The 288,358-nt window shown below is 36.8% G+C and overlaps 2 protein-coding genes and 1 pseudogene across 4 annotated transcripts; 2 read left to right on the top strand and 1 right to left on the bottom strand.

Annotated features, from left to right (window-relative positions):
• The first annotated feature begins 36,292 nt into the window (after nt 1-36,292).
• LOC308342283 (tubulin alpha-1A chain-like) lies at nt 36,293-37,643 on the top strand (annotated as a pseudogene). The gene has a single exon. The product of its transcript is annotated as a tubulin alpha-1A chain-like (transcript).
• A 49,932-nt stretch (nt 37,644-87,575) lies between these two features.
• PKN2 (protein kinase N2) lies at nt 87,576-218,776 on the top strand. 2 transcript variants are annotated; one of them, XM_080801017.1, is made up of 22 exons: nt 87,576-88,091; nt 134,305-134,605; nt 151,583-151,737; nt 159,993-160,110; nt 160,432-160,577; nt 160,666-160,879; nt 173,621-173,806; nt 174,940-175,049; nt 191,494-191,637; nt 191,959-192,034; nt 192,621-192,795; nt 193,024-193,150; nt 193,638-193,768; nt 193,850-193,925; nt 194,004-194,095; nt 200,887-201,063; nt 205,126-205,188; nt 206,377-206,453; nt 211,738-211,880; nt 215,782-215,889; nt 216,093-216,173; nt 216,259-218,776. In XM_080801017.1, the coding sequence occupies exons 1-22, from the start codon at nt 88,044-88,046 to the stop codon at nt 216,460-216,462; spliced, it is 2,952 nt and encodes a 983-aa protein (XP_080657143.1). In that variant the 5' UTR covers nt 87,576-88,043; the 3' UTR covers nt 216,463-218,776. The 2 variants fall into 2 exon arrangements, with proteins under 2 accessions (XP_080657143.1, XP_080657144.1); XM_080801018.1 differs by lacking the exon at nt 87,576-88,091 and adding an exon at nt 123,389-123,410.
• Nucleotides 218,777-253,161: 34,385 nt separating this feature from the next.
• On the bottom strand, nt 253,162-285,903 carry GTF2B (general transcription factor IIB). Its single transcript, XM_080803078.1, has 7 exons — nt 285,822-285,903; nt 280,793-280,899; nt 263,520-263,653; nt 258,710-258,856; nt 258,448-258,577; nt 255,782-256,063; nt 253,162-253,678 (listed from the first exon to the last, which is right to left on the bottom strand). The coding sequence occupies exons 1-7, from the start codon at nt 285,836-285,838 to the stop codon at nt 253,545-253,547; spliced, it is 951 nt and encodes a 316-aa protein (XP_080659204.1). The 5' UTR covers nt 285,839-285,903; the 3' UTR covers nt 253,162-253,544.
• Between the last annotated feature and the right edge of the window lie 2,455 nt (nt 285,904-288,358).

The raw sequence follows: 288,358 nt of genomic DNA, 5'->3' as shown, positions 1-288,358 counted from the left end.
GTTGCGGGGGGGAAGGGGGACGGGAGAGGGTGGTGGGGAAATGGACATTGGGGAGGGTATGGGCTATGATGAGTGCTGTGAAATGTGTAAACCAGACGATTCACAGACCTGTACCCCTGGGGATAAAAATACATTATATGTTTATTAAAATAAAAAAATTAAAAAAAAAAAAAAAAAAGAAAGATTAAATGATTTACGCAAGGTCACACCTCCTTAGTGGAAAAGCCATGACTAGAAACTTCCTTCTGTAAGCAAAATGTTCCCTCCTCTACACCATGAGAGCAACTGCTTATGAAGCAAAAACACACATGGGCTCACCATAACATCCTCTTGTGCTCATTTCAGTGTGTCCTTGGGTGTTCTTTGTGATGCTTGCTTACGATGTATCACACTGCTGTTAACTTGGCGGAAGTCTTCTCTTGAAGAGGATTCTGGAACCAAACTAGCTTCTTCAGACCTTTGAGTATGTAATACAAATCCATTGGCCCTGTGAGCACTCACATGGTTAGTGATGGAGCCAAATATTGGCCGTTGATGTTCTACATGGATAGCTACACAGAGCCAACTTCTCCAAACCAGCAAGATTAAAATTGTATTTATTTAATATTGTACCTCTGTCCTAACTGGACCGACATAATATGAAAGCTAAATTTAAGAGAATTACAACTCAGAACATTTCCACACAGAGCTCAGAACCAGGGAGCATAGACGTTGGGACAGCAGGGAGGGGGAGAGAGTGACCATTTCAAGTTTCCAGGACCAGAACACATTGGGGAAACCCTTATCAAGCCACATCTACGAAAAGGGCTCCAAACTGAATCACAGGTTTGAGGCATGGTCTAATCTCCGAAAAGAATATGGATGTTAAAGGGTGCCTGACTGACCCAGTCAGTAGCACGTGCAACCCTTGATCTCAGGGTTGTGAGTTTAAGCCCCACGTTAGGCATAGAGCTTACTAAAATACTAATATTAATAATAATAATCCTTAAAAAATGGATATCAAAACTGCAATACTTCATCAAATAAATATCTGACATGAGATTACCAAAGACTCAAGCTGAAGGCCAGAGAGAACATTCGAACATCCAGCTTTGCTCCTGCCCAGTCTGCCTTTGAGAAATTAAATTTGAGTAACACCAACCTCAGCTGACCTTTGGTACAACAGCATAAAAATCAGAACCTATGCCTGTATCTCAGCTGAAATGTTGCATGAACCAAGCGCATGGGATTAGATTCCAGTTTAGACAACAACAGTCTTTTATTTTATTTTATTCTATTTTATTTTATTTATTTATTTGCCAAAGAGAAAGAGCAAGCAGGGGGAGCGGCAGGCAGAGGGAGAAGCAGGTTCCCACTGAGCAGGGAGCTCAATGCAGGACCCAATCCCAGGACCCTGGGATCATGACCTGGGCCAAAGGCAGACACTTAATCAACTGAGCCATCCGGGTGTCCCTAGACAACAACATTCTTTTTTTTTTTTTTTTTTAAGATTTATTTATTTATTTATTTATTTGACAGATCACAAGTAGGCAGAGAGGCAGAGAGAGAGGAAGGGAAGCAGGCTCCCTGCTGAGTAGAGAGCCCGATGCGGGGCTCGATCCCAGGACCCTGGGATCATGACCTGAGCTGAAGGCAGTGGCTTAACCCACTGAGCCACCCAGGCGCCCCGGCAACAACATTCTTAAAGCAACTCTCACCACAAGGACAGTGGAATACCACAGTACAGCAGGTTGCTAACTAATACAAATGATTACAAGAATAACAGTCAATAGTCACAGTCAATAACCGAATTTGGGAAATCATCTAGGAAGCAAAAAGAAACCAAAAATCCAGGCTAACCAAGGACAGGTTGTCTTTTGTTCTTTGTCAAATTGTGTAGCTGGAAACCACTAGCTGCACTGCCTTGGACACTAGTAAAATTCCTGTAGAGTGTTTTATAAAGGTAATGAACTTGTATGTGCCTCACTGAACAGGACTGCTATTAAATCTTCCCTAAAAAATGGGATGAGATTGCTGGGGTGTTTTGTGAGCAATGTGAGCTTTGCCTGTAGCATAGTCAGGAATTTTAATCGCTGGCCCCAAAATTATGATTTTCACTAAGTAAAATAAAATTGAAAACAACCCAGAACGCACTCCATATCATCAATTTTTAATCTGCCTTCGTTTTAAGATTTCCCTTGTTAGGAGTAGATTTGGGGGAAAGGAGTGAAGAAGAAATCTCAAATGACAAATGTCCAGCCCTGACAACCCAATCACAAACAAATTAAATGTCCATCTCTGTCCCAGCTGGCAACCCCAGCCTGGCCTGGGGGAAATCCGCTATGGCGTTCAGAACAAATGTATTGGAGGCTAATCAAAATCTAATGAATCCCTCAGGAAAATAGCTTCCTTAGTCCACATCTATGAGAATTATACTCAGTTTGGGGGAGGTGTCTACCAGTTGTTTTCTGATACAGCAATTGTTTTGTGAATAACAGAATGAGACACCCCCAGAAAGACATTTCAGCTAAGTCTATTATTCAAATCTATGCTTCACTCACTGAAGTGTCAAGGTGATGCATTTGCTGATCTGTCTCACAATACATTTTATTACTGACATGTACAGAGTGAAAGACCAGAGGAGGAAAGTCAGGCAGGGCAAAAGAAAGAGAAGCAATTTTTGAGAAACAAACAAAGCCCATCTGTAACCACTTGGTCTGACTTGCTCTGCCAGTTTCTTTTCTCTAAAAGAATGAGAAGGGGGGAAAAAAAAGGCAAAAGAGAGGGGCGGATAAGGGTGAGTTTGGAACATTAACGTAATTTGCAGAGGGCCATGAGAAGGGCAAAGAAACAAGAAAAAAGGCACCAGGGCACCTGGGTGGCTCAGTGGGTTAAAGCCTCTGCCTTCGGCTCAGGTCATGATCCCAGGGTCCTGGGATCGAGCCCCGCATCTGACTCTCACTCAGTGGGGATCCTCTCTTCCTCCTCCTCTCTCTTTCCCTCTCTCTCTCTCTGCCTGCCTCTCTGCCTACTTGTGATCTCTGTCTGTCAAATAAATAAATAATTTTTTAAAATCTTAAAAAAAAAGAAAGAAAGAAAGAAAGAAAAAAGGCACCAAGAGAGTTATCATCCACGTGAATCGGTTGCATTATCTCTAAATCTCACAACCACCTGGCAAAGAACGCGTTATTATTCCCATTTTAGAGATGAGAAAAATGAGCTTTGGAGACTCTGTTCAAACCATGCTGCAAGCCAACTACAGGGCTACTAAGTGGCAGACCAAAATTCAAGCCCAGAGCCAAAGCCATCACCATAACTGAATCCTTTCAACCCTCCCTCTCTCCTTCTGGGCTTCTCAAAAGTTCTCTCCCAGGAAGCACCCATTGCTTATAGTTCCACATTCAAGGCAAGTTGGAAGCTCCCTCAGAACAAAGCATCCCTGCTACAAACCATGTCATCAGGAAGATAGGTAAAAATCACTTGCTTTCCTACTTGCGGATTATATAATTAGTCAAAGCAAAGTGGGGCAAAGGCATGTGGAAGAAAAGAGCAATTTAGGGTTACACTTCTCTTGTGTATATTCAGCCTTTGCACAAAGACTTACTGTTCTCACCTTCCTTGGCAGATGGAGAAGTGCTGGGCTCCAACTTCATTTTAAGGTTTACAGTCCCTGGAAGGGCTCAGATGAAAATGAGGCAACATCCATATGGTTCTAGTTTTTTGGTTTTTTTTTTTTCTTTTGGTGTGTTTTTTTTTTTTTCAACAAAGAAGCCTACTACATACCTCTAATTAAAGTATATACGTTAGCATTGGAAAGGGTAATTAGAGGATTTATACACATCTAGAGTCCTCTGACAACACACTCATTCATGTCACTATCTAAATGGTTGATTTGTTCCCATGGGAATTTACAATTTAAATACTATTTTATGATCCATTCCAAAGACATGTTTTGAAGGAGTGGAGACATCTCTGAAGAAAAAAATCTAGAAATTTAACTTTGGGTTGGGATGATGAATTTCTTTTTTAATGGCCTATCATCTTTCTAAGCCCTGGGTTAGTAATCTTAGCTAAGAACAATTTTGGCATCCACCTAGTAGCCCCTTAGGGACAATGTGATATCACTGAGTGTGGAGTAACATCGGAGCAAGAATCTGGGAGCTGGAATCAGCAGTACAGTGGCCACAAATTCTAGCTTCTCTTCTCGCTGACTGTTGACTTAGGCTACATTATTTAAATCCCCCAAGTCTCAATGTCCTCCTGTGTAAAGTGAGATCAGTATGTTTCACAGGGTGGTTTTAAGGACTGAATAAGGTAAAGTATATAAAACCCAACAGAATGCCTTGCACATAACAGGGTCAAAAGCTGTTCCAGTCTATACTTTTTTTTCTAGATTCTAGTAATATTTATTCTGTCGACATTCAACAAATATTTTCACATCTTTCCTAGGTAACAAGGCACAGGTCTAAGATTCTAAGCACTAAAATGAGTAAGTTACTGTCTTTTTTTATTCTTAAAGGGCTTAAGGACAGTGGAGGACTTATTTATATACTACTTACACATATGTGGAAATGTTTTTCTTAGACATTATGTGATAAGTAAAACTAATTGTTAATATTTATTGAACAATTTCATTGTGGCGAACACTGTCCTTTATATTATTTGGTTTAATGCGTACAACCTGAATATTATAGAAGATAAAAATAAAACACTATGAAACCCCAGAGGAAAAAGCTATTCATACTAAGAAAAAAAATAATGAAGGCTCTTCCAAAATATTTGTGATATTTAAATCTGGTCCTAAGAGATGAGTCGGACTTCAACAGCCTGATATGTTTAATAGCCTAAGAGGGAAAGCCTGTTCCAGGTTTCGGGGTGGGTGTGGGGGGCAGCAAGAACAAACAAAAAGATCATAAAAGCACTCAGAAAACCACAAGGATCCCAGAGTGGCCACTGGACAAGGAGATGAAGCTGGAAAGATAGACTGTAGAAGGCACAGAGGCCATGCGAAGGACTTCAGATCATTCCCCATCGGAGAACATGTGAATTGCCTAATTGGATCTAACTTAAAAGAAAACCTTGGCAGTGGATAAGGCAGATTAGAGCAAGGACTAACTGGAAGTAGGAAGCCCCATCCTGGGCCTGAAAATGAGGGTCAAAAAAGTGCATATGTTCACTGCTATCCCTGCCAACAAGTGGGGGTGAATACAGTTCCTTCCAGTGGTATTGGTGTAGAGAGGGGGGAATAAATGATTCAAACTAAATTTGTAGCTGTCACTGTCTCCCAGAAAGATCAGATTCCTAATAGCTTATATTTTGGATTTCAAAGGCCTCCTGTGTGAAATCCAACAGGCCAAAAAAAGGCTGTTTAAGGGAACTTAGGAACCAGAGAGCAGATATGAGCCAAGTCTAGGCCTTAGGAAGATTCGTACTGGGATTTTTAAACTTATCTGAGGCTTTTTAGTATACATCCCACTAGTAAAAAGCCAATCACTGCAAAACATTACTTCCTAAAAATTTTATGACTTTTCTTCTTTCATGTTTGTGGTGGGTAGAAAGATAGTGGATACCATTTACATGTTGAATACCCCTGAGCTCCTCAAGGAAAGGTTCTGTTTTTTCCCATCCATGTTCCCCCAGCTTCTACACCAGACATGGGACATGGAGAATGCTATGTAACTCCACTAAGTGTTTAATTATTTAATCAGTCAATTCAAGATACAAGACAGTTATAAGCTCGACTAGACTTTGGCTGGATCTAGTAACGTGGGAACCACTCATTTAGCACTGAGGCGACTCAGTAAGAGTTTCTAGGCCAGCTCTGCGTCTCTGAAAAGAGAGTTCCCAGGAGAAGGCTATTTCTTCCTCCCTAAGCCCTGTAATATGTATAAGATAGTACAGAAGCAATGGAACCCTTGTTCTTAAATATTAGCTATTTATTCCACTCTTCTATACCTTCTAAGAATTGGCATTTGTATAAACTCCTAAAGAAGTAAATGCCTGATGTACAGTAATATATGTAATTTTTATATCTTTTAAGATAGACAGGTGTGTACAAGAAGTCTAGAAGTTGTTTCAAAACTCATTTTGGGGGTGCCGGGGTGGCTCAGTGGGTTAAAGCCTCTGCCTTCATTCAGCTCTGGTCATGATCCCAGGGATCGAGTCCCATGTCGGGCTCTCTGCTCAGCAGGGAGCCTGCTTCCTCCTCTCTCTCTCTGCCTGCCTCTCTGCCTACTCGTGATCTCCGTCTGTCAAATAAATAAATAAAATCTTAAGGAAAAAAAACACTCATTTTCCTCCTTGACTCTCCTCTCGTTCTGTAACTGAGTCCCTCCTCTCTGGTGTCCCTCTGTCTTCACCTTCCATTTATGCCTGACCCCCTTCTGTACAGTGTCCTGGCTTTTTCCTCTTGACCTTGGACAGGGGCTTTCAGTCAAGTGGTTCCATCCGGTTTTCTCTCTACTAGAGCTGTGTATGGCTCTTGCAGTTCCAGGATAATTGAGAAATGAAGGAAAATAATCATTCCCAGTCCAAGCTCAGAATTAAATATGTAAAAGACAAATCTTTCTCCCAGTTGATTGCACATTAAAGCAGAACTCCCTTGTTACGCATATAGAGTCTTCCTGATTTGTTTATTTTTCCAAAGAATATCTTTTGCCATCATCAATAGGTATGTGCCAGCGCTCCACAAAGTATGATTAGAACCTCAGCCCAAGAAAGAGTTGGAGGAGAAAACTTTGTCTTGATACAATAGTATAAAGATATAAAGTAGCAAAAATAATACAATGTTTTATGATTTTATGATGGGATTTCTCATATTTTAAAAATAAACATCTATCTAACAAATACCACTCAGTGACTCTACCTTGAAACTCAGCTTAACCAGCTAGGACATATCATGAGCAGTTCTGACATCAGTTAAACACATGGGCTCTGACATGGCCTTAATTTCTATGAAATGACAAAACAAACAAACAAACAAACAAACAAACTGCTGGGGCCCAAAAGACTTTGGATAAAATTATATTACATGAAACATAGCATTACTTTTAATTTTGCCCTCAATGGATGCTTTAAGGGCCATTTTTTTTTAACAAAGGAGGATTGCTGACTTATCTATATTTAAAAGAAAAAAAAAAGAAAGAAAAACGGTGGGATGCCTGTCAACTGAGGGCTACTCAGTTGGTTAAGCATCTGCCTTCAGCTCAGGTCATGATCCCAAGTTCCTGGGCTCCAGTCCCGCATTGGGCTCCTTGCTCAGCAGGGAGCCTGCTTCTCTTGAGGGTTCTTTTTTAAAGTTTAAGAGAAAGAGAAGGGCTAATCACAGAGAGACAAGACTTCAAATCTTGTAAATATTCAAATCCTGTTGTGTAGGACACAGGAGAAGATTGATCATAAGAAACAACGTGAGGAAGGTAGTTCCTTGAGCACCCCAAGCTCTTGCACATTCCATTCCCATTGCTTAAAATGTTTTTCCCAACTGGCAAACTCCTATTCATCCCTCAAAACCCAGATTAGATGTCATCTTTTTTTTTTTTTTAAAGATTTTTTTATTTATTTATTTGTCAGAGAGAGAGAGGGAGAGAGAGTGAGCGAGCACAGGCAGAGGCAGAGGGAGAAGCAGGCTCCCTGCCAAGCAAGGAGCCCGATGTGGGACTCGACCCCAGGACGCTGGGATCATGACCTGAGCTGAAGGCAGCTGCTTAACCAACTGAGCCACCCAGGCATCCCTAGATGTCATCTTTAAGGAGTTGCCCCTATCCCTCACCCTGGTGATAGTTAATCACTCCTCTCTCTGTCATTTCTGTATTGTGTACATACTGCTATTACTGCACTTCTACTATGTCATATTTGTTTGTCCATATGTTGACTTCTTTACCAGAAATATTAATTCCTTGAAAGCAGCCCAATGCATTATTGATCTTGGAGGAAGTAGAATGTCTGAGACCTAACAGGTACATTTTTCATGTTCTGGAATTGAAGAGGCAAGGACTAAATGTACAAAACTTCTAACCAGTTGTTTTGGAACATACTCTACTCAGCCTGAGAAGTCACACGAGATTCAGTCTTTAGCGTCCTTAGTCTCCTTTGGCAATTTCTTTCAATCGTCTGATTTCAGCTATTTTTCTTAGGATTACCACATCTACATCTCCAACCCTGAACTTTTCTCCAAGTTCTAGACTCACATCTCCAACAGTCCGCTGAACATTCATTTCCACATAAGTAGCCTATGAATACCTCGAATATGCACAAAAAGAAGTTTTAATTCCTTTGCCACAAACTGACCCATCTTGCTGTGCCCTCTACTTGGGTTCATTTCCCCTGTATGACAAGGCAAACACCAAAAGTCAGCTTTTCTCCACACTCTATTATCTACCCTCTTCATTCAATGGCCAAGTCCTTTCAATCTGACCCTACCCCTTGCTTGGGTCTTCTTTTTGTCACTTCTACTGAATTAATTCAAGCATTCAATATATTTCTCCGACCCAATGCGATAAACTACTAAAAGGCTTCCTGCTTCCAGTGTTTTTAACCCAACTCCCATTATGCTGCAAATTACTTTCCTAAAACAAAGATAGACTTGTTTGCATCAGTTCTCTGCTTAGAACGTCACTGATGGCTCCACACTGATACAACTCCTCAGTCTGGGCCTTAAGCCCCTAGCAGTCTCTCCTATTCCTGTCCATCCATCATTCTCTCATCCTTCCCCATACTGGGCAAGTACCCCACACACACTTCAAACCCCCTCTATGCCCTGTCCCCAAGGTCTTTGCTCAGGTTGTTCTATCTGGAAAGTCCTCTCTCACTTTTCTCCTCTTTATCTATGTCTCTGTCAATGTCCTACTCATATTCCTTTTTTTTTTAAGATTTATTTATTTATTTATTTAAGAGAGCCCACACATGAGTGTGTGAGCAGGGGGAGGGGCAAAGGGAGAGGGAGATAAGCAGACTTCCTGCTGACCTTGTGTCCCCACCTGGGGCTTGATCCCAGGATCCCGAGATCTTGATCTGAGTTAAAATCAGGAGTCAGATGCTTAACTGATTGAGCCACCCAGACACCCAAGTAAGTCTTACTCATATTTCTAAGCCAGCATTTCTTAACCTATACTCTGGATCCTCAAAGGGGCCAGAGATGAAATTAAGGGAATTTATAAACTTGGATTAAAGAAAAATTACATCTTGACTTTCACTAACTCCTAACTAAAATGTAGAGTTTGCTTCTATTATGAATTTAAGGAACAAACTACAGAAACATAAGGAGTACATGTGACTTTGTCACATGTAGAAATCAGATATATCCATATCACATTACAGTCACAGCAAATATCTTGAAATTATCACTTGTGCTCATCACTACTTCAAAATTACAATAGTTATTAGTTCTGCAACTGGAAATTTTTATTTAATCCCTTTAGAAAGAAGTATACTTACTATGATTTCACAATTTTTTTGATATTTCAACAACTGTGTTTCAATAAAATTGGTTTCCATTAAAATCTTTTGTGTCTTTTTTACTAAGTTTCAAAACATTATTCTGAGAATGGGAAAATAAGCACAAGAAAAGGTTAAGGATACCCTGCTGGGTTTCTCCCAAACTCTACCTCCTTTAAGTTTTCCCTGATCCTTAAACGGAACAGCTAGTTGAAACTCCCTCTGAGGCACTCATCACCCTGCCATCCTTTACAGTTATTTATTAGTCGTTTACTAGGTTTTTAAGGTCCTGAGGATAGGAACATTTATTTACTGTTTTTGAGTCTCTCCTGGTGTGTGTGTTCATGGTAGGTGATGAACCTGAATTCCGCTGAACTTGTTCCTTTTTCAGTGAACATTTTAGGTTAAAGGAATTCAAATTGAGAAAATAGATATGTTGCTGATGTATTTCTGTGACTGATGTGAGCTTGCCAACGTGTAACTCGATCCGAATAGCTCTGTCCCCCTAGCTGACTTCTGCATCTCTGAGCAAAATGGGGGAGCATGGGCAAGGACAGAAAAGGTGACTCTAGAAATTCTCTTTTAGTAATCCAGACACATGGCAATGAGTTATACATATATATACATATATATATATGTATATACAGATATATATACATATATATAATGTGTGTGTGTGTGTGTGTGTGTGTATACACACAATAGAAGATTTTCTTTACAACTCTATCACACAACTAACAGTTTAAATGAGTTGGATTTGAACACCCACAAGATAACAAGAAAACATTTAGAATACTGACCATTTGGCAGCCATCTATGCTGCAGGGTCAAAAAAGTATTTTTGGAACAATGATTTTTATTGTTACTTGCTATTGCATGGCCATAAGTTCTTTGTGTGAGGATATAAAATAGTTCCTCCCCAATGAAGGCATTTTACGTGCAGTGATACCCAAATCCATAACCTTAATCATGTGGTTTAAAGAAATAATGTACCACACAGGCATGGGAACCTCAGCTCTGAACAACTAAATGAGATTGATAAAAATCAACACCAGAAAAACACCCTTTTGACAATAGGCCTCATTATATGACACTTGAGAGAAACCAAAGATGCAAATAATAAAGAAGGTATTTTTTTTTAAATGCTGTGAAGGATTTCAGTTTAACACAGAGATAAATATTATAACTATGAGTTTAACCAACTAATCAGGAATTTGGTCATTCTTTTAGTTTATTACTAGTACAGAGTCTAAGACATAACAAATGGCCCGAAAACCATCTGCCAGGAATACACATTTGCATGCTGATATTTTATGATTCACAATTTGTCCTTACTTGTGCAAATTTCCTGCTCATTTTCTTCTTCCAGTTTTATCTATTTTACTGTTCCCTGACACATTCTTGCTTCTTTTGATGACTGACAAAGGAACTACTAATACTGGTAATGGTAATAGTAGTAGTAGTAGTAGTAGTAGTAGTAAAAAATACCCCATGTTTGCATGATGTTTTATAGCTGTCAATGTTTTAGCTACTAATATTTCAGCTTAACTCTCATAAGAAAACTGTGAGGAAGACAAGATTATTACACTGAATATATAAAGGGACCAAAACTCATGGAACACAAGTCATTTGCCCCTGTTCTCACAGCTTCTGAGTAACACAGTCTAAGTAACACAGTCTTAGGCATGTATCCAGGCCAACTGAGTACAAATTCAGTTCTCTTTCCATGTTTCCATCCTAACTTAGGGAAGCACTGAAAATCAAATAACTCTATTTGTATGATTTCCGAATTGAATTTCAGCTCTTCATCAATCATTGTGGTTAAAGGTGTGATAAACCACAGGTAAACAGCAGGCACTTAATCATTTGTTCATCTACTTACACAGTGAACCATTCTGTAGTGCCTCATATTTGCCAAGCATATAAAATCACTTGGCAATGGGGCAACTGGGTGGCACAGTCAGTTAAGCATCTGCCCTCGGTTCAGGTCATAATCCCAGGAACCTGCGATTGAGCCCTGTGTCAGGCCTCTGCTCAGCGGGAAGTCTGCTTCTCCCTCTGCCTTGCCCCTCTGCCCTGCTTGATCTCTCTCACTCGCTCACTCAGTCTCGCTCTCTCAAAAAAACAAATAAAATCTTGAAAAAAAAATCACCTGGCAGGCCCAAGTGTCCTTAAGGACTCAAGGTATTTATACTATAAGATTGGTATTTTTTAACCTCTCAGGATCATTTTCAAAAGGAAGTCAGCAGGATAACAACTTTTTAGTCAGCTGCTTTGCTTCATGTTTGCTCTCAGACTGTAAGAGGTAAAGGGTCGAGAAGGGCACCACATGGAAGATGAAAGGCTGTTGTAGTGAAGACCATGTTGTGCAATGGAGATGCCACAGTCTTCCCCACACCACTCCCAAGACTGATGCACTCATTGACCCCGTTGCTAAGAGTAATGGTGACAGACAGCTTGATGCTGAGTGCAGTAGTGGCTGTCCTTGGTTGACCAGGGCTGATAGTAAGAGATTCAATTATAAAACCAGATCCCCTGATAGCAGCTGGGATGATAAGACACCAAAACAATAGAGGCCAGGTGGTCAAAGATACTCATCAAAAGTAAGGTGGACACAGCAGCAAGATTGGAATGGCAGCCTGGAGGGTTTGATGATCCACAGACCCAAAATAGACATAATTATTAGAACATAATATTGCTAGGGGCAAGACAGATGGGCAACCAAGAAAGGTACTACTTGAACTGTACAGTCAAAACAACAACAACAACAACAAAAAAGAAAATCAGAGACAGGTGATCGGGAGGTTGATAGCACATAAAAATTCCCAATCCTTTGCCCAATTTCTGAACCTGAGCCAGGTAGGGGGTATTATCAAATATTTTGCAGATTTTTGGAGCCAGGCTCCAGGCTGACATTTATACCAAGGACCCAAGACATCATTCACAGCCACCTATTAAAGTAGGGGTGTCTGAAGATTAGATAATTTAAAAAAAGAAAAGAAAGTCCAATTCACAGAAGGTCTACTGGGTCACAGACCCATCAATAAGTCCTCTAATTGAAAGAAACTTCCATGGCGGTTGGTGCAACCCCAAGTTGTTTTCCTGGCCAGCCAAAATAGTAAATCAAAAACAATATTACATCCTGAGGGAACTGGCAGAAGTTGGTACCATGTTTAAAGACCTATAGGACTGAACGGGGGTGGTCCTTATAATATCTCTATTTAATTTGCAAGTCTGGTTCCTGCAAAATCAGATGGATCCTGGAGGCTTACCAATAGACCACCACAAACTCAACCAAGCAGTCTCAATTGTAGTCACTCTAACATGTATGTGTGTATGTATCTTTGCTAGACCAGGTTAGCACAGCCTTGGGTACTTGGCATGCAGCCATTGACCTGGCTTATGCATTCTTTTCCATCTCTATGAGAGGCAGTTCTCACAACAGTGAACAATTACAGTCTTGCCCCAAGGTTATGCTAACTCTCTCACCCTATGTCATAAAGTGATCTGAAGGGAGCTGGATCATCTGGGCATGCCACAGAACATCACATTTGGCCTGCCATATCAGTGATAAGTAAATTGGACTGGAATATTGAGAATCAGCAGTGAGTTGGAAGCTTTAGTAATAAACATAACCCTCGGGTAGGTAAAGATAAACCCTACAGAGATGAAGAGATCTGCAATATCAGTAAAATGTTGGAGGCCCAGTAGTCTGGAAGCATGCCAGGACATTCTCTCACGATAAAGAAGAAATAATTGCATCTCCTACCTCCTACCACAAAGAAGAAAGCAAAATGTCTGGAAGGCATTTTTGAAGGCCTGTAAAAAGCATATTCCACACTTGCACTATTGTTCTGATCCGTATACCAGGAAACGTGAAAGGTTGCCAGCTTTGAGTATATCCCAGAGCTGCCAAAGAGTGTACAGCAGGTCCAGGTCATGGTACAAAGAGTCTTAATACTTGGGCTGAGGACAAGGCAAAGCTTGTGGGTTTACAGGTATCTGGTGGAGGGGCAGGGGGAGACACTATACAGAATTTATAACAAACTCCAATATGAGGGTCACCATGAAGAATCCTGGGATACTGAAGCAAAGCCACACCACTAGCAGTAGATAATTAGACACCTTTCAACAAACAAACAAACAAAAAAAACAAAAACACACAGCTCTGGGGCACCTGGGTGGCTCAGTGGGTTAAGCCTCTGCCTTCAGCTCAGGTCACGATCTCAGGGTTCTAGGATCGAGCCCCGCATCAGGCTATCTGCTCTCTGCTCGGCAGGGACCTTGCTTCTCCCTCTCTCTGTCTGCCTCTCTGCCTACTTGTGATCTCTGTCTGGCAAATAAATAAATAAAATCTTAAAAAAAAACAAAAACAAAACAAAAATACAGCTCTTAGTGTGCTACAGGGCCTTGGTAGAAATGGAATGCAGACTGTAGGACCATAGTAACCACACTGTCAGGACTGTCCACCATGAGATGGGCTCTATCCAGCTGCAGCAGTGGGAGCTCTGGTTCATTCCATTAACCTCCCTCTTAAAGGGCTCCACTCATGAAAAGAGGCCCACCAAAACCCTGAAAGAGCTATCTTTAGAACTTCTGCAAGGCAAATGGACCCGAGTGCACGAGGAAGGGACTTCAGCTTGCATTTATCGACTGGTCAAAGAAAGTATAAAAGCTCAGTCCCCTTGGCTCACAGCCATTTTAGATCCAGAATTCCTGTAGGGTCAGCTGAGGTCTGGTTTTGACATCAGAGCTTTCATTTTCCCTCTTCCCCATCCTGCATTCTTCACTCCCCTACAGGTGTTAACCCAAGAATGCTGGGCTTAAGTAAACTTTCTGCATGCTAATCTCAAGAATTTTCTTCCCAGGGAATCTGACTTGGAACAGCTGTAGTTAGAGTGGCAATCTTTCCTTGATATATATCCTTTAACAAGAAAATCTTTTTTTACACTATGGTATTTAAGGAGAGTCTTGAAAATCAAAACTCACATAGCTACCCTTAATGGGTCAATCCACAATTCAAGAATTTAACCTTTCTAGTTATCTTTACAAAACTAAAGTTAAAATTAGAAGGTCATATAGAACATATAAATACTTATACTTTATGTTTTTGTAGCTCTTTATTTAAACAGCTATTTCATTACCTTATACACGTTTTTTTCTCATTGTATGAAATCAACATCATTGCTACATTTTCTTACCTTTATTCTTTCATAAAAATGTAAAACCAAAGCTTTTTATTTTATTGAGCCTCTAAATCTTTCTACTGGGAAATAACTACAAATGCCTAAAACTCCATTACCAATATTACCAGTCCACTAGAGCTAATAATGAAGGTAGACATTACACAAATAATGACTTAAATGATCATTTGAATAACAATTATGATAAGTGATCTAAAAAAAAGAAAAGAAAAGAAAAGCCAAGGTGTATGCACAAGCAACAGCAGACTGTAACATAGCCTGAGGTAGTGAGGTTTGTTTCCTTGAGGCTATGGTATCATAATTGAGCCAAAGAATGGATGAGATTAGCAAGATGGAAGCAAAGTACATCAGAGACAAGAGAATAAGATATAACAGAATTTCAAGATGGGTGGAGAAGATGAATATCTTCCTTGGTGCTTCTTTCTTAGCCTTTCACAGTATGTTTCAAAATACTGAACACTTAGGCTTAAGGGGCCTCATGAAACTAGTGACCGAGTATTCTTCAGTCCTTGGCTCCATGTGCAAGATGATATGAGTCACCGTTTCCTTTTGAAACACAGGAAATATCCCCATCTTCTTGGGTTTTAGAATATCACTGCCACAGACCACTTTGACCATGTTATTGTTTTGCAACCACAGGCTTTAACTGCTTAATAGAAGAGCCCATTGTCTATACTCTAGTAGTTTAAATGCCAAGGAACAAAGAATGTGCATTATACAGATGTGAAGATGTTCCATCACATTTGCATTAAGCAGAATTCCATCCCACGCCCTCTATACACTTTATTTCTTAAGGACAAGAATCACACAAAAACCAGGCTTTACCCATCTCTCTATCACCAGGACTTAGCACAGTACCTGAAACATAGTAGACATTACATCTAATGAATCGTTTAAATCAAAGTTTTAATAATATTCATTTGTATTAATTCATACATTGAAATAATAACAGTGGTAGAACATGGCAGGAACATTTTATCAACTCCAAAATCTTTAAAACATTTTTTAAACTGAAGCTAAATTTACAATTAAAAAAAAAACTCATGTAATAATTTGTGGTTAACTATTGTCCTTGTGTTTGAGTAGTAGCCGATACAAGAAATAGATGCTTTCTCTTGAATTCAGTCTCTTGAAATGAATCTAAGCTAAGATAATCCATCCTGTTGATTCCTTAGCAGAGATTTCAGTAAAGGACTCATGGTAAACATTCAGCACCAAGTTATGCTAGCGGAGGCCTAGGATACCTGGTTGATATTTCAGCTCCTCACCAGCCTGTCCATCACTTGACTGTCACATGACAGGTGCGTGTCCCCTGAAGGTGCCACCACACCTTTAAACCAGCTCTTTCTCATTTTTGTTGAAGTATGGAAACAACTGCTACATGATTTCAATCATTGTCCTGTCATCACATTCTCAGCAATTTACTTGGGGGCCCAAGTGGCCTTTTGTACTACTATATTTTGGCCAAGTGTAATTCTCCCTTTTAGTGACCGCATAATATAAAAAAGTATCACAGAAGATAGCGGTATGACATTATGATTAAAGGGGTTTTTATTTTAAGGGAAAAGAGAAAAATCACTGTGAAAGTGAATACAAACATTCTTGAGAACAAAACGGAAAGTAGTTATGACAATGAAAGCATGGCATACTGAAGATGACTTCAGGCCAGACAATTCCACAGAGAAAAAAAAATCCTATATTAAAATTAACCCTAAATGTGTGTGTCCTTCTTAACCAGTGATCTGGTAAGCAAGCAAGGTCAATTTCTTGCTCTTATGGCTCTTAGAATAAACTGTGAAACATCTTTAAAGTTAAATGATGTTGTAGAGCATAGTTCCGTGAATGTGTATTAGCACTAAAATCATGGATGGGAAAAACACAAGTATAGGAATTACCGTGGGTGGTCTGTGGCCTACTTAATAAAACAACTGATAAACATTATTTCTCTCTCTCACTCAACTATAGAATTATATACATAGTAATACGTATAATGTATTGTACATACATGTGTAATATATACATACTGATTTAATAATTAATGCACAACTTGAAAACATATCGGAAATTGATTTAAGGCATTCTGTTTCAAAACTTTAACATAACATACTTTTAAGACTGGGGCATTTACTCTCACATAGCAATATGTATTGAAACACACATTTTTAACACCAGGGCAGAGCATACAGCTTCGATTAGGAAACCTAGCGGATATTTCATTTGATTGAACCAAAAGATGAAAAGGCAAGAAAGAAAAAGGATGAAACCATTTCAGATGCTTTCAATGCATTTATCAAATCAGAATGAACTGCTTTTGACTGTGGGTGTAATAAGTCAGAAGGTATTCACTAAACCAAAAGGCAAGAACTTGTTTCACTGTGACTAATTCAACTTAATGAAATTACTTAAAAAAAAAAAAAAGACTATACATATGAGCTATAAGAAGAAAAGGGAAGATGATAGAAGGGCAAGCAGCAATGAGTATATTTCATGAGAAGACAATGACCACAATTTTGAATCGATTAATGTTAGAATTTCTGCCTGACCTTGAATTTGACAAAACTCAATATAAAGGCCAAGCTTATAAAAGGACTTCAATTATAAGAGGTTATCTAAAAAGTGCTTAAACTGGTTTTCAAGATGAAATACTCACTGAAGTTTGTATTTATTTCGTAAACAACCATGTTAACCTTGCTATTTGCACTGCCAATGACATCTTCCCAAGACTATAGAATCCCTACACTATAAATCTTTATAGATAAGCAGCTCATTCCTTGTTTGTCAAAGTGTGAAAGGAAGTTGTACCAAGAAAATAATATAGAAATGAATCACATGCAATACTGTATATTACAAAAACAAAATATATTATAGCACATGCCATATACTTTGTAATAATCCCTTATTCTCTAGAGACAAAATTGACACCATCATAACCAACACTTAAACCTCTGAAATGGTCTTAAGAGCTAATAAAAGATAAGAGTATTAATAATCCCTTGCATGTGTTTATTGCTTTACAGTTTACAAATCTCTTTGGCCAGTGTTCTGTGAGTTGTTCTTTACAATGGCCCTGTGAGACAGGTAAGGATCTAAGACTTAGAGAGGTGACTTGATTTGTCCAAGGTCATATGGCTAGTAAGAAGCAATCTTAGAATTCAAACACAATCAGTTCTTTCCAAGACAACTGAACTGTTTCTCTGAAGTTATTGTGTCTTTTCTGGGATAGGAGATATGCAAAAAGAGAATTTTACAATGTCAACACTCACGAGATTTTATGTGATCTATTATAAAGAAACAGAAGACCATAATTCTTTCAGGATTTAACACTTCCTCAAATTATCTTCTATAGATTTAAGGTTTCAACCAGGCAATATTGCATAAAATTTCTTATATAGTAGGAGCCTTCTTATCATTCCTAATTGGGGACAGTATTAAGTTGTTAATTGAAGAAATCAGTGAAAGTATGAAATCATTAAAAGATAATAAATACTTTAAATATTTTATTTTGTTAAAACATATAAATGTTTTACATGTTTTATATAAAACATGATATAAAATATTTATTCACCAATTTATTAAAATGTAGAACCAAAGACTTTTGTTTGAGAATGGGCCCAGTGATTGTCATTCTACATATCTGTCTTATAACAACCCCATCTATAATTTATCATATATAATTTTCAGTTTCAATTTATTCAATTTGAAGCAAGAACTTAATTAGTTGAGGAAAAACTAGATTTGCCTGGCCTCAAAGTGTCTCTCCTGAGAAAGATATTAACTAGAAAGGGGAAGATAGAAACTTTATTGAAATCCAGCAGATACCACCTTAACCAAGTGATAACATCACCAGCAATAATATACCAACATCATGAACCCTTTGACATGATGCATTGAGAATGGCAGAACATTGCTTTTGTGGTATTTTTACCCCAAATGCATAATCTCACTTCATCCTGAGAAAACATGAGACAAACCCAAATTGAAGGGCATTCTATGAAATAACTGATCGTTTCTTCTTAAAAGAATCAGGGTTACAAAAGACAAGGACAGATTGTGGAACAGTTATAGATTGGAGAAGATTAAGAAGAAATAACAGCTAAATACAATGTGGGATCCTGGATTGCTTGCTGGAACAGAAAAAGGAAATTAGTGGAAAAACTGTTAAAATTCAAATAGAGTCTTAGTTTAGCTAGTAGTGTTGTGCCAACATTAACTTCCTGATTTTGTAGAATGTGGTATGGTTATATAAGAGTAACACACTAGAGGAACATGGTAAAATTTATACAGGAGCTCTCTCTATATTGTTATAAACTTGTAAATCCAAAAACAATACACAAAAAACACTTGCAAACACTTATGATGGCGTACCAGTAAGAAGGCAGCCAAAACCCCAGGAGAAGGAAGCAGAGTAGGCAAAGAAAAGGAAATGAACAGCCAACAGTAAACAGGTTCTAAAGAAAAAAGAAAAGAGGTTCTAACTCAGTAGTTAATCAAAGAAACGAAACCTAGAACAATAAGACATTAGCTTTACATATAAAATTCATGTTTCATATGTACTATTCAGTATATAAAGATACGGTGAGAAAGGTATTCACAACCACTACAGGTGAACATTCAAAGTGGCAAAAAATTTTCTGAGAAAATTTTAAAATTTAAATGTGTATATCCTGAGGATCAACATTCCGTTTCCTAAGATTTTATTTTGAAGAAATAAATGTCAAGAATACAAAAGATGTTCATTGCAGTGTTATTTATAGTCATGAGAATTTTTAAGCAACCTAAATGCTCATCAATCAGAAGAGATTAAATTATTGCAATGCACCATATAATAGAGTATTATGCAATAAATTTTAAATATCTAGACTTATATTCATTGACATAGAGATAGCCACGAATTATTATTATGTGAAATATGGTTATAAAAGAACATTTATCATAATCATCAATTATAGTAAAACTTACTATATACATATACATATACATATATATGTATATATACCTGCTTTTTCTTATTTTTTCTTATTTTTTCCTTTTGTAATTATATCTTTATATTTTCTATAATCACATGTATTAATTTTGCAATAAAATTTTTTTAATTCATGGCCCACCCAAGCTGCAATTACTTTTTAAGGACCTCTGTGTGGGAAGGCTCACTATCTGCATTCAGGGAAGGGATGAAAAACCACCTACGGGGCGCTAGGTGGTACACTGTTTCTCTAGTAGCTATTCAAGACTTTATGTTTTAAGATTTTATTTTTTTTTTTTAAGTAATCTCTACCCCCAGTGTGGGACTCAAACCTACAACCCCGAGATCAAGAGTTGCATGCCCAACCAAACAAGCCAGCCAGGTGCCCCCAAGACATTTTAATTTAAGGTTGCTATACATACGTACTGCTGTGATGTGATCACAGAGAAAATAACGAAGTTCTAAGTTTTTTTCTTTCATTTAAAAATTATTTTACCTTCTTCTAAAAACTATTAATTTAATAGTCAATTAAATTCACTTACGGTAAGTAGTCCATTGCCTTACAGTAGGCACTCAAGAATTTATTGTTGGGAAAATAAGACGTAATTAAAATGGAAATGACAGATACATGAACAATTGAAGAGCCTTTCACATCATTTTGTCATCTTTCTAAAAAAGTTGAACTGGTTTCATGAGGCCTTTAAAATGATACTCTGCATTGTGAATCCAAGGAGAGGATCAGAATTTCCCAAATGTATTTCAATTCCTTTTTTTATAAAGCATCTTTGAAGCAATGACATTCCAAGGAATACAATTTGGGAAGTCCTGTCCTCAACAGTTGTCTGTCTGGTTTAATGTAATCACCCTAGCATCAACCCAGCTGAAGTTTCAATCTTCCTCCTTCCTTGTTATGGACTTGATCTTGGTGGCATTCATATTCCCCACAGCTATCACATCCCATATTGGAATTGGTGTTATGTTGCTAGCCAGGTGCTGAAGTCTGTCAAATACAAACTCTCTGTACTTAAAGCACTTCTCTCTGTCACTAGGCTCCTCACAGATGCTGGTTGAATAGATCCCTTTCCTATGGATACCTGATTTCCGGTCTAAACTAAACTCAATTTAAAAGCAAAAACATGCCTACTCCCCAGCATCTAGTTCATGTGAGATACTAAAATCTCATTTCTCTGGAATGCCTATGAAGTAGAACTAAGTAAGTTGAGCTATGACTCATCAAGGCACATGTTGAGAATGTTCTCATTATCTAAAGAAAAGAAAAGTCAACCAGGAAGATAAGCATCCAATATTACATAGAGTAAATGCTAGTGTTATCACTACTAAGTAATGTTTTGCAGAAGCAATTATTATTGCCTAGCTACTTGTGTGTCTCTTCTAGTAGACTGTGAGCTTTGTTGGGAATAGGAAATATGGGTGGCTCATCTCAATTCCCCCAAAAGTTAGCATGGCATCTAGAACATTGTAGGCTTTACTAGATATTTGAAGAATGAATAAAGTAATAAATGAGTAAATGAGCACATAGAGTGATGTTTGTTAATAAATTTCAAAGGAGCAGCTTAGTTCTTATAATACCAAAATTAAAAATCTATATGCTAACATTAAAATGGTTTTCTCATTCATTCATTCAAAAAATGCTTATTATGTTCATACTCTGGGCTAAGGATACAAAGATGTATAAGAATTAATCTTAGCTTCAGGAAGTACACAGTGTAGTGAATAGAAATAACTTGCATTTATCAAATGCTTTTTCAAATACTTTCATGTTTGATATTCATAACAAACCAATGAGACTATTATCTTCTATAACTGCATTTTAAATCTTTGAAAAGTCATATGTAGATACAAAAGAATCCTTATACAAATGTGTAAGGCAAAAAGCATAATGATATAAAAGCTTCTTTGTAGACACTGCCCAATTTAAGAATAAGAATATTTAGGTCTTCTCTGTCCCCTTTCATTTCCCCTTAGAGGAAAGACAATCCTGAATTTTCTCTTAATCTTTGTCTTATTTTTATTTATACTTAACCATGTTTGTATTATTAAGAAATGTATTATGTCGTTTTGCATGGTTTTGTACTTTGCTCAAGTGGAAACATACTGGAAACTTACTATTTCCGCTCAATATTATACATTTTGCCTTGTACATGTAAGTTTTAACCCACGTAGATTTTATTTTTTTATATGTGGTGTGAGATAGGGTTCCAATTTCATCTTTTCACATTCAGATAACCAATTGTTCCAGTGCCATATATTGAAAAGTGTATATTTTTCTAAGTAATTTGCAATGTCATCTCAGTCATAAATAAAATTTCCATTTTTGTATTGGTCTGTTTCTGGGCTCTCTTTGCTGTTTCATTGGCCAGCCTACATAGCTCTGCACCTAATCCCAGGCCATCTGAAGAAATAGAGTTTTATAGTAAATTTCTAATTTCTGATAAGGAAGTTTTTCTACCCTGTACTTCTTCATTAGGAACGTCTTGTTTATTTGTAATCATCTGCTCTTACATATACATTTTAAGCTCAGTCTGCCATATCACTTTTTTTTTAAGATTTTATTTATTTATTTGACAGAGAGAGAGAGATCACAAGGAGGCAGAGAGAAGAGGAAGCAGGTTCCCCGCTGAGCAGAGAACCTGATGCGGGGCTTGATCCCAGGACCCTGAGATCATGGCCTGAGCTGCAGGCAGAGGCTTAACCCACTGAGCCACCCAGGCACCCCTACCATATCACATTTAAATGTAATTAAGTTGAACCTCAAAGTAGCACACAGTGAATTGTGGTAATGCCAAAATTTGAACCAATTCCAGGGCTCCTCCTATGTAATACCCAGCATTTCAGAGAAAAACTACGCTTAAATATCCCTATAAAAAAATAAAGTCATAAAGATACTACAGAATGTTATCATGCAACTAACTCATCAGGAGACCCATCAAAATGCAGTATCCTTGAAAGTAAGATGTTCCGTGGCCCATTCTGAGGTTCTTTAATGGATAGTATGGCAAAACAACTAGATGTTTATTCAAATCCATTAATTCTCCCATTGTTCCTTACTGACAGAACATTTATTTTGTTGGACAACGAGGGCAGAGTGCCCAGCTAATGAAAACTAAATTCCCCAACCTCCATTGAAGATAGTCATATACATGGACAGAGGTATCCATATGTCAGGGTTTCTGGCCAAGGAGATGTGAGCAGGTGTTTGAAGTCAGGAAAAAGAAAAGACCACTAAAGAAAAGGGGACAGGGGGGGCACCTGGGTGGCTCAGTGGGTTAAAGCCTCTGCCTTCGGCTCGGGTCATGATCCCAGGGTCCTGGGATGGAGCCCCACATGGGGCTCTCTGCTCGGCGGGGAGCCTGCTTCCTCCTCTCTCTGCCTGCCTCTCTGCCTACTTGCGATCTCTATCTGTCAAATAAATAAATAAATAATCTTTAAAAAAAAAAAAGAAGAAGAAGAAGAAGAGGGGACAGGGGGCGCCTGGGTGGCCCAGTGGGTTAAAGCCTCTGCCTTCGGCTCAGGTCATGATCCCAGGGTCCTGGGATCGAGCCCCACATGGGGCTCTCTGCTCAGCAGGGAGCCTGCTTCCTCCTCTGTCTCTGCCTGCCTTTCTGCTTACTTGTGATCTCTGTCCAATTAATAAATAAAATCTTTAAAAAAAAAAAAAGAAGAAGAAGAGGGGACAGACTCAGTTGGCCTGCCCTTTCTCCCCTTTGTGCTCTTTTTAATTTCTTCTTCAAACACCCTCAAGTGCAGGCATGATGGCAAGTACCATAGCAGCCACTTGTATTTGAGCACAAGGGAAAGGCTAAGAAGAACTGCAAGAATCTTAGAGACCTGATGTCCTTGAGCCTCTGTACCATCCCTACCTTCCTCTAGATCTTTTGTTTGATGAAAGAAAATTAAATCCCTGTCTGACTTAAGCCATTAAATCCTTGGGTTTTCTATTATACATAGCCAAAGGTAATCCTTACTTGATGAGAGAGTAATCAAATTGTGCATTTACTCAAAATTATATCGGCTTCCAGTTATCTCTTCCATAGTATATAGTACAGAGCTTTAAGGTTTCACCCACCCATTATATCAAAGCTCTTTTCCAGAACCCAAAGCAGGGTCTACCTACCAGCCCTCCTACTACTCAGCCTTCATGCTCAGATGGGTTAGCCACCTACTGAAGTGAGAATAACTGCTGCATAGAAACTTCCACTGCTACTCCCTTTCAATTTCTCTTATGCTGGGGTTTGACATATATGATTATTTTGGCAAGCACATATCAATACTTCAAATACTTTTAAAAAAATCCGTAGACCCTTAGAGGGAGGCAGAATGGTAGAAAGCATTTAGCCTAACTTCCCTAGCACAGATGTCTGTCACTCTACAGACTCTGACCATCTGGCCGAGTGTCATGCTAAAGGATGTACGGATTCAGATACTAAGATATAGCTCCTATTCAGAAAGATTCTGTAATAAATGTAATAAAGAAAACAGACTTACTTGAAGATTCAGGCTCTGGGGTTAGGACTGAAATACTTGGGATAAGAGATTGAGTACCAAAGTTGATGGGAACATGTTTGGTCCCACCAGCTGCCCTGAGCCCAGAAAAAAAAAGAACTGTGGCAACATTTTGCTCATCTCAAATGTCAGAAAGGGCCTATTTCCTTAACTTTATATACAAGTTCTCTATATATAAAATGATTTGCCTTATTTTGCATAATGAGTACCCCCTATAGAACCTATGAGTCCTTTTGAAAAAAAGAACATAAAGGAATTTATGTGATATCGTAGAAAGACCATTTGTTTTTGAATTACAAATATTGGTTTCAAGACTCATTAGCTATGTGATCTTTAGCAAGTCATTTAACCTCTCTGAACTGCATGTTTCCCCCCTACAACCTGAGGTTAATGCCACTTACCATGCAGTGTTCTTATGAGGGTCAAATGATGAAATATGAATTCAACAAAAAAACAACTCATTGTGAGTCTATCATGAACAAGCGCTATTCAAAATACAGTGAACAACAAAAAGACAGTCCCTACACACATGTAATTAGAATATAGTGGGTGAAAAATGTATATATAATAGTGTCAATAGCAACAGTGTTCATAAGAAAAAGTAGGGTGTGTGATTATCATTATAATTGAAGATAAGGCATTAGGAGGTTAGGAGGTACCTTTTCAGTAGGCTCAACAGAGAGGAGCATCATCTGAGCAAAATCCTGAATGAACTGAGGGAGCGAACATGCACATATCTGGAGGAAGGAAGTTTCAAACAGAGACCAAAAAAGGCAAAGGCTGGGGCACCTGGGTGGCTCAGTGGGTTAAAGCCACTGCCTTCGGCTCAGGTCATGATCCCAACGTCCTGGGATTGAGCCCCGCATTGGGCTCTCTGCTCAGCAGGGAGCCTGCTTCCTCCTCTCTCTCTGCCTGCCTCTCTGCCTACTTGTGATCTGTCTGTCAAATAAATAAATAAAATCTTTAAAAAAAAAAAAAAGGCAAAGGCCTAGAGGCTGGAATGTGTTAAGTCCGTTAAGTCCAGTAGGTATCCAGAACGTTAGCTCCTTCTCAGAAGTGATACTTTCAATGGCCGGAGCCGTACCGCCTCTCATCTCCTGTATTCTAGATTCTGTGGAGCATGTCACAAGCTCTCTCTTTCTTCTAGAGTCCCGTAACACACACTCTCTCCTTCCTTCTCTTACTTTTAGTCCAAGGCTAGATTCCCCCTACACATGCTTAAAATGTCCTCTTTTTAAGTTAACATGTCCTGAGAGCTAAATAGTGTGTGTCAAGCACCTTGCTAAATAGTTTGTGTATCTAATATGAGTCTCACAGAAATCCACCCATATAGCTATCATCATGCTCCAAATGTGGAAACAGCTTTGAGAGGTTAATATGGTCAATTTTGTATGGCTAATGAGAGGCTGAGATGGACCTGGGACCCAAGCCATGTTATATCATGGCTAACAGACTCACCACAATGCACTGTCCCTTCCTTGTTAATTGGAGAAGTACCCCACAAGCTTACAGATGAATAGGTTCAACAGAGTCTCTTCCAGGGAAAATCAATTTTCCTAAAGGGATGATTCCCAATCTCATTCTTCCAGAACTTCTAGGTATTCCTATTCATTCATTCATTCATTCATTCACTCAACATTTGCTGAGCACCAATTATATGCAAGGATTATGCTAAGCTCTGGTATACAGCAAGTTGGGGAAAAAAAAAGGTCTCTGTCTAATGAGTTAAAAAGTTAAATTAAAAAAGTTAAAATGTCAAGACCCTAAAAATGAAATTTATTTGCTCTGTTTTAAGAGCACATGTCATCATACAAATAGAATAACAAAATAATTATAAATAAACCATTACCACCAGGATATCTCAGTTGCAAAGAGAGGTTGAAAATCACATCTCTGAAGAGGCAGAGTCTAATGTTTTCTGCCTCTGTTGTAATCAGGTCCTATCTACTATCCTCCTGAGAGTTCTTTCTACAATAGATTTTCAGCTATCCCATCCTAACAATGAAGAGGCATTAGGTCCAAATGTGTTATTTAACCAACTGAGCCACCCAGGTACCCCAAAAGTGTTATTTATAAAAGGTTTCCATCTATGTGTATTTTTGCTACTTGGAGGTTGAGACGCTACAAACTAAATTCCCAAAAACATAAAAACTTAAAATGCAACTAACTTACAGAGAATTTACTCTTTCATTTCCTGCCTCCTCCACCCTTACTGGAGTTTTACTTTTCCTGTCCTCTGTACATACTGGGCTCTGTGTGCCTTTGAGTGAGTGGCTAGCAATCACCAGGACTATATTGATAAGTTTTTATGCTCCACAGAGGATTAAGTCCTTTGACTATAGACTAAAGGCTGGCAAAACCAAGGAACATTCAGAATATCACACTCTGTAAGGCAGCAATGAATTTTATGAAGTTTAAATGATCTCTAATGACTTTGGAGGAGAAAATCCCAGCTAACACAATCAGCCTTGTAGAATAGAATTTTCTGGGATGATCGAAACATTCTATATCTGTACTGTTCAATACAGTAGCCACTAACAATGGCGGTATAGCATTTGAAATGTGGCTAGAGTGACTGAGGAACTGATTTTTTAATTCCATTTCATTTTAATTAGTTTAAATGTTAAAGCCCACATTTGGCTGGTGGCTCTCATATTGGTCAGTACGGACACATCAGAGAAAGATTTTTCATTATTTTTAAATATACTTAATGGCATTAAGACTGCTAAATTCCTAAACTGATTTTTTTCATGAAACAGTAATTTCATAATCCCGTCTTGGGGCTTCTATTGCTAATAAAAAGGTGGCAGTAATTTGATTTATTATAAAATTACATTTTCTTCTTGAATGGCAATTGCAGATTTTATCTCTTGTTCATTAATGCCACAGAATTAAATGCCCTACTTTAAAGTGTTTATATTTACCAGTGTAAGATTGGGGGGGGCATGCAGAATTTATTATTCAAGATGAGACTCCACCTAAAAAGCAGAAGAAAAGCATTTCAGTCCATCAATGAATGAATGGCTAAACAAAATGTAGGCTATACATACAATAGAATATTATTCACCCTTAAAAAGGAAAGACATCCTGACAGAGGCTACAATGTGGATGAACCTTGAAGACATTATACTAAGGGAAATAAGCCAGTCATAAAAGGGCCGTACAATTTCACATATAGGCAGTCCCTAGATTCATAAAGACAGAGAGTAAAATGGTAGTTGCCAAGGGCTGGATTGAAGGGGTGATAGGTAACTATTGTTCAATGAGTACAGAGTTTCTGTTAGGGAGATGAAAAACTCTGAAGATGGTTGGTGGTGATGATGGAGCAACAGTGTGAATGTAATTATTGTACACTCAAAAATGGTTAAAATGTAGTGAAAAGAAGGGCCATCTGTACCCCAATGTTTATAGCAGCAATGGCCACGGTCGCCAAACTGTGGAAAGAACCAAGATGCCCTTCAATGGATGAATGGATAAGGAAGATGTGGTCCATATACACTATGGAGTATTATGCCTCCATCAGAAAGGACGAATACCCAACTTTTGTAGCAACATGGACAGGACTGGAAGAGATTATGCTGAGTGAAATAAGTCAAACAGAGAAAGTCAAGTATCATATGGTTTCACTTATTGGTGGAGCATAACAAATAATATAGAGGACAAGGGTAGATGGAGAGGAGAAGGGAGTTGAGGGAAATTGGAAGGGGAGGTGAACCATGAGAGACTATGGACTCTGAAAAACAACCTGAGGGTTTTGAAGGGGTGGGGTGGGAGGGTGGGGGAACCAGGTGGTGGGTATTAGGGAGGGCACAGATTGCATGGAGCACTGGGTGTGGTGAAAAAACAATGAATACTGTTACACTGAAAATAAATAAAAAAATTTAATTTAAAAAAAATGGTTAAAATGATAAATCTTATGTATATTTTATCACAATAAAACTTTTTTAACAATTCTAAAAAATAAGAAGCTATACAACTATAGCTTTCAGATTGCAAACTCTTGCAGAACTCTCACACAATGTAGTTACCCCTCAGTCTGACTAAAGCTTGTGAAGAAAAAGAACAACTAGATTCAGCAAACACTAGACAAGCCAAGATTCCTGACAACTCAAGCATCCTGCTTGACTTGAGAGCATGTGACTGAATAATTTCTACTTTTTAACTCAGAAAAATCTTCACTAGTAGGCTGACCTACATAACTATTGAGTTGCTTGTGTACAGACCACTGGCAGCACTGGTAGCAGAAAGATTCTGATCTAACTTATGAAGTTCTGATGAAAGACCACACAAAATATACAATTCACAAATTGATAATGTGGAGGAGGAAGGAGCTCTCCTAGATATCATGTAAGTAAGGGTCATGTCAGAGGTGCTCACAGTTGTAACTCTAAGACCCAGAACATAACCTTTACATAGTAGACATTCAAGAAATGTATTTATTGGATAAATAAGAGAAAATAACAAATGATTGAAATGTATGACTGAATCAATAAATAACAAAGTGTTCTAGTTTGAGCCTAAACTGGATCTTCACATGTTTGGCCTATCAGGAAAACTTATGGGATATAACACATGAAATCTCTTTACATATGAAACTGAGAAATAGTTCAGGGAAATAATTCTTCTAAGTGTTAAACATATAAGCTTGATTCAATAACCATGTTTCAGTCAACAGAATGGAAGAAGGATTTTGAGAACATCAAGGTTTATGTTACTCAGAATTGTCTTCCATCCCAACACTCACAATCTTTCTGTGAGTCCTAAGGAGAGAAGAAGCCATGTTGAAAAGTCAGATTTACTGAAATGTCTATAACATGTTGGACATCCTCATCAGTACATCATCAAGACCAAAGAGTGGGGGTAGGAAGAGATTTAGAATGCAATAGGATGGCTGGTAGCTTCAGTTGATGCCAATGGCTTCAGCAGTAATGGCAGGCATAAGGGTGCACCAACAGCTTAGGAGAGAAAGCTTTGAGAGTTACTAGAAATTGCATATGACACAGACTACAGTGCCCTCAAAATGGACATGAGTGGAAATATTATTTGTAAGACATCTGCATATAATTTCTGGATTTCAAGTTCCCATTGTCATAGTCTGAAAGAATATTCACAATTAAGAAACACATCCCAAAGAGTTTCAGAAATATTTCAGGGAATTTTTGTGGATTCCTAGAAGTGGATGAAGGTACAGTTTCAATAATTATTCTCCATTATCATATTGTGCCCCACGATTGAGGTTAACAGAGAATGGCGTACTTACACTTGAACACTGACAGAGAATGTCAGTGGTCCCATTTTTGATGACACATAGCCATCAAGGAAAAAGAAAAGGACCACACTTCCCAGTCTCCCTTGCAGCTATGAATGACCATATAACTCAATTCTAGTCAAAGAATGTAAGCAGAAGTAAAATATGCCCCCAACCCAGGGAATAATTGGCAAATCTAGAGTTATTTTGGTTGTCACAGCTTGGGGTGGGGACGGGGGAAGGAAGATGCTGCTGGCATCTAGTAGGTAGAGGCCAAGGATATTGCTAAACATCCTACAACACACAGGACATCCTCCCTTCCGACAAAGAATAATCTTGCTCAAAATGTCAATAGTGCCAATGTTGAGAAACTCTGAATTAAAGGGAAGAAATGTATCTTCCCCTTCTTTACCCCTGTCAGATTGGCATTGGGTCATAGTAGTGATCCATGTTGGACCACAGGGATGGAAGCCACATGCTGGAGGTGACAAAACAAAGCAAGTGTCTGGGTCTTTAGTGTTTTGCAATGCAAAGTCACCACTCCATCTCAGACTTTAAATGAGAGTAGAGGAAACCGTCATTCTTCTTTAATATAGTGTTATTTTGAGCCCCTATTTCATACACCAAAAACTATATTCTAACCAATACAGAAGCTAAACTCTACTGAGAGTCCTTTATGGTGGAATGTCAAAAAAGAAGAAAAAAATCAAGGGGAGCAAAAATCTCTTCTTTGCTACTTAGCATCCATTTCCCCCTTCATCTAGTAGCAGAACTTTCTTTGGGGAAATCCTCTCATGCCCAATTCTCTGCCAACTCCAATGGGTGGGAGTGATCCCACTTCTCACCTCCATGGAGGACCTTGATTAACTTAAGTGAAATCTCACAACCCCAGCTCCCTGGCCATAGTGATGTTCCACTGGATTTTGTAGCTGAAAATATGCAGCTCAGGAATGCTGCCACCATCCCCTCTTAGTAAAGAAGCAACTCAAAGATGAAGCTGACACACAAAGGAAGAAAAAGTTGAGAGGTGATAAGAAAACCATCATTTGATCCCCCAGGTCAAAAATGTGTCTATGACAAGTCCCACCTCTAGCCCTTTAAATGTATGAACTGATCAAGGTGATGGTTACACAAATTTGAGTTAGGTATTCTATTCCCTGGCAACTGAAAGTTTTATGGTAGAAAAAGTTCTGATAAAAGAGGGTTCCCTTTTGATTTCACTCAAGGGTTAAGACATCATCTGCAAAGTTTCCTGTGGCAGGAAAATAATTACAACAGAAGCTTTGCTGCTGCCTGATATATATTTACTAGGGGAAGTGTGTGTGAAGAAATTGAATCATTAATGTTTCTTGGTGTGATATACATCTCTTAGACTTAAGAAATAGCACTACTACCTTCACACGGGACAGACCGGCTTCTCTTCACCATACCTAACTACAAACATATTCAAATAATCAGAGGGACTGTTTTCCTGTGCTTTGTCATCCTTGTGATTAATTATTGGTCAAGACTGGAGATCTTTAGCAAGTATTCTGATTATGTTTACTCAATCTCCCTAGGAATCATAAACTGTCAGCCGCAGGTAAATGGAAGTTTGCATGGGGTTTCTTAAACTTCCACTTCATTTGCCTTTTCCTTATTTCACAGTTCCAGGTTTCCAGCCATTGCTTAGGACCCTGTTTTGTGCTCCAGTAGCTGCCGACTTCAAGGGAACACTTGGAAACAATTCATGCTTTCAAGTCTCAACTACTCAAATAACAGGATTTTAGGAAAGAGCACTGGCAGGTAATCTTGGCAATGTTTTCAGACTAGAAGACTTGATCCATCAAATGAGATGAAGAATGTGCTTTTGTCCATGATAAGAGTTTGAGTAGCCTTGTTATCCTGTATTGTTAAAGGTAGTAGTCAGCCCATGTGGTTGTTCTTGATCTTCACGTGTTCCAGTGGTCATGTTGCTCCTGATTCTAATATGTAGAGACCACTGTTACCCCAGATCTAGCCTGTATTTACTTTAGCAGCTGCAATTTAATAGCTAGGGAACCTAGGAAAAGGTAACTAGCCTCTCTGCCACCAAGTTTCCTCCTCTTCAAAATGAGAAGAGATTGGAAGTTTTTATATTGGGTCCTCTGACAGTGGCAGAGATTCAATTCAAAATGCCATGCCTTAAAAACCAAAAGCTTTAGAGTCTTAGCAATCTACTTTCCAGAGGTTGGGGAAAGAAAAAAAAAAAAAAAGACAGAGAGAGCTGCCAGGGGTAGTACAATTCAATCTAAGACTTGAAGCCAAAGAACAGCTGCAAATGGATAAATGACACACCTTTCACACATCAGATATTCTTTGGAACTAGCTACTACACTGTTCATAAATAATTCAAATGAAGATTTCTTACCTGGCAGAACAGTTACCTTGAAATTTTTGTTGAACTAAATTGACTCTTGCCTCAGGGCCTTTGCACATTGTGTTCTTTCTGCTTGGAACATTCTATTACCTCTCTTTGTCCTGCTACTACCCATACTTCCCATGACACTTTACAACATTTCCCATATTTTCTCATGAAAGCTAAAAGATCAGACAATCTAGGCATCATTTTTATGGAAAACCTTCCCCAACCACAACCCTACATGATCCAACCATCCCATGGTTCCCTTCTCAATTATAGCTGTTATCAATTTGAATTTAAATTGTCTGTGTACTATTTATACAAGCATGTAAGTTCCATGAGGATTGGGACCACCGTAGCCATTATATGCAAACATTAAGTACTTGATAAATACTTGTTGAAAGGATAGGTAAAAGAGATGGATAGTTGAATAGTGGGAAGGATGAACAGATTAGTACAATGAATCTCCTCATTCTTGTCCTTTGCAAATTTAAAAGATGACAGGCCCATCTATGATTGGAAAGCTTTTTTCATTTTCAAAGTATTTTCACACCTATTACTTTATCTTACCTTTCTTTTTTTAATTTAAATTCAATTAGCCAACATGTACATCATTAGTTTCAGATGTAGAGTTCAATAATTCATCAGTTGCCTATTAACATCAAATGCTCATCACATCACGAGCCCTCCTTAATGCCCATCTCCCAATCACCCCATCCCCACACCCACCCCTCCTCCAGCAATGAGAAAGAAAACAAGGGAAGATCTCTCTTTTAAAATGTAAGTGTATGATACAGTCCTCAGTGCCTCAGGCACCATGGCTGCTTCTTCCCTCGCTGTCAAGAAGAAAGAAAAGCACCCCCTGGACTTAATGCTGTCCACTTCAGATTTCCTGACCAGTGTCTCAGGAAACCAATGAGCAAATTAACGTGCCTTCTTACTCCCGTGGACCTCTAGACCTCAAACTCTTCTTCAAAAAATGATGAAGTGCCTCTCTGCTTGGTGCTGAGACTCCATCATTACGATCACTTCACTACAGCAAACGATCCTATCTACTCCAGGAGGTTCATACATGGTGACTGCATTAGATTCAGCTGCCTCTACCTTTTGTAACTCCCCCTCATGCTCCCCAGCTGACCAATATTGACCCATAGGTAGAGACATATCTACACTCCTATTCAGCAGGAATAAGTTACAGAAGATAAGACCTCTGCCTTCCCCAATCTTAAAAAATTAAGGGTCAAAATTCTTCAGGAGGGAAATGATGAGGAAGCAGAAGACAAACTGAGGACAAAGCACAACCTGACACCTGGCAACTCCCCTCCCCACTCCTGGGTGGGATATGTGTGACATTCCTCCAGGAAACTTCCAACTATCTTAATGTGAATGCTTTGCTAGAGGGAAAAACAACCTTAGCGTGATCATCACAAGGCCTCTAGTATCCTGAGGGTCTTCTTTAGTTTATGAAAGTCCTTTTGGACACCTCCCTTTTTCCTTATCTCCCTCAACCCCATAGTTTAAATCAGTCATTCCTCACAACCCCAGTGCAGCAGCTCTTTCAGCCCACAGGTTCTGTCCCTGTGCTTTAATAAAACCATCTTTCTGCACCAAAATAATAATAATAATAACAATAACAATAACAATAACAATAAAATGTGAGTGTAGGGGCACCTGGCTGGCTCAGTCAGAACACGTGGCTCTGGTTGGGTGTAAAGATTATTAAAAATAAAACCTTTTTAAAAAAATAAATAAAATAAAATAATAAAATAAAATAAAATGTGATTGTAAAGATCGTTTAAAAAAGTTAAAGAATGCAGAGAGTTTAAAATGACTTAAGAAGGGTGCCTGGGTGGCTCAATGGGTTAAGCCTCTGCCTTCAGCTCAGATCATGATCTCAGGGTCCTGGGATGGAGTCCAGCATTGGGTTCTTTGCTCAGCGGGGAGCCTCCTTCCCCCTCTCTCTCTGCCTGCCTCTCTACCTACTTGTGATCTCTCTCTCTCTGTTAAATAAATTTTAAAAATATTTAAAAAATAAAATAAAATAAAATGACTTAAGAAAATATGGCTAGCTGTATATATGGAAGTCTGGGTTTATGAACTCCAACTCTGTATTTGTTTTGATAATCCACACTCCTCTCAAGTCTTTGAAGCTCAAGTGTTCTAGCACTAAGGAAGGCCACTGAGAAACCCAAGTAGTGTGACTCTCCATATACAACATAAAGTTATTCTACTGCCACCTTAAAATCTTCAGTCATTTGCATTAGTAAAAGATGTAGATATATTTAATGATGTTATCAAGAAAATAAACTAGGTTAATTGAATTGAATATAACCTACCTGTACATGTACATGATTGTTTGGACTGCACACAATGGCCATGTGTTTTGCATATTGTTGTTTTCTAGGGGAATGTGGATTGCAGTTTTGATTAATTGTACTAATTCTCAGACTCAGACTGAGGACTATGTAATTCTTAGGCCCCTTTCATATCCTCTATAAGCCTTCTCTGGAGCTCTTGAAAATGACTTTCAAAAACTGAAATTAGTTTTCTTTCTAATCCCCTAGAGACCAATCCAGTGAATTTCATCATACCATGATGATTAAAAATGTTAAAATGAGTCATGATATAATTAGGAATTTCTTTGTTCAAATCAAACCCCATGAACTACATCTAACACCAGTTCCATTTATAAAAGCAGTCCATCCTTCTTGATGCTGAAGACAAATTTTGGCAAGGGAAAAATATTATAACTTTAGGTGTATATATTAGTCAGTCAATTTTTCTTTTTTTTTTTTAAAGTAAATGGTGGTATAGTATCTCAGGTGATTTGGCAGCCTATACAAAGACACAGTAGAAGAGAACAAGAAAAATTATGAGAACTATAGGGAAGCCATTATAGTTGAAACACAGGTGTCAAAAGGAAGAAACTTTTACTGTCTTAACAGCTGGTAAAACAATTTCTCTAGGAGGGTAACACCACATTTTTCAAGAAATATTTTAACAATCCACTTGGGATGAGAGATGAGACCCCACGGGACATGTCAAGCTAAAAATGATGGCACTGAGCAGGAATGGAATCTCAAAATAGAAGGACACTTTGTTTTGTTGAACCCTTGGATGGAGTTGGGAATGTACATTTATAAAGAGGATCTAGGGCAAAGCCAAATCACTCAGGATAATAAAGAGATGGGTATAAAGAGTTTGGGGCAGGGGCACAGGAAGGGGGGCTGTAGATCCAGGAAGGCTGTTTACCTTGGAGGAAAAGTAGAGACAAAGGAAAAAAGAAATCTTAGAGGAGTGTCAGAGCTGAGAAGGAACTTTGGAGAAGAAATGTCAAATAGTGAGTTGGGGCATTGCTGCTATACCACACATGCTAGAAGATCCCTTTCATCTTCTCTGTGAATTCTGTGTTTCTTACCAAGACTTTTGTAGAGATGGGCTCAAGATAGAGAATGTGAAGATATGCAAAAGTTCTATGTCCACGTGGGTGTAAAATAAAAACAAAGGTTGCTTTCATAGAGGAGACAGCTGGCATCTGGACTTATATGCAGTATAACAAGAAAGTGAGAAGGGATGAGCCTGGAAGAATAAACAGGATGATTTCATGAGAGGTCATGTGAGACATTTTAAAACATAAGCCCCTTGGAGCACTGGGGTGGCTCAGTCTTAATCTCAAGGTTGTGAATTCAGACACCACATTGGGCTTCACACTGGGCATGGAGCCTACTTTAAAAAAAAAAAAAAAGTGTGCCCCTTATCTTAGGGCAAATAAAGAACAGTCACAATGATTTCAGAAGAAAAATTATACAATCAGGGTTATAGTTTAGAAAGATGACTCTAGCAGCAATTCAGAGAATGGGTTGGAGGAAGAAATGCTAGAGGCAAAGGAAAGTTGCCAAACTTTGCAGCAGTCAAGGCAAGACATGTTAATGACCTATGCTGGTTAGAGTAACAGTGAAGATGGGGAGAAGTGGACAATCCGGACATATTAAAGTTAAAATCAGTAGGTCTTGATGATTGATTGGATAGAGGCAAAAGGATTATCAACCTTATGGTTTGCCCAGGACTAAAGAGGTTCCCAAGACATGAGACTTTCAGTTTTAAAATTAAGACAGCTCCAGGCAAGCCATTCCAGTTTCTATGGAACTGCGGGGGTTCCATGGATGTGAAATTTTTCATACTAACACCAAAAAAATTCTGGGAAAACAGGGGTGAATTTGTCACTTTAATGGGTGGTGAAGTTGTGGGTAAGTGAGGTGAGGTGACACCTAATTTCTGGCTGGGGAATGGAGATACCAGTCACTGAGACAGGCAAGGCAGGGGGAAAAAAAAAAAAACAGATTCAGGTGGGAAGAACATGTTGAGTTTTATTTTTGGACATGTCCAGTTTCAAGGACTTACAGAACATCAAAGAAGAAACATCTAGTAGACAAGTAGGTCCTTTTAAGTATCTGGTACTTGGCAGGTTCTCTTATATCAACCATCTTAGAGTTGTGCTGTAAGAAGCAACAACATCCCCCCTTCCTCTCTGCCATCTGCTTGGCAGTCACAAAGCAGCAACCATGCATGAATGCATCTCCATCCATGTTGGTCAGGCTCCATCAGATTGGCAATGCCTGCTGGGAACTCTATTACCTGGAACATGGCATTCAGCCCAATGGCCAGATTCCAAGTGACAAGACCATTAGGGGAGGAGATGACTCCTTCAACACCTTCTTCAGTGAGACAGGTGCTGGAAAGCATGTGCGCAGGGAAGTGTTTGTAGACCTGGAACCCACAGTCATTGATGACGTTCGCACTGGCACCTACCACCAGCTCTTCCACCCTGAGCAGCTCATCACAGAGAAGGAAGATGCTGCCAATAACTATGCCAGAGAGCTCTATACCATTGGTAAGGAGATCATTGACCTTGTCTTGAACTGAATTTGGAAACTGGCTGACCAGTGCAGGTCTTCAGGGCTTCTTGGTTTTCCACAGCTTTGGAGGGGGAACTGGTTCCGGGATCACCTCTCTGCTGATGGAATATCTCTAAGTTGATTATGGCAAGAAGTCCAAGCTGGAGTTTTCCATTTACCCAGCCCTTCAAGTTTCCACAGCTGTATTCGAACCCTACAACTCCACCTTCACTACCCACACCACCTTGGAGCAATCTGATTGTGCTTTCAGAGTAGACAATGAGGTCATCTGTGACATCCGTTGTAGAAACCTCGATATTGAATACCAAACAACACTAATCAAAATAGGTTGATAGGTCAAATTGTGTCCTCCATCACTGCTTCTCTCGGATTTGAGAGAGCCCTAAATGTTGATCTGAGAGAATTCCATACCAACCTTGTGCCCTATCCTCACATCCACTTCCCTCTGGCCACTATGCCCCTGTCACCTCTGCTGAGAAAGCCTACCATGAGCAGCTTTCTGTAGCAGAGATCACCAATGCATGCTTTTGAGCCAGTGAACCAGGTGGTGAAATGTGAGCCTCACCACAGTAAATACGTGTCTTGCTGCCTGTTGTATCATGAAATGTGGTTCCCAAAGATGTCAATGCTGCCATTGCCACCATCAAGACCAAGTATACCATCCAGGTTGTGCACTGGTTCCTCACTAGTTTCAAAGTTGGCATTAATTACCAACCTCCCACTGTGGTACCTGGTGGAGACCTGGCCAAAGTACAGCAAGCTGTGTGTCTGCTGAACACAACCACAGCCATCATTGAGGCCTAGGCTCGCCTGGACTGCAAGTTTGACCTGATGAATGCCAAGTGTGCCTTTGTTCACTGGTATGTGGGGGAGGGCATGGAGGAAGGAAAGGTTTTTTGAGGCCCATGAGGACACGGCTGTCGTTCAGAAGGATTAGAAAGAAGCTGGTATGGATTCTGTTGAAGGAGAGGGTGAAAAAGGAGGAGAAGACTACTAAAGTTAAAACTGTCACAAAGGTGCTTCTTTTACAGGGACACTTGTTCTGTTTTGAACTTGAAAAGTTGTGCTCTGATGAGTTAATTTGTGTGTAGCAGTGTATAGTCTCATATACAATTACCAACCTATGCTTTTTTTTTTTAAGATTTTTATTTATTTATTTATTTGACAGCAAGAGATCACAAGTAGGCAGAGAGGCAGGCAGAGAGAGATGAGGAAGCAGGCTTCCTGCTGAGCAGAGAGCCCGATGGGGGGCTCAATCCCAGGACCCTGAGATCATGACCTGAGCTGAAGGCAGAGGCTTTAAACCACTGAGCCACCCAGGCGCCCCCCAACCTATGCTTTAAAACACATGCTCTGTTACAGACCCAAGCTGTCCATTTCTCTGATGGGCTTGAATAAAGTATTCCTGGTCTTAAATGAATTAAAGGAAAAAAGAAAGAGAAAAAATTATATTTAAAATATAGTTTGGAAGTTATTGGCATATAGATGGCTCCTGAAGCTATGTGAATAAGTAAGACTGCCCAGGGATGGTTTATACCAGAGAAAAGGAGAGGAGAAGAAAGAAAGAGAAGAGAATAATGGAAAATGAGGGGAGGGAAGGAAAGGGAACTGAGGATAGAGTCCTGGGAAATACCAATAGTTACAAGACATATAAAGGTGACTGAGATGGAGCAGCTAATGTGAGATAAAAATTAAGATTACATGGTCTAGAATTCAGGGAAAGACAATGCTGGAAGGATGTGAGGTCAGCGTCAAGTGCTGCACACAGATCAGGTAAGATAAAGGCTGAAAATTATCTTTTGGATTTAACAACATGGTCATTATTGATCTTGGTGAAGGCAGCTTTAAGACAAATGGGAGAGAGAAGCTAGACTGAAGAATGAATGGCAGATAAGAAACAGAGTTAAAGGGTAAAAAAAAAAAAAAAACTCCTTCAAAAAGTTTCCAAGGAAGGAGATACAAATGGAATAGATGAAGGGAGATGTGGGGTTAAGGAAAATGTTTTTATAATGGGTACCTTAGCCAAAGTCTTCTAGGAAACACACCTGAAGTGAGGATTAAAACACTATTCTTCATGGGGCACCCAGATGGCACAAACAGCCAATTCTTGGTTTCAGCTCAGGTCACAGTCTCAGGGTCATGGGATCGAGCCCCACGTTGGGCTCAGTACTCAGCTCAGAGTCTGCTTGAGATTTTTCTCTCCCTCTCCTTCTGTCCCACCCACTTGTGCTCTCTCTCTAATAAATAAATAAATCTTAAAACAACAATCAATCAAACAAACAAAACTCTATTCTTCTTTTGTGAGATGCTAGCCCAGGCAAATGAGGATAAGGAAAGGAGGAACAAAGCAAGGAGAAATGCAAACCAATGTGATGAGTTGCACCAAGCACTGATGGCCACTTCCTAAAGATCTGTGAAGACACACAGTAGGATGTTCAGCAGGTGTGTCTGCAGGCCCTGTCAGAGGGCTGTACAAAGCAAGCACACCTCAGAGCAGTCTGTGTTGGGTAAGCAGCAGCATTGGAAATTCATCCTTTGCTACTCTTTAATCTCATTGGTCAATATTCATCCTATAAGAAACTTACTCCTCCACACTTCCAGGGTATGTCATCCAATCCCCCAGCAGTCATCAAGAAGTCAAATTCCATGCCCTGAGTCTAGTCATTAATCCAATCTGAATGAAACAGTCAATGCACCCTGGAACAGAGAGCTCAGTGTGTGGGCCATGGGAACAGGCAGGCTCAAGGCTCTAACTCAAACTGCAGCAAAGATACAGTCTGATGGCAGTGGTGACAGACAACACAGTCCAGGGTCGAGCAATATCTTTATTTTTTTTAAAGTGATCAAGAGAGTCTAAGAAGATGCCCAAAATTTGTGTTCGAATTAGTAGAAAAGATTCAACATACTTAAATGTCACTGGAATTGAATCAATAGAGAAGGAGCTGAAGGTATAGGAGAGAAGGAGTCTTGTTGACAGAAAGTTTGGTATTAAGAAAGAAAATAGGTAGAGATAAAAGTAATTTTTAGAAGAGGTGAAAAGAGTTTGTAAAATCCCCACATAAACTCTTAAATATCTTCAATGCTGGAACATATTTATTTCATTCTCATGTCTTGGGCTGGGCATCATGAGAAAATCTACACTGTAGTTCACTAACCTTGGTCTAGCCTTCCTCTGCCTTTAGGATTCATATGATGCAGGTTAAATCCCTGTGCTTTAGGGGGCAGAGAGAGATATAAAGTGGAATAAGCTATAATAATTAAACGGTGTCAGTTGAGTCACTATATTGCACACCTGAAACTAATATAATATTGTGTGTCAACTATACTAAAAAAAAATTTTTTTAGATAAATAAATGCTATGGTACAGAACAAATGGAGCTCTTAGAGCTTTGGCAAAAGCAAACTTGAAACTTTTCATAGGAATCTTCCTAGGATCAAGGGCTCCCATTAAAAATGGCACAAGGGAAGAAGCAATCCATATTGATGGAAAAAAAAAAACCTATATTTTCATCTTTAAGAACTAGTGAAAAAGAAAATTCTGAGAGAAACTTTAAAATAAACATATTTAAAATGTTCAAAATGATAAAAGAAGAATAAAATAGGGGAATAAAAGAACTATGTTTTTAAAAACAGATAATAGAATTTCTGGAAATGAAGAATACAATCATTAAAATTAAATGCAGAATGGATGAGTGGAATTAAGACACTGCTGAAGAGAAAACTGATGATTTAAAAGATGGAACCTAGAAAATCAGTCAAAATACAGCTTAGAGAAAAAAGAAACAGAATACATGAAAGCAGAATGAAAAGAAATCATGGACAGAAGAAGTTCCAACAGTTAATAGGATTTCAAAACATCAAGAATCAGAAAGACATAATATTTGAAGACATAATGGCAGAAAATGTTCTTGAATTGAAGGAAGATCCATATATGAAGCATGGTGTTACATGAGGCTGGTGTGAATCTCAGTTTTAGCTATCTGTCCTACTTATCTCCTGTTTGAGCTAGTGCTACACTCCTTAACTTCATGTAGGCAAAAACTTTGTTGTACTTTATCTCATGCCCATGCTGCTCACTTCTCACTTGTTGCCCTGGGGTTTCTGGATTGATATCAAGGCACAGATGCTATGGTACCCATATATGAAAACCTCATGAGTGAAAGGGAATTAACCTTCATGGGGTGGATCTTTGACATCATTTTTCCTCCACTATCCACAAACTTTCAGTGCCAGGTGCTAAACAACACTCAGAGTGATAGATAACCGGGCAGAGGTCTTCAGCCACATTATCAAGTGAGCTGGTACAGTGGGCAGGGGGATAAAGCTAGAAGCCAATTCTATGCCAGGCTAGCTTGTTGTACACAGAAATGATAGTAAACTATATAAATATACTCAACTAAGTGATTCCCCAATTAAATCTCTTCTTAAATCCCCAAAACATTTCCAATAGCACCCAACTCAAGAGTAATTTTGAAAGAAGGATATTCATTAGGGTTCTCCAGAGAAATAGGTCCAAAAGGATATATGTCTATATAAAAGATTTATTTTAAGAAATTGGTTCACACCATTGTGGGGGTGATCTCAAGACCCGCAGTCAGAACACTGGAGATCCAGGAGAAGAGATGATGTAGTTTCAGTCCAAAAGCCAAGGTTGAAGACCCAAGAAGAGCCCATGTTTCAGTTCAAATCTGAAGACAGCAAGAATGAAGTCTCAGCTCAGCACTCAGGCAGAAGTTCCCCCTTACTCATGGAAGGGTGACAATCAGCCTTCAACCAATTGGATGAGGGTCACCTACATTAGAGAGGGCAATCTGCTTTACTCAATCTACCAACTCAAATGTTAATCTCATCCAAAAACACTCTCACAGACACCCAGAAATATTTAAGAAACTATCTGAGCACTCCACCACCCAGTCAAGTCAACACATAAAATAAACCATCATAGGAAGTCAAAGTAGAATGGTCTAGTAATTTTAACAAATTGCAGGTAAAGTATCCTACTTTTCCAAACTTCACAAAAGCATATGACCATATGAGCATTTTGAAAGGCCAGTGCAAGTGAGGAGCCTGAGTCGAAGCTTCATTAGTTTCAACCACTGTTGAGTGAACTAGATAGTGAGTTTACATAAATATATACTCCCAATAGTGTCAAAAGAACACAACCAGAGAGCAGCTTTTCTTCTAAAATTTAGGCTTTGTCTAGTATTTTTACTTTTTTTTTAAGATTTTATTTATTTATTTGACAGATAGAGATCACAAGTAGGCAGAGAGGCAGGCAGAGAGAGAGGGGGAAGCAGGCTCCCTACTGAGCAGAGAGTCCGATGTGGGGCTCAATCCCAGGACCCTGGAATCATGACCCAAGCCGAAGACAGAGGCTTTAACCCATTGAGACACCCAGGCGCCCCATTGTCTAGTATTTTCAATACTTGGACTAGAACATTCCAGGAATCTTTGCTCCCACCCAGCACCTAGGGCTGCAATACCCACCTGATCATGTAAGAAAACGTTTAACTATCCAAAGTTTTCTTCATTTCATTTCGTTCATTACAATAATTGCTAAAACCCTTCCATTCCACTTGAAACAAATAGCACCTCTTGGATGTTTAGACAATACTAGATTCCTGATCTTTATCAGAAAAAAACATACCCCCATTGTCATTTGAGATTGTAATTGGTTGAAGGATTTTATGCTACACTACAGGATACAATATAGTCCTTCTGGCTTTTTAGTTAAACTTGATTTTATTCTTAAAGGAAAAGTCATTTATAATTTTATATTTTCTTTTTCAAGAAACAAGCTTATACTGTTTCCACAAGATTAGCTATCAAGCTAGCTCTGATAGCCAGGATACAAATTCCCATGTGAATCAGCACCACGTACAGCATTGAGCTAGGAAAGTCACTTTCTGGGTTTCCAGGGTCCTAACTTTACAAGTCCTCTCAAGGAGGAGGTAGGGAAAGGGATATGTTTACTCTTTGTGTAAATTAGGGAGAACTAGAAGGAAGGTTTCTTCCTCTTGCTCTTTCCTCTTCCTACCCCCCTCCCGCCCCCACCACCAGTTCTACAAGATGGAGATGTTGGTGATCTGGTAATCCCAAAAGCTCTATAAAAAAAAACAGACAAAAACTCTGAATTGCACATTATACTCCCAGTGGAAAGTGTATCCTGGGGAAAAGGGTTACAAGTCAAAACCCACTGAGAAGATTCCAAACCAAGACACAAAACAATCCTACTTTTAATCCTCTACAATCTCAGGAACAAGAAGGCCTCCTCCCTTTCTCAAGGATATCCCAGAAAAGGGTACTATCTAGGCTACTGAAATACTTCCATCCAGTTCTGCCCTTGTGCTAGAATGTCAGGGAAATTGAAGGAAAAAATTAATGTGTGGAAGACACAAAGATATGGGTGGGAAGTTTAGTATGTTAAAGGAAGTATAATAAATCTATGTAAGGACACCAAAAAATGAAATTTGATTTTCTGTTGAAAGACTCAAAACTAAATTCTAGGGTGGTTTTTTTTTTTTTTTCCCCTTTCCCTAAACTCTTTTAACTGGCACAGCAGATTAATCCATGTTCTCTTTCCCCATTTCAACATATAAGCCTTATATCCAAGTACACCTAATATTCCTGGTTAAGACTATATTTCACCATACCTATACCTTCTCTTCTCACCAATCAAGTTGTATGCTTATCAGAAAATCAGTTTGTGATGTGTTTTCATTATTTTAATTTCTTTATTGAGTTAAAAATTTAATAAACTGATGAAATATGTGTGAGAAAAGAGAGGTAGATTTTTCATGAAACTTAAACTGAATGCTTTGGTAAAAACGAGATAAAGGCATTTGTTTAAAAAAAAACTGCTGTCAAATTAAGGTTGAGTGAGATAAAAAAGAATGGTGAAAAAAATTAAAATCTTAAGGGACACTGCACTAAGATTGCTTTGCAAACAAATGTCTTTAAAGTTTTGTGCAGCTTTCGAGAAACTAAAACTGAAAATCATAGACAATGAATTATGATTAAGATTAAAGCAAAAATAAAAACAACTTACAAGACTGAGTGGATTCACATTTAAAAAATAAAACAAGGCATTAGCCCAATATCAAAACATTGGTGTATGTGCATACATCTTGAAGCTTAACATAAAATAGAATGTCAATTCTAAATGCATCTCATTTTGAATGAGTCCCCCACTTTGAGTCTTTAAACTGATCCCCATTCTCTAGAGCCTTCCGCTGTGCAACACTTCCATCCTTATCTTCCAAATGCTGTGTGTTCATTGGTTTCCCAATGCTTGCCCAACAAACCAAACTCTGTGGTCTTAACAAATTCTACATAATTTTACTGAACTTAATTTTCTAATTTTATTATCTAGTCATATATTTTACCTGTAGCCCAACCGGACTCACAATTCTCTGAACCTATGTTGTAATTTTACACTCATCCTAGTCTCTTTAATTGGAAGAAAGAAAGGAAGGGAGAGAGGGAGGGAGAGAGGAAGAATTAACTTCTTGATGAGGTTACTCCAATGACAGGTGTAAGACAGAGATGATTTCATCCCATCATAGATGATCCCAGAGCATTTGACCTCCCACTCAGTTCTAGCTAGCCCACTTAGTACATGGATTCACAGTGATGTGTTCAAGTGCTGTTAAATTGCGGCAAGTATGGGGAATACATCAACATTCATAAATGATATCAATCATGTGGAAGAAAGCAGAATTCAAAAATTCTATAAGCAAAATGTAGGTAGCAAACCTTAAAAAGGACAGATGTAAATTTTGAGCGATGTAGAGAACTAACGTTCATTTGACTGTCTTAGTCTATAAATTTGCTTAAGTTCACAGTGAAAAGAAATGTATAAACATATACAAAATGGGGGCACCTGAGTGGCTCAGTTGGTTAAGCGTCTGCCTTCAGTTCAGATCATGATCCCAGGGTCCTGGGATCGACCCCAACATTGGGCTCCCTGCTCGGCGGGAAGCCGGTTTCTCCCTCTCCCACTCCCTGTCCTTGTGTTCCCTCTCTTGCTGTGTCTCTCTCTGTCAAATAAATAAATAAAATCTTAAATATATATATATATATATACACAAAATGTTCTACAAGCAGAAGAAGTTAGTTACAAAGTGAATCTGGGGAAATTAAAGTACTCTGGGCTAGAAGGAAAAGACAGGACCATTGGTTAGCAACCAGTTAAGTCCCAACCTGGGAGTTCTTAAACAACTAACAGACTATGTGACTTCAAAATAATTTCTAAAATAACACATATTGAATCTTTTTAGTCCCTTAGTTTCTTCCTCATTCCTAAACCAAGAGGGAATTAATAATACAATTATTTTTCTATCCTTTTACATTCCTTTTCTGGCTGTAATTTTATTTTTCATTGGTTCAATTAAATTTTTCTAAAAAATGACAGAATTATGAAAACTCTAAGCTAGAAAAGACCTTGAGCAATTATCTTCCATTTCCATACTTAGCTAGCATCACAATAATGCTATCCCAGGCAGATGATGTGCTATGCTATTTTTTAAACCTCCAGAGGAGAAGATTCTACAATCTCCCAGCATTAACTACTCTCACTGTCAGGAAATTCTTCCATATATAATCTCAGTCTCTCATGCTGCTGTTCAAATCAGTTTCCACTTGGCAGAGCTGAGGCGATATTGAGAACAGCTGGTCTTCAGCCTACATGTAGCAATTCCTCATTTGCTGCCCCTGTAATGTAATAAGATTGAATTTCCTGTATAACTTTGATTTAGTCCTTAGCTTATATCCTTCTCCAAGCTGATTAACCCCAGCTCCCAACCTACACAGAGAGTTCATTAGTACTCTTATCTGTACTCCCACATCACTTTGTAAGTATCTCTACCAGAACATTTTCACAATTTAGTGTGATTATATGTTTGCCTGACTGTCTCCCTATACCTCCTTCTGTCTTATTTGCTTACCTAGCTCTGTGATTGGCATATAATAGGTCCTCAATAAATGACTATTGAATGACTTGATGAACTGATGAAATGGCATCCAGATAAACCACTTTCTTTTTTTTTTTAATTTTAATAAACATATAATGTATTTTTATCCCCAGGGGTACAGGTCTGTGAATCGCCAGGTTTACACATTTCACAGCACTCATCATAGCACATACCCTCCCCAATGTCCATATCCCCACCACCCTCTCCCGTCCCCCCAGCAACCTCAGTCTGTTTTTTTGAGATTGAGTCTTTTATGCTTTGTCTCCCTCCCAATCCGAAGGGGCACGTGCACCCGAATGTTTATAGCAGCAATGTCCACAATAGCCAAACTATGGAAAGAACCTAGATGTCCATCAACAGATGAATGGATAAAGAAGATGTGGTATATATACACAATGGAATACTATGCAGCCATCAAAAGAAATGAAATCTTGCCATTTGCAATGACGTGGATGGAACTAGAGGGTATTATGCTTAGTGAAATAAGTCAATCGGAGAAAGACAACTATCATATGATCTCTTTGATATGAGGAAGTGGAGATGCAATGTGGGGGGGTTGGGGGGAGGTAGGAACAGATAAACCACTTTCTTCTAGCCATTCAGTTGTGGTTGTCTTCTGTTAGTTAAGTTCCTTTTGATGACAAGGAGCAGAGATCAATGGCAGTAGTTTGAGCAAAAACAGGGAATTTAGTGCAAGATTAGTGGAATACCTTACCAAATCTAAGGGAGAACCAAACCAAGACTCAGAAAGGGTAAGAACTAGTGCAATTCCGTGTATTTCTTAAGCAGGAGGTGGTGGGTCTTCCTTCCACAGCGACTTCCAATAACAATGATACTCCTTGGGTAACATTTCCAGTTGACGACAGTGACAAACTGATTGGCTTATCTTAGATCAGATGACAGGCCTAAGCCAGTAAGCCATGGTCCAGGAGACTCTTTCCTAACACTGAGATGGCAGTTAGGGTAGGGGTAAGGAGAGCACATACCTGTGCACATCGCAGCTCCTTGGAGAAGGGGAACTCTGCAATGTGGAGCCATCACACGAGGTGCCTCCTACAAATACTCACGGATCCTTCATGCCCGTTGTCTCTGTTGAGTTCTTGTGAGGGTGTCAGAATGCTGAATAAATGAGGTCATTCAACCTTACTTTTTTTTCTGCCTGACTATTTTTCTTCCAGCCTCTGGTACCATGATTTAAGAAGATAAAAACCTGTCTTACTCAGTTGAAGTGTAAATTTCCTTTGAACTATGGATCAGTGCTTGAGCTAATGACAAATATTATCACAAGATTTATGGCACACAGAAAAGTCCTTCCTTCTGAAATTCAGTGCACTTTGTATGTCACTGAATTGGTAGCAGACTCACACATGAGATATTGAAAAGCCACGGATAAACAGGTGGTGGTCAAGACCCCAAACACCCTTCCAGTTGGCTCAGCAAGGTTTTAGCAGTTTATCTTGAGCTTCCTCATAAGAATATCTGCCCCAAAAACGATCCTGGAGAGGGAGGGAAGGAACAGTGGGCTAGCTACATACTAATAACACTTGGCAATAATTTAGCAGTTTTCAATTTAGGTCTCTTATCTCTTATCTCCTTTTGTAATTGAGTTAAACACCTACAATAGGTGAAAAATAACCACAAATTCTCTCTAGCTCCTCCCATGAAGAGGAGTCCATTCCCAGCCCTTGAACAGTGGCTGGCCTTGAGATTTGGTTTGACTGAAGAAGGAAGATTTGACATTGTGTGAATTCCAAGTCTAGGCCTCAAGAGACCACATAAGAGGACAAAACCATGCAAGAACTTCTAAGTTTGGGGGCGTTCGCTGCAAAGAAATACATAATCTATACATCATCAAGACACAGCTAATTTCAAACTATAGTAGAAGAACAGGGATCCAATAAGGCATTTATAATAGATACATATTTTAAAGTAACTCTTGCTTTTTATTGGTATGACATAAATCTCTAATCTTCCTTGAAAATTTTATTATTTATATATACATACACACACCGATATACATATTTTTATAGCCCATCAAATTTATAAGCATGTCAATCTTGATTTCCTAACATTTTTGAAATAATATTCATACTTAGAATTTGGCCAATCCAGGATCATGCTTCTCCAGGTTTTTTAAGACATTCAGGCAGTCTATAAAATCTCCTTCCAAATGTTAGACCATTTTCAAAATTCTCGCTACTCTTTTTGCATCATTTACTGAGAGAATTAAACTTATGTTTTATATGTTTCCAGTTCTGTTCTCTTGAGTGAGTTGTCTGAAAGTTAACTGGGTAGTGGCAATCTATGGACCATCTCCCTGGTTGTGGAGATTTGGCTTTGTTCCACTTCGTCTTCCCTGACTTCTTGATTTGGAGATCTGTCACAAGCCCCTGCTGTGAGATCTTCTTTATTCTGTTTTCCTTTTTTCTTTATCCAGAGACTTTCAAGAATTCTTCTTTGTTCTTCCTATTTCCGTAGTTACTCTGGTATTTGAATATCTTCCTAGGTCTCATCCTGCTAGACAGAGAAGTTTATGGATGCTTAGTTTTGAATATGGAATGAGAGCTGGGATACTTAATAAGTAGCAGAGAAGACAGACTAGAAATTCCTGCAGCTGGCCATATCATATACCCTTCTGTACTCATTATTTTACTACATTTTTAATAATATTCTGCTTCTCAAAGACAAAACAAGTCACCATTTCTTGCCTTAAAAAATGATATTCACTTTGTATGGGTGCACCTTTTATTCATTTTTAATCTAATACCTTTATTGCCCTATGTCGGTTTCCAGTTTCTGATTTTCTTTCCTCCCATTACAATTATTTGCTTTCTATTCCCCACTCACTTTACTCCCCTTCCTCCAAGACTGGTATCTCCTTTTACCTCAGAAGAGAAATAGTAATCACCCTGATTAAACATAGACCAAACAAACAAACAAAAACAAAAACAAACGAAAAAACCCTAAACTCTATGGAACAAGCGTTAAAACATTATTTTAGGATACTTCTTCAAATCTTAACACTCCTCCAGCCATGGGTATACCACAGAACTAGCTGCCTCCATCCACATTCTTAACTTGCCTTTCTAAAAAAAGAATGCTTCTCTGTAAGAGGGGATGAGAGAGTGCTCCATGAGAGGATGGAGATACTATTGACTAAAAACTTCAAAAAAGAATTCTTCTAATTCTTTTTATACGGAGTTTAGATGAGAGGGGGGAGGGAGAGAAGGAAAAACAAGCATTTGATCCCATTCTTCAAACAGCATGACAGAGCACCTGGATAATACACTTGACATCCACATGCCTCAGTTTCCAACACGCTTTGCATAAATTACCCCATGTAAAGAGAGTAGGCAGATAATAAATGAACGTTGTACATGAAAAATGACTTTTAATACACTATACAAATATAAGGAAAATTATCTCCACTTTACAACTAAGCAAAAGGGAATCTGGAAGTTGAAGACCTGCCTAATCTCATACTCCTGATCTCCTGTCCACTGTGAACTTTTGTATCACACTTTCTTCCTGCAAGGCAAGTATTTATGGAAATCTCTGACTTGAAAGAGCTTACAAATCAGTTATGGAAAAATGTCATACACACAAAAGAGCAAATTACATCGTCATCATCATCGTCACTGCTATTATTTAGAGCTTAGACTGTGTCAGACATTGTTTTACACACAGTGATTCATTTAATCCTCTCTGTAGTCTTGCCAGACAGGCATTATTTTATCTACAATGTAGAGTAGAAGTAGCTTCAGCACAGAAAGGTTTAGTGACTTGACGGAGGTCAGCAGGAAGGCAAATGGTACCACCAGGATTTGAAGTCAGTTGCCTAGTTCCGGAGTCTATGTATTGGACTACTGTATTCTCCTGCCTTTCTACTTAACAGTATACAGAATGCATTCCATATTCATGATTTAGTAAGTGTGGTAGAGTGTCAGGGAAATTCATATTGAGGGAAAGAGAGAAGAAAGAAAGAAAGGAAGAAGGAAAGAAAGAAAGACAGACAGACAAGTATTCATCTCACCAAAAACAAAAACAAAAACGAACTAGTATAGAACAAGAAACTGGGATAAGATTTATTTAACTGGAAGAAGCAAAGAAAAAGATCATGGGAGAAAAGGAAAAGAAAGTTTGTGCTTGGAATTTTCGGGAACAGCCAATGGAACCATTCTGACCAAAGCAGAAGATTTGGGTAGAGGCGTAAGAACAGAGTGTTAGATATGAATATGTTGCAGTTGATCTACAATGAAAAATTAGGTTTAGAATCAGTAATAAACAATGGGAAAGGAGCTAAAGTCCAAAAATTTGTTTTGCCACAATAAACTGACTAGATTAGGGAGGCAAGGACACAAGATCTGCAGGAAGAAGTTAAGCAACTCTTGCAATCGTCCCGGTGGCATGAGGTAACAAGGGCTTGAACCAGAGTGATGTGCAGCCATAGCTGAAATTATTCACAAAAAATTCACAAAATTCACAAAAAAATTCACAAAAAATTCACAGGTCCTGGTAACAGGACGGAGGGAAATGCTAGATTTCCAAGATATGACCCATAGCCTCACACAACAAATACTCTTCTCTATATGGCTCCTGTGGCATTAGAATTTGCAAACTCTCAAACATGTAGCAAAGCCATTTGCCTATAGGAGATGGAAGACCAAAGAACTGTGGCCCTACCCTAAACCAACATGCTATAAGAAATAAAAAATGAAGGACATGGGCGCCTGGGTGGCTCAGTGGGTTAAAGCCTCTGCCTTCGGCTCAGGTCATGGTCTCAGGGTCCTGGGATCGAGCCCCGCATCAGGCTCTCTGCTCAGCGAGAAGCCTGCTTCCTCCTCTCTCCCTGCCTGCCTCTCTGACTACTTGTGATCTCTGTCTATCAAATAAATAAATAAAATCTTTAAAAAAAAAAAAATGAAGGACATGCCCAACAACTGAGAGAGGACTTTTTCGAGAGAAAGGGGCTTTAGCCACAAACAGTGACACCTTGGACAAACAATTTATATTTTCTGAAACTCAGCTTCTTGGTTTGTAAAATGAAATGAATAGGATTTATCCCCCAAAATTGTTGATGCCATTTAATGAGTCATGCTATATAAAACCCTTAAGGCAGTGCCTTGCATTGAATTGCTATTAAGTAAATGACAATAATTATAATTGTAGGTATTCTTTTCTGAGGCAATCACAAACTTGAGGTGCAGATGCAAGCTAGTATTTCTATATTATTTTATTCATGCATGTTTGTTGGGTACCTACTAGCCCTGTGGGAAGCATCAGAAATATATAAAGCATAAACATAGTTTATGCCCTTAAGAAATTCCTCAGTAAGAAGTAGAAGAGTTAGAGCAAAATGTATTAACAGGAGAAAAGTGTTTCTGAAGTGGACAATACCATCTAAGAAGAAAATTTGTAAATCAAAGACTGGGAAGAGACAAAATTGAAGACCAGAGTGAAAAAGAGCATGTATGGGGAAAATGTCACAAAAGTGAAAGTGAAAGAATAAGTTTTAGATTATCTTGAATTTGAAATTTCTGGAAAGATGCAACATTTCATGCTCCATAGAATACTAAGGATCCATAAATAATAACTCTGTAACAACTAACTCATGTACCACTTACTACATACCAAGCACTATTCTATGAGCTTTATACATAGTTCACTTAATTTGCAGAACAACTTTTGACTTAACTTTTATGCTTTCCCTTGTACAAATGAATAAAGGCACATAGAGGTCAATAAATTGTCTAAGGTTATTCAACTACTAAATTGTGGAGCTATGACTTAAAACTCGGCACCTCCAGCCCCATAGTCCAGGCTCTTAGGGGCATCTACAATTAGATTCTGGAGAAAGGAAGGTATTTCATGGCAGACAGGTTTCTAAGAGTAAAAGAAAATACACTCTAAATATGATCAACCCAGTGTGCTATTTTCCTGGAATAGGTATCTAAATAACTTCACAGAATCAGTCCTTGCACCTTTCTCATCAACCTTTGCTATCAGGAAAGACTAAAACAAAACCATGGTTTTGAAGTTCTGAGGAGAAAATTAACAAACCTTGGGCATGCCTAGGAGCAAGACATGCCATCTTTGCTTTCCAGTGACTACTGGAATTCTGGGAGACAAAGCTGAATTTGGGAAGTGAAAGACTGACCATACAAATCATGTTGCAGAATGGGATATGGGTTGCCATTGCACTTAAGATATTGCAATGAAGAGACCCTCCCAGAACGAGAAAAACTTCACTGAGTCAAGGAAGCAAAGGCGTCACAACGGCATGCCAAATGGATACCAGACTACTTGACACAATTCAATTCCACACAAACCAACATCAAGAAATCCTGAATACACAAAATAAAGTCAGGAAGAATACTGGGAAAAGTTTTTGAGTACTTATTCTGTGTCAGATATAGTTCCAAGTGCTTTCCATGCAGTATCTAATTTAATCTCACAATTCTATGTGAGGGGTAGTATGGTTTTCATTTAACAGTTGATGAGACTGAGATACAAAGGTCACACAGCTAACAAGTGCTGCTGCCAGAAATAAAACCCAAGTAGCCTGATCGAGAGTCTCTGCTAACTGGAACAATTTACTACATTCAGGTACACATGTGATCTTTATTTTTCTCATTTCTTTTATACCTAGAAATTTGTACCTCTTAATATCCTTCACTTATTGACTGGATTGATATTTTTCATACAATTCAGAGCACTTTTCAGGTCTTATTAAGGCCTGAGTCAAAAACTCAAGCTCTTAACTGCTGGAGAACTAGTCTCTTCATTAGACTTTCTCTCTTATTAATCCAGGGTAGGCCTAAATTTTCTTACATTTTCAGGATGATAAATACATTTTCAGGATTAAAAATACAGTTATAGGTATAGATATCAACACTGCTGCTAGTTCCTCAACTTACTGAGGAGGAAACAATGATTTGAAATTTGAGCTGGTGAGCAAATATGTCTTCAAGTCTATGAGATTCATTAAGTAGCGACTTTTTCTTTTTATGTGGAGTACTCCTCTGTTAACTTATGTGGGACAATAAGACAGGGAGTCTATTAAATTTTCTACTACCAGAACAAAATTTTAATAAAATCAGCATGAAAAACTAAAAAGCTCTTTACTAAAGTCATATAACGGTTCACCACTAGATGGAGCAACTAAATTTTAAATTTTTCACTCACGGCAAAACTCGAAGCTTGTTTTGAATTTAGTCTTAAGTTTAGGTCATTTATTTCTTATCTGCTCCCTTTTTTTCCCATCAGATGTTTGGACATGTATTATAATCTCTGCCAGAGAACATTTAATAAAAACATCATTGCCATTAGTGCATTTCATCTTGTAAACTTAAAGCTCTGTGTGAAAAGGTGGACCACAGGCAAATAAAAATTCAAGTAAATTTCAAGTAAAATAAATTAGAAATTCAACTTACACATTTTAATATGCTTCACAACTACATTAGCTGCTCTTGTATCTATAATCTACTAGTGAACAATGTGACCCATTCCGTTGGAAGAAGCAAAAATTACCTCTGACCCACCAAAACACACCATTTGTGTAGAGATGTCCTCATGTGTAGATGATTTTTTGTATGCATTAAGCAATGCAGGCCTGGTTGAAAGAGCCAGGATGATGTTTGATAGTGTGGCATAGGAAACAAAACAGTCTAGGGTCAATAATTTTTGTACAATTGAGGGAAGTTTTTCTAGACCATGTGCATTATTCTCTTTCAGTGAAAGCCAGAACAATCACTCATTCATTTAATAAATATTTATTAAGAGGTTATTAAGGTGGGTGCCTGGGTTGTTCAGTCATTAAGCGTCTGCCTTCAGCTCAGGTCATGATCTCAGGGTCTTGGGATCGAGTCCCACAACGGGCTCTCTGCTCAGCGGGGAGTCTGCTTCCCTGCCTCCTCTGCCTGCCTCTCTGCTGTCTGTCAAATAAATAAATAAAATCTTTTTTAAAAGAGAGAGAGAGAGATTATTAAGGTCATCATAATGCCCATATCATGGCCATCATAATCTGTATTCACTGTCATCTCAGGGACAGAACTTTGTCTCAGAATTAGCCTGAGGCTGACTGTACACTGGAAAGTTGAGCATTACATGGGTCTATTCTGGAAAAACAAGAAAGAAGAATAGCTAGAATGAGTGGAACAAGTGTTGATAACCAGGGTGATGGAGGAAGGGAATCAAAACCGAATGGGAAGAGACACTTTCCCTTTATCCACTACTGACTATGGGTGTCAACAATCCTAGGCATAGAGTACTAGAGATCCATGTCAGAACCACACAGAACATTCAGGTTCGTTCTGAGCACCATTGTGTTTAATACAGTACTTATTAGTTATACGTTCATGTTTCAGGCTAAGCCATTTTTTTTGTCATTATAAAGACTTGAATTAAAGAATACTTTTGCTCCTGCAAAAAACAAACACACAAACAAACAAAACAGTATGAAGTTTCCTCAAAAAGTTAAAAATTGGGGCACCTGGATGGCTTAGTCAGTTAAGTGTCTGACTCTTGATATCAACTCAGGTCATGATCTCAGGGGGCGTGAAGCTTGCTTAAAATTCTCTCTTTCCTTTTCCCTCCGCCTCCAACCCCACTCCTGCTCATGTGCTCTCTCTCTCGCTCTCAAAAAGCAACACTACCAAAAAAAAAAAGTTAAAAAGTAGAACTACACTATGATCCAGCAATTGCACTACTGGATATTCACCCAAAGAATACAAAAATACTAATTCAAAGGGATATATGGCCCCCCATGTTTATTAGCAGCATTATTAATAATAGCCAAACTAGTGAAAGAGCCCAAATGTCCATGGATTGATGAATGGTGTGTGTGTGTATGTGTGTGTGTGTATATATATATATATATAAAATATATTTATATATATATATGTGTGTGTGTGTGTGTGTATATATAATGAAATATTATTTAGCCATAAAAAAAGAATGAAATCCTGCCATTTGCAATGACATGGATAGAGCTAGAAAGCATAATGCTAAGTGGAATAAGTCAGTCAGAGAAAGACAAATAGCACATGATTTCACTCAGATGTGGTATTTAGGAAACAAAACAAATGAGAAAGGGAAAAAAAAAAGAGAGAGAGAGAGTCAAACCAAGAAACAGACTCTTAATTATAGAGATTCTTAATTACCAGACTCTTAATTACCAGAGGGGAGGTGGGTAGGAGGATGGGTGAAAGAGGGATGGGAATTAAGGAGGGCACTTGTGGTGATAAGTGCCTGGTGTTGTGTGGAAGGGCTAAATCACTGTATTGTACACCTGAAACTAATACTACATTGCATGTTAACTGGAATTCAAATAAAAACTTAATTTTTTTAATTTAAAAAAATAAAATAATAAAGAGTATTTTTGTGTAACATTAAAATTCTCTGCCTAGACCAATAACAGGAGTCAAGATTCTGTTGATTAGAAGAAGCAAGTCAGGTGAGCAGCTGTCTTCACAGAATGATGCCTCATTAAAACTTTTCCTGCCTGAACAGGACAGCTGCGTTCATGCTCAAACACTTTCCATGTGGGCTAGTTGGGTAGTTATTCACCCAAAGGCCATTTAATTTTATCTTATATAGAGTTTGAATAAGCCTGATGATTATCTGATTTCTTAGTCCTTAGCAGATTTCAGATAACAAATGAGAAAGAGAATGACAATAAAAAATATTTATCAAGCACCCATTATTTTCCAGGCATTGTTCTAAGCAGATTTATTTCACCTAATCCTCACCACAACCTCATGAGCAAGGTGCTATTATTACCCACTGGTTCACACTCAGGAAAAAACTGAAGACCAGCAAGGCTAAGTAACTTGCCCAGGGTTACATGTGACAGATCTGAGGTGTCCCCCCAAACAGCTGAGCTCCAAACTTACTTTCAAAATCACTAACTACTGTGAAGAAGGACTGGTAATTTATAGGCTTGGAACAGCAGTAAGAAATGACCATAACTAATCTAACAGCAAGAGAATAGAGAATGTGTAAAGAGCAGTGAAACAAATTTAAAATGCACAATAATCTGGGGTCATTTAAAGCATCAGCAAACTGCTCTTTCATTACATACTTTCTGAATTTTTCAGGACACTTTAGACCTTAAGCATTTATTCCCATAACCCCATAGGGGCACTCAATATTTTCATATGGTTTTCCCTAATTTTTGACTCAGAAAATAGCTACCCAAATATACCCAAAACTTACTCAACATTAAATACAGTATAGCAGTGATTATAATACAGCTCTGCGATCATGAGAGCCAACTGTGAATGTGTCTGTGTCATGTTCTCTGAGTCATGTGTGCTCCAGGAATTAGAGACCATGATGTAGGGACCAGGATTTCTTCTGGAGTCTAAAGACCATATGCATATGGCCTCTGCTAAGGGGAAGCTTAGAAAGAAGCTGCCATAAATCTCATTAGAATGGCAGGACATGTGCCCAACCCCCAGGAGAGCCAGAGATACTGGAAGTATGGGGGTATTACTAAGAAGCCAGCTCTCACAACCAGTGTCGAAGCTTCGCCCAGACCATACATATCTCTCAGATGAGAAATGGGGAGAGCTGTCATAATACACACCCTCACCCCACCTGTAAGTTAAGTGGACACAAGAGATCCCCCACGGAATGCTGCCTGTCTCCACTGGAATCAAGAGCCTGAGTCAAATTTTCAGGGTAAGTTTCCCTTTCCTCCAAGAAAGAAAGAACTAGAAAGTCTTTGGGGGAGCTCTGTCAACTTCCTATAGGAAGACAAAAACAGTTATTTTATTTTTAAAGATTTTATTTATTTATTTGACAGAGAGACACAGCAAAAGAAGGAACTCAAACAGATGTAGTGGGAGAGGGAGAAGCAGTCTTCCCACCGAGCAGGGAGCCCAACGTGGGGCTTAATCCCAGGACCATGGGATCATGACCTGAGCTGAAGGAAGACGCTTAACAACTGAGCCACCTAGGTGCCCCCAAAACATACTTTAGGGCAGGAAAAAGATGGCAAAGGAGTAGGAGACAGAAATAGCATTAGGTCCCAAGAGTTCAGCTAGATAGTTAAACCATTCTGACCACGTACAAACTCAACAGGAGATAGAAGAGAAGAAGAGCAACAATTCTAGGAACAGAAAATGGACCACTTTTTGGAAGGTAGGATGTGCAGAGAAGTGAATCCGAAGCAACAGGACGATAGAACACAGGAGGCAGAGCCAGCTCCTGGCAGGTGGTAGAGCAGCGGAACACAAAATCAGAACTTTTAGAAGTCTTCTCCACTGAGGGATGTCACTCAGAAAGCTAAACAAGGGGTGGAGCCCTTGTGGGGACAATGTGGTCTCAGGACCCACAGGGTCACAAAAAGACCAGAGTGTCTGAGTGCAGCAGAGCCCCCAGGTATCAGATCAGGGAAGCCAGCTGCAGAGACAGAGCAGAGGAGTGGGCTCTCAGCTTGGGGTTACTTTAAACCATGATCCAAGGCAGAGTCAGACCACTGTTCTTTGAGCAGGGACCCCACAAGTGGCAGATCTGGAGAGACCCCCTCCTTCCAACTCAGTGAGGAGTGGCGCTGGAGTGAGCAGCAGGAATCTGCTGGGTTTGGAGACTCCAAACAAAGCCATGTGCCAGAGATAGAAACACTCAGTCATGGGCCAGGTGAGCTCTGAGTGCAGCCAGAGAACAGGGAGATAAGAGAGATTGACTGCTTCTCTCTGAGGGTGCACTGAGGAGGGGGGCCCTGGCTCTCAGCTCCTATGGGGTCGGAGTTTGGGAGACTACCATTTTCATTCCCATCCTCCAAAGCTCTACGGAAAGCATTCAGGGAAAAAAAGCTACTGAGAGTGAACCCAAGCAGATTACTTAGCCTGGCCCCTGGCAAGGGTGGTACAATTCCAGCTCTGGAAAAAACATTTGAGAATCACCACAACAGGCCCCTGGCCAAGAAGATCAGCACGAACACTCAGCCAAGATGAAGATAATTATTCAACGGGAACTGCGGGACTCCAGAACTAGGGGAAAGCAACACATAGAATTCATGGCTTCTTTCCCATGATCCTCTACTCTTGCAAAGTTAAATTTTTTTCTTGTTCTATTTTTTTAACTTTTTCTCTTTCCTCTTCTAACTTTTTTAAACTATTTTATCTTAACAATACCTCTTAAAAAATCTTTTAAAATATTCATTATTATAGTCATATTCTTATCCATTCGTTGTATTTAACCTTATCTTTTGTATACATATAGATTTTGTTTCATTAAAATTTTGAGATACAATTTCACCTAATAGATCAAAATATTCCCTAATCTAGCTCCAACCTGGTCATATTCTTTTTTTTTTCTTTTTCCAACCAATGTATCTTATCAATTCCTTTTTTAGAATCTTTTTACATTTTCATCTTTACAGTCATATTCCATCCCTTCATCGTGTTTACTCTTATTTTTGTATATATATTAGTTTTTCATTCTTTAACATTTTGGGAGGCATTTTCTTCTAGTAGACCAGAATACACCCAAAATCAAGTGGGCAGCTCTATTCTATCCACCAGTGTAATATACATATACATATAATGTATGTACCATGTCACTCTCATTTTACAGATATGGAACCAAAGGCTGAAAGAAAGTAACTTTTCCAAGGTCTCACAAATAGTAAGTGAGAAAATTCAAATCTGAATCCAGTTGTGTGTGACCTCAAAGATCATACTCCTAATGATTAATATATATCATATATTTATTTATTTATTTATTTATTTATGAATCTTTTTTTTCCTCCTTTATTCTCCCCCCAGTTTCGGGTCTCTTCTGATTTGGTTAGCGTATATTTTTCTGGGGACTTTGCCATCCTTTTAGTATTTTACTCTCTCATTCATATATTCTTATCTGGATAAAATGACAAGGTGGGAAAAACTCACCACAAAAAAAAGAACAAGAGGCAGTACCAATGGCTAGGGACCTAATCAATGTGGATATCGGTAACAGGTCAGAAATAGAGTTCAGAATGACGGTTCTCAAGGTGCTAGCTGGGCTCGAAAAAAGCATGGAAGATATTAGAGAATCCCTTTCTGGAGAAATAAAATCCCTTTCTGGAGAAACAAAAGAACTAAAATCTAACCAAGTTGAAATCAAAACACCTATTAATGAGGTGAAATAAAAAATGGAGGCTCTTACTGCTAGGATAAATGAGGCAGAAGAGAGAATTAGTGATATAGAAGACCAAATGATGAAGAATAAAGAAGCTGAGTAAAAGAGAGACAAACAACTACTGTTTGTAGGGGAGAATGTGAGAGGTAAGTGATACTATAAGATGAAACAATATTAGAATAACTGGGATCCCAGAAGAAGAAGAAGAAAGAGAGGGGCAGAAGGTATATTGGTGCAAATTATAATAGAGAATTTCCCTATTATGGCAAAGGGAACAAGCATCAAAATCCAGGAGGCACAGAGAAGCCCCCCTCAAAATCAATAAAACTGACCCATACCCCATCATCTACTAGTAAAATGTACAGGTCTTAGTGACAAAGAGAAAATCCTGAAAGAAGCTCGGGACAAGAGGTTTGGAACATACAACTGTAGAAATATTGACAGCAGACTTAATCACAAGAGACCTGGCAGGTCAGCAAGGACTGGCATGATATATTCAGAACACTAAGCAAGAAAAATATACAGCCAAGAATACTATATCCAGCTAGACTGTCAGTGAAAATAGAAGGAGAGATAAAAAAAACTTCCAGGACAAACAAAAATAAAAAGAATTTACAAACACCAACCAAACCAGCCATACAGGAAATATTGAAAAGGGTTCTCTAAGCAAAGAGAGAGCCTAAAAGTAATAGATCAGAAAGGAATAGAGACAATATACAGCAACAGTCACCTTTCAGGCAATACAATGGCACTAAATTCATATCTCTCAATAGGTACCCTGAATGTAAATGGGTTAAATGCCCCAATCAAAACACACAGGGTATCAGAATGTATTAAAAAAAAAAAAGACCCATTGATATGCTGTCTATAAGAAACTCATTTGAGACCCAAATACACCTCCAGATTTAAAGTGAGGAGGTGGAAAACCATTTACCATGCTAATGGACATCAAAAGAACACTGGGGTGGAAATCCTTCTATCAGATCAATTAGATTTTAAGCCAAAGGCTATAATAAGAGATGAGGAAGGACACTATATCATATGCAAGGGTCTGCCCAGCAAGAAGATCTAACAATTTTTAATATCTATGCCCCTAACAAGGGAGCAGCCAATTATATGAACCAATTAATAACAAAATCAAAGAAACCCATCCACAATAATACAATAACAGCAGGAGAATTTAACACTCCCCTCACTGAAATGGACAGGTCATCCAAGCAAAAGATCAACAAGGAAATAAAGGCCATAAATGACACACTGGACCAGATGGACATCACAGATATATTCAGAACATTCCATCCCAAAGCAACAGAATACACATTCTTCCTGAGTGCACATGGAACATTCTCCAGAATAGATCACATCCTGGGTCACAAGTCAGGTCTCAACTGGTACCAAAAGACTGACATCATTCCCTGCATTTTTTCAGACCACAATGCTCTGAAACTAGAACTCAATCACAAGAGGAAAGTTGGAAAGAACTCAACACACGGAGGCTAAAGAGCATCCTACTAAAGAATGAATGGGTCAACCTTGAAATTAAAGAAGAATTGAAAAAATTCATGGAAAAAATTGAAAATGAAAACAAAACTGTTCAAAATCTTTGGGACACAGCAAAGGCAGTCCTGAGAGGAAAGTATATAGTGATACAAGCCTTTCTCAAGACACAAGAAAGGTCTCAAATACACAATCTAACCCTACACCTAAAGGAGATGGAGAAAGAACAGCAAAGAAAGCCTAAACCCAGCAGGAGAAGAGAAATCATAAAGATCAGAGCAGAAATCAATGAAAGAGAAACCAAAAGAATAGTAGAACAAATAGTAGAAACATCATAGAAACAAATAGTAGGGGCACCTGAGTGGCTCAGTGGGTTAAAGCCTCTGCCTTCAGCTCAGGTCATGATCCCAGGGTCCTGGGATTGAGCTCCATATTGGGCTCTCTGCTCAGCAGGGAGCCTGCTTCCCTCTCTCTCTCTCTGCCTGCCTCTCTGCCCACTTGTGATCCCTGTCTGTCAAATAAATAAATAAATAAAATCTTAAAAAAAAAAAAGAAAGAAACAAATAGTAGAACAAATCAATGAAACTAGAAGCTGGTTCTTTGAAAGAATTAAGATTATAAACCCCTGGCCAGATTTATCAAAAAGAAAAGAGAAAGGACCCAAGTTAATAAAATCATGAATGAAAGAGGAGAGATCACAACCTACAACTATATGCCAGGAATTTGACAATCTGGAAGAAATAGATGCATTCCTGGAGACTATAAACTACCATGAACCAGGAAGAAATAGAAAATCTGAACAGACCCATAATCAGTAAGGAGATTGAAGCAGTCATCAAAAATCTCCCAACAAACAAGAGCCCAGGGCCAGACGGCTTCCCACGGGAATTCTACAAAACATTTAAAGAAGAATTAATGCCTATTCTCCTGAAACTCTTCCAAAAAATAGAAAAGGAAGGAAAATTTCCAAAGTTATTTTATGAGCCCAGTATTACCTTGATACCAAAACCAGACAAAGACCCCATCAAAAAGGAGAATTACAGACCATATCCTTGATGAACTCAGATGCAAAAATTCTCACCAAAATATTAGCCAATAGGATCCACCAGTACATTAAAAGGATTATTCACTACGACCAAGTGGGATTTATTCCTGAGCTGCAAGTTTGGTTCAACATCCACAAATCAATCAATGTGATTCAATACATTAATTAAGGAAAGAACAAGAACCATATGATACTCTCAATAGATGCTGACAAAGCATTTGACAAAGTACAACATCCTTTCTTGATCAAAACTCTTCACAGTATGGGGATAGAGGGTACATACCTCAATGCCATCAGAGCCATCTATGAAAAACCTAAAGAGAATATCATTCTGAATGGGGAAAAACTGAGAGGTTTTCCACTGAGGTCAGGAACATGGCAGGGATGTTCACTATCACCACTGCCATTCAACATAGTACTAGAAGTCCTAGCCTCAGCAATCAGAGAACAAAAAGAAATTAAAGGCTTCTGAATTGGCAACAAAGAAGTCAAACTCCCACTCTTCACAGATGGTATGATACTTTATGTGGAAAAACCAAAAGACTCCGCTCCAAAACTGCTGGAACTCATACAGGAATTCAGTGAAGTGTCAGGATATAAAATCAATGCTCAGAAATCTGTTGCATTTCTATATAGCAACAGCAAGACAAAAGAAAAAGAAATTAAGGAGTCAATCCCATTTATAATTGCACCCAAAACCATAAGATACCTAAGAATAAACCTAGCCAACGAGGCAAGGAAATTGTACTCAGAAAACTATAAAGTATCCATGAAAGAAATTGAAGAGGATGCAAAGAAATGGAAAAATGTTCCATGCTCATGGATTGGAAGAACAAATATTGTGAAAATGTCTGTGCTACCTAAAGAAATCTACACATTTAATGCAATCCCTATCAAAATACCATCCATTTTTTTCAAAGAAATGGAACAAATTATCCTAAAATTTATATGGAACCAGAAAAGACCCCAAATAGCCAGAGGAATGTTGAAAAAGAAAACCGTAGTTGGTGGCATCACAATTCCAGACTTCAAGCTCTATTACAAAGCTGTCGTCATCAAAACAGTATGGTACAGGCACAAAAAGAGACACATAGATCAATGGAACAGAATAGAGAGCCCAGAAATAGACCCTCATCTCTCTGGTCAACTAATCTTCGATAAAGCAGGAAACAGACAATCTCTTCAACAAATGGTGTTGGGAAAACTGGACAGCCACATCCAGAAGAATGAAACTGGACCATTTCCTTATACCACACACAAAAATGGACTCCAAATGGATGAAAGACCTCAATGTGAGAAAGGAATCCATCAAAATCCTTGAGGAGAACACAGGCAGCAACCTCTTCGACCTCAGCCACAGCAACTTCTTCTTAGAAACATCACCAAAGGCAAGGAAAGTAGGGCAAAAAGGAATTATTGGGATTTTATCAAGATCAAAAGCTTTTGTACAGCAAAGGAAACAGCCAGCAAAACCAAAAGACAGCTGACAGAATGGGAGAAGATATTCACAAATGACATATCAGATAAAGGGCTAGTATCCAAAATGTAGAAAGAACTTATCAAACTTAACACCCAAAGAACAAATAATCCAATCAAGAAATGGGCAGAAGACATGAACAGACATTTTTCCAAAGACACCCAAATGGCCAACAGATACGTGAAAAATGCTCGACATCACTCAGCATCAGGGAAACACAAGTCAAAACTGCAATGAGATACCACCTCACACCAGTCAGAACGGCTAAATTATCAAGTCAGGAAACGACAGATGTTGGAGAAGATGTAGAGAAAGGGGAACCTTCCTACACTGTTGGTGGGAATGCAAGCTGGTGCAGCCACTCTGGAAAATGGTATGGCAGTTCCTCAAAAAGTTGAAAATAGATCTATGCTATGACCCAGCAATTGCACTACTGGGTATTTATCCTAAAGATACAAATGTAGTGATCTGAAGGGGCATGTGCACCCAATGTTTATAGCAGCAATGTCCACAATAGCCAAACTATAGAAAGAACCTAGATTTCCTTCAAAAGATGAATGGATAAAGAAGATATGGTATGTGTGTGTATGTATGTATATATATATATATATACATACATACACACAGTGGAATACTAAGCAGCCATCAAAAAACCCGTAAATCTTGCAATTTGCAGTGACATGGATGAAACTAGAGGGTATTATGCTAAGTGAAATAAGTTTATCAGAGAAAGACAATTATCATATGATCTCTGATATGAGGAATTTGAGAGGCAGGGCAGGAGGTCATGGGGGAAGGGAGGGAAAGAATGAAATAAGATGGGACTGGGGAGGGAGAGAAACCATAAGAGCCTCTTAATCTCAGGAAACAAACTGAGGGATTGCTGGGGTGTGTGTAAGGGGGGAGGGATACGATACAGTGGCTGGGTTACGGACACTGGAGAGGGTATGTGCTATACTGAATGTTGTGAATTGTGTAAGATTGATGATTCACACACCTGTACCCTTGAAGCAATAATACATTATATGTTAATTTTTAAAAATTAGGAAATAAATAAATAATAAAATCAGCTTGGTTGATCTTACAAAATATCATAAAATGATGAGCTTCTAAACAATAGAAATTTCTTTCTCACAGTTCTGGAGGCTGGAAGTCTGAGATGAGGGTCCAGCAGGGTTAGTTTCTGGTGGGAGTCCACCATACACTGTAGACCGCTGATTTCTAGTTGAGGCCAAGAACAGAGAGAGGAAGGAAGCTCTGTCCTGCTCTGAGGGCATCAACCCATCCAGGAGAGCTCCATCCTTATGTCCTCTTTTGACCCTGATTATCTCCTGCAGTCCCCATCTCCTAAGAGCATCACGTGGGTAGGGGGGTTTCAATATATGAATCTCGGGGGACACAAACATTCAGTCCATAGCAAGACTCTTTAAAAAATAATAATAACCGTAATATCTCTATCATACTTTTGAAATTAATAGTAATTCTGTGACATCAAGAAATATCTAATCATACACTTCCTCTCTTGATGAAAAAAAAAATAAAACCAGAAACCTAAACAAGTTTAAAACAAAAAGCCCAATGAGCTGACAGTGAAAAAGATTATATTTAAATCTTAGTTTTGTCCAGTTGATGACCATGACAAATTCTGGACTTTGATTTACCTCTCCTAAAGTGAAGAAAATGCCCATTAACTTTCATTCTCTCATCATTGTTACAAAGAACAAGGTACTTAACTTCTCTGAGCTTTCATATCTCATGTATAAAATGGGAGTAATACCAACCACCTTATAAGATAGTTATGAATATTGAAGAAGACAAAACAGATGAAGTAGTTGGCATAAGACCATCACTCCAGAAAATTACATTACTTCTCTTTCTCTTTTGAATCCCAAATTCAGCTTAAAACAACACTGCTCCATTTAATAGTGTACAATCCATGCTTTGATTTCTTTACTCATGTATTCACAACAACCTGGAAAAGTGAATAGCTGAGGTTGTGTGTAATCTAAGGCTCAGAGAGAAAGATAGACTTACTCCAAGTACACAGCTGTTAAATGGCAGAACCAGGATTGGATTAGAAAAAGCGTCTGACTTCCCTTTGTTCTTCTGAACCTGTGACATCAAATGAAAGTTAAGCTTTATTCTGAATATTCTGTTCACAGATGTAGGAGAACATGTAACAGTCCAAAGGAAAATTTCCATCTAAAATGTTACATATTTTAGGTTGTTTGAACTAATGGGGAAAATTAAGCTATTTCTTTTTTTTTTTTTTTTTTTTTTTTTTAAAGATTTTATTTATTTATTTGACAGACAGAGATCACAAGCAGGCAGAGAGGCAGGCAGAGAGAGAGGAAGGGAAGCAGGCTCCCTGCTGAGCAGAGAGCCCGACACGGGGCTCGATCCCAGGACTCTGAGATCACGACCCGAGCCAAAGGCAGAGGCCCAACCACTGAGCCACCCAGGCGCCCCAATTAAGCTATTTCAATAACTCATTTCTTTAGGTGTTCAGGACACCAGAGGTTTCAGTGAAAAAGAGTCATGTGAAGTTTTTAAAAATTAACTACATTGAAGCTCAAATGTCCAATTTATTACACATTTAAAGTAAATTTCTAAACCTAATGCTGAGTGCACTTAAATAAATGATCACATTTAAAATCTATCAGTGAAAGTTCACCATGTTTTTTAATTTCTTTTTTTAAGATTTTATTTATTTATTTATTTTAGAGAGAGGGGAAAAGAGACAGAGCATGAGCAGGGAGAGCAGCAGAGAGGGAGAGAGAGGGAGGACTCCAAGCTGAGCCTGGAGCCCCAAGTGGGGCTCAATCTCTCAACCCTGAGATCATGACCCGAGCTGAAACCAAGAGTCCACTCTTAACCAACTGAGCCATCCAGGACCCCTGTTTTTTTAATTTCTAAACAAAAATGCCTGTATTTTTCTCACAAATGAAACTAGAAACCATTGCCTGCAAGAAACAAGGCAAGCTGACCAAATGCTCATTGTAATTAGTGTTCCTATCGTAATTCAGGTTGCAGATGACACCATACCCTCCAAGTACCCTTGATTTTGTGGATTTAAAAGTAAAAAAAAAATCACAGTGTTGTGTCACTTCACTCACTCACCATAATACCTTCTGGGAAAATGCTAAGTTCTTCTCAGCTACCCAGGAGAATGCTAAGGCCTTCTCAGCTATAAAACCTAGGCAAAAAATCGTATTATAGCTCAGTAGTTTTGTATGTTGGTTTATACGAGCCTCTCATGTTTCTTCTGAAGTCGGTATTTCATGTAGTTAATTGCTATTGTGGGTAAAACTCCCCTCTTTAGATTTTCTTACTGATACGTAAGTAAATTGTTGTCAGTCTAGTGTAAACCTGGATGGGAGGACAGAAGCTATGTTGTCAAAAATCTCAAGAAATATCAATAGCCATTATCCACAAGGCTGCATCAGAATTCAAAATGACCTTGGACAACCGGAGAAGAGTTGGAAACAAAGAACACAGTATTGAGTGGGGCCAGGTACAACACAAATAGCAAGGACAATCTAAACTACCAAAAAGGAAAGGCAGAAAGGGACTGTGGCTCTACAGATATATGGCAGCAAACAGCGTAGGGTCAAAGTGAATCATTAGCTGACCACAGATGAGCAAGGAAACTGCACTTTTTTCTGGTACGAAAGCACCATCAAGCCAGTTTCCTTGTGTGTTCGATGTTAGTGGATCCTCTAGCAGAACACCGGCTAAGTCCTCCACTTTTTTTTTTTAAGAGTTTTTAATCCATTTTATTTCCAAATAAACAGTGATTGATGCCACTAAAATTGTAACTTAGTAACCCTCCAAATGTTTTAACTATAAAGGACAAGGCACATTTTATCCAAGTCCTGTCTCCTACTCAGTAGACAAAGGAAATACACCTAAATCTGCAAGTTTGTTCAAGTCTTAGATACCCAGGGGAACAAACAAACAAACAACAGCAACAATAAATATCCCCAGGGGGACATTTGTGCCTTCTCTTCACACCTGGACCTTATTGGCGAATGACCTTCCTTTCTCACCATGACCTCTATTGTTGGAAAAACTCCCCATGCACTCTTGGTATCCTGTGTTAGCTACTGCAGTTCCGTTCCTGGCTCCCATTCAGGTTAATCTCTTGACGGTATTCTCCCTGCCACCAAAATCTCCTCATACAAAATTTTCTGAAGTTTAGTAGGCATTAGTCCATACGCTGGCAAGCACTGTATTTACTGGGTGACACATTAGCTATGTAAGATATATATCACTCTTTCTTTTCACCCAAAGACATTTTGTCAAAGAGGTTTTTTAAATATACTTTAATTCCAGCATAATTAACATAGTTTCAGATGTACAATATGGTGATTCAACAAATCTCTACATTACTCAGGGCTCAGCATGGTAAATGTATTCTTGATCTCCTTCACCTATTCACCCTTCCCTCACCCACCGCCCCTCTGCAGCCACCAGTCTGTTCTCTACAGTCGAGTCTGGTTTTTTGTGGGTTTTTTGACAGGGACCACTTTAAGAGCAAAGCAGAGATTTTAGAACCTAAGATGACATGAGAGCTATAAAGAAGCATATAAAGTTTAAAAAAAAAAAAAGAAAAGAAAAGGAAAACGGAATTACAGACAAGATAAAGGAAAGGCTCTATAACAACAGCTTAGTGGCCAAGAGTGGCCGTGTACACTGATGACAAAACAAGATAAAATGGGTCCATCCTGTCACTTGAAGTCATGCCATAAATGGCAATGTTTTTAGACAGCAGATTTATTAATCACTAAAATGGATTACCACATGAGGTTGTCAAATTTCCTGTTCTGAAAGTATAATTTATTAAATTGTTCTGTTGTGCTGGTTGATTCTAAGAATACTGCCAACTTCTGTGATCTCAGGCTGTTTTTGAAGACACTAGTGGCTAAGCCATCCACAGCTGAGAAGTAAATAATTCACCTTACTCCTCAATACAACCACAAGGACATTATAGTCCAGATAGTGAGCAGCTGAGAACAATGAGGATGTTTATCTTACATGCTTGGTAGAAGAGGGACACAGGGTGTTTATTATACCCAGCAACCATCCAGGACTAGCCTGTGGTGTCTGCTGTGTTTCATAAGGGAAGACAAGGAGAAGAAACTTGGAAGGAAGGTAGGATCTTGCTGGATCAAATTCAAACCTATCTCTTAACCAGCTCTGAGAACGGGCACAGAAGAGATACCCAGCATATGCAAAACAAGCCTTTATGATTTTCAAACTGATGCTAGTAGAAAGGGATAAATTCACTTGGTTTGAGATCAGGTACATGAATTTAAGGTTAATATAACCTCTTAGAGAAAACACTAAGAAGCAGTGGTGGAAGACAATAGCAGTGCTAAAGATTATAGTAGAGCCTAAAGAATTATTCCATGCTCCACTTAAAAATTAAAAAAGAGTATAGCTTTTCTTTGATGGTGTACTCAGGATTATTTGAGCTATGGCCTCTTGAACTGCCCTTGGTCAGTGTAACATTTTTATTCTCCCCCTTCTGGATTCCCATGATGATGATTACCCAGTTTTTTGTATCACCAGTATATTTTTCCTTTCCTGTAATCCTATGTTCTTTCTTTTGTAATAGGCTTTTCTCTTACTTGAGACATTTTTTCAATTTATTACACTTATGTTAGTGACCGCTTCCTATTGTTTTAAAGTGAACTTAGTCTCATGAAATTTGCAGACAAATCTGTAATGCAAACAGACTTTTCCTAGACTAGCTGTCTTCTTCTTTTCCCACTTTGATTATATCATTTCTTGACTTATAAGATCACTATATGAGTGGTACAGAGCAGTAAACACTAAGGAAGGTTGGATGCAAAATTGGAAATACATGTGGGAGGGTCAGTTGAATAATTATAGAAGGAATGCCTAGAATTCTTATAGCACAAAGGCTTGAGTCCATGTGGGTTTGAGCAAAACTCATGCTTCCCTCTTGAATATGAATATTTTCTTTCTCAAACTTTTTGGGAGATGTGCTTAGAGTATCAGGTTAATCCTGATCTGTGACAGTAGAGAAATGCTGCCACTTTTTTCATCCTGCTGAGAACAGATCTTCGCACATAGATAAATTATAGGATAAATCAACCTACCTTTTCTGCATAGATAATGGTGACACACTTGCTCATATTCACCGCGAGTCCTTGGTTTGGTTAAGCTTTAATAGTTTTGTAAACATTTTATGAAAGCCTCCAATTTTACAGTTAATAAACACTAACAAGATACTTTTTAGGACAATTATCAAAAGACGAAAATAATGCAATATTTAATAGTTCAATGAAATCTGAAACTATTAGATTTGAGTCATGGGATTTGGCAGGAAGAGCAAGAGATCATTACTCTGAAAAGTTAAACCAGATTACAAAGGGCTTTGTATGTTATACAAACAGTTTGGACTTTATTTGGGAGGTAATAGGGAGTGGACTTAGGAGGACTTAGGAGGACTAAAATCTGATTTGCATTTTAGAAATGTACCTCCAATGTGTGAAAGACAGATTACAAGAAAATGTGTGAAAGACAGATTACAAGAAAAATGAGACTAGAGACAAAAGCCTCTTAGGGAGGCTTTTTCAAAAGCCCCAAAGAGATGACAAGCCTCTAAGGGAGGACCCTAACTAACAAAATGGTCATGAAGATTATGAGAAGAAAACTCATCTGAGAGATCTTTGAAAAGTAAGTTCAGGGGCACCTGAGTGGCTCAATCGGTTAAGCATCTGTCTTCGGCTCAGGTCATGATCCCAGGGTCCTGGGATTGAGCCCCATGTCAGGTTCCTTGCTCAGTGGGGAGTCTGTTTCTCCCTCTCCCTCTACCTGCTGCTCCCCCTGCTTGTGCTCTCTCTCTCTGTCAAATAAGTGAATAAATAAAATCTTAAAAGAAAAGTAAGTTCAATACACACTAAGTGATGAGTTAGATGACAGGTAGAACACAGAAGTGAGGACAATTCTGAGTGTCCTGGCTTGATCAGGTAGGTGGCTTGTGATGCCACGAACTGAAGTTCCTACTCGGCTTAAGCAAGAAGTCTAACCACTCTTTCCTTGTAAAACTTTTAGAGGAAAAATAATAATAACTTGACCCACTAATAGCAATGTTCTCTACTTCAAGATCATGGGACAATGGTGTATCTACCTTTTGTGAAGGATATGTGGTATATTGCAAATAAGTTTTTGGATATAGATGTGGTTTTAAAGTCTGCTAATAGTATTCTTTCTTTTTTTAGAAAAGATTTAAGTTTATTGCTACGACAACATCATTCTTTCTTGCATTCTTTTATGCTTTATCGAATGAGAAGAAAAAGGGTCAGAATCACTGGTTAATTCACATAATTTGAAGCCTATTTATGAATATATATTCATAGATTTATGAATGTGCCACATATTTGAACTTCATCCTTTATGTGTAGCAGCAGGAGAATGTTGAAAGTATAACCCCAGGGGCGCCTGGGTGGCTCAGTGGTTAAGCCTCTGCCTTCAGCTCAGGTCATGACGTCAGGGTCCTGGGATCGAGCCCCGCATCCGGCTCTCTGCTCAGCGGGGAGCCTGCTTCCCTCACCTCTCTCTCTGCCTGCTGCTCTCCCTACCTGTGATCTGTCTCTCTCTGTCAAATAAATAAATAAAATCTTTAAAAAAAAAAAAAAAGAAAGAAAGTATAACCCCAAAGCAGATAGACATTATGGTAAAGCTCTGAATGGGACAGGGAGTAGAAATCAATAGTCATCACTAAACATGCAAATTATTTCACAATTCACATTAAGTGCCAAATGAGGTTAGTGTGTTGGCCAGCTGGGGCGCCATGTGAACTTTAGTATATGCCAGTAGTCTCTTGGGAAAGAAAGTCCTTCTCTATGATTAGGAAGAGATGATTGAAGTTGGGTTTGGAGACAAGGGGGTTGTGGTGAGGAGAGAGAGAGAGAATAATCTACTGTTGAGAGCACAGCTCACTTCTCCAGTAATTCAAAAGGAGCAAGCTGTAAACCCAGGGGATCTAAGGCTAGATGAGAATTCCAAATAAGAGATGATAGTGCCAGAGATGTAGGCTCTGCTACAAGATTTAATGAATAGAAGAAACAGAAAGAATCTGGGCATTCAGATATAGCTGTTAGCCCTAATGACAGAAAAAAGGAAAACCAACTAAGAAAAAATTACACCAAAGAAAACCCAGAGAATTTTATCCAGTGTTATCAACAGTAAGCAGATCCCAGCAGAAGAAAATTGTGCAGTAGATTTTGTAGGAATAGCTAATCCAAATATCCTATGATTTAGGAGAATAGTAAATATGAGATACGAGCCTATGAGGTATACTGGGGAACTTGATAAGGAAAGTGGAAGTAGAAAAAATAAGTGATGGATGTAAGAAACATTAGTGAAGTGAGAAACAGACAAAACGGGGCATCTGGGTGGCTCAGTGGTTTAAAGCCTCTGCATTTGGCTCAGGTCATGATCCCAGGGTCCTGGGATCGAGCCCCACATCGGGCTCTCTGCTTAGCAGGGAGCCTGCTTCCCCCTCTCTCTCTGCCTGCTTCTCTGCCTACTTGTGATCTCTGTCTGTCAAATAAATAAATAAAATCTTAAAAAAAAAAAAAAAGAAACAGACAAAACTTTGCAATGGACAATGGATGAGGTGGGAAGGGAGAAGAGAGGTAGGAATAAAAAAAAAAAATCGCTTGATTATTTTAGGCCTGGAGAGCCAAAAGAATGAAGATAATCTTCGTAGAAGTAAGAAAACCTGAAAGGGAGACTAGTTTAAGGGGAGGTGATGTTCTCAGCTCTAGATAATTTGAGTTTGAGGTGAACCTGAAATATTCAGAATATTCAGTAGGAAATAGGAGGTATGGGCTGAAGTTAATGAGAGAGGTCAGTCTAGAATTCCAGATTGGGAGTTATCTCTCAGTGATATTAGTAGAAGTTGGAAAAGTAGATAAGATCACTGAGGGAGATGCTAAGGGCTGAAGATACAGTGCTAACCATAAGTAGGTAGGATGAAGATATTAAATTATTGGTTAGAACTGGTGATCATTTATTGCTGAGATACCAGGGATCCTTAGTTTGAATCTGAATTTCAAAATCAGGTTAATTCCATAAAAAAATGTATATATGTATATACAGAGTAAGAATATTTGACTACCAGAAACCTGCCCCCAACTAGTGTTATAAGCTAAATCTAAAATTTAAGATTTCCAGCCAGGGCCACCTGGGTGGCTCAGTCGGTTGGGCATCTGCCTTCAGCTCAGGTCATGATCCCAGAGTCCTGGGATCAGGCCCCACACTGGGCTCCTTGCTCAGCAGGGAGCCTGTTTCTCCCTCTGTCTGCCTCTCCCTCTCTCTCTCTGGAAAATAAATAAATAAGTAAATAATCTTTAAAAAAAAAAAAAAAAAGATTTCTAGCCAATACTGAATGAATAGGTGGTCTTCACATAACATTTTTACTTAAATCTATTCTCAATATGTTTTTTAAAGAAGAATTTCAAGATCATTTCTGAATTTTCTTAATTTTATAGTTTGAAGTTAGACAAATGAAATATGCCCTTTCAAGAATAATATTTAGGGGTGCCTGGGTGGCTCAGTGGGTTAAAGCCTCTGCTTTCAGCTCAGGTCATGATCCCAGCATCCTGGGATCGAGCCCCACATCGGGCTCTGCTCAGCAGGGAGCCTGCTTCCCTTCCTCTCTCTCTGCCTGCTTCTCTGCCTACTTGTGATCTCTGTCTGCCAAATAAATAAATAAAATCTTTAAAAAAAGAATAATATTTAAAGAGTTTACTACACTGTATAATTCAAAATACCTATGCCAATGTTTAATTGTATAAAAAACATTATGCAAATGCTTAACTAAATAAGAAAATAAGATGTCATTATTAATGACTTGTGAATATAATTAGAAATGAGTAATTAGGGAAAATACTGTAGTAATAAAGAGTATATTTTAAAAGTAGTGCATTGGGCATTTGAAAATAAGCCCTTTGTACAGTGGAATGTATACTTTGTGTTCCTGCCTATGAAACGGTTTGAGATGAAAAGGTAGGGATAAAAGATCACAATGGTCTCCTAGCTCCTTTGAGTAATTTTACTATAAAATACTACATTCTATTACACAGATTTGAATAGACTAGGGATTGAATAAAATATATCCCCAGAGGAAGCATTATCCTCTGTAAAACAGACTGTAATCTGACCCCAAGAAATCATATATATAAAGGATTGTGCTGCATTTTATCAAAGAAGATTTTATTACTACAAAGGAATATGTAGTCAATAAATATTAGGTAAGTCTTGAAAGTATGGCCTCTTCTATCTGAAACTGAGTCCTGAGACTGGACCACTGGGTTAGAGACCAGAAAGTAAGGTTCTTTACTTATTCCTTATTTGTTGTCTTTTAGCTCGCAAAGGTCCCAGGCCTTCCTAGACAATGAGTCAACAAAAAATTTTTGAATGACTACTATGAGTGGGTCTAACAGGGAAAAGAAAGTAACCTCGAGGGAGGTATTTAGTGTGGTATCCACTCTAGCTGATGGCATGACAGGAAACCTAGAATTAATAGAATGGTGCCCCAAATCATATTTTCCTAGGAATTGCCTCCCTCTTCTTGTTTGGCTTCTATACATGTGTTCTGCCTCAACCCATTAATAAATGGATTTTAATGTTCATAACTGTATCAGTTAATATTTGTGTTAAGAGAGCATCTGGGGCACCTGGGTGGCTCAGTGGGTTAAAGCCTCTGCCTTCACCTCAGGTCATGATCCCAGGGTTCTGGGATCAGGCCCTGAATCGGGCTCTCTGCTCAGCAAGGAGCCTGCTTCCCCTGCTCTCTCTGCCTACTTGTGATTTCTGTCTGTCAAATAAATAAATAAAATCTTAAAAAAGAGAGAGAGAGAGCGCGCGCATTAGGCTCTGAAGCCAAGACAGCCTTGGATCCATTCTGTCTCTTACAGCTTTGAAGGCTTGGGCAGTTCATTTAACCCCTCCGAGTTTGTTTCCTCACCTTTAAAACACAAGAACTAGGAGTATTTTATTGGTGTGTCGGGATGATAAAATATAAAACATTTAGAATAGTACTTGGGATAAATGTTTACTGTTTTAATAATAATATTATCATTTCTGTTGACATAAAAATGTATTTGACCCATGCAAATACACACACAAACAAATAGTGTGTTGTCAAGTGTGATGTGAGTCCAATTAGTATCTGACCAAGGCAAACCGGTAGGCAGAAAGAGATCTTCACTTCAGTCTTGGGGAGTCTAACTTAGAGCTGCCATAGGTCCCCTGGAGGGAGGTAAAATTAAATGTGTGTTTTATTTAAATCCTAAGTTCTACTGTAGTTTCATCCTCTTTGCTTCTTTGTTTTATTCTTTGTGGCTCAAACAGGTGCCAATATGATCAGACAGAGAAGTACAAGATAGCACAACACAGTCAGGTAAATGCAAGAATAATAAAATTGTAGGGGCAATTTGAACTAAAGCTAGAGCTCAAACCTTAAACTCTGCCTATTGGAAGTGGAAAAGAACTTTCTTTTCTGTATCTTAGCTCATCATGTTGATCAGATCCAGAGATAACTCAAATAAGGGAGCAAATGGGGCCCTAACGTACTCCCTTGATAGGTAAGAAAATTGAACTTAGATTACATGGAAACAAATGGACAATTGCTGAACAGAGTTGAATAAGTCATCCAATTTATCTAATTCTAATATATACATATATCAGAAAATTATTTCTCTTTTCTTCAGTTGTTAAATATAAAACTCGGATAGTTATTATATCTTTAAAGTTGAGAGTGAAGAACTGACAAATTTGAAAAAAATGTATAGATTTGAGACAAGGAAGATTTGTAAGACTAACCTAGAGGGAAAATATGGATATTTTTCCCATTGAAAATTTTAAAATTAAGATTGTTTTCTTGGGATGGGTTAGGTAGAAACACCTTAGAATTATAGATTTTTTTATAAGTATTTATGTCAAGAAAATAAATCCAAACCCTGAAATGAATAGAAGCTGTAGCTGTGGGATATTACCCATATTCTACATGTCTGACTTCACCAATCCATTTCAAGTAATTTCTAACCATACGGGGTAAAGAAAAAGGTGAGTAAAGGAGGCCAGGGGGCCTATGTCAGGGGAAAAAATGATAGTATATTGAAAAACATATTTTGCCACTTAAAGATTTAAGTATTTGTCTACAAGCTATCTCCATCAAAGAGACCACATCAATATCACAGCAACTGTAGAGGGAATGAATATGTAGAAAACCCAGACTATCACACTTAAAATCTTTCCTAGGAATGTCCTACTTTCATCCATTAATGTTGCCTTAGGCAAAGGATGTCCTGTATGAACTGCATACAGAAAACAAATCAAATCTTTAATGCCCTGAGTTAGCTCTGCCTTTCATACAAGTCTTTATAGCTTCTAGCCTCATTTACCTTTCAAAGGAAAACAAATGAGTTGAGTATACCATTATAGCTAAGAAATTTAAATTCTTAGAGCATTTAAGTGATAGGAGAAGGTCCAAATTGAAATCACCTTTCACTTGGTAGCTAGGGCAAGTAAACAGGTGCAAATGAAAAATGACTCATTCAGAGTTGCCATTACTAGAATTGCTAGCTTATATCAGGAACCGGTGAGAGAAGAAAAAATGTGTTAGAAGGGTGATGGTTTTAGAAAGTTTAAAAAGCAGGGTGCCTGTGTGGCCCAGTCAGTTAAGCAGCTGCCTTCAGCTCAGATCATGACCCCAGAGTCCAGGCATGGAGCCCTGCCTTGGGCTCCCTACTCCTTGAGGAGCCTGCTTCTCCCTCTGCCTCTGTCTCTCATGAATAAATAAATAAATCCTTAAAAATTTTTTCAAAAGTAAAAATATGAGATAATAAAAACCTGTTAAGTAATCAATAGACAATAAGAAATTATTTGCTTTATTATCCTGTTAACTATATCCATATTATGCCAAACCAAGAAGTTGAAAATGAGAAAATCTACTTATCTACTTGTTATTATAAACAAATATAACTGAATTTTAACACTGTAGAGTTAACATTTAAAAATTTTAATATTGTACATGATGTCTAGACAGTGAATTTTGACATTATAGTCACAGTGTAAATGATATCTTTAAAAATAACAGACAAAAAGAATTTTACTTTTTTGACTAAAAAAATTTTAAATGAGCATTTAATTTTCCCTTATTTTGATATTGTTCTATACTTCTTTGTCTTTACTCACATATTGATGACAATATTATTCATGGTGAATTTCAAATTTTAATATGGTTTGCTTAATATCAAATGTTATTGTATAGTTAATAAATATAACATTTTATTAATTGTCTCAGTACAAATAATTATTTTTGGAAATGTGTTTTAAATCAGGGCATGCATTTCTTAGGTGAATAATTATTTACTCCAAATACAGATTTTGTCAGCATAAGAAAACAGTAAAAAAAAAGATGTTGGTAATATAGGCAAGGCATTTACCAATATCCATGAAGAATTTATATTAAGATAAGTAAAACCCAGAACAAAATTAAAAGCATGTCGTATTCTTTTGAGTAAAAGCCCTTAAAATATGTTTATACCTACAATAGGTGGAATAATATCATTAAAACTACAGTACTAGCCTTCAATAAAAATTAATTTGTAAGGTCAGTCATTTTCATTCCTTGTTTTAACATTGTTTTTAGCTTTTCATTCTTAGCATGTAAAAAATAGGTAACATTTTTCTATGTAGAAAATGAAGTCATGAGAAAACTCTAGAATAAATCCTCTGCAGCCCCAATTTCAAGTCAATAGATTAAGTGTCCACATTGTTTGCAACTAAGTCACAGCTGTCTAAATTGCTTCAGAAATGTTTAGCAGATTGCTTTATAGCAGGATAACACAGTTTGAACCCTAGTTTCTTGAATACATCTTGCTGAGAGTTTATCTCATTCAAATGATGAAGGCAGCTGAAGCATGGCATTTGAATCATCCACATTTGGCTCTAATAATGAAGAACTTTAGGAAGCTCTTGTTGCGATAGGCAACACACTAAAGCAATTGAAATGTGGATCTTGTATTTTACACCATTCAAACTGCTTGCAAATGTGTGTGTGATGATAAGATACTTTAAAAATAAAATTTCATTTGGTGAGAGGCTTACAGTTAAACTGTAAAAGCAATACACAGATCATGTGAATTACCAGCATATAAAAATAAATATGCAAATGACCGTAATACTCTTTTCCAAAATAGCATCTTTAATACGAAACCCTTCATAGAAATCATTATAAAGTGACATATTTTAAAGCCATCTTTATATTTTATAAGTACTTATAGCTAGCAGTTCTTATTTTTAATTAGAAAATACATGTGTTTTCAGCCATACCTGAATAAGCTGAATACCTGAATAAAATATGAACTTGAAGAATGGGTACATATATATATACACTTCTATAAATTTAAAAATTATTATCGATCAAATAAGTTCTCATCAAGTAGTTTCTACCTATAAAGAGCTTTACATATACTAAATGCTGTGGAGATTACAAAAGTCTGATACATTTTTTTAAAGATTTTTATTTATTTATTTGATAGGGAGAGACAGTGAGAGAGGGAACACAAGTAGGGGGTGTGGAAGAAGGAGAAGCAGGCTTCCTGCTGAGCCAGGAGCCCGAGGCGGGACTCCATCTGAAGACTCTGGAATCATGACCTGAGCCGAAGGCAGACACCTAATGACTGAACCACCCAGGTGCCCCTGATGCTTTTTTTTTTTTTTCACTCAAATCTACTTGGGAAATCTAAGAGTGAATATAACTGTGTCCTAAGGTGTGTTGTTTCCATATATAATCTCAGTAATCTGTAGGTATTCCATAAATATTGTCAAATGAGTGAATGAATTAGAAAAGCTAAACTTTGCTTTTAATTGTTCAGTTTAGAGAATTTCAATTAAATATTTCAGGAAAATTAATGGCAAGTTTGGGAAAAGAGCTTATTTATATATCCAGCTTGGGATGCATTTTCCAATTTTCTATTAACACGTATATCTATTGCTCTCCCTTCTCCTGAAATAAACAAATGCTTTTATTATGCTCACAGATTTGATTCAGGACTTTGGAAATGGCAAAACAGGGATGGTTCGTTTCCTCCATGATGTCTATGGCCTCAAATAGGATGATTCCAACAGCTGGTGACTTGAACAGATGGGGGCTATAATGGCTGAGAACAGAAGGTCTTTTACCAAGATGGCTTCTTCCCTCACCTGTCTGGTGCCTGGCTGGGATGATTTGAAGACTGGGCTCAGTTGGGACTGTTGACCAGAACACCTCCATATGGTTCACTAGGAGGCTTTGGCTTCTCAGAGAATGGCAGTTGCGTTCTAAGAAATCTTACAGGGAATATTCTGAGACAGCAATCATTTAAACATAGGAACACTTGCTCTAAGTGGTAAAAACTTTTGGTCTTTTTTTTTTTTTAAACTGACACAATGGGTGTGTTTACTCTAGGACCTAGAGAATCTGATAGTTACAGATTTAGAGCTTGCAGTTTAAAGTCTGAGAAGTGGAACACTTTGTTGATTGCAAAACTCATTGGCTAAAAAGTCTATGTGATGGGTACTGTGAATTGTCCATCAGTGTCCACCCTGCTCCTCTGGTTCAACAAATGAGTTGTGGTTGAGGCCATGACTAGTTAGAAAGCACATTTCTCAGCCTCCCTTGAAGCTAGATGTCAAATGAGGACATTTTCAAAATGGAATGGGAGCAGAAATCATGTGTACTAATTTTGAGCCTGGACCTTAAGACATAGGACATTAGATCCCCTATGCTCTCTTTTCCTTTCATAAGGGTAGATCATGGAGTTCCTTAACCCAGCTAAAACCACGCAGCTGAGAATAATGCCATAGCAGACAGTAGAACAGTACAATAGAAGGAACCTGGATCCTTGGATGGCCCCATGAAGCAGAGCCAGTCTGATAACTTGGATTGCTTAGCTTCTGCAATCCTCATGTGTGACAGAATAACAAATTTCAGTGTTCTCTACATGATGTTTGGAGCCTCTTCATTACAAAAGCTTAGGTTTACACTAATTCAGTAGTAGATATACATTATCAAATAATAGCAGGATGCTTAAGAAATGATGCTAGGAAAAGCCACCTCCCTGTTGCCCACCAAGGAAAAAACCCTTTATAAAATGTATGGTATGACCCATGTTAACTTCTTTGTACCTATGAATTTCTATTACTATTTTACAGTTGCAAAAGAGTTTTTTTCTAAAGGAAGCACTAGTAGTAAAACAGTTTTACTACTGTTACTACAGTTGTTACATAGGTTTTTCATATTGTATTCTGTTTTCATTTTGACAAGGACAGCTGAAATTTCTCATACACCACACCAGTGTTTCAAACAAAAATCCAAAAGCTTGTAATTATTTTGGTATGGTCATAGACCTTAAACTCTAGAAGCACAGAGATCACATTCGCATATTCACATGTAGAGAAATTTTACTAATCCAGAATCATCAGAGAATCAGGGGATGGGCAAAGTCAAATCCATTTTCATCATATTAAGATGTTACTTGCCTTTTTACCCTTATTCTCCCACAGGTATAAGGCATGGGATGAGGTTCTCACAGTGAAATATGAGCTTGTACATTATGTATGTTAAAAATTATTCACTTTTAATTTTTAATACAGTAAACATCAGAAGATATAAAACAAAATCTCCTTGGAATCTGATAATTTTTTAAAGGATTTATTTATTTATTTATTTGAGAGAGAGAAAAAGAGATCACAAGAGATCACAAGTGGGGGGGTGTAAGGAAGGGCAGAAGCAGACTCCCCACTTAGCAGAAAACCGATGCAGGGCTGGATACCAGGGCCCTGAGATCATGACCACAGCTAAAGGCAGAGGCTTAAGCAACTGAGCCGCCCAGGCACCCCTGGAATCTGATAATTTTTAAGAGTATAAATGGATTCTGAGGGTTAACATAAAAAGTTTAACTTCTCAGTGCTTGTTAAAACTTACTTTCTTTTTTCATTACTTCAAATACATAAAACTTAAAATACTACCATTCATTTGGCAATTTGGTTTGCCAAGCTAGGAAAATAGTATTTTCTGGTATCTTTTTCAGAACAACGTGTATATTTTGGGGAGAAATTTCCAAACAATCTCATTTGTAGTAACAGTTGAGAATCAGAAGAACCTGAAACTGTAACAGCCCAGGAAAGGAGCAAGATTTACTTGTTAATCTGTTGAGGGTGGAAAAAGAGAGGTAGACCCAGATTCAAGGTGAAAGGTATCACATCCTAGAGTATGACCCCTCTTAAATCTTTGGTACCAGGTTCATGAATTCACAACTGCTCGATGACACTTGGTATTGGGTAACTGGTCATGGGTTGAACTTCAGGTCCATATCAATATAGGCAGAACCAAGGGACACAGGCAGTGGGGGGAGTGCTGTGGGAGTATTTTAGAGGGGGAGAGAAGCAGGCAAGCATGTGTAAATAACCTGTCACAGTCCCCAAAATTGGAGAAATAGAGGCTTGACTTTAGAGGCTATGAAACAGCTTATTTAATTTTCTGAGAGACAGGGGAGTCCCTAGCTTATGGTTATCCTAAAATTTTCTGTAATACATATAGAAACACACACACACACACAGTATCCACTCACAAGAGATACTATTGTAAGCCATATAAGACACATGTACCATTTCTAGTGACTAAGTCTAGCAGGAGAACAAAATTGTATACAAGACTCCACAAAGAAATATAAGTGCCTAGGGGTCCCTGGGTGGCTTGGTCACTGAAGTGTCCACTTCAGCTCAGGTTATGATCCTGGGTCTTGGGATCAAGTCCTATGTTGGGCTCCCTGCTCAGCAGGGAGTCTGCTTCTCCCTTTCCATCTACTGTGCTCTCTTTCTCTTTGTCAAATAAATAAATAAAATTAAATATAATTTAAAAATATAATTAAAATATAATTAAAAAATTATAAAAGAAGGAATATAAGTGCCCAGATAGATGTATCAGGAAAGTGTTGTGGGAAGATTCATGTCAGGTTTAATTTATAATTTGTACATTTGCTGGTGTTGGGGTCTTTGGGGAATAATAAGTAGACTGGATAGAGAAGGAATCACTGGAAGAGGAGAGAGCACAAGTTAAACTGGTTCTACTTCCTTCTACCCTATAGCCAGAAAAGTGTCACTTTTCTCAGATGGTTCTCATCTTGGCTGAGTGGCTTAGTTAGGGCTGTTTGCTTGAGAAGACACACACACACACACACACACACGCACGCACGCACGCACGCACGCACGCACGCCAAAAGGGAGACTTATTAGGAGAACATAGAAAACCCAAGAACAGAGAACAGAGCAGCTGATCTTCCCAGAGGACTAGAGCCAGCAAATGGTAAGACATCAGAAACCAATTCATCAGGGCACCTGGGTGGCTCAGAGGGTCAAAGCCTCCGCCTTCGGCTTGGGTCATGACCTCAGGGTCCTAGGATGGAGCCCCGAGTCAGGCTCTCTGCTCAGCAGGGAGTCTGTTTCCCCCCCCAAGCCCCCCCAACCTCTCTCTGCCTGCCTCTTGACCTACTTGTGATCTCTGTCTGTCAAATAAATACATAAAAATCTTTAAAAAAAAAAGAAAGAAACCAATTCAGCTATATTTCTCCCACCATCCTAGGACTACATATTCTCTCTCACTGCAGCTTCTCTTTGCATATCATTAGATCCTCTTATCTTTTAAATCTCTTGGCTTCTCTCCATTTTTAGTGCCATGACCTTATTATAAAATACTGTCTTTTTCTGCTTGGAAAACTGAAACAACACCCTAATTTTTCTCCCCAAATCCACTCTTGCCCATTTCTAAACTGTTGTTCTGACAACAGTCAGAGTTAGGTTTTTTTTTTTTTCGTTGTTTTTTTTTTTAGAGGGCGTGGGGAGGAGCAGAGGGAGAGGGAGAAAGAATCTTAAGCAGGCTCCACGCCCACCATGGAGCCTGACATGGGGCTCAATTTCATGACCCTGAGATCATGACCTAAAATCAAAAGTTGGATGCTCACCTGACTGAGCCACCCAGGCGCCCCTCAGAAAGAGGTTTTTGATGGCAAATGCATTCAGTGGTTTTCCATTGCTCCTAGGATAAACATCAAAATCTTAAACATGGTATGGAACTGGGTTACTACTCACCCACATCCAGTGCCCTTTGTTATTGTGTTTCTCTCTGTCAGAGGATAATATAGTCCTGCCCCTGGTACTTCCAGGTATGGCAAAGGTTTTGCTGATGAAGAGTGAAAGTGAGAGTCTACCTTCCCCTCAGGTCATGATCCCAAGGTCCTGAGATCGAGTCCCGCATCAGGCTCCCTCCTCAGCGTGGAGTATGCTTCTCCTTCTGCCTGCTCTGCCTGCCACTCTCCCTGCTTTGTGTTTGCATTCTCTCTCTCTGACAAATAAATAAAACTTTTTTTTTAAGTGAAAGTGAAAAGTGAGCACACACTTTAATGCCAGTAGGGATTTATTCCTTTTGTTTTCCTTCTGCAACGTTGCAGGTAGCAATCAGTCTGTCAGCCTGAGTTCAGAGTGAAGATGACTTGGAACAGAGTCATGGTGGTATGTAGCATGAGAGATAAATAAGTCTTATTGCAGGCCATCGAGGTTTTTTTGTATCATTTGCTATTTGGCAGAACCTAGCCTATCCTAACTGATGCACGTGCTCTATGAACACTTATTGCTCAATCTCTCTGCTGTGGCCCCACTAGCCTTTCAGAGCTTACACAGGTTTCTACTTCCACCCTTAGAACTTTATCTCTGTTATTCTGTTTCCTTGGAAAGTTCTTGACACCCTTTTTTGCCCAGTTAATATTTACTCACCAGTGAGATCTCAGCTTAAGTGTGAAGTACTCAGGAAAGGACTGCCTGACCCATGTTCAAAGTACCCTGAATTCTGGGCACCTGGTTGGTGTAGTCAGAGGAGCATGCAACTCCTGGTCTCCTTGAGCCTCATGTTGGGTGTAGAGATTACCTAAATAAAGAAAACTTAAAAAAAAAAAAAAACCTACAAAGTACCCTGAATTCACCTTCTTTGTCATTATGTTCCTTTAACTAAACTATAAGTTCCATGAAGACAAAGACCGGATACGCCATAGTAAGCATTATATTTCCAGTGACAGGAAGGAAGGACTTTTCTCTTTCCAAGAGCAGATTTTTCTGCCTCTTTTATGTATGACAGAAAATGGCCATTCTAGTACTTTTAACTCCAGGGCCACCAGATGATCAGTATTCCAATATTTTATTTCCAAATTCTTGGAGTAAGAATCTTGTTGACTAAACTTAGACATGTTCTATCACGATCCACCCATAGTTTACTTGAAGATCTAGGTCAAGCAGAACCAACATGGCTACAGAGACTTCTCACAGAATTGGGGAAATTCCCAGAGAAGGGGAAAAGAGTTGAGCAGACACCTCCAAGAGTATCTGCTACAGTCACTACAGCTGACTCTACTGTGAACTTGACTTTAACAGTCTTGCTCTCAAAATTATCCTCACCCATACAATGGAACAATCTCTACAGGGGGTTGCTTAAGGAAGAGGATGGTGACCAAGTAATTCTGATTCTGTCTCCCTGAGTTTTGTCTCTCCTTTGGGAGTCTGTCACTTTGATTACCACTGCTACTTCACTTTGGGAGGTGGGGGGGGGGGTGTTACTTTTCTCCTTTTCTATCAACATTAACATTGAAAAAAAGTAATAGGGGCACCTGGGTGGCTCAATTGGTTAAGCATTTGGCTTTGGCTCAGGTCATGACCTCAGGGTCCTGGGATGAAACCTGCGCCAGGCTCCCTGCTCAGCGGGGAGTCTGCTTCTCCCTCTCTCTGCTCCTCGCCCCGGCTTGTACTCTCTTTCTCTCTCTCCCTCTTTCTCAAATAAATAAAAGAAAGAAACCAATAACAAAACCAAACCAAAATAACAACAACAAAAACCCTTCCCTTGATTCTCCATAATGCTGTTGGGATAGATAAGCTTGAATTTTCAGAAGAATTTTAATAAATATTAAGGAAGAGCAAAGGGAAATGAAAAATACAGGACAATAAAAACACTGTGGCTTACAAAGAAAAGGTTTCTAACTCTTTCCTTGGATATGTGGTTCTTATTTCATTTAGGATCAAGGGAAAAGAGGTGCCTTATCATCTGAATATCTGAATGTTTCTCACCAACAGCACAAAAGATAACAATGACAAAAAAATAAAGTTCAGCTTTACTAGGATTTTTCCAATAACATCTCTTCCAACTTAAAATGGAGAACAGGGGTGCCTGGGTGGTTCAGTCAGTTAAGTGTCTGTCTCTGTTCACCTCAGGCCCTGATCTCAGGGTCCTGGGATCAAGCCTCCAGTCAGGATCCCTGCTCAGTGAAGAGTCTGCTTTTCCTTCTCCCTCTGCCTTGGCCCCCACCACCCCTACTTTTTTTCTCTTTCTTGAATACATAAGTAAAAATCTTTAAAAAAAGGAAAACAAAATAATTATTGTTATTGAATTAATTATTGTTAATTGAAACTATTTCTATGTTTGGTCATTTCTACCTTTCTTTCCAAAAGATTTTAATCTCTATACCCAACATCGGGCTCAAACCCACAACCTCAAGATCAAGCATCACATGCTCTACCAACTGAGCCAGCCAGTCATCCTGTTCATTTCTATTTCTTAAAGACCTTTAAATATTTATGAAATATTTTTAAAGGCACTTGCATAACTAGTGATACAATCCAGTTATTTTTCGGTCTTTATTTCTTACATGGACATTTATTTAAAACAAGAAAAACAGCAACAACAAACTTTCCTCTTTTTTATTGTTAATATAAATTAGAATGTAACTTGAGGTAACATATACTAGGATTCCCTAAAACCATTTGCAAATGGTGACTGAATACAATTCATCTGAAGCAACATGATATGAGTTTCCATTAAAACATTTTCAAGTGTGCTTCATTCTGATAAGTATGTCCCATGTCCTATTACATTTTTTTTCCTAAACAGAGACTATGAGCTGGTTTGTAGTTTTCAGCTTAAACTAATTTATTGTTTAAACTGTTACATTTTTCAGAGTGTCATGCAGTTTTTATATAGTCTTGGCCTCCCTTTTGTATGCACTATTTTCCCCAGTAAACCTAATCAGAAATAATTCCCATATCTTTAAAAACTTTTTTTATTTGTTACTTACATTCACATGTGATATATTAAATTAAAACTTTTTGAGCTCTAGAAATATGTACAGTTTGAAGTATTTTTCTTTGGTTAAAAATGAGGGACTATAATGCTTTGAGTTCAGTGTAAATGAAGATTCTATTTTATTTTTTAATAAGTTTTTTATTTTTTTTTTTTTTGATTTTATTTATTTGATAGAGGGAGAGAGAGAGTGAGTCAAGCAGGGGGAGTGGCAGGCAGAGGGAGAAGCAGTCTCCCTGCTGAGCAGGGAGCCCATGACTCTGGGATCATGACCTGAGCCAAAATCAGGTGCTTAACTGACTGAGCCACCCAGGTATCCCATGAGGATTCTATTTTAAAGTACTTAAGAGTATCATGGTATAGGTTAAAACAAGGCTGGGACTAGCAATTAGATTTATGTTCATTCTACATCTCTGCCACTAAGTAATACTGTTGCCATGCTCCTTATTAATTATATTATGGCCTATTTCCTTTTTTATCTGTATTGAGTTATGTTAGACATTTTAAGTCCCTTCTGGTTCAAAAATTCCGTGGTGCTAAAATAGGAACATTTTCTGATATCTGAATTTATTTTTTAAAAGAATGCTCTTTGACCATGTTTCTAAGTTCTTACATTGGTAATTTTTTTTTAAGATTTTTTTAAAAAGATTTTTATTTATTTATTTGACAGAGAGAGATCACAAGTAGGCAGAGACGCAGGCAGAGAGAGAGGAGGAAGCAGGCTCCCTGCTGAGCAGAGAGCCCCATGCGGGGCTCGATTCCAGGACGCTGGAATCATGACCTGAGCTGAAGGTAGAGGCTCTAACCCACTGAGCCAACCAGGCACCCCTAAAAGATTTTATTTTTAAGTAATCTCTGTACCCAACATGGGGCTCAAACCTACAACCCTAAGATCAACAGTCACATGCTCTACAAACTGAGCCAGTCAGGAGCCCCTTTACATAGGTAATTTTTAATTTTGTCTTTAAGCACCAACTATGTGCATGTCAGCCATGTCAAATCCATTAAGACAATCCAGTAAGGCAAGGCAAAAATAAGAAAAATATATGTAACTTTAAAATTGTTCAAATGGTAAATTTTATGTTATGCATACTTTATCACACACACACACACACACACACACACACACATTATATATGTCTATACATATCTGAATGCAGTGCTTCCCTAACATTTTGCACCTACCATTTAAAAATTTCATCGTATCTATTTGGACACAAGTCTGTTTCTCCAAAAGACTCAATCACTCCAGGGACAAGGACTCTCTTAATCGTAGCTGTAACTCCAGGGCTTATGCCACTGTCTGGCTCTTAGTTACTAGGAAGGGCAATTATGTGCTGGCTTTTCCAAGTGTTGCTACTGCATATATTTTAATTATCATTTCAATCAAAGCAATGCATTAAACATATATGTTGCAAACATTTAAAATACAGGACAGAAAAATTCCTTATCTCGTATTATGAGTTGGAGTTCAGAAACTCATAGTGGTCATAAAACTCTAGATCTTCAATAAATGTCAAATTAATGCAGGAGACTTGAGAAGTAAAAAAGATAAACATTAAGTCCTAGGATCACCCCAACAGATCTATCTCACATGGAGTGTCAGAGAAGTACATAATATTATATTTCGTAAGAAGCATGCCAATTAAGCCTTTCTAGTAGCTATCTAACGAAATAACCCCTAACATCTTCTCAGAGTAGCTTTTAACAAAGACATTGTATTTCAGCCTCAATCTAAAATTAATCAGCTGCCTGGAATAACCATTCACTGCTGAGACAAAACAAAGGCTACCAGTTGGTAACTTTATTGACATTCCCGAATACTAGTGTCATTTTCTTAAACCAAAACTTACACTACTTAACTATATGTCACTAAATGACAGGATAGCTCGGATGTTTACCACATAAAGGAGAGTTGGCTTCCCCCCCCCCCCCCCCCATGAACGGGGCTAATCCGCTCCACCTCCTTCACTTTACATTCAGTTAAAACAATCCCGGAACTAGTTAATCAGAAATCTAAACTCAGTGGAGTTCTACACCCCCCACTCATAACAGCTCAGCGCTTGGGAAAAGGCATCTTAAAAGCTGTGCGTTAGAAACCGCTAGAGATCCCAGGAGCTTTCCTTTCTTGAAAACTACAGACCACACCCCAGTTTAGACAGCTGTGCACCTTACTGGTCGGAATGGCGCGCTGCGAGTGGGAGGGAGCAAAAGGCAAGATTAACAGCCTGGGTCGGGGGGAGGGAGTGGAGGGGGCGGTGAGCAATCTTATAAAATTTGAGCCCCGAAACTCTTTAGGTTATGGAGGTTAGAATGGGGCTCGTTTACGTTAGGCCTAAACTTCGACAAGAAAAGTGGCGCTAGGGGAAAAAAAACAAAAGAGTAAGCTCCCGAGTTCTAGTGTTCACGGTAGGGCCGTTAAACGCAGCAGAAAAGCGGGCGTGTGTTTTTTCTTCCTCTTCCCGCCTCCCAAGAGACGCCAGTCCAGTCCTTTCCCCTCATTTTCACCCGGGCGGGGTCACCGCTGCCCCCGTCGCGGAGCCGGGTCGGAAACCGCCCCGCCCCCCGCGCTGCTCCCGCCCTCGGGGTCCTCTACGCCCCACCTCCCCCTCGCTACTGGAGGTAGCGGCCGGGGCCGTCACGTGTTCCGGCAGCCGCCAAGTGAGGCCGCTTTTGCGACGCAGTGACAGCCAAATGGTGCGACAGGAGAAGCTGCAGCTGCGGCCGCAGCGCCCCGCACCGAGAATCTTGAGGCGGCTCCTGGCGTTGCCCAGAGGGAGCGACTGAGTGAACAGAATCAGGCGCGGGCGGGCGGCGGCGGCGGCAGCGGCGGCGGGCGGCGAGGGGGAGCCCGCTACGAGTGCCCTCGCTCCCCGCCGCTCTCCATGAACCGGGAGAAATAAGCCGCACCTCCAGCAGGGGCTGCGCCTCCATGAATCCCTAGGTTTTTTTTGGTTTTTTTTTTTTTTTTCCTTTCTTTCTTTCCCCGCTCCTCAGCCCCCGCCCGGGGCCCCGTCCCGCCTTCTCCCTTCGCCAGCGGCGGCCGCGGCCAGGTGCGGAGTCCAGAGCGGAGCGCAATGGCGTCCAACCCCGAACGGGGGGAGATCCTGCTCACGGAGTTGCAGGTAAGGGCCGCGGCCCGGGCGGGAGGCGCTGGGGAAGGAACGAGGGAGAAACTCTGGCGCGGGGTCGGGGGCCCAGGGAAACCGTAGGGCTGCCGCGCCCCTAGCCCGCTAAGTGCGGAAACTCGGGGATGTCACTCGGGAGCCGCTTCCTTCGGGAGCCGGACTCTCTTCTCCCGCCACAGCTCTGGCCTGCCACCACTTTAATTTGAGTCTACCTACCAGAGGGACCCCATGTCTGTCGGCTGCCTGCAGTCTGCTCCCCCCGTCCCGGTCCCCGGAGCGGCCAACTCACCGCCCCCTCCCTGGTGTCAGAGCCGCCCGCGGACGCCCCTATAGCCCCCTCCCTTCGCCAGGCCAGGCTCCGCCCCGCCTTTCCCTCATACACCGCTCCTTAAACTCCTTTGAATGACTCCCAAGCTGTTTTCTCGTCCCTCCCCTTCCCCTCCGACTCCGCACAAAGAGCGCCCCCATAACTTCCAGCCCCCAGACAAGTTTTTTTCTTTCTTTCTTTCTTCTTCTTTTTTTTTAACGCGTGTCATACCAAATGCTTGCCTCACTTCATTATCCCTCTTCAGGTGACTGAATTTCTTTCCTCTAATAGGAGGGCTACCTTTTCTGCGGTCTCTCTCTCTTTAACCAGATGATAGGTATATGGTCCCCTTCGTTGCTACTCCCTGCTCAGATCCGGAAGCTCAGATGGTGATGCTTTTCAGACTTTCATTTTCCCTCCCGTTTGAATACCAGAGAAAGAGCTACAGAAGTTGTTTACAAATGAGCTAGCAGTAGACTGAGGGAGAATGTTGGGCACCACATGCCTGCGGAAGATGAGAACAAAATAGGTTCGTTGATCAGTTGAGTATGTCGAGTAGTAGTAGTATTGTTTTCCATTTACGTCTAAACATTTAATGATATAGGCACGATTTTTGTCCTTAAGTCTATGCTATGCAAGGGTACCTACGCTACTCTGTTGAGTTTATTTTTTATTACTTTGGGGTGTTTCAGAGATGGTCACATCTGGATTAAAATTTTATGCTTGTTTTTTTACTTATATTTATTTTGGTGTGTTTTACTGTAGACATCTTCTAACTACTAGAATATTGGAGATAGGAATTAAAATATATATTTTTTGTGTGTGTGCGTTAGACCGTTGATTCTTTTTCAAAAGACTGAATCTAGACCCTGTAGGGTTGATTCTTGATGATGCCAGAATTAAGTACTGCAACTGCTTCTGTTTTGCTGTTTAAGTATATTTTTTGATAGATCCCTTTATAAGTTCAGTTTATTGTGCAGTTGATGTAAGCTTGAAGGCATTGTTATATTTGATATTTAGTGAGTAAAAGTAGAGATTTCAACAAGGTATACCAATGCAGGGTTGCTAACTTGGAATCCTTTGAATCAGCTCTGAACTTCATGTCATTGAACATGTTGCCATATAGTAATTTAATTAGTCTTTGCCTTTTATAAGGTCTTACAGCATACCGCATTTGCTAAATGAATGAAATTTATTGTTTTATTAATTTACATGAGCTTTTAAAATAAGGTTTGTTTGAGGCACGTTGGAAATGCTTTCCACTGCCTAGTCTTGAAATATGAAAAGCATCATTTGGTTCTGACTGAGAAAAAATTGCAAAACTGGGCAGGAGCATTTTTCTTTGAATAGAGTGGCTTCAGAATAGAAAGTACTTGGCATCCTTATTTGTGTTTTATAGAAAATTGTCATAAAAGACACTCATTTTGGCGCTGGACCTGCAAATAGATTTTCATATGTGTTAAAACACTTAGGGAATTTTAATAAGATCAATTTTGACAGTAAGAAGGAAGCAAGCCAAAGAGATAAGAAATTTTAAATATGACTATTTTAAAAATGGGATCAAAGTAGGGGAACACCTGATCTAAAGTTAGATTTTTTTTTTTTTTAGAAAGTCTTAACACCTTCCAGAAAAAGAATGATTTTTATTAAGTATTACCTTATAAGTTGACAAGTATGTCCAGGACATTTTTCTTGCTGTATTTGACTCCTGGTTTTAATAAAAGTTATTGCATTTGGACTTTATAAATATAAATATAATATGTATTAAATTAATTGAGAACATTATTTATATCAGCACTGAAGATAAATTGTGATAAAATTTGCTTCACCAAGTATATCCACCTATTTCTTTACTATTTCATTTGGTCACGAAACTAGTATATCGTAAGCAAATGTTTCTCAAACTTGTTCAGAGAAGCAGTTTTTAAAAAGCGTGTAAGTGGTTTGAATTTGTTGAAATTGAGGAATTAATATGTAGTTCCTAATGCTTCTCTGACATACTGATTTTAAGTATTTAAATAATTATGTAGCAAATTTTAAAACTGGTGTTTAGTAGTTAAAAACTGTTACTTTGCCCTATCTTGTCTCAGGAATACTTGTGTCACTCTGAAAGTTACACATTACAACCTACTTTTAATGAAATTGATACTTATTTTTAGAAACATTGTATATCCAACTTTTTAAAAAAGAATTTATTTATTTCTTTTTTTTTTTTTAAACTTTTTTTTTTTTTTTAAATTATTTATTTGACAGACAGATCACAAGTAGGCAGAGAGGCAGGCAGAGAGAGAGGAGGAAGCAGGCTCCCCGTTGAGCAGAGAGCCCGATGCGGGGCTCGATCCCAAGACCCTGGGATCATGACACGAGCGGAAGGCAGAGGCTTTAACCCACTGAGCCATCCAGGTGCCCCCAGAATTTATTTATTTCTTTGAGAGGGAGAAAGAGAGAGTGAGCAAGAGCAGGAAGAGGGAAAGGCAGACTCCCCCCCTGAGTAGGGAGCCCCACACTAGGCTTGATCCCAGGACCCTGGGATCATGACCTGAGTCAAAAGCAGACACTTAACTGACTGAGCCACTCAGGCACCCCTGTATATCCAACATTTTAAAACTGGTTTTCAAATTATATTGCAGAATTTGAAATACTTTACTACTGGAGTTGGAATTGGCTTATTAATAACCTTCAGTTGTGGAAAGACAAAACAAAATCTGAACCCGTGGTGTTCTGCCTTGTTAATTACTGTAATATTTCTATGGAGTATTGTTTCTAACTCTTGCTAGTAATTTAGGAGGGTAATTTGACAAGGAATCATTAATAAAGTACACATAAACTTTGATGGTTAGAGGCCTCAATGTATAAGGAAGAATATTTGCTGTAGAAAATAAAAATAGGCTGTTAAAAATATAAACTTAATTTGCAATTTTTAATTTTTATCTCTTATAACTAACTTGTTTTATCAACTGTTCTCTTTATCTTTTATTTGAAGTGGAAACTTAGATATTTTTTTGTAGGGCCAAAGAAATTAAAGTTTATTTTTAAGGAAACTGGATTAATAAAAACTAAAGAATCTGAAAATGGAAATATTGGTTACAACAGTAATTTGGTAGACTGCAGATTCAGATATTGAATACCATACTAATAAAGTTACCTTGCTGATTATCAGTGATTTGTTGTCATCAAAATGCCTAATAAAAAGTATTAGGCCAAGAATCTTAAATTCTTTTCTTAGCAGAATTTATTTAAGTAGAGGTAACTTGCTCAAGTGGAAGGTTGAGGTAGTCAGCCTTAAGTTACAGGGATTCATTTCAAGAAACATTTATTAGATATCTACAAAATCTATAACATATTGGAGGATATAAAGTTGAGAAGATATGACTTCACTTTCTAGGAGAGAGTACAAATAACATTAATTGAACATTTGCTGTTTGTCAATTACTGTGCTTGATACTCTATCTCCCTTATTTAATCTTTACTATAGTCCAATAAGGTTGTTATTTCCATTTGACAGATTAGTAAACTGTTTAGGACTATTAGGTAGATCGTTCATGGTTACACTGTAAATGTGAGTTTGAAATCAGATCTGTGCGTTTTCCACTATACCATATTTTGAGCTGCCACAGTTCTGTGGATCTGTAAATATTTTGCATTGCAGTGTTATGGATGTGTGAACTTTAAAAAAAATTACCAAAAATATAATTAACCAGAGTTAACTTTAATAGAAATTTTATACTGTTTGTTAGGTGCCTCTATAACAATGAAAAATGATTTCTGTGTTCTGTTGGTAGTCTATAATTTAGCAGTTCTTTGTCGTTGGGAAGAAGGTATACTATTCTAAAAAGACTAAGAGTGCAAAAATAACCTTTTTGCAGGTTTTCATTATTTAATAATTACTGTTTCTGGTGAAAGTTGTCAAATGTTTGCTGAAATTCTTCCAAATGATTTTCCATTTCTCTGTAGTCTATCCATAAGATAAATTTAGCTTTAAAATTTTAAGCTCCTATGTAATCAAGCTATGTGTTTGGCACTTAGTAGGCACTCAGTACATTGATGAGAAGATGCCCTCCATATGTCACCTACAATGAGAAATGTCTTGACGTTTCCAACAGAAGTTGATTATAGGAGCTCCTGAGTTGGCTCAGTTGGTTAAGCATCTGCTTTCGTGAGACTCAGGTCATGGTCCATGGGTTCTGAGATTGAGCCCAGCATTGAGTTCCTTGGTTAGCGGGGTGTCTGCTTCTTCCTCTCCTCCCCGCTTGTGCTCTCTTGTTCTCTCTGTCTCAAATAAATCTTAAAAATCTTAAAAATCTTAAATCTTAATCTTTAAATCTTAAAAAAAAGAAAGAAATTGATTATAATCATTGCCTAAGAAATTAACATTTTGTATCCCTTGTCCCAAAAATATTCCCTTGAAAAGTTTAAAAGGGATTTCTGCACTAGTTCTGTTACACCTACAAACAACACAGTTATTTTACCCATTCGTGCAAAATTAGGTGACATCTAATTTTGCATTGATGCCAGAAAGTAGAATGTCTCTGTTGGGATGATTAAGATTTTATGGTGGGTTGGAGGAATGTAGTATGAGAAAGTAAGCAGGATAGGAAAGGTGGAATTTATAGTTATTTTCGTTTCTTTTCTTCCTTAAAGAGAGAGAGCACGAGTGGGAAGGGCAGAGAGAGAAGGAGAGACAGTCTTTAGCAGGCTCCACACTCAGCATGGAGCCTGACACGGGACTTGAATCTACAACCCTGAGATCATGACCCGAGCTGAAATTGATTTGGTTGCTTAACTGGCACTTAACTAAGTGCCAGCTGACCCATCCAGGCACCCCTACAGTTCTTTTAAATTTTAAACATAATACATGTTCACTGTAGAAAATCTATAAATATAGGAAAGCACAAAGAAAATAAAACGTGCTCATAGTTCTGTTACTCAGAGATAACTGATGAAATTTTCCAAATTATGAGTCTCAAGGCATTTTAATCCATTTTCTCCCTGTCCCCCCACTTTTGAGATACATCTGACATACAATATTGTGTAACTGAAGGTATACAATGTATAGATTTAATATTTTTCTTCCCTTTATCCCACTTACTAGAATTTTAAAGAAAAATGAGGTTCATAGCCTTTTAAAATAGAAGTAGCTATAGGTTAAGAAAATTTCTTTCTGGGGCGCCTGGGTGGCTCAGTGGGTTGGGGCCTCTGCCTTCGGCTCAGGTCATGATCCCAGGGTCCTGGGATCGGGCCCCGCATCGGGCTCTCCGCTCCGTGGAGAGCCTGCTTTCTCCTCTCTCTCTGCCTGCCTCTCTGCCTGCTTGTGAGCTCTGTCAAATAGATAGATAAAATCTTTAAAAAAAAAAAAAAAAAAAAAAAGAAAATTTCTTTCTACTAGTTATAGATATTTGGATCTAACTGGCTTTACTGACTTTTTATATAAAAATAGTTTGATTTTAAGTCTGTACTTTGAGATACAGTTGAGAAGAAAAGTGAAGAGTACTATGCAGACTTAGTAGTGGACAATGATACATAGCATCAACTGTGAAAAATAAATTGATACAGTGTGGTTTTTCAGCTTAGATTTGACTATTGCTACTCTTACAGAAATGCTGCATACTTTATTAATAAGGCCTGTCTTTAAATGATTTGCCAAATACCTTTTATCTAGGTAAAAACTGTGCTGAAATGTTACAAAATGATGGCTCTAAATAGATTGTTTTTCTGTCATCTCTAATTAATATAATACAGATTTTTCTAGTCTTATACAACTTCATTCACAAATGATTGGTAGTGGGGCACCTTCTAGGCATTGTCTGTTTACCCCAGGGCTTTGCATTTGATTCCTTGGGCTCTTCTCTTTTTGCTTTTCAAATTTGGCAACAGTAGATTTTTATGCCTTTTATCAGGTTATTCCTATGTGTCACCTTTTATTTATTTTTATTTATTTCTTTTCAGAGATTTTATTTATTTGACAGAGATCACAGGTAGGCAGAGAAGCAGGCAGAGAGAGAGGAGGAAGCAGGCTCCCTGCTGAGCAGAGAGCCCGATGCGGGGCTTGATCCTAGGACCTTGGGATCATGACCTGAGCCGAAGGCAGAGGCTTTAACCCACTGAGCCACCCAAGTGCCCGTCTGTGCCACCTTTTAAACAAAAAAGAGTGGAGTAGTAGTTTGCAGAGATAAATATCACTTAAAACTTGCAGATGTATATATATTTAAATAGAATAGTTACTTCTCAGGGTGCCTGGGTGGCTCAGTGAGTTAACCATCTAACTCTTGATTTCAGCTTAGGTCACTGTCTCGGGGTAATTGGATCAAACCCTGCATCGGTCTCTGTGCTCAGTACAGTCTGCTTGTCCCTCTCCTCCCTCTCCTTCTGCTCTTCTTTCCTGTGTGCTGTCTTCTCTCAAATAAATAAATAAAATCTTAAAAAAAAAGAATAGTTACTTCTGCATCATTTCCTTGTAAGATGTACTGCTTTGAACAATTATCAAATGTCTGTTGTATTTCAAATACCAGTTTTACTTTGTGAGAAGATCATATAACATTTAATATGATTAACTTTAGATATATAGCAGTGTTCAAAGTTGGCAGCAAAGTTGGAAAATTGAAAAGTATTTAAAAGCTTTAAAAAGATATTCTATATTTTGAATGGGAAAACATTAGTCAAAAAACCTCTAATATCTTAGAAAAGCAGAAGTAGAAAACATTTATTTTGATACGTCTGGTTTCTCTTAATTTTATCTAATAAAACTTTATTTGAAATTAGCTCAATTGTCATGTTTCATTTTTCACAATCTAACAAAAATTGTGTAATATTATGTGTATAAATATTGTCTTTAAAATGAACAGGAAAGCATGGAAGGAATGTATTTGATAATAAATACCTTAGATTTGAGGGTAAATGTTGGTGTCACATTATAAAGATGAACTGATACATAAGAATTACATAACATATACTGTTATTAACATCTATCTATTCTAGAAACTCAGTAGTGATTTGCTTTTTCTAATTAGTTAAAGCTTTGCTTCCCAGGCTCAAATATACCTTGATTTATTGGAAAGCTGTTATGACAGAATTTGGAATTTGTTTTAGATTATAGAAGAGGTACTTACATATCTAAATATCATACATACGTATGTTAAATATCATACATTTTACACATTAATCATATTGTTTCCCCTTTCCTGTAGTCGCCACCTTAGTGATTCTCTAAGGAGGTTCTTGTTTTGCCTGTTTCAGAATTTTCTTTTTTTTTTTTTTTTTTTTTTTTTAAAGATTTTATTTATTTATTTGTCAGAGAGAGTGAGCACAGGCAGACAGAGAGGCAGGCAGAGGCAGAGGGAGAAGCAGGCTCCCCGCCGAGCAAGGAGCCCGATGTGGGACTCGATCCCAGGACACTGGGATCATGACCTGAGCCGAAGGCAGCCGCTCAACCAACTGAGCCACCCAGGCGTCCCTGTTTCAGAATTTTCATTGAACTAATTTCATTATATTTGTTTTTTCTGTCTTTTTTTTTTTTTTTTTTTTTTTTTTACTTTTACTAAACCTTAGGTACAGTGCATTGGATTCATTATCCATCCATGTATCAATCACTGTAATAGGCACCCATGGACCACTATTCACTCCCCACCTCCCAAAAAAGCTAGGAACTTAACCTATGCTTATCTCTACCTTCTTGGCAACTAAGGTCATGAGTCCTGTTTCCATTCTCTTGCTTTATTTGTATATAGCTTTGCTGGATATGTAATTAAAAAAGATGTGTCTTTTATTTTAGTTGTTTCTGCATAATTATGTTGAATATAATCTTTCTGAACTTGATTTTTTTATTCATATCATTGGATGTTGCTTTTTAATTTAAGTCATTTTAATTTCTGTATAATATTTCATGAGTAAACTATCATCAGCTCTTCCCTTGTTGGATGTTTGGTTATTGATTCACTCACTCTCCCTTGTTGAACATTTAGTTACTCTTTGGTTTTTGTAATGGTGAAAAATGCTACTGTGGGTATTCTATGCATTTTTCCTGTTGTATACATATAAGAATTTTTATTATATACCTAAAGGTAAAATTGCTGTCTCACAGGGTAGGTGAATGCCCAACTCCAGAAGATTATGCCCGACTTCCAGTATGATTGTAGCAATTTGTATTCGTATCAGCAATATATGATATGAAAGATCCTTTGATTATCCATGTTCTCTAACAATTGATATTGTCTTTAAGTTTTACAAATCAGGAGAGTGTAGAATGTATGTTACCACATTGTAGTCTTGATTTGCATTTTCCAAATCATCACTGATGTAGAACAATTCTTTTTATGTTTATTGGCCTTTTATAATTCCTTATCAGTGAAATTCCTTTTCATTTTAATTCTTTGTGTATACTATGAATGTCTTCTCTCAGTTTGTAACTTGTCTTTTCACTTTATTTTAAGGAGTTTGTGGGAGGGACAGTTTTAAATGTTTTACCTTTTGGCAAATATTTAGAATAATTTATATCATTGTGATCAGCAAGTGTGCACTTAATATCTATTCTCGATTTGTTACAGAAAGGGTAAAGTTACACAGTTTTGACCTCTGGATTCACAAACTGTCCAAATGAACAACCATAGAAAGTCATAAAATATTGTATCACTTAACATGTACCAGGCACTCAAAAGTTAGTTGATTCAATTAAAGAATGAATTTACAAGCAAAAAGTAGTGAAAATTTTATATGTAGTTCATGAACTGCTGATTTTTCCCATTCGTTAACTCTTCAGTGCAAACTATTATTATTAATTATTATTTCTTTAAAGAACAAATTGGATCAGTTATTTAGTTATGTGCATAGTTTGTTAGTAAAGTGCTGGAGTTGATTAGATTTAATGCTGGATATAAAACAAAATATTATTGTGGAATTTCCTGGTGTTTATAAACCTGGTCTCTTATTCTTGTCACTGCTATGGTATCTTTTGATGAAAAACAAACAAACAAAACTTAATTTTAATTTTAGTTGAATTTATCAATCTTTTCTTGTAATTGCATTTTGTATAAGAAATTTTCCCTTACTTTGGGTCTAATAGATAGTTAACTATATTTTCTTCTAAGTTTTTGGATTTTTATTTTTTATATGTAAGTCAGTACATCCACAGTTGATTTTTGAATACAGAGTAAGATAAAGGTCTGAGTTATTTAATTTTTTAAAAAGATTTTATTTATTTATTTGACAGAGAGAGAGACAGCAAGAGAGGGAACACAAGCAGGGGGAGTGGGAGAGGGAGAAGCAGGCTTCCCACCGAGCAGAGAGCCTGATGCAGGACCTGATCCCAGCACTCTGGGATCATGACCCGAGCCGAAGACAGGCACTTAACCACTGAGCTACCCAGGCACCCCTGAGTTATTTAATTTTTAAAAATATTATGAAATATATATCAATATTTCTTAAATTTAAATTTAAAATAGAACATTTTTCAGTTTTTAAGGCAGAAACATTTCTGAATAGCCTTATTTAATTTTTGTGAGTTAGAAGTTAAGGGTATATCATACTAGGTTATGTAATGAATTATACTTGAAGTTATCCTTACCTAAATTGTTAGTAACTCACTTTTTTCCTTACAGTACCAGTTTGTGGTTTTTCTCATTTTCATTATATCTTCTGAAGCCTCTGGTCAATAAGATCCTTGATCTACTTCTTACTCCTCATCATATTCCCCATTTGTGGCTCAAACCTATATTTTCCTAAGCCCAATCTACTCCTATTCCTTGTTCTCAGCATCACTCACCTAGTCAACTGCCTCTACTGTGTGATGCACAATATTTAATAATGTGAGTTTCCTCAACTTTTTTCTTTTTTTTTTTTTTAAGATTTTATTTATTTATTTATTTGACAGAGACAGACAAGCAAAACACAGAGAGAACACAAGCAGGGGAGTGAGAGAGGGAGAAGCAGGCTTTCTGCTGAGCAGGGACCACCATGCAGGGCTTGATCCCAGGACCCTGGAATCATGACCTGAGCTGAAGGCAGATGATTAATGACTGAACTATCCAGGCGCCGCAACTTTTCTTCCTTTGACTTTAAGATTTCTTGGAATTTTAGCCATTGGTTTTTGTTGCTATTAATCATCTTAAGGAAAAGTTGTTTGATCTCATTGAGGCTATAATTTCTTAGATTTCTGCTTCTTTTGGAATATCATTCCATTCTTTTGCAGTTGAGGCTTTCATTTTCCCCTGACTCTTTGCTTAAAAAAAGTTTACATCTCTCTTTTTTTTTTAATACTTTTTTTTAATACTGTTGTCCCCCAAACTTCTTTTAATCATCACATTCCTTAAAAGAAATTTCTTTTCTTTCTTTCTTTCTTCTTTTTTTTTTTTTTTTTTTTTTAGGATTTTATTTATTTGTCAGGGGGAGAGAAAGAGAGCTGTGTGAGAGTGCACAAGCAGTGAGAGTGGCAGGCAGAAGTAGAATCAGGCTCCCTGCTGAGCAAGGACCCTGATGCAGGACTCAGTCCCCGGACCCTGGGATCATGACCTGGAAGGCAGAGACTTAACCAACTGAGCCACCCAGGCATCCTTTTAAAAGAAATTTCTTAGTTGTGTTTATTTTCTACCACTTATTTCTTAACTTTTAAAAATACTATTTCTGTCCCAATTATTTTGTTGAAATTATTCTTATAAAAGCATCACTGACCTGCTTCTTCTAGTCCCTTGAGGCAATTGATACTGTTTCAACTTCCTGAAACTCTTGTTTAAATTAAGCTTCATGGACCTGCACAATATTGGTTACTTTTCTTTCACCATAATCTGCCTATATTTGCTACTATGGCTTTCTTTTGAGAACTTCCCTAGTTTAAATGTTCTACCTGTTTTTAGCCAGTTTGTCCTCTAATTTATTCTTTAGATTAACTGCCAGCATTAATCAGTTTGTTTTGTCAGGATTGCATGGAATAGAAACCCATTTAAATTAGCTTAAACAAAAATTAGATTTATTGGAAGGGTAGAGGGACATCTCACTTTATCCAAAGGTGAGATACATAGTCATGACTCCTGAACAGGAAACCAGAGGCTTGCTTTCTTTCTAGAGCTACATCTCCTATTTCTTCTTTAAGTATGTATACTTCTTTATATCTTCTATATACTGATTCTCTTTTATATGGCCCCCAAATGGTACTCCCAACTTCTTAATTTCCATGAACTCTTTAAGTCTAATATCTACAGTTAACTGACTCACTTATTCTGTGCCACAATTACAAATCCTTAGTGAGAAAACTTGATTGGCCCTGTACAGAACATGTACTCCTGGTCTGGTCAATTATAGCAATAGAAGTATCCATACTTCTCAGTGTACTGATAAGTACCAATATGACTGCAAAGACTCATAGTGAGTTTGGGTTAGGGACTGTTCTCTAAGAAGGGAGTATAGGTTATAAAGAACTTCTCTAAGACCTTTTTAATAACTTTCCATTATTTTTACAATAAAATATATCAGACCTTCCATTATCCAGCCCTTCTCAGTCTTTTCAGATTTTTCTCCCTGTATGTTACTCTATCACATTAAAGTATTTGCTGTTCTTAGAACTACTGCTTTTATACCTCTTTATCTTTGCTTTTGCTCTTTCTAACTTTAAGAATAGTGATATGATCATCTGCCTGAAGAGCTTTTGGCAAATTGGACACTCTTTAAAATTCTACTAAGAAAAGCATATATGTTGATTGAATATATGAATATATTCATATTCTGTAATCAGAAATTTTACTTAAGATACATTTTTGATAAGTAATTTTAGTAATTGATCGTGTAGCATTTGATCCATTGGCAAATTAGCTTACATGCCATTTTGTGGCTCATGTTACTGAATATATATATATCACCCAATATAGGAATTAATTGTTGTTATATTTGTGTCTGTTGATTTTAGTGCAGGAACTAGGTCTTACTCATCTTTATGTACCTAGCGCCTGGCCTGTGCTTATGCTTGATAAATGCTTGAATAAATAAGTGACTGATTTCTACAACTGATTCTATTATTCTTTTGCAACATCTGACTTCTCTATATTTTTAAAGGTTATCATTCTTCCCCTTCTTGCCCATGCTAGAAGTCTGCTGGTCATTTTTATTTGACTACTGTCTAAGCTGCTTTAGTTAATTTTTTTTTTAAATTTTGTAACTTGAATTCATTCATTATTTTGCTACTATCCATGCTTGGGCCTACATTATCATTTGGACAATACAGTATCTTGATATGTCTCAAATTCCTCCTCTCAGATAGCATAGCCAAATTTCTCAAATGTTCATCTAACAAAAGGAACTTTTATATAGGATAAATTCTTCTTGAAAAGGAGAGATACCTTTAAATAGCAAAACTTACTTCTTAGTATATCAGTAAAAGTTATCTAATCTTTTGGAAGCTTTGAGGAGGGAGAGGGATTCTTTTATCTGGTAATGAACCTATTATGAGTTAGAAGTACTTGTTACAATAAAGATACTTGAACCTATCCTTGATGCATTATCAGTTTGATTCCTGAAGAAAGGGAAACCTCATTAAGCTTTAAAGAAAAAAAAAAAGATATGCATTTTTTGAAGATACTCAAGCATGTTAACAACCACTGGGTCATGGACCAGTGCTGGTCATGATGATATTTTCACATTAAGGACAATATATGAATATGTATTCTGAATATGATATAAAATTGTGAATTTGTAAGTAAAGGGGTGGACTGTCCTCTATTCTGAGATTTTTGCCATTTCTGCTTCTCTTTACTTTCTTTCTTGATGTCAAAATGTACTGTCTCTTAAGAAATGATGAAGATAATTGATAGTAATATCTTAACTGGCAATAAAATAAATCAGTAACCTTACATATACCTGCCCAATTTCTTTTGGGAATTTACTAATCAGTAATTTCATGGCCTAGTTAAAATGACTAGTCTAGTAGGTAATTCAAGTTTTGGAATTCTACAGACCTAGGTTTAAATCTCATATTTAGCACATATTAGCTGCCTGGCTTTGGTATGTGTTATTTAGCATCATGAGGGGAGTTTTCTTATAAAGATGGGGATAATTTCTGGCTCAGAAGGTTATTGTAGGTATTTTTTTTTTTCATGATACATAGAGTGCCAGGGATATAGTAGATAGTAGCTCTTCCTTCTCTCAGGTTTACATTTTAAGATTACTTCATTTTAATTTTTTTAAAATACTTAAGTTGTGTGGCTGACAGACTGTTTAAAGTTAGGTACGTTAAGAGAGGTAGAGAGCTGATCATGCTTTATAGACTAATTGTTTTCACCTCTTCTCTTTATTTTTTGGCACCATAGAAGGTGTAATGAGGATAGCTATCAGAAAGTATATTTCCATGGTGTCTTCATTTAAGATAACAGTATGCTGAGATTATGTGTGTAAGAATAAAGAAATCATAGGTTGATATATGATGAACTTCTAGGATTGAGCTTTCATTGAAGACTGGTGTGAGGAGTGCCTGACTGGCTCAGTCCATAGAGCATGTATATGACTTTTAATTTCAGGGTCGTGAGTCTAAGCCCATGTTGGGCTTGGAGCCCACTTAAAATTAAAAAGTGGCTCAGTGGGTTAAGCCACTGCCTTCGGCTTGGGTCATGATCTCAGGGTCCTGGGATCAAGTCCTGCATCGGGCTCTCTGCTCAGCAGGGAGCCTGCTTCCCTCTCTCTCTCTCTCTCTGCCTGCCTCTCTGCCTACTTGTGATCTCTCTCTGTCAAATAAATAAATAAAATCTTTAAAAACAAAAACAAAAACAAAACAGGGGCGCCTGGGTGGCTCAGTGGGTTAAGCCTCTGCCTTTGGCTCAGGTCATGATCCCAGGGTCCTGGGATCCAGCCCCACACGGGGCTCTCTGCTCAGCAGGGAGCCTGCTTCCTCCTCTCTGCTTGCCTCTCTGCCTACTTGTGATCTCTGTCTGTCAAATAAATAAATAAAAATCTTTTTAAAAAAATTAAAACCAACCAAACAAAAAACTGTGGTGTGTTATTTGTCATGCAGAAAATATTTATTGCAGATATGGAGCTATAGAAGAATTAAGTGATTTCATGAAACTATTTAAATAAGTTCAGATCTGTATTATGTTCTTTCCCAGAGGCTTGGGACTTTTTATAAAATTTGAGCTAAGATTACATATTTGCAAAGTCCACAATGGTCTTGCACATTTCAGCACAGAGAGATAGATTTATGGTAATATACTTCTGAATATTAATAAATAATATCAGCTCTGTAGTTGAATGTGCTTGAATTTTGTGTAAATTAAAGTAAATGTCCAGTTGTTTGTTGCTTATTGGTTAGCATTACTGATTTCCCATTTTGTTGCTATGGAAACCTTATCTTTGAACTCCAACATCAGGAAGGTGTTCATTTTACTATAAATTTCTGTTCTGGTGCATATTTTTATTGTATTAAAACCTCACTAAACTCTACACAGAATCTTACAGTTAGTTTTGATGTGTCCTTTTAAGGATGTTTGAATAATCAACAGGAACCTTAAATATCAGATCTAAAACAAAATTCTTCCTTTATCAAGTCCCTAAAAGAACTATACTAAATTTCTAATAGGGGTTGGGATACCTTTCCTTTTGCTCTCCTTGAGTTTGGCAAGATAGTGGATAATCCTTTATTTTAGTATAGTTTAATGGTAATTACAGAGAAGGAACTAGGGTTGGTTAGAAGATACCTCATAAAAAATAAAGAGAACTATGTTGAAAAAATATGAGAATGTTGCTGATAGTAGTATCACCCTATGTGATATGAAGCACTTTCACTTGTATTATTTCTTTGGCTCTTAAAATGACCCTCTGAGTTAGGTATGGGGAAGCATTATTATATCCAGTTTTCAGGTGTTCATGTTCACTTAGCCAATGTCTGCTTTAACCTGAACCCTTTTGACTCCTATTCTTTGTGTTAGTACCCCACACAATTCTAATTTTATTAACTTTAAAGTTGTTATTTTCTTTAGTATACCTAAAAAATGGTTAACATTTTCAAAGCTATGTTGAAAGTGAATGTGAACAATACCATTTTTCCCCAAATATAACAGAAAATAACTATAAAAGGGAATATGTAATTTGCCATCTAGTTTGAGTATTCATGGGAGTATCAAAGTTCTTTGTAGTATTTTTGTATTACAAAATATTGTGTAGAGGTGTAGTGATTCCAGCTGAAGTAGTGTATAGCTTCTGGAGAGTTTATCATCGTTTAAAAGTATGTATAAGATGTTTTAAAAAATCACTTAAAGAAAAATCACTTAAAAAATCACTTAAAATTGGGGTTCCTGGGTGGCTCAGTGAGTTAAGGCTCTGCCTTTGGGCTCAGGTCATGATCCCAGGGTCCTGGGATGGAGCCTTGCATTGGGCTCTCCACTCAGCGGGGAGCCTACTTCCCCCCCACCCCCACCCGCCTGCCTCTTTGTCTACTTGTGATCTCTGTCAAATAAATAAATAAAATCTTAAAAAATAAATAAATAAAAATCACTTAAAATCACTTAAAGATTTAAAAACATTAACTTCCTGATGAAGTTGAATGATGTTTTCTGTGTTTATAAACTGGAGGCCAGTCATGTTACCCACAAAATAGACTTGGGAAGTGAGTGTTTTATATGCATGAGATATTTTAGTGAACTGGAAAAATACACATGTTTTATATCTTTTTAAAGGAATAATATATTTCTCTGTTAAAATTTAGTCTGCACTTATTTCTCCTTTATGTCTGTTTGTGTGGGGGTAAAGGTCTTAAAAATAAAAAAGTTTCTTGAAAAGCTTGAGATTAAACTTCATTTTGTAAGTCCTTTCCACTTGAGCATCTAGCAGCTTTCCTAAAATATTTTGGTGTAATATGTTAACATTTAGTGATCATAACATTTAGGCATAAATACATCAGATAAATTTATATGAAAAAGGATCTCTTTTGTTTTTGTGCTCTACATTAATTTTATCCTTCTTTCTTGTGTATGAGTTATTTCTTGTTAATGGTGATACTGTCATTCCTACCTGAGGTTTTGCTTGCTGTGCTCTTTGTGACCTGAGAGTTGTACTTTTATTATGCCTTTTCACAAAAATAGTCTTCTAAAGAAGTTAAAAATAACTGGACACAATTAGTAAATAATACATTCCTGGGTTTGGTTTTTCTTGTTGCTCAGTGTGTGACTTGCTCAAGGGCAGCTCTGTTGACAGTCCCTAAAACTAAATCAAACCAAACAACAAACAACAAACACTACAATTCAGCTTTGGCTTTACTTTATTTAGGTGACTTCTTAAAAGAGCTCCAGTATGTTCTGTCCAGCTTGAGCCTGTAGAAGTTAAATGCTCAGCTCTTAGTTACAATGTGGTAATATAGTACAACTTGATTCTCTGTGGGGTTCTTATAACTTTTTCTCAGCAAATCTAATGTTTTCTTCTCTGAGAAACAGGTTCTTCCTTTATTGGTGACTTTATATTTCTATTTAGCTGTTCTGTCAGAAGTATTTATTTGGTGAAATCGTGATGCTTGAATTTTTTTTTTTTTGGTTGTGATAAAATACATGTAACATTTACCATCTTAACCATTTGAAGTGTGCAGTTCTGTGGCGTTAAGTACATTCATCATATTGTGCAACTGTCACCACCATCTATCTCTTAAGAATTCTTTTTATCTGGGACGCCTGGGTGGCTCAGTTGGTTAAGCGGCTGCTCAGGTCATGATCGCAGGGTCCTGGGATCGAGTCCCACATCGGGCTCCTTGCTCAGCAGGGAGCCTACTTCTCCCTCTGCCTCTGCCTGCCTCTCTGTCTGCCTGTGTTCACTCTCTCTGGCAAAAAAAAAAAAACAAAACAAAAAAAAACAAACAAAAACTTTTTATCTTAGCTGAAACTTTGGTCCCATTAAACATTAACATTCCCCAGGTCCTGGCAAACACTATTCTGCTTTTTGTTGCCATGTATTTGACATGCACGTGGAATCAATCAGTAAATGTCTTTTTGTGACTTGCCCATTTCACTTAGCATAATGTCTTCTAAGTTCAGCCATATTGTAAAGTGTCAGAATTTCCTTCCTTTTTTAAGCCTGAATAATATTCCATTGTATGGGTATACCATATTTTGTTTATCCACCCATCCATCAGTGGATACTTGGGTTGCTTCCTTGTGATGCTTTTTTTTTTAAGTAAGTATAGCATTGTTGAAGATTATTATACCTACTCATGATCATTTGATAGTCTGTGGCTGTGTCATGTACCACTGTAGCCACTAGCCATATGTAGCTGTTAAAATTTAAGTTAATTAAATATAGGGGCATCCCTATATTTAACTTAATTAAATATAGGGGCAATACAGGGGCAGGGAGCCTGCTTCCCTCCTCTCTCTGCCTGCCTCTCTGCCTACTTGTGATCTCTCTCTCTCTCTCTGTCAAATAAATAAAATCTTCTTAAAAATTTAAATTAAATATAAATAGAATTTAAAATCTAATTCTTCAGTCACACTGGCCACATTTTAAGTGTTCAGTAGCTACATGTGGCTAGCGGCTGCTATATTGGACAGCATTGATATATAGAATATTTTGACCATTGCAAAAGTTCTATTAAACAGCCATGGGTAATGAATGTAAAGGTCTATTTTAATACCTTGAATTTAGAGAAGACAGAGAAGTCCCTTGTGGATTATAGAATTATTATTTGAATTATATATTTGAATAAGGAAATTTTTCTGTTTAGCAAATAATTATGTCTGTTTAAAGACATTTTTGCAGTGAATTCAGAGGGTTTTGTTCACATTGTGACTGGAATGTTGTTAAAAATACTTTGCACTGGATACATTTTAAATAGGTTGGTTTTTCAAGTGACCTTAATTGGTAATCCCTGTCTTAGAAGTTTATATTAAAAATATGCAAATGGTCGGGGCGCCTGGGTGGCTCAGTGGGTTAAAGCCTCTGCCTTCGGCTCAGGTCATGATCTCAGGCTCCTGGGATCGAGCGAGCCCTGCATCAGGCTCTCTGCTCAGCAGGGAGTCTGCTTCCCTTCCTCTCTCTCTGCCTGCCTCTCTGCCTACTTGTGATTTCTGTCTGTCAAACAAATAAAAAAAAAAAATCTTTAAAAAAAATGCAAATGGTCATATGTATGTGTATATATCAAAGATTTACAGAAAAATAATTTGAGTTTAAAGTTCTATTTTGTATCCATCATTCTCTCAGGGGGATGTGTGTTAAATTACATTCTTTTTCTAGGACTTGAAGTTTAATTGGTTGCAGGTGTAGAAAACAGTAAATGATTAGTAATGATTTGTCCAGTTTCTGCCTATTGAAATCTTAAAATAGCTTATCCTGGAAATTCTGTTTTCTCATTTTTAATTTTAGTTTTAATTTTTTTGTTGAGATACAATTGACATAGAACATTGTATTGGTTTTAGGTATAAAACATAATTATTTGATATGTGCAAATATTGAGATATGATTATCACAGTAAGTTTAGTTAACACCATCAACACATAATTACAGATCTGCTTTTCCTGTGATGAAAACTTTTAAGATCTATTCTTTTAGGTACTTTAAAATATTTCAAATATATATAGTACTATTAACTGGAATTTTTTTTTTTAAGATTTTATTTATTTGACACAGAGAGAGAGAGATCACAAGCAGGCAGAGAAGCAGGCAGAGAGAGAGGAAGGGAAGCAGGCTCCCTGCCAAGCAGAGAGCCTGATGCGGGGCTCGATCCCAGGAGCCTGAGATCATGACCTGAGCCAAAGGCAGAGGCTTTAACCCACTGAGCCACCCAGGTGCCCCATGGAAATTTTTTTTTTTTTTTTTTTTTTTTAGTCTGTTTGACAGAGAGACAGAGAGCACAAGCAGGGGGAGTGGCAGAGGGAGAGGAAACAGAGAGTCAGATGTGGGGCTCCATCCCAGTACCCCAGGATCATGACCTGAGCCAAAGCTGGACGCTTAACCGACTGAGCTACCTAGGTGCCCTGGAAATTCTGTGTTCTTAAGCATTTTTACTGTCACTGAGATTAGATGAAGTTTGGCGGGGGTGGAGGGGGGGGTTGTTTTGTTTTGTTTTGTTTTTTGCCAGCAATCTCAAATGCCATCTTTAGGGAACTGGAGGAGCATGTTGTGTGTGCATGTGTGTGTAACATTCCCTTTATCACTCTGGATTATATGTTTTTATTAATACCAGTTTGTGTATCTGTCTTTTAAAAATTACTTTTAAAAAGATATCAGAAGATATTTTTTAGATGTTTGAAACCATTTTTGAACTTGCTGGCTGTTTGGAAATATTTTAACTTTGTAAGAATTGCTTGAGTTTGAGAATGCATTTAAATCTAGCATTTTTTAGGTAATTAAAAACTATTAAATCCTTGAGTATATTATTTGAAAGAGGTTAAGCCGGGGTGCCTGGGTGGCTCAGTGGGTTAAAGCCTCTGCCTTCGGCTCAGGTCATGATCCCAGGCTTCTGGGATCAAGCCCCCGCACCAGGCTCTCTGCTCCGCAGGGAGCCTGCTTCCCCCTCTTTCTCTTTGCCTGCCTCTCTGCCTACTTGTGATCTCTGTCAAATAAATAAATAAAATCCTTAAAAAAAAAAAAAGAGGTTAAGCTAAAAGAATAAAATTATTTGTTTCTAAGAGTAATGTTTTATGTGTTTCTTATAAAAAGTAAATAGGAAGGGCACCTGGGTGGCTCAGTGGGGGTTAAAGCCTCTGCCTTCAGCTCAGGTCATGATCCCAGGGTCCTGGGATCAAGCCCCATATCAGGCTCTCTGCTCAGCAGGGAACCTGCTCCCCCCCCCCCCCCGCCCCCTTCTTTCTGCCTGCCTCTCTGTTTACTTGTGATCTCTGTCAAATAAATAAATAAAATCTTAAAAAAAAAAAAAAGTAAATAGGAAACTGATTTAATCTCATTTCTGAAAATCTAATGAATTTTTCTATATCAAAACTTCTGACTATTATTGCATGAATTTAAAAACAATTTTCAGTTAGAACTGATATTAAGGAATAAAAATTAGATTGTTCTGATCTTGTGGAAAGAAAGGAGTGGTACTGATAATAAACAGCTCCGAAATAAGTATCTTTTTAGGCTTAATTACTGGAGATGAGCTAAGGAAGGATACCAGTTCATACTCCAGCTCTTTAGAAAACAGAAACTTTTGTTATTCTGTTATTTGTTTTACAACAGTTACAGTTAATGAGCTGGTATATGAAGTGGCTGAAGGTGAGGAAGTAGATAATTTTTTAAATCTAGTATAAGTAGATACTATAAAAAAACAAAACAAAACAAAACAAAACAAAACTTCAGTAACCAAGAGAGTAAGATAGATTTAAGTGAAGGGGAAATTGTCTCACTGTAGATATTCTTCTATACAAATAGCAGAAACAAATAACAAACAATGAGTTCAGGAAAAGTTACCAAACCAGAATTTCACAGTTCACTATTTGAATACTAACATTTTGTTTTTATCTGATGACACTTGCAGCAAGTTTTTTTTAATATCTAGGAAAGGATATAATTTATTAATTTAATCAACTGGAATGCCTATTGTTTACCTGCTGTTGTAATCAAACACGAGTAAATGAATTGTGGTAGTATTGTGAAGTTAAAACAAACACATTTTTTTTTTCATTTCAGTAGTTCCCAGAGAAACTTTTTATTAATTTTGAAAGTTGCATTATTAAGATGTGTCTTTGAGCATGCCTGGATGGCTCAGTCGTTTAAGTGTCTGCCTTTGGCTCAGGTCATGATTTTGGAGCTCAGTGGAGAGCCTGCTTCTCCCTCTGCCCCTTACCCAACTTGTGCTCTCTCCCTCTCAAATAAATTTATATTTATAATAAATAAAATCTTTTAAAAATGTGTCTTTGAGAAAGTCTTCCTGAATATGATCAGTTCTTATGATCTAGGCAATCTTATGATTGCCAATTAGACACCAAATGAAAATTTCTTGTTCAAAAATTTTCATTTGCATAAAGAACAGTTAAGGGCTTGCATTGTTGAAAGGATTATGTATCGAAATGGAGCCATACAGTTTTAAGTAACACTCTCTACAGCTTTAGAAAATTGATCTTTATTATTGCTTAGAAAAAAATAATTTTTAAATGTCCATAAACTATATAAAGCAGAGGTTACAACGAATATGCCTTCAGGGTCTAGGTGAGTAACATAAATTAGTGAAGCAGGTGAGAGTAAGGGACATACATACATAGTGGGATTGGCAGTGACTATGTGAGCAGGTAAGCCATTATAGAAGCAGCTGGTGTTAACCGCTTCTCTGCTATGGTGATTTGGTTCTGTTCGGGCTCTTACTGCCTTTTTTAGAGACAAGTTCTAAGTTTTAAAATATTTGTTCCAATTCTTAAAAAACTATTAACCAAACAAGACATGTTTGTAGGATCATTTCTGCCACTGTAGTGATTTGTCTCTGTGAAATCAAATATTGAGGGGCACCTGGACGGCTCAGTGGGTTAAGCCTCTGCTTTCGGCTCAGGTCATGATCTCAGGGTCCTGGGATCAAACCCTGCATTGGGCTTTCTGCTCAGCAGAGAACCTGCTTCCGCCTCTTTCTCTGCCTGCTGCTTTGCCTACTTGTGATCTCACTTTCTGTGTCAAATAAATACATAAAATCTTAAAAAAAATCAAATATTGAAGTGCCTACCATATTCAGGTACTGTATTAAGAGCTATAGTATTTACAGAACAACATTGGACCTGGCTTCAGTTAGAACACATTGTTCATTAGAAGTCCCTAGGATGATAGAAATTACATATGTGTGTGTATATATGTATATATACAAATATCATTATAGACTTATGGTGGTGATCATTTCTTAATATGTAAACATTGAATCACTGTGTTGTATACCTGAAATTAAGATACGTCAACAACACTTCAATTTAAAAAAGAGAAATGTTATATATCCTTTTGGAAACTGTTTAATATGGTAGTCACTAGCCACATGAAATTGTGGCTCATACAGCTGAGGAATTGACTTTTTAGTGTAATTAAATATACATAGCCACATGTGGTTAGTGGCTATTGAACTGACAGTAGAGCTCCAGATACAAGTTCAGTTGCTAAGATAATCCTTATTGTCTATCTGAATTCTTTTGTGTTAGTTACTCAGTCCTATTTTTCTAATCAAAATATTGAGGGAAAGCAACTCTAGTATTCAACATTTCCTTATCCCAGTGTGTTCTAGATAATGGCAGAAATAATCCATGTGTAATTCATATTTGAATTAGTAGGGCACCTAGGTCTATAATTTTTCATATATTTTCTTTCTTTTTTTTTTTAAATAGGCTCCACACCCAGCATGGAGCCCAGTGGGGCTTGAACTCATAACCCTGAGATCAAGACCTGAGCTGAGATCAAGAGTAGGACGGTTAACTGACTGAGCCACCCAGGCACCCCATTAAATTTTCCTTTCGATGCATTTTTACTTGTTTTGTGTATTTGAAGGAAGGCCAGTTTATTAGACAGTATTAAGTAGTATATAGGAACAAAACTGATTGTCATTTGGTTATATTCAGTAGCATGATTAACACTAATGCTGATTGCCATTCTGGGGGTGGAGAGGCCCAAATTATTCATTATTAAGTGTTTCCTTGATACGTAATGCCTTAGTGACATCCCATACATCTGCAGTGGTAGCCTACCTGTTATCCTCTAACTATGGTTTTTGTGGTTCAACCTGTCTAACCTGTAGTTCTTTTGTTAATGTGAACAGAAATAAGGAAACTAGTTAGGGGTATTAGTGCTTCTCTGTAGGTTTTTGTTACCTAACCTCACCCATAATGGAATAAGTCATTTTATAAACTTTGTTCCACTTGGTAATAAAGAGTAAGATAGTTTGAAGTCTTATATGGCTGTTTATCTTCCTTTGCAATATTGTTTATACCAGTGAAGAAATTGGTTCTTCATTTGGAGTATATGACCTGATGTATTAGGATACAATAATAAGTCATACTTCAAAATTACCAATTTTAAATTGTGATTAACATGTGGTTTTATTAAATATTGATTCATATTATAATGCCTCATTAATGGGGAATGAAGTGTGTTTTCCAAATAAATTAGTCTCAGTCCTTTAAATCCAAAACTTTGATTTTTTAACAGTTTTCAGAAATTATGTTTATATGATAGATGTCACGTTTTGCTCCCTGATTTAACATAATGTACATAGAAAATTGGACTCTTTCTTGAGTTATGTAGTACTTCTTATTCCTGTACCTAACGGCCTTTGTGGGTAGTATGATTTTTTTCCCTTCTTTTTCTTTTTTTTTAAAAAGATTTTATTTATTTATTTGACAGATCACAAGTAGGCAGAGAGGCAGGCAGAGAGAGAGGAGGAAGCAGGCTCCCTGCTGAGCAGAGAGCCTGATGCGGGGCTCAATCCCAGGACCCTGGGATCATGACCTGAGCCAAAGGCAGAGGCTTTAACCCACTGAGCCACCCAGGCGCCCCATTTTTTTCCTTCTTTTTCAATCAGTTATTAACTTCTCACTCAGTATGTCAGCTTTGAGCGGCCATTTTTCCATTCATTCAGCAAATACTTACTGACTACCTTCTATATTCAAAGCATTATTCTGAGGCTTGGTAATATAATAAAATATTTAAAAGTGACCAAATATACTTTCCTGTCTTATGGAACTTAAAAAAATATGGAGAGGAAGATAGACATTAAATAATAATACAAGAATATTGGGGCTCCTAAGAGCCCATGGATATTGAGAACTGCTGAGCCAGGATAAAGAAGGGAAAAAAGGAAGCCTACAATCCCAGATCATCGTTAAAACAAAAGTTGTTTATAGGATTCAGAATGGACATCATGTAAACTTTGAATTAAAATTGGAACCAGTTACTGTTTTGGAAAAGAAACAATTGAAACACAGTTTAAGAATTTGCTATGGGTCTTACAGAAAACCAATGACAGAACCATGATTAGCATTTAGGACTTCTTAGTCATAATCTTTCTTTCTCACTTTCTCTGTTGCCTTTAATATCCCACCTTTGTTTGATCACTTTAGGTATTTTTGGTTGTGAAACATTTTTCTGTATTGGAAGCATGTGAGAACCTGAGATTTGTACATGCTGTCTTTTAAAATAGAGATTTTCAATCTATTTTTGATAGAGATACCATTTTTACCAACAGTAATAGCAAATGTGAGCTATGATTGGGCTGAAAAAGTGATTTTCATATGATGAAGTAATTAAACCTTAGGTATTTAAGTTACTGTTTAGATGTACAATGCATTTTAATAAAAAGAATATATATTTGGAATGCTTTTAGAATGCTTGAAAGATACTTTACAATTGCAGGTAGAAATGTGGTCATTTATAATTGCTGGGTAAGTAGAGAGATGAATCCCCACAAGTTTTAAAGCTATAGGAGTAAAATGAGGTTCGAATTTTGTTAGAATTTGAGGAGGAAGAAACTGTACTTTATGTAATTTTCTTTCATTGCCCTCTAAAGTTCTAATATAAACATATGTAATAGTTTGTTGGTTTTTAAAATTATTATACTTAGTATTTTTTGTATATGTGTAGGCTTGGTAAGAGAAATGGAAACAATGTGGAGAAATAATTTTTAATGTACTTTTTCCTTTATGAAGACTTATCTTCATAATTTTATTAAGATGAGTAAACTTGTGACACATTGGCTTAAAAATTATTTCTGTTTTACATATATATTTTAGTGATTTTATGAGCTTAAAAATCACATTTTCAAGGTAATACAATTGTAGTTTTTAAGTAAGTTAAAGTAGGTATACTTCTGTGAACTTAGTTCTGAGCCACCAATTTATATGAAGCATGGCTTGGTATCTTTGTATCATCAGTGTCTAGAATAGGACTTCACACATAGTAGATACTTAATAAATTGGTGCTGAATGAAATAATTTTTTTAAAGATTTTATTTATTTGAGATAGAGAGGGAGAGAGAGCTCACAGAGGTCAGGAGGGGCAGAGGGAAAGGGAGAAGCAGACTCCCCACTGAGCAAGTAGTCCGACTTGATGCACGGGGCTTGATCCCAGGACCCTAAGATCAGGATCTGAGCTGAAGGCAGTTGCTTAACCGACTGAGCCACTCAGGCACCCCTGAATGAAATAATTTTTAAAAGCAAACTGGTATGCTAAGGTATAGGACCCATGATAGATCAGAGTATACCAATTCAGCCAAAAGCTGTGTACTTTTGTCAGAATATAGATACCAGTTTTGAATATCTATACCAGAGTATGGATACCAGAATATCTATACCAATTCAGCCAAAAGCTGAGTTATCCTTTGTATATGATCGGGCTGTTACAGGCTACTCCCACCCCTTTGCCTGTGTGTTTTTGTAGTACCTTATAGAATATGACTTGTAGGAGAAATGTGCTTGCAATTATGATTATTATATTGGTGATATAATTATTATATGGTGATATAATTATTATACTACTGGAGAATTTGTCAAGAGAACTAAACACACTGTATTCTGAATACTAAGAATGTAATGTGTGGGATTCCTTCAGATGTGTAATTCCTTCTAATTTGTTACAAATTATTAAAAACATTATATTAACATGATATACTGTGAAATGTAAAGTATTTTAAAAATAAGGTTAAGTCAAAATCCACTCAAGGCACCAACTTGGGCAGATTTTACTTGACCCTTAATATATTTGTGCCATTTTGTTTTATTCTGATATATTAATATTTGTGGACACCAGCTTTACAATAAGGGAAAAAATGAATAAAATATTACTAAGAATTTAATTAAGTAATAGACTTCCTTTTTAGAAATTGTAAAAGAAGTTTATATATTGGACATAAATTTAAATATACTTAATATTTCTTACATATTGAAGCATACCCAGTAATATGGCATTTCAATTTGAAATTTTTTTAAATTATTGAAATGTAATTGACATAGTGTTATATTTCAGGTGTACAACATATTGATCAACAATTCTGTACGTTACTCAGTGTTCATATGAGAAGTGTAATTACCATCTGTCACCATACAACTTTATTACAGTGTTACTATATTTCCTATGCTGTACTTTTCATCTCCATGACTTATTTACTTTATAAGTAGAAGTTTTTATATCTTAATTCCCTTTATCTATTTTGTCTGTCCTCCCACCAGCCTTCCTTCTGGCAAGCACCAGTTTGTTTCTTTGTATTTAAGAGTGTTCTTTTGTTTGCTTGTTCATTTGTTTTTTGGATTCAACATAAAAGTTGAAATCATACGGCATTTTTCTTTCTCTGCCTGACTTAGTTCACTTAGCGTAATACCATTTAGGTCCATCCGTGTTGTCACAAATGGCAAGATCTCATTCTTTTCTGTGGCTGAGTAATCGTGTGTGTGTGTGTGTGTGTGTGTGTGTGTGTGTGTGTGTAAAATATCTTTGTCCATTTATCTGTTGATGGACACTTGGGTTGTTTCCATATATTGGCTATTTATAAATAATGCTGTAATAAACATAAGGATGCATGCATCTTTTTGATTTAGGGTTTTTGTTTTCTTTAGGTAAACCTAAAGTAGAATTACTAGGTGCTATTTCTCTTTTAATTTTTTGAGGAACCTCCATATATTTTTCCACAGTGGTTGCACCAATTTACTGAACATTATTAACATGTTTTCTAGAAAGTATATTCTCAGAGTAGAACAGTTTTAAGAGTTTGAGAGGCCATAACCTGTACCTGTAGTGTTGAAATTCCAGACAGAGGATTATCCTACTTTAGATGGTCTTCTGGGAATTCTACAGATTTCTGTAACTACTTCCACAGTAATGGAGTCTGGTGTCTTTACTATAAGTTATACCTCTCCCTTTCTTAATTTTTTTCTATTATTCCTTTCTTTTTTTGTTAAACATATTGTAGATACACCAAAAGATGCCTAAAGAATAATAAAACAAAACACTTATATTCCCTCAGCTAAAAAATAAACATTACCAGTACAATTCAATGAGGGTAACTCTCTAGCACTTCTTCCCCTCTACCCCCAACTACGATAAGAAATCTGGTATTTATCATTTCCACACCAGAAATTACTTTTCGATAAAATCTCTAGCTCTGAGAGTCACCCTTATAGTAATTATAAATACTGTACCTCGTGTCATCAGTGGACATGAAGACCAATATGAAGGACAGTGGGAAGGTTGCACTCAGTTTCATACACCGTATTCCTATCTAATTACCAGTAAAACACTTTATCACTCACTAATTTTTAACTTGTTTCAGCCAAGTCACTTGTCTCTTTCATTGTTTCTGTTTGTAAATAGCTGTTACTTATCTTGCACTTAACTAATTAGTTTTACTTCCATTGGGATGTCCTGTTCTATTGTCTATAGTTTCATTATGCCTTCCCTACCTCCCAACTCTGAGTAAATGACAACCTGCTCTCTATTTCTTCAACCTAATCAGTAAAATAAAACATTTAATGAGAGTCTCAAGTTTGATTTCCTCCTTCCTTCCTCTTCCCTCCTCCCTGTCTGTCCATTCATCTGTTTATACTCTTAGTTTGGTTGCCTTCTTTATATACTTTCAGACAACAACAAAGGCATCTCTGGGCTTTTCCTTTTTAATTGTTACTTTAATATATCTTTATTTAAGCCCCCCCCCTTCTTACCATTATGCTTGAAATAGATACACTACTATATTATATATTTTGTCTGCTTTATTTAAAAATATTTAACACTTTAGGACTCTAGCTCTGGCTAGGGGAAATGACTTTTAGCTCATATTTAGAGATGAAAGAAAAATATCATATAGAAGTAGCCCTTAATTTTTTTTAACTTGTTGATTTTAAGAGTCTCAGTTAAAATACAATGATCACTAATGAATGTATGAGATTATTATTCTTATTTCTTACATTGTTAGGACCATGGACACTAAACAGGGCTTGTATGCTTTATCTCCTGGGAAGTTCAGGAATGGAGGATGTTCAGAATGAAAAAAATCCCCTGCTTTAGCTTCAGAGGTGTGCAAACAAATAGAATCGAGGCACACTGAAGAAGATTTATTCCTCTGATCATTCAAAGCTCTGCTTAAATTTTTAACATGGTTAATTTTGTATAAAGGAAGTTATTTTTGTATTCCAGGAAGTTAATTAATGAAGGTCTTATTGTAAGCTTTTTTGTGAATATGGTATATTTCCCAAAAAGTCGTTTTTGCATTTTTTTCTTTTTCTTTTTCTTTTTTTTTTTTTTTTTGCATAAGAAATAGCTGATAGCTAGAAGGTAACTAGCTGACAACAGGCTTGGCCTTCATGGGTTCTGAACTTTGGGTGCTTGGATGGACTTAGGGATCTGTGAACCCCCTGAAACCTCTTCCCACTCTCTGTTTTTGTGTGTATTTGTTGCACACATAGAATATTCTGAGAGTCCATTGCTTTCATCAGGATCCCAGAGTAGATTTGTAATCTGTACCCCCACCCCTTACCCCAGCTCCACATACACAGAAAAGGTTAAGAACCACTACTAGGGAAAATTGATAAACTTGATCAGTGGAATGGTGATTGGATGCTCCTAGAGTTACTGGTAGTTCTAGTACCTGTCGCTTGTTAACGAGCCCTCTGGTTTAGAATACTGACAAGATAAAGTATTTTCTACTTTAAGCATATAAGGGTCTAAGAATTTGGAATGTGAAGATAAAATAACAGGAAAATTAAGTAGTCATTAAACAAAATTCATATTTTGCTTAATGTATAATTTTTTTGTGCTTGAATATGCTTGTGACTTAAAAGGAAAATTGTGACTGAAAGCCCTTTCCATATTATAAAATGTAAGGATTATCTTGATTTCTAACTCTAGCTGTTTGTATTCCCAGTACTTTTGTTTCTTTTTGCCTGAAATGTTATTTATATAACACTTTTTTTTTTTTTTTAAATTGGGAAAGGGGTGGCCTTTTGGGTTTGGCTATGGGAGAATTGTTACTCTATGGAAATTTTGTAGCAAATATTTTTTTAATGTCCTCAAAAATATTTGTTAATTAGCTATGATATGTCAGACACAGAGCTGGGGACACAGTTTAAACAAGACAGATACTGCAGCTGCTCTTAGAGAGTTTATCTTACTGTCAAGCAGGGAAGACAAAGTAAGGTATGGTAAGTAAGGATGTGATAGGAAACAGGCATGGGTACTGAGGATTGGGGCAATGATCATAAATGGTAATTGTGTTTTTAACTTTGATGTCCATGTGGTCATTGTGAGTCCACAGAAGTATGATTGATTTTTTTTTTTAAGTGTGACTGATTTTTTGAGTGTCTTGTAACTTTTAATGATGCTGAACTATTTTATTCTAGTAGTTTCTGGTAAATTTCTTGGAATTTTTTAAATGTAAATAACCATTTAATCTCCTAATAGGGATAGTTTTGTTTCTTCCTTTCCAATCCGTATGCCCTTGTCTTATTGAAATGGTTAGAATGCTGTTCTATTCTATTCAGTGCTAAGACCGAATGTCCTTATCCTGATCCTGATCTTAGGGGAAAGCACTTAGTCTTTCACTGTTACATATACTAGCTGTATTTGTAGAATCTCTATCAAGTTTAGAAAGTTCTCCTCTAGTTAGTTTACTGAGAGTTTTTAATTATGAATGACTGTTGAATTTTGTCAAATGCTTTTCTGTATCAGTTGGTATGATTTTGTGATTTTTCATCTTTATTCTTTTGACATGGTAGATTATATTGATGGATTTTTGAATATGAACCAGTCTTGCATACATGAAATAAATTCTTACTGGGTCATAATGTATAATTTTCTACATTACTGGATTCAGGGTGCTTTTTTTTTTTTTTTAGGATTTTTACATCAAAATTCATGGGAGAATTTGGTCTTTGTGTTCATTTATTTTATCAGAGTAACATTGACCTTATAAAAGGAGTTGGGAAGTATTCCCTCATATTTTCTGTAAAAGATTGTCTAACAGATATAAGACTGTTCAGATTATGGGCGCCTGGGTGATTCAGTGCATTAAGCCTCTGCCTTCGGCTCAGGTCATGATCTCAGGGTCCTGGGATCAAGTCCCGAATCAGGCTCTCTGCTCAGCAGGGAGCCTGCTTCCTCCTCTCTCTCTCTCTCTCTCTCTCTCTCTCTGCCTGCCTCTCTACCTATTTGTGATCTCTGTCAAATAAATAAATAAAAATCTTAAAAAAAAAAAAAAGACTTCAGATTATGTATTTCATACCAGGTGAGTTTTGGTGGTTTGTCCTTTTCAAGGAGTTGGTTCATTTCATCTGAGTTGTTGATTTCTATGTGCAGATTTGTTTTTAGTGTTTTCTTATTTTTAATGGCAGTAATATTTATAGTCACATCCACTGTTTTATTTCTGATATTGTATTTTGTGTCTTTTAGGTCTTTGTTAGTCTTGCTGGAGGTTTGTCAGTTTTATTGATCTTTCCAATTAATTTTTGTTTCATTGATTTTTTTTTCTGTTATTTTGAATTTCATTGTGGTTTCTGCTCTTTTATTGTTTCCTTCTTTTACTTGCTTTTGGTTTATTTTGCTCTTTTTCTATTTCTTGAGGTGGGAGTTTAGCTACATTCTACACATTTTGTTACATTGTATTTTAATTTTTATTCAGTTCTCTGTGTATTTTTAGAAGTTTCTTTGGAGACTTCTTCTTTGAACTATAGGTTATTTAGAAGTGCGTTTTTAGTTTCTGAGTGTTTGGAAATTTTCTTTCTTTCTGTTGACTACCTTGACTCTTTTATGGTTGGTGAACTTGCTGTTTATGTTTAAAATTTTTTTTAAAGATTTTATTTATTTGACAGAGAGCACAAGCAAGGGGAGTAGCAGGCAGAGGGAGGGGGTGAAGCAGGCTCCCCACTGAGCAGGGAGCTTGATGTGGGGCTCAATCCCAAGACCTTGGGATCGTGACCTGACCCAAAGGCAGACACTTAATAACTGAGCTACCCAGGCGCCCCTGTTTAAATTAATTTAAATTGATTTAGGTATGTTTTATGACTTAGTTTCTGGTCTGTCATGATGAATGTTCCATGAGCACTTGAAAGGACTATGTATTTTGTTCTTGTTAGGTGGAATAGTCTATAAAAAAAAACTTAAAATTCAAAATTTCTTTTTGATGGTTGTGTTTAGTTCTTCTGTCTTGCTGGTTTTCAATCTTGTAGTTTTGTTTTGCTGAGAGAAGAGTGTTGAAGTCCTCAATTATAATTTTATATTTTTATATTTTTTCTTCTGGGTTCTGTCAGCTTTTATTATATTTTGAATCTCTGTTGTTTCCACATTTAGGATTGTTGTGTTGTCTTGGTGAATAGATCATTTAATCATTTTGTAATGAATATCTCCTGCCCTGATAATTTTCTTTGCTTTAAAGTCTGCTTCTCCTGATATTAATAGCCACTGCTGCTTTTATTTTGATTAATGTTTATATAGCATATCCTTTTCATCCAATCTACTTATGCCATAATAATCAAAGTTAGGGTCTTATAAATAGCCTATAGCTTGGTCATACTTTTTAATCCATTATGCCAGTCTCTGTCTTGAGTTTTTGTTAGTAGACCATTTACACTTACAGTAATTATTGATATGTAAGAGCTCAGGTCTGCTAGATCACTGTTAGTTTTCTGTTTGTTCCTTCTGTTTCTCCTCTTTCCCTTTTGTTGTCTACCTGTGGTCTACCTGAACATATTTTAGAATTCCATTTTTTTTTTTAAGATTTTATTTATTTGACACAGAGACAGTGAGAAAAGGAACACAAGCAGGGGGAGCAAGAGCGGGAGAAACAGGATTCTGGCTGAGCTAGGAGCCAGATGCAGGGCTATATCCCAGAATCCTGGGACCATGACCTGAGGTAAAGGTAGATGCTTAACGACTGAGCCACCCAGGCACCCCTAAAATTCCATTTTTATTTTATAGTGTTTTTGAGCATATCACCGGTTTTTTTTTAAAGAGTGGTTCCTTTGATTTTTACATTTATGCATGCGTAAATTATTTTAGATACTATTGATATTGACATTTCGCCTCCTTGAGTGAAATTTAGAATCGTACTTCTACTTAGGCCCCTTTACCCATTTTAAAATTTGTCTTGTTTCTCTCTACACTGAGCATATCAAATGATCGTATGAAAACTCATAAGGAGAATGATAGTCTATTATATTTAGCCCTATTTTTATACATTTTGTTTTCTTTCTGAAGTTATAAACCTCCCTCAGTTATCATTTCTTTTTAGTTTGGAGAACTACTTTTAGCCATTCTTTAAGAGTAAGACTGCTGCTGATAATTTCTGTTAGTTTTCTTTGAGAATTTCTTTGTTTCCCTTTAATTTCTGATAAATATTTTCACTGGGTATAAAATCTGAGGCTGACAGTTTTCTTTCAGCATTTAAAATGTTATACTGCTTTCTTCTGGCATCCATGGTTTCCATTGAGAAATGCATCATTTCTCCCTAGATGCTTTCACAAATGGTTCTTTGTGTATAGTTTTCATAAATTTGATTTACTGTATCTTTGGTTTTATTTGACTGTCCTTAGGGTTATCCTTTCTGGAATTTGCTCAGTTTCTTGAATCTATAGATTTATGCCTTTTGGCAAATTTTAGAAGTTAGCTTTTTTTTTTTCCCCTCCAATATTCTTTTGGACACACACTCCTTTTCTCCTTTTGGGGCTCCAGTAACACAAATCTTAGATCTTTTGTCCTATATATTTTTGTGCTTTGTTTATTTTTTTTCTATCTATTTCTGTTGTTCAGATTATCTTCAAGTTTAATGAGTCTTTCCTCTGTTATCTTCAATATACTATTGAGCCCATCCAGTGAGCTTTTTATTTTAATTATGTTTTTCAGTTTTATAGTTAACTTGATTTTTTTTTAATCTTCTCTTATTTGCTGAACTCTTCTATTTGTTTTTTTCAACTTTTCTTTTTTCATTTTTTTTTATTGTTGAAGCATTTTTAATGATGATTGCTTTGAAATCCTGCCATTTAATTTCAACACATGATTTATCTTCATTTTGACATGTAGTGACTATCTTTCCCCATTCAGTTTGTCATTTTCCTGGTTCTTCGGTGAGTGAAGTTTTTTTATTTTTTTCTTTTTATTGTTATCCTGGACATTTTGACTTATGCGACCCTGTATCCTATTTAAATCTTCTTTTTTAGCAAGTACCCTCACTCTGTTTAGGTTTAACACATAGGTTCTGGCCTACTTTTGTGGGATATAATTCCAATGATCATTTTCTTTCCTGACCCCTCACAGTATTATTCTGGTTTGCTTTGTGTACTACTGGAAAGCTATTCCAAAAGGTTGAGTTTTATGGTGTAGTCCATTTTTCAAAACTTTTTGCATATGAATTCTGGTCAGCTTCATCTGTGGGTTGGTTCTGCCATGTCATGGTTCTATGTAGAACTTCTTGTGCAGGTTTAATTAATTCTTTTCTCCAGCTCTCTCCTTCAAGGTCTTCTTCCTTTTACTCCACTCTCTTGGGAGTAGTGAGGAGACTGCCTGTTCCTTCTAGATAGGAGTGGAATTCTTGACTTGATCCCTACTTGGTTTTCATTGGCAGTTTACCTTTGGAGGAGGTGATTGCTATCTCAGACTCTCTGCTACTGTTAGATGAGGGGGAAAAGCCCAGAATCCCTTTCATTGTATGATGACACCATGCAAATGGGAGATGATGACACCATGCAAATGGGAGATGCTGACATCGAATTGGTGAGGGAAGGGAGCATCATTCTGACTTACCTACTCTTGTTGAGTAAAAGTACACATTCTGTGCTTAGTCTCTATTTAGGCTGCCCTAGTGGGGAAGGAAAGCTACTTACCAGGCTTTTGCTACCTCAGAGTCGGGGAAAGCAAACCACACTCCCTGCTTGGTCTCTATTGGTGTCTCTTCCTAGATGGGTAAGGAGCCCCGTCCTGGAACCTGCTATACCCTTCAGTATACTTACTTCAGCTCTGTGGAAACTGTACTAACAGGGAAGAGAACACCACCTCATGGTACTTGGCTTTTGCCATTCTCTGCTGCTGCCAATGTAGAAGTCCAGACTCCCCAGATGGGGAGCCATCCACGGTGCTTGGCTGGGATAGGGTGGGTGTTGTCAAAAAGGTTTCTGTCCTGCTGGACTCTTCTCTTTCACATTCCACTAGAGAGAGAGCAGACTCTTCATGATCTTTTTTTTTTTTTTTAAACTTTGGCTTTGAAGGTTCTTTTGTCTGCTACCCAGTATGGAGAAGTTGTGATTAAAAAAAGAGAGAGAGAGAGAATTTACCACCTTGTGTTCCTCGGGACCTGAAGTTTCTAACTGATTTGCCCTTTTTTCAGTCTTATGATTGTCTGCTGTTTTATTTCCAGAGTGTTTAGTTATAGTTATCAGGCAGGATTAGAAAGAAATGAACTTGTTCCATCTTGTCCAGAACCAGAAATTTGACAAGTCTGATTTTTGTTTTAGTTTCTCAAGCAGGGACACTTCTTTCTTTTGCTTTATTTGGATAGTTCTTAATCATCTCTTAGGTCTCCGAGTAAAATTTGCTTCCTCAGAGAGTCTTAGGGAGGCTTTCCTCAATGTTTTAATCAAATTATAGGTGGGTTTTTCATTGTTATCTCATGTTCTTTCATTACAGTTGTCCCAATTTTTAATTGTGGTTTACTTGCTGAATGTTTTGTCTTTTCTCTAGATATAAGCTCCTTGATTGTAAGGATCCTGTCTTTTTTTAAGAAAAAAATACTTAACATTTTTAGGATAGTTTTAAATTTATGGAAAAACTGAGAAGACAATAGAGAGTTCCCATATACCCCAGGCTCATTTCCCCCTTTTTAAAACATCATACATAAATATGGTACATTTGTTACAATTAACTAATTTTCTTAGAAACTAAAGTGCGTACTTTACTCAGATTTCTATAGTTCTCATTTTCCTGCTCCAGCATCTCATCGTGGATGCCACGTTACATTTGGTTGCCACGTCTCCATAGGCTCTTCTTGGCTATTTTAGTTTCTCAGACTTTCCTTTTTCTTTTCTTTTCTTTCAGATCGTAACAGTTTTGAGGAGACTAGTCAGATACTTTATAGATGCCCTTCAATTGGAATTCGGTGTTTTTCCTTATAGACCAGAGTTGTGGGGTTTTGGAAGGTAAACTACAGTGTTAAAGTACTGTTTTCATCATATTGTATCAAGCGTACATAATATCAACATGACTTACCACTGTTAATGTTGACCTTGATTATCCCAGTGAGGTGGTGTTTGTCAGGTTTCTCCTGACTATAAAGTTAGTCTTTTTTTTTTTTCTCCTCCTTTTCATACTATACTCTAATTGAAAGAAGTCACTGTGCACAACTGACACAAGGAGTTGGGGGGCTTATGCTCCTCTTCTTTGATGGTAGAATACACACATACACTCTTCCATCATCAGATCTGAGAAAGGGATACAGATTGTTGTAAGAGAAAGTGTATTACACATATATATGAAACAACTTCACTGAAGAGTGGTGGGAAAAAAGTGCTAACGTAGGTAACTTAAAAATGGAGGGGACCTGCAAAAGCAAAAGGAAGTGCATGTAAGCTCAGTACTATAGTTGAGAACGTTATTTCCAGTGGGGATATTGGTTAACAACTATGATCCTACTATACATGTGTACTGGTATTGAATAAGTAAGTGGATGGCAAGGAGTAGGAGCCAGGTTCCTGGAAGGAAATTTATAGATAAGCAAGTGAAGGTTAGAATGATACATACAGATTATGGATTAGAGTTGGAGATGTCATTATATAGTCATAATACAATATAGATGTCCTTTATTTCTTCACCACTGTGGATCCAATATCCATTACAGCATCTAGCACTCGTAATAAGTATTCAGTAAATACTTGTGAGATGAATGAATCAGTCATGTTTGGCCAGGATGTGGGACACTATGGTTTGGTTTAGTAAGATGTCCATCCTTAAATCATGGATTGATTTAAGTTGCCGATTACGGGATCATGTAAATTGACATCCTCACTAGAATCACATGGTTTGAGTGATATAAGATCCAGAAACTCAAGGGAGAAGAGTATGCAAAATAAGACCAAAAATGACTAGTAGCTTCCTTTGGAAGAAAAGTAGAAATCTGACCCATTAGGTTCAGTTTCATGGTATAAAATGCGGTTGTTTAAAGTGGAAGTGTACACAAATACTTATAAGGAATATGGATCTTGATATTGGAAAGAATCATCTACATGGATCTGGAATTTGAGTTATTACTAAATTAGATAAAACAATGTTTCAAAGCAGGAAGCTAGATGTATTTTATTATTTGGGACTCTGATTTGTGATAAGAGACATCTTTCTTTTTTTAAATTATGTTGAGTTAGCCAACATATAGGAAAATACATCATTAGTTTTTGATGTAGTGTTCAGTGATTTTTTTTTTTAAGATTTTATTTATTCATTTGAGACAGAGCGATATAGAGAAAGAGAGCAGGAGTAGTGGAGAGAGGCAGAGGGAGAGGCAGACTCCCCACTGAGCAGGGAGCTAGACTCGGGGCTGGATCCTAGTATCTGGAGATCATGACCTGAGCGGAAGGCAGACGCTCAACCATTTGAGCCACCCAGGCGCCCCTGTTAGGCGATTTATTAGTTGTGTATAACACCCAGTGCTCATCACAGCATATGCCCTCCTTAATAAGAGAAATCTTAGGTCAAACTAACTCAAGCAGAAGAGGAATTGATAAGCACTACAACTAAAAAGTTTAGGGGTATGTTTAAACATGATTGGATTTAGATATTCAGCCCATGTCTTCAGTGATCTTGCTCTCTTTCTCTCATAGGGTAAGCTTTGTTTTCTGGCTATCTCTGAGAAGAAAAGCATTTATCTTCATCAGTAGCTTTAAATTTTTATTGTTTTTGCAACTGGTGTTCTCCAGTAGTAGGACTTCTTTATCAATTCCCTTGAAAAGGGTATCTGAATGGGCCTACTTCAATCACATGACTAATCCTAAATCCATCACTGAATAGAAGGGTTGCATACTCTCTCCTACACGCAGCTTATGCTTAATTTTGTTATAGGAATGGTAAGGAAGTAAGACAATATTTTAATGCAAGTCTATTTTTAAAAATTAATGACTTTATGTTTGGTTTTATTTTTTATTTTTTTATCTCTTTTTTTGTTGTTTTATTTATTTTTTTTTTTTTTAAAGAAGAGCATCGTTGTCTCTACTTACATCCTTCTTGCATTGTGTCAGAGGGCATTAGGTGGAGGAAAAAAAGGAAAAAAAATTTAACATAAAACAGTGTTAGATTGTTACACTTTTTATCTATTGGGATTAAAATAATAATGTTAATAATAATATAATTATTGAAGAGACTGCTTAAAGTGATCATTATTTCTTGCCTGGATTACTGCATTGGCCTCAGTTACATATCTATTACAGTGTAACAAACTCCTTTCAAGATTCTGTGGGTATACTAGGTGTGGGGTTTTTTTTGTTTGTTTTGTTTTTGTTTTTTCCTGTTGGCCTTGCCTGTGCTCACTTACACAGCTGCATTCAGCTGGTGCCTAAGCTGGACTGGAATGTCCACTGTAGCCTCACTCACATGTCTGGTACTACAGCAGGAGTGCTTTGGTTCTCTTCCACATGGCCCCTCTCCACATGATCATTCTCATCTTCCAGGGCCTCTCTCTCTAGCAGAATAGTCTAGACTTCTTTAGATAGTATTTGGGTTTTTAAGAGTGAAACAGAAGCTGTGACTTCTCTTAAAGCTTATCCTTGTGTCTCTTCGCCTATCATCAGAATATTACTCCCATCACACTGTCAGAGTAAGTCAAAAGGCTATTTTTCAATCAGTGTGAAGGTAGGGGCTGTGTGAAAATGTGAATGCAGGGAGACAGGATTCATTTGAGACTACTTTATAGCCATCTACTATAGCTTCATAGAATGGGTTTCCCTGCTTTTCTCTGCCCCCCCCCCCAATCTCTTGATATAGGAGGTCATAGCGTATCACTTATTTTGCTTAAGCCCTACCCTATTTCACTCAGAGCAAAAATCAATGTCTTTATATTGCCTACAAGGCCCTTTGTCCTTGGTCAGTAGGAATTTATATTATATCTAAAACAAGAAATCTAAGGTAGGCAGTGTAGGACTTGTGTAGAGTTCATTAAATCCATCAGGGCCCCAGGCTCACTCTGTGCTTTGCCATCTTTTGTATGTTGGGTTTTGTCCTATTTGTCCCTTATTTGACACATGATGGCTCCTACGACTTCAGGCCTTGGATCTGCATTCTAAGCAAAAAGAGAGAAGTAGACACTTTCCCCAAATGCTGGACTGGCTTCTCTTTAATAAAAATTGTCATATGGCTACTTGTAGCAGCCAAGAGAGTCTGGTGAAGTGAGAATTTTATCTGTAGTTCCTTGATTCTAGCGGAGTGGGAGTTTTCTCAGTAAGGATAAAGGGAGGATGGGTATTATAAAGGTAGGCATCCAGTACTATCTGCTTCAGTGCTATGTGCCAGAAACTGCACTGTTACTATGAAAACATACTTCTCAGTCCTAGGCATAGCTATTATGTGACTTAGAAATAATACAGTCAAGGTAGTTGTAATAATTCCATTTTCCATATGAGAAAATTGAAGCTTTAGCATGGTTGCAGTGTCAGAATTTATACATAGCATTTTGACTCTGAATGCTTAGTTCTTACCATTATGCTATATTCTAACTGAGCTTTCTGTTACACACACACACATATATACACAATATGACCTACATTTGTATAAAGCTTTGTTGCTTCGGATTATGTTTGATTTTCATGTCTACCTTAATAAATTGAATACCTGAAAGAAAACAGGATTGTGCTCTTTTTCTATTGCCTAACATTCAGTGAACATTTTGAATAAATGAAGTTAAAAAAAAAAACCTAGAAGATAGGAAAGCCAAACATCATTTTGCAGATGAGCAAACAAGTACAGGGAGATGGGGATAACATGCTTGAATTGCATAGCTAATGACAGAGAGCTGGTGTTACAACTGGTTACTTGTTTTCTGGTTGAGAGCATTCTCTCCTGGGTTGGATTAGATGGTGAAATTAGAAGAACTAAGTCCTGCCAGTATTCATGATTTAAGGTACATAATATCTATTAATGCAAATCAGATCAAAGTGTAGTTCAAATATAAGGAAGTGGATACTCCTATGCTCTCCTCTAAGAAGGCAGTAGAGAGTAAAAGAACACCAGAGCAGGAGTCAGGAGATCAGTATGGTAAACCCAGCCAGGTCACTGATTTTTCTTTGTGACCTTAGGCAAATGGCTTAGCTACTTTGAATCTGCTTTCCTCAAAACTAAAACAAGGGAGTTAGGCTTCTTGATCTTTGAAGTTCCTTCTATCTAAAACATTATATGAGACATTGTTCCCAGTGAGTTTTTAATGGGTGCTCTAGCATTTCTTGGCATCTAACAGGTCAGAATGTTTTATATGTCTATAGTGCAGAGAAAATAACAGCTTTTTTACTTCTTCTCTGGGAACTTGGCCAGTGAGGAGTAAACATCCTTTCCTATTTCTCCCTAAATGAAGTGTTTGATCATAAGTAACAGACCTTTTTCTGTATTTTGTTCTTTGAATCTGATCCTGTTCTTATTTTATGGTTTTTCTTTACTTCATTGCCAGTTAAAGTGTAATAATTTGAAAATACGAATTTATGTTTTAGTCTACAGATCAGAATTTCATTATTTTATAAGTTAAAAATAGTTGTGTTTATTAAATACATAATTAACAAATCTGTGTATTTGAAATATTTGGCTTACACATGATATGGTCTAAATAGAGTGGAATGTGCAGTCTTACCCTTTGCAGTAGAATTGTATTGACTCAAAATAACCTAGGTAAATAGCAAATATATTATAGACTATAAGATACCAGTATAGGCTTTACATTGCCAAAACTGAAATACAGTGAAAGTTACTTTGTTTTCTTTTAAATAATGTCTTTCCCTCCTTATTAGATAGGCAACATATGTTCATTACTTAAGAAAAAATTAAGTAAATTTGGAAAACTCTGAAGAATAAAATGAAAATTCCTCTGAATTTTCTTACCCAGAAATAATATATATTTTTAAGATTTTATTTATTTATTTGTCATAAGCATGGGAAGCGGCAGACAAGGGAGAAGCAGACTCCCCGCTGAACAAGAAGCCCTGTGCAGGACTCCATCCCAGGACCCTGGGATCATGACCTGAGCTGAAGCCAGAGCTTAATTGGCTGAGCCACCCAGGTGTCCTGACCCAGAAATAATTTTTATTAATATTTTAATTTTTTTTTTGCTAGCCTTTTTCCCCCGTTTTTATTTTAAACATAATTTGAAATAAAACTGTACATAGCAGCAATATATGAAGCTATAATACTATGGTGGAATAATAAAGGGTGAAAATAAGAGAACTCTTTTCTTTCCTCTTTTTTTTTAAAATTTTTTTTTCTTTTAAGATTTTATTCATTTTCTTGACAGACAGAGATCACAAGCAGGCAGAGAGGCAGGCAGAGAGAGAGGGGGAAGCAGGCTCTCCCCTGAGCAGGGAGCCTGATGCAGGGCCCGATCCCAGGACCCTGAGACCACGACCCGAGCCGAAGGCAGAGGCCCAACCCACTGAGCCACCCAGGTGCCCCTCTTTCTTCTTTTTTTTTAAGATTTTAATTTCTTTGACAGAGAGAGACACAATGAGAGGGGGGAACACAAGGCGGGGAAGTGAGAGAGGGAGACGCAGTCTCCCCACTGAGCAGGGAGCCTGATGTGGGACTTGATCCCAGGACTCTGGGATCATAACCTGGGCTGAAGGCAGACGCTCAGCGACTGAGCCACCCAGGCACCACAGAACTCTGCTGTTATTCCTTAGTCTGTTTGAAATTCTTTTGTTGTGACACTTAGTAGCATTCTGAATTTTTTTCTCCCTCTAAGTTGGTTTAAAGCAAGGCTATTTGTAAAATTTATGAGGAAGTCCATGCCTTGTAATAGTACCTTGCATATATTATTGATGGTTTTTAAAATTAATGAATTGACTGTTCTATACAATAATCATTTGTAATTATTTCTTAGGTTATATTCCTAGAATTAGGATGACTAGGTGAAAGAAAATGACTTTTTTTTTTTTAAAGATTTTTTATTTATTTTTTTGGCAGAGAGAGATCACAAGTAGGCAGAGAAGCAGGCAGAGAGAGGGGGAAGCAGGCTCCCAGCTGAGCAGAGAGCCCGATGTGGGGCTCGATCCCAGGACCCCGGGATTACGACCTGATCCGAAGGCAGCGGCTTAACCCACTGAGCCACCCAGGCGCCCCGAAAATGACTATTTTTTAAGTATTGTTACAGATTTCCAGCTTTTCTAAAGACTTACATTTCACATTTGGATTATTGCTAACATTACGATTAGAAAAATCTTTGTCAGTTTCAGAGGTAACAGTGATGCGTTCTCTTCTGCCATAGCACAGTTTTCTTTAATTTATATTAACAGATAAATAGTGAACAGGAGAATGATGTAAGTATAACATGGACTCCAGGTTAGTTCATCTGTAATTTTCCCCAGAACATTAATATTTTGAGGCAGATTTTAAAAAAAAATTTTTTTTTTTTTTTTTGAGAAAGCCTTAGCAATATCTGAAGACCTTAAGATAAAAGCTCAAAATCTTATAGAAGCTTGATAGTTTTGGGCCTCTGTTGTCACTAAAGAAAAGTCTTCTGTTGCTTGATCATTCATATATTGATAAAATACCTTTTCTGTTTATTTCTTTGTTATTTTCATTTATTTTATTACAATTTGATGTGGCTTTCTGACCCAAGGATTTATACCATTCTTCAGTTCTGGAAAATTCTCATTTATCTTCATGCAGTACTTCTCCCTCATTTTCTTTATTCTCTTATTCTGGAGCTCTTCCTAGATGGATCTTGGATCTTCTCATTTTATCTTCCATGCCTTTTAATTTCTCATATGTCTGTGTGATGAATTCAGAATAATTTCCTCAGTTTTCTACTTGCCAGTATAGTAATTCATTATCTTGGTCTAATCTACTGTTTAACCTAACCACTGAGTTTTTAATTTATTATGGTCCCTTTGAAATCCATCTAATTTTGGGTTGTTTTTTTTGTTACTTTTTGTTTCTTACTCATTGGGATGTCTATTCCTTCTTTTAGTCACTTAAAACCTACTTTACTGGGGCGCCTGGGTGGCTCAGTGGGTTAAAGCCTCTGCCTTCGGCTGAGGTCATGATCCCAGGGTCCTGGGATAAAGCCCCATATCGGGCTCTCTGCTCAGCAGGGAGCCTGCTTCCCCTCCTTCTCTCTCTGCCTGCCTCTCTGCCTGCTTGTGATCTCTGTCTGTCAAATAAATAAATAAAAATCTTAAAAAAAAAAAAGACCTACTTTACTAAAAATCATCTTAGTTCTACTATAAATCCTGAGAGTATTAATTTTACCGATGATTTCCTTTTATTTGGATTTGATCCATTTGATTGAATGACTACATTAAACATATGGATGATATAAACTTTAAAATAGAATTAACCATGAAAGACTTGAAATATTTTTTAAACAAGATTTTAAATTTGTTTTAAAATTTTGTGATTTTGTGGCTGAATTTTGTGATGCTGAATTTAGATAATGAGATAAATAGGGCATAAGAAAGAAAGACAAGGTAAAATAATGTAAACAGCAGAATGTTAGATTAATTTGACTAGAATGGAGTAGCTAGCTTATGATTTCAGTGATGAAAGATATGAAAATTGTAAGGTTTCTTTTATAAAATAATGGACTAATCATTAAGAAAGCGAAACAGAACTACTCTGCCAGGTAGGCCTAAGACTTGTTCTCAAATTGCTAATAGTCTTTGGGGTAGTGAAGAGAGGCATTTAATCTAAATTCTAAGAGGGCATAGTCAGGCAGTTCTTTTCCAGGAAGATCAACTTTGAAACAAAGTAAAAGTTAGAAGAGGAGAGACTAGGAAGAGATAGTTGAAGAAAAGAAGGAAAGGTAGTGTATCTCAAAGGTGCAGCATGCATTAGTAGCTGAGCCAAGAGACATTGTCTCCAGCAGTAAATTCTGTAGTTTGGTAGGTTTGGGATTTAGGTAGCAAATTGAAAGGAAATGAGAGTTGAAGTAGGCAAAAGACCTCCCAAGGATTCACATCAAATACTGATGCCATTTTCATGTAACAGGTTTTTTTTTAACAGCCTTTATATTTTAGTACCACAATTCTCAAACTGTACAACAAGGCTCTGGGGTGCCTCAGCAAACTCTCAACAATGTTTCAGTGTATTTGAAAATTTCCAGGGAAACACAGTGACACTGTTTGTTGGGTATCTTGTGAACTAACTAGAGTCAGTTAAGTTTCAGTGTTAGATTATTCTACATTCCCTTTGTATGGAGGAACAGAAAATGAAGATGGGAGTGTCCAATCTGATTTCAAAGTTTTAGAAATGGTGAAAGTACCCAACATTTATAAGTAACTGTAGTTATTAAAAGAATTTTTAAAATGTAGCATTTTCTTTCTTCTTTGTATTATTTCAAGCAGCGACTGAGTTGTTATAATTTATAATTATAATTTAATTATATTTTAATAATTTATATTAAATTATGTAATTTTATATATTATTAATTAATTGATAATTACATAATTACATATGTTGTATAATAAATAAATTTATTATAATTTAAATTATAATTTATAATTATAATTAGAAACTTGCTATTTAATACAGAATTGTTAGGTATTTCTCTTGGCCTGTAGGGCATATGGAAAAAATAAATGATACACTAAGCTCACCATGAACCAAGAAATTTAGGGAACCTCTAGCTTAGTACATAATATTAAAGCACAAATTTATGAAAGCAGTTCATATTTTCTGAGTCTCTAGGGTAAAAATAAAAATATCTGGAGGAATGCAGTTAGCTTAAACTTTTTCATCTAAGCTTGTTTGCCTCAGTCCACTTTACCTGAAGCCAGACAGCAGATATTTGGCATTTTATTTTTTGACAGTAGTCATGTGCTGTTATTTTTGATGACCTTCCAAAGGTAGATTCATAAACTTTGGAAACTGAATAAATGGGTGATAGGATTTATAGTCCACTATAAGTAGTGAAAAATCTAGATACTATTTTAGTCCAGGTAGAAGGATCATTATATATCCATGTAAATAAGGATCAGAAATTTAAGGCCAATTAGGTATAGATCACTTTTCCCAGGGATTCTTAATCTCTGATCTACGGAACCTGAAAATTGTATGTCACAAATGAAATTTTCTTTGTTCTACTGTTTTTTTGTTGTTGTGGTGGTTTTTTGTTTTTTGTTTTTTTTTTTGTCAGAGTTCCAAAGGGGTTCTTGACCCTAGAAGCATTAATAATAAGTTTATCAACTGCTTCATTTTTTTTGTATAGTATGCCCTTCGGCACAGGGTAAATTGATCCAAAGTCAAGGCTAGGTCCCACATCTTCCCATCTATTAACTAACTATTCTGCAAGATAACCTGGTTTTTAGAGGTCAAGAATTAGATATAAAAAGTATTTGTGGGCGCCTGGGTGGCTCAGTTGGTTAAGTGACTGCCTTCAGCTCAGGTCATGATCCTGGAGTCCCGGGATCGAGTCCCACATTGGGCTCCCAGCTCCACGGGGAGTCTGCTTCTCCCTCTGACCTTCTCCTCGCTCATTCTCTCTCTCACTGTCTCTCTTTCAAATAAATAAAATATTAGAAAAAAAGTATTTGCACCCAAGAATTTTCTCTTAAAGATTTTATTTATTTATTTGACAGAGAGAGATCACAAGCAGGCAGAGAGGCAGGTGGGGTGGGGGGGGGGCGGGAAGCAGACTCCCCACTTAGTGGAGATCCCATTGTGGGACTCAGTCCCAGGACCCTGAGATCATGACCTGAGCTGAAGGCAGAGGCTTAACCCACTGAGCCACCCAGGTGCTCCTGCACCCAAGAAATTAAGCAGAACTTATTTATATGGTTATGATGGATTCCTGAAGGAATTAAGGATGATTTTTAATTAATTGGATCTGTGGTTCAAAAGGTATATAAGGGTGCACAGTGAAATGTCTCTTTTCTAGAACCTTCACAAACTCAATTCCTCTCCCCAGAGGTAAACATTATCTTTTAATTTTTGTGTTTCAGAAATTAAAAAATTTAAAACCAGTAGTATTATAGTAATGGAGTTTAAAATAACAAATGATAAACACATAGCTAGGACATAACTTTGGTTTGTTTTAAATGTAGATTTGATGTGCTTACCAATCTGATTTTAAGATGAATAACTGGTACTGTGTATTATCTTAGCTTCTATCAGTAGGACATAATTAAGACATATCTTTTAGTAATGATGTTTTTGTAGTGAGTCAACGAAGTTTTCAGTTGGGACAGTTAGCCATGAAATTGTGAATATAGTCTTTCCAAATCCTGATGCATTTAATTCATTAACCAAAAAGTGGTCATGGGGATATAACTTTATTTTATTTTTGCCAATATTACTTTTTTAAGAGGATTTTTTTATAGAAGATCAAATAAAATTGTATCTTACCTATGGGCTTTAATAATAATTTTTCACTTATTGAGTGACTGAATAGTGGTCCAAGAATTGTACTTGGAGATTCACATAAAATATTTTGGATTATCACAATACCTCTGAAAGGTGGCACTATTATGTTGATTTTACAGATGATTAAACTGAATATTTGAAAGGTTAAATAACTTGCTCATGATTTGGAGTATAGGTGTTAGAATCTAACTTGGCTTCATTGGATATCAGAAATTCACTGTCTTTGTAGACCCCTAAGATGCTTTTGTGTGTAGATGTGTTCACTTTAATATAAATTTGTCAGATAATGCTATTTAGTGAGTAGGCAGAGGTTTTGGACTTAGGATTTGGAATGGTAATAAAAAAGGTAACTAGTCTGTTAAGGAAATAATTAAATGTAATGTTCTTAATAAAGAATCACTAAATACATGGTTTTGCCCTTACACTGCACACGTTACTGAGCACCTAATTTTCCTAAACTACCACATTTGTATGTTTTTTTTTTTTCTGTAGGGAGATTCCCGAAGTCTTCCATTTTCTGAGAATGTGAGTGCTGTTCAAAAATTAGACTTTTCAGATACTGTGGTGCAACAGAAATTGGATGATATCAAGGATCGAATCAAGAGAGAAATAAGGAAAGAACTGAAAATCAAAGAAGGAGCTGAAAATCTGAGGAAAGTCACAACAGATAAAAAAAGCTTGGCTTACGTGGACAACATTTTGAAAAAGTCAAATAAAAAATTAGAAGAACTTCATCACAAGCTACAGGAACTAAATGCACATATTGTTGTTTCAGATCCAGAAGATGTTACAGGTATATATGTATTTTATTTGGTATTTATATAATGTATTAATAAGAATTATTTTTATATAGTGTATTAATAAGAATATTATCTTTGAAATTAGTTAGCTTTATGACATAACTGTTTTTTGTTTTTCTGAAAGTACCAGGACTGTTTTTTATCCAGTTGTTAAGGTCTTGTTTCTATTTATTGAGAAATGCAGTTAGCTGATGGTTATGAAAATTGAAACGTTTACTTGGAAATGAGTAACATTGCTGTCTACTCTCTTACCCTCTGTCAGTAAGACATCACTTAGAATTATTTTCCAAGATTAATGTTTTGTATTCAGTCAACCACATGCTCTTACCTGATTCATCCTTGTGATCAGCAACACGAGTTTGCCAGATGACTTTTTAAAGTTAAAAATGTATTCTGTGACTGAGGGATATTTTTATTCTTTGCCAACGTAATTAATCAAACCTATGACCTTTGTTCTGTGTGCTCTAAGCAACTGAATTAACAACTAAGTCACCAGGCATATAGTTTGAAAAAGAAGAAGAAAAACATTTTTAAAACCAAACATTACTTTTTTTTCTTAAATATAGAAAAGAAAAGAAAAATATAACCCTTAAGTCTGACCTAAGATTTGTAAACAATGGAATTAACAAATGTTCATGTTGGAAATTTTTCCATGGTACAGAAAGTAAAAATAGAAAAACTACCTCTCTTCCCTAGGCTCTCTCCTTAAAGGTAGCATTACTAACTTTTATGTTGTATATCCTTCCAGAAGAAAAATTTCCATGTTTGTATCAATATTTATCCATTTATATAAGCATTCTTTTCAAACTTTTTGCTTAAAAAATCACATAAGACACATTTGTCTAATAGTTTTGTCTTTGCAAAGATGATATTTTGAGCAAGGTTTGTAATCTCTGTAACCTTCAGTGTCTTCATTCACAGAGAAAAAGAGTGTTATATGTACAGTAACGTATCCAACACCATAGAAATTTTAGAAGTATCTGTGAGATTAGCTAATAAGAAATAACAGATATAAGCAAAATTAAATTTGATTAAGAAAATACATAAATGTGACTAAGAATCTCAAATTGCCAATCTAAAATATTGGATAAGATACCTTCAGATCTTTAGTGTACTTAATAAAACTTAGTTTTAATGCATCAATTTCAACATCCGGGACCTACCTTAGTGATTTCATCTGGAGACTCTCTATGTAGAGATTTCAATTTAGTAAGAAGAATTGAATCTTAAAAATGACAGATAACATAGAGAAACTAGTCATCTTATTTTAGAACTAAAATAATCCCAAAGATGTGAATTAATTTTCCCAGAATAACAAAGTTAGCTAAGAACTCTTCAACTCATCTAGTATTCTCTTACCCAGGCATTCAATAATTACATATAAATGGAAATTCGTATTATGAGAATGCTTTTCTTAGCAATATCATGTAAATATAGAAATAGCCTGTTCTATTGGAATTCTGCCGAGCTCTGCATTTTTTGCCCATTACTTCTTTAGGAGAAGTCTAAAATAAGAAATGGCACTGGAGCTTTAAACTCTGTTTATTTAGGGAAAACATTTCTTTCCTCACAGAATACTGATAACTACCTTGTAATTGGAATATTGAGAGTTTCTGCCACACAGAGAGTAGCCCATTTGGTTTCCTCAGTCCCTTTTAAAAAATCAGCTTTACTGAAGTGTAAATTACATATGATAAAATGCAGATTTAAGTATATGATTTGATGAGTTTTAACAAATGGATATACCCAGGTAATTGTCACTAAAACAAGTGGATCCTGAACATTTTCATCACTTCAGTGGTCCTCTTGTATACCTTAGTTCCCAATCTCCAGTCCGCATCCATAGCTTTCTTTAGGCAACCACTAGTCTCCTTTTATAGGTTTCTCTTTACTAAGTTTCATTTAAAGAAATGACCTGGGATCCTACTAGCAAATTCTTTCTCTTTCTCAAAAGCCAGTTTGAATATCCCTGTGAAATCTTTCCTGTCTCTGATTATCTTTCTGTGTTCTACTCTGTACATTCATTGTTGTGTCATGTTGCATCGTAATTTACTTCTGTACATGTTTAAATCACTTACTAAACCTCATGATCCTTGAGGGGAAGGACATAGAGCCTGGAACATGTAGCTGTTTGGTTGTATATCTCAAAAAAAAAAAAAGGCCAGCAAATAAAAATCTTGTATTAGTTCTTATAATTAATACCAAAATAGACTTTATCATAGTACTTTAAAAATTTAAAAACTTGGGGAACAAAGCATTGAATAAAAATTTTAAAATAAATTGGAAATTTTCTTTACTGATCTTTGTTTTTCTTATTTATTTATTTATTTACTTATTTATTTAAAGCATGCAAGCCAGTTGGGGGGGGACCGGTAGGGGCAGAGGGAAAGGGGGAGAGAGAATCTTAAGCAGGCTCAAAGCCCAGCGCAGGCCCAGTGCAGGACTCAGTCTCACAACCCTGAGATCATGATGTTAGCCAAAATCAAGAGTCAGATGTTTTACTGACTGAGCCATCCAGGTGCCCTTCTATTATCATTTTTAGTATTGAATTTTCATATAATTGCGGGGCAAATGTTATATGAAATGTAACTTTCTGCTGTGCCTTATTAATACTTAAAGTTTGTGTGGAATAAACGACAATTTTGTTAAAATTTGAGGTTTTTTTTTTTTTTAAACGTCTCTTTGCAAATGGCATAGTCATACCTCCTGGTAATAAGTTTGTTTTTTGTTTTGTTTTCTTTTATTTTTCTTTTTTCCTCATTACTTACTTAACAGCAGTAAAAGCAACAACAACACAAGATTAAAGATAGTTGAACGTTAATTTTAGATCAGATTGCCATAAAATTGTATCTGTTTTATATTGTGTATTAAGGTAAACAAAATTATTTATTTTAGATTAGGTCTGACAAGAAGATTCAAGGACATAGTTCTTTGCTTTCAGATCTCTAAAGTATGTGGATTAATAACAGAAATGTTTAGCTAACTCCTCTCATCTTGGAGGTCTGCAAGCAGAATGACTCAAGGAAAGAGGGACAAAATTTAAGGCTGCATTGTATGAATAATTACTATGTAAATAGGTAGGAAGCCTACTTTTAATTCACCTTTGCAATGATTAACTCTATTAATCTTTAGTTTCTTATTTGTAAAATAAGGATTTTTATCAGATACATTTCAAGACTTATAAAACTGAAATGTTGCATATTGTAATACAAGTTCTGATCATTTGGGACTGTTATTGGTGGAATATATGAGTATTCATTTATTATTAAGAGTAGCAAGAAATTAATATTTTTGATGTTTTCTTCATGCCTATGACTTGTTTACTTTCTATATACTTCAAGATAGTCTTATTGGTATTATTATCATCCCACATGGAAATTATTAAGATATGGTTAGATGAGGCTGAATGCACCTTATGAAAAAGATTATTGGATCTCTGTAAAGTGGAGTGGTAATCTGTCTCAGTTGACACCTGAGACTCCAAAAGGACATACTGGGAAAGAACCAGGATCCTGAATATTAAACTTTTGTGTATCATCTCTAAAGAAGAGGGTAAGGGTATGTCTCATATTTTATTAAGTATAGCTAGTAATTTGTATAGTATAAGCCCCTCTGTTTTCATCTTATTTCCTTTTCTTATATCTCTTCCTATTTCCATTTTCTCATGTTCCACCAAACTTAGACTGATTTTTACCTATTGAAGTAGTGAATATTTTCTTTAATATCTAGAATTAATATCTAAAATATCCAGAAGGGAAATACTGATTTAGTACACAACCAACAATATTGGAATTTTTTAGAGGTAACCTTAGAAATTCTGCTAAATTCTGGAGATAATAACTATATCGAAGGAGTTTTCTTTCCTAATGACTAAGGTGCAGTTATGAGGTCTTTCTTGAATAGAAGTAATATTTGAATTTTTTTTTAATTCTTGGCCTATCCACCTAAATATGGCATAGAAATTGTAGTTGAATTTTATATCTATATTAAAATACAAGTGTGAAATCCTGGCCTGGTTTGTTTTGTAATTCTATATATTTTCTATATATCTATAATTCTATATATTTTCTATATATATATGTAATTCTATATATATTTCTCATTTTGAGGTAAACATACTTTGTATTAAGTTTTGAATTCTTTTTTTTATTTTTATTTATTTTTTTTAAAGATTTTATTTATTTATTTGATAGAGATTACAAGTAGGCAGAGAGGCAGGCAGAGAGAGAGGAGGAAGCAGGCTTCCCACTGAGCAGAGAGCCCGATGTGGGGCTCGATCCCAGGACCATGGAATCATGACCTGAGCCGAAGGCAGAGGCTTAACCCACTGAGCCACCCAGGCACCCCAGGTTTTGAATTCTTAATGAGAGGGTTGCCATTGAGTAATTGTGATTATTAATTAGCAAGTCACTTTCAACACCTCTGGATTTGTTTCCTCATCTTTACAATCATGAGATTACATGATTCATAGATTCCTAACACTTAAATTCTTTGATATACTCTTCTTAAAAAGGTAATACACAGTAAAATTGATTCTTTTTTGGTGAACTATTTCATAAATTTTAATACACACCAGGTTTATCTAACCACCACAGTCAGAAAAAGGAATAGGGATGTTTGTAGTTACACTCTCTCCCCATTCCCTATCCCCTGGCAATCTCTGGTCTATTTTCTATTTTCTTTTTTTTTTTTTTTTTAAGATTTTATTTATTTATTTGACAAAGATCACAAGTAGGCAGAGAGGCAGGCAGAGAGAGAGGAGGAAGCAGGCTCCCTGCTGAGCAGAGAGCCTGATGTGGGGCTCGATCCCAGGACCCTGGGATCACGACCCGAGCCTAAGGCAGAGGCTTTAACTGACTGAGCCACCCAGGCGCCCTCTCTGGTCTATTTTCTGTCACAGTTGTTCACTTTTCAAGAATGTCATATAAATGAAATAGTAAGGTATGTAATCTTTGAGACTGATTTCTTTCAGAGAATTGCATTTTTTTTTAAGATTTTATTTTATTTATTTGACAGAGAGAGACACAGTGAGAGAGGGAACACAGCAGAGGGAGTGGGAGATGGAGAAGCAGGCTCCCTGCGGAGCAGTGAGCCGGATGTGGGGCTCGATCCCAGGACCCTGGGATCATGACCTGAGCCAAAGGCAGTCGCTTAATGACTGAACCACCCAGGTGCCGCAGAGAATTGCATTTTGAAATTCATCCACATTTTTGCATTTATCAATAGTTCACTCTTTTTTATTGTTGAGTAGTAAGTCTGTTATATAGATGTACCACAACTTGTTTATTCACTAACCAAGTGGTTTTCCAGTTTTTGTCAACTATCAGTAAAGCTGCTGTAACTACCTAGTAACAGGTTTTTGTGTGACCATGTTTTTAGTTCACTTTAGTAAATACTTAGGAGTGTGATTGCTAAGTCACATGTTAGAATATGTTTAACATTATAAGAAACAAAACAGGTGAACATAGAGGAAGAGAAAAGAGAGGGAAGCAAACCATAAGAGACTCTTAACTACAGAGAATGGAGTTGATGGAGGGAGGTGGGCCAGGGATGGACTCAATGGGTGATATTAAGAATTATGCTGAACACTGCATGTTAAATGTAAGTGATGAATTCTACACCTGAAACCAATTTTACCAAATATGGTAGCTAACTAGAATTTAAATAAAAACTTGAAATAAAAATTTTTTTAAAACTCTCCCAAAATGTTTTCAAGAGTGGCTGTATCGTTTATCATTCTTATCAGGACTGTATGAAAGTTCTAGTTGTTCTACATCCTCTCCAGCACTTGGTATTGTTAATTTATTTTTTAACCAGTCTAAGAAATGTATAGTGGTTGATGAAACACATTCTTGTAATCAGAGGTAGGAAAGAAGAAAAATAAAATAACACCATCTTTAGGAGAATTTATGAAAGAACTGTGCATGCCCTAAGTACAAAATAAGTCTTCTCTACCAGGAGATACATGTCAATTTCAAACATTAAGGTGTAATAGATACAAGCAGTTCTGAAATTTGTAATGCCTAAGTTGCTTATTTAACCTTAAATAATGTTACAGCCCACAATCTTACTGCTCTTTTTGTAAAATATTAAAAAAGCTAAACCTGAGGTTGTACTAGTTACAGAAGGTCTCAACATCACTTTAGTTGATGACCTATGCCAAAGGTCATCCTGAGTACACAAATTAATTGATTAAGCACCCATTAATAATGAGTGAGCATTCATTATAGTCTGAGCAGGTTCAGATGGCTCTATAAGGTAAGCATATCTATTTAAACACAAAAGCTCAATTCTGGGGGAAATATAAACAGTTAATGTAATTGTAGCACTTGGCAAGATTCTAGACCAATTTGTTCTTTTTTTTTTTTTTTTAAAGATTTTATTTATTTATTTGTCAGAAAGAGGGAGAGTATGAGCAGGGGAAGTGGCAGGTAGAGCAGGCAGAGGGAGAAGCAGACTCCCTGATGAGCAAGGAGCCCGATGTGGGACTCAATCCCAGGACCCTGGGATCATGACCTGAGCTGAAGGCAGATGCTTAACTGACTGAGCCACCCAGGCATCTTGGGAGCAGTTTATTCTTAAAATATTTACAAGTATCAGGTGAAAACCAGAATGTTGGCAAGTGAACAGTAGCTAAGACTTTAGGTGGAAGTTTGTGAAGGAGATAGATAAATGGTAAGCTAGTGCTTGAGTATATTACTTTGATTAATTTAAATGTGGCTAGGTTTACTTCAACTATATTTCCTTTTTTTTTTTTAATGCAGTAAATAAATAGTCCTTGTTCCATAAGCAGACATTCTGGCTGTACACGTACCATTTCATGAATATTGAGCACTGAGAGTCAGCTGGATATGAAATAAAGATCAAAGGCTATATGACCTGAGATCTAATCCAGGAGTTGTGTGGTTATATACCACTTGTGTCCCCTCCAGGACTTGTTTTTCTCATTTGTATAACCTGGAGGATGGACTATATATGCCCTTTCTAGGGTGTTATGTGAATAAGGTGTTTTAATACCTTGATGAAAGGTCAATTATGAGCACGTAATCTCTTCTGATTGTGAACATGAAACCTCTTTTTGGAGATAAATAAAGTCTGAAATTTTCTTGGCGAGGGAAGACTCAAGGTCAGCTACAAGGTCACCTAAAGAAGCAAGGAACCAGTTTAAGGCTGGACCTTAAGTAGTCAGGAACCTTTTAAGCATATGGATTGCTCCTGTGTTCTAAAACTCTCATTCATCTTGGAAGACAATTGCTCAGTTGTGGTTTTAGAAAAAATACTGAAAGAACCGAAAATAGCATATCTGTTGCTCTACATATTGTTGGCAAAACTACTAACAGATTCAGTTTTTACTAATTATTCTGGCTCTGGAAAATCTCAGCCGCAGGGACAGTTTAACCGCATTGTATTTTCTGATGACTTCCAAAGCAGTACACCTGACTGAGCTCTTTCATTTTGTTACTATTTTGTCCCTCATCCTTTGAATAATACCTGGATAGATACGATGTAATCAGTTCTCTGTGTTAAATTCCCTTTGTTCAAAATATCTAGTATGGTTTCTGTTTATCAACTGGACTGAATGTTTTTCATCTTCCCAATACCATACAAACTGAGAATACTGTAACTCCAACCTGCTTAACTCCACTTAATTTGTGTGCCATTCTTGTCCATATTCTAGTTCTATCATTTTATCTTCATTTCTATAAATTAGATCTGATTATTATTTTATTTAATCATTGTTGTTTTTTAATTACCCCATGTTTATCATTTTCTTTTTTTTCCCTCTGTTCCACTTTCCTGAATCTGAGATTTGCATATTTCATCAGTTATGGGAAATTCTTAGCCCCTGGTTTTTATTTTTTGTTTTTTTGAATATTGCACCTCCTATGTTCACTCCACTCTTTCGTTTTGGGAACTCCAGTTAGATGCATGGTAATTTCTTCAGGTCTATGTCCATTTCTCTAATACTCTTTCACCTGTGCCCAGTTTGCTCTTGAGCACATATATTTCTAATTTCTTTACATATTTTTTACTACTTCTAGTTTTGGTCATTTTTAATAGTCTTGTTTTGTTAATCTTGGTACTTTTTGATAGTCTCTTGTCCTGGCCATTCTTTTGATAACTTTTTATATTTAGTTTTACATATTAAATATACTTTTCATATTCGATATTAGAGAATGACAATAAGTGAAATTTTTGCCATGCTACTCCTGTAGCTTTTTTCCTCACTCAGGGTGATTTTTTTTTTTTTCTACCTGAGCTTTGTGATTTATAATTGTGTGCGCATTTTCACTGGAACTTTATCTGTGGAGGTTCTTTCAGGTCTGAATTTATTTATTTATTTATTTACTTATAGATTTATTTTAGGGAGAATGCATAAGTGGGAAGGGTTGGGAGAGGGAAAGAGAATGTCAAGGCAATTCTGCGCTGAGCTCAAGCCTGATATGGGCCCAATCCTGTGACTTTTAGATCATGAGCTGAGGCAAAACCAAGAGGTGGTCCAGCTGACTGCGCCACCTAGGTGCCTCTAGGTCTGAATTTTTTCAAAGAGGATTTGCATTTCTTTTGGTAAGATGCTTGGAAGCATTAACCTGTGGCCCATTAAAATAAATTTTGGGGACCATGTAGATAGTATGATTTCCTGTGTCAAACCTAGATGAGGGCAGTAGGAATGTTTAAAAGATACCGTTCTTTCTCCATAGCCTTTGAGGACATGTGTTACCTCTTGTCTTCTTGATGATCTTTTGAAAAAATGTTTGTTTAGTTCTTCTGCCCATTTTTTTTTAAAGATTTTATTTATTTATTTGACAGAGATCACAAGTAGGCAGAGAGGCAGGCAGAGAGAGGAAGAAGCAGGCTCCCTGCAGAGCAGAGAGCCCAATGTGGGGCTTGATCCCAGGACCCTGAGGTCATGACCTGAGCCGAAGGCAGAGGCTTTAACCCACTGAGCCACCCAGGCGCCCCTCTTCTGCCCATTTTTTAATCAGATTTTTTTCTTTTTCTCCTTGAGTTTTGTGGATCTTTATATACTTTGGTTATTAACCCCTTATTAGATAACTTGCAGATATTTTCTCGCATTCTGTATATCACTTCATTTTCTTGATTGTTTTTTGCTGTGCATAACTTTTTAGTTTGATGTAGATTGAGTTTATTTTTGCTTTTGTTGTTTGTGCTTTTGGTGTAACATCCAAAAAATGCCAAGACCATTGTCAAGGGCACTTTCCTGTATTTTCTTCTAAGAGTTTTATGGTATCAGGTCTTGTGTTTAAGTCTGACTTACACTGAGATACACAAGATTTGTCTGCCTATTTCTGAATGCTAATGTGGGTGAGACTGCTCCCAGGTCCTTTCGCCTATGGTGCTGGATACCACAGATTTCACAAAGTCACTTTTGTTCATAGATGGATGTCTAATTTATTGTTTAAAAGAGGGTGTACAGGGGCGTCTGGGTGGCTCAGTGGGTTAAGCCTCTGCCTTTGGCTCAGGTCATGATCTCATGATCTCAGGATCTCAGGATCCTGGGATCCAGCCCCACATCAGGCTCTCTGCTCAGCAGGAAGCCTGCTTCTCCCTCTCTATCTGCCTGCCTCTCTGCCTACTTCTGCCTACTTGTGATTTCTCTGTCAAATAAATAAAAATAAAAAATCTTTTAAAAAATTAAAAAAAAAATAAAAGGGTGTACAAAAAGGAGGAACATCTATGACACCATGGTGCTGATATCGCCTAAAGTTCTGATCTGTTTGAGATCATTTTCTCATTTTCATTGTGTCTCTGTTGTCTCATGAACTAGTTAAAAGTGTGTTTTTTAGTTATTAAACACGAGGACTTCCCAGTTATCGTTTATTTATTGATTTTTTTTAATTAATTACGCTGTAGTCCCTTGAAATTTGCTGAGACTTGCTTTATGTTCTGTGTGTGCCAAAAAAAAAAAATAATGCATATCCTCCAGTTGTTGGGTGTTACTCTTAGTATGTTTATAGGTTAAGCATTTAACTGTGGTGTTAAAATCTGCATCCTTACCTGGATTTGTGTTTACTTTATTCATTACTAAAAACACTGTTATTACTTAGTGGAATATAAAGTTATTGTTTTCTTTTTAATTCTGTCAACTTTTGCTTTCTTTTGTGGCCATATTTTTGAGCACCTACAAATTTAGAATTGATTTATCATTTCAATAGAAGGTGAATTGAACCTTCTATTGTTAATAAAATGAATTTCTTATCTCCAGAAATTTTTGTGCTAAAAGTGTCTTTTGCCTGTTATAGTTTGGGGGTTGGGATTATTGATTGTATGGGATATCTTTTTTCTACTCTTTTACTTTCAGCTTTTCTATATTACTATATCTTAGATATGTGTCTTGTAAATAACATATAGTTACATTTAGTTGTATAGTTTTTACCCAGATTAATCTTAGAATCAGTGTAAGATCTTTCTTTGTCTTTTACCTAGACCATTTACTCCATTATATTTAAATAATTACTGATGTAGTTGGGTTTATATTTTGTGCTTTCAGTGTTTCTTTCTTCTTTCTTAGCCTTTTTATAGTATTTTTAAACATCAGTCAATTATTTTGGAAATTTTGGTTAATTTAGACAATATAAAATGCATGCTTATTAAAGACTATTGTTATTCATTGTCCTTACTCATCTCCATGCAATTCAGAGGCCTTAGGATGCCTCTACTTACCCACATCTTGACTTATCTATTGTTGTTGCCTTATTTTTTATTCTAGCTTTCTTAAAACCCTTACATGACTTTACTGATTTTATATAGTGGTCATTTAAAGTTTCTGACATATAAACCATTTTCTGTGCTCTTCAGTCCTTATTTCTCTTGTGATACACTAATTTGTATCACTTTTAGAGCTTTGTTTTTAAGAGTTTATGTTTGTGACATTCTTTCCATCTTGATAATGTTTTAGTTTTTTCTTCATTCTTGCAAGGTATTTTCACTGAGTTTACAATAAAGCCTGATCATTACATCTTACAAAGAAACTGTCATTCTGTCTTCTAGCTTTCATTGCTATTTTTGAAAAGTCTATTGTTAATCTACAGTGGCTTCTTTAAAGGTACCCTTTTATTGGCTACTGTTAAGATTTTGTATTTGGTTTTTTGAAGTTTTACCATGATGTGTCCAGGTATGGACTTTTTCCCATGTGTATGTGTGTATATACGTATGTATATAGATAGATCTCTGCTTGTGGTTGATTGGGTAGCTTGAATTTATGGATTGGTATCTTTTATAAGTTCTGCAAAAATTGTCACTTTCTCTTCACATAATGTCTTTGAATCATTTTTCTTTTTTTCTCCTGAAACACAGTAAGTATATTTAGTTTTTTGTTTTGTTTTTGTTGTTTTGCCCTCCATACCTTTTAATCCCCTCCACCTGATTTTTTTTTTCATTCTTATATAGGATTTTTTTAAATTAATTTATTTATTTTAACAAACATATAATGTATTTTTATCCCCAGGGGTACAGGTCTGTGAATCACCAGGTTTACACATTTCACAGCACTCATCATAGCACATACCCTCCCCAGTGTCCATATACCCACCACCCTCTCCCGTTCCCACCCCCTCCAGCAACCCTCAGTCTGTTTTTTGAGATGGAGTCTTTTATGGTTTGTCTCCCTCCCAATCCCATCTTCTTTCATTTCCCTCCACCTGATTTTTAAACTTACTTATTTTTCAGTACTAGTCTGCTATTTTTCTGTCTAATTTTCTGTTAAACTAATCCATTAAAATAGTTAAATCAAGATACTTGTAGTTTCAGAAGGAAAATAGACATGAAAATGGATCCTTGTAATACTGTATAATATATATTTCAATAGAGGGAAGAAAATATACTTTGAAGACACACTAGAAAGGGACCTGAGCAGATTGGGGGATGGCTAGGGAAGAAAAAAGTAATGCCCTAGCTGAGTTAACAGTGGTATGGAGAAAGAAAAGTACATTGCATTTTGGTAAATAGGAAGAGATTTTTTTTTAAAGCAAATTTTTTTGAATTTGACAAAAAACAGTAATGGAAACTTAGTGACCATAAAGCTATTAATGCCTAGCTATGAAAGTGGGACTTTATTTGGGACCTTTTTGGTCTAATATATAAACATATTAAAACCTTGTTACTGAATTTTGTGTAACGTATTTCAAATTGTATCATAATGTTTAGATGTAATGGTTAGAAGTACAAATAATTCCTGTAATCCACCCTCCTCCCCAAAGCTGGTTTGATAGTTACAGCAAATAGATGCAGCAAATGGAGATTTGACATGAGTCTTAATCAGGGGTATAGTTTTTTAAAGTGGCAAAGTATGTACTTAAGAATAGATTCAACATTTGATCTTCTCATAGTGGAAAAATAATTTCATTTTACAGAATTTTTTAAAATTGCCTCTTTTGAAAGAAGAGAACATGGGGAGTTCTGATTATCCCTGTTTTAAAATGTGTCTTACCATGAAGGAAAGTGCTTAACAAATATACTGGCCACTGTATGTTTAATAATGCTGTAATTTCCTATAACCTATAAGAAAGGAAATTGGAGAGAAAAAAAGGAGTTTGTTAAAAGGAAAAATAGGGGGACAGCAAAGTGTTTCTCTAATTTCTCAATGAGTAAAAAGTGGGCTTTATAAAACTAGACGTATCTAAGGTTAAATTTCTGCTTTGGCATACACTTTTGTGACTTGTGCAAATTACTTGATCCTTCTAAGTTTTAGTTGTTTTTATTTGTAAAGTGAGGTTATATTACAAAATTTCTGAGTTCCTTTGAAGACTAAATGAGCAGAAATACCAGCTACTTAACTGTGCCCTGTCATGTAATTTTATTGAGCCCTAAACATTGGCTTAAGCACTATATAGGCTTTATCTTCACAATAACCCCCAATTTGTGGCTGAGGAAACGGCAGCAGAGAGATGTGAAGTAAGTATATGATCAGGATCACACCAAAAAGCAGTAGCCACAGGATTTTAACCCAGGCATTCTAACCTCCAGAGCCTGGACTCCTCATCATTATATTATTTCTCATGTTCTTATAATCCTTATTAAAACTGAGGACATACTTTTCCATAAAAACTGTGTTAGATTTTATAATACTATTACAAATTCTCAGACTGTTAGAATCAGTGTCTCTTTCAGTGTCTTAGTACAACCTGTTTTAATGTGCAAAAAAAAATTTTTTTTAAAGAATTTATTTATTTATTTGACAGAGAGAGATCACAGGTAGGCAGAGAGGCAGACAGAGAGAGAGAGAGAGAGAGAGGAGGAGGAAGCAGGTTCCCCACTGAGCAGAGAGCCCGATGCAGGACTCGATCCCAGGACCCTGAGATCATGACCTGAGCCGAAGGCAGAGGCTTAACCCACTGAGCCACCCAGGTGCCACAATGTGCAAAAATTTCTTATATAGCTTCTCTAACAGATTATAACCTAGCTCTTGTGTAAATGCTTGCAGAAACGGGATTTTATTACATTTTAAGAGTTCTGTTTCATTGTTAGATAACTTAAAATGTAAGGAATTTCTCTTTATTCTGTGGTAAAAATGTTTACCCTCACTACCTTTACCTGTTTGTTCTAATTCTTTGCCCTGTGGGGAAGTAGTAAGTGGATAGTTTCTTTCATAGACAGATATTTAAATATTTACGCAAGAATCATTTCACTTAAGGGGAACCCTCCTACACTGTTGGTGGGATTGCAAGCTGGTGCAACCACTCTGGAAAACAGCATGGAGGTTCCTCAAAAAGTTGAAAATAGAACTACCCTACAACCCAGCCATTGCACTACTGGGTATTTACCCTAAAGATACAAATGTAGTGATCCAAAGGGGCACGTGCACCCCAAAGTTTACAGCAGCAGTATCCACAATAGCCAAACTATGGAAAGAACCTAAATTCCATCAACAGATGAATGGATAAAGAAGATGTGGTATATATATACAATGGAATACTTTGCAGCCATCAAAAGAAATGAGATCTTACCATTTGCAATGATGTGGCTGGAACTAGAGGGTATTATGCTTAGCGAAATAAGTCAATCAGAGAAAGACAATTATCATATGATCTCCCTGATATGAAGAACTTGAGAGGAGACATGGGGGGTTTCCGGGGGTAGGGAAGGAAAGAATGAAACAAGATAGGATCAGGAGGGAGACAAACCATAAGAGACTCTTAATCTCACAAAAAGACCCTGAGGGTTGCTGGGGGGAGGGGGGTAGGGAGGGGTGGTTGGGTTATGGACATTGGGGAGGGTATGTGCTATGGTGAGTGCTGTGAAGTGTGTAAACCTGGTGATTCATAGACCTGTACCCCTGGGGTTAATAATACATTATATGTTAATAAAAAAAATTAAAAAGAATCATTTCTCTTTCTCACCCTAGGCTAAGCATGATCAGCTATTTTACAGAAAACACATTTCCACAACTGAGAGCCTTCTGTGAATGCGTTCCAGTTCTTTTTTTTTTAATGTGCTTACTATAAATTAACTTCATATGCCAAATTTTATGTGATTTCAATTTCTACAAGAAAGAAAGAAAATCTGACTGTTCACAGATCTGAATAGACATAACTTTTTAGTCATTACTATGAAGTGCAATTCATTTATGGACTCAGTAGGAGATATGCTTACATTTTATACAGTAACTACTACTAGTTAATGTTTATTGAATATTTACTATGTACCATGCCCTTTTCTAAGTTCTTTACAGTTCTAAGTTCTTTATTAAATCACAATAACCCTGCGTGCTTGATGCTATTTTTATTGTTTAACAATAATGACAATGAGGCACAGAGCTGTTAAGAGGCTTACCCTGTATTATATGGTTTGTACTAAATCTCAGTTCCAAAACTGAGATTCAAATGTAGGTATTCTTAACCACTATGATGCAGATGTTTTAGTTTAGACTGATTCAACAAAATACCATATATTGGGTGGCTTAAATAATAGACATTTATTTTTTGCAGTTCTAGAGGCTGGGAACCGAGATCAAGGAGCCAGCAGGGTCAGAGCTCTGGTGATGGGCCTCTTCCTGGTTTTAGACAGCGTCTTTTCTCTGTATCCTTACATGACAGAGAGACAGAGAGACCAAAGAGACCAGAGGGCTCACCTCCAGTACCATCACATTAGGGTTTCAACATAGGCATTTAGGGGGACATAAACATTCTGTCCATAACAATATGTTAAGTAGTTCATTTGTGAGCTTGTTCAGAAAAGTTGTCTATACTTAATATTCATTTTTTGAAATAAGAATATGTCACTTATAGGGGTACCTGGGTGGCTCAGTGGGTTAAAGCTGCTGCCTTTGGTTCAGGTCATGATCCCAGGGTCCTGGGATCAAGCCCCACATTGGGCTCTATGTTCAGCAGGGAGTCTGCTTCCTCCTCTCTCTCTGCCTGCCTCTCTGCCTACTTGTGATCTCTGTCAAAAAAATAAATAAAATCTTAAAAAAAAAAAAAAAAGAATATGTCACTTATAAAATCAGCTTTTGGAGCAGCTCATTTATAATGTGGGCAATTCAGTTACAATAGAAACCTTTCTTGAATTTGAATCTCAGCCAGTAACTGTGACTTTGCCTGTTTCTTGATGCATAAAATGTGGGGAAGTTATTTTAAGGATTAATATGCATACATATACATATTTGTGTGTGTATAATTATACTATTATATATGTAAGTATGCATACTTGCAGAGTCTAGTGTAGTTGTTTACGAGGTTTTTAAATGGTAATAAGGCAGCATAGCGCAGCACTTAGTAAGGTAGACTTTAGTATGGAACTGACTTGCTAGATATATGACCTTGGGCCAGTTTCTTCACCACTCTGTGCCCTAGTTTTTTTTTTTTTCCCTATAATGTGGGTGCAGTGCTCATTACAGGGCTGTTTATGAGGATTGATGAGTTTATAGAACCCTTACATCAAGACTTATACTTTGTAGCATAGTATATAAATGATAAAATGATATTTTATATCCATAACTAGCATAGCACCTGTATTTTTGCAAGTTAATTAAGAAATTAAGTTGAATTGTCTTTAAATTCATGAATTTTTTTAAAGGTATATAAAGCCAAATGTAAGATACTCATTAAAATCAGTTAGTCATACCATCTTTTATTGCACTTAACCCTGGAGCGCAAAGGTTAAGTAACTTGCAGTTCAGACAGTTTTCCTGTGATTGCCAAGTTACTTATAACTAAACCAGGTTTAGTACTCTAGTCATCTAAGTTGTTTTTTTTTTTAATAAGCAAGTGACCTAAGGTAGATAAAACACAAAATGATGAACTTCACTATGAAGAATTTTAGTTATACAGTAAAATTAGAAGTGTTTGAACAATAATGGATTAGCCAAAATAATTAGAAGTTTCTCTTCAAAGTTATCGTTTTTATTTCAAAGTAGAAGCACCACTGTATGCTTTATGAGAAACCGTGGACTTTATGTTTTAGATATACCCCTATCAGCAATGTGATATCAATCCATCAGTGTCCTTGAAACACTTTCCATTGTGATCGAACATCCTCCTAGTATAAAACAAAATGTGAAATCCTTTACGTGTATGTTTAGGTTATTACTATAAAGAATGCTGGCATTATATTCTATTTACAAATAATTACTTTAGAGGAATCTATATAATGTTTAAATATGCCGCTGCCTTTAACCAATCAGGTATTAAGTAGAGATTTAGTACAATTGTTGAATAGATGAGTTAAATTATTTTATTTAATTTAAACATAATAGTGTTGGGAAGACTTTGGGGCAGTGATCTAATTCAGTTTCAGACTCAGTGTATCCCTGGAAGATGATCCTGCAACTCTACTTGAATATTTTCTTGGCTTGAATTTTTGTATTATTGGTAAGCATAAGGAGATTCCATTTAGGTGACTTTAAGCTCATCTCAAACCCTATAATTCTGTATTCTTTGAGAATATCAACTTCTAATTTTAAGCAGCAATTGGTCCTAGTAAATAATTTTTACATACTGTTTAATTTACAGATTGCCCAAGGACTCCAGATACTCCCAGCAGTGACCCTCGTTGTTCCACTAGTAATAATAGATTGATGGCCTTACAAAAACAATTGGATATAGAACTTAAAGTAAAACAAGGTGCAGAGAACATGATACAGATGTATTCAAATGGATCTTCCAAGGTAAGTACTATAAATGTAAGTGTATACAGCCAGTCTGCATTATGTCCATATTTAATATGTGTGAATTCACTTATCTGATGAAATTTATTTGTAAACCCAGCATCCATACTTGTGGCGTTTTCACAGTCATTTGTGGACATGCACAGAGGGCTGAAAAATGTGAGTTGTCTGATGTGCATGCTCAAAACTGAGGTCAGACAAGGTGCTCTACCTTCTTCTTTAAGCTCTTACCCTGTAAACAAGTATCCTTTTCATGGTCTGTTTAGTACCACAGTTTTTGCATTTTTGTGCTTACTGTGATTTTGTTGTTTAAATATGTATTATTATGATTTCTAAGACCATTTTAGCTTCTAAATTTGAAAGTATTGACGATAAAACAAGTTTAAGAAACAATAGTTTTTAAAATAATATTTTTAGGGGTGCCTGGATGGCTCGGTTGGCTAAGCATCTGCCTTCAGCTCAGGTCATGATCCCAGTGTCTTGGAATTGCTTCTCCCTCTACCTGCTGCTCCCCCTCCTTGTGAGCGTGCTGTCTCTCTCTGTCTCTCTCTCTGACAAATACATAAATAAAATCTTTTTAAAACAATATTTTAAAAATTACTTACTCCTACTAAAACCAGTTAAGAAAAATTTAGCTGTATGAGTAAAGGATACACAGGAGCTCTCCATATTTGCAACTTTCTTGTGAATCTAAAATTGTTCTAAAACAAAAGGTTATCTTTTAAAAATTAAGACTCTAGGGGTACCTGGGTGGCTCAGTTGGTTAAGTGTCTGCCTTTGGCTCAGATCATGGTCCCAGGGTCCTGGGATTGAGCCCCCCTCATCAGGCTCCCTGCTCAGTGGGGAGCCTGCTTCTCCCTCTCCCCTTGCTTGTGTTCCCTCTCTTGCTGTCTCTCTCTGTCAAATAAATAAATAAAATTTTTAAAAAATTTAGACTCTAATATTAGTTTTCTAGCACTATAGACAGGTTTTTAGGAAACAACAAATGGAAAGACAGGACATTCTAGTGGGAGTGATTATTTGGAGTAGAGCTGTGGGTTCTTTTGGGAATCTGGAATGGGCATATAATTCCTAATTGAAAATCATCTTATGGGGAGCAGTTGGTACTAATAGGAATGTGTCCTTGTTCTGCGGTATAATGTAGAAGAGAAAGTGTTGGGAACCACTAAGCCGATTGTTTTAAAGGTTCTTTCCAATCTAAGGTTCTGTAATTTTATAATTTCTGTAAAGTCTTATTAGAAAGATGGACTTACAAAATTTACCTTGGTATTCTCAACTAATTTAAAGATTTTGCCTCTGCAAATTAATATTTCTTTCATATTTTAATAGATATTTCCTAAGTAATTTCAGAATAAAAGTTGTTAGGTTGTGTTTTGATTTTGTTTTGTTTTATTTAAGAATTTGAAATGGGGGCTGGGATAGAATTTTAACTTGGAGCTATGCATCCTGCCCACCCACCCAAGGAAATCTGGGAAGATACAGAAAAGGGAGAAATGTGTATATATTAATAAGTAAGATTTTTTTAAGTTTAATAATGAAAATTAGATTATATGCCATATTGTAAATGAATTTTTAAATTATTTTTAGAGAAAATATTTGTTTTCTACTTGATATATTACTTATATGATATTTAATAGCATATTTTATTAACTTTGAACACTCATGGGGTGGTAGCTTTTTTCTGTGTTATTATTTTTAGTGTTGACCTTTAGTTTTGAACATTTTTAATTTTTATCAAATGTTATTTTGGGCTTTTTTTGTTTTAAGGCAAATACTATGTTCTTGGAACTGTGAATGCATCATATTATGCTGGGTGTTTTAAAATTAAATTTATCCAGGAGCATGTGGGTGGTGTAGTCAGTTGGTTGTGCCAGTGACTCTTGGTTTCAGCTCAGGTCCTGAGAACAGGGTCTGCTTGGGACTCTCTCTCCTTCTCCCTCTCCCTCTGCATTCTCTCTCTCTCTCTCTCAAATAAATAAGTCTTAAAAAAAAAATTAAATTTACCTAGCTTCCACTCCCTGGAGTAAGTTTTTTAAAAACAAAGTTGATGGATTAGATTGAGAGGTTTAGGAACCCTTTGACAAAGGTGAATGTGTATGTTGATAGATGGATGAATGAGAAGGCCATAGGTTACATTCTTAAATGGTCTGTAATTGCCCCACTCCACTCCCAATATGAACAGGTTTATGGAAATATTGAAAGTAAAATAGATAACTTACGATAACCACAGGTCCAAAATGAACAGAACTATGAGCATCCTACTAAAACAAGAGATAATTTTCCACTAGCCTTTTATTTTTTTTAAGATTTATTTATTTATTTATTTATCTGAGAGTGAGTGAGTGAGTGAGTGGGAGGGGGGAAGGGAGAGAGAAACTTTAGCAAACTGTGCTGAGTGTGGAGCCTAGTGCAGGGCTCAGTCCCACAACCCTGAGATCACAATCTGAGCTGAAATCAAGAATCATATGCTCAACCGACTGCACCCACCCAGATACCCCACTAGCTTTTTATTTTTGATTAGGGGATTTATTAGTTTGAGAAGGGATCAAGTAGAAAGGTTCAGCTGCTAAATCTCTGAGGTAGACCTGCTAGTTATTTCTGTCTAGATTTGGTCTTGTTTTCATTTCTCATCTTTAAACTTCTTATTGGGTCAAAGTGTATCTCGGTGAGATTAGGGAAAATTATAAATTGTAGTTATATGGAATATTAATTTGTTAAGGACTTAACAGTTTGATAGCTATTCTGCTGGACTCTGGAGTATAAATGTAATAAAGTTAATGCCTTATAACATAGTTGGTACTAACAGGTAACAAATATCCCACTTTCAAAAGTTCCACTATCCAAAAAGGAAGTATCCCATGTAAGTAATTACAGTATATAATAGTGGTATGTTCAAGTTACTTTAGAAACAGTGGATAAGAATCACTTAACTGCCAGAAGAAATCATTACTCGTTGTGAGATTTGAGGGATGATTTGGAATTTAAAAGGGAATTACTTTCTAGAGAAGATGATGTGGGTAAACCCAGCAGATACAGAATAAGGAACCGTTTAATAGCATGGCTTATTCTAAGGAGTATAACTGCTATTGTATGGCTATAGCAGAAACTCTGAGCTTATTTCTTATCCAATATATCTGAAGTAGGTAGAATACACTTTTAACATTTGCAGTCATCTTCAGTGGAAGGCCATGCCCTCATGGGTGAACAAATCTCAGTCTCCAGAAAAGCACATTTATTTTTGGGAAAAGTCTTCCAGGTGATTCCAACAAGACTTTTTTTTTTTTTTTTTTTCCTGTTCCCCACCAGTAGAGCTTTAAGTGAGTGAGGTATAGTGAGAGGTATAGCATTAAGCAGTTGAGATTCTATCTTACGAGATATATGGAGCTACTGAAAGACTTTTAGCAGAGTAAATATATGATCAGATTTGAAGTTTAGAAAGTTCACATTCATCTTTCTTAGACTTGAAGAATTCATTAGAGAAGGGTCAAGTGTATAGGCAGCAAGTTTAAATAGGCTTTTGTAGGAGTCCAGGTTAAACATGCTTCATTCCTCTTGTAACAGCAGTGGAAGCAAAGAAGACAGAATCAAGTTATTTAGGTAGAATAAATATGTGGTGTCTTGATACGAGAAAGAAAGAGTTGAAGATGATTCTTAGGTTGGTTATGTAGGCAGATCGGTGAATGGTGGTGCCCCTTCACACAGATAGGTAATTCACGACGGGGAGCAAATTTAGGGTAGGAGTAATGAATTCATTTTCTTGGTAAAAATCATCTCCAGGACCTGGTTATTATATTCTTCATAACAAAATTACTACCCTAATACACATTATAGCCAGAGGTGTCCTTTCAAAAGCCAAGTCAGATATTTTCAACTCATGTTTCAAAACCTTCTGTTGGCTTTCTGGCAAGCTTAGAACAAAATCCAGAGTCCTTATTGTGGCTTACAAGTTCATACATGACTTACCCTGGCTACCTTCTGATTTTATTCTTTAAAACACTTACATTCTCTTTTATTACACTCTAGCTATATCAGCTTCTTTGCTATCTCTTGAACATACCAATCACACTCTTACCTTAGAGGCTTTGCATTTACTGTGTTTCTGCCTAGATGTCTCCGCTCAAGTACTTTTCATGGGGCTTTTTCTCTCACTTCATTACAGTCACTGTTAGATGCTAACACTTCACCAAGCTCTTTACTACTCTCCTGTATAAAATATCAGCCCGTCTCTCCTTGTCTCTTTCATTGCATTACTTCTACCTGAAATTATAATTTACATAATTTCTTTATCATTTTTATCAACATTAGAATGTAAATTTCTTGGCTCTAAGTAGCACCATTGGTTTTCAGAATAATCTGAGGGCTTCATAAGACATGTTGAAGAGATGTTTTCCATTGATGTATTCAGGTGACAAGCTATTTATTAAAATTTGGGGTTCTTGTTAACCTCTTTAAATGTACCCAAGTCTTTTCAAAACTTTTTCTCATTTGAAAGTATCTGATCATCTATCCTGGCCTCACTCTCCTCAATGGTTCTAGTCTTGATATAGTCCAGTCTCATCTATATTAACATCCCATAAAACCTTTCTGGATTTCCTCAGCTAAAATTGATCCCATCTTCCTTTGAATTTTCTTTGACTACTTTAAACATTCTGATACATACATAATTATTTGTATCTGTTCAGTAAAATTATAGGTTTTTAAAGGTAGCATCCTAACTAATTAATCTTTGTATTTTCATTGGATGTGACCACAATTAATACATGTAAAGTAAGCCATAAAGATATGATGGAAAAATAAAGATAATGATTGGTTTATTTATTTCTGAAATCTGTGTGTGAAGTAGTTTATCTGTTATAAAGGTCCTACTATGACTTGCAAAACAGTAATGGTTATTTTTTATAAAACAAAATATTATATAATTGGAAAATACAAAATTTTTAACTTAAAATTTTAAAATACTGCACATTTAAAATATTACAGGCATTGTAGAGTGCTAATTACCAATAGAACCATATGATATTACTATCTTTTTAGTTCAAAATTAGTCAGATATTGGCATTTTCATCTGATTCAACCTAACATAAATAAAAATCTTTCCAAAGCCTTAACATAAAGGCCATTATCTCTGTAATTCCTAAACCAATTTGTATACTTTAGACCTACCTTATCCCTCGTTTTGAATGTATTAGGTGCTCAGTAAAAAATCTGATGAATTCCTAAAAGCATAAAATTGACCATAAAAATTTATTGAATGCTGGAAAGCATAAGACTGACATGTAGTAATTGTAAATCACCTGTGACAGGTAATATCCAGTGTCAGTTTTAAAAGCTTTCATCATACTTTGACATCTGCACAGATCTTCCAGAAGTCTGGGAAAAGTCGATTAATTTTAAAGTGAACTAAATGCTCTTCTTTGCATGTTGAATTGAAATAGTTAAGAAAGTATTTCCAGGGATGCCTGGGTGGCTCAGTGGGTTAAAGCCTCTGCCTTCAGCTTGGGTCATGATCCCAGGGTCCTGGGATTGAGCCCCACATCTGGCTCTCTGCTCAGCAGGGAGCTTGCTTCCCTTCCTCTCTCTGCCTGCCTCTCTGCCTACTTGTGATCTTTGTCTGTCAGATAAATAAATAAAATCTTTAAAAAAAAAAAAAAAAAGTATTTCCAAAGAAGTAAATGACAGAACTGCTGTCTTCTCTCGTGGTAATAAAAATAATAAAAGGAGTAGCTTAGTTGAAAAGCATAGTATTAGACAGTTTGCTTAATATTCATATATTTATACTAGGACTTCATTATCTTAATAATCATTTTTATTACTCTAAAAGAGAACATTTTTAATGCCAATGAAGTGCTAGGCAGTATGATTTTAGTTTTATCTAATGCTTACAAATCTCCATGTTTTAGAGAGTGGTATCCCCATTTACATAATTTCTTCAAGAAACCTAAAGTTTGCAGAAGATAGGTAACTAACCCAACGTTAAAAATACAGTTAAGACTTGAACCCCGGTCTGTCTGATTGCAAAACATATTTGCTTCATTAAATTAGGAGCTTTGCAATACTAAGTTTTTGCTCTTACTCCAGTGAGGTCTCAAAGAAATAGAAAAGCTATTTTAAATCTTCAGTTTGTCTCATGTACGTAATACTGGAAAGGAATAATTAAAGTAAAAGTAAAGTATTTTCATTTTTAATCTGGAAGGTGAGTAGGTATAGTCTTAAAAGCATGTATAATTAGTCATAACAAAACACCAAACTCAAGCAAGTATTTTTAATGGTAAAGCAGAATTAACAAATACAGTGTGTGTGTGTGTGTGTGTGTGTGTGTGTGTACTTCATGGTGTAAATTGATATTTAAGAGATATTTAATTTGATATTTAATTTACATATAGTAAACTCTGCTGCCCAACTCCTTTGGTTTAAAATCTAAATATTTAATAAAGAATGAAAACTGACTAGAAGATCTTTCCTAAATTGCCCTTAGGAGCAGGAAAGAAATGGTAGAAAAATATGAAAATAAGTTTGCAAACTGCTTTTTCTTCCACTATATATTAGCCAAACTAGTTTGATATTTATCATAAAATGTATCAGCTTACTTTCTGTTTTTTCTTATATAATGTCGTCATTCTCTGTCTCACCCCACATCTTCACCCTCCCCCCCTTTCAGTGTCATCATATACTTGTGTGTGTTTTTATTGAAATGATGCTGCACATCTGATGCTTGTCTCTAGCTTCTAGGCTTGAACTCTTCCAGAGAATATAGGTTGATTGTATCCTATTTTATTTCCAAACCAGTACTGACTGCCTTGGTGATAAAAGTAGAGATGCCTAAATAATAAGCAAAAATTAGCCTTTCTTATGAATAAATGTTTCCTAACTTGATGCATAGCTTTATCATTTCTTTTTTTGTGAATTGAAAACCACTAGACTTTGACAACTAATATAACTAACGAGGGCATGGTATTAACTTCTGTTACTTGTTACATATGAAATTTTTGGAAGAAATTACTGTTTTATTTTCTATGGCTGCTGCAATAAATCATCATAAATTTAGTGGCTTAAAACGACAACTTTATTATTTTACAATTTTGTAATTGAGAAGTCTCATAGATCTCACTGAGTTAAAAATCAGGCATTGGCAGAGCTGCATTCCCTTCTGAAGGAGGCAGAGGATAATTTGTTTCCTTGCTCTTTCTAGCATCCAGAGGCTGCCCACATTTCTTGGCTTATGGCCCTCTTCTCAGTCTTTGAAGTCAACAGCAGTGCGTACAGTTCTCACATTACTCTGCCTTCTCTTCTACATTTAAGGAGCCTTGTGAATTACTTTGGGTCTACCTGGATAATCCAGGAAATGATCTCTGTATTTTAAGTTTGGGCAATTAACAACCTTAATTCCATCTGCTCTCTTAGTTCCCCTTTGCCACGTAAGGTAACATTTGTAAGGTTCTAGGATTAGGACATGGACATCTTTGGGTGGATCGTTATTTAGCTGACCACAGTTCCAAAAATGGTAAGTTTTCGTGACTCTCTGTCAGTAGCATTCATTGTTATTGAAACTAAACTGAAGTATGATAGTAACATTATTTCATGTAATTCACCTTTCTTGAAGTTAAAAGAGGTGTACTCACTATAATTTCCTCTTACTTTATTGAGACAGTCTTATTTTTTGACATTCAAGAATTTCAAGAAACCTTTCTCCTTGTCTCACCAATGTTGACAAATGCTGTTTCTTGTTTCCTTTCTCAGATTTATCACAGATACCATCTACGATTAGTTTTAAAAATTTGCCTACATATGTGAAACACCATAAGATTGTAACTGTATTGTTATGGGAGAGGAAGAGGTTTTCAAAATGTTCAGGCCTAGTGACTGAGGCATCTCTGTCACATACAGTGCTTCTGAGTATGAGAATTACTGACCATGGTCTGGGAAAATTCTTTATATTTTTTGGAAAGCAGGAAAAGAGAAAATTACAAATGTGAATTTGGAGTTTTTTAAAACAGTAGTAAAATTCACTTGCTTTCACTCAAATTATCCTAATTTATGGAGTTGTTTTTCTCATTTATACTGCTAACAGTTTGGTGGCTTTTTAAAATAAATGTATCTACAGGTATATCTATTTATATTTAAAATAAGTATATTTACTTAAACAAGTGTTCTTTTAACTCTGTTTTTCACTTGCTGATAATCATTTGATCTTACTTAGGACCTATGAAAATATTTTGTCTTTTCACCTGCTTACATTTTCAAACTTATTTTAATAGGATCGGAAACTCCATGGCACAGCTCAACAATTGCTCCAGGACAGCAAGACAAAAATAGAAGTGATACGAATGCAGATTCTTCAGGCAGTCCAGACCAATGAATTGGCTTTTGATAATGGTGATGGAATAGAGATAAATTGTCATTCTTATTATTATGGGCATGGTGCTTAATAAATGTTATGTAGGAGAGAAGCAGTGGTTCAGAGTTAAGGAGGAGGAAGCATTATGTTTTTTGATGTTTAGTTTTTATCTTTGAGTTTTGATGGCTAAAATGGAAGGCTTTTTATTTCAACATTGTATCTATTAAGTATTACTTGAGTGTTTATTGACTTAATAAATAACTTTTAAGTTGTAGGAAATTTTTTTTTCATGAATTTTAATCACTTCACATGAGAATACCAAATAAATGGTTCAATTGCATTTTTTTTTTCCCCTCTAGCAAAACCTGTCATAAGTCCTCTTGAACTTCGGATGGAAGAATTAAGGCATCATTTTAGGATAGAGTTTGCAGTAGCAGAAGGTGCAAAGAATGTAATGAAATTACTTGGCTCAGGAAAAGTAACAGACAGAAAAGCACTTTCAGAAGTAATTTTAAATAAATATTTGAACTTAATAAATATATTACTCAAAGAATGTAATTATTTAGATAATAATTGTCTTCTCCCTGTTCAAGGCCCAAGCAAGATTTAATGAATCAAGTCAGAAGTTGGATCTTTTAAAGTATTCATTAGAACAAAGATTAAATGAACTTCCCAAGAATCATCCCAAAAGCAGTATTATTATTGAGGAGCTTTCACTTGTTGCATCACCAACACTAAGTCCACGTCAAAGTATGATATCCACACAAAACCAATATAGTACACTATCCAAACCAGCAGCACTAACAGGTAGGTTGCATACATCTCCTAATTATTTTTGATGCCTTTTTCTGTGTCTACATCTGGTCCTGGTTTAATAAATGAATAAAGTATGCACAGATTTTTAAATTGTGATATTTTTAAATTGTGATAATTTAAATTTTTAAATTGTGATAATTTACACATCACATAAAATGTATTATTTTAACTATTTAAAAATATACAATTCAGAAGTATTTATTTACAGTGTTGTGTAACCATAACCACTATGTAGTTCCAAAACATTTTCATCATCCTAAAAGGAAACCCTGTACCCATTAAGTAGTTACTCCCCATACCCCCAGCCTCTGGCAACCACTATTGACTTTCTCTTTCTCTCTGTGTAGATTTGTCTTCTAGATATTACCTATAAGTAGAATTACATAATTTATGGCCTTCCGTGTCTGGCTTCTTTCACTTAGTGTTCTAGTCTCAAGCTTTGTTCTTGTAGCATATACCAGTATTTCATTCCTTTTTATGGTAAATAATATTCCTTTGTATGTGGATCTATACTGAGTTTTGTTTATCCATTCATCAGTGGGTGGATATTTGGGTTGTTTGGGTTGTTTCCACCTGTTGACTGTTGTGAATAATGTTGTTACAAACATTTGTGTTTAGGTTTGTTTTTTGGCTTTTGGGTTTTTTTGGAACAACATCAGTTTTCACTTATTTTGGGTATATACCTAGGAGTATAATTAGCAGGTCGTGATAATTTTGTGTTTATATTTTTGAGGAGTGGTCAAACTTTTCCACAATGGCTGCATCATCATTTTATGTCATTTATCATTTTATGTTCCCAAGAGCACACATCCTTACCAACACTTTTCCATTTTTTTATTATTATTATTTCCATTTTCATGGGTCCATTGTTGAAAGTGGGGCAGTCTCTAATTATTTTGTGTGCCTGTTTCTCCTTTTAATTATGTAATTGTTTGCTTCATGTATTTTTGGGCTCTGTTGTTAAGTGCACATGTTTGTAATATTTTTATATCTTCTTGATGGATTGACTCTTTTATCAAAATGTAATGTCCTTCTTTGTCTCCTGTAACAATTTTGGATTGAAAGTCTATTTTGTCTGATATTAGTCTAGCCGTCCCAGCTTTCTTTTCCTTATTACTATTTGCACTGAATATCTTTTCCTGTCCTTTCATTTTTAATCTGTTTGGGTCTTTGGATCTAAAATAAGCCCTTTTAGATAGCCTATAATCATTTTTTTTAATCAGTTCTGCCAGTCTCTCCCTTTTACTTGAACAGTGTAATCCATGTATATTTAAGGTAATTACCTACGTGGCAATGCAATTCTGATGCTAACTACCTAGAGTTGGGTCAGATTTTATAAGTTAATGGCACAGTCCCCCACAGGACTGCTCTCCTTTCCAATAGAAGTTGTAAGCTTGGAGTTTCCCCAACTATCCACACTTTTGATGAACAGGCTACAAATCAGGGATTCCCACTGCCACCTCAGGCTCAATAATTTTATAGAACAACTCAAAGAAGTCAAGAAAGCTCTGTGTTTATGATGATAGTGTTATTACTTCTTAAAAATATAAATTAGAAAAGATACATAAGGAGAGATCTGGGGGTCCCAAATGTGACGCTTCCTAGTCCTCAGTGTGTATCAGTTTCTGTCACCAACCAGGAATCTCATTCCACTGTGAGTATCCACAGTTTTTATTGTGGCTTTAATATGTGGGAGTGACCAGCCACTGGTGAGTGATTCAGCCACTTGATTGAAATCAGTCTCTAGTTCCCCACCCCTCTCTGAAGGTCAGGAGGTCAAGTTAATATTATGTGGCACCACCCCTCTAATCATATGGTTGTATTTCTGGCTTAGCTAGCCCCCATCCAGAAACTGTGTAGGGGCCCATCATGAATCACTTTGTTGGTATAAACCCATCTGAGGTCTGAGGGGCCCACTAAGAAATGAAGACACTGTTGTCACTGGGGAAATAGCAATGATTTAAAGGTTTGCTCCCAGGAGCCATGAACAAAAACCAGCCAAATCCTTTATTATACAACAAAAAGGCTTACTTCTGCCATTTTGCTATTTGTTTTCTACAGGTATTAATCTTTTTTTTACCCTGAATTCTTCTGATACTGCTTTCTTTTGTTTGAATTTTTCTAGTTTACCTTCTTGATTCCCTTGTTTCCTTTACTGTGTATTTTTTAGTTCTCTTCTCAGTGGTTTCCCTGGTGATTAATATCCTGAATTTATGAGTCTTTACCACTTTACCTTCAACAGCCTACAAAAACTCCACTCCTATATAGCTGTGTCTCCCTGTCTTTATGTTGTTGTTGTATCACAGATTACATGTTTATATACTGTGTGCCCATTAGATTACATTATAAGTACTGTTTTATGCATCTGTCTTTTAAGTAATAAAGAAAACAAAGAGTTACAAATCAGAAATAGTATTACTGGCTCTTACATTTACCTGTGTATTAGTTTCACTGGTATTTTTTTTTCTCCCAATTTCAAGTTACTGCCTAATGTCCTTTCATTCCAATCCAAATGACTTATTTTAGCACTTCCAGACAGATCTACTAGTTACAAACTCCCTTAACTTTGATTTTTCTGGGAATCTCTTTATTTTCTCCTTTATTTTTGAAGGTTAGTTTTGCGATATGTGGAAAACTTGGTTGACAGTTTTTTCTTTCATTACTTTACAAATGTCATTCCAGTCTCTTCTGGCCTTTGTGCTTTCTGATGAAAAATCAGCTTTTATTATTACTGAAGATTCCTTTTAAGTGGTGACTTGCTTCTCCCTTGCTATTTTGTAAGATTTCTCTGTCTTTGGTTTTTTTCACAGTTTGATTATAGTATGTCTTAAATAGTAATCTCTTAGAGTTTACTCTGTTTGGATTCCTTGAGCTTCTTAATGTGTAGATTCATGTCTTTCATCAAATTTGGGATATTTTCAGACATTAATTCTTCACATATTTTTTCTGCCACTTTATCTCTCTTCTCTCCTGAAACTCCCATAGTGTGTGTGTCTGTATTCTTCTGTATTCCAGAGGTGACTATGTTTCTGTTCACTGTTTCTTTATAAAAAGAGCAAATGTTTATTGATGTATAGACATTTTGTGGACCCAGAGACAGAGGTAAACACAAAAGCAAGCATTAGCTTCCATGGCTTTCAGAAATTAGAAGGGTGAGGAAAGCATCAGAAGTCAGAGTCTTCCGACCAGCAAACTCCTGTGAGCCCTGTCCACAAACATGAATCATGTCTCTCTGGTTTGAAACTGTCAAGATTTCTCCCAAAAGTCTGACTTTAATAGAGCTCAGAAAGAAGCTTCTCATAAGGGTCTTTCAAGTTACTAAGCCAGAAGTCAAATTGGTTAAGTCAGTTACAAACCATCTTTAGTTTCATTGTTTTACCTCCTGCTTTTTATTTTGTTTTGTTTTTAATTAGGAGCATACCCATTGTTGTTGTTTCATCTTATTGATGAATTACTCTTTTATCGTTACAAATACTCCATCTCTGAAAATACTCTGACATACAGTTTACTTTGTCTAATATTATTAGAGCCACATTACCCTTCTCATGCCTAATGTAACCGAGCAAGAATTTTTTCCTGTAATTTTTTCCATCTTTTCATTTTCAACCTATTTTTTTACTTAAAGTGACATATTTAATATACATTATATAGGTGACTCTTTTCTTTTTATCTGCCCTGAAAATCTTATTGAAGTTGTTAGTCTGTCATATTCTTCCCCCCTTTTTTCCTCCCCCCTTTTTTAAACAGCTTTATGTACATAAATTGTACACATTTGATGAGTACAATTTGATAACTTTTGATATAACCCCCAAAAGTTTCCATGTGCCCTTTATAAACTTTCCTTTTAATATAATATTATTTTTGATATATATTTACTATATGTATTTACTATACAGTGTTGATTTTTGAATAGCATCTTTCCTGCCCTTTGTAGTTCTTCCTGAAACAAACCTTCTATTTTTCCATTTCATCTCCTATAACAGACTTTTTAGTTTTGCGCACGCGCGCGCGCGCACGTGTGTGTGTTTATTGCTTTCTTTAGGGAATCTAGTATGCATATTGAACTTACTACATCCTTTGATCACATTATGCTCTCTTACCTCCAAATCAGTTTAAAAATTTTGTGAAGAAGTATTTTCAGGACACCTGGGTGGCTCAGTTGGTTGGGCCGCTGCCTTTGGCTCATGTCATGATCCCGGGGTCCTGGGATCGAATCCCACTTTGGGTTCCTTGCTTGGTGTGGAGCCTGCTTCTCTCTCTGCCTCTGCCTGCCACTCTGCCTGCTTGTGCTCTTGCTCGCTCTCTCTATCTGACAAATAAATACATAAATAAAATCTTTAAAAAATATATTTTCAAATCCTTTCACTCTACCCTTTTGTATTCTTGTAATATATTTTACTTCTACATATGCCTTAAAAATGATCATCCTTAAGTATTGTTTTCCCTAGAGAGCTAAAAGCTTTACAGATATCATTCATTTTTTGAGTTTATTTTTTCAGAAAACAAGACATTGTCCTATGTATTTAATGACCTATTTATTCTTTCTGTTTTCATTTCCTCTTTTTGTACTTGAGATTTTCTCTATTATTATTTCCCTTTGGCTATAAAATTTCTTTTAGCATTTATTGTAATGAAGATGCGCTAGAGTGTCATTCTTTCACCTTTTTTCCTGTATTTTTTAGCTTCGTGTTTTAAGGATATTATTAGTGGATGTATTTTTTCTTTCAGATCTTTAAAAATGTTTTCTTCTGGCATCTATTTTTCTATTATAAAAAGTCAGCTATAATTTTTATCAGTATACCTCTTAATGCAATGACACTCGTTACCCAGTTGCTTCAATAACAGAATTATATCCACTCCCCTTCGTTTTTGGTTTTTTTCCCCTCTCTGTTCCTATGAGTGGGTACTTTTAATTGACCATTCTTCACATTTGCCAATTCTTCTGCCTGCTCAGATCTACTGTTGAGCTTCTCTAGTAAATTTTTTATTCAGTGCTATACTTTCCTGCTCTAGAATTTCATTTGATTCATTTTTATATTCTGTATCTTTCTTAATATCCTCTATTTGCCAAAACACCATTCTTTCATTTGTTTGTTTTGGATTTTGTTTTCATTTGTTTTTGTTTTGGGTTTTTTTGTTGTTGTTGTTGTTGTTGTTGTTTTTTGGGGGAGGCCTTTGAAAGTTGTTATAAAGTCCTTGTCAGTAAATCCCATGTCTTGGCTTCCTCATTTTCTGTTAATTTCTGCCTTCTGTTTTCTGCCTTGTATCATCATTTCCTATTAAAAACTGAATATTGTGAATATTACAATGTGTAAGTCTGAAAGATACTCCCCGTCTCTAGAATTTCTTGTTGTTTGTATGGGATGTAGTTGTTAGGGGCTTTTATAAGCTATTTTGTAAAGATTGTATTTATTGTCATGTATGGTCACAGAAGTCTCCATTAAATTAGTGGTCAGCTAGTGTTTTGACAGACATTTAATGCATGCAGGCAAAAAGAAAAAAAAAAAATGCCCTGCTTTTGCATCTGAGCTCTGTGCTTGTGTGCTGGGGCATAGCCTCAATGGTTACCAAGACATTTTAACAACTCTGCCTTTGCTCACACGGAACTTGGAGATCAGCCAGATGTGAGAGCTTAGGGCTTTCTTGGGTCTTTTCTGAGGATGTCTTCTGTTTCTCCCTTGTCTTCTAGTTTCTCCCTTGTCTTCTAGTTTCCCAGTGGAAGCATTGCAAAACCCTTTTTCCTCAAAACATCTCACTTCCTATATTCTCTTCCAAGACTCTTTGGGATATCTTATTGTTTGTCGCAATTGATATCCTTTTCCCCAGGCTGCAGTGACCAGTTCGTTTGCTGTTAAATGCCTTCCACTTAGCTATTTCTCTGTCCTGAGCAATTTCCTAGTTAAGCAAAAAAAAAAAACAACCAATCAAAAACAAAAAACATGACTTTGTGTTAGTCCCTTAAGGAGCCCTCAGTTAGGTCAAAGCAGACAATCAGATGTCCTTGAGAATGAATTTTTCTCTGTAGATTGCTATATTGAAGACCATCACCAAGCCATTTGGGTAGGGGGAAGATGAGGCAAAGGTAAGTTAAAATGCCACAGAGCTTTCCCATTGAGCACTCTTTGCTTTTTTTATTAACCATTTGCTTGGTTGCAGTAAACCTTTAACTATTTTATAGATTTCTCATACAGTTGATTCTAACTGTTTTTGCTAACTTTTGGTTAGGTTGTTTCCTATGTTTCTGTGAAGAAAGTGCCTATAGACTTTGCTACGCCACCATTTTCTCTGACCATCAGCTGCAAAGGTTTTTGTGGTCCACGTGAATGTGACATATTTTTGTTACACTGACTTCTGTTGCCCTTAGAAATCCTTAAATTATCAGTGTCAGTGTGGGCTTTTCCTTAAAAATAATGTCATTCAATATTTTAAAGATGTGAAGCTGTTCTTCGGAATTGCATAGCATACTGTCACATTCTAGTAGCTTTGAGTATCATTGATCAGTTTTATATTATGGCAGACTTCTATATTAAAACTTGAAAGACAAATTTAGGGTGAAAGTATGTTGTTGCCTCTATTAGTTTCAATCTAAACCTGCAGTTACCAAATTGAGTTTCTAAATCTGAGGCATCCTGGGATGCCAGAATGAATTCACAGGGTACAACAGGGTATTTTAACTTTTTGAAGGAAACACAGTGTTATTTCACTTCGCAGCGTTACCATTTAAACTACTAATTCAAGGTAGTTACAGTTTCAGTAGGAGGTAGAGCTATATTCCTTTCAGTGATGTCATACAGTAATGAAGCTGGGTTTGCCTGCATTGCTGTGATAATCAATACCATGTGAAAAATCAGTGTGGAATAGAAAAGAAAGTGGCGGTTTCCAGTCTAGTTTCAGAGTTTGAGAAACTAGCTATACTGCGCTTAGTAGGTGCAGACATCCCATTAGAAAGTAACCATGGTTATTTACAAATGAAATAAGATTACTTTTTCTTTCAAGTTATGTGTATTATTTTTGTAAATAATTATTAATTTGTTGTAATATCCTTTGAAACAACTGTTAGGTGTATCTTTTAGACTAGGAGCACAGTGAAAAAATTGAGATACTAGGGTACCATGAAACAAGGCTTGGGAACCTTTGGTCAAATCCTCCATTTTATTTGAACTGTTTTAAATATTAAAGTGTTTATCTTTCTAGTCACATCTTCTATAATTCCTACCATGAATCTTCTGTCACAATTAAACTGGTTTGTGCACATTCCCTGTTTAATATCCTTGCCTTATTATCCATCTTACTCTATTTTTTAAAATCAGAACTGCAATATAGACCTGGGAGGAACAAAGACCTTGTCATCTACCTACATGTAATTCTAACCCTTAGCCCTGAACACTTTATAGATTCAGGATATACTTGGTAAAGTTTATTTGATGATAAAGAAGGAACTGTACTTACAACTTAAGTTTTGCCATTGAATGGCTCAGTGCTGAACACAATAATATTTAAGAGTTTCTGAATGATTCATTGATAAAATATAGTTGTCAGTATTTAGAAATCAACAATCTTTCTAGAGGAGTAATAAAGCCACATTTTAGAAAACCATCTGATATGACTGGAGATTTTTTTTTCCTTTTCTACTTGTTGGCTCCTCTCCCCAGTTCTTTAACCTCTTCCATTCTATCTTTTCCAGTTCTTATTGCCTTATTGAACCATATTCAATGTGATGTAAATCACCAGTGTAAAAGAAAGTATCTTGCAATTCTTAAGTCATTTCGGTTTTTGCAAAAATTCTTTTAAATTCCTGCTGATGGGGCGCCTGGGTGGCTCAGTGGGTTAACGCCTCTGCCTTCGGCTCAGGTCATGGTCCCGGTGTTATGGGATCGAGCCCCGCATCAGGCTCTCTGCTCAGCAGGGAGCCTGCCTTCCCCTCTCTCTCTGCCTGCCTCTCTGCCTGCTTGTGATCTGCATCTGTCAAATAAATAAATAAAATCTTTAAAAATAAATAAATAAATAAATAAATAAATAAATAAATTCCTGCTGAAACTTATAATTAATTCCTGATTAACCTTAAACTAAATATGGAGTAACTAGGAAGAGAAATAGTATTGGCCTTAATAAAGGATTAGACACAGTGAAGAATTATCATGGACAAGTAGTAGGAACATTTACTCTCCTGAGTTTCTCACTGCATTCTATTATTTGTGGTTTGTCTCATTTATACTCTGATTTCTTTTGTGATTGTATGGTTATAAATTGAAATTTGCTAATTTAGTGCTATTTTGATCTAAGGTATTGAATTTTTTGGTCCACGTTTTGAGACATTTGCTAGTTTTTATGAAAGAGTTCCTCAGAATTAAAAAAAAATGTTAGTTGTACCAAGATGAAATACTGAATTAGTAAGATGGATATGAAATAGTTTTTCAGGAACATTAAAAAAATAAAGGATTTACTTTTTCTAATGGAATTCATAGCTACTGCTTATGGATACAAACATTTATTTCTTGGATTGCTTGTTTTAAAAATTGCATATTGTGGGTTATAAAAATAAAATAATTTTAAGCTATTTCTAATGTGGTTATTTGCAATTGCAACTGTGTCACCTCAAAAAAGAAATTTCTAGATGCTTAATAAAGATCTTAAATCCCTTTCAATTTCTTTTTCCTAAGTGAAAGCAGGTGCTGAGCATTGTCATCTCCTGATATATTGAAATAACTAAAATATTTAATAAACTACCAGGGTTTAAAGTAGTGACCAGATGTTTTCAGTTTCCCCAGGATGACTTCTACAGCTAAGCCTTTACAGTGGAAAGGAGCTAAGTTTGCCAGTTTAAGAAAAAAGTCCAAATAAAACACACAAACCCAACAAGTTGTTTTTTTTTTTAATAAAATTAAAATTCTATTATATTTAATCTGTCTTAACACTTTACAATTAGAGAAGATTTCCAAAGCCTGACCAAGCATGAAATTGAAGCTTCCCCCTCCGTCTTTAGTAACTTTATTGAGACATAATTTACATACCATAGAATTCACTACTTTAAGTACACAGTTTTAGGATTTTTAGGAAATGTATATAGTTGTGGCACCATCATCAACCTCCAGTTTTATTTGAAGTGTATAACTTCAAGGTTTTTGTCATAAATTTACAGTTGTTAAACCATCACAACAGTCAAGATAATGAATATCTTCATCATTCCTTAAAGTGTCCTTGTGTGCCTCTGTGTAATCCCTCTTTCCTGTTCTTATATTCTTCCTACCCACATCCATCTTCAGGCAATCACTGACCAGATTCTGTCACTTGCTATTAGTTTGTATTTTGTGGAATTTTATATAAATGGAATCATACAGTATATACTATTTTCTTTTGGGAGAAGGATTTCTGGCCTTTTTCACTCTGAATAATTACTTTGATATTCATCTGTGTTGCCTCTATCAATAATTCCTCTCTACTATTGGTAGTATTCAGTTGTGTGAATATTTCAGAGTTTGTTTATCCATTTACCCGTGATAGATATGTGAGTTGTTTCCATTCTGTATTTTTCCAGATATAGCTGTTAATAACATCCTTGTGCAGTTTTTGTGTAAATGTACATTTCAGTTGGGTAAATACCTAGGAATGATATGTCTGGATCTTATGGTAATTACTGATAATGGATTCTTTAACCATTTTTATATCTGAAAAGTCTTCATTTTTGAAAGGTATTTTCAGTGAGTCTAGAATTTCTATGTTCACAGTTTATTTGCTTGTTCATTTCCTCAGTACTTTAAAGTTGTTGCTTCTCTGTCTTGCTTTCACTGTTTCTAACGAGAAATCCACTGCCATCCTAATCTTTGTATGTGTCTTTTTTCCCTTGGCTGCTTTTAATATTTCCTCTTTATTATTTGTTTTGAGAAATTAGATTATGGTATGCTTTCATGTAATTTACTTATTTTTCTTTTGCATGGTGTTCATTGAAATTCTTGGGTACTTCCTGGGTTTATAGTTTTCATCAAATGTGGAAAATTTTAAGCTATTATTTTTTCAGATATATTTCTGTTTCCATTCTCTCTGCTCTTCATCAGGGACTAAATTGCACATATATTGGGCCACTTGAAGTTAAACTCACAGTTTTACATATGAACTGTTTTGTTTTGTTTTTTCCCTCAAGTCTTTCTCTTATTTTTGATCATTTCTATATCATTGCTATAGCTTCAAGTTCACTAGCCTTTTCTTTGCAATGTATAATCTGCCACCAGTCCTATCCCAGTGTATTTTTCCTTAAATCTCAAACATGTTAGTTTTTAATCTCTAAAATTTTATTTTGGATCTTTTTTATTCCATGTCTCTCTTTAACTTTTTGAACAGATGGAATGTAATTATAATAACTATGAATGTGTTTATCTGCTAATCCTAACCTTTATGTCTGTTTCAGATTGATTTTTAATTGATTTTTTTTTCTTGTTATGGGTCTTACTTTTGTGTTTATCTTTTTGCCTGATAGAGTAGGCAGAATTTTAAGAATGACTTTTGGAACCCCTCTCCTGTGAATACAGTGAGATATTACTCCAGTGATAGTATTATGTTTATGGCACAGGGGATTTTGCCTATGTGATTAAGGTTACTGATCAGTTGGCTTTGAGTTAACATAAAGAGGAATGATCTGGGTAGGCCCAATATGATCACAAGTCCCCCAGAAGTAGAGAATCTTCTCTGGCCAGTGGCAGATGAGGAAGAAAGGTCTGAATCATGAAAAAGATTATATGTGCCTTGCTGACTTGAAGATAAGAGAGGGCCAGCCATATAGTAAGGAATTCAGGTGGCCTTAAGAACAGGAAAACAACCCCTGGCCATCATCTAGCAAGGAAATAGGGACCCCAATCCTATGTCTGCTACAAACTGAATTCTTCCAACAACCTAAATAAGCTTGGAAGCAGATTCTTCAGAGCTTCCAGACAAGAGCCTTCCTGGCAGACATGATGAGTTCAGCCTTGTGAGATTTCTAGCAAAGAGTGCAGGCAACCTTCGTAGACTCTGACCTACAGAATAGTGATGTAATAAATAGGTGTCGTTTTAAACCACTGTAATTTTGGTAATTGGTAATCCAGCAATAGAAAACAAATGTGCCTGTTAGTCTCTGATTAGATGCCAGACATTGAGTTTTCGCTTCTTGGGTGCTGGATATTTTTGTATTCTTGAAAATGGTCTTGAACTTTGTTCTAGGTCACAGTTAGATTACCTATAAAAAATTTGATCTTAGTGTTGCTTTTAAGATTTGTTATGCATAACAGAACATCATTTAGTCTAAGGGTTATTATTCTTTACTACTGGGGCAAGACTGAATACTTGATCAGGAGAACCCTCCCCACATCTTAGTTTTACATCTGGAGAGCTGTTTTCTTTTATACTGCCTGTGAATTCTAGCCACCTTGATCAATTCTGTGTCAGTACTCTCAGTTCTAGCTCCTTAACTCAGGTAGTCCACGTGGCTGCACCTGAGCTCCCCCTCCTGCACTATGTCCTAGATATAGTCAAGGCAGTAAACTCAAGCAGTCTTAAGGTTCATTTCATTTATTTCCCATCTCTTGAGTATATGTTCTTCATTGCCTGACATCCAGTGTCTTTAGCACTTTTTTCACGTATTTTGGTTAATTTTATTTTTAGTTTGATTTGAGCATAAATCCATGCTTTTTTACTTCATTAAAAGTCCTTTGGTTACCTTAAATAATTAAAATTTTTAAATTAAGTGAAGCTTTAATTATTTAAGTTTAATGGGACCAGGAAATACTCTTCCTAAAATGTTATTCTCTGTGCAGTATCCAAAATTTTAATACTGTAGCACCATATTTACATTCTAGTATACTAAGCCTAGCCCAAATGATGACAAAGACATATCTTTAGACTGCCTCAGTTCCTCATTTTCATTGAACACCTTTAGTATTTATTTGCCTAAGGAAATTATAATTATTTTATGCTTCGATAATTACAGTCCATAATTATTTGACTTCCTAAACTATTAGAATGGAAAGTTAATATTATTTTACATCTGAAATAGAACAGAAACCCATTTATTTATGCAAAAAACCCTATAAAGTCCTTTTCCATGTTAACTACATAACTACTAAACACAACTGTTTTTCACGTAGTCAGATTTCCATGTTTCTAATTTCTGTATGTTTATTTTAATAGGCATATTATTTGGCTTTATATTTCCCCTCTCACATGGTCTAGCAACAATTCTGTAATTCTTCCATGTAATTATATAAATGATACAAATGAGTATTCAGACATACAAGAAGTTTATGTAACTTGTTTTATGCCCTGCAGACAGTTTTTGGGAGGTGCTGTTCTTTCCATAAAATTTCTTATAATTGTATTAATTAAGAACTTTCAATAGGTTTCTCTAATTAAAACAGGAAAGATTATGATTAATTACCTCACAGATCCTCTGGGAGAAGAGATTTTGTTATTTTAGCACATCTTTTTTTTCTTCCCACTGTTTCTGAATGGGTAACAAAGACATAGTTCTATATTAAGAATTGATGTTCTAAGGTACCTGGGTGTCTCAGGCAGTTAAGTGTTTGCCATCAGCATCGATCATGGTCTCGGGGTCCTGGGATCCAGTCTGCATTGGGCTACCTGCTCAGTGAGAGGTCTGCTTCTCCCTCTTCCCCCTCCCTCGTTTGTGCTTGTTCGCTCTCTCAAATTGATAAATAACATATTTAAAAATTGATGTTGTTATTTGATATTTGTTTATGCTAACAGGTACTTTAGAAGTTCGTCTTATGGGCTGTCAAGATATTCTAGAGAATGTCCCTGGACGGTCAAAAGCAACATCAGTTGCACTACCTGGTTGGAGCCCAAGTGAAACCAGATCATCTTTCATGAGCAGAACAAGTAAAAGTAAAAGTGGAAGTAGTCGAAATCTCCTAAAAACCGACGACTTATCCAGTTCAGTAACCAGATTTTTAAAAAATCCTATAACAAATTAAAGGATCTATACAAAGTACTTAGCAATGGGGACAGCAATAGGAGGAGCCAAAGTTGAACAAAAAGCTTAACAACTATGATTTCTGTAATTTAATTTTAAAAACATTAAAAGCTATACTGTCAGGAAAACAAATGCAACCAAATTTATTGCAATTACCTTAGAAAACTAAATGATATATAGCATTAATTCTTTTAGAAGAATGAAATGTCAAGTATCAGTCTTCATGCCAAACTGAAAGTGTTCAGAGGCTATTGGATTTGTTACATCTTGATTTTTCAGTGGTATAATGACACTTCTAAACTAACACTGAAATTTTGATAACCCCTGGACCAAACATATTTACTAGGGTAGTAGCTCAATTAGACAAATGTAGGAGTGGGTGGAGGTGGTAAGAGTATTATGCAACAGATTTATGAAGCACTTTAGAGACATTCTAAAATGTAATTATAAACTATGATATAAAGGTGTAACTGGGGAGTGGGAGGGAAAGGCCTGTGATAATTCATCCTACTATAGAGCACAGAGGTGAACATGTCAGTGCTTTCCTATATAAAGATGGAGATTTTAGAAAAAGTGTGAAAATAAAAATTGCCTGAGGTAACAAGCTCTGTAAAAAGTGTAGAGGCTGAAAAACTGGATGATTGCTATTTATATACAAATATACACATACAAAATGCATTTAATCTTTGTGTTTTTCTCAAACACAGAGGATAAATTGGGAGCATCTAGTGGAATGTATGTACATATAAAAATAGCCATTTAAACTCAAAAGCTTCAGGATTAAGAAAGACCTTACATTTGTAGCACCTGGGTGGCTCATTTGCTTAAGCCTCCCACACCTTGTTCCCCCTCAGGTCATGATCTTAGGGTTGTGAGATGGAGCCCCACATCAGGCTCTGCGCTGGGCATGGAGACTGCTTAAGATTCTTCCTCCCTCTCCCTCTGCGCCTCTGCCCCCAACCCTAAAAATAAAAGGAAAAAAAGAAACACCTTACTTTCAGAGGATCATAAGACTTTTGTTGCTATTAAACGGTGGTACTTCTGTTTTAAAGGTTTTAAAATATTTAAGCAAGTTTACAAATTGTAATTACAGATGATGTGTGTGCAGTTTTGAAGCTAGATAATACTGTGGTTGGTCAAACGAGCTGGAAACCCATTTCCAATCAGTCATGGGACCAGAAGTTTACACTGGAACTGGACAGGGTAAGATGAAAACATTTTACTTGAATCTTCATTATATTTGTCATTCATTTTGAATGTACATTTTCTGTTTTAGAAGACTTAGAAAAGTTTTATTTTTAATGCAATGAAAGAAGAAGAACCTAGGTATTTTCGACATTCCTCATCTGGTGAGTTATATAAGTCTACCTTAAGACAGAGGTGAACATCAGAGTGCTGCAGTAGCTTTTGCTTGTGCAGTGATTTGAAAATGTCTAGTTTGTATGAACCTAAAAGACAACCGAGTGAGAGCTAATACTGAAATGTGTTTATTTTAGTAATGCACTCCCTAACAAGTAAGGTGATTCTTCTGACTCACCATTTGTAGTTTATTGTATCAAAGCTGGATTTGAAATGTACTGATGTGCTCCCTTACCCAGCCTTCCATGTATCTCAGTGGCTTTCATGAATGATGTGAATGGCTAGAATGCGATATGTAGCTTTAGAATCCAGCAGAAGTAAATTTGGTGGACAGCAGATTCAGGTCCATGGTGCTAACTTTATTATTTAGATTCTGATCCATCTATTGGGGTGTGGGAAGAAAATATTAGAACTTACCCCTAATTTTGCCGAAAAAATAAGAAAGATATTAAGCTTTTTATCATTTAGTATTTAGGTTGATGATACATTTGTCATTTTTAAATTATATATATTAGTGAAAGCCGATTTACAGTATCTAATGATGATGTGAGGTGGTGATTACTGCTCTAGAAACCTCTACTTTAAAAATATTTTTCCAATTTGTTTCTTTATTTCTGCATAGCCAACATCCTGATCAGGCCCTCATCACTGCTTTTCTTGGTTCAAAAAATGTTTTATATACTTGAATAAAATGCTTCATCTTCATATACATTGGTTTGCTTAGCTTTAATACCACCAACTATAGTGAGATGTATAAAAAAGAAATCTTAGACAAGTGGTAGGAACTTGATTGATGTTGGCTTTTCTGTTTTTTACTAAAGTAATTTACTAGCTAATCCCCACATGTCTTAATACCAGACTGATTTTCAAAGAGTACTACCTTCATCTTGGCATTCATTCTCTCATTTAGGATCATCTATTCTTTAAAAATTATTGTGAAATTATTCATTCAATCAACAAATATTCATTGGTATCTGCTATATTCCCAGCACTTCCAGGCAGTAGATTAACAATGAATAAAAAATAAGGTCTTCCAAGATTCCTCAAGGAACTTAGACTTAAGTGGTCTTCATACATACCTGATTAGTTGCAGAATTTTTTACCATTAATCTGAAATGTAAGAGTCTGCCACCTTATTTCCCAAATATACCTTTATTTTGATAATTTCAATTAAAATGATGTTGAGGTCTTAGAATGCTGGACTAAGGTGTTTATACTTGTCGGTATGGGAGATGGGATGGAAGAGACAAAATGGGAAAGTTGATTTTGGAAGTTGTATGAGGAACAAATTTGAGGGAGGAGGAACTGAAGGCATGCATGTTGGCTGGCGGCTATTCCAGTGCTACAACTGTAAGATTAGGAGAGCTTGAAGTAAAATTTGGCAGTAGGAAGAGAAAAGATAATATGTAGGAAATGAAGGAAAAAATAGCATTAGTAACTAGTTGAATTTCAGTACAAGGGAAGTAATTTATCTATAATTTGCAAAGAAAATAATGCCCCAGTTATTAGAAAAATATATTGGAAGAGGATGGTTTCTATACCTAGTTACTTAGCAGTTAAATAAAGATGTGGAACTAGAAGTCAGGGCTGGATAAGCAGATTCAGAGATATCTGACTGGAGGTCATAGTGAATGCCATCCAGGTGGATAAGATCAATCCATTCATTTCACAAATATTCATTGAACATCTTATATATGTACCCGGCTTTTTATTAGGGTCTAGATTTACAAAGATAATATATGCTCATTGTTGTAACAGAACTCCTAGGCTTAATAATTACTGATTTTCTGTTCTTTGCCAAGCACCATTTTAGACCCTAGTAATGACTGATCAAAACTCCGAAGTCCATATACTGAGGGACCTTATATCCTAATGAGGGAAAATAAATAGTAAACGAGTTAAAAAAAAAAACTACAAGTACAGTGAAGGTAGTAAATAGGGTCATAAGGGAGTGGGGACTACTTTAGAGTAATTAGGGAGTCTCTTGAGGAGACTACATTTGCCTTGAGACCTGATGAGTGAAAAGTTGCCAGACTTGTAAAGACCCAGTGAGAGTATTCCCAGCAAGAGGAGAAAACATATACAGCCCCTGAGGTAGGAGGGAACCTGATATGTTTCAAGAATAAAAATTGTAAAATAGAAGATCAAGGTAAAGTGAAGTAGATGTAGGTACGTGCCGAATCACTAGGATCTTTTTAAGTTAGAAATTGGGAGACAGTTGAAGGGCTTTTAATAGGGGAGTTGACATCATTTGATTTATCTGTAGTAAATGATCTGATAGAAGTAAGTACCATGTACTATAGAAACTGATAAAAGACTTACTGACACATAGTGGGAAGGAGTTTGTAAAGGAAACAAGGGTCTAACAACCAAATCTTAAGCAGTATCCCAAGAAAGGTTTGCCTGCCAAAGAGAAGTCAAAAACTTTGAGTTGAATCAAATCATACCTTAGATAAACATTATAAAAGCTTATCCAGTGAATAATTGCAGTAATTTTGAGATGATGAAAATCCTATTACATCTCAAACAATTGAAAAATGGACTTTTCAAAAAGTCTATTAAAGAAGAAATTTAGCAAAGATTTTATAACTGTCTTTCAAGTTAAAGGAGGAACATATGAGGAAAAAGTTAGGGTAGGGATAGCAATGAGATTTTAATTTGTGTGTATTTATTCTAATTGATTAGTAGTGACTTCCTGGAGGTCACCGTTAAGGTTTACTGGATGGGTCTTGGTTTTCAGAGATTATACTGATCAAGTAGCAATGTTTGCCACATTCTTGGAGAAGTGGCAAGTAGCAAGCTGTTGTACATGTTCCATCTTTGGATTGACTGTATACTTTGTGGCTGTGGAAGACAAAGCAAAAGTCAATGGATGGCAGATTTTATTTCAGTACAAAGGGTAATTGTTAAAAAATGAAATGAGCTACTATAGAAAATAGTAAGTTCTCTCTCAATAATGTTGAATGAGCAACTTGTGAAAGAGATTTTAAAGGAATTCTTGTATGAGAAAAAGTTAAACTTACAAGATTTTTTTGCAACTCTGATATTTTCTCTTCAGGGTAGAAGAACCAGCATTGTTATGTGCTATAAACTAGCTGTTTAAATAGTTGAACCAATATAATTCAGTCAAGCCCACTAGAGAGGGAAATAATAGTTGGGGTTGTTAATATACACAGATACAGTTTTCATGTCTTGTTATATTTGTGGCTTCTTTCTAAACTGTGTGAACACATAGAGATATTTATGACCATTAAATGTTTCTTTCAGTTCCCATTCATTTTTAAAGTATCAGATTTGCTATAACATTGGCTTTGAGACCAGGCAAATTGGGCTCATTGTCCATCTAGTACTTACTAGCTTTTGAAAATAGACAAGTTACATAACCTTACAACTGGGCATTTGTTTCACCATCTCTAAAATGGGGTTAAAATATATGGTCAACCCTTGAACAACACAGGTTTGAAGTGTGCAGGTCCACTTAATACATGGATGTTGTACAATAAAGTCCTAGAGATGAGGGCGCCTGGGTGGCTCAGTGGGTTAAGCCGCTGCCTTCGGCTCAGGTCATGATCTCAGGGTCCTGGGATCGAGTCCCGCATCGGGCTCTCTGCTCAGCAGGGAGCCTGCTTCCCCCTCTCTCTCTCCTGTCTCTCTGCCTACTTATGATTTCTGTCAAATAAATAAATAAAACCTTTAAAAAAAAAAAGTACTAGAGATGTATTTTCTCTTAAGATTTTCTTAATACTTGGTTTTCTTTAGCTTTATTGTAAGGATATAGTATATAATACATGTAACATGCAAAATATATATAAGTTGACTATTTGTGATATCAGTAAGGTTTCCAGTCAACAGTAGATTATTAGTAAAGTATTGGGGAGTCAGAAGTCATACTCAGGTTGTACCCTTAACCTTTGCATTCTTCAGGGGTCAACTGTAATCTTTTCAGGACTGTTAGAAAAACTGAGGTAGAAAATCCCTTTCATTGCCTGGCACATTTTAGCCAGTGGCATTAATTCTTTCTTTAGCCCTAGGCTTTGATTTGTGGGTGGCTATGAATTTAAGTATAATAGAAGAGTATGATAGGTTATGGGGAATTAATTGGTTGAAAGTCATTTTCTTTCACTTCAGAGCCTGTTTAAAGTAATTACAGGAGTTTTGATGAGTGGTATGATCAAAATGAAACTCAAAGAGGAACACCTAGGTGGTTCAGTTGGTTAAGCATCCAACTCCTGATTTCAGTTCAGGTCATGATCTCAGGCTTGTGGGATGGAGCCCCACATACCATCAGGCTTCACCCTCAGTGGGCTGCCTGCTCGAGATTCCCTCTCTCCCGCCCCTCCTCCTCACTTATGGGTGTGCATGTGCTCTCTTTCTCTCTCTCAAATAAATAAATAGATCTTAAACAAAAAATGAAACTCAGAATTATTGTTAGAGGGAAGACAGCTGGTTAAAAGCTTTCTCTTGTAGCCAGGTTATTGTCTTACGAAGTTTTATATTTAAAATAGAACTTAAAAGTAATACATACATACATATAAAATGCAATAAGAAAGAACTCAAAAGTAAGTTATCACCATCTTAGAGTTAAGCTGAGCCCCAGAGGAGTTAAATATTAATAAATGTCAGAGTTGGTACTAGACCTCAGTGTTGTTCAAAATGAATATTCTTTCCTCTATGGTAGTTTGAGTGAGATAGATAACAGTTACATAGAGGAAGAATTAACAGAAGATACTGAAATCTGAAAGAGAGAAAATAATTTAAAATTACCTAGACTACAAGCTTAGAAAACTACAAAGACTGATAACTGTTGATTTACTTGTAGTGGTGATCTTCACCTAAAATTGTTTTTTTTTCCATGACTTCAGATAGTCTTCCCACTTTGGAGTAGTCCTCCCTTTCAGAGTTTGAAAACAGTGCATGACTAAGTAAGGATGTAAGTAAACAGTAAACAGTGCATGACTAAGTAAGTAAGTAAGGATGACTGGCATCCCTGAGGCCAGCTATACTTTTCTAGGTTCCTGGTAGGCATGTTCCTTGTCCCTAATTTGATTAGAAACTTCTCTTTGGCAGAGACTACATTCCTTATTGTGATAACCACTTGTGTTTACATATTACATTTCACTTTTTCATGTACCTTTTACCCTTTTACTTTATCCCTTATATTTATAGAATATTTATTTATGGAAAATGTTTATTGAAGTATTTATAGAGAATGTTATTTTAAACTGTCTGACGTGTTCATGCCTAGCATTTTGCCTCAAATGTCAAGTTTCTTTTGTACGGGATTCTGGAACTTAGTTATTTATACTGTTTCTATCCTTTTCAAGATATAAAGATTCATAGGACTTTTTGGAGTTAGGAGATACTCTGGAAGTAATCTAGACCTAGAATAATTTAAGAAAGCCCAAATTATGTTCCTGGTAGGTCAGGGCTCTGTAGAATTGTCTTAGGAGAGAACACAGAGACTTTTTGTTTGTTTTGATATTCTGGGTAAGATATTTGGAATTTGCCACTTAAGAAAAACAAGCTTTGGGGCACCTGGGTGGCTCAGTGGGTTAAGCCTCTGCCTTCTGCTCAGGTCATGATCTCAGAGTCCTGAGATTGAGCCCTGCATCAGGCTCTCTACTCATCAGGGAGCCTGCTTCCTCCCTTCTCCCTCTCCCTGCCTCTGCCTACTTGTGATCTCTGCCTGTGATATAAATAAATAAATCTTTTTTAAAAAAGGAAAAACAAGCTTTGAAAATTGCTGATGTAATTTAATGTAGCGCCCTCACTTCACAAATTAATAAGGAAATTATGGCCTAAGGATTGTAAGTAACTAGCCTAATGTATAATCAAGAATTCTTTTTTTTTTTAATTTTTACTGTAGTATAGTTGACACAGTATTATATTATTTTCAAGTGTACAATGTAGTGATTCAGCAAATCTGTATGTTATTGTTCTGCTCACCACAAGTGTAGCTACTTTGCCACTACGCAAAGCTGTTGTAATACCATTGATTATATTCCTTATGCTTTTATCCTTTTTCCCTGTGACTTATTCCGTAACTGTAAGCCTGTATCTGCTACTCCGACACCCATTTTGCCCATCCCCTCAGTCCACCCCCATCCCTCTGGCAACATCCGTTTGTTCTCTGTATTTATGGGTGTGTTTCCACTTTTCATAAGTAATCCAGGATTCTTTTATTTTTTAATTTTTTTTTAATCAAGTAATATCTATGCCAAGTGTGGGACTCAGACTCACAAGCCCAAGATCAAGAGTCACTCCACCAGCTGAGCCAGCAAGTCACCCCAGTAATCCAGGATTCTTAATGAAGTTCCTAAATATCAATGCTGTGTTCTTTCTATTCTTGTCAGGTTACCCTTTTTATATTTTCTTTAAAAATTTGGTCCTTTTTAATGTTTACTGTAAACACATTAGTAGCTATGTAATAACCTTATTTTCCCTGAATTCCCTCAGTCCTAGGGGAACAAGCCATAGAATAGGAATACAAAGACATTTTAATTTCTTCTGTGTATGAGCTGTCTGACTCTGACCATACTATTCAATCTGAGATGCTATTTTTTAACTTAACATGAAACTGCAGGGGCCCTGAATGGCTCAGTCAGTAGTGCATGTATCTCTTAATCTCAGGGTCATGAGTTCAAGCCCCATGTTGGGTGTAGAGCCTACTTAATTTAAAAAAAAAAAAGAAGAAGAAGAAGAAGAAATGAAACTACGAAAATATTTACCCTTCTTACCTTTCTGCTGCTTCCAGATTCTATCAAATGACACATTATATTCTCTGAGGCTATGAATCCGGAGACAATGAACTGTGTATATAATCATCTACCTTTTTTTTCCCCTATCCCTATCATCTCTTGATGACCAGTCTCCAGTATTCTTTAAGGACTTTGGTTCTTCACTTCAGCATCATTATGGGAGATTAAAGGGAAAAAAGAACAAAACTATATATGTAAATAACCTACTTAACATTGTATTATTTCAAAGTTCTTTGAGCATCTCAGCCACAGTATACCTTTATTCCTTGTCATTTTAGCAATGAATGGTTCTAAAATCTTAAATTTGATATGCCAGACTTAACAAATCTTTTACTTATCTAAAAGAGATAGTTACATAAAGCACCAAGATTAATGGTTATATAGTAAGTGACAGCTCATGTTATTATTGTTATTCATCTGGCTCTCTTCTTTATTACCTCAGAACTTGATATTTGATCAACTATTTCCATTTACTTGATTCTTTAGGAAAGGACTGAAGAAGGGCCATCAGTCCCTTCCAAATTACATTTTCCTTTCCCTGTACCCTTAAACTAGTGTTACCCCGAACCATGTCCTTATTGACATGGTTCCACATAAAAAATTCTTCAACATTGTCTTTATATCAACACCTGTTATGGAAACTCCCAACAGCCAATCATTTCTACCATCTGTCTTTTCTGCTCTAATTTACTGAATACTGCTGAAATATTAATCATACCAATTACTATAAGTTTTAGTTTCTCACCTCAGCTGGGCTTGTAAAAGTTATCCTGCATTTCAGATCTTAATCCCATTACCAAAAGCTTTTCTTCCACCTATCTCTTCAAATTCTATTCCCTCTCAGACTCCTTTGCTTCTGTTTTATAGATAAGATTAAGATCATTAGGATGCAGCTTCCCTCAGATTCCTCCATCACCTGCAAATATTTCTGTGTCTTCTTCATTGATTTTAGAGAAAGAGGTCTCTCTCTGTCCTGTGAGAGCCTATAAGAATTCAGTTTGTGCTCCAGTTTCCATTCTCTCTCATCTCCTAAACCCTTTTCCATCAGTTACCCCAGCTATCACCTATATATTTTTTTATCTCCTCTTTTCTTCCCACCTCTGATTCCTCCCATTAAAAAAAAAAAAAATTGTTTTGCTTCTTCATAGCTCTGGTGATAGGCCTCTCTTTCATAGTCAAGATCCTTGAAGTAGTAATTTGTGATCACAATCTGTTTTTCCTCTGTCATTCATTATACATTGCACTGAAACTTGTGCTGTAATAGGTCCTGAATAACACACATTACATATAGTGTCATTTAATCCTCCCAACAATCTTGCATGTATAATTATTTTCACTGTTTTGGGGATTACTTGAAGTTCCAAAAGTTAAATAACTTCTCTTGCCCTCACAGCTATAAAGCAGTGATTCTGGGAATCACCACAAGCATCTGACACTAAAGCCAAGTCTTACCTGACACCAGTATGTTCTTTTTAATAGTGGGCTAACTTGTCTCTTTGTTTCCAATATAGATTTTATTAATCACATATCACAATAGTAATGATAAAAGCTGACATTTACTGAGTACTATGTCCTGAGCTTGTCTTAACTCTTAATTTTCATACCACCCTAGTGTTTGATACCATTATTATATATATTTTACAGATGAGCAAACTGAGGCTCAAAAAAGGTAAGTAAGTAACTTGCCCAAGGTCACAAAACTAGTAAGTGGTATCAAGCTAAGATTTCAACCTATTTGTTGTTCTACAGAAATTAATTGATTATGCAGTACCAGGCAGCCTTGATTCTAGAGGCCTTGTTTTTAATTACTATATTGCCTGATCTGATCTGACCTCTACTCCTCTATATTTTAAATCCTTTAGTGGCAGCATATAATTTACAAGTTAAAGACCAAATACTTTGCAAATCATACGAAGCCCTACATGACCTGTCTCTGCCCATCTTCTAATCTTTATTTCCCAAAGTTTCCCTTCTTAATATTCTAGGCTTTAACTAGATGAAACTATTTCCTATCCCTACGATATACTTTATGCATGCTTAACTTTGTACATTCTTTCCCCTGTGACTACTGTGTTCTCTCCTCCTTTAATTTTGTAATTTATATCTGAAAACCCAATTGAGCAATTCTTAACCTTTTCTGATTTTCCTACTACCTTTCCCTTTGGAAAAATTGGTCAGTTCTCCCTTTTGTATCATTGTGCCTATTGTATATGCCTCTCTGTTGCCATTATTTATTTACATTTCCATCTCCCTAACAAAACTGAACTGTTTAAGAACAGGACCATACATTTCTTCTCTTTGTATCTCTGTCACAGTACTTAAGATGGGTATTCATTGAGTATTAACAGGATGAATGAAAATAATTTATGTAAAATATCTTTAAAAAGCAGGTTGTTTCAATTTCCTCTTTTTCCCTCATACGTCAACATACCCAGGTGACACATTCTTGTTCGTACAGATTCATCCAAATAGATTTCCAGAATGACACACATTAAAATCTGAGGATGAGGGTCATATACAATTGAAAATATCTTCTTTTTACCTACTCCCATGTTCCCCCACACAACTGAGTCTGACTTGTTTCCCTGTGTCTTACCTGTTATTGTCCTATAGCACCGTATTGGCATTTAGTTTTTTTCTACTTCTGTGACCTTTAAAGTATCATGCAAAGGCCTACATTTAGTGCTGTGAGAAATACAAAACAGCAAGAAATGCTCTTTCCATAAAGTACCCTGTGGTCTGGTAGGTTTAGAAAAAGCAGTTTGAGACAAAATAAAGAGCTATTTAATTGTGTTTCAGAAACTTAGGGGAAAATTCTACCCAACATGAGCATGCATCAAAAATTTTAAAATACATAAGGATACAACCACCATCAATAGGCAGCAGTAGATAATGGGCTTATTCATTGTAGAGTATAATATGAATGTTTAAATTATTTTTAAAAATAATAGAGGAATTTGAGAACATGAGCAAAGAGTGAGTGTCAAAAAGACTAGGCAATGTTCTTAAAGAACAAAATGAAATACTAGACATCTGAAATGGGTGTCAGAAATAATTGGGGGAATGGTGGCAATGAAACATGATTGCCATTGGTAAATTGTTGAAGCTGGGTGGGAAGCAGGATGAAATCAAACTTAACAAACTTAACAAAAATCAGAACTACAACATTTGCAATTGAAAACTAAGTGGATGGATTAAATAACTGGGTGGGAAGCAGAATGAAATCAAACTTAACAAACAACAAAAATCAGAACTACAACATTTGCAATTGAAAACTAAGTGGATGGGTTAAATAACAGGGGACTTAGTAGTTGCCCTAGGGCAACACAAAGAGACAAAGAAATGAAAAACATGAAAAGAAGAGAGGCTGAGAGATACAAAGAATAGGATGAAAATGACTAATACACACTAAGTGGAGTTCCAGAATGAGGGAGTGCAGAAAATGGGACAGTGGTCATGTCTGAAGCAATAATAACCTAGGATTTTCCAGAAATGATGATAAACATGAATCCTCAGGTTTGAGAACACAAGTCCCTAGAAAGATAAATAAAAAGTTATACACATCTAAAAATTCAAGAAAAAGACATAATGGACTGGAATTATTCAAGAACACCCTTGTGAGGGAGATGGATGTTTAATTTGGTCTTAGTGAAAAGCGAATTTGAACTGGTACAAAGGAAAGAGCAGTTTGAAATCTCATATGACAGTATAGGTTTTGGCTAAGGAATAAGATACAGGACTAGACATAGAAACCATGTGTGTAAAGACAGAGGCAGGAAAGTTTATAATGGGTTTGGGATAATAGGGAGCTCTTTGGACCTTTTTATACAATATGAATTGATATAGATAGCAATATCTATATAAAGCAGTATCTAATAAGCTGTATCTATATAAAACTGTTAAAGCACTAGTTTGTATCATAATTGTTTACTTTTCTCTTTCCTTGTGAAGAGAGCAGAGTCACCCACATCTATAGGAGGCAGACTTTTCAAGCAAATATCATAATCTCATATTCTCCATTGTCTCAGTCTCAAACTCTCCTCTTTGTATTTCCCATCCTCCCCAAAGATCTAAGGTTTCCCTCTTTTTGTCACATTTGGTCGATCTGGAAGATCACCCTTAATGGACTCCTGAACTCAAAAGAGATATGACTGTTTCCTGATGTAGTTGTTTTCTGTTTGCCCTTAGTGGATTTCATTGGCCCCATTCTCTATCCTGTGCTTTGCCCCTGGAGGCTGATAGCAGTGAACTTGAACCACTAGGCTCTGACTTACAATGGGAGACATTATTAGGAAGCAGGAGGAGAGGGAACTCAAGGTGTTTGTTTCCCTCCTTGCCTATTTTCACAGCATTGGTTCAACTATGGCTATAGCTCCTGTTGGACAGTCCCTTTTCCAAGGTTCAGTTAGTTCTCACTGGATTCTGGCAACTAGTGCCTCTTGCCCATTGAGGCTAGGGGTGGTAACAGATTTCTGCTATTGCTAGATGTCAGTTGCTTCCCATACTTGTTGGTTCCTTAACCAACAAATAGCCAATTTTTAAAATTCAGGCTCTTTGGGGTGCCTGGGTGGCTCATTCAGTTAAGCATCTGCCTTTGGCTCAGGTCATGATCTCAGTGTCCTGGGATCAAGCCCCACATTGGGCTCCCTGCTCAGTGGGGAGTCTGCTTCTCCCTCTCGCTCTGCTCCTCCCCCTGCTCATGCTCTCTGTCTCTCTGTCAAATAAATAAAGCCTTTTTAAAAATAAATAAAATTTAGACTTTTTGAGTGTGCAATTTCTTTGCTGCTGGGACCCTAACTGGTGTTTCCCAAGCCTGTGCTGTCTTCAGAAGCCCACGGAAGGCCATTTAATGGAAGACCAATTAATGCGATATGTGCCATGTTGTATGTTTACAAAGTCTTACCTTTCCTTGGCTCTTGAATTTTCCATGTTTTGCTTTTTGTCCCCCCCCCCTTTTTTTTTCTTTTCAGCAGTGCTTCCTAACTTTCATTTTCTTGTCTTAGAGGTTCCCTGACTTTTCTTGATTCACAGCATCCTCAGTGTTCTAGGTTTTTTTTATTTTTTATTTTTTTAACAATGTGTGTCCAGGCCAAAAGAAATATCCAACAATTTCATTTATTAGGAAGTACTTACTAAAAAGCTTCTGTACAGAGAAGGAAACATGAACAAAATGAGAAAGCATCCTATAGAATGGGAGAAAGTATTTGTGAATCATAGATCAGATAAGGGGTTAACATTCAAAATATATAAAAATGTCCTAAACCTCGATAGCAAAAAAAAAACTGATTAAAAAATGGACAGAAACTGAATAGACATTTTTATGAAGAAGACATTCACATAGTCAACAGGTAACATGTAAAGGTGCTCAACATCACTAACCATCAAGGAGGTGGCCAGTCAAAACCATAATGAGATACAACCTCATACCTGTTAGAATAGCTGTCATCAAGAAGACAAGAAATAACAAGTGTAGACAAGGATGTGGAGAAAAAGAAACCTTTGTGCACTGTTGATGGGAATGTAAATTGGTACAGCCACTATGAAAAATAGTATGAAGGTTCCTCGAAAAGTTAAAAATAGAACTACTATATGATTTGTTAGTCCCATTCCTGAGTATATATTCAAAAGAAATGAAAACGATATCGAAGAGCTGTCTGCACTTCCATGTTCATTGCAGCATTATTCACAATGGCCAAGTTACAGAAACAATGTGTCTGTCAATGGATGAATGGGTAAAGAAGATGAGACGTGAGATCTGTATGGAACATTAGTCAACCATGAGAAAGAGGAAATCCTGCTATTTGCAACGACATGGATGACCTTGAGGACATTATACTAAGTGAAATAAGCCAAAGACAAATGCTGCATGGTATCGTTTATATGTGGAATCTTGAAAAAAAATAAAAAAATAAAAAGCCAAACATCCGGAAATGAGGTAGAGAAGTAGATGCCAGGAACTAGGGGGTGGGGAAAATATAGAGAGGTTGGTAAAAAGAAAAAAAAAGTGCAAATTTTAATTATAAAATGAATAAGGTCTGAGCATCCAGTGTATAACATGGTAACTATAGTTAAAATAAAACTGTGTAAATGAAATTTTTTTCATTTAAATTCAGTTAGCTAATGTAAATGAAATTTACTGAGAGTAGAACTTAAATGTTCTCAAATATAAAATATGTGGAATGATGGATGTGTTAATTAACTAGATGGGAAGAATCTTCAGTGTATACATACAAAATATCTTGATATACACCTTTTTTTATGACTTTTTATTTATTTGACTAGAGAGAGAGACAGCAGAGGAGGGAGCACAGCAGGGGGAGTGGGAGAGGGAGAAGATTTCCAGGTGAGCAGGGAGCCGGGTGCAGGGCTCCATCCCAGGACTCTGGGATCACAACCTGAGCTGAAGGCAGACACTTAATGACTGAGCCATCCAGGTGTCCCTTGATAAACACTTTAATGTATACAATTTCATTTAAAAAGTAGTTACTTTAAAAAATATTTAGAATTGGGGTGCCTGGGTGGCTCAGTGGGTTAAGCCGCTGCCTTCCGCTCAGGTCATGATCTCAGGGTCCTGGGATCGAGTCCTGTATGGGGCTCTCTGCTCAGCAGGTAGCCTGCTTCCCCCACTCTCTCTGCCTGCCTCTCTGGTTACTTGTGATCTCTCTCTGTCAAATAAATAAATAAAATCTTTTAAAGAAAATATTTAGTATTTATGTTTTAAGAAACTAGTACTTTTGAGTGAAACATCTGGGAGGAAAAAATAATTTTATTTCATTTTTATGTAACCAGTTATTTACTAATGGAGTCTGCCTGTTGTATACTATATAATTTCTCAAAGCGTGGAATTAGAATGAATACAGTATCCCTATTGCCTCTTACACATTTATTTTTCATGTAGAAAAATCAGTTTTTGAAATCTAGTTTAGCAAAGATAAGATGTCATCAGAAAGATTGCGGTACTTTCTGATGCTCAAACTGAACTTACCATGAGCTAGTATTTCTTATGGTGTCCCATAGGTGTCACTCTGTTTCTTTTGTAAAGTTAAAATATCCTCCATTGCCCCAAGAGTTCCTCCCAGTTTGGGAACTTCAGCCTTCTTGATGTTTCACTACCTTTTATTCTAGATGTGTGCTGGGTTTTTTTTAATTGCAACACATTTTTTAAGTTGTTCTTCCTTCATTCCTCTCCTCCTTATAGCACTGATTCAGCATCTCTTTTTCTGTTTACTTTCAGGCCTTATAGACTTCAGACAAATCATTCAGATGCCTTAGATCTACAACAGAGTTATTTCTTTGATTCTAGGTTCAAATTCTTAATAAGACCAAATGAAGCACAGGTCGGGAAAGTTTGCCAGAACTGCCCAGGAGTAGCTCAGATCATACTGCTCTGCTCTTTTGGTGATGATTTGACTCCATCTAGAATTTTGTTGCTCTTAGAGTTTGACATTACCTAGAAAGATGTCCTTGCTTTCTAGAACTGGCCTACTTCATTTGGAAAATTGCCAGCAAATAAGCAGTCACACTAAGAGTTTAAATTCAGTAAACATTAGTGAGCTCTCTTTATATAAAAGGTATTCTCCTTATTAGGTGCTCTGTTCCTGCTTTACCTATCCAAATACACACAGGATGTTAGAGATTGAAGTATGTTTAGAGTTCCATGAAACAGTGTTAGAAGTATTGACATAAAAGATCTTAATCTGCTCTAGATCACAGTCATCCTCCCCCCTTAAATTATAGTCATATTCACAAGGAACAAGGCAAAGTCACAAAAAGTGAAGAGCTTTATACCTAAAACCTCAGTGTAGAATTCCAAGAAAGCTAGCCTTCCATCTCAAAGCTTAGATCTTTTTAACACACTTCAGTTTAAAACACAGAACGAAGTGAAAGCAGAAAGAGAAATGAGTTAATGTATGTTATCAGATTGGCTGGAATAAATACAGATGTAGTGATTGGACCTCTTCTCATCCGGAGAAAGATATAATCTTAACCATGTGTTAACTGTTAGCAGTGTGAAAGTATAAGAACTTTTAACAAATACTAATTCCATCACCAGCATCTATACCTCTTGCATCTATCAGCCTGATCTATCACAGGTCTTCCTCCCTGCCACCGGGAATAAGAAAGGAGAAAGTACACCTCTCCTAGTCTGAAACCATGTAGTGTAATGGTTCTGTCTCTGGTTCAGTTATTCACCTAGTTTGTTTCCCAGAATAATTTCCCAAAATACTTAAACTTTTAACTTGAGTAGATGCCATTTACCTGATCTTAAAAGAATTACACTTCTTCTTTCATGACAAGCATTCTCTCTCATAGTAATTATATTTCATAGAGAAAGAGGAGGTGACCCTGGGTTCACATACTGCCATAGATACCTTTTTCTGATTAGTTATGAGACCTTCTGGCGCATTGTGTTTTTACTTTTTTTTAATTTTATGTTCTGTTTTTTATAAGTTTTTTGTCTTCATTTGCATCAACTCATTGTATAATTTAAAGTGAAAATGTTTGTTACTATTTATACCAGAAGTTTATGTAATAGGCATAAGTTAATAAATTGAAAGTTCTTACAGGAAAGAAATAATTTATTACTTTCTTGAGACTAGGGAGGGGGGAAATGTTTAGCTCTTCTTGTGAATGGTCTGCAAAATCCTGAGAAACAAAGTAATGGAGAAGTCTGGTGCTTTCTAATTAAAATATATGTAGATTATAACGTATATGTAGAGGTCAGTTTATGGCTTGATCCCCTGTTTATAAACTGTGTTCTAATTGATTGTTAAAATCTTAAATATGTTTTTCCACATAAGCATTATTTTTAATGATTACAGAGTATTCTCTTATATGGATATGGTATAATACACTTGTCCCTAGTTTCTGGACATTCAGGCTGTTGCTACTTTGCTGCCTTATGTGGGAGGGAGAAGGGTTGTAATAAATGAACATCATTTTGTGTAAAACTTAGTCTGAATCTCCCTTCCTACCTGCATCTGCCCTTGCTATCACTAGTCCTATTACCTGGTAGTATTTTTTTCAAGATTAAATGATCTAATACTTTCAAAGTGCTTAGTACAGTGTGTGGCACACTGTAAGTGCAGAATAAATGCTGTCTGCAGACCTTTCCCTAAATCAGCATTGGGATAAGGAAATAAGACAGTTTGAAATGGGTTCTTTATGGAGAGCATGGAGGTCTTTCAGTAATAGCAAGTAAGTGATACCAGGACTGAAGCTGTGACATGGAGAGGAGTTTCTGTGGTCATTCTTCTGTATTGGTTGTTCCAGTTGTGTATTCTTTGTTTTTTTTAAAAAAAAAAAAAAAGGCAGTATCTTAGCTGGAGACTGGTGGAATATAAATTTTTCCTTGTAGTTAAAATATGTAAGTTTTTTAATATATAATAGAGAAACATTACAAAGCACTCTTAATAGTGTGACTTTTGTGTGTGTTATCTTTATTTGTATTTTATATTTTTTGTGATCTTTTATTCAAGTGTGTGTCCAATGATGTCTTCTCTGTTTTATTTTTTTTTTAATTATCCTAGTCACGTGAACTGGAAATTTCAGTTTATTGGCGTGATTGGAGATCTCTGTGTGCTGTAAAATTTCTGAGGTTAGAAGATTTTTTAGACAACCAACGGCATGGCATGTGTCTCTATTTGGAACCACAGGGTACTTTATTTGCAGAGGTAATAAATGTGTTTTATTAAATGTGCATCACTATAACTGAAATTATGTATGTAGGCAGCATGATGTAAAAATGGAAAGAGTATTAGGCTGAACAGCAGACAATTTAAATTCTTCGCTCAACTCCACTACTGCATAGGTGTATTACCTTGAGACAAATCATTTATCCTCTCTAGGTCTACTTTCTCACCTAGAAAATAAGAAGTTGGGCTTAAAATATATCTAAGGTTCTCTTAAGTTTTCAAAAGTTAGAAGTTTGATCAATTTCATGAACCATAAATCCAAAGCTATACTCATGTCAACTTGAATTTTCTTCACTGCAGGTTACCTTTTTTAATCCAGTTATTGAAAGAAGACCCAAACTCCAAAGACAAAAGAAAATTTTTTCAAAACAACAAGGTAGTTACTAAGGAATCAAATATGTCTTTTGGTATATTCTGATGCATAGATGGTCTACATTTAAAAGTGATACCCATCTTTGTCTTTTGTTTTCCATTCATTTCTAACTTTTTTTTATTAAGGAACATTTCAAACATATTCATGAGTAGAGAGACTGGTACTGTATACCCTCACTCAGCCTCAACAACAGTCAACTCATGGCCAATTTTGCTTCATTTATATACCATCCACATACTACTTCTGATTATATGAATCAAAGGTAGATGCCATATTGATTCATCCATAAATATTATAGTTATTTGCTCTAAAAGTTCATTCTTTTTTTTTAAGAGAATTCTTTTTTTAAACCTTAGCCACATATCATTGCTAGACTTGAACAAATAGTGCCTACCTATTTATTTTTAAAACTATTTTCACTATTTTACACTAGCCTTTAATAACAAATAGTTAAGAACTATTTTTGAAGTGAAAATTTTGTTTGTTCTTCATAAATTATAAACCAGTGAATATGAATTTCTAAATTATGGCTTTTGCTAATATATTAAAAAATTACTTATTCTATTTTCTTTATTCACAATATCCACAGGCAAAACATTTCTCAGAGCTCCTCAGATGAATATTAATATTGCCACATGGGGAAGGCTAGTGAGAAGAGCTATTCCTACAGTAAATCACTCTGGCACCTTCAGCCCTCAAGCTCCTGTGCCTGCTACAGTGCCAGTAGTTGATGTACGCATCCCTGAACTAGCACCTCCAGCTAGGTATGTGTCTAAGATTTTTAAGCATCGCTTTTATGAAATAGTTATTGTAACATTCATACATACTGCTTACAGTGGATCTATTAAAAGTCTGGTTTTTTCCAAATAGTATATTGAACTTAGTGTTCTGCTTACTTTAAAGTAATAAAAAAAATAAGATTGTTTGCTTTAATTTTAAAGCTATTATACTTTTGATTACTGTTTTTGGTGAATTACTTTATCTTCTATAAGTGATTCTACAGTAACCAAATTGGACTTTGATCTTGAACCTGAACCTCCTCCGGCCCCACCACGTGATTCTTCTCTTGGAGAAATAGATGAATCTGCTAAATTAAGAGATTCGGATACACCAGGACAGGCAAGGCATTTTAAACCTTGTATAATTCCTTTTCACCAAATGAATTACCAATAAAAGCATCATAGTGAGGTGTACATTTCAATTAATTTAAATTGCCTGGGTGAACTGTGTTTTTATGTTTCTTGTGAGTGAAACATAAAACCTCTGGAAGCTCATGGGCCAGTACAGATGGAATAGGCTGCTGAAGGTAAAAAGAGCTTAGGAGCATGGTTGATATTAGATGATATATTGCTTCAAACACTCTTCACCTCCTAACTTGGTTAACATGATTCCTGAATATACATTGAAAATGATGATATTGTGTTCATTTTTCAGATTTTTTAAGTAAGTGTAATTAGAATTAATAACTGTAAGAATGTCCATTTTCTGAATTTTACTTTTCTCGCTAATATTTCTATTGACTTTTGAAACCTTTAAACTTTATCTTTACGAAATAAGTTGTTTTCTCAGTGTTTCTATTATTTAATGAGTATTTAATATTTTGTAGGGTTCAGAAACTGTCTTTGATATTGAGAATGACAGAAATAGTATACTTCCGAAATCTCCATCTGAATATGAGCCTGATATTCCTCAACCAGGCCTAGGATACAGTGGTATTCGAGAACTTGAGGATAGAAGGTAAAGAATATATGCACAGCTTTGCTACTACATGTTTGGACCCATACTTTTGCCTTATTTTAATTGACATACTGTTTTCAGATCCCAACAGATGTTTCAGTTTAATCTACAAGACTTCAGATGTTGTGCTGTCTTGGGTAGAGGACATTTTGGAAAGGTAATCTTTTACGTTTTCTTGGAATGACTATGAAAGTAATCACTCAAATAGAAAATACTTACTTTAATCTCATTTCAGGTGCTTTTGGCTGAATATAAACACACAAATGAGATGTTTGCTATAAAAGCCTTAAAGAAAGGAGACATTGTGGCTCGAGATGAAGTAGACAGGTTAGTGGTTTTTTTTAATGAAATTGTTCATTTTTCTGAAGTTTTAACTTAAGACCATGAAAATTGATGTATATATTGCAACAGCAAAACTTCTATTTCCATTATATATGGAGAAACTAAATTAATGTATCTATACTTGATTACGGTAGGCATTAATTACTGTTTTTCTTTCCACCCAGCTTCTCCTTATGACAGTTTACTGGTTAGTGGGTACCAAAGAAAGGTGATGAAATGTTTAAATAATTCTGTTAAGTTTTTTATACTTGGAGATGGTAAAGTGTTTATATGGAACAGGAACTGTTACTCATCTGTGGTCAGATGACGCTATTTCCCATTTCATATTACAGAAGTAACAGAATGTCAGTTACAGATAATCTGCACTTAACTGAGTGGTTAATATATTCTGCTTTTTAAAATGTACCTATATCTGTAGGGCACCTGGGTGCATCAATGGTTTAAGCCTCTGCCTTCAGCCCAGTTCATAGTCTCAGGGTCCTGGGATTGAGCCCCGCATCCGGCTTTCTGCTTAGGAGGGAGCCTGCTTCCCCCTCTCCCTCTGCCTGCCTCTCTTCCTACTTGTGATCTCTCTCTCTGTGTCAAATAAATAAAATGTACCTATATCTATATTTTTGCTTTCATTTTTCTTAAAAAATTTTTTTTAACCAGAGCATCTTTTTTTTTAAATTAAAGATTTTTATTTGTTTATTTGACACAGAGAGAACACAAGCAGGGGGAGCGGCAGAAAGAGGGAGAGGCAGAAGCAAGCTCCCTTTGGAGCAGAGAGCCTGACTTGGGGCTCGATCACAGAACCCTGAGACCAAGGCCTGAGCCAAAGGCAGGCGCTTAACCAACTGAGCCACCTAGGCACCCCTAACCAGAGCATCTGACCTCTCTGGGTTTAATAAATGTAAATTGATATGGATACATCCTTATATACAGTTTTTAAAATGCAAGGGCTTGGGGGACAATATTATAATTGGGTCAGAGACTGCTTTAAAAAGATTGTCCTAATAGGATGATTAAATAAAAAATTATTGCATAACAAATGGCTTATTTATTACAGAGAGAGACTTTCACTTGGTATTTATAAGCAGTATTTGGCTTAAACCACTTGGAAGCATCAGTTGATATAATAGAAGGCAGCCCTGTATATGAAGAGAGCCTAGGACTATGAGTGAAAAGACCGGCTTCTCTATTCCTGGTTGTTTCTTCTTAATTAATGATTTGATCCCAGGGAAATTCACTGAACATCTTTGAACCTCAGTTAACCCGCATATTTGTAAAACATGTTTACTGGTAATGCTTGCCTTAGTGAATTGTATTAAGTGCTACACACACACACACACACACACACACACCCCCACACCCTGCTACTTCTGATGTTTTTCCCCATCATATAGGAAGTTTTTTCTTTCTTCTTATGATTTATTTATTTATTTGAGAGATTGAGAGCGTGTGCACTCAGGCTGGGAAGGGGCAGAGGGAGAGAAATTCAGGCAGACTCCAAGCTGAGTGCTGAGCCCCACAGGGCTCAATCTGACAATCCTGAGATCATGACCTGAACTGAAATCAAGAGTCAGTCATTCAGCCGACTGTGCCACCCAGGCACTCTGGGAAGTTCTTAGAATTAGGATAGCTCTTGAAAATGAACTTTTCCTTGGGGCGCCTGGGTGGCTCAGTGGGTTAAAGCCTCTGCTTTCAGCTCAGGTCATGATCCCAGGGTTCTGGGATCGAGCCCCGCATCTGACTCTCTGCTTGGCTGGGAACCTGCTTCCCTTCCTCTCTCTGCCTGTCTCTCTGCCTACTTGTGATCTTTGTCTGTCAAATAAATAAATAAAATTCAAAAAAAAAAAATGGAGTTTTCCTTTATGTAAGAAAAAAAAATTTCTTTCGGATTTGCCTATTTATCTTTTACCTGTTTTCCATATCCCTCAATTACATCAAAGTAAACTCTTTCTTGATATTTGAAACTATTCAGAGAGGATTTTGCTGAATATTTATACACTATGCTGTGTACCATAGGATATATTTATAACTGTATTTTTATTTTACTGAAGTAGTTGGTTAAAGCAAACCTTTAATCACACTGTCAGTCTTTTTATAACTGCATTAATACTAGGGTCACCTATTTTTCTTTTATGGAAGAATATTTGCTGTGTTCCAGATCTGTGAATGGTAAATTCATTTTTTTTCCAAAAGCAATAGTAAACCGATACTACCTCTGATAATCTTGGTGGTTTATATAGCTTCTTGCTACCTTGTTACTACTGTGAGCCAAGTCTGAATAGAAGAACACTTTCTAATTAAATCTAGACAGAGTAACATTAATATTACCATTAATGAAGGGTGTCCAGATCAGAGGATGGAGCTTTAGCCAGAGCCTAAGCTATTACCCCTACTGAAAATTAATCCAGTCTTGGTGAAAAGTTAATGAGTGATCCTTACTAACTTCAGTTATAAATCCACATATTCGATAACATGGAAGTAAAATAATCTTCAGTAGAACCGGTACAGAAACAGAGAAATAGAAAATCTGGAGTGAGAAATAAAACTCACTGTTAGAAGGAATTTGAGGAACGCAGCAAAAAGGAACAATTAGAGGGGCGCCTGGGTGGCTCAGTGGGTTAAAGCTTCTGCCTTCGGCTCAGGTCATGATTCCAGGGTCCTGGGATCGAGCCCTGCATCGGGCTCTCTGCTCAGGAGGGAGCCTGCTTACCCCTCTCTCTCTGCCTGCCTCTCTGCCTACTTGTGATCTCTGTCTCTCAAATAAATAAATAAAATCTTAAAAAAAAAAAAAAAAGGAACAATTAGAGCAAAGCAAGGAAAGAATATAAAATAAAAAAATGGATGAACATATTTCGAAAAGTAATACATATTTGTAACTTGCAATTCCGAATAGTAAACAACTCAACTAATAAGTAAGTGGATTGCTTTATATTCACTTTCTAGTTCATCCTTTTAATAGATTCATAGAATTCAATGTTATTGCATAGTACTGGGGTTTTTTTTTTTAATAGATGTTTCCAAAATACTAATGACTGTTTTCCTTTCTAAGTTTTCTTTCTCTAGTCTGGATTTTATCATTTTACTTAGGAAACTGCCTTTTTTTTTTTTTTAAATAGATCATAGAAAATTCCAAATCAGCCTCCTTTTTAAAATGAAAATTATGGAGTAACTCTAAAGTAATGTGATTCATTTATAAAGATTGCATTCTCCACCTGCCATTAATAGATAATTCTATCCCATCTATGCCCAGTCCTGAGTAAGAATTTTTATGTCACTGTAGTGCCTCCTCATTCTTTTTTTACCAGTTCATATTTCAAGATAGCAAAATATTACTGGAATTATATTGGTTGGAAGTATATTTTTGTAGTCATAGAACAAAAGCACAGCTAATCAGATATTATAAATATTTACTGGGGCACCTGGATGGCTCAGTCAGTTAAGTGTGTGTTTGGCTCAGGTCATGATCTTAGGGTCCTGGGATTGAGTCTCTTGAGTCAGGCCCCATGCCCAGCAGTGAGTCTGCTTCTCCCTCTCTCCTTGCCTCTCCTCCCACTCATGTTCTCTCTTTCTCAAATAAGTAAATAAAATCTTCACAAATCAATCAACCAACAAATAAGTATTTTATAAATAAGTATACATTTATTTATATTTAAAATCTATACATGCATATAAAATACACATGAATATGATTCAATCCTAAGACCTTAGTCTTATTAACAATGTTATTTTCCACTGACCAAAATAACTATTTATACAAGCTTCTAAGTTTCTAGAATGTCTAATAATGTACTGAGCTCTGAAGAAAGTGTACAAAAATGTTAGGATGGAATTAGTCACTTAGGGAAATAAAACATAAGTACATTAGTTATGTAAATAAAATAGACCAGGTATGTTTGAATTTAAAATAAACACTACAGACAGTAGCCGCTCAAAGAAAGGGGAACATCATGGTGTGCAGATGGATTTAGGTAAGGCCTTGTAAGAGAGATTGGATTTGTGCTATTCTTTGGCAGATGGAAAATGCTTGGAAATACGGAGAGAAGTGAGGGAAATGTTCTGGACAGAATGAATAAAATTTGAAGTTTTTAATAAGGTTGGATTGTTCCATGAATTTTTAAGGGGAATATACAATTTTGGTAAGGTTGGGAAAATTTAGATGCTAACAGTGTAGCTTTTTGGTGTACTGTAAAATGCCTGAAATTATTGTGACAATTTTGGTCTACAAAGAGACTGCCTCCTTTACCTAAGAGTCTGAGACATCTATCCAGTCCTCCTAAGTATTTCTAGTCCTCATCAAAGCATTCCTGTGAATGACGTTAAAGCCATTTTAAGAGGCATTCTGATCAGTGAGTCTGAATCTTTTACATCATTTACATGTTTAACACCAGTCTAACCTAATACCCATCCATGAGAATTAGTGATTCACCCATTAGTAAATTAGTAATTTACCCATAAATAAAACCAGATAGACAATGAAGAGACAGTGTTATCTGCTTGAGCCCAAACATCTTATTTTGTTTTTATTTTGTCTGAATATTTTATCTATAGTACCCAAAATTTAGATAGATTTCATGAATCTATTGTTTTAGAAGCCATCTTATCAGTCTTACCCAACTGGACGTTATTTTCTGATATATTTAAGTGGTGATAAAAATCAGAGCTACTAACTTTCTTAAAGTCTTCTTTGGAATTTATTTATAATAATCACTTACTTTGTAATAACACTTAGAAACCTTGCCAAATATATGTAGACATAACCCTAGTTTTAAAACAATTACAGTGGGACTTTCTGTTTTTTAGTATGTGTAAAATTATAAACAGATTGTGTGAAATCAGAGAGAGGGTAAGAGTTTGTCTAGAATGTGACCTTATTAAGTGGAGTCTAAACACTATTCCATAATAGCTGCATTTACTGTCAGTATTTAAAACTGAGCAGATTTTTAGTTCGTAATCCAGAAGGCAGCTATATTAACATAACATTAAAAATGCCATGCTCCTTCTACACAACAGGTATTTTTTTTAATTTTTTAAATTTAAATGCAGTTAATTAACATATAATGTATTCTTGGTTTCAGAGGTAGAGGTCAGTGATTCATCAGTCTTAAATAATACCCAGTATTATATAACTGCCCTCCTTAATGTATATCACCCAGTTACTCCATCCCCCCACCTCCCTCGCCTCCAGCAACCCTGTTTGTTTCAAATGATGGAGAGTTTCTTACGGTTTGTCTCCTACCCTCTCTAGTTTTGTCTTGCTCTTAAATGTTCTCAAAATTCTACTCAAAATTTTTTTGAGTCATAGCAGTATAGCCCAGATACCGAAATAAATATTTATCTTTAAAATTACCTTTAAAAAAAAAAAAAAAACAACTCCTTCTTAAAACAACCAAAGGAAAGAAGAATGGATCTACCTCCCTCTAACATTAGCTTTTTTTGGTATTTTGAAATTAGCAATAACAAAAATCTAAGCAATTTTTTAATTTTAAAAACAAAAACATTGTTAATGCTTTTAAACAAACAATGTCAACAAAGTGCCTATTTTATATTAAAGACATAATCTAATTTTGTTCGTAAAATGTATATTAATATCTTTATTTTCATCAGGTGCTTAAAATATGTAAATTCAACTTGTAGTTGAATAATATTTGATGGGCGCCTGGATAACTCAGTTGGTTAAGCATCTGACTCTTGGTTTTTGCTGAGGGTCATGAGATCAAGCCCCATGTCGGTCTCCGCACTCAGCTCAAAGTCTGTTTGGGATTCTCTCACTCTCCCTTCCCCTCTGCTCCTCCTGCTCACTCACTCGCTCACTTTCTCTCTCTCAAATAAATAAAGTCTTTAAAAAAAAAAAAAAAGTATTTGACCTGGTTTTCTTCCACATTGAGTTTTAAAGTCAAGTTGATTACTAAATATTTTCAAAGAAAGGAGGAATGGTATTTTTTGCTATTTCGGCAAAATTAATGTTCCAGAGTCCATAAGGATGATCACTGTTTTTGTAGCAGCTTGTAAGAGTGACAAGCTGCACAAAGGCAAAACCTGCGATTGCTATAGATTTTTATAAATTAGATCATTCTCAAGGAACTTCTTCCTTGAAGCATGTTAATAGAATTCTCTGTGGAGTCTCTTTATTTTCCAGTCAGACTTCTAAATTAAAATTTTATGCAGCATATCTTTACCTTTCAACTTCATATTTTATATGAAAAAATATTTGAATACTATAGCTTATGAATTATAAATACTGTCCTTGATATTACCTTCATCACAAATTTTATATTTTTTAAATTATTCTTGGGGTGCCTGGGTGGCTCAGTCAGTTGAGCATCCCACTCTTGGTTTCAGCTCAGGTCATGATCTCAGGGTCCTAGGATTGAACCCCGCAGGCTCCCTGCTCAGCAGGGAGTCTGCTTCTTTCCCTCTCCCTCTTCTCTCCTACCATGCACACATGCTCTCTTTCTGTCCCTCTTTATAAAATAAATCTTTAAGAAGTGGTTTTAATTATTCTTTAGGTTGCTAAATTCTCACCATTTCTGATACAATCAAAGTGAACTCTGACCTTTATGTCATGCTGATCATACATTTTCGTTTTCATTGATATATTTCAATTAAAGTTATATATATCAAGCAGACCAAATTTTTAAAGCGAAACTAAGACACATTTTATGGTTTTAAAGTTATAATAGGTAAAAACTGGTTATTTTAGAGTTCAGTAATTTTTTAAAGAGTGTTATTTCCAACTAGAACTTTTGTTGAAAAACCTATTGATTTTTAAATGTTTTCTCTTACAGCCTGATGTGTGAAAAAAGAATTTTTGAAACTGTGAATAGTGTAAGACATCCCTTTTTGGTGAACCTTTTTGCATGTTTCCAAACCAAAGAGCATGTTTGCTTTGTAATGGAATATGCTGCCGGTGGGGACCTAATGATGCACATTCATACTGATGTCTTTTCTGAACCAAGAGCTGTGTGAGTATGCTTTAGACATTTCTCTAAGTTTTTTTCATGACAGATTTCTTGCTAGGAAGGAAAAAACTCTCTGATTTTTTTTTCTTTCCAAATGGAAAATTTCTGCAAAGAATATGAGAACTCACCTTACTTACCTTTTTGCCATATATAAATGTATTTTACTCTGTTGTTCATGTTGAAAATTTTATAGATTACCCTAAATCATACTTGATAATTTAGATACACAGTTTAGGTTCATATTAGTAAAATTTCTCCCTTTTTTTTCGGTTGTATTTTCTTCCTAGGGAATACCATCTTGAATCGTGGCTTTTTTTTTTTTTTTTTTAAGAAACCATGACTTTAAATACTAACTGTACTTAAAGTATATTGTTAAGTGAAAAAAAAAGTATAAAGGAGTCTCTATCGTGTATTTGTATGAAGTATTTATATTTGCATTTTAAAGGGCAATAAGTTAAAAGGGTATAAACTATTTGTTTGCATGTGCTTACAATATCTCTGAAAGGACGTAAAAGAAACTTGTACACATATTGCCTCCAATGAAAGGTGTAGAAAGCAAACTTCTCACTCTCTTTTTGTGGTTTTTGAATTCAGTGTTATATGAAGATTTGCTTTTTCAAATGCATTAAGAAAAGTAATAGGAAACTTGAGATTAAGTATACATATATATATATATATATATATATATATATATTTTCCCCCTACTGTTATCCCAGTTTTATAGCTCTTCAAGTAATAAAGCTAGGGTTTGAACCTAGGAAAGTGCTCCAAATAGCCATATTCTGTATGCTGATGTTTACCAACTTTATATCTCCAGCCCTGACTTTTTGCCTAAACTTCCAACTCTAATAACATTCAGCACCAACTTGACTTTTTCCCTTCATATGACTAATAAGTATTTCTCTTTGCAAACTGAATTCCTGATTTTTCCCATTTCCCTGAAACCTTACCCACCATTCCCAGGCCTGCTACTCTTCTAATCTTCCCCTTCTTAATAAATGGCAGCGTGAGTTTTTCAAGCCAAAAACATAAGGAGTTATTTTTTTTAAGGTTTTAATTCCAGTTAATGTAGTGTCATATTAGCTTCAGGTGTACAATATAGTGATTCAGTAATTCCATGCGTCACCTCATTACCTGGTACTCATCACAGTTGCCATCCTTAATCCCCATCACCTATGTAACCCATCCCTCCACCCACCTCCCCTCTGGTAACCCATCAATGTGTTCTCTATAATTAAGAGTCTGTTTCTTGATTTGAGGGATTTTTTTTTTGAGGGTGTCATTTTTGATCATCTTTTTCCCTCACATGCAACATCCAGATTATTAGCAGGTCTGATCAGCCCACTTTCAAAACATCCCAAATCATAAAGATCATAAACCAGTAGTAAACATTTACTATCTGTATTCTGACAACTGACATTTGTGTAACATTTTCACTTTCACTCCTTTATTTGATTTTCATCATGACAATTAGAAAATAGGAGTCCTCTCATACCTTCAAGTTTCAGATGAAGAAATAGAGATATTAGTTCTGGTGGTTAGTGAAGCTTTCAAAAAGGAGACAGATGCCAAAAAGTAGAAGGCTTTCCCTAAATATTTAAGGATTAAAAGCAGAGCATCTAGACTGTGCTTAGCCTGTGCTAACTGCACATGGGAATTTGTTTGTTTTTGTTTTGCTATGCTCTGCCCTCTTTTAAGGAAATTTAAAATCCAGTTCTGCCTTAAGGAACTTTTGTTTTTGCTGAGAATACAAGGCATATACAAATAAAACTGTTCAGCCCAGTGAAATACAAAAATAAAATGCTGCATTGCAGTACCTCAAATCTGAAGTACCTCCCTCTGATAAGATCCCATTAGATTAGATCAGATCTCACCTCAAATGTTATTTCTTCTAAGTCTTTTCCTGAGTACCCTATCTAAAATACCACTGTATCACTAATGCCCAAATCAGATCAGTCTTATTCTGTTTTCTGTTTTATTATCTCCATAGCACTTTATTTCTACCTGAAACCATCTCTTTATTTCTTATGCTTTTATTGCCTGTCTCCCCTCACTAAAAGGGAGAATAGTGTCTATTCTATTAGTGAAACACCTACAAGTGTGGTTGGTGCATACTAGGTGATTAGTGAATTGTAACTGACCAAGATGGTGGTATCAACAATAATTTGTTTCCTAGCTTTGCACCATTAGACTAATTAGTTACTCTCTCTGAGAGCTTCATTTTCTGTTTCTGTAAAAGATTTAAAGGCTGATTTGAAGATTAAATATTAAATTACTATTTAATGTTAAAAGCAAAAAATATCCAATGTAGTACCTGACACATAGTTTAGTAAGCTTCAGTAAAATATCTGTTTTAAACAATATATACTATTTGTTGAGTATCATTAGGGTAATTTGTTTATAAAAAATGAAAAGAGAAATCAAGGTATTTTTATAATTATTAAGTTTTGTCACCAAAATAGGTTTCCTAAAAACTTATATAAAAATAACTACCTTAAGCAAGTTTAGAATCACATCTGTTTAGTAGACTTCGGCTAAATTCTTTAAACTTTCAGCAAATAATTATATAAGATCTAATGTATAATCAAATATTTCTAAATATTTGCATTTTTTAATTCTTCCAAATTATGGCTCCATTTTTTGTAAAAATAAGTAAATACAAGATGTAGCTTAATTACCAACATGTGCATATAAGTTTGTTTTGTTTTGTTTTGTTTTGTTTGCCTATAAGTGTATTCTAAAAGTTTGAAGAACATGCACCAAACTAACAAGAGTAGTTATCACTAGAGATGATAGTGGCATTGGGGTGAGATGGATGGATGGATGACTGAAATACTGTGCTTTGAGACCCAGGGGTATTAGGAGTACTCATAGAGAAAATGTCTATGTATTACTTGCATAATTAAGAACTGAATCTCCTACGTTTTTCCTTATAAGCTATTCTACACTGAAGACAAATCTGCTTTTTAAAATTCATTCATTTATTACCTGTCTTCTCATTCAGTAAGCCTGCTATGTGTCAGGCATTGTGCTAAACATTTAGGATAAACAGTGCAAGAGACAAACATGACCCTGTTCCTCAAGAGTTAATGTTTCTGGCTGAGCTCAAGTTTTCCTAAGCTCCAAACCCACTTATCCAATTTCTTCACCTGCCCCAAGGCAATTCAGATTCAGCATGTCTAAAGCTAACCTCATTTCCCCCACAAAACCTTGGCTACTTCTCTCTTTACTTATCACTCTTTACACAAAAAAGGAAAGCTTGAGAATCTTAAGCTTTCCCTCTCCTGCATCCTCTACTGCTAGGGAGACATCAAGTCTTGTCATACTAATTTTAAAGTTTCTCTTGAATCCATCTCCTACTCTCTGTGTTACCACTACATGGGAGGTTCTTAGTGTCTTCCATCTGCTACCATACTGAAACAGCCTTATGTCTTTGGTTTCCCTCTAGATATCTACCTACTTCTACTCCAGCCTTCATACTACTCTCCCTAAAAATCTTTCTCACAGAAATGTGATCATTCTGCTCTGATTTAAATGGTGTGATTCTCTATTGCTAAAAAAAGAAATTTCAGTATCCATAATATGATATTCAGGGTCCTTCACAACTTTACCCCAGGCTGTCTTTTCAGCTCATCTCCCACTTCTTCCCCATTCTTAGTTCAGCCACAAATACTTGTTAATAGTTGTCAGACTTATACCTTTTACACCTCTATTGCTTTCCCTCTTAGGGAATGAATGCCCTGTATTTCCCCCACAAGAATTCTACTTTTCACACAGTCCTTCTGCCCTTAAGGTAAATTATAATTTATCCAGATCAAATGTCTACTCTGGACTTTAGTGACACCACCCCCAGGCAAAGTTAATGGCTTCCATTATAGAGATTGTATTTTTCTTTTTAATTTTACACATTATTTAGCACATGTCTTACTGTGTCTGGACACAGTAAGGACTAAATAAATACTTGTGAAATTAGTTAACTACAGAATTCTGCTTGGAAGCATAAAAGTCTAAACTAGGATTCAAGAGCAGTAGAATTTATTAAATTCTTTTGATTTATTTCTTCAGATTTTATGCTGCATGTGTAGTTCTTGGATTGCAGTATTTACATGAACACAAAATTGTTTATAGGTGAGTGAAGTTTTGATACTTTCTAATGGCTTACTTTTGGTGTGAATTTGAATTAAAAATAATTAAGAAAGATATTTTGTGTTTAACCAGCTTTTTGATTTTCTTGTTCAAATGATAAGTGACCTCTAAAAATGTTAAGCTCCACTTCTAAAAGAAATAGTTAATGCAGTAATTATATGATGAAACTTATGTTTTTCTTCTGCCTGTTACCTAACTAAAATAGTCAAATTATACGTTGGCCTATGATAACAAAAATCACCAACAGTATTCATTCTGGTGAATATTTTATGTTCAGCTGATCCACTGCTGAAAACTTTGACAGACCAATACTTCTCAAAATTTGTCCGTGATAAAATAAGTAGCTTGTGCCAGAGTATAAAACATCACCCTGCGTAAGTGTTGGTATCAGCTAAATACTGTACTTGGTGACAAAGCTGATTTATGTACTAGTATAAGCACCTTACCAAGTTGCAGACCAGTAACAAATAGTTAATAGCCCAGCAGCCAAGCAGTGGACTACTTTGAATAGCATTGCTTCTAGACTAGACAAATTCAGGAAGGCCAGTAAGAACCAGGAGACTTAAAAAAACATCAATTTATTCAAACTTACAACAGTATTTCTGAGGTAAGGGTTTTCTCCTGGTCTGATTTTACTCAAAGGATAAAATATTTTTAACTTAATTTTTAATCAGTTAGTATGGATAGATAGCTTTCTCTTTATTTTGCATTATTCTCTTAGAAGGTTAAACCTGCAGTCTTGATACTTTATTTATATGTGAGCTTGACAGTTTTTTCTTATGAGTGGTGTGTAGACAAACTTTAAACTTAGTCCAAGTCATATTTATCACAAATAACAAATTAATAGAACCAGAGTTAGAAATACTTGAACTCCTTCCATGTTTTAAAATACGTAGTTGAGTAGATAAAACATTCCATTTTAAAATACATTCTTCTCTATATAACAGGGCAAAAATTATTCAGAAACTATATTATGTAGAGAAATAAAGTTGCCAAAAGGAAGAAGAGTGAACATTTGTTATATAATATTTAAATCTCAAATCATAACTTGAAAAACTCATTTTTAGTAAAGTACAGCTCCTATTAAAATGATTTTTGTTCTACATTATCTACTGATTTTATTGATTTTTTTCACTTTTCATTTTTATTTTTTTTTTTAATCCTGAACAGAGATTTGAAATTGGATAACTTATTGCTAGATACAGAGGGCTTTGTGAAAATTGCTGATTTTGGTCTTTGCAAAGAAGGTAATTGGATATTTTAAAGTTCCTTTTCTAATAGATTACTATTCCTTTGTACTTGGTAGTTTTCAAGTTGTCTATGGAGAGTAAAATATATTTCTAACTTTAATTTATTTATTAAGATGTTATGGACTGTTCAGAGCATTATTATTATCACATTATTAAAATTCTGTGGATATGACTCATAAAACCTAAGATCATAAAACCTAAGATCCTCTTTGTATAATTAATAATTCTGTCACTACTCTGAGAAAACATTGATTAAGCACCAAAATTTTTACTTTGCTGGGACTGTACAGAGTATGTTACATAGGCCTAATAACTTCTCTCCAGCTTCTTAAAACTTATAATATCGTTAAATAAGAAGAAAAAAATGCATATATATCATAATCCTTTCTATATATTCAAAAGTAAATAAATAAACAGGAAATGTGAATCCAAGGTGGCAAAAGTGTAAAGACTGTAGGTGTAGGCAACCAGACAGCCCTAGATTTGAATCCTGGCTTTGCCACTTATTTGCTGTGTTTTGGGATGAGTTTCTTCGAACCTCATTGAGTCTGTAATTTTTCTTCTTGAAGAGTATTTTGAGAATTGGAGATACGTGGTACAGTGCCTAACATATAGTAAATAGGTATTCTCATCTTGACATTTAGTACATTGGCATTGTAATGAACATTGTCTCTGCCCCCCTTCTACACTGGGTAGCTTCTTGTTTCTTATTCAGCTTTGTTTCCATAGCACGTGTATAATATAATGCTTGGCACATCTTAAGTATTCTGTGAACATCCGATTAATATAAGTAGTTGGACGAGTGAATGAGTGAACTCCATCAGTTACCCCCCAACCTCTTAATCTGAATCTGATAATTTTTTTTTCTCTTATTGGACTTCCCTGTATTGAACACTGTTGATTTAAATGCTTTTGTTCCTCAGAATTTGTCCTTAGCTCATTGCTCTTCACTGCTAGTTTCTAACTGCAAGCAATATGCTAATGATTCCCAGATCTATTATTCCTTTCCTAACATAAATATTAACTATCTACTTGACAGCTTTGCTTGAATAGTCAATAGATATCTCCAACACTATACAAACAAAAATAGTTTCTTTTCTTCAAATAGTCTAGTTTGTAGTTGATTTTGCCACAATCTTCTCAGCCTCCCAACTTGAAAATGTGTTATTATCCTGGACTCTGTTCTCTTCACTTTTCCATATCAAGTTAATGACCAAATTGTGCTGACATCTACCTTCTTAATATGTCTTAAACTTTTCATTTCCCCTCTACTACTGCTAGCTGTCATCTAGTTTTGACAAAACTAATAACCTCTTCACCTTTCCTCTATCTAGATTTTTTTTTTCTCCTTCAAATCCACCTGCCATATAGTTGCCAAAATGCTGAAAGTGCCCATTAAATTCAAATCTGACCATGGCACACCCCTGCTAAAAACCCTTCAGTGGCTAAGACATGGTACACAGTGCACTTCCTGGTCCCCACCCAGCTGTCTTGCTGCTCTCTGTCTAGTGCACTCTGCTCCAGCAACAATGACCTATTGACAGTTTTTGTCTCTCCACCAGTATCATCCATCCCAACTCTATTTGCTAAGGAATGTTTGCCCATCCTTCAAACTCAACTCAGGTATTGCTTCCCCAGAAAAGTTATCTGAGGTTCCTCTCCTCTTATCCCACCTCCCAAGTCAACTTTAGGAGTCCTTTGTCAGTGTTTCCCTAATATCTTACTCATACTGTATCCTTATAAAATTATCAATATATGGAGTGCCTGGGTGGCTCAGTTGGTTAAGCGTCCCCAACTCTTGATTTTGGCTCAGGTCATGATCTCAGGGTTGTGAGATCGAGCCTCATGTTGGGCTCTGCACTGAGCATGGAGCCTGCTTAAGATTCTCTTTATCCCTCTCCTGCTGCCCCTCCCCTGCACTCTCACCCTCTCTCTCCCCATCTCTCTCTTTAAAAAAATAAAATAAAAACCTGTATATATATCTGCTTTCTTCCAGTGTCCTGTAAGCTCCTTAAAGACAAGGACTGTATCTTTCATTTTTATGTTTGTACCATTTGGCATGGATGCCTAGAACTTAACAGGTATACAGAAAATACATATTGAATAACCAGACTTATGAAACATGTTTTTCTTCATTATCATAAAAATATGTAATATTATCATAAAAATATGTAATATAATAATAGCTAACAATTTTTGAGCATTTACAATATGCCAGGTACTTTACCAAATGCTTCATGGACATGATCTCCTTTAATTTTTAACAGTCTTGTGAAGGTAGGTAGTAGTATTAACTCCAACATATAGATGAGGAAACTAGCCTTTGAGATTAGACAACTTTTCTAAACTTCTCACAGCTAACAAGTGGCAAAGCAAGAGTTTAAACCCAGATTTTTATGACTCTAGAGCCTTTAACTCCTTGGAGTTTTGCCAATTTGAAGTCCTAGCTAATTCGGGTACTTTCACCTTTCTTTAAAAATACCAGGACAAGACAATTTATCAGAATGAATTAGATATGATAACTAAATTATTGTAATTGACACACATATTACATTAAAATATCACAGATTTTATAATACCACTATTATAAATAAAAGTAAGCAAAAAATTAAAGTAGTTTTATCCCAAAAGTATGGCATTTGTATTATACACTAGTTGTGATCAAAGCATAGAATAAAGATCAAGAAACATTAGTTCTATTTCTGTCTTCTTTAACTAAGGTTTTCCTAATCTTGGCCAAGTCATTTAAAAGGCTTTTGTAGACCTTAATGGATACTATATCAACTTTTTTAAAAATAATATTTTATTGAAAAAAAAAGTGGTGTGACAATGTTAACAAAATTTTCCAAAAACAAAAAATTTCTCCACCCTTATGTACTAATGTATTTAATTATGCTTTTCATGTCTTTATCTGTAGACTCACAAATTCATTTGAAATTTTCAGTTATTATACCTTTTAAAATTTAGAATTGAGAACTTTTCTTCCAAATTCTTTCATAATATGCTTTATAAGGAGCTTTTAACACTTTAGAATATATTGAGACATTATCTTCAATATGTACAATGTATATTTAATTAATATATTACTGAATTATGATAAAATTAAACTAAATTATGAGGAACATAAATTTGAGGACTAGTTAACTAAAAGATTAATACCATATCTCTATTTTATGACACATTTAGTTAATTTTTTTATCTTACTAGGGTTTTTTTTTTAAGATTTTATTTCTTTATTTGACAGAGATCACAAGTAGGCGGGGAGGCAGGCAGAGAAGAGGGGGGGAAGCAGGCTCCCTGCTGAGTAGAGAGCCTGATGCAGAGCTCAATCCCAGGACCCTGAAATCATGACCTGAGCCGAAGGCAGAGGCTTAACCCACTGAGCCACCCAGGAACCCCTATTTTACCAGTTTTTTAATTTAATTCCAGTATAATTAATATATGATGTTACATTTGTTTCGGATGTACAATATAGTGAATCAGCCATTCTCTACATCACTCAGTGCTCATCATGATAAGTGTACTCTGTAATCCCCATCTCCTATTTCACCATCCCCCCACCCACCTCCCCTCTGGTAACCATTAGTTCTCTATAGTTAAGATTCTGTTTCTTAATTTGTCTTCTTTTTTTCCTTTGTTTGCTTTGTTTCCTAAATTACATATGCGTGAAACCATATGGTATTTGTCTTTCTTTGACTTATTTCACTTAGCATTATACTCTCTAACTCCATCTGTTTTGTTGCAAATGACAAGATTTCATGCCTTTTTAATACCTGAATAATATTCCATGATGTATATAGATATAGATATATATATCACATCTTCTTTATTCACTCATCTATCAGTAGACACTTGGGCTACTTCCATATTTTGGCTATTGTAAATAAACATAGGGGTGCCTATATCCTTTTAAATTGTTTGAGTGTTAAGTGCTAGGTGTTTTTGTATTCTTTGGGTAAATACCCAGTAGTGTGATTACTGGATCATAAGATAGTTCTATTTTTAAAGTTTTGAGGAACTCCATACTGTTTTCCACAGTGGCTACACCAGTTTGCATTCCTACCAGCAGTGCATGAGGGTTCCTTTCTCTCCACATCCTCACCAATACCTGTTTCTTGTGTTTTTTATTTTAACCATTTGGACAGGTATGAGGTGATATATCTCATTGTGGTTTTGATTTGCATTTTCCTGATGATGAGTGATATTGAACATCTTTTCATGTGTCTGTTGGTCATCCATGTGTCTTCTTTGGAGAAATGTCTGTTCATGTCTTCTGCCCATTTTTTAATTGGATTATTTGTTTTTGGTGGTGTTGAGTTGTATTAGTTCTTTATATATTTTGGATGCTAATGCTTTTTCGGATATGTCATTTGCAGATATCTTCTCCCATCCAATAGGTTGTCTTTTAGTTTGGTTGATTGTTTCCTTCACTGTGTAGAAGTTTTTATTTTAGTGTGGTCCCAGTAGTTTACTTTTGTTTTTATTTCCCTTGTCTGAGGAGACCTATGTAGAAAGATATTGCCATGGCCAATGTCAGAGAAGTTACTGCCTGTGTTCACTTTTACAATTTTTGTGGTTTCAGATATCACACTGAGGTCTTTAATCCACTTTGAGTTTATTTTTTGTATGTCCAGTTTCATTCTTTTGTATGTAGCTGTCTAGTTTTCCCAGTATCATTTGTTGAAAGACTTTCTTTTTCCCATTGCATATTCTTGCCTCTTTTGTTGAAGATTAATTGACCACATAATTGTGGGTTTGTTTCTGGGGATTTCTGTCCTATTTCATAGATCTATGTGTCTGTTTTTGTGCCAGTACCATAATGTTTCGATTACTGTAGGTTTGTAGTATAACTTAAAATCTCCAGTTTTGTTTTTCTTTTTCAAAATTGTTTTGATGGCTAACTCTGGATTATCTAAGGGTTTGCTTTTTGGTATTTTCTATACTAATTGCTATTTTTATAATAGAAATTGAAGCTTAGAATCAGTTTTTTTATTGTAGCTTCTTAACATCACTTGTAATGATAAGAAAGAGAAAATAAGTAAATAAAATGAAATATAAAAAATTTTATTTCTTTTTACCCATTAATTAAATAGTAGAGTTGCTATTGCAGTTTTCTCTATACCAGTCTTTAACATTTTACTTAGAAGTCTGGGATATCTTAAGTTTGCTCACCATGCACAAATGTGGAACTTTAATTTTCCTTCCTAAGGATTCATCTATTGTTTTATCTATCATCTAGATTTTTTCTTTGCTAACAAATACTTAAATTTTACCTTTTCAGGAATGGGATATGGAGATAGAACAAGCACATTTTGTGGCACTCCTGAATTTCTTGCCCCAGAAGTATTAACAGAAACATCCTATACAAGGGCTGTAGATTGGTGGGGACTTGGTGTTCTTATATATGAAATGCTCGTTGGTGAGGTAAGCAGTATAAAATAGATGAGAGACGAATGAGGAAAGATGATTGAAAGAAAAAAGATGTCATTTATAAATTATTTAGTATGTCTTCTGAATAAGTGGAACTTAAGTTTTATACACATTTATAAAATACTAATAATTGCCTATGATTCTATCTTATACTCTATACCTGTAACAAAAAGTTGGCTATACATTGGTCAAAATAAATATTACCTTCAAAAAAGGTATTGTAGAATTAAAAGATTAATATTTTTCCTCTCCTGTTTTTTTTAGATTAACTTAAAATAAATTTCAGGGGTGCACCTGGGTGGCTCAGTTGGTTAAGTGTCTGACTCTTGGTTTCAGCTTAGGTCATGAGATTGAGTTCCTCATCCAGCTCCACACACAGTGTGGAGTTGGCTTAAGATATTCCCCCTTTCCCTCCGCCCTTCCCTTAAAAAGTAATTTCTGGGGATAGCTATTTCAATAATTAACAGAAATTGTTACTACTTAAGAAAATGCGTGAGATATATATAAGATATAATACAATAACTAGCTAATCTATTTTGTTACAAATTGTTGGAAATGATAAAGTAGAATTGGGAAAGGGTAGATATTTAGACAAGTAATTGAAAACTGCTTAGAGGGGCTTGATGATCTTGGGATGCAAAAAAAAAAAAAAAGCTTGGTTCATTGCTTTGCAGTTTTCCCAACACCAGCAATCTTCCTTTGTACAGTCTAGGTGTGAATAAATTAGTAGATGAATAAACGATTGACTGAATTCTTGAATGTCAGAAATTTCTAAAGTTTTCCTGTGTATTATCATTTAAAGATACTTGTCCCAAACAAAGGATTTTAGTCTGTCCAAAAGACAACCCCTTTGGTATGTCAAATTGGAGTGGATACTTAGAAAAGGAGGAGAAGAAATGGCTGATTAAAATGTTTACCATGTGCTAGGCACTGTCTTATTTGCTTTATAAATATTAGCTGATTTAATTTTTCACCAGCCTTTAATGAGCTCAGTAGTAGTCTTATGCCCATTTTAAGGTATAAATGGAGGCACAAAGAAGTTAAAGTGCTTAAAGTCACAGAGGTCTCATGTGGTGCAGCTGGGATTTTTTAACTCTGGCTCTCTGGCTTCACAGCCTCTCTAAACTATTATGTGTTGCTACCTCAGGGTATGGAATCCACCCAAACTTACTTCCATTCTTAAGACCAGTGATCCAGATCTGAAAATTTTACCTCCATCTCAAAAAGCTGTATTACAGCATTTTAGGATGGAAAGATATATTTTATCCCTAATCCACAGTGATCTTTGCTATTAGAGAATCCCAGAAGCACTCATAATAGTTGTTTCTATAAGCTCTGGCATACATGATCTCACCCCCAACTTTTTTTTTTTTTAAAGATTTTATTTATTTGTTTGACAGCCGAGAGGCGGGCAGAGAGAGAGGGGGGACGCAGGCTCCCTGCTGAGCAGAGAGCCCGATGCAGGGCTCAATCCCAGGACCCTGGGATCATGACCTGAGCTGAAGGCAGAGGATTTAACCCACTGAGCCACCTAGGCGCCCCCCCCTTTTTTTTTTCCTTCTTAAGAAACATTTTTGCTCTTTGTTTTTTGAAATGTGGTGTATTCATTTATGTATGAGATTTAATTGAGTTACCGAAAACTATATGCTAGCTTTAAATTTATTCCCCAAATTAGAGCTGACAGGCAAAAAATGTGAATTTATTATAAAATAACTACAGAATTAAGAGCCAGTCAATTCTACCTCCTCCTATCCTGAAGTGACTGGACTGCAGTAAACAAATGAGGAAGCTCTTCTGTATTTTTTAAAAGAGCTTCTAATTGATTAACCTTCTAATTACTAGGATATAAAAGACAAAGGATCCAGCTGTTCCTTCACAGTTTTTTATTGCAGTATCCTTTTTCTTTAGCATCTTTGTAAGAGGATAGTTAGGAAAAGAACTAATCTTAAAACTTACTGATATACTTTATACTTTTATAGCTTTAGTAAAATTTTAGTAAATTATAATTATAAATTACTAAAATTTTAGTAAATTGTAGCTTTAATAAAATTTTAACTGTGATAAAAGTGAGGTTTGGCTAAAGTTTATGTCTGATTTCTCTGTTGTTACAAATAATTGAAAACTCACTGGGTGTATCGTGCATTTTCAAATTTGTTTTTGAGATTTGTATTTGTGTTTGTATGGGTTTTGAGAATTGGAAAGACTCCAGGAATAAACTAGGTCCCTTTCCCAGTGCCAAATGAGAATGAAAGTATCAAGAGAAGTTTTAAGTAAACTTAGATACTAGAGTTGGACTCTTGACATCTGAAAAGACCATTGAATTCTTTTTATATCGGCTTAAGACACATTTGTTAGCATTCTGTTGTTAGTTCTGTTAGCTTATAATCTATTTTCAGAAACAAGGAATTTTAACATCTTAATGAATATGTGGGTATATCTTCACTATTCAGGAATTTATAGAGTGACATTTTTTAAATTCAAAATTGACTCATCAAATAAACAAAAGTGCTTTGTATTACCACCTGAAATTCTGATTGAGCATCCTTATAAAATAGAATTTTCCTCTCATTTGCTTCTGTCTCAATCCCAGAAAGAAATTTTATTATCCCACATAGTAGATATTTCATTTATCTATTTGATTTATCTATTTTGAGTGAGCAACTGAGGTTTTGATAACTGAAAAGTTTGAAATTTCCTTAGGTATGAGCAGTAAGATTGGCAGCTCAGCTTTAGGAAATTGGGTTCTAAATTCATTTTTATACACTCCTCAGGTCAAAGATCCCTCTCTTTCCATTAGTACTGCTTTCTCACTGGCTCTTATTCATTAATAACTTTGCAGGAGTCAAACAGTCAAATCTAAGTCATCTCAAATTGTGAGGTAATAAGTCTTATTTCATAGCCTCATTTCAACATGGTTGAGTTTATCCCTTTGTGCATCAGATTGTTTTTGTGGTTTTTTTTAAAGATTTTATTTATTTATTTGTCAGAGAGAGAGCGCGCAAGCACAGGCAGACAGAGTGGCAGAGACAGAGAGAGAAGCAGGCTCCCTGCCGAGCAAGGAGCCCCATGTGGGACTCAGTCCTAGGATGCTGGGATCCTGACCTGAGCTGAAGGCAGCCGCTTAACCAACTGAGCCACCCAGGCATCTCTGTGCATCAGATTGTTAAACTGAATGTAATTTAACTACCTTTTTTATGACGTAGGGTCATTACTATCATTATGAACAACAGTTTTAATACTCTGCTAACTGAAATGCCCTAAGACTGGTTGTATATAGAGCTTAAATTAAAAATGCCTAGATATGTGAGCTTTTGAGTTTAATTTTGTTGGCACCTGCTTCTTAGTATAGTTATTATACCTGCAGATCTCTCATTGTGTTTTACTAATTAATTTTCTGTTGACTGAAATTCAAAGCACATCCATATCAGAAATATTCCCACAAACTCTGTGCTTCTATGGTTACACTTATTACCATATTTACCCATTTCCTTCTGTCTTTCCACAAAATTGAGCTTCTTGAGGAACATGTTAATAATCTAAATGTTTTTCAGCAGGTAGTAGGCACTCAAAATATTGACTGTCGGGCCACATGAATAATGAATAAAACAAAATCATATGGAATTAACTGAAAGATGGTATTATGTAATATAACCAAATGTGTTATTAGAGTCTGGGAAATAAAGTTGAAGAAGATTTCAGTGAGAGTATATAGTGTATCATCTGGTTAATCTATTGTGTCTCTTTTGTGGCTTCTTATAGTCCTTGTTTTTTGATTTTTTGGTAGTTTGGTTTGTTGGTTTTCCTCACTGCCTGGTTCTTGGTTGTACTTTGGATAGGTGATAAGATTTCACAGTATTAAAATTCATTTTGACTTACTCAAAGATATTTTTTCTAGTCTCCCTTTCCTGGTGATGATGAAGAGGAGGTTTTTGACAGTATTGTAAATGATGAAGTAAGGTATCCAAGGTTCTTATCTACAGAAGCCATATCAATAATGAGAAGGGTAAGAAATAATGGTTTATAAACTACTTATATTGAAGGACATTTCTCAATTAGAATTTTAGAAGTTGTTTTTCACTTCATAGATGTTGCATGGTTTAGACAAACATATACCAAAAGAACATCTAAATCTTTGCAGGTTATAAGAACCTTTATCAATGAAGTCACTGCTTTTATTTTAACTTTTATACTTTATGTTAATGTTAGCTATTAAGAAGAAATCCTGAGCGGCGCCTTGGAGCTGGTGAGAAAGATGCAGAGGATGTAAAAAAGCACCCATTTTTCCGGGTAAGTGTGAAAGTTTAAAATTTTTTGTGAAGCTAGCAATTAGGTGTAGGAAACTAAACTGGTCATTTTATATTTTGTAATCCAGCTAATTGATTGGAGTGCTCTCATGGACAAAAAAGTCAAGCCACCATTTGTACCTACCATTAGAGGACGAGAAGATGTTAGCAATTTTGATGATGAATTTACCTCAGAAGCACCTATTCTGACTCCACCTCGAGAACCAAGGATACTTTCAGAAGAGGAGCAAGAAATGTTCAGAGATTTTGACTACATTGCTGATTGGTGTTAAATTCCGAGACACTGTGAAACCAAGTAAACTGACTCACAAGAAGACCTCTTAAAAATAGCAACCCTTCATTTGCTCTCTGTGCCACCAGTAGCTTCTGAGTTTTTTGTTTAAACACATGAAGATTTCTTAAAAGACTATTCTAAAATCTTCTTGAAAGTGGCTTCTTAATGTATTTTCAACGTAAATCTGAGCACTGGAAACAGTTTCATGGAGTTTAAGTGGAATGAACATCGGCCATGAAAACCTATCACAAATGAATACTTTTGGATCAATAGTCTATTTAAAAAGAAAAGGAAAAAAAAAAAAAAACCACTCTTCCACAGTCCCTAAGCTATGCCTTAAGTGAAAGGAAGATTAATCATTTCACTTCATTTAGGTATATTTTACAAAAAGAACAAAAGGGCTTAGGATGTTATTACTATTTACACATAGTAATCTGTTTGAATAAGGCAAATGCTCTTTTTTTAATGAAATAACTGTAATATCAAAAAAAGTGCACATTTTTTGGCTTTTTTAAAAAAATGAATTGATGTCTTGTTTTATAAATTTTCTATATTTATTAGGAAAAAAATTTTTATTGCCTTATCTTTACCAACCATGTTACAGAGCCTCATAGCTTTCCAGCAGAGCTACCTGCCAAACAATTTTTTGTTCATTAAACCATGCTGAAACAAACAGGAACAACTAAACATCAGCATTCACTTAAAATTTTAAGAATGAGGACTTCTGATTAGCCTGAACCAAGACACTGTATTACCTGTATGCATTCCCAAAGTCTAGACACTTGATATGTTCAATCATACCTTCTTCCAAAATCAATGAACTAATTACTCCTTTTTTGATATTCAGTGTACATTTATCAACCCAGTTTATTTTGTTCTTGTGTCTACTGTAGAAGGGAACTATATCTGTTAAAACATGGGGATTATCATTGTATACATGCTGTGAACATGTATATGTGTAAGTTGTAATGTATTCTATGTTGTAGGTTTATTATTTAATTTCACCACTTCATCACTTTTGTACGGTGGCCAAGCAGACGCCTCAAACTCCAGCATTTACGTTAAGTGCATTTGTACATTTTAGGCCACTGGATCCAGATTTTATATTGGCAGTTACTGAGGGCAAAAGCAATATATTGTAACAGAATGTATAAATATTTTTGATAAAACAGTCTATATTTTATAAAAACTATTATAACACTAAAGCTGTACCTCAAAAGTCTCAAAAATAATTTGATCAAATACTTTTTACAACTTTTCAGAGGATCCATTTGTGGCTTTTTTAATGCTGTTATAGGAAGCCATGACTCTTCCACTTGCCTGGAGTTTTTTGGTTTTTTTTGTTGTTAGTTTTTGCACTCTTTTCCTCCTAGTCTACGACTTTACTCTTTTTCCTTAGTTCAATAATAACATCTTTGATTCTGTGCTTAGCATATTAGGGTCATCATATCTCAGGAATAGCAAATTGTTAACTAACCATACTAAATTAACCATTTAATCACAATGATCTCATGTCTTAAAAATTGTTCAAATTTAAATTCTATGAGAAGCATAAAAGCATATTGATTTATAGAAAGTTTATATATATTTCAGCCTTGCTAGGTATGTTGGCATGTTTTTATGTACTCTAAGAACAATTAAAATTGTTCAGAGGTAATTCATATTTCCTTCCAAATTAATTATTACCCAAGATTCCTTGGGGGAAAATCTTACAGAAACAGGGAGCAGTATGTTTTAAAGTTATTTTAAAATGCCAGTTAACTTCTTTGTTAAAGGACAGTAGAGGATCTTAGCTTTATTGTCCAGCTTTAATTTACAGTGTTAACACAACATGAGAAAAACACTAAATACTTTTGAGGTACAGTCTGCTCACCTTTTCTGGTTCTCAAATATGCATAGAAAGCAATGTCTAAAATAGGCTTTTAGCATTAAAAACTGACATAGCAATTTGTAACTACACAGTGTACAGAAATTTTTTTTAATTGAAGTCAATCACTAAAAAAATTAGAGGGCAGGGTATATCACACAATTAAGCCGAAGAAAGCACTAATATTTTCTGTAGTTTTTAAAATATATATATATTTTAGTCAGATTTTAAAATTTTAAACTCTATAGAGTGTAAATATATTTTGCTATTACTGTATGTGTAAGTGACTGCTCAAGCACTTTGTAAGGAAATTATTAGTATATTTTAGAATGGTACACTATGCATTCAAATGAAATGTGCCTTTATGTCATTCTAAAAAAAAGTGTTTTGCAGTCATAAATTACCACAAATGCACAAATTAAAGTTTAAATAGATTATAATTTGTAACTTTGGTTTTAAGTATTATTTCCCTTTGGAAGCTTCCTGCTGGTCAAAATATGTATTAGCTCTGCTATAATCAAGATCTCAAAGACTAACTTTACTTAGCTTTCTTGCAAGTGCTCTTTGCCCTGCTAAGGCAAAATCTGATTCAGAGTGAATTGTCCTCTTCACTGGTAGTAATGGAAAACGTTTGCATTCTACTTGTATAATATCAATAATATATTTTATTCACTGGATATTATAGGATGCCTTCTGTGTCCTACAGACTGAGGATATAAAGATGAAAAAAAAATCAAAGTCTTAATAAATGAAAAACAGTGGGGATTAAAATGTAAGCACCAGTAATATATGTAGCATTCTCTTGTTTGAGGTTAACTTTATTTTAGGACCTGACCTTTCAGAAAATAGGTAAATGAAAACAGAATGCTAGTCATCTTATAGTCATCTTAATCAAATATTACAGATGGAATATTTTAGAAATATAAAATGATCCATGCTATCCCTATAACACAAACTGAGGTCACAGGGGAAATTGTCATTATATGTTGACTAGGTGAAAGCTGCATTATAGTATAGGTTCAAATCTAACAAAATTTTTACAGGTGGTGTTGATCTTCCCAAAGCAACTGAGGGTGAGTATGAGAAACCCAAAGGAACAAGTATCAGTTGTCATAATCTTAATTAGAATTCTTATTTGCTTTCTAGCTATCTTTTGAAATCTAATGTATCTCTGAGATACTGGCCTTATGTGTATATAACTATATACATATATAAATAGAGGTAAGTTTTTAAACAACTTCTAAGTGTCAGAAATCTTGCATGATTTCCACCTCCAATAAGACACATAATTTGAGGTACTGCTTGTCTCATTAAAGGTAAGAGTGGTGTCTGGCAACCCCTCACCCCAAAACAGACACACTTGAGCATAAATCTGAATAAGCTGGGGCTTTTGCACCTAAGAATTAAGGAGTGCTCAAGCACAAAAATGAGCACTCAGAGGTTGGGATTGGAAGCTGAGTCCACAGAGTAGGCCAGAGAAGTAGGAAGCTGGAGAGCTGGTAAGTGCCAGAATGGCAAGGAACTAGCTTTTGAAATGCAGGCATTCAGAAATGAGTTTGCCAAGGATAGATTACTATAGCAACACCATTATGAGGTTAACCTTGCAATAGCAGTAGAATTTATGTTTTGTGTTAAAATCCTCCAGAGGAGCCCAAGTTTTATTTTGCAAGTCACTCTTTCTCTACCAGTAAAATCAAATGCATTCTGAAGAAAGCTTCTCCAGAATGGGTACAAAGGACTTCCACAAATTAAGATCAAGTAATATACTATTAAAGATCACTGAACACATGAGAGACAGCAAACTAACTTGAATGAGTACTAACAAAATAGTAAATTTAGACATCCCCTCCAACAGGTTGCAAATATTTGAATTCTCAGATGCGAAATAGAAAGTAGCTATGTATAAAATGTTTATGTACATTTTATCCATATTATATTTATATATATTTATCCATGTTATATTTATATATTTATATCATATATATTTATCCATATTATATTTATATATTTATATCCATTTTATCTATATTATGTACATTTTATGTACATCCTAAAATTACCAGGATAAACAAGTAAAATTTTAAAGAAATTAACATTTTAAAAATCCAAAAATAAAAAATATAATTGATCAAATTTGAAACCATGTTGGTTAACAGCAGATGAGACAGCTGAAGAGAGAGCTGGAGAACTGAACAATATATCTGAAAAATCAGTCCCAAATGGATAAAATAAAAAGGAGATGGAAAATATGAAAAGATGGTTGAGAGATATGGAAAATGGGGTGGAGACTGAAGAGGAAAAAATGGAAGAGGGACAGTATTTGCAGAGATGATAGGCTGCAAATTCCCCAGAAATTAAAAAATATCCAAGAAGCAAAATATTCTCCACAAAGGATAAATATAAATGAATGTATGCATGGAACCATTGTAATGAAACTGTAGACCACCAAGACAAGGTCTTGAAACTACCCAGACAGAAAGGACCAAATTAGCTATAGAGGAAAGACTAACAGCTGGCTTCTCAATATTAACAGAGAAAGTTGTGCAATATTCTCTTTATAGAGCATTGGAAAACACAATGTCAGCCTGAAATTATGTAGAAAGTGAAATTAGTTTAAGAGCAAATGAAAATTTGCTTTAAAAAATAAAGGAGGGTTTCTCTCAAGGGTCCCACTCTAAAGGAAGCACTTCAAGAAGAAGGAAAGATCTAAGAATGATAGATGTAAGAATGATAGATTTAACTAAGACCCAAAAAGTCTTGTGAAAAAATGGTAAACACTTATGTAAATGAAAATAAACACAACACAATAGAACAGATGACTTGTTTGTTTTAAGTCAACAAATTCCAGACAGCAGTAGTAAGACAGTTGAGACAGGGAAGATCAGAGCTGAAATATTCTCTTGTATTTTGGGGATGTCAAGGTATTCATTAACTTTAGTTAAATGTACATCATTAAATGTCCAGGATATTCATAAAAAGAATATAGTGCATATAAATTTCAAATCAAGAGATAAAAAAGTAGAAATAAATTCAAATATATCAATAATCACAATAAATGCAAATGGAACAAACTGGTTAAAAGTAAGGTAACTTACTTTTTAAAAAACATAACTTTATAATATTAACAAGATACATCTGAAATATAAGTATATAAAAAGTTGAAAGTAAAAGTATGAGGGAAAAAACACAATGTGAAAACAAATCAAGTTAAAGCTATGGTAGTTTTACTTAATATCAAAACCAATTTTAGACCCATCATGAAGAAATATCACCAAGAGTAGAGTGTTTCTACATAATGATAAAAGATTCAGTTCACCAAAAAGATACATTAATTCTAACCATGTATATGTATTTACTAAAATAGTCCCTAAATACAGACTAAAGCAGAAATTGATAATGCTACTAAAAAATAATATATACCCATCAGGTTGGAAGATTTCAACTTGCATTATTGGACAATAGACTTCTAAAGAGGATGGATACAGAATGTTTGAACAAAACAGTAATCTTGATCCAATGGTTATTTACAGAATTCTGCATCCAGCAGTTAAGAGATTCCACATTCTTTTCAAGAATACATGAAGCATTTATAAGAACAGCCATAAGACAAATCATAGAAAATTACAAAATATAGTAATACCAATTATGTTTTCTTACTGGTTAGAACAAATAGATTTTAAAAGGTAAATAGGTTGGAAAAAAATGTTAAAATACCCTTTAATGGCTCAGAGAAAGAAACAATGGCGGTCATTAAATGCAGCAAAAACGATTCTTGCAGGGAACTTTGTAAACTAAATGCTTTTTTAGAAAAAAGAAGGTTAAAAATTTATCAAACTATTCATCTTAAGTCATAAAAAGAACAGAATAACTGAAAGTAAACAATAGAAAAAACAGTATAATAGAAGCAAAATTCCTTGAAAATTCTAACGAAATACACATAGGTGTGTAGTTAAAGAAATGTGTAGTTAAAGAAATGAAAAATAAGAGTAGGTATAAATGCTATTATAAATGAACAAGCAAAGACTTTTATGAGTAAAAAATACTATGAATAAATGCAAATAAATATGAAAAAATAGACATAACCTGAAAATTAAAAAAAAAAACTAGGAAGAAGAGTAAATAATATCATCACTTAAAGACATAAAAGCAGAAATTAAAAGTCCACAAAGAGTACACAGGATCCAGATTGTTTTACAAGAGAATTCTTCCAAACTTTCAAGGAAGAAATTATTTCAATCTTATAGAAAGTTCTTGAGATAATGGAAAAAAGTTATATTTCCTAACTCATTCAATGAAGTCATATAAGCTAGAAAACCAAATATACAAAGAAAGTATGTTACTGGCTAATTTCATTCAAGAATACTTGTAAAAGAATACTAAACAAAATACTACCAGATCAGACTCAGTGATATATAAAAATGACACTATAAAATGGGTTTATGCTCATAATGAAAGGTTGGCTTGATACTAGAACGTTTGTGATTGTCATTTGCCTTATTAACAGATTAAAGGAGAAAAAGTAATAGATTTAGAAAAAGCTAATCAGGGGCACTTGGGTGGCTCAGTGGGATAAGGCCTCTGCCTTCAACTCAGGTCATGATCCCAGGGTTCTGGGATCGAGCCCCACATCAGGCTCTCTGCTCGGCAGGGAGCCTGCTTCCCTTCCTCTCTCTCTCTATCTCTCTCTGCCTGCCTCTCTGCCTACTTGTAATCTCTCTCTGTGTGTCAAATAAATAAATCTTAAAAAAAAAAAAAAAAAGCTAATCACATTTCTGCTTTTAAAGGGGGTTGGGTGATCCTTAAACTGATAAACGGTATCTGTATTAAAACAACAACCGCAAAACTAAAATCAATGCTGTCATTCCATATGAGGAAACACTGAAGGTATCCCCTTTAAAATTGAGAAATAGGACTAAAATGCCTGTCATCACTATTACTGTTTGACATTGAACTTTGCTATTCTTAGAAATATAGGGATTAAAAGAAGGAAGAAAAATGGTTACTCGCAGATGATTTGATTGTCTACCTGGAAAACTCAAAATACTACAATTTACTGACAATGATAGTTTACCCAAGATGCTTGTTTTAAGATGAAAATACAGAAGCCAGTGATGTGCATACACCATCATCAAGCAATTGTAATACATAATGTTTTTAAGACAATGTCTTCTATAATAGGAACAAAACTAAGTTACATAGAAATAAATCTAACAAAAGATGTGCAAGATGTGTAAAAAATAAATTCTTTGCTGGGAGACATTAAAGAAGACAAATAGAGACAAATCCTATATTATGATGTGATGTCAGTTCTCAAAATGCTCTGCAGATTCAGTGCACTTCCAATTAGAATCCCAACAATTTTTTGTGAACTTCATAAGCTCTTTCTAAAATTTATGTAGAAGAGCCAAAAGTAAAGGATAGTTAAATTTCTGAAGAACAAGAAAGAGGGGATTTACCCCACCAGATATTAAGAGTTATAAAGGTGTAGGAATTAATGCAATATTGATAACATATTACAAATTTAACAGTAGAGAGTCAAGAAGAGACCCACACATATCTGAAATTTTGATATGTAAAAGAAACAGTGTAATAAGTGGAGGGGAAAAAAGCTTCCTGAATAGAAACAGGAAAATTGTCCATCCATGTGGAAAGGTAAAAAGAAGTTGTTTCTTTGTCATACCATATGTAAATATTTCAAATGAATTAAAACATAAATGTCAAAAGTAAAATTTCAAAACATTAAGAATACATACATAGGAAGAGAGCACAAAAATATAAGTAAAACTGGTGAATTTATCAAAATTAGGAACTTTCTTTTTACCAAAAGACATCAAAAAGTGAAAAGACAAGGCACATAGAAAGTTTATTTACATCACACATAACAGGAAAAAAATTATAGCTAATATATTAAAAATTCCTAAAGCTCCAGAAGGAAAATAATAGAAAAACTCAAAAGATATGAACAGGCATTTCACATGGGCAGTAAACATGCCCCATCTAAACAGGAATCAGAAACTACAAATGAAGACAGATGTACATTTGCACACATTCAGCTGGCAAAAATTCTAAATTCTGACAGGTGGTAGAGATGGAGTGGAACAATGAGATTCCATATAAATTGCTGTGGGGAGTGTAAAGAAATATAGACACTTGGGGAAAACAATTTGGTATTATCTTTTAAATTGGGTGTTTACATACTTTGGTACCTAGCAATTCCACCCAAGTACTATATCCTAAATGAATTCTTTATATGTATGTACAAGAGTCATGAACAAGAATGTTCATAGCATTGTTTGTAATACCAAAAACTGTAAACAACCCAAATGCTCATTAATGGAAGAGGATGCCTTAATAAAATGTTTTATATTTTATAATATACATGGTATAGGTTTAAGCCATGGAATATTATAGAGCAATGAAAATTAAGCCGTTATAGAGAACAATATGAAACAAGCTATGAAAGAAGCTAAAAAGAAGAAACTATGTGCATCATGATATTTTTAAAAGTTAAACACTAAGCCAAACCAAACATAAAGGTGATAACAAGTTTTTTGTCTTTTTAAAACAGGGAAATGCCAAAAATTAAAATAGTGATATCTGATGGGGAGGCAGAAGAATATGGTAGTGGTAGGTAGAAGTTGTCTTTTTAGGTCTTCCTCTTGGTCAGTCTTCAGTATGTTAAGAACAAGTAATATACCCTTTGCTTCCTCCGCTTGAGTCCTCACTGTTCTCCTTTTCCAGCTTTTATTCCCATATCCATCATAATCACTCACAAATATCCTCAGCTCCCTCCTGCTCTCTTGCTTTTAGCTCATCACATTGGACACTGAATCATTTGATTTTTCCATTTTTAAATCACTTTATTGAGATAAAATTGACATAATATTGTGTAAGTTTAAGTGTGCAATGTTTTGATTTGATACTTGTATATTGCAATATGATTACCACTGTAGCACTAGCAAATACCTCGCACCCAACAAATCCCTTTAAGGGCCATCTTTGTTGTTCCAAATGGCAGGATTTCCTTCTTTCTCATGGCTGAGTAATACTCTACTGTATATATATAAATATGTATACACATAATACTCTCTCTCTATATATATATATATATATATAAAATATACACACTACATCTTCATTCATTCATTGATGGGTACTTAAGATTATTTTCATATCTCGACCATTGTGAGTAATGTAATAAACAATGGGTGCATATATCTCTTTGATACCCTGTTTTCGTTTCCATTGGCTATAAACTTAAGTGACGAAAATCCAATCAAGTTCAGGATCTAATTAGCTTTATTAGTCAATTCATGAATCAGGCAACATTCACTCAAGTAGAGGGGAGCAACAAAGAGCTGCAGAAAAGGAGAAGTTTTCAAAGGCAGGACAAGAAAGTCCCAAACAGAAAAAAAGGATTATTTTGTGTGAGGTCCCCTTCCTTTGAGGAAAATCAGATCTTATTTGGTGGATTACCTCATCATTTTTTGGGAGATGGAGGGGGCCCCTGAGACAAATGAGCTTATTGGTGCTGACCAGAAAATTCCTGACTGGTTGATAAGACTACAATTCTGAAGGACATTGAAACTGTAATTAGGGTAGGTATTAAGCTCCAATTTGATGACCTGACCTAGCATTAAGCATCTCCATTTGGGGTGTATGTTTTTCTTTTCAACAGTACCCAGGAATAGAATTGTTAGATCATTTGGTATTTCCGTTTTTAATTTTTTGAGAAACTTCCACACTCCCATGATGGCTGAGCCAATTTACATCCCCACCAACAGTATACAAGGGCTCCCGTTTCTCCACATCCTTGCCAACATTTGTTACCTTCTGTCTTGAAGCCATTCTAGGTGTGAGTGATATCTCATTGTGGTTTTGATATGCATTCGCCTGGTTAGTGATGTTGAGCATCTTTTCACATGTCTGTTGGCCATGTGTTTGTCTTTAGAAAAATATCTATTTGGTTATTCCGCCTATTTTTAGTTGACTAATACATGGTTTATATATAAATATATCTAATGCTTATATTAGATATAAATCTAATCTATCTACCATATATCTAATATATGGTTTGCAAATATTTTCTCTCATTCTATGGGTTACCTTTATTTCTTTTGCTGCACAGAAACTTTAGTTTGACATCGGCCCACTTGTTGATTTTTCTTCTGTTGCTTGTGCTTTAAGATCATATCTAAAAAATAATTGCCCAGAGACCAATGTCAAGGAGCTTTTTCCCTACATTGTCTTCCAGAAATTTTGCAGTATCAGAACTTATGTTGTTAGTCTTTAATTCATTTCAAGTCAATTTTTGGGAATGGTGTAGGATAAGGGCCCAATTTCACTTTTTTGCATGTTGTTTTCTAGTTTTCTTAATACCATTTAGTGAAGAGGCTCTCCCTATTTAGTTCTTGGCTCCCTTGTCAAATATTAGTTGACCACAGTGCAGACTCTCCATTCTGTTCCTTTGGTCTTTGTAGTGTTTGTTTTTCATGCTAGTACCATACTATTTTAATTACTATAGCTCTGTAGTAGTATACAGTTGACACTTGAACAATACCAATTTAAACTGTGTGAGTACACGTAATATGCAGATTTTTTTTCAATAAACACAGAACAGTACTATAAATGTATTTTCTCTTATGATTTTCTTAATATTTTCTTTTTTATTGTAAGAATATACTACATAATACATACAACATACAAAATATATGTTAATCAACTATTTATGTTATTGTTAAAGCTTCCAGCCAACAGTAAGTTATTAGTAGTTAAGTTTTAGGGAAGTCAAAAGTTCTGTGTGGATTTTTGACAGCATGGGTCAGCACCCCTAACCCTGAATGGTTCAAGAGTCAACTATAGTTGAAGATCAGGAAGTGTGACACCTCTGGTTTTGTTCTTCCTCAAGATTACTTTGAACTTTTGGGGTCTTTTGTGGTTCTATACATATTTTAGGATTGTTCTTTTTTCTTTCCTTTCCTTTTCCTTTTCTTTTCTTTTTTTCAGTGTAGGCTCGATACCCAGTGTGAGGGTTGCACAACCTGGAGATGGAGAGTTGCGTACTCTACTGACTGAGCCAGCTAGGTGTCCCAAGATAGTTATTTCTATTTCTGTGAAATATGCCATTGGAAATTGGTAGGGATTGCATTGAACCTGTAGATGGCTTTAGGTAATATAGATATTTTAACATCAATAATTGTTTCAATCCATGAACACAGGATATCTTTTCTTTTTTTAATTTATTTTTTATGTTCAGTTAGCCACTGTATAGTACATCATTAGTTTTTGATGTGTTCAGTGATTCATTAGTTATATATAACACCCCCTTCTCATCACAGCAAGTGCTCTCCTCAATACCCATCACCCTGTTACCCCTCCCCCCACCCTCCTCCCTTCTGAAACCCTCAGAATGTTTCCCAGAGTCCATCTCCCTCTCTGATTTCTGCCCCTTATGTCTTCCTCAATTTCTTTCACCAAAGTCTTATAGTTTTCATCGCAAAGACTTTTCACTTCCTCGGGGCACCTGGGTGGCTCAGTGGGTTAAAGCCTCTGCCTTCGGCTCGGGTCATGATCCCAGGGTCCTGGGATCGAGCCCCATATCGGGCTCTCTGCTCGGCGGGGAGCCTGCTTCCCCCTCTCTCTCTGCCTGCCTCTCTGCCTACTTGTGATCTCTGTCTGTCAAATAAATAAATAAAATCTTTAAAAAAAAAAAAAAAGATTTTTCACTTCCTTTGTTAAATTTGTTCCTAAATAGCTTATTCTTGAGGCTATTGTGAATGGGATGTTTTTATTTATTTCAGGTCTTTTGTTATTAATGTAAAGAAATGCAACTGATTTCTGCATGTTTATTTTATATCCTGCAACCTTACTGAATTCATTGACTAGTTCCAACAGTTTTTCGGTTGAGTCCTTAGCATTTTCTTTATATAAGATCCTATTATTTGCAAGTAACAGTTTTACTTATTCCTTTCCAAGTTGGATGCTTTTTTAATTTCTTGCCTGATGTTTTTCTCATTCTAATTTTGATTGCTTTCTAATGTTATTATAGCCCTATTTCTTTATACATGGGAGAAAAATACTGTCTCTGTGTCAACGGAGTCAATTTGTCCTCCAGCATTGGAACACATTGCTGTTTTTTAAGGTGAGCATAGGTTTAAGTAATGGGCTTGCATTTAGGAACTAAATACCTTATTGCCTTATCTAAGGCAAATCTGTGCTATTGTGCCTGAAATATTTAAGAATTAATTGTTAACAAAAGAATTGGATTTCTATGGAAATAGCAACTACTTTTACCTTTTATAAATTTGAAATTATATTTAAAAATTGATCCCATTAATTTTTCTCTGACCACCAAACTGCTTATAAACCTTGTTGACTTCTAGGGATTTCCAGCAGTCTAAATACTATAAGAGAGAGGTGTGGCTATATTTCTTATCCACAATCCTGGACTCATCAAATCCAGGGCTCTTTAAGATAAAGTAAGTAAATTACAGTCTGATTTCTAAGGGACCCTTGTGCCTCCCTTGGTACCTGCTCTTTACACACTGATGCTACTGCCTGACTACACCCTTGAGTTTGTCGTAGTCTAATTAGGATGAGCAGAAAACTAAACCATCCAGTACTGTGAACATTGACATATTATGAAGTTACCAGAGATTCACAGTGTGGTCCTTAGCTCTGTAGGTTCAGAGATATTTATCAGCTTACAAAATGATTGGACTCCGAATTAGAATATAGGTTCTACTACTTTGTGTAACAGAGAAAAGAGCAATGACTTGAATAAAGGAGAGGTTAGTGTGGCTGCACTTACTGCAAGGTAATTCTTGTGACTCAGACTCGTTTTAGTTTATTGCTCTGTGGTTTCCAGGTACCCTAGGCTGCATGGCTTGTAGCACATTTCCATTCCAGTCAGTAGAAGGAAGGAAAGGGAAGGGGAGCACACTTTTTTCCTTTACTGGGATGACTGAGAAGTTGCTTATATCACTTTCACTCTTGTTCCATTGGCCTAATATTAGCTGCAAGAATGACTGACAAAGATAATTTTTAGCTTATGCACATATATGCATGTGTTCTGTTACTTTCTAAGGAAGAAAGGTGTACTAAGTGCAATATCTGTGCATTCTCTGCATAACCACTGTACATTCTTCTGGTTTCTAGATGCTCATGTACCCCAGGGCTCTGTTCTCAGCCCCTTCTCTTTTTTGTCGATCCAGTCCCTAGTCCCAAGACTTAAAATACAATTCCTATAGGTGTCACTAACTCAGAAATCGTATTTCTAGTCTCAATTCTTCTAGGAAACTTAGGGGACATATGTCCAGTTGCCTATGTGACTTTTCCACATTTATACGTGAATGGCCCGGAAGACAGATCAAATTTAAGATGGTTAATGCAGAGTATTGACTCCCCCTTCCCACTTTTGCTCTATTATCACTCTAGTTCAAGCTGTTACCATCTTGCCCCTCAGCTTTTACTTTGTCTACTTATAGTCTAGTGCCCCATACAGCAGAGTTCTCTTTTAAAAATGCAGACACTCTACTGATTTCTCACCTCTTTCATTATAAAATGCCAACCCTTTTACCCTGGCTATAAAGACATGATGTGGTTTGGGCCTTTACAATGCATGATGTGGTCCAAACTCACTCCCAATCTTGTCTCATTCAAGTCTGGCCCTTTCACTCCCCTCCTGCCAAAATGACTTCCTTTCTAGGCTGTAAACATGCTAAGATCTTTCCTACCTTAGGGCCTTTTCCCTCACTGTTCTCTGTTTCTGAAATGCTATTTCTCCTAATTCTTGCATGGCTGTATTTTGACAGATTTCAGCTTAAATATCAGCTTTTCAGATTGATAAGAGCCCCAATTTATTACTCTGAAAATATATTACTAAAAGAATCAAGGATCCATCTGTCCTTCCTGTACCATTTTATACTTCAGGGTAACCAAATAGTTGATATGGGGAGAGGTTTTTTGTGGTTTTTGTTTGTTTGTTTCGTTGTTTTTTTCTTAATTTTTTTTTTTAATTTGACAGGGATCACAAGTAGAGAAGCAGACAGAGAAGTGGGGAAGTAGGCTCTCTGCTGAGCAGAGAGCCCGATGCGGGGCTTGATCCCAGAACCCTGAGATCATGACCTGAGCCGAAGGCAGAGGCTTAACCCACTGAGCCACCCAGTCGCCCCTGTTGTTGTTTTTTGATAGAAGAGTCATAGCTAGGGGTGCCTAGGTGGCTCAGTGAGTTAAAGCCTCTGCCTTCGGCTCAGGTCATGATCCCAGGGTCCTGGGATCAAGCCCCGCATCGGGCTCTCCACTCAGCAGGGAGCCTACTTCCTCTTCTCTCTTTGCCTGCTTCTCTGTGATCTCCATCTGTCAAATAAATAAATAAAATCTTAAAAAAAAAAAAAGTCATAGCTAATAAATGAAGAAACAAATTCAGGATTAGGAAATTGGTTTTTTGCAACTCCTACTGAAATATGAATCTTAGCAACACTGTATGAACTTTGGCCTAATTTGGGGAAAATATAATTTGAAACCAAATAAGGAGCCATGAGACTGTGTATCATATGATAGTTTAGTTGGGTATGATAACTGTGGCTATGTGGGGTTTTGGTGGGGGGTGGTTTAAGTAAACTCTACTCCCAACATGAACCTAGAGACCAAGAATCACACATTCCACTGACTGAACCAGCCAGACACCTCAAGGTTTTATATATTTTTTGAAATTTCCTATCAGTAGATACAGAACTCTTTATGAATGAAATGATAAGATTTCTGAAATTTGCTTTAAGATACTTTTGCAAAAAAAAAAGGCAAGAGAGCAGATAAAAATTGTGTAATGTTACTAATTAAGCTAGGTGATGGGTAGCAGAGGAATATTACAATATTCCCTCTGTTTTGAATATGTTTGAAAGTTTTCATAATAAAAAACTTTTAAAAAATCTCAAAGTGTCTTTTTTCTATAATCATTTTTTTCTCATTTATTTATGTATTTTTTTCTCTGTCTAGAATGAGACCACAGGCCTTACCTTGTTCAACACTATATCCCCAGCATGCAAAATGCTTACAGATACTGTTGGTTGGTGTATAGTATTTGCTGAATGAATGAGATAATGTGGAACTGAAAAAGGTAATTTCAGATCAACTAAAACAGAATCATTTTATACAGCATCTAGTTGTCATATACTGCTTGCTATCTTAAATTATGATAATGAAAAAGCCTGACCTGGGAAAAATCCAAGTAAGTTAAGGGAGGATTGAGGGATATTTATCAGGCATCTCTTATTTTAGTGAAGGAGTGAGGTTTGAATTTGTTTGATGCTATCATAAAGTGTATATTTTGGAGTTATTTAATGTTGCTTTGGTTATTTAAGGTGAAAATGTTATATGTTATCCTTATCCCTAAAATAAGAATATTCAATCATGGCCTTTTAAAAGTTGTCATTTGAGGATGATACTCCCATCTTCAAGACCTTTGAAATGATGCCTGTGAAGAAAAGAGCAGTCTGAATTACAGTGGGCATGGCTATCTTAAACTGGAAGTTATATCTAGCTTAGTTAACTAATAACACCTTAGATGAATTAAAAGTTTAACAGAATATATATGTATTCTGTAATTAGTTTTGTTAATTATCCATGCTGAGATGTCCAAGTCTAGAGCACAGGAAGGGAACTGTTCTGGAGATGTGAGGATCACTGGATGGTAGCTAAAATCACAGGAGTAGATGAGATCATCCAAGTTCATGTAGATAAAAGACCCAATCCAGGACAAAAGGGATGAGTAGAAGAGGAACACTCCACAAGGGCTTAAAAGTAGTAGCCATATGTAGGAAGGCAATGAAAAGTATAAAGTACTATCATGGAAGCCAAGGGAAAGAGTATTTCAAAGAGGAGAAAATGGACAATAATATCAAATATGAATCAGTTAAGATGCGGTCTAAGGCATTTCCACCTGCTTTAGCAATACAGATATTATCAAGAGCATGATGAGAGTAGTTCTACTGATGTGTCCAGGGCTGAAATTGGCCAGGAATGTTTTATGGTGGGGATGGGAAGGAATCTCTTAAGAAGTTTGGCTGTGAAGGTTAAGAAAGTGCCAGTGATTGAGAAGATTAGGACACAGAAATGATTACAATGTGTTCGTATGTGGATAGGAAGGAGCCAGTAAAGAGGGTTGCCAACATGCTTGTAACTCCCACAGGATCCATGCAGTCTGGACCTCCAGAGTTCATAATGTCCATCTTCTGTCATCCCAGAGATGGAACTACAACCAAGAACCTTAAATGCTAATCATTTTCCAGATTTTGCTAAAGAAAAACATTAATCTTTTTCTGATCACACTTGCCCCATATAGAATTAATCAAATCCTCATTTGTGGCCCCCACCATAACCTGCAAAGACTCTTCATACTTTGTTACATTTATTTGTGTTAAAGATATTTGTTTAATTATTTATTTATTTATTTAGAAAGTTCTCATGAGTGAGGGGAAGGGAAGGGGTAAGAGAGAGAATCACAAGCAGACTCCATGCTGCATGCAGAGCCCACCTCAGGGCTTGATCTTACAACCATGAGATCACAACCTGAGCCTAAATCAAGAGTCAGACACTTAACCAACTGAGCCACCCAAGCACCCCATTGCATTTATTTATTTATATATCTCTTTTCTCCAGACACTTTTATTCATCTTACATGAATACATCTTACACATGCCAAGGGAACAGAACTATGGCTAACACCATAGGAGTTTAAAAAATAGTAATGAAGTATTCTTGTGTGATCATACAGGATCTTCATAGCAATCCTGTGATAAAGCTCTAAAGTTTTCTCCTATTTGAAAAAGGGACCAGCAGCTTGGGAGAGTTAACTTGTGCAGAGCACACATTCAATTGGGAGAGCCAGCACTCAAACCCCATCTGCTAGCAAGATCTATGCTCTTATGCTCTCCATACTTAATGAGCAAGTGAATGAATGGAAAGAAAGGAATTCAAAAGGAACAAATCCCCAAAAGTGAACCCCCACACCTGACAAACATAACACATACTCAGAGGGTCTGATTGTTCAATAAATATTTTTTGTTTGGGAGAAAAAAGGGACAATTCTAAAACTGCAATTACATGTAAACTTCCAGGCTGTCAACCACTAGAATTCCCTTATTCTTCCTTTCTAGAAAACAAAAAGGACTCACATCTATGCTCTCTCTTTGTTCATCTGTGAACACACTGGTCTGAGAACTTAGTACTAAAAAGATGAATTCTTCATGGGAAAGGAAGATGCTTTTTTTTTTTTTTTTTTTTTTTTTTTTTTAATGAGAGCCTACAGTGACCACACAGACCCATTTATCCACTCCTACTCCAGACATAAAGAGCCACCAAAAGCCTGTACTATGTGCTGGCCTACCCGCCAAATAGCCTCTGAAAAGAAAAACTCATGGTCCCCAAGAACACTGCCTGCTGGTATATGTAAGCTGCCCCACGTCTGAAATAATCCAGGATTGTTTCTGGGAATGTTAGGACCTGGAATTTCCTCCAGTCATGGATTAATAACATTATATCACCATTCTGTCCCAGAATACAGACTATTAGAGTTGGGATGTCAGGTATGAAATCACTCATTGGAATCTTCTAGTTGAGGAAGCATAGAGAGTGATAAGTAAGAGTGTAGGTCCTGGGCCGGTTACCATGTACCTCAGTTTTCTCATCTGTAAGATGGAAGTTCTAGTTCCTTCAGTGAGCTGCACTGGAACTTCCATGACAGTAACACTCTTGAATGGCATTGGCTCCCCTACTTCCTAAGACTTGCAGAAAACAGAACTCTCTCCAGAAAGAATTTAGTTTCAGCTATTCAGTGGCTGAGAGGATCACTGGGAAGACTGAGGAAGTAGACTCCAGACTTAACTAGGAAAAATAGCCACAGCCCCGGGGCTGGACCAAGGACTTGCTGCTCCTGCCACAATGTAGCTGTTGTTCAGAGAATTTGGTAGCTGCTTGTCCTACACAATAGACACCAACAGAATGGATGTCATGTGTTCTCCCCCACTGGACTCCTTTGTGAATTCAAGTATCATGTGGGTGCATCTGATAGGTAAGAACTTATATCCAAAATTTTGGCTTCAAAGAAATCTGTTATTTGGGGATTTTTTTCTTTTTTTTTGGAGGGGTGTATTTTTTGCTTCTAGCCTCCTGTTCAAGAAAGAAGGAAGTTAAATGTTGGACAAGTGAATCCATACTAGTTGCCATAAAGTGTTAGTGATTACTATCATCTAGTTCAACTCACCTTAAAAATGGGAAAATTCAGGAGGAGTCAAGATGGTGGAGAATAAGCAGGCTGAGATGATATCAGGTAGCAGGAGATAAGTCAGATAGCTTATCAAACCATTCCGAACACCTACAATTCCAACAGGAGATGGAAAAGAAGAAGAGCAGCAATTCTAGAAAGAGAAAGTCAACCACTTTCTGAAAGGTAGGACCTGCAGAGAAGAGAATCCAAAGCGACAGGAAGATAGACCGCAGGGTTAAGGGCCAATTCCCAGCAAGTGGTGGAGCAACGGAGCATAAAATCAGAACTTTAAAGAACTCCTCAAACTCAACACACACAAAACAGATAATCATATTAAAAAATGGGCAGAAGATATGAACAGACACTTCTCCAATGAAGACATACAAATGGCTACCAGACACATGAAAAAATGTTCATCATCACTAGCCATCAGGGAGATTCAAATCAAAACCACATTGAGATACCACCTTACACCAGTTAGAATGGCCAAAATTAGCAAGACAGGAAACAACGTGTGTTGGAGAGGATGTGGAGAAAGGGGAACCCTCTTACACTGTTGGTGGGAATGCAAACTGGTGCAGCCACTTTGGAGAACAGTGTGGAGATTCCTCAGGAAATTAAAAATAGATCTTCCCTATGACCCTGCAATTGCACTGCTGGGTATTTACCCCAAAGATACAGATGTAGTGAAAAGAAGGGCCATCTGTACCCCAATGTTTATAGCAGCAATGGCCACGGTCGCCAAACTGTGGAAAGAACCAAGATGCCCTTCAACGGATGAATGGATAAGGAAGATGTGGTCCATATACACTATGGAGTATTATGCCTCCATCAGAAAGGACGAATACCCAACTTTTGTAGCAACATGGACAGGACTGGAAGAGATTATGCTGAGTGAAATAAGTCAAACAGAGAAAGTCAAGTATCATATGGTTTCACTTATTGGTGGAGCATAACAAATAATATAGAGGACAAGGGTAGATGGAGAGGAGAAGAGAGTTGAGGGAAATTGGAAGGGGAGGTGAACCATGAGAGACTATGGACTCTGAAAAACAACCTGAGGGTTTTGAAGGGGCGGGGTGGGAGGGTGGGGGAACCAGGTGGTGGGTATTAGGGAGGGCACAGATTGCATGGAGCACTGGGTGTGGTGAAAAAACAATGAATACTGTTACGCTGAAAATAAATAAAAAATTGGAAAAAAAAAAAAATCTGCTCCACAGAGACATCACTCCAGAGGCTAAGCCAGGGTGAAGCCCACGCAGGGACAGTGTGGTCTCAAGTCCCACAGAGTCACAGAAGGATCGGGGTGTCTGAGTGTCACAGAGCTAGCAGGTATTAGAGCGGGGAAACCAGCTACAGAGACAGAGCCGAGGAGTGAGCTCTCAACTTGAGGTTACCTTAAACTGTGATCCGTGGCACAGTCAGGCCACTGTTCTGTGAGCAGAGACCCCACAAGATCCGGGGAGACCCCCCTGGAAGAGCACAGGGATCTGCTGGGTTAGGAGACTCCAGGTGGGGCTGTGTGCTAGAGACAGAGACACTTGGTCACAGCCTGGGTGAGCTCAGAGCGCAGCTGGAGCCCAGGGAGACGGGAGTGATTGAGCGCTTTTCTCTGAGGGTTCACTGAGGAGTGGGGTCCTGAGCTCTCTGCTCCTCCGGGCCAGAGATTGGGAGGCCGACATTTTCATTCCCATCCTCCAGAGCTCTATGGAAAGCATTCAGGGAACAAAAGCTCCCAAAAGTGAACCCAAGGGGGTTACATAGCCCAGCCCCTGGTAAAGGCGGTGCAATTCCACCTTAGGCAAAGACACCTGAGAAACACTACAACAAGCCCCTCCTCCAGAAGATCAGCAAGAAATCCAGCCAAGACCAAGTTCACTTACCAAGGAGAACAGCGGAATTCCAGAGGAGGAGAAAGCAAAGCTTGGAATTCATGGCTTTCTCCCCATGATTCTTTAGTCTTGTAAAGTTAATTAATTTTTTTTAATTTTATTTTTTCTTAAGCTAAAATTGTTTTAACTTTTACTCCTTCCTCTTTGAATGGTTTTTAACTAGTGTATCTTAACAATACCTTTCATTAAAAAAAAAATCTTTTTTGAAAATTCATTATTATAGTCCTATTTTATCCTTCATTGTGTCTAACTTTATTTTTTGTATACACATAGGGTTTTTTCTTCTTAAAAAATTTGGAATACAACTTCTTCTAATAGATCAAAATAAACCCTAAATCTAGCACAGGGCTTTGTTCTAGTCTCCAGCCTGAGCAAATTCCTTCCACTTTCTTTTTCTTTATTCTCCCAACCAACTTATCAACTCCTTTTTTAGAAATTTTTTTAAAAAACTTTCATCTTTATAGTCATATTCCATCCCTTCATCATGTTTACCCTTATTGTGTGTGTGTGTGTGTGTGTGTGTGTGTTTTCATTCTTTAAAATTTTGGGAGGTAGTTTCTTCTAAGAGACCAAAATACTCCCAAAATTAAGTGGGTGACTCTGTTCTATTCACCAGTCTAATATATATATTTTTTTCTTTTTTATATTTTTTCTTTATTTTTTCATAACTCCTTTTTACTCCCTTTCTTTCCCCCACAATTTGGGGTCTCTTCTGATTTGGTTAAAGCACATTTTCCTGGGATCTTTGCCACCCTTTTAGTAGTTTATTCACTCCTTCATAAATTCTTATCTGGATAAAATGACAAGGTGGAAAAACCCACCACAAAAAAAAAAACCAGAGGCAGTGCCAAAGTCTAGGGACCTAATCAATAAGGACATTGGTAATATGTCAGATCTAGAGTTCAGAATGATGATTCTCCAGGTGCTAGCTGGGCTTTAAAAAGGCATGGAAGATATTAGAGAAACCCTGTCTGGAGAAATAAAAGCCCTTTCTGGAAAAATAAAAGAACTAAAATCTAACCAAGTTGAAATAAAAAAAGCTATTAATGAGGTGCAATCAAAAATGGAGGCTCTTACTGCTAGGATAAAAGAGGCAGAAGAATTAGTGATATAGAATACCAAATGACAGAGAATAAAGAAGCTGAGCAAAAGAGAGACAAACAGCTACTGGACCACGAGGGGAGAATTCAAGAGATACGTGATAGCATAAGACAAAACAACATTAGAATAATTGGGATTCCAGAAGAAGAAGAAAGAGAGAGGGGAGCAGAAGGTATATTGGAGAGAATTATTGTAGAGAATTTCCCTAATATGGCAAAGGGAACAAGCATCAAAATCCAGGAGGCACAGAGAAACCCCCTCAAAATCAATAAGAATAGGTCCACACCCCATCATCTAATAGTAAAATTTACAAGTCTTAATGACAAAGAGAAAATCCTGAAAGCAGCCCGGGACAAGAAGTCTGTAACATACAATGGTGAAAATATTATTAGATTGGCAGCAGACTTATCCACAGAGACCTGGCAGGCCAGAAAGAACTGGCATGATATATTCAGAGCACTGAACAAGAAAAACATATAGCCAAGAATATTATATCCAGCTAGGCTATCATTGAAAATAGAAGGAGAGATGACAAACACTAAAAGAACTTGTAAACACCAAACCAACTCTACAGGAAATATTGAAGGGTGTCCTCTAAGCGAAGAGAGACCCTAAAAGTAGTAGACCAGAAAGGAACAGAGACAATATACAGTAATAGTCACAGGCAAGACAATGGCACTAAATTCATAACTCTCAATAGTTACCCTGAATGTAAATGGGCTAAATGCCCCCAATCAAAAGACACAGGGCATCAGAATGGATTAAAAAAAAAAAAAAACCATCAATATGCTGTCTACAAGAAACTCATTTTAGACCCAAAGACACCTCCAGATTTAAAGTGAGGAGGTGGAAAACAACTTACCATGCTAATGGATGTCAAAAGAAAGCTGGGGAGGCAATCCTTCTATCAGATCAATTAGACTTTAAGCCAAATATAATAAGAGATGAGGAAGGACACTATATCATACTCGAAGGGTCTATCCAACAAGAAGATCTAACATCTTAAATATCTATGCCTCTAACATGGGAGCAGCCAACTATATAAACAAATTAATAACAAGGTCAAAGAAACACATTGACAATAATACAATAATAGTAGGGGACTTTAACACTCCCCTCACTGAAATGGACAGATCATGAAGCAAAAGATCAACAAGGAAATAAAGGCCTTAAATGACACACTGGACCAGATGGACATCACAGATATATTCAGAACATTCCATCCCAAAGCAACAGAATACATATTCTTCTCTAGTGCACATGGAACATTCTCCAGAATAGATCACATCCTGGGACATAAATCAGGTCTCAACCGGTATCAAACGATTGGGATCATTCTCTGTATATTTTCAGACCACAATGCTCTGAAGCTAGAACTCAATCACAAGAGGAAATTTGGAAAGAACCCAAATACATGGAGACTAAACAGCATCCTTCTAAAGAATGAATGGGTCAACCAGGAAATTAAGAATTGAAAAAATTCATGGAAACAAATGATAATGTCTTTTTTAAATTTAATTTGAAACAAATGATAATGAAAACACAACTGTTCAAAATCTGTGGAACACAGCAAAGGCAGTTCTGAGAGGAAAATATGTAGCAATACAAGCCTTTCTCAAGAAACAAGAAAGGTCTCAAATACACAACCTAACCCTACACCTAAAAGAGCTGGAGCAAGAACAACAAAGAAAGCCTAAACCCAGCAGGAGAAGAGAAACAATAAAGATCAGAGCAGAAATCAATGAACTAGAAACAAAAAACACAAACAAACAATAAAACAAATCAATGAAACTAGGAGATGGTTCTTTGAAAGAATTAATAATATTGATAATCCCCTGGCCAGACTTAATCAAAAAGAAAAGAGAAAGGACCCAAATTAATAAAATCATGAAGGAAAGAGGAGAGATCACAACCAAAACCAGAGAAATACAAACAATTATAAGAACATATTATGAGCAACAATACGGCAGCAAATTCAACAATCTGGAAGAAATGGATGCATTCCTAGAGACATATAAACTACCACAACTGAACCAGGAAGAAATAGAAAACCTGAAAAGACCCATAAACAGTAAGGCGATTGAAGCAGTCATCAAAAATCTCCCAACAGGGGCGCCTGGGTGGCTCAGTGGGTTAAGCCTCTGCCTTCAGCTCAGGTCATGGTCTCAGGGTCCTGGGATCGAGACCCATGTCGGTCTCTCTGCTCAGTGGGGAGTCTGCTTCCCCCTCTCTCTCTGCCTGCTTCTCTGCCTGCTTGTGATCTCTCTCTCTCTCTGTTAAATCTTTAAAAAAAAGAAAAAAATCTCCCAACAAACAAGAGCCCAGGGCCAGGCGGCTTCCCAGGGGAATTCTACCAAACATTTAAAGAAGAATTAATTCCTATTCTCCTGAAACTGTTCCAAAAAATAGAAATGGAAGGAAAACTTCCAAACTCATTTTATGAGGCCAGCATTTCCTTGATCCCCAAACCAGACAAGGATCCCATCAAAAAAGAGAATTACAGACCAATATCCTTAATGAACACAGATCCGAAAATTCTCACCAAAATACTAGCCAATATGATCCAACAGTACATTAAAAGGATTATTCACCATGACCAAGTGGGATTTATTCCAGGGCTGCAAGGTTCAACATCCACAAAGCAATCAATGTGATACATTAATAAAAGAAAGAACAAGAACATATGATACTCTCAATAGATACTGAAAAAGCATTTGACAAGCATTTCCTGATCAAAACTCTTCAAAGTGTAGGGATAGAGGGTACATACCTCAATATCATCAAAGCCATCTACAAAAAATCCATCTACAAAAAACCCACCGCAAATATCATTCTCAAGGGGGAAAAACTGAGAGGTTTTCCACTGAGGTCAGGAACATGGCAGGGATGTCCTTTATCACCACTGCTATTCAACATAGTACTAGAAGTCCTAGCCTCAGCAATCAGACAACAAAAAAGAAATTAAAGGCATCCAAATCAGCAAAGAAGAAGTCAAACTATCACTCTTTGCAGATGATATGATACTACATGTGGAAAACCCAAAAGTCTCTACTCCAAATCTGCTAGAACTTGTACAGGAATTCAGTAAAGTGTTAGGATATAAAATCAATGCACAGAAATCAGTTGCATTTCTCTACACCAAAAGTAAGACAGAAGAAAGAGAAATTAAGGAGTGGATCCCATTTACAATTGCACCCAAAACCATAAGATACCTAGGAATAAAAGTAACCTAAGAGGCAAATAATCTATACTCAGAAAACTATAAAGAACTCATGAAAGAAATTGAGGAAGATACAAAGAAATGGAAAAATGTTCCATGCTCATGGATTGGAAGAACAAATATTGTGAAAATGTCTATGATACCTAAAGCTATCTACATGTTTAATGCAATCCCTATCAAAATACCATCCATTTTTTTTTTCAAAGAAATGGAACAAATAATCCTAAAATTTATATGGAACCAGAAAAGACCTCAAATAGCCAGAGGAATGTTGAAAAAGAAAACCAAAGTTGGTGACATCACAATTCCAGACTTCAAGCTCTATTACAAAGCTGTCATCATCAAGACAGTATGGTACTGGCACAAAAACAGACACATAGATCAATGGAACAGAATAGAGAGCCCAGAAATAGACCCTCAATTCTCTGGTCAACTAATCTTTGACAAAGCAGGAAAGAATGTCCAATGGAAAAAACTCTCTTCAACAAATGGTGTTGGGAAAATTGGACAGCCACATGCAGAAAAATAAAACTGGACCATTTCCTTAAACCAGACACAAAAATAGACTCAAATAGGATGAAGGACCTCAATGTGAGAAAGGAATCCATCAAAATCCTTGAGGAGAACACAGGCCAGAACCTCTTTGACCTCAGCCGCAGTAACTTCTTTCTAGGAACATCGCCAAAGGCAAGGGAAGCAAGGGCAAAAATGAACTATTGGGACTTCATCAAGATCAAAAGCTTTTGCACAGCAAAGGAAACAGTTAACAAAACCAAAGACAACTGACAGAATGGGAGAAGATATTTGCAAAGGACATATCAGATAAAGGGCTAGTATCCAAAATCTACAAAGAACTTATCAAACTCAACACCCAAACAACAAATAATCCAATCAAGAAATGTGTAGAGGACACGAACAGGCATCTCTACAAAGAAGACATCCAGATGGCCAACAGACACATGAAAAAGTGCTCCCCATCACTCAGCATCAGGGAAATACAAATCAAAACCACAATGAGATACCACCTCACACCAGTTAGAATGGCTAAAATTAATAAGTCAGGAAATGATAGATGCTGGCGAGGATGCAGAGAAAGGGGAACCCTCCTACACTGTTGGTGGGAATGCAAGCTGGTGCAACCACTCTGGAAAATAGCATGGAGATTCCTCAAAAAGTTGAAAATAGAACTACCTTACGACCCAGCCATTGCACTACTGGGTATTTACCCTAAAGATACAAATGGAGTGATCCGAAGGGGCATGTGCACCCCAAAGTTTATAGCAGCAGTGTCCACAATAGCCAAACTATGGGAAGAACCTAGACGTCCATCAACAGATGAATGGATAAAGAAGAAGTGGTATATATACATATATACATATAGCAGCCATCAAAAGAAATGAAATCTTGCCATTTGTGATGAATGTGGATGGAACTAGAGGGTATTATACTTAGCGAAATAAGTCAATCAGAAAAAGGCAATTATCATATGATCTCCCTGATATGAAGAATATGAGAGGAGACATGGGGGGAGTGTGGGGGGTAGAGAAGGAAAAAAATGAAACAAGGTGGGATTGGGAAGGAGACAAACTATAAGAAACTCTTAATCTCACAAAACAAACTGAGGGTTGCTGGGGGAGGGGGGTTGGGAGAGGGTGGTGGGGTTATGGATATCAGGGAAGGTATGTGCTATGAAGTGTGTAAACCTGGCGATTCACAGACCTGCACCCCTGGGGCTAATAATACATTATATGTTAATAAAAAATTTTTAAAAAAGAAATAGGAAAATTCAGCTCTGGGAGATTGAGTGAGAGGTTCTTTCCTCAGTCTCATGTTTACTCCTAACATGCTGGTTCTCCATTAACTTACAAACCCTTCATTTGGGCTATACATTTTCATTCTATTTCTCTTTAGAATGACATCTGAAATATTTTCTCAGTGATTAAATTCGCACTTTTTTCACCTTTTTTTCTTAGATTTTATGTATTTATTTGACAGAGAGAGCACGCACACACAAGCAGGGGGAGCAGCAGGCAGAGGGAGAAGACTCCCCACTGAGCAGAGAGCCTGATGCAGGACTTGATGCAGGATCCCAGGACCCTGGGATCATGATCTGAGATGAAGGCAGACACTTAAGTGACTGGACCACCCAGGTGCCCCTAAATTTACACGTTTTAATAATTACACTGTATTCTACAGAGCGCTTTAGACTTACCTAAATCATCCTAAAAGTTGCCTTTATTCCCCCCATCCCCTTGCCCCAACTTGTTTTTCTTATAGAATTACAAACTGTCTCTTCAGTTTTAAGCTAAAGGCAATCAAAAGAAAAGAATCCAATCCATCTTTATTTCAGATCACTCATATGATACAAGGTGGGCTTTTTCAAAACCAGCCCTTTCTTCTGAAATATTTTCAGAACGAAGAATTTGAACTTTCTTTCTCTCTCTCTCTCTCTGTTAGTTTAAGTAATCTCTATGCCCAACATAGGGCTCAAACTCACGACCAGGAGTTCAAGTCATGTATTCTTCTGACTGAGACAGTTAGGCACCCTGAACTTTCTCTTTTTAACTAAAGTCACTGCCTCTGTTCTAGGAACTTGCATAGAATGGGAAAAGAAATCTAAAGAGTTTGGGGCTTTACTATTTGATCTATAAATGAATAAAGTTTTAGTCATAAATTTATAATCCTCCCAAACAAATGAACTCTTTTGGTTATATTCAGCAAATTTTCTTTCTTTTTTTATTGAGATATCATTGACATATGATATTATATTTGTTTCAGGTGTGCAGTATGATGATTTGGCATTTGTATATATTGCAAGATGATAGCCAAAGTAAGTATGATTAATGTCTGTCACCATACTTAGCTACAGAAACCTTTTTCTTGTGATAAGAACTTTTAAGATATTCCTGTCTTAGCAACTTTCAAATATGCAGTATAGTTGTATTAACTATAGTCACCATGCTCTACATTATATCCCCATGGCTTATTTATTTTATAACTGGAAGTTTGTACCTTTTGATCACCTTCACCCATTTCACCACCCCCCTGTCCACCCCCCGCCAACACCACCACTGCAACCACCAATCTGTCCCATCTATGAGCTTGTTGTATTGTTTTGTTTTTCAGATTGCACATATAACTGAGCTCATACAGCATTTGTCTTTCTCTGACTTTTTCCACTTAGCACAATGCCCTCAAGGTCCATCTATGTTGTCACAAATGGCAATATTTCCTTCTTTTTATGGCTGAATAATGTGTTTGTGTGTATATTCCATTGCATATAATTTTTTCTTTATCCATTCATCCACTGGTGGACACTGAAGTTGTTTCCATATATTGGCTATTATAAATAGTGCTGAAATGAACATGGGGTACAGATATCTTTTTGAGTTTGTTTTTGTTTTCTTCAGATAAATATTTAGAAGTGGTATTCCTGAATTATATGGTAATCCCATTTTTTTCTTTTTTGAGGAACCTCCATACTGTTTTCCAGAGTGTCTGTACCAGTTTGCATTCCCACCAACAGTGCACAAGGGCTCCCTTTGCCCTACATATTTGCCAATACTTGTTATTTGTCTTTTCCACAGTTTCCATTCTAATAGATGTAAGGTGATATGTCATTGTGGTTTTGATTTGCATCTCCCTGATGCTGAGTGATGTTGAGCTTTTTTTTTTCATGTACCTGGTGGCCATCTGTTTGTCTTCTTTAGAAAAAATGTCTACTCGGGTCCTCTGCCCATTTTTTAATTGAGTTGTTTGAGTTCCTTATATGTTGCCAATATTAATGCCTTATCAGATATTTGGTTTGCAAATATTTTATCCCATTTAGTAGGTTGCCTTTTTGTTGATGAGTTTCCATTGCTATTCAGAGCTTTTTAGTTTGGTGTAGTCTCCACTTGTTTATTTTTGCTTTTGTTGCCTTTGCTTTTGGTATCAAATCTAAAAAAATCATTACCCAGACCAGTGTCAAGGAGCTCACCATCTACGTTTTCTTCTAGGAGTTTAATGGTTTCAGGCATTACATTCAAGTTTTTATAATTCATGTTAATTTTTGTGTATGATATAAGACAGTGGTATAGTTTCATTTTTGCTTGTGACTATCCAATTCTCCCAACACCATCTTCTGAAGAAACCTTCCTTTCCCCATTGTATATTCTTGGCTCCTTTGTTGATAAGTGATTGACATATATGCATGAATTTATTTCTGGGCTCTCTATTCTGTTCCATTGATCTTTGTGTCTGTTTTTATGCCCAAACCATACTGTTACTGTAGCTTTGTAATATAGCTTGAAATCAGGGAGTGTGACCCCTTCAACTTTGTTCTTCTTTCTCAAGATTGTTTCAGTTTGAGTCTTTTGTGGTTCCACACAAATTTTAGGATTGTTTGTTCTATTTCTGTGAATAGCCAATTTCAAAGGGAAACTTGAAATTCGAAAAATGTTTTTACAGCTAAGTTTTATGCTATCAAAAATATAAAAAAAAATTTCTGCTTTGTCCAAATGGGGAGGACGTGGCCTCATAATATGTTGTTTGACCAACATTAGAAATAAAGGTCTGGTGTTTATTCATTCAAAAAATATTTATTGATCCCCTATTACTGGTCACCAGGTATTAGTGCCAACTAACAAGACAATGCCTCCATAGAGCATACAATCTAGTAGGGGCACATTTAAGTCACTTGGCAATGACAGTGTAGTGTGATCAAGCCTCCTCTAAGGTGAGGGCAAGGTGCTCTGGGAGTACCTCAGAAATCCAGGCTGGGGAGTCAGTGACAGTGTAGTGTGATCAAGCCTCCTCTAAGGTGAGGGCAAGGTGCTCTGGGAGTACCTCAGAAATCCAGGCTGGGGAGTCAGTGAGGACTTCCCAGATGTCTTGGGACTTAGCCTGATACCTGAGTAGTATTGAGCCAAGGGAAGGGGAGGCCAGGAAGGGTTCTAAGTGAGAGGATATATTTGAGATTTCCCACAGATGAAAGAACATAACACTTCTCTTTTTTTTTTTTAATCAAGATTTCATTTATTTATTTGAGAGAGAGAGAGAGAGAGCATGAGAGAGAGAGAAAAAAAGAGAGATCACAAGCAGGGGGAGGGGTAGAGGAAGAAGCAGACTCACCCCTGAGCAGGGAGCACAACACAGGACTGGATCCCAGGACCCTGGGATCATGACCTGAGCTGAAAGCAGATGCTTAAATCACTGAACCACCCAGGTGCCCCTAAATTTACACATTTTAATGATTACATTGTGTTCTGGCCCTTCGGAGGAAATGAAACTTGACTGTGGCTGGAGTGTACGGATAAACTGCAATGGGGTAGGTGTGTACAGATGAGGAAAGAAAGGGTCCTATGCCCAGGACTTGTACACACCATACTGAAAGGATGCTTTATCACAAAAGGAGATCTAAGTTTTGTGGGGCCAGAAGTGTATACAATTCTGGGGCCCTATTTAAGGAATTCCCAATTTGTATTTATGGCTACAAAAGTTAAGTTCAGAACCTTGAAAGACCTGTGCCCATGCATGTCAAGTTTCCTTAGTTTCCTGGTAAACTGTCTCTGCCTCAGAGGCCCTGAAACATCTTCAGCTGGTGGAGGTGTGATTAGATTTGCCACGTGGAGAAAGAATCAGAGGGGGCCAGACTGAAGGCAGGAGTGCTGGCTGGGAGCCTCCTCAGCAGTTGTGGGGGGTGATAAAGACCTAAAGTAGGCTGTGGCCATTAGAAGGGAGAAAAGTAGATGAGCAAGCACCATTTATGTGGTAGAGACAAAGGACTGGGACCGACGACACGTGGCCCATAAGGGGCCATATACCAGCCACATCCCAGGCATATCTCTCCACCAATGCAATTTCCACTTAGCTTCCAAAAGCCTTTTCCAAGTAAAAAAGCCTTTTTTCCTCACTTTATGCCCTGCTCTTTTCCATACATGTGGAATAAGCGCTTCCTCCTCTCTGATGCCCTTGGGCTCCATTCACACCTCTTACACTGTCTCATTGTGTCCGTGCACAACAGCTTCGCCCACCACTTGACTCTCATACCTCCAGAGTCTACACAGTGAACAATAAGTGGCCTGCTTGGCCCTCTACAAAGACATTTAGAATAAATGTGTCCTAACCACACAGTTAGGAGTGATGGAGATCCAACCTAAGATCAGTCATTGACATGAACTGCCGCTGGGCTCCAACCCAACAAGGCATCCCTCTGACAAGCCCTCCAAAATCACCACTTATGCAAGCTTCATCCTTCTTCATCTAGGGAACTTCCACATACATGCTGTCACTTAAAACAAGAACCATTTTGAAAATCAGCACATGGAGGTGGCAAGAGGACTGGGACTAGACATCATTTTGCTGCCGTCTAGTAGTGGGACCTGGGACACGTGATTTCACCTCACTAGTGATAGGTGAACATTTCACCCCACTGTTCTCATCTGTTAAACGAAGGAGTTAGAGTTGCTCCTTAATTTTTAATCTTCCCTTTCAAGCACAATCTTCAGTGTTACTTTAACACATAAGATAACCAGAACAGAAGCAGGGTGGGGGCCCAGTTTGGGGACAGAAGGGGCCTGGGCTTTGGCCCTGACACATTTTGGCTGTGGCTTTGAGTCTATCCTTACTGTCTTCTATCTGCATATTAGGGATAGTGGGTATTCAGTAAGGGTTTTATTATTTTTTTAGTAACATTTTTAAGAGGCATTTTAATGGTCCTCTAGTAGCAGGGACATCAAACTGTGGAGGCCTGGGGCTTCTATGGGAGCGTGCAGACGTGGCTCCAGCACGTGCAGTTCACCCTCACGTTCACAAATTAGAACAGTGAGAGGAGCTGACTGTATAGCAGGTGAGATTTGTTGGCCACAGCCATGTGGGAGGGGGTTGAAATTTCAAGGTCCAACATTTGGCTTTCTGGTGTCTCATCATCATAGAGCTAGAAGGAGCTACAGAGGGAGTAAGAACATTCCAAGAAACCTCTGGCAGAGCAGCCAAGTTTCTGCTTAAGTACCCCCAGTGAAGTATTCAGCATGACTGACGTGTCTTCATCTGCGAGCCTCACGGAACTCTCCCCCCCCACACCCATCTTTTGAAACAATGTAGAACACACCAGCCTTTCCAATACCTCTAAGAGCGTTACACACAGTTCTATTGTGGTTTTGTCACTTATGTCAATTTGAAACAAAATATTTCTTGGCAGAATCTTAAATTCAACGTAACATCACTTCTACTTGTTTTCTTGCTCTTATTAAGTACCTCGCATACCAGTGATCTTCCTTCTTTCTCAGATGTCTGAAAACATTTATCATTTCCAATAATGGCTGTGCCAGCCACAGGCTGATGCTGATCACAGAGAGGGCATGAGAATTGTTCTGATACTGTGCAGAGGAAAAGCAAAGCTCTGTGGTCACCTTTTCTCTCCCCCTCTTTCACTCTGTGTGAGTTTCAGCCTCCTGGGTTGGCAGTTAGAAGTCCCCCCTGGCCAGAGAGATGCCAGTGAGCACAAGGAATGGAGGTTTATGTTTGTGAGACCTGCTTGGCCTTTGTGGCCTGGAACGGTACTTGTGTTGTGACACCTTGCAATTTTGAGATCCTGATGAAGGGAGTGTGTCTGTGGAAATATCTGGGAGGGGGTGAGTGGGGAGGTGTTTAGGGGGCCAGGGAATCTGTCGGTAGCTCCACAATTGGCAGATGAGATTAAAACTCCAGCAACAGGAAAAGTCAGGGCCATTGACAATTGGAAATATTGGCATGGGGCACAGAGAGGCCTCCTGGCTGGATTAGGACCAGATGGGTAATAGGCTGACCCCCTCAGCTGTTCATCTTGATAATTAAAGTAAATCTTGCACCTGTGATAGAAAATTAGCTCAGAAACCAAAGACAACCATGGGTAAAGTACATTTGTTGGTTTGAACACAAAGGCTTACTATCAAGAGGCATCTAGTTTAGGAAGCATTTAGTTCAGAGGAAGAGCTAGAGAGCAGTTTCTAGCTATTAACTCCTTGTCACCTGAGTTGATTTAAAAAGAATTCAGAAATTCACTACGAAGAGCTTTCCCCCCAAAAGCCAGATGCAAGTATCGCATTGAATGATTTTGTTGAACTGAACAGAATTGTATTTGAAGGCTACAACTAAAGTCAGTCCTGAGGCAGCCTCCTGGAAAATAAGCCTCAACAGCATAGTTTAACAGCAAACAGCACTGAATTCTGTGACCAGGAGACCAGAGTTAGTCCTCTGTCTCCTGCTAGGTAAACTTGGACAGGCCTTTTGGTTTCTCCAGGTTTCTCTAATCTATAAAATGGGGAAATTGGACCAGAGTGCTTAAACTCAGATTCCATGAAACTTACGATTAAATCTTCAAACTTGTAGCAGAGATTGTCAATGAAAGTGGCTTCCAGAGAGTCTTTGTTTTAAATACTGGGATGGAAGGGACCACATTAACTAAGATTTCAACTGTTTAAAGATGCTAGCATGAACAGGTTGGACCTACTTTATCTTCACAAAAATTGCCTTACATTTCTAATATTCCTAATCTGCTAAAATGTGGGCCCGATCGAAGCTGGCTTCGATTTCAGCCCTCAACAGGGTGGGTGTCCCCTGGTGTACGGGGAGATTTTCCAGACCGCAAAAGACAAAAACCATGCACGATCACTGGTTTAGAATATGTCAGATCCCTTTCACTGGTTAGAAAGACCTGGCCAGGATTTAATTGCTAAGTGTTAGTAATTTTACCATACTAAGATCCACTCGTTGCACTTGAACACTCCACATCACGTGTGGATTTTGGGAGATAATCAGCCAGCCATAAACCTCGATTTGTAACAGCCTTGAAGCAGATGGACCAATAAGGAATAGGTCCCATTGGGGCAGTGGGGGGGGGATGCTAGAGGGCACAGAGGCCAAAATGTGGAATTGTCGTGGATTGTCCCCTTTTCCCTAAGTGAAAATGTTCCAGTTGTCAGATTAAATGACTCCCCCAAAGGGTCACTAACAATATATGGACTCCAAACACACCCATATGCTTCAAGAACACCCACACTCCGAGGCTGGAGGTGGGGGAGAAGAAAAGAGAAGTGACACGACTACTACTTTACCTTTTGACCCAACATTTTTCCTTGAATATCTGGAATGAAGTTAAACTGATTAAAGCATGTGTGACACAGAATTTTCAAAAACTAGAATTTTATTTAAGAGATACCTACCAGAATATAGACTCCATTTCCCAAACATATTTTCTGCCCTAGATTAATCTTTAAAATAGTTCTGCTGATCCAAGTTTTTTAAAGGTGCAGAACACAGTGCTATATACTTTCCTCTTATGACTGCCTTTGCTGCATCCCACAGATTTTGAACAGTTGTGTTTTCATTATCATTTGTTTCCGTGAATTTTTAAAATTCTTCTTTAATTTCCTGGTTGACCCATTCATTCTCTAGCAGGATGCTTTTTAGCCTCCAGGTATTTGAGTTCTTCCCAGCTTTCCTCTTGTGGTTGAGTTCTAGTTTCAAAGCATTGTGGTCCGAAAATATGCAGGGAATGATCCCAGTCTTTGGGTACTGGTTGAGACCTGATTTTTGACCCAGAATGTGATCTATTCTGCAGAATATTCCATGTGCACTAGAGAAGAATGTGTATTCTGTTGCTTTAGGATGGAATATTCTGAATGTATCTGTGATGTCCATCTGGTCCAGTGTGTCATTCAAAGCCCTTATTTCCTTTTTAAGCTTTTGCTTAGATGATCTGCCCATTGCAGTGAGGGGGGTGTTTTGTCCCCTACTATGACTGTATTTTTATTGATATGTTTCTTTAATTTTATTATTGTATAATTGGTTGCTCCCATGTTAGGGGCATAGATAATTAAAACTGTTGTATCTTCTTGTTGGATAGGCCCTTTATGATATATTGTCCTTCCTCATCTCTTATTACAGTCTTTGGTTTAAAATCTAATTTGTCTGGTGCAAGGATTGCCCCCTCAGCTTTCTTTTGATGTCCATTAGCATGTTAAATTGTTTTCTACCCCCTCACTTTAAATCCGGAGGTGTCTTGGGGTCTAAAGTTTGCAGACAGCGTATTGATGGGTCTTGTTTTTTTAATCCAATCTGATAACCTGTGTCTTTTGATTGGGGTATTTAGCCCATTTATATTCAGGGTAACCACTGAAAGATATGACTTTAGTGTCATTTTATTGCTTGTAAGGTGACTGTTACTATATATTGTCTCTGTTCTTTTCTGGTCTATGTTACCTTTGGGCTCTCTTTGCTTAGAGGACTTTTAAGTATTTCTTGTAGGACTGGTTTGGTGATCACTAATTCTTTTTGTTTGTTTGTCCTGAAAGTTTTTATATAATCTCACTATGTGGAATTTAAGAAACAAGGCAGAGGATCATAGGGGAAAAGAGGAAAAAATGAAACAAGATGAAACCAGAGAGGGAGACAAACCATAAGAGACTCTTAATCTCAGGAAACAAACTGAGGGTTGCTGGAGGGGAGGAAGGGTGGGAGGGATGCGGTGGCTGGGTGATGGACACTGGGGAGGGTTTGTGTTGCGGTGAGTGCTGTGAATTAATGTAAGACTCATGACCTATACCCCTGAAACAAATGATACATTATGTTAAAAGAAAAAAACAGCTTATATTCTTAAGAAAATGAAGTACAGAATGGGAAAAAAATGTATAGAACACAAAAAATAGACCAAAATGGTGACATACCTAAGTGGCAAGGGCTAGGTTTTTTTTTTCTTTTAAAGATTTTATTTATTTGACAGAGATCACAACTAGGCAGAGAGGCAGGCAGAGAGAGAGGGAGAAGCAGACTCCCTGCAGAGCAGAGAGCCCGATTCGGGGCTCGATCCCAGGACTGTGGGATCATGACCTGAGCCGAAGGCAGAGGCTTTTTTTTTTTTTTTTTTTTTATTTTATTTATTTATTGAACAGAGATCACAAGTAGGCAGAGGCAGGCAGAGAGAGAGGAGGAAGCAAGCTCCCGGCTGAGCAGAGAGCCCGATGCCGGGGCTTGATCCCAAGGCCCTGAGATCATGACCTGAGCGGAAGGCAGAGGAGTAACCCACTGAGCCACCCAGGTGCCCCAGGGCTAGGGTTTTTAATCCCCTTGATGCTTCTATTTTTTTAGTTAATACATTTTTATAAGCAGGAAAATGAAAATACTAAACAAATCCTATTACTATACCTGGACTGCAACTATATTTTAAAAATACAGCATAGCCGAACAGCTGGAAAGAACAAAATATCAAAATATTGGTGCTTATTTCCAAGTGGCTTGTGGGTATTTTCATGATGCATTTTCCAAATGTTTCTAATGTGCATGTACTGACTTTCGATAATAGCAAAAATAACTATTTTAAGATCTAGCTAACTGGTTGCAGCTTGCAGAGAAGTCTTTAGTGGGTGGGAACTTTTGTGGTCAGTCACTAGAAACTGGGAAGCATCAGAGGAGAGGACTGCTGTGCTCAGTCCATGCTTGGAAAGATGGAAGGGTATGGTGCCGGGGACCAAAGATGGGACGCCCGTGAAGGAGACACTGACTGGCCTAAGATTTCTTCTTCCTGGGTTTTGTTCTGGGTGGCATGGGTTCTGCCTGGAGTCATCACTGCTGTTCTTGTGCTTATTTCTCTGGTGTTCTCTCCCAGCTTTGAGTAGTACCGTTTGTGTCCTACGTTTTGTGCAAAGGAGAAACACCATTTGTCTTCATGGTCCAGTAGCCATCCCCCTTCCATGGTCAGTAGAAATGAGAGAAAGTCTGATCTTCTAGAGGAGAAAGTCCCTTTTTAGACCAGAGTGTCAATCTGTCTACTAGATCTCAATAGGAGACGTCCTTCTAATCTAGTGCTGAACTCTTGAAAGATGTGTAAGAACCGGGACACCTGCTTTAAGGCAGTGCAGTTCACACTGTAAGGTGATGTTTAGCATGGATTCAAGTCCCTTTACAAACTACCTACTTGGTAAAAGGGCAAAATTCTGTTGGAATTTACCTTCAGTGCCTAGTCAAGATGTTCCTCTAAGAGTGATATGCAAAACACCTACACATCCCAATCACCTACGGGGTGGGGGCATGCTTATTATATAGAATCCCTGGACATTCCTAGGCCCAATAATCTATTTTGAATATTCTTTACCCTATAAGTATCTTAGTAAATAAAAATAATTACAGATGATGCAGGTTCTATAAAATAAAATGTTAACATCCAAAAATTGCAAAATGCCTTTCAAGGTCCAGTTTATCACTCTGGCTTTTCTATATATATAGAAATATATATATATATATAAATTGCACACACCCTCTTTGATTTTCCTGGTGTCAACAGTGGTTCCCAAAGCTTGACTTTGTTATATAAACAAAATATACATGAAAAGAAAACAGAAAACAAGGACCTCTATCAGCTTTATTAGCTGCAATGATATGCATTATTTGTAACTGTAAATTACACTTAACATGTAATTATAACAAAAACTTTAGTTTTGAAAAACATTTTATTCAGGAATTACATAATTTCAAATATCTTCCAAAATACAGTTTCCTAGATTGCTACAAAAGAAAGCAAATTCAATAAGAAATTTAAATCATTAAATATGTTTCACTAGTATATACATACAGAATGCCAAGCAATTAATATTTAGCCCTGGAATGCGTACCATGTCTTTTGTTTTTCCTTATTAAAGAGGCTCAATCCAGCACTTGGTATAGGCTATGTACAACAGGCCAAGTTCAGTGTTGAGAAGAGTTTGACATTAGCTGCCTCAGTTTACAGCTGTGGTAGTTTGTCTACAGGGGTGTCAAATTTGAAGTCTGTAGGAAACAGATCTGGGGCTCGAGGATAGATTAGCCTGTAGGACTGTCTGATTGTAACATCAGCAACACCAGCAATATCTCCAATTTCTAAAAGACAAAAATCAAAATATTAATTCCAACTTCCATCTTATCTCCCGTCTACTACCTGCATTCCAATGTGTGAGATATAGTAGTATAAAATCCAAACTGAAAACCCCAGGGACGTTGACTTTCAAAAACTAACAATGCAAATCCATACCAAAAGGTAGGTAGGAGGGCTACAGTTGGTAACAGTAGTAATGGCAGTATCCCTATCACCTCAAAGGGCTGTCTCGGCCATATGAAGAGCTCTGCTCGCCGCAGGCCACGGGAAGAGTGCTCAGGGCACAGCACTAGGAACGAGAACTCTTGTACTAGCTGTCCTTTTGAGAACTGACTGCTTTTTCTTCACAGGAAGTCTTTCTGAGGATCATGGAAGTAACCATGAATACATTCTTATAAACTCACTTTATTATTTCTATGTTTAAAAGTTCCCCTGTAACACCCGTAGTGAATTCTGTTCTTCTGTTAAAAGATTCTTTTGGAATCATACATTAAAGACTGTCCTACCTCATTTTTCTACTTAGTACATCAGACAGTATACATCTACTTAATACAGCTGTACATTCTAGCATCATGTAGATGTTTTCACTGTTATAGACACATAACACTGAGCATTGGGAGTTCACGTATTTCTAGTCTATTACAGAAGCCTAGGAGATCTAGTTTCACCCTTCAAAGTCATTGTCACCTTTTTCCTTTTTATTAAAAGGAGTCCCACGGGACTGCCATGTGACAACTGTTTGATCATAAATACTTAATCAAAATGGATTTTTAAAACACAGGCTTTACTGCAAACTCATTTTACCACCTTTTCACAGATCAACGCCTAAGGTTTTACGGATTTTCAGTGTGGATGCCTGCCATCAGTGTGCAATGAGCTCATTTTAAATGTCGTCTCTTGTTGTGTTATATTTGTTACCTATCTGTCTTCTAGGCATGGAGACAGTGACTGTCAACTGGCTGCTGGGAAGGGAAGAAAAGGGCCTTACATCTCAAAAAAACCAAAAACTTCATGTAAAACACAAACAGCAGAAAGTGCCAAGATAAACACTATTGTGCTGTTGATTGGAATAAAGGTAAGGACACTTGGCTTAGTTTTAACCTCTCAATTTTACCAGAAGACTCAAAATTTCCTTGAGTCTTCTCAAAATTAAGGCCAAAAGGAATGGATAATGGCACATTTAAGTAACTAATGGTTGGCTTCTTCTAATCATTCTTCTATATAATTTATTACTTTTATTAATATAGAAACCTGCAGCTTGAGCAGAGGTGAAAGGCTATTCTTAATAGGGTGTTACAGTCAGTGCAGCCAGTCCTCTCACTACCTCACTTTTAAATTTAGAATGGACTGCTGCTTTTCCTTTATAGATCTTTTTGAGGATCACAGAAGAATTCATGAATAAATGCTTGTAAAGAAATTCACTTAGCACTTCTTTCTGTTTGCAAGTTCCCCTACAACAATAAACTCAAAAGTGCCTTTTAGAAGGTTGAAACTACTTATGTCAGTGCCTTCATTAAGAAACTGAGTAACGTTTGAAAGGAGAAAGAGAACCAGCTTCACAGAATGTTACAACCTGAGGCCATGCTGGGAAGTGGGAAACAAGTGTGGCCCCAAACTCTCTAGATTTAAAAAGCTAAATTTTGAGGGGGAAAGAAGGACTATTCAAAATAATTGTTTCAGGGTGACAAAAATAACTTCTAGAAATGAAAAATGTAGAAACTAAAATACTTAATTTGGGAAAAGTGTGTCCATACACAGTTATGCCTATAAACATTTTTATTTATGAATCACTTACAAAAACACAGTATTTTACTTTTAAGTTTTGATTCCAGGAAACTACTTTTTTAAAAGATTTATTTATTTGTGAGAGAACTCGAGCAGAGGGAGAGAAAATCTCAAGCAGACTTGCCACTGAGCATGGAGCCCGACACAGGGCTCAATTTCACAACACTGAGATCATGACCTGCGTCACCCAGGTGCCCCAAGTAAGAAATTCTCTCTTAAATGTGAGTTCAGATATTTACTGGCTTTGTACTTAAAATGGAAATACAATTACATACTACAGCCTTCACAGTTTCATCACTATTCTTCCTGAGAAAAAGTGTTACCTTTTTGGGTCCTCTTCTCAGCTGATGCCTGTGAAGCCATGTAAATGGCCGCTGCCGCCACAGAAATCGGGCTCCTTCCAGGAACCAAGTCCAGTTCCACAGCTTTACGGGCTATATGTGTAGCTGCCATCTGCACTTGTTTAGGGAGACAAAGGTTGGAACAAAATCTGGACATGAAGTCCCCAGTTGTAATCAAATCCACGCTGGTCTCTAAAGCCTTCAAAATAAGTTTAAAACATCTACCAATTTCTTTCTTAGAAATTCGTGACACAGCACATATTTCTGAAAGGAAAAAATTAAATAAATCCTATAAGTCATATGGTTCATTTAAGAATACATCATTTCTGATCATAAAATACATTCTTTTTTTTTTTTTTTAAAGATTTTATTTATTTATTTGTTAGAGAGAGAGAGAGAGAGAATGAGCACAGGCAGACAGAATGGCAGGCAAAGGCAGAGGGAGAAGCAGGCTCCCTGTTGAGCAAGGAGCAGGATGTGGGACTCGATTCCAGGATGCTGGGCTCATGACCTGAGCCGAAGGCAGCAGCTTAACCAACTGAGCCACCCAGGCGTCCCCATAGAATACATTCTGATTGCAAAAGTGCAATCATGCCTTAAACAGCCTGATTAAAAAATAGGCAGAGGATCTGAATAGAGATTTTTCCAGAGACAACATACAGATGGCCAACAGGCACATGAAAAGATGCTCAACATCACTAATTATAGGAAAATGCAAATCAAAACCACAATGAGATATCACCTCAAACTGGTCAGAATGGCTATTATCAAAAAGATAAGAAATAACAAGTGTTGGAGAGGGGAAAGGATGTGAGAAACGGAAACCCTCACGCACTGCTGGTGGGAATGTAAATTGGTGCAGCCACTATGGAAAAAAAGATGGAGGCTCCTCACAAAACCAGGAATAGAAATACTTTATGATCCAGCTATTCCACTTCTGGGTATTTGTAAAAAGAATACAAAAACACAGATTCAAGATTTATGCACCCCTATGTTCACTGCAGCATCGTTTACAACAGATAAGACATGGAGACAATCTAAATGTCACCAGTGGAGGGACAGCACAAAAATCTATGTGTAATTTTTTACTCCCCCAAAACTTAACTACCAATAGTGTACTGTTGTCTGAAAGCCTTAGTGATAATAGTCAACATTTATATCTGTATTATATACTCTCTTTTTAGAATAAAGCTAGAGACAATATTAAAATTGTAAGAGAAACTACACTTGCAGTACTACACTATACATCAAAAATATCTGCATATAAGCAGATACATACAGTTCAAATTCATGTTGTTCAAGGGTCAAATGTGTAATATTGTGCACCCAAAATTCATCTATGGGATATATGGGATATATGGTATATAATGTATCAATTACATCAATAAAGAACAAATCATGCCTTATAAATGAATCTCTGATCTTCTCAGTCATAGTTCCCACAGAGCTAATTTAAAATTTCTCAGTTAATTTAAAGATTTATTTTTTAGAGAATGTGCACAAATAGGGGGAGATGGAGGGGGGATGGAGGGAGAGAGACTCTCAAGCAGACTCTGCATTGAACACAGAGCCTGGTGCTGGATTTGACTGATCTCATGACCCTGAGATCATGACCTGAGCCAAAACAAGAGTCAGGTGCTTCACTGACTGAGCCATCCAGGCACCCCCTCTGTTAATTTAAGTATTTATCACACTTCAAATAAGTCTTAAACAAGTTAAATGTAGGTTCTTATTATTTCAATATTATCTTCTCTAAAATTTCAATTCAGACAAGTAAGTTGCTTCAAATATTCTAAAACTTCGTTGATACTTATGTATGTATCTGTTGTAAGGAGTAGGTGTATCAAGATGAAAGAAAACACTGAAAGCTAAAGAATACTTCTCAAAGCTACATGAAGCCATATGCACGTACAATCTCTGGGATTACAGGCTAACAAAATGAGATCAAATATTTGATCCCGTTGTCTAAAAATTAAACTACCACTTTCAGAACAAATTTAACAAAAGCCTTAGTTTTAACTTGTAATAACCAAAAAGATGATGAGGATAAAAGCCACGCCTCATAGTAAAATATTCAATGATGAATGAAAGGTAATGAAAGTCTTACGCAGAAATGAACCCTGGTGGTGAAAGAGGAAGCACCACAGCCAGTTCTCTCAAAGCCTCCGACATTAAGTGTGAAAGTGCAAACTGTGTAACTTGAAACAAATGGCGCTGATGTTTTCTAAGGCTTGACTCCTTCACGGTAGAGACCTGTGCTGGGAGCGGGAATGGTTTTCCATGTGTCAAGTGTACAGACTTAACTAGGAGGTAAGGTGCCCTCTGGCTTATGATGCCAGGCCTCAAACACCCCAAAAGAGTCAGTTCAAAAGATCTCATGAGCAAAGAACACAGAGCTCACATGAACTAAAGCGACGTCACATGGGAAAATAGTCTGAAAAGAATATGGTTAAGATCATACAATGAATTTCTGTCAAGGAATAAAATAAAGAGGCATTTAGAAATGATACTAAGATGGATTACAATATATAACCAGGAAAACATGACAGCTACATAGTGTCAAAGCTGCTTGACTTTGGTCTGTTACTTTATCACAGTTATGTAACATCTGTTACATAATTTTGCAATCTTTGCAACTAAAAACTTACCTTTAAATGTCCTAGGAACCCCTTCTTGTCTACAGGCGATATAGAGACAAGCGGAAGCTATGGCATCATTAGCTCTGCCCTTCAGGCTCTTCTGTTCATACACTTGCTTGAATAAATTATTTGTTCGATCCTTCAAAGCAAAGAAACTAAGTTTAATTAACTGTAGGCCATTTAATTAGTTGCAATATCAAAATTTCATGTGTTCATTAAATTATGCTAAGTCAATGCCAGAATGGTTTAAAGGAGACAGACAAGAACTTACAACTATATTCCGAGGGAGGTTGATTCTGTCTGCCATAGTAGTGATTTCTTTGAAAGCATTCATCATTGCACGATCAGAACTACTCATTGTTCTCCGATTTTGGTACTTAGAATTGCCAAATTCGTCAAAACTTGCAGCTCCTGTACCCTATAAAACAAAGCTTTACAACTTCATGCAAAAAAGATTCTTTAAATACGAATGAACAGACATTTCTAAGAAAACAACTTCTACGTTCTGACTGCATAAACCCAAGAATTCTACCCTGTGTCTCCTCCTTATTTCTTAGTAGAACAAGTATCAGGTTGAGATGGTTTAAATGAGTATCTGTGAGAGGACCCAGTAATATCAACCATCACATTAACAGACCAAAGAGAAACATCAAAGGATCATCTCCAAAGGTGCTATAAAGGCAAGCAAATAAAACTCAAAAGCCATTTTTTGATAAAAACTCACAAAACACTGCAAATAGGTACTTCTTCAAATTAGAAAATCTTTCTCCCACGCCCAAAGCCAGCACAGTGATTAATGAAGAATAAAGGCATACCCTGTTTTATTGTGCTTCATTTACTGCACTTTGCAGAGATTATATTTTTGTACTGCTGTTAACAAATTGAGGGTTTATGGCAACCCCACGTTGAGCAAGTCTACTGGTGCCATTATTCACTTCAGGTCTCGGTCACATGTTGGTAATTCTTGCAACATTTCCAACTTATTCTGTTTCTCATGGTGACCTGTGATCAGTGATCTTTGATGTTACTATTTTTTTTTTTTTTTTTTTTTTTAAAGATTTTTTATTTATTTAACAGACAGATCACAAGTAGGCAGAGAGGCAGGCAGAGAGAGAAGGGAGGAAGCAGGCTCCCTGCTGAGCAGAGAGCCCGATACGGGGCTCGATCCCAGGACCTTGGGATCATGACCTGAGCCGAAGGCAGCGGCTTTAACCCACTGAGCCACCCAGGCGCCCCTTTGATGTTACTATTTTAATCATTCTGGGGCTCCAAAAACTGCACACTTAGAAGACAGCAAGCTTAATAAATTTGTGTGTTCTGACTGCTCCACTGAGCAGCTGTTCCCCCATCTCTCTCTCTCTTTCCTTGGGCCTTCCTGTTTCCTAAGACTCAACAATACTGAAATTAGGCCAATTAATAACCCTTTAATGGCCTCTCTGTTTGAGTCAAAGGAATAGTCACATGCTTCTCACTTTTATATCAAAAGCTAGAAATGATTAAGCTTAGTAAAGGAAGGCATGTCAAAATCTGAGATGGGCTGAAAGCTAGGCCACTTGTGCCAAAGAGCCAAGTTGTGAATGCCAAGAAGTTCTTGAAGGAAATTAAAAGTGCTACCCTCCAGTGAACACACAAGTGGTAAGAAAGCAAAACAGCCTTCTTGCTGATATCTTGATGATATGAAAGTGTTAATGGCCTGGATGGAAGATCAAACCAGCCACAACATTCCCTTAAGCCAGTGCCTAATCCAGTGCAAGGCCCTAACTCTCCCAATTCGTGAAAGCTGAGAGAGGTGAGGAAGCCCCAGGAGAGGGGTCGGAAGCTAGCAGAGGTTTGTTTCTGAGGTTGAAGGAAAAGAAGCCATCTCTTATAGAGCACAAGATGAAGGGCAAGTGCTGACAGAGAAGCTGCCGCAAGTTCTCTAGAAGATGCAATTATGAGAATTCATGAAGGTGGCTACACTCAACAACAGATTTTCAATGTAGAAGAAACTGCCTTCTATTGGAAGAACATGCCATTTAGGACTTCCTCAGCTGGAGAGGAGAGAGAGGTCAATGCCTGGCTTCAAAGATTCAACAGCCTGTCTCTGTTGTTATCGCCTCATGTAGCTGGTGACTTGAAGTTGAAGCCAAAGCTCATGTACCAGTCTGACAATCCTAGGGCCCCTAATAATTATGCTATCTACTTTGCCTGTTCTCTAGAAATAAAACAACAAAGCCTGGATGACAGCATATCTGTTTATAACAGGGTTTACTAAGTATTTTAAGCCCACTATTGAGAAATACTGCTCAGAAAAGAAGACTGCTTTCAAAATATGACTGTTCACTGACAATACACCTGGACTGTCTGGGGGAGCTCTGGCTCTGACAGAGCTGGACAATGGGATTACTGTTGTTCTCATGCCTGCTAACACAACATCCATCCTGCAGCCCGTGGATCAAAGAGTGATTTCTACTCTCAAGGCTTATTTAGGAAACACATTTCATAAGGCTACCGGTGCCACAGCAAGTGTTTCCTCTGATGGTCCTGGGCAGAGTCCACTGAAGAACTGGAAAGGATTCACCATTCTACATGCCATTAAGAACATGACTGATGGGAAGAGGTCACAATATCAACATGAACAGCAGTCTGGAAGAAGTTGATTCCAGCCTCATGGGTAACTTGGCAGGCTCAGGACTCCAGTGGACGCAGGGACAACAGCTGTGGTGGAAACAGCGAGAGGACTAGAAGCAGCACGGGAGCCTGAACATGTGACTGGACGGCTGCGATCTCCTGATCAAACATTCACGGTGGAGGGGCTGCTTCTTACGGATGAACAAAGACAGTGGTTTCCTGAGCTGGACTCTACTCCTGGTGAAGATGCTGTGAAGATTGTTGGAATGACAACAGAGGATTTGGAATATTAAATAAACTTAGGTGACAAAGCAGCGGCAGGGTCGGAGAGGATGAAGTCCAATTCTGAGACAAGCTCTTCTGTGGGTAAAATGCTATCGGACAGTATCACAAGCTACAGAGAAATCACATGTGAAAGGAAGAATCAGTTGATGGGGTAAACTTCATTATTTTAAGAAACTGCCAAAGCCACCTACCATTTAGCAACCATCACATTGAAGCAAGACCATTCACCAGCAAAAAGATCACAATTCACTGGAAGCTCAGAAGATGGTTAGCATTTTAAAATTAGGCAAGAGAGCAAGACAGGGGGGCACCTGGCTGGTGCAGTCAGTAGCACATGCAGCTCTTGCTCTTGGGATTCTAAGTTCAAGCCCCACACGTGGCGTGTTTAAGATAAAAAATATTAAAAATTAAAAATAAAATTAAGCAAGAGAAAAATCAGAGGTACTAATTTGGGAAGGAAGCGATAAACTATTTGCAGATAGTTTTTCTGAATACCTAGAATACTCAAGAAAATCACTGTAAAACTGCTATAAATAACAGAATCCATGAGAGGCAAGATCAAAATTAAACAGAAATCTATAGCCTTCATATGCCCAACTAACCAGTTATAAGGCAACGAAAGAGAAATACTCCAAATGCAAAACAACAAAGATAAGTACCTAGAAATCAACTTAAACATAAAAGATCTTTATGAAGAAAACCTCTCTAGAAGGACACATATGACTTAAGGAGATGGAAAAGCATACTATATTTTTGGACAGAAGATTTATCAGGAAGAAATTGATCTTTCCTAAGTCAATTTGCAAATATATCTTACCAAAGCCTCGCTGAAAATAACTTTTTTTTTTTAAAAAAACAAAGTGACCCTCCTAAACTTTAAATGGAAAAGATGAGTGAAGAAAATGCTGAGAAAGCAGAGCAGTAAGGAAGAGCTAAAGCTATGGGATACTAACAGTGTGGTGTGACATCCGACTTGATAGGGCCAGGACAATACAAGATAGAAAGTCTGGAAATATTCCCAAATACATATAGAAATCTAGTATATGACAAATGTAACACCTAAAAACTCACTTTTGCCATGTAGGATAAACAACTGTCAGAGGATACAGGAGAAAACTAGCGATAGTGGTTACTGGTTTCTGACAGGGAAAGGAGGTTGCACTGGGAACTAAGTTTGGGGGTCAAGGGTGAAGAAAATTGTGTTCTTTTTATATTTGTGTTTGAGTCATGTACTTCCTACTGAAAAAATTTAAACATTAAAAGACGTCACAGATTCAATTAGATGCGATCTCAGATTTTAAAATGTCCTCAGTATACTTTTATCCCCCAGCCTGTAAGGCCGAAGTAAATGTAGAAATCACCCAAAGATATTTCTGAATGCTATCAACTTTAACCAAGCCTACACTATGGTTTCCAAATTTTATATGTACTTTATAGAGCATCAAATTTTATATGTACTTTATAGAGCATAATTAATGACCTTTTTCATAATATTTTCTTGAAAACAGACAGCAGTAGTATAGATTAAGTCCTAAAATAGCATCCCTCTTTAGTTCTTTGGAATATGGGCACCACTACTTCCAGTTCAGATAAAAGAGCAAAAAGGAGCCAGGTTGCCAGGCAGATTACACTGCTGCCTTATCTAACAGCAACAGCTACCATTTACTGAACACACACTACATGTGTGTTATAAATACTTTACCTACATTTCCATGTAACCCTCAAAATTTCTATGAAGTACTCGTATTCTCACCTAACTGATGACGAACGTGAAGCTTAAGTATGTGGCTTAGGTAAGTCATAAATCCACCAATATTAGAAAATAGGCTATACTGAGCTACAATTTAGCTCGGTGGGGGGAAAAGAAAAGACATTCATAATATTCAAGGAACATATCAATATGAATGCATAAAGACCACACTACATTCAATTTCTGTGCAAAATGTGCTTCATGGAAACAAGGGCCTGAGATAAAAAGACTCTGTTATCATGACCCGTTGATCTCCCCTTTAAGGTGGAAGAAATGTGTAAGGGAATAATCATTCACAATTGTATTACTGGTAAATCTTATTTTCTCAGGTCAAAATTCCTCGTGGAAGCAGTGAGAGATACTTCTGCAAAGTTCCCAAACTCCCAGGTCTATGGTCAGTATACACTTTCTATTTCCTAGAGAGAGGTTCTATTACCTTGCCAATCATAGTAGACAAATCTCCATCACTCAGAAGAGGATTCTGAGAGTCTCCAACTCGGGATGGATCTTTTGTTGCTTTATCATTGCTGAAAGTTCTCCATTCAGACCCCACATCGATGACCCGGTCACCTATAAACGTAAACACAAATCTAAATGGTCTTGTGAGGACAGGATTTAATGAACACTGTGTAATACCCAACTCAGCCCTTTTATTCCTAGGAAATCTCAACATGGACATCTAGGCTCCAGCTTAAGTATCACGTCTCAGACATCCGTCCTGAAGCATTCCTTTAATGACTATGCAAGTCCAATAATAACCCTATTTATTTTATTTATTATTTATTTTTTATTTTTAAATATTTTATTTATTTGAGAGACAGATTGAGAGAGAGAGATCATGAATAGGAAGGAAGGGTAGAGGGAGAAGTAGGCACCCCACTGAGCAGGGAGCCTGATGCAGGACTTGACCCCAGGAACCTGGGATCTGCCTAAGCTGAAGGCAGACACTTAACTGAGCCACCTAGGAGCCCCCATAACCCTCTTTAAATGTTGTCCTATAAATAGTCATATTCTAACTCTTGGAAGAAAAAGAATTAGTCAAAATAAAGACAAATAACAAAATAAAGCCATTCAGATGTGATGCAAAGATAAATATGATTCAGAACCAAAATTTGCAAGAGGCACAGAAACACACACACACACACCCAAAAACACTGCTCACAATGGTATTAATGCACACAGTTTCATATAAACAGTTATTTTAATGGGAAATGCTTTGCAGAGAGCTAGGCCTAAACTTAGTTTTAGTAACTATTGGACAAAAACAATTATTTTTGGCCAAATAAGTTAAACAGAGTAAAATGTTAAGCCTAGAGCCAGCGACAAGAAAGCCAGGTAGTCATGCCAAAAGAGCAGATATGAACAGATCTGGCTGACTACTGCTTTGGAGGGGATGCTCAGTGGCTGGTAACATCTCCACAGTGACAAAAGTGACCACTGAACACTTGTGCCTGTGGTTGTTGTGTGAACGTTCTCTTTTAATCCTCACAGCCTTGAAAAGTAGATACCATTTTTACTGCCACTTTAGAAATAAAATTAATTGGTCTAAGATCACCCAACTAGAACTAAAATGTGCCTCAGACCCCAAAGCCTGTTGTTCTCTACTACATCTGTAAAGCCTGAACTCTCCCACCAAAGTGTGATAAAACTGAAAGCAGGAACCAGGCCATTGCACTGTTGCCTGAATAGAAAGGAGACAGGAACGGCAGAAATTAGTTACCTCAGCAATTAAAAAAAAGTTCTGGTACTGACAGCCACGAACATAACAGTTATGAGCATGGACTCTACCATTTGCTGCTTAGTCTTGGACAAATTATGTCATTTTTCAGCTTTAAATTTCCCCAGTAACCTTACAATTTAAATATTGTAAAGATTAAATAAACACAGGTACAGTACAGGTAAAGTGATTAAAAAGTTCAGTGAGTGCTTGATATTTAGCTATTTGCTGCTACTAAAATGAAAACAAGATGACAGAATATTCTGACATTTCCCTCCTTTTGGTGAGAGGAATAAGGAGAGGCACCAGTTATAAAATATTTGTCTCCACATTACACTTTGAAAGTAGCAGAGTACTCTGCTCCAAGTATTTGATCCGAGGAGCAGCAAAGAGAAAAGAAGGAAGGAAATTAATGTAGACTCTGCTAAGTCTTCTGAACCATTTTCTATGTAGTTAATTAAAATGCTATACTCCAAGTATAATCATCATAATCTAATCCTAGTGTTATAGTTAAGAAAGCAGGTCAATGTGCAAAGGAATCATTCATTCCTCATGGTTTTGGAAAACTATTTTCCTTTGAACAGTCAGCTCACTTGGGAGTAACCAGATATTACTTGGATTATCATGTGTTCCTGTCACAAGGGAACTGAGATGACAGGCAGGGTCCCCACATGCCGACCTGTATTAAGTAAGAATGGCCAAGGAAGGCTGAAGCAGGGAGAGCGGTGTATAACGCAACCTCAGTGGATGAGAGATTGAGCAACTGGCCCGAAATAAGGACAGAAAGGTTAAATGGATGGGGCCATCACAATGGATTTCTCTGTTTCCTCCTCATAAAAACAAACATCACTAAACTTGGGAAGTAATTCTACAAGTTCTAAAACTTACCTGAAAGTAACAAAACCTACGATTATAGACTTAAGTCTCACTGCAATACTAATTAAACAAGGTTCCTTTCTCAAAGAGACCTCTCTAAAGAAACTGATTTTTCTTCCTTTTTAATAAAATAACAATGCTTACCAACATATATATTAGTTTTATACACACACACACACACACACACACACACACATAAGCGAAAAAAATTACCTGTATTTCAACTCTAGAGAAAACCTCTAAGTATTTTGGAATATGTATTTTCTGCCTTTCTAATTCACATGGTTTTTCCCTAAAATTAAATCACATTGTGCCTATTCCATGAAAAGCTCTATTCAACACATCTGTATCATAACAAGGTAAGATTTTTAAACAGTTTAGGTCCTTTTAATAAAGCATCTGCCAAATAAAGTGATACCCTGATGTCTCCATGAGCTATTGTTTTCATTTTTTTGTATTTATTTATTTATTATTTATTTATTATTTATTTGAGAGAGTGAAAAGGGTGAGAGAGAACATGGTGGGGTGTGTGGAACTGCAGAGGGAAAGGGGGAGGGAGAAGCAGACTCCCTGCTGAGCAGAGAGCCCAGGCCCCCAGGATCATGACCTGAGCCGAAGGCAAACGCTTAACTGACTGAGCCTCCTAGACATCTGTTTTCGTTTTTTTTTTTTTTTAAAGATTTATTTTAGAGAGAGAGAAGGTGCTTATGAGTTGGGGGAGGGGCTGAGGGGGAATGGAAAGGGGCAGAGTGGGAGGGAGAGAGAGAATCTCAGGCAGACTCCCCGTTGAGCTGGAGCCCAATGCAGCGGACCCCAGGACCCTGAGATCATGACCTGAGTTGAAATCAAGAGTTGGACGCTTAACTGACTGAGCCACCCAGGCACCCCATGCACTATGTTTTCAAAGGGAAAAATGGGAATCTAATTTTCCTAGTCAGAGAAATAAAAACACACAAACATATGCAAAACAAAAACTACTATGGCCTTCATATTTGGAGTTACTTGCTAAATTCTAAGTCCAAAAAAAAAAAATCAAATGTCATTAATAATAGTTTAAAGAACATATTAAGAGAACAGCATAAACGAAAAGGTAGGGAAGTATGCTCACAATATTTAAGTCTCTCTAGAAATCTAAAGATAAAGCATCTTGCCTAATATTTTATTTCATAGCATTTTCATTTTGGCCCCAAAATAACCTACCATGAGTTTCTTTTTATTGGTTATTTTGTACTGCCTTTAAAAAGAAAGATGGATTGTGGGGAAAGGTGGGTGGCGGGAAGCTGGCCTAGGATAGTATAAATAGAAAATCCAGAACTTGGTAGTGATGTAATTTTTCCACGTATGTGGGAACAATCTACATGCCTCATTCAACAATTTGTGATTTGTGCTAAGAGCCATTCCCTCTTTTCATATTTTACTGCTCAAAACAGAGCATTCATAAGAAATGAAATTTCCAAAATAATTCAAATAGCATATCATGAAACTGTAACTGGACCATCAGTGAAGTGCCTGAGTAATGAAATAGGGCAGACCATTCAAGAAAAACCAGAGTGCATGAAAGATTTTCATTTGAAGAAAACTTACATGAAGTAGCATCTTAAAAGTTGCTCTGGAAGAAAACTGCAATACACAATCTTTTCAAGGGTAAGTGCACAAGGCAGCCATAGTCAACCTCTGGCAAAGCAGCAGCCTGCCGATAAACACATGCACACGTACATACACAAAACCTCCCATATCCTTTCATGTTCTACAAACAAGAGAAGCACACCAACTTTTACCGGTTCCATCTTAATCAAACACTGATTTTTGTAAAATGACCACCAGAGAGTCTATATATGAAAATCTGTAATAGCCAAAATAATACCACTACCATAATATCCAGAACAGCAGTGCTCCTCCATCTAGAGTGTGACTGCTACCACTTTGATCAGGTTCCCCAGCCTCAATATGTAGAGTCTCTGTTCCACACAAGTACAGTTCTCAATTCATATATCAGAGTGCTGTCTAAAGCGAATGAACTAAGACTTTTACCATATTTCAAAGAGAGTAAGTTTCATCTCTGATTTTTCAAGAACAATTTGAGAATAATTGCCAAATGGCACCTACCTCCTGATTTGGCATTTCCACTCTTAACTATTTACCTACAAAAGTCTCATACAACAACATTCACAGTAGCATTAGTCATGTTACTAAAACCTCGAAACAACCCAATGTCCATTAACAGGAGAATGTACACAATGAGCTATCCCTCAGCAAATAAACTAATGATACATGCAGTAATATTATGAATGTATGAATCATGAATGTAAATGCATTCAAAATACTATTCTGAGCCCCCAAAAAGTCAGTGACTAAAAAAACATACTATATGATACTATTTATAGAAAGTTCAAAAACAGACAAAATAATCTATGAAGACAGAAATCAGTACAGTGGTTGCTGCTGTTGCAGACAGAGGTGACAGACTAGAAAGAAACATAAGGGAACTTCTGAGAATGGAAGAAAATGGTCTAAACATCTTGACTAGTGTTGATTACAGCAGCATATGCAGTGTCAAGACACAAACTGGACATCTGGGATCTGAGCATTATACTGCATGCAATTATACCTCAACATGTTACAAATAAAAATTCACTCCCACCAAAACACTGTTGGTTTTGAACTAAGCTGCACCAAACCTATCCATTATTTTGGGGATGGCAGAAATATTATCAATCTTCTTGGACAAGGAAATATACTCTTTCTCAAGCTCTTCTTTCAGATTATATGTATGTCACATTTATGACTAGATCTAATTTTTTTCTGTTAAAAATCCCATTTTCTAACTAGTAATTGCTATATTTTATATGCTTATAATTCAGCTACTTTTAATAGACTATTAATTTTTAAAATTTGATCTGAATATTCTAGATACAGAATCCCATCAGTAGCAAAGAACTTATTCCTCTTCCAATGCCTTAACTTCCATTTCCATTTTACATCTACAGCACTTGTCAGAACTTTGAAAACAATGCCTTTGATTTAAAACAGAAATATCTCCAATATTTCAACATTATTCATAAAAATAACAGGTGAACTGAAATAGTCCTCTATTAAAGCATCACTCTACTCTAATGCAGAGTATCTTCTATTAGGAATGTGCTGAGTTCATCAAATGTCTGTCATCTTAGCAAGCCATGGTGTTCCTTACAATACTATCTTTTTACATTATAAAAAAAAAGCCACAGTTGTTTGTGGGTTATTAGTCTTCTAGCACTTATATGTTAGGATAAATTAAGTTATTCTGGAGTAGTAAATAATTCAGGTCAGTGGCTCGAAACGAAGATTTCTTTCTTATACCGCAAGTCTATATAGGGATAGGACAGCTTTCTCTGCCATCCTCATTCAAGGATGATAGAATTCCTACCATTTAAGACATGTTACGGGGGGTAAAAGAAGGTGGGAAGTTTTGCACTGACTTAACAGTTTCTAATACTAACATTTCCACTCACCTGTCCTTGGCCAAAGACAGTCACGGAGTGATACTTAACTTCAAAGGGGGTGGGAAAGCATAAACATATCACGTGGCTCAAAGGAGAAGAACCAGAAATATCAGCAAACAGTCATCAATACTATTCCACAGGACAATCAGCAAGCAGAATTAAGCACTGTATTTTGTGGGATTTATGTATACATTCATAAAAAAGACTGTTCTAGTACTTCCTTTTTCTGTCTTACAATAAACCGAGGAATCAGAGTTAACTTTAGTGGTTAGTTCCTCGCAAGTCTTTACTAAGGACATTTTTTAAATGTTTAAAAGATATACTCCCACTAGTGTGTGGGATTCTTGATTTGCAACCCGGAGGATCTCATACCACAAATGTAACATTTTCTGTTGTACCTTTAATACTTTATCATATTCCCTTGGGTCTTCAAGTAGTACCACAATGGCTATCTTGTCTTTAGCACCTTCTCATTCACTCTTTATGTTCAAATTTCTTCTCTGCTTTACTGATTCAATTTATCTACAACAGCTTTGCTGTGTTTGTCTCCTTGTGCTCCCTTTTCTTTCTGACAATATTTAATAGAAATATTATGGAAGCTTTATTTCACTCATGATAAAAAATAAGTTATTTTCTACCTTTCTTCTAGTAAACTATGTCAGAGGCAGAATTTTATTGTCGTTGTAGTTTTTACTCATAAGCCTGACGCTGACTTTTCTGCTTTTCCATTCTGTACCGAAGAACTATCAAATCCATGTCCAGTGGTGGCAGTTACATCAGAAAAACTTCCAATCTAGGGCCACCAGGAATTCTCAGTCTCTCTGGGTACCCACAGTCCCTGGCAGTTAACAGATGACCCAAATAAAATAAATTCCCAGGACGACTCTTAGATATTTATTAGGAAGGATACCGTTTGTAATTAAAGCAAAAATCATAGTAGCAAAAACAAGACAGAACTTTCTCACATTTACAGTCCACAGTTAATAGTCCTAGGCTAGTGTGACCCAAGTTCCTCCTATCTTTTTAATAAGCCATCTTTTTTTTTTTTTTTTTAAGATTTTCTTTATTTGAGAGGGAGAGAGCACATGCAGAGGGAGCAGCAGGCAGAGGGAGAGGGAGAAGCAGGCTCCCCGAGGAATAGGGAGCCTGATGTGGGACCCTGGGATTATGACCTGAGCTGAAGGCAGTCACCTAAACAACTGAGCCACTTAGTTGCCCCTAAAAAGCCCTCCTTATCATGACTAGGATTTGCAGCATAAGATGCCTGTTGGTGGTTCCTTTTACCATGTCTGTATTCTAGCCAGTGGGAAGGAGAAAAAATGAGGGTATATCCCTTATGGCAGGATCTAGAGTTGCACATACCTGCTCTACTTACAACCCACTGGTTAGATCATATGTTCATACCTAGCTACAAGGAAGTTAGGCAGCCACATGCCCAGTTAAAACATGGGGATTCTACTACTAAACGAAGAGTGAGATAGTAGATATCAGGCAATAAGCAGTGGCCTCTACCACTATAAGGAATAATGGGGTAGGAGAGAAAGGAGATGAGAGAGAATGTCCTGTAGAACCAAGGCACGTTGCCTTATAGTCTAAATAGTAACCCAAAACAAACAAATATCTAACCTCCTTACCATGCAAGCTATAAACTATAAATCCAACCAGAGATATTTTGTAGTCCAATATTAAAACCAGAATGGCTTATGGTAACAATCTAAACAGTGCAGGGGAAAACTGCAACATACCAAAAGCAGCCAGAAAGCCAACACTGGAGAGTATGATCTTCTAGGCCTGATCTAGCCTCAGAATGTTTTTGGTTTTTCTTGTAAATTAATAAAGGAATTTTTAAAAAAGAATATTAAGAGGAATCACCCTAAATTTCAATTCTTTCTGCCACCTTCCTGGAAAGTGATTTAAACATTTTGGTATTTAACCAGTGGTAGAATTCAGAAGTAGGAGTCTTAGAACAACATTCTCAAATTACTTGTTTTCAAAATGTAGATTAATTAAAACCATTTAATTTGGCGCCTGGGTAGCTCAGTTGGTTAGGTGTCTGCCTTTGGCTCTGGTCATGATCCTGGGGTCCTAGGATCAAGTCCCACATTGGGCTCCCCTCTCAGTGGGGAGTCTGCTTCTCCCTCTCCCTCTGCTGTTCCCCCTGCTTGTGCTCTGTCAAATAAATAAATAAAATCATAAAAAAATTTTTATGAACCACTTAATTTGAAACTACAAAACTTTCCAAAACATGCTAAGTCTAAAAGTTCGATAATCAGGGGTGCCTGGGTGGTTCAGCGGGTTAAAGCCTCTGCCTTTGGCTCAGGTCATGATTCCAGGGTCCTGGGATCGAGCCCCGCACTGGGCTCTCTGCTCGGCGGGGAGCCTGCTTCCCCTCCTCTCTCTGCCTGCCTCTCTGCCTTCTTGTGATCTCTCTCCCTCTGTCAAATGAATAAATAAAATTCTTAAAAAAAAAAAAGTTCGATAATCAGAATGCATTACTCAAGGTAACCAAGCACTGAGTTTTTTAATTAAAAAAAATTAAGATGCTTTGGAAAACTGTTTAGGTCAACACACTACATGTGTTACATCTAATGCTGAAAATGAAACACATCATTAGCTTCCACATCTTCCTCAGTCATCTACCCCTTCCTACCATTCCTCCTTACACTATTTCAAAGAATCCTAATTTTTAGTTTAGGGTTACTGTACATTCTTAACAGAAAGCTTGCACTAAAGACAATTTTCAAGAGATATCTGGTCAACAGATACTTTAGAAAACAAAAAGCTGTGCAAGTCGAGAGTATAATTACTTTTGGAAAGGAACATGCATTATAATTCCATCCCTGAGAATCTGAATACATCTCTTATTTCCTCAAATACAGGCAGGTTGGCAGCAGCAACAGCAGCATCTAAGCTAAGGAACTGCAGGTCTGATGGAAGGTACATCCTTAATCAAGATAATTTGAGTCATTCACATACTAACTCTCTCAGGCTTCTATCCTATGGGCATGTTTCTTTTTCCCTCCACTTGGAATGACCTTCCCTCTACAAACCCTTACCCACACTTAATGATGTTTCAGTGTAAATTCAACAGTAATTTCCCCAGGAAGTCACTGCTTCCTTCCTTTGTGTTCTCACCAAACTGGGAAGATCTGGAATAGAGCTTTCACCATGCTATGTTGTGCTAATGCACCTCCTCCTTCCACATACTAGCCAAAGAGTTGCTCCAGAGCTTGCTTAGAGCATCTGAGCTCTATCCCTCCCCCTGACCAGCACAGTGCCTTAACAGAAACAGGCTTGTTAAGTCCTACAGATCTGGATTTGAGTGGCTCTGTCACTTACTAGATGTGAAATCTTGAGCTAATTACCTAAGTACTCCAAGCCCCAGTTTCCCTCAGAGTGGTTGTGTTAACCCAGTAAGGTTAGTAATTCTCTGATGCTTAAGGTAAAGTAGCATCTAAATGAAAAATTCAAAATTAGGTAAGAAGGCTGGCTCTGAGGGCTTACAAGAGGTACCAAAGCAAGAATCTGAAAGTGAATATTCCTCAATTTTCTCCTTTAGGAAACACTGTAATGCAAATTTAAAGATGGTAATCTGGAGCACTGCATATGGCAGACCCACTCAAATTTTGCAACTGACTTGCTATGATGAATGGCATCATAGACTTAGAATAGCCTGCTTTTTCTACAAGAAAAAAGGAATACTTGTAACCCCAAAATGTGTATCACTGAAATTTCATACTATACGTTTTATACATTATCTCATTCAATTTTTAACAATTCCTAACAATTCTGAGTTGTATGGTACCTGCTCCCAGTTTTGGACTTTGGGGTTGGGGGGAGGTTGCGACTTATTTTACACATGAAGAAAGTTAAGCTTGGAAAAATTATGTTACTTGGTTATAGTTCTAGAGCTCACGAAGGCCACTAGTTACACTAGGACCTATGGACACACGAGATCTCTGCCCCACAGGAATTTGTAGTCTGGAGACATGGAAAATATGGAAACAAAGGTAAAAACTCCAAAAGTACAGAAGATCTAAAAAAATGTGGTAAACTGTAAAGTCAATAGTACAGATTTGTGTTTCTTAATGTTACCGATGTATGACCTGAGCTAGAATTTTAAGAAATGGGGTCTGAAATCTTTAAACAACTGATTCTAAATGCATATTCATGCTTCAGATGCACTGATATAAACAATATCCAGAAAAACTTTAGGAATGAGAGGTTAAATTGGGTCATTTTCTTCATTTAAATCTAACTTCACTATTTTCTGGTATTCTCCTTGTATTCCTTTAAAGAACAATGAAAGACTTCAGTTTTAAATGGCACATAAAAAGTAGTTTTAAGTAGAAATGATACCATTAGATCTAAATACCTTATTTGAAATCCTAATTTATAAAAGTCATAACCAATTTCGTGTTTTAACAACTATTACAGCAGCTTACTAACCTAATACTTTGCAGACTATAAACAATGTACAAGGTCAAATTTATGAACAAATTGATAGTCTAAATATGATTATACTGCCACCTAGTGCTCAATTTTTACAGTGACACAATCACACTTAGGATATGGGGGGGGGGGACCCCACAAAACAGTGCAGTAGAGCCAAGAGTTTCATTGTAGAAATGACAAAGATTCGCTTTAAAAACTGGCCTTATCTTGAGATCACTACCAATATCCTAAGGATCACTTGTAAGATTAAATAGCCAGTGACAAATCATAGCACTTTCCATGTTTAAAATAAAAATCATGTAATTCAAATAAAAAATAAAATTGACTTTTCCTAGTCAATTAGAAAATTATTACAAGTTAAATAGTATTAAAAATAGCCACAAACTATTGGGAACAACCCAAGTACAAATGAAACTAAATATCACACAACCACTTAAACATGGGGGAAAAATATTAAAAGACACTGAATGCTTGACAAACTATTCTCCAAAGATGACAGCAATAATCTCTCATCAACATGTTCTTCAAAAACATGACCTTATCTATCTCACACTGAGATGGTACCTGTATCTCCACCCCTTCTAGTTTAGGTGGGCCCTATGACTGTTCTGGCTAATAGTGTGTTAGTATGTGAAGGACTCAAATTATCGTGACCAAGGATGTGCCTTCCATCCCAGGATCCTGGCTTGGCAGAGAGAACCTGCTTCTCCCTCTCCCTCTGCCGCTCCCTGCTTGTGCTCTGTCAAATGAATAAATACAATCTCATTTAAAAAAAAAAAAAAGGCAAGAAAAAGAAAAAGCCATCATGGGAGTGGATCCTTCAAGTCCAGCTAGTGCCATGTGGAAAGAAACAATGGCCCAGAGGAGTCCTTCCCAAATTACTGACCCATAAAATCATAACCAACATAAAATGGTTGGTATAAGCCACTAAGTTCTCAGGTAACTTGTCATGTAATTGAAACAGAAACCGGTTCCTGAAAGTTATAAGCTGCTTTAAGAAAAACGTAAAACACTGTGGGTACCAGTTTTGAGACTGAGTGGTGGGCCTCAAGAAGCCTATGAATGAAGGCTTGAAGGACAGTGAGAAAAGTGTTGTTAGAGACTGGAGACAAGGCAGTTTATCATCATACGAGATAAGTATTTTTCTTCATATTATGAATTATTTCACAAAAAAAGATGATGGCAATGGGCTCTGTTGAGAGGGGTAATATATGGCTCTGGAGAGGGCAGCTGAGCAGTAGCTAGTGTTGAGTTTGAAATTAAGAGGAGTTAGTGTCAACAGACTGCCCTAAGTTTAAGCACAAATTAAATATTAAGTATAGACTTGTTAAAAAAACAATTCTAAGAGTTCCCAGTTTCTAAGGTTGTCTGATTATTTAAATCAGACTATTGAAAATGCTTGTTCAATAAAATGATATAATCTGGAAAGTTTCACATAAGGTAAAATGTTATGGCAAGCACATTCAAACCATGTAAACCAAGATTATTTATTAGGAAGCACATGACGACACCTGGATTTAAATCTCTATTGAGTATCAATATCTTAAATATGAAAAAAGCCACAAATTTTATGCCCCTAGTGGACTGCAGAATACGTGCCCAGACTAATTTCTGCCCTGTCTCCATAGCATATGAGATAAAGGCAGAACCAAGCTGGCAACAGAGAGCATACACCTTTAAACCAGCAAGTTAATGCAAAGCCAATTAAATACAGAACACAACCTCAGTTTATGATGGCTCTAAGACAGCGATATATGCGTTTGTGTATATATGTATACATGTACACGTATTTTTAAAATTTAGACTCATGGACTATCGTTCATTTAAGCTCTTTTCAATATAATCTGGTGTTCTCTTCAACAAAACGGCACTTTCCTAGCAGACTCCTGCCTGGCCGCCCTCGTGGAATGGATCCTTCACTTTCAGGACCCACTGCAGGTTAAATTACACACTGAACCACAAATACATGAATGAGGCTACTGTGTATTTTAAAACAGGTGTTTGTTGTTGTATTTGATGTCAGAAAAACCAATTATCAAAAAAGATATTTCTGTATATAGAAAGAAAGTTTAATCAGATTATATTTTTTAATTTTCAGGCCTCACAATTAGGCCAGTTGCTTTAACTAGGATAAAATATAGTAGCTCCAATGCTGGTGTTCAAGACTGATAAGTAAATAAAAGCAAACTAAAAGATAATTAACTTCCTTTGGTTTGATAGAAGCAGAAAAATGCAAGTAAAAATGAGGGATTCCAAGCACAAAAAAGCATGTAAGCCTTGTGGATTAGAGATCTTCCTTCTCCAGTTGGTTCATCTTACACAACCATCTTTTTTTTTTTTTTTTTAAAGATTTATTTATTTATTTATTCGACAGAGAGAGAGAGATCACAAGTAGGCAGAGAGGCAGTCAGAGAGAGAGAGAGGAGGAAGCAGGCTCCCCGCCAAGGAGAGAGCCCGATGTGGGGCTCGATCCCAGAATCCTGGGATCATGACCTGAGCCGAAGGCAGAGGCTTTAACCCTCTGAGCCACCCAGGCGCCCCTTACACAACCATCTTGCTAGTTTGAAGTAGAAGTGAAGCTGACGGAAGGACTGATGCAAAATTTCTGCACCATTTTTTAAATGACTACACTTAGGACAGCCGAAATTATCTTCAATCCTCTGTCTCGGTCTCACTCTGACATACTATCAGTTTGGTCTTAATACTGTGGAATTAGAATGCTCTCATTCAACTTACAGGCTGGCAAACATTTTCTGTGAAGGGCCAAATAGTAAATATTTTAGGTTTTGTGGGTCAAGAGGCTAAACTGAGGCACTTACATAAAAAGGAAAACTCCAAAAAAAAAAAAAAAGAAAACTCCAGTAATTTTTTAATTGATGAAATTAAAAATATAATAATAGTTTGTTGTAATACGTATCTACTACTGAGAAAGAATAGAATTCTGGGGCACCTGGGTGGCTCAGTGGGTTAAGCCTCTGCCTTCGGCTCAGGTCATGATCCCAGAGTCCTGGGATCGAGCCCCACATCGGGCTCTCTGCTCAGCAGGGAGCCTGCTTCTCTCTTCCTATCTGCCTGCCTCTCTGCCTACTTGTGATTTCTCTCTCTGTCAAATAAAAAATTAAATAATTAAAAAAAAAAAAAAGAATAGAATTCTCTTTTGGGGTGATAATACTTGACTTAATTGGAATTCGGTTAGCGTTCTCTATCATCAAAATCAATTACAAATGTTCATCTGTCAATGCTGTGTTAACAGGAATTTATGTATTTCATTTTTTAAAAAGTCCTTTTCACACAGAGATAAGTACTGCCAAATACTGATATTAATCTGCAAGTATATCATTTTAATTGAGCATATTCATTGCTTGAAAGGCATTTATAGAATTTTATTACATTCTTCTGATATTTTGCCTTTTAACATGTCATTACATTGTAGATTAATCACTCCCAATTGAAGGTTAGGTGGGAGCTCCTTAATTGCAGAGTTAAACGGATTCTGAAATATGAAAATTTCCTTTGCATCCGGGTCTGAAAAACACTGATTAAAATGTAGTTTGAGTTTGGAAAATATAGCTGCTTCAGATTGGTGTCGGAATGAAGATCCTAGTTCCTCTTTTAACTTCTGACAGCAATGAAAGTATATAAAATACATTAATTTGACGTTATTTGTGATTCAAATAATGTTAGTTATTGTCAAATTGACTTTCCTACAGTGAAATTTTAACATATAGGCACGATTTTTCCTTATAATTCTAGGTTAAATTAATATTAGCAAGTCTAGAGCAAAAGCTAATTTCTAAAGCCATTTAGTGTTCAACAGCAGTGGTTGAAGGCAGTACTGCATCTAGAAAAATCTTGGCCCTGAGCTCAAAAACAATTACAAGAAAGCTTTGCTGCTGCTAAACTATCAAATTACTGTGTGGTAGGCAAGTCTATTTCTGACAATGATTCACAGAAGCGATGACAGTTAAGTCCCTGAGAGTGAATGAAGTTCGCTACTGATACTGTTACTGATCAGCAACATGATAGATTCAAACCTTCTCTGCAATGTATCTGCTGATGAATACAAGAACTACAGGCTTTAAAAATCTTACATTTTCACAATCTCTGAAATTTGTCCAACTAAGTCTTCTTCCATATGCATTTTTACCACCATCATTTGTAACATCTTAGCAGACTCCCCTTCAGGTTGTACTGAATTAGCATTTTTATAACTTCTTTAAAAATAACTTATAACTTCTTTAAAAATAGTTTCTCCTATGCAGATGATTCAAACTCTTAAAAACTGCACCGTCACCTTGAATAAACAACTCAGTAACATCTATCTAGTATCAAGAGTCCAGGGGAAATACTCGAAATTTGCCTGGACTTTTAACTGACTATTGATGTTGCTCCTAGAGTCCTCAACTCTTCAGGCAACTGTTTTTCTCATGGAGGCTAATCATCTTAAACAAGTTTATTTTTTCTGGACATGTTTCTTCGGCTATGACAATCAAACACGAAATTAGTTAACTCATCATTGGTAAATGGCTTTCCCTGCATGGGCTATGAATAAGCCACTCAGAAACTTACTTTAACTGCAGCCTTATTTTTATTCTGTGATTTTTATGAAGAAATTCTGCTGTGATGAGATATTCCACTTTACATTTTCTAAATTTTCTGATCATTGTTTTTACTGAGTTGGTATGGTGAGTGCTTATTTGGTAATGTCAACTGTACTCTTTTAGCAGAGCTATGGTATCACCGCATAATAAATACAGCGCTTGCCATCTAATTCAATAACAAAAAAAACCGCACACTCCACTGTACCTTAGAAGCATGACTTTCGAAGATCACTTTTTTCCTTTTCGTTTTGACACAATGGGTATGCAATGGTAACAAAATAAAATGTTGCAGTATGGAGACAGGCTTTGTACTCAGATGCTGAGGAGTTTTAACTGCATTACTGGGATTTACAGTGCACTGGGCAGCAGTGTGATGTGATGAGAGCACCACATCTGGTTTCTGTTGCAACTACTAAATCCTGCTGTCATAACGTGAAAGCAGTCATGGACAACAGATACCAAGAAGTGTGGCTGGGTCCAATAAAACTTTATGTATGGGTAATGGATACTAAATTTGAATTTGGTATTATTTTCATATGTCCCAAAACATTATTATCCTTTTGATTTTTTTCAACCTCTTTAAAATGTAAAAGCCATGCTTAGCAGGTAGGTCATATATAAAACAGGTGGTGCCTCACAGGATACCTATCTCACACTGAACTCATTTTACTACGAAAGGCAATCTAGGATAGAAATTTGACTCTATGCAGACAGTGGAGTGTCACTGCCACACTCAACTTCAGTTTCTCATCTCTAAAATGAAGATAATATTAGTACTCACCTCAAAGTTTTCTCTGAGGATAAACTGGGTGAATACGTAAATCATTTAAAACCGTGCCCAGCATATATAAGCTATTAGTATTGTTTACTGAGTAGAACTCAATTAATTGTAAGTGGATTTTAATTCCTATTAGTGACTCTGTATGATTTAAAACTCCCACTGGAGGTCTGCGGCAAGCAGCCTACCTGGATGAGTATTACAGATGTCCTCCAAATAAGACAATTCCACAATATATCACCACCAATGTTTCTGTTGTACGTCCCATAGTCCTACTAGCAATTTCATTTCTGAGTATTTCAAATGGCTAAGTAACCCTCCTTTTTTAAGGTGCTAGCTGCAACCCCACCATAAGAATAATTTTAGAACAGACCATCTCTATTCAAAATTAGAATATCTGGATAAGTGAGCAAGCAGGAGCAAAATGAAAATTTTAAGAAGCGGTATTTTTGACAACAGCAATTTTATATCAGAAGTTCATAAATAAATCATTCTACATAAGTGATTGGATTCATTAACTAAAAGGCTTTGAATGAGACTCAGTATAGACACACATTTATTACTCTAAAACAGATCCTATTTAAATATCTAAAAGTGGGGTGCCTGGGTGGCTCAGTGGGTTAAAGCCTCTGCCTTTGGCTCAGGTCATGATCCCAGGGTCCTGGGATAGAGCCCCGCATCAGGCGCCCTGCTCAGCGGGGAGCCTGCTTCCCTTCCTCTCTCTCTGCCTGCTTGTGATTTCTGTCTGTCAAATAAACAAATAAAATCTTTAAAAAAATAAAATAAAATAAAAAATAAAAAAATAAATAGCTAAAAGCCACAAAAATTGATTAAATTTATTCACTTAAAAAAAAAAAAAGACTTATTTATTTTTACAGAGAGAGAGTGAGCGAGCAAGGGGAGGGGCAGAAGAGGAGGGACAGGAAGGGAAAATCTCCAGCACACTCCACGCTGAGCACACAGTCTGATGTGGGGCTGGATCCCACAACCTTGAGATCATGACCTGAGCGGAAACCAAGAGTCAGATGCTTAACTGACTGGCCCACCCAGGTGCATCTTATTATTTCATAAACACAAGTGTGTCACCACCTCCCCCCACCAGTTAAGCTTCTGCCTTTGGCTCAGGTCATGATCTTGGGGTCCTGGGATCATTGAACCCTGCCTCAGGCTCTTGGCTCACTCAGCAGGGAGTCTGCTTCTCCTTCTCCCTCTGTGCTGGGGCACATGCACATGCACTCTCTCTCTCAGTAAAGAAAATGTTAAAAACAAAACAAAACAAAAACCTAAGGACTCAGGAGACTGAGGGCCTTTTCTTTTGGATTGGAGTCTCAATTTTAAATGTTCCTTCATACCCCACATTATGAAGGATATACATCTGTATACACAATAAAATATGGTATCTCCGATTTTACTCTTGTTTTTTCCCTAATTCTTTTTGTTTGTTAGCTGTAGGGGAAAAAAATCAAAATGTATTCATTAGAAGAAACTTTGGGAAATATAGAAAAGTCAAGTACCCAAAATAGTGATTTCAATTAAAACCATAATAACTACTCAGATAGACAGATTGGCTGTCTCAATTTTAAATGTTCCTTCATACCCCACATTATGAAGGATATACATCTGTATACACAATAAAATATGGTATCTCTGATTTTACTCTTGTTTTTTCCCTAATTCTTTTTGTTTGTTAGCTATAGGGGAAAAAAATCAAAATGTATTCATTAGAAGAAACTTTGGGAAATATATAAAAGCCAAGTACCCAAAACAGTGATTTCAATTAAAACCATAATAACTACTCACCTACAACGAGGCCACATTCTGGACAGATCATATCACCAGCTCTGTAATCCTCCACTAAAATCGCATCTGGATGGTTTGGACATGTGACTCTTGGAAGAGCATCCAAGCTAAATGGAAAAAAAAAATTATATTCTCCCAACCAACATGTAACAAAGTAATCTTTTGTGGGCAGGGGAAGGAGGGATAAAGGAAAATTTTGAACACTTTCTCAATACTATACATGTATAATACACTTAAGCTAAATCTTCAAAGTAAACATCCCAGTTAGGTAACTTTTAATTCCAGCTAGTAATTAACACAGATAGATTCCATTAGAATTCTTTTTTCTAAGAACAGTTAATGGTTGGCAGACATGGAAGGCTTTCAAAACCTAAATGGAAAGTAAGTCTTTTTTCTCTTAACAGGCAGGCTACTAGGATCTTTAAAAATCTTAATTAGCAGAGGAAAGACTGGCTACCATAACTTGTGACATTTATATATAATCATCCGGTTTGTGTGACTTATCACTTATTTCCCCTGTCAAAGAATGAATTTCAAGTCTTTTTTTTTTTCCCTACTTGCTGGATATTTTAGTAATAGATTTAGAATAGTGCACTGAACTTAACAAGTGGACAGAGGAGGGTGACAGATGTGCCTCTGCTGAACTTAAGACCTGAGGATTTCATTTAGTCCAAAAAATGAGTTTGCTACCATTCAAGAAATGGTTTCAAAGCTACTTTTTAATCTATTTGTGATAATACTAATGTGTTCAAATTCTATTTTGAAAATGAAGCAGTTTGGGGAAGACGCATCAATCTTAAATGACATAAAAGAATCAGTTTTTTTGTTTTTTGTTTTTAATTTGACAGAGAGAGATCACAAGTAGGCAGAGAGGCAAGCAGAGAGAGAGGGGGAAGCAGGCTCCCCACTGAGCAGAGCCCGATGCAGGGCTCGATCCCAGGACCCTGACATCATGACCTGAGCTGAAGGCAGAGGCTTAACCCACTGAGCCACCCAGGCACCCAAAGAATCAGTTTTAACAAGCAACAAGAGGGGTGCTTGGCTGGCTCAGTGAGGAGAGCATCTGACTCTTGATCTCAGGGTTGTGAGTTCAAGCCCCACACTGGAAAATGCCTATGCCCACACTGGGCATAGAGCTTATTTAAAAAAATAATAATAATAAATTAAAAATAAAATAAAAAGCAAAAAAGACATTTTACATAGATTTAGTAATTATTTCTCTCACAATCGTTAAGTGTTTGATATCATGGAAAATAAGTCCTCTTTAAAAGTTCAGCTGAAATACTACAACACAGGTTATATTATGGTTATCACAAATACACATCTAGGGGCACCTGTGAGGCTCAGTCGGTTAAGCCCCTGCCTCCGGCTCAGGTCATGATCCCAGGGTCCTGGGATGGAGGCCCACATTGGGTTCTCCGCTCCGTGGGGAACCTGCTTCCTCCCTTCTCTCTCTGCCTGCCTCTCTGCCTACTTGTGATCTCTGTCAAATAAATAAATAAAATCTTAAAAAAATAAAAAAAATTTTAAAAAGTTCAGTTGAAATACTAAAACACAGGTTATGTTATGGTCATCACGAATATACACCTAGGGGCGCCTGTGTGGCTCAGTCGGTTAAGCTTCTGCCTTCAACTCAGGTCATAATCTCAGGGTCTTGGATCCTCTCCCTCTCCTCCTGCCCCTAGGGGCTCCTGCTCTCATTCTTTCTCTCTCTTGCACATGTGCTAACAAATAAATAAAATTTTTGAAAAAACAAAAACAAAACACCCCACAAATATACATTTAAAAGACATCATTAACCATTCTTACAGTAAGTAAGCAGGTATTTGTGGTTTTTGGGTAAAATTTCAAATGTCAGCAAATATAATTCAGTGTTAATTCTCAACATAGCTGATTCCCACTGAAAACTAATATTCTACAACCCCAAAATGTATATATTCAAGTTAACCAAAACATGTCTTGGATCTTTTCATTAGGAAAATGGGGGAATAGAGGTTTGTTTTATAGTCACACTTACTCCATAAATTCCTATTACGGAAATATTTTAATAAAGTATGATAAAGTCAGTATAAATTATGAAAAATTGTTGAAATAAAGGAAAATCTTTGCAGAATAATAGTAATTACAGATAGGCAGCCATATGGCACACAGCATACAAGGATACGGACTAATTTATTTTGCATTATTAAAAAAGTAGAAATCTTGTGTATGTACATAAATGATATATAAACATCTCAATACTCAAAGTAAAAAGAGTAAGTTAGGGATTTTTTTTTTAAGATTTTATTTATTTATTTGACAGAGAGAGAGAAAGTGTGACGGAGAGGAAGTGAGAATCTGAAGCAGACTCTACACAGAGCACAGAGCCCTGATGCAGGGCCCGATCCCACAAGGAAGATCATGATCTGAGCCAAAACCAAGAGTCAGATGCTTAACCAACTGAACAATCCAGGCGCCCCTAGGGATTTTATACAAAACTGGAAAAAAAATGAATTATACTTACACGCAGTAACAAAGATGACTCTCAAAATGCTGATCAAAAGAAACTAGACACAGAGGAAAACACAGGCCATCTATAGAAACTTTAAAGTGGGCAAAACAAATCTACAGTGTTAGAAGTTGGGAGGTGGTTATCTTTGGAAAAGGGGTAATGGCTGAGGTCACGAGGAGGCTTCCAGGGTGCTAGCAATATTTAATTTCTTGACCTGGGTGGTAGCTATGTGTATGTGCTCATTTTGTAACTGAACTGTGCACTTAAAAGGTGTGTGAAAACTTCATGAAAAAGATAAAAAGGCAGCAAACAGTGTTTACAACAGACTTTGGGGGAAGGAGAGAGGTTAGCACTGTTTGTTAAACATGCCTGTTAAATCATAGAATCATTAGGAAAACAAAAAAAACTGGTTATAATGGCTGCTTTGGGGGAGAATTAGATGGCTGAGAGCTAGAGAAGAAACTGCTTTCACTTTTCTTCTTTTTGCAATATTTATATGTGTTACCTATCCAAAATAAAATGAATCACATAGTCAACTTTAATCAGAAAACCCACAAGAATAATACAAAAGAGGAACCACAGAGTAGGGTGGTGGGGAAGTAAGGGAGAGAAATGAAAGGGAAAGAAGAAACAACCACCAATGACATTAAAAACAATTTAGAGTCCCCAAGGAGCCAGATAAACCCAAATCTCACTTTACAGCTATTACTTATTGGGTGCCTACTGTGTATCCAGTGCTACATATATATCAATCTTCAAAGCAACCCTACAAAATAAGGGTTATTTCCCTACTAAGCTCAGAGAATAATTAGCCTGAAATCACAGAATAGTGGTGGAGTTTAGCTTTGAACTCACAACATTTGGCTTCCCTCTGTGAAAACACAGGCAGTTTCATAACCTAATAACTGCATCTTACTCAGGGGAAAAAAAGCTAAAGGCAGAAATACCAAAATTTACCTTTACCTTTGTTCTCACTGGTAGAAAAACTCTAGATGGACAACTGCAATGACACATCTATTTAAGACCTGGATGTGTCCGGAAAAAATTTATTTCCAAGATTATTTTTTAACAAAGAAAATAAAGGCACACAAAGGAAAGTGTATTCTCTTGGTAAAGAATCTATCACATGAACTTACTATATTTAACTGCTGCAAATTTTTCTAACAAACACAATTTCCTGTCCTATTATGTGGAAAAGTTGTGCCCAAATATGACATTTACCTTTCAGATCTACTGCCATGAGAGAATGTAAAGTCGTATATAGGTGTCTTTGGGAAGCTGAAGTTTTCCACTTACCTACGAGGAAGCCTTTCCCAATGGAGCCACACCCAGACAGAATGATTGAGCATTCAATCATAGAATTACAATCAGTAAACAAGAGTGTCATTGGCTTTAAGAGTTGTTTCCAAGTTGTTTTAGCCAACACTGCCTCCCCTGACACTTTTTTTTTTTTTTTAAATAAAGTACAGTAACATAAAGCAGTAAGTCTTAGGAGTTACCACAAAAGAGCCTGGACTTCTCCAGTTTGCTGTTTTGTGATAACAGCTTTCATTGGGAACTCAATTCCACAGATGATAATAAGTTCAGAAAAATTATGTCAAAGGTACCTCTCAGAAGCTATAGAACTAAGTTGATACTTTTAATACATTCTGAGTTAACTACAGGCCAACTGTGTGATAACAGGAAATAGATAAGAGATTCTACACTTCGTTCTAACACTAACCTTGGAAAAGTCAACACTGCCATGACTCAGTTTACACTGATGCAAAAATACTAATATCTACCTCATAGTAGTAATGAGAGATATAATTAGGGTCTACAAGCATTTTTCAGATCACAGGATTAAAGGCTGCCTCTAAGGGCACTGCATGCATTTCCTGTAGATAGGAGTACTTCACATTTTTAAAATATTTTAGAGTGACTTCCCAGCATATGTAAGTAATTTTCTGCAGGCAAAATTTTCTTCAGGAATATGCAGAAGACGTTTGTAAAATAAATAAATAAACCTCTTAGAAGGGAACTTATCAACTCTTCGGAAATGCCCTAGCTTCCATTTCAGAAGGCCTCCGGGACGGTAATCAGTTTCCATCAGGCTGACGTCCCTAACTTTCTAGCTGTCAGATCAATAAGGGCCTGGAACTAACCCTTTCCCGCTCTTTGGAAAGGATCGTGGGCTGGTTGAGCCACAGCTGGAAAAACAAGCGTAGAAAAAAATTAACAAGAAAAAACACGGTTAAAATATCCCCAAAAGACGCGAAACCAGGGGCTGGGGACACAGGGGCCCCCGCAGGGTGATGCCTGGGCGAGAAAACAAGCCACGACATTGGAATGGTAACGCCGACGGCTCGGTACCCCCTGCGACACCCCTGACAGCCCTGCCGTCTGGAAGTGTCTTTGTCCGGGTCGGCCAGCCAGTCAGCCGCCTCTCCCTGCACCTCCGGAGCGCTTTGCCCGACGCGGCAGCCCCGGTGGCCGCCTAACAACTCTGCCACTCTCCGCCCGCCCCTTGGCTAGCCCGGCTCGGCCAGACGTACTAACCGGCTGGTAGACGCCATCTTCACGGCCACTGCGGTCCCAGCTAGAAGCCACAACAGACGCACCGAGAACAGGAAGAGATTGTGGCGACGAGACGCTCCAAGACGGGCTTTTATAGGCGATCCGCCCACGCAGTCGTAATAGGGCGCGGCTACGGGTCGGGAGAAAGGCCAAGAAAGGGAGATTCTATACGCCACGTGCTTTGCGTTTTCTTATTTTCCTATTCCGTCTCTGTGATTTGCTGTGTTGGTGAGCGAATCAACAAAACTACTTAGGAGAATTCTCAAGGTAACTCTACAAATAAGCTACGCCAGAGATACCCTCAACTAGACGGAGCCGAAATACAAAGACAACCCGGCCTTCGTAGGGGGGGCAAAGCCCGCATTCCCGAGAGTTTACTACTCTCCCACCGCCCAGCCTGGAGTCAACGCCAGTTTGAGCGCAGTCCTTACTTGCCCAGAGGGGCGATTCCGCTTAAGGAATTTGGAATAAAGAGAGAAATTCACTTAGGTCAGCCAGAACAGGTGTCAATGCTGACTCTGTCAACAGCTAGCAAGCTGTTTCTTCTTAGGCACGTTCTCCTTTCGGTGCAAGGGGTAATAGTATCTGCTTTGCATACACTTTTAGAATTGGCAGGAGATGAAACAAAACCTTGGGAGAGCACTCTGCACCCCTGAGGCCCCGAGATGTGGGCCCTATCCTAATTTTTTTTTTTCATGGCCTTTGCAAATTTGATAGCCGAAGTACAGAAAACTTAGTACAATGTTTGAAACCTCAAAAGGGGGGCGCCTTGGGTGGCTCAGTAGGTTAAAGCCTCAGGTCATGATCCCAGCGTCCTGATCGAGCCCGCATCGAGCCCGCATCGGGCTCTCTGCTCGGCAAGAAGCCTACTTCCTCCTCTCTCTCTGCCTGCCTCTCTGTCTACTTGTGATTTCTGCCAAATAAATAAATAAAATCTTAAAAAAAAAAAGAAACCTCAAAAGGACCCTAGATTTATTAATTAGCCAAACTAACGTCAGAATAATAATAATAATAATACCACCACCAAGGATCTGCTGAAAATAAACCAACCTTGACCCTGTGGGAATCAGAGGAAAGAGGGTGCTCCAGGTTTCTATGGGGATGAAGACTTAGAATATAGTGGCTGCTTTGTTCACTTGGGCTTGGGACTTAAATGCCACTGAGCCCTCATTGTTTTCTTGAAAGGTGGGAAAGCCTCTCTTCCTCAGAAAGAACAAGGGGTGTAAGAAGCAGAAGTTTAGGAAGTGAAATCCAGCTTGAGATGGGAGAGCTTTTTCTTTTCTTTTTTCTCTTCTTCTCTTTTCTTTTCTTTTTTCTTTTTCCAGTCTTCCAATCTGGTATTCTGTAATTTAAAAACTTGACTACTTGACTGCACTTTGGCTGGTGGGGGGGTAGGAGGTGGGTTTCTCCCTTAACATCTGGAAAAGTTTCAAAAATGCCAGCTCATTTCAGCTGTGCCAAATGCAACCAGAAAAGGGCTTGGGGATGCTCCACCCCATTGGGGCAGGAAGTTTTTGTAGATAGAGCACTTTGGCTTGGGAGAAAAAGGGGGAGAGGAGGAGGAGGGCAACTAGATACCTCAGGAAGATCAAGAATAAGGACTTACCACCTAATGGTTTATGGTAGGGATTCAGAAATGTTTGCCGAAGAAAGAAATCAGAGAAGTTGAAACCCCAGAGGAAAAGAAGCTGGGCAACCTGTTAAATTACTTCTGCCCCCACCTGGAGGGTCTCTTATCTGTCATAACCTGGCTGGAATTTCTTTTATATTAAAATAGAAACACTTTAGGTAGGCCATTCTTTTTCTTTTGTTTGTACAGCATTGGCAATTTATATAGCATTTTCATCAACATTTATCCCATTTAATCTTTACATCTGATGTGAAGATTAAAAAACACAACACAAATACACATGCACACAGAGTTGGGGTTTTATCACGTAGGAATCAATGACCCAGACTAGCATTTACCAAAACTTCTGGTTTGTCAGTATCATCATTTCTATTAACTTAAATATGTGAATGCATTGAGTAAGCTAATTCATTTGAGTCAATTATTTAAATTAGTTCATCTTTTTTAACTTAAATATTTATTTTAAAAGTTCACATTGCTACTGTAAAATCAAAATTGATGTGCTAGTTATGTTCTTCTAAAGTACAGAATGCTTTACCATACCTAATAAGTGATTTTTTACAAGTTTGTGATCCATCTAGATATATACTTTTTTAATTTGAGATACTACATACTACAGAATTCACCTGTTTAGAAGTCCAAGACTTTCAGTAATTTAAAGGTTTTCTTTAAAGACTTGATTTTATTTTTTTATTATGTTCAGTTAGCCGTTGTATAGCACATCATTAGTTTTTGATGTAGTGTTCAATGATTCATTAGTTACATATAACACCCAGTGCTCATCACAACATAAGATTTTATTTTTAAGTAATTTCTACACACAGTGTGGAGCTTGAAGCTATAACCCGGAGATCACATGTTCTACTGACTGAGCCAGCCTGGCACCCCT

This window comes from Martes martes (assembly GCF_963455335.1).
Source record: "Martes martes genome assembly, chromosome: 4".
Lineage (NCBI taxonomy): Eukaryota > Metazoa > Chordata > Mammalia > Carnivora > Mustelidae > Martes > Martes martes.
Note: the sequence above shows the minus strand (reverse complement) of the source record. Positions and strands in the feature narration are given on the sequence as shown.

Coding starts and splice junctions, on each gene's coding strand:
- GTF2B (XM_080803078.1), bottom strand. Junction 263,654..280,792: donor AGAATGTGGCCTCGTTGTAG/GTGAGTAGTTAT, acceptor TTACGTTTATAG/GTGACCGGGTCATCGATGTG. Junction 258,578..258,709: donor ACCTCCCTCGGAATATAGTT/GTAAGTTCTTGT, acceptor TTTGCTTTGAAG/GATCGAACAAATAATTTATT.
- PKN2 (XM_080801017.1), top strand. CDS start 88,044: ATGGCGTCCAACCCCGAACGGGGGGAGATCCTGCTCACGGAGTTGCAG. Junction 192,796..193,023: donor GAACTAGCACCTCCAGCTAG/GTATGTGTCTAA, acceptor ATCTTCTATAAG/TGATTCTACAGTAACCAAAT. Junction 215,890..216,092: donor CCATATCAATAATGAGAAGG/GTAAGAAATAAT, acceptor TGTTAATGTTAG/CTATTAAGAAGAAATCCTGA.